Raw genomic sequence first — 288,358 nt, 5'->3', positions numbered from 1 at the left:
AGGATCTCAGAATTGTTGAACCTCTTCAAGACATTGAAACCATGGAGAAGAAATCTGTCACATTCTGGTGCAAAGTTAACCGTCTTAATGTAAAACTTCCCTGGACAAAGAATGGTGAAGAAGTCACTTTTGACCGCCGCATTTTGTACAAAGTGGACAGATACAAGCATTCCCTTATTATTAAAGATTGTGGGTTTATAGACGAAGGGGAATACACTGTCACTGCCGGCCAAGATAAATCTGTTGCGGAGCTTATTATCACAGAAGCACCTGCCGATTTCATCGAACATTTGCAGGACCAAACCGTTACTGAATTTGATGATGCTGTCTTTAGCTGCCAGCTTTCCAAAGAGAAAGCAGCTGTGAAGTGGTACAGAAATGGGCGTGAAATAAAAGAAGGCAAAAAGTAAGTGCTACTTCAGCTGTGTGTTTCTGCTCTCGTTTCTTAACACGACGCATAATCCTGGTTTTTTTTCCCCCGTCTGATCTAAAGGTATCAGTTTGAAAAGGATGGAAATCTACACAGATTAATTATAAAAGATTGCAGACTAGAAGATGAATGTGAATATTCCTGTGGAGTGGATGACAGGAAATCCAGAGCAAGGCTCTTCGTGGAAGGTACGTTTGCAATTTTGATTTATGTGCCTTCCCAAGTCTCAGTACTTTTTTTTTTTAAGTTAAAAGACAGAGTGATAAAATACATGTTTATGGATATTTCTATCAGAAATTCCTGTTGAGATCATCCGCCCACCAGAAGATGCTTATGAAGCTCCTGGTGCTGATGTCATCTTTTCCGCTGAACTGAATAAAGATAAAGTGGAGGTCAAATGGCTGAGAAACAACATGATTATTGTCCAAGGTGACAAACATCAAATGATGAGTGAAGGAAAGGTCCACAGGTTGCAGGTCTGTGAAATAAGGCCCCGTGACCAAGGAGAATATAGATTTATTGCCAAAGATAAAGAAGCTCGAGCTAAGTTAGAACTAGCAGGTAAGTCTTTCAAACTGATTTGTCGTACCCAGAAAGAACATTTGTAGATGTAACAAAAATCTTTCAATTCAACTTCTGAATATTAATTCCAGAATTCTCAATTTTAATGGGAATGAAAATAATGTCCCCCACAAAAACCGTGTAACATCTTTCTTGTGTGTACCGCTATGCAATTCTGTGATGTCTTGATTTCATAACTCATTGCTATTTCATCAATATCTAGCACTTATTTTGTTCTATATGGAGGTTTTATCAGTTATCTTGCGCATTACTGTGTGAAAATCTTACATTATTTTTTGACATTTTATATACAATATATAAACGTAGTTTATATATGCACTGAAATCTCTACATTCAGGTAACCAGATCAATTTACCCATCATAGATAAATTATCTGTGAATTATTAAGGTGATAACAAGGTCCCATTGCTTTGCGGTTCAAGACACACCCAAACACCACAAAATGCAATAAATTATTTTTAAAGTTCAAGGTTCACTTTGCTTTGCTTTATCAAGCTCAGTTGAATGCATCATTTCTGTAACATCTTTTCAAATGCTAATTTCTTTTTATTATTTTTTCTTAGCTGCTCCAAGAATAAAGACAGGTGATCAAGACCTTGTGGTAGATGTTGGCCAGCCATTAACCATGGTAGTTCCATACGATGCTTATCCACGAGCAGAGGCTGAGTGGCTTAAGGAAGATGAAGCCTTACCCACTCAGACTGTTGACACTACAGCTGAGAGTACTTCTTTCAGAATCCCTGCAGCCAAGCCATCACACAAGGGAAGTTACAAAGTTATACTGAAAAATAAACATGGAAAAGCAGAAGGTCGCATTAATGTTCAAGTAATCAGTAAGTTCTTAACTTCCAAAAACAGTCCTTTTAGTTTTTTCCTTATGATAGTAGTTTAACACTGGTACCTGTAATTTTAATACAGGCAGCATTAATTTAATAGTTAAAAGTTAAAGTTCATAATAAAGAGATTTGATTTGATTTGATTTGATTTGATTTGATGGCTAAAACGGAAATTAAAATAAATAAATAGCCGTACAACCCATTGAGCTATATAACTTACGTCAGCCTCAAGATTTGCCGTTCCACTGAATACATCCTTTCCCTCTAAAGATGTACCTGGCCCAGTGAGGAACTTGGAAGTCACAGAAACATTTGATGGTGAAGTCAGCCTTGCGTGGGAAGAACCAGAAAGCGATGGTGGTAGTAAGATTACAGGCTATGTGGTGGAAAGGCGTGACATCAAACGCAAGACCTGGATTTTGGCAACTGACCGTGCTGACAGTTGTGAATACACAGTAACTGGCCTTCAGAAAGGTGGAGTGGAGTACCTCTTCCGTGTGAGCGCGAAAAACAGAGTCGGCACTGGTGAACCTGTGGTAACAGATAAACCTGTTGAAGCAAAGAGCAGATTTGGTAAGAAAATAGCTCCAGATATGTGAGAAGATTAATGCTGTTTAAATACTTTAGAGTAGAAATAACATGTGTTTGTAATATTCTCTCCACTTTGCAGAGGTGCCGGGTCCTCCTCTCAATGTACAGGTCGCTGATGTGAACAGGTCCAGCGCAACTCTTACCTGGGAACCACCAGAATATGATGGAGGATCTCCAATTACAGGCTATGTGATTGAGCTGCGTGACCGAGGATCAATTAAGTGGGAGCCAGCCATGACTACACCAGCCCATGAGTTATCTGCAACATTGACAGATGTTGTGGAGAACAAAGAATACTTTTTCAGGATCAGAGCACAAAACCAGATTGGAGTTGGCAAACCCAGTGCATCCACACATGCAGTGAAGATAACAGATCCCATTGGTTAGTATGCAGACAATAAGAGAACCATTTTCCAGTATCTCTCAATGATAATTTTATTTATTCATAAATACAAGCATAGAAAAGATTTGAAGATAATTAGGGGGAAAATATGAAAAAATGGGTTATGATTTAAGAAATCATTAGCTGTGAGAAAATGAGAAACTAGAAGTGTCACATTCAAAACAGACGGCCAATCTCTTTCAAATAATTCCCACGTTCATGGAGGAAGATGCAACAGACTTGAAGGATATTTCAGTTGAAGGTTCTGGCCAGGTTCTACTGTGCTATTTTAGGAATAGTCTTAGATTTCCACAGACACAATTTCATCTTTTTATTTTTGTATTTTGTGCATTCTTCTTGAAGGGACCAATATTTAAACCTTCCAAATTACTATGTCTTGCAGAAAGACCAAGTCCTCCCATTAACCTTGATCATTCTGAGCAAACTAAGTCATCCGTGAAACTGAAATGGGAGCCTCCACTAAAAGATGGAGGTAGTCCAATTTTGGGCTACATAATAGAACGGCGGGAAGAAGGAACAGATGACTGGATTCGCTGCAATGCAAAGCTGGCACCTAAGCTTTCTTATACCGTAAGTTGTAACTTCTTTCTGGAGCGCATGAAGCATTGGATCATTTTCAGAGATGTCATTTACAATAATTGCTCCTGTCTTGGCAGGTGACTGGATTGACACCTCTAGCTAAGTATTATTATAGAGTCTCTGCAGAAAATGCTGCTGGTATATCAGATCCAGCTGAGGCTATTGGACCACTAACCGCAGATGATCCACATGGTAAGCAAATTTCATTTATCTCTGACATGTCAGCAGTTCAAAGTAAACGTTATATAAGCTTATTACTAAAAATCAATCCTCGAGTTCTTGCGACTAAAGCATCCAGATAGATAGATAGATAGATAGATAGATAGATAGATAGATAGATAGATAGATAGATAGATAGATAGATAGATAGATAACCTTTATTGTCATTTTTTACTATGGGCACAATGGCACACATTAAAAATGAAATTTAGTTGCTTGCTCTCAAAGTGTACACATACGTAACATAACACACATTTACACATCCTATATAGAACATATGTATAGACCTACAACTTTACGTATAAGTAACATATAAATATTAATCGCTGCCCATCTTGAATACATAATGGAAGCAGGAGACTTTAGAGTTCACAAGGTTAATACTGTATGGAGCGAAACTGTGACTGAATCTGGATGTTCTGCTTTGGATACCATGAAGCCTCCTCCCAGAAGGTGACAAGGAAAACAGGTTGTGAAGAGTATGTGTACTGTCCCAGACAATCTTGCAGACCTTGCTCAAGCAACGCTTATGTGGCATGTCCTGGATGGAAGGGAGGGAACTGCCAATAATCTTTTCAGCCATCCTCACCACTCTCTGAACCGTCTTCCTGTCTGAAGCAGTGATGCTTCCAAACCAGACTGTAATGCTGTACAACAGAATTCTCTCGATCGTCCCTCTGTGGAAAGTGGTGAGGACAGGGGAAGGAAAATGTGCTTTTCTCATGTGGTGCAGAAAATGCAGGCTCTGCTGTGCCCGCTTCACCAGTGTCTCGCTTATTGCAAAAAAAATAGCTAAGTGCAGATCATCTGTTGTAAGCAAATCTACTGCAGCCAACCAGAGGTTCAGTTGGGCTATTTTAAGGCTCTTTTGGGTATGCTGGTGATAACTGGTAAAGCAAGGCTTTGGCAGGCCTTGATGCAGGCACACATTTGCATCTACTTCACATCTTCACAATATACTGTAGATCCCGAGGTAGACTTTGCCATGAGCAAAAGATCTTGCAGGTGTCATCACCGGGTGGAATTGGAGAACATGATAAATATTTCCATGTAGTTCTGAGATGTAATTCAGATTTATCCAAAGAGCTACTGTTTCATGCTGCCTGCTAAGCACATAAATAGTACCTCCATACTTCTATAAAATTGTTCTTTAAGCAGAACAGGTCTTACTATCAGGTTTCTTCACTGCAATTGTATCAAATTGGGGGGGAGGGGGAGAAGTCTTACATCAAACACTGGTGTCATCTTATAATAGTACTTCCAATTATGGCAGCTATCTTTTCACAGCTGCTGTAAATGAAAATTAAACCTATCGTAGAAATTGGCACAAATTAATTGGCACAACTTATGTTTGTTTTCAGTTGGACCTACAATGGACTTAAGTGGCTTTAAAGATGGACTTGAAGTTATTGTTCCAGAGCCAGTCAAAATCTATGTTCCCATCACTGGCTACCCAGTTCCCAAGGCCACATGGTCAGTGGGTGGCAAAGTTTTAGAAGATGGTGATCGGGTGAAAATTGAGACCAATATTGCCTTTGCAAAACTGACTATTACGCCAAGCGAACGGCGAGATAAAGGCATTTATACTTTGAAATTAGTCAATCCTGTATCGTCTGTATCAGGAGAAATCGATGTTAATGTCATTGGTGAGCATTCAGTTTTAACGTTAAGTAAATGTTTGTTATAAATTGTCATAAATTAAATGAACAATCTTACAACATTAAATGACTATATATATAAAGCATGTTGAATTAGGGCTAAAGTCGGTTTTTATAAGCCCCTTCACCAAATTATTTCACATCAAACATCATCATATAAATCTCTATTATGATTCTGAAATGCCATTAAACCTTAGCTCTTCCAAAGGATCTTTGGAAGTGGAATGAATTTTAGTTCTTGTGGAGATCCCAAATGTCCTTTTTTCAGGAGGCAACTGGATTTTCTTGTTTTTCTTTGAAGAAGTTTCGCTTATCCAGGAAGCTTCTTCGGCTGTGACTGGATGGTGGGGAATGGAAGGATTTATATTCCTTGCAGATAGCTGGTCATTTGCATTCTTTTAGAGAGTCATTGAGGCCACTTGGAGGTTTATCTGTGTCCTCACAGATAAACAGATGTCCTCATAGACATTCCTGTGGAGATATTAGTTCTCGTGTCACATAGTATATGGTTGCTATGGTGTTGTGTTGTATTAGGTTTTAAATCTGATTATTGTATTTGGCATGTAAGCTACTCAGTCACTAATGATTAAAGTGGTATATAAAGTGGTATCAATTAATCAATATGTGTATCGCTGTGTTACAGGTTTTTAATATAACATGCATTTATTTTCAGCTCGCCCAAGTGCACCAAGAGAACTAACAGTTGGAGAAATAACCAGGAACACAGTACAACTAACATGGGAACCTCCTGAAAATGATGGAGGAAGCCCTTTGACTGGCTATCTTATTGAGAAGCGTGAAGTGAGCCGCAAAATATGGATTAAAGTATGTTTTGAACCAAAAAATTTTTTTTAATAAAAGTCAGTTGTTGTTTTTTTAATTTGGAAATATTCTGGGCTACGATACGAAAAAGTGTGTCTTGTTTCTGCAGGTGATTGACAAGGTTCTTGACCAAGAATTTATCGTCCCAGATCTTGCCCAAGGAAAAGAATACTTATTCAGAGTTTCAGCTTGCAACAAATGTGGACCAGGAGAGCCTGCTTACATTGATGAGCCAGTTAACATGACAACACCTGCTAGTGAGCTTTTTTTATTAGCTGTTCTAAATAATTTTGGATTTCTGCATGTTCTGTATAATTACTCAGGCTAAATGTTCCCATTTGGCAAACCCATTGAAAAAGGAAATGACAGAGGCAGACATGTCTGATGGCACCATAGGCTTTCTAACTTCCTCCTAGCTCAGGGGTAGGCAACCTTGGCTCTTTTATGACTCGTGGACTTCAACTCCCAGAATTCCTGAGGCAGCATGTTTGGCTCAGGAATTCTGGGAGTTGAAGTCCACGAGTCATAAAAGAGCCAAGGTTGCCTACCCCTGTCCTAGCTAATATATCCAGCTGCATATTTGGAAAAGCTGTTTGTTAGACTGCAGGACTTACCAGAATAATAATAATAATAATAATAATAATAATAATAATAATAATAATAATAATAATAATAATAATAATAATAATAATAATAATAATAATAATAATAATTAAGAAGAAGAAGAAGAAGAAGAAGAAGAAGAAGAAGAAGAAGAAGAAGAAGAAGAGGAAGAAGAAGAAGAAGAAGAAGAAGAAGAAGAAGAAGAAGAAGAAGAAGAAGAAGAAGAAGAAGAAGAAGAAGAAGAAGAAGTAGTAGTTGGAAGGGACCTTGGAGGTCATCTAGTCCAACCCCCTGCTCAGGCAGGAAACCCTATACCATTTCAGACAAATAATGACTGTGGAAGACTATTATGGGGAAAGTAGCAGGGGAGGTCACAAAAAATCCAGATACCACGAAGTGGAAGTGAACATTTCTTTCCATTCACACTCGACCCTCAACGATAAGACAACACATTTTTCCTCTTACAGCGGTTCCTGATCCACCAGAGAACGTTAAGTGGCGAGATCCAACATCTAAGTCCATTTTCCTTACATGGGACCCACCTAAATATGATGGTGGCTCACGTATCAAAGGCTACGTAGTTGAAAAGTGCCAGCGTAGCACTGACAAATGGGAGCCTTGTGGTGAACCTGTAACTGAGACCAAGTAAGTAGCAGCAGTAGGTGGAATTCTTTTACAAGTGATTCTTGGGGCACTTAATGATGCTATTAATTAACTGAAATGGTGTTCTGATTAACAGAATGAAGGTGGCACCACTTAAGGAAGGGGAATGGTATGCCTATCGGGTGAAGGCTCTGAATAGGCAAGGAGCCAGTAAACCAAGCCAGCCCACAGATGAAATCCAGGCAGTGGACGCGATGGGTAATTACTTGCCGAATGATATTATAGCAACATATAATATTTGTTCCTGGAAATATTGGGGAGAGGAGGGTGTGCGACTATATGAAATGAGCTGTTAGACGGGTAGCGTGTTTTATTCGTGCTGTTTTCATTCTCTGTACATCAGAGGCTCCAGAGATTTTCTTAGATGTGAAATTACTGGCTGGAATCACTGTCAAAGCTGGAACTAAAATAGAGCTGCCTGCAAGAGTAACTGGAAAGCCTGAACCTCGGGTTACCTGGACGAAAGCAGAAAACATCTTGAGACCTGACAAAAGGATCTCCATTGAAACCAAGCCTGAACATTCTACAGTCATAATATCAGACAGCAATAGGAGCGATAGCGGCACCTATATCATTGAAGCTGTAAATACCAGTGGTCGGGCAACAGCAACTGTTGAAGTTAATGTTCTAGGTATGCTCTTTCTGTGATTAATTCTCGGCGTCTTCCTAATTCCGTAGCGGAAGCAGAAGCTCGAACTGTTGTTATGTCTCCACAGATAAGCCCGGTCCACCGGCGGCGTTCGATGTGTCTGAAATAACCAACGTGTCTTGCCTTTTGACGTGGAATCCCCCTCGAGATGATGGCGGATCCAAAATCACAAACTACGTTCTAGAGCAAAGAGCTGCAGACAGTGAAATATGGCACAAGTTGTCATCCACCATCAAAGAAACAAAATTCAAAGTTGCGAAGCTCACACCCCTTAAAGAATACATCTTCAGAGTCAGTGCAGAGAACATGTATGGAGTTGGAGAACCAGCACTATCCCATCCTATCATTGCTAAATATCCATTCGGTAAGTTTGCTCGTCTGAAAGGCAAGTACACTTATCTCTGTATTTGGGTCATATAGAAACTATTTCAGTGGGGGGCAGCCGCTCCAACCAGTGAATCATTTTGTGAGAACCATGTCACCTCCCCATCCTTTTGGATGTTGCTGGTACTATGGGGCTAATCTTTGCAGAAGGTGTCAATGCATCAGAGCAACAGCCAGGAACAGCAGCCATCTGCACTGAAATTACAAATACGTGACCTCTAATTCTGACTTTATATTTCTTGGTTCAGATACACCAGGTCCTCCAACAGGTGTAAAGCCTACTGAGATCACTAAAGATTCTGTTACATTAACTTGGACTGAACCAGATGAAGATGGCGGCAGTCCTATCACTGGCTACTGGGTTGAACGGTTTGACCCTGATCACGATAAATGGATACGATGCAATAAAATACCAGTTAAAGATACAGCATTCAAGTAAGATCATTATATTCTTACAGAAGAAAAATCATGTTTTCAAATAAAAACAAACACATAGACCTGTTATAGTATTATGTATGAAAGGTGTTATCTGTCGTTGCCCATTATTTGAATACTCATAAGCTGGCGGCAATATATATCAGAAATACTCTCCATAGTCATCTTCTCTGCAATGTAGGAACCACAACTAGTGTGGTAATAGAGTAACAACTGATGTTTGTCTGTCACTGAAGCAGTTCAAGAGTATTTGTGTTGATAATGGAACCTCTTGGACATTTTAGCTTTCTAGTAACTTGAAGCATTTAAATCATTCAGAACTATGTGTTGTATCTGCTCCTTTCTAAAATAATACACATGGGTCCTACAGCTCACAAATGAGTGGAATATGTATATAGTAAGATTTTTTTTAAAAAAATGTGAACATCCTGCTTAAAGTACAGACTAACAACCAATGGAAAGGCATCCACCTACCCATCATTTTTCCTTTTATCTGCCCTTCAAGTTTCACCAATCTTCCAAGTGAAGTAGAGAGAATGCTATTATGTCATTAGACAGGAAAAATTGTATTTCGCAGACACACACACACAAGCACACACAGGCAATTAAGAGCATCTCATTTTATAAATAAATAGCAAGACAATATCACCTAATATTCTTGGCTTTCTTAAAATATTAAGCAATATACAAAATATGCAAAATATTAAGCAAACATATAATATTCATGTGCATTATCTGATTACAAATTTTGTATTGAGCTTCAGTGATGGCAAAACAATCCTGGCATGAGAAAGCTTTACTTAAGTATTCTGCCACAAGTCATCTCTTTGTAATATTTATATGGTAGATATAAATTTATTTCAGTAGACAAAAATAGATGTAGTTCAGGTTTGATCTGTGGAGTCCTTGATGCTCTCTGAGCTTCGTTGTGTTTGTAATGAAACATCTGCAAGCAAACAACCAAGCTTAGAGAGCACCAAGAACTTCTCCTTAATATTTTTTATTTACATCTGTGAAAAGATATACAGCAACATACTACATATGTTTAATAATATTTACTGCTAAATGAACACTGAAATATATATTTTTTTCATTATTACTAGGGTAAAGGGTCTCACATACCATAAGAAGTACAAGTTCCGAGTCTTGGCAGAGAATCTTGCTGGGCCAGGAAAACCAAGCAAACCCACAGAGCCAATCTTAGTGAAGGATCCCATTGGTAAAAATTAACCTAAACTGATAATATAGTTTAAACTCTTGTTGTAAAGTTAGCCTGCCAGATCTAAATGTTCAATTTATGTCCAGATCCTCCATGGCCTCCTGGGAAACCAACAGTGAAGGACGTTGCCAAGACGACATGTTTCCTGCAGTGGACAAAACCAGAACATGATGGAGGTGCCAAAATTGAATCCTACGTGGTGGAGCTGTTAAAGACGGGCACAGATGAATGGGTGAGAGTGGCCGAAGGTGTCCCCATGACAGAACATTTCCTCAAAGGACTTATGGAGAAACAAGAATATTCTTTCCGAGTGAGAGCTGTGAACAAAGCTGGGGAAAGTGAACCCAGTGAACCCAGTGATCCTGTGCTGTGCAAGGAAAGGCTAAGTAAGTAACTCCTCCTGAGAATCCAGCTTGAGGCTGAACAGAGCTTGAAAACCTTAAAAACTTGCTTGCCTTTATCCTGGAAAAGGGACAATGTGTTCATAACTACTTTCAGAAAGTGTCAGAATCCATTTATATCACATTCATAAATGTATGTTTAAAACATTATCCCCCCCCCCTCCTGGATTCTGCCATCTTCCGAGGAAGGAGGAGCGGATGTGGATTCAGCCTGCCTTAGGTTATTTCAAAGACCAAGGGAAACCTTTTGAACTGGGGGAACAAAGGGGAGGGTTAGGGAAGGAGGCATCTGGCCTGTGTCTCCATTTGAATCTGTAAAGGAAGAAGGCAATAACTGTAAAAGATCCAAAGATCCCTTTTTCCCACGAAAGGGATGACACAAAGTAAATGATGGGGGGCTGACCAAATGGGGTTGAGGGAAGGGGGGTTGAACCGGGAACTCCTTATAAAGTCTCAATCCGTAAAACAATACCAGGTCCTGTCTTGTATTTCCACAACCAACATGTCCTAGTAAAAATTCCTTTTGGACTAGAACTGACCCCAAGAGTTTTTGTTTTCCTAAGACGTGGATTGGGGTAGGTCCTGACAGAAAGATTGGGAGCCATTTCTTTATTATCTCTTTTTTAAATCTTTTATTTCTTTTTCTTCCTTGTTCACTATTCTTTCTTCTTTTGTTTCTTTTCTACTATTTATATTGTTTTGTAACTTGCTAAAAATTTCTTCAATAAAGTTACATTTAAAAAAAACACATGAAGAATGATGGCGGCAGACCAGTTCAGCAGTAATGGGGTTTATAAAGGCATCAGTGGAAATGAACAAAGACGTAGAGTTTGCCTTTAACCCCCTGCTTGATAGATTCCTTATTGCTTTTTCCCCCCCAAAGTAAAACCATTTTGTTAATGTCTTCACAGATCCCCCTTCACCACCACGATGGCTCGAAGTCATTAATATCACTAAAAACACTGCAGACCTTAAATGGACCGTGCCAGAAAAAGACGGTGGTTCTCCTATTACAAACTACATTGTTGAAAAGAGGGATGTGCGCCGGAAAGGCTGGCAGACTGTAGATACCACAGTAAAAGACACCAAATATACTGTGACACCTCTGACTGAAGGCTCTCTCTATGTATTCCGTGTGGCTGCTGAAAATGCAGTGGGGCAGAGCGATTATTGTGAAATTGAGGACTCAGTTCTAGCCAAAGACACTTTCAGTAGGTTTTCTGGGTTTATGTTCAAAATTCTGCGCAATATGCTAGCTCCTGTTTCTAAAATTCTGGTTTACTTAATGTGAATTTCATTTATTTTAGCTACCCCTGGAGCACCATATGCCCTTACACCAGTTGAGGTGACAAAGAGACACGTTGACTTAAAATGGGAACCACCTAAGAATGACGGTGGCAGGCCAATTCAACGGTAATGCTATTAATAAACAAATATAGGACGATATTTGTGGAGAGATTACATTTGCTGTGTGTAAAGTGTTACTGTTAAAAAGAAAACCATTTAAAGATACATGACTAGAAAGGAATTAATAAAGTTTATACATTCAGAGCACCCATTTTCCAGAAACCAGTAGGAAATTTAGGTGAAGAATGGAAATATGTTGAGTAATCAATAGAGACAGACACCCTATTGAGAGAAGTGGGATAGATCATTTTTGATATGCATTCTAATGTATGATCAGGTTGGTTGTCTGTATTCAAAGGTAAAATTCAAGTTAGAAGTTATGTAAGTGGAGTAATTTGTAAGTAAGATGACATAAAGGAATTGAATCACAAATAGGATGCTTAGAAAATAAGTTTGGTAAGAATGCTGTTAATTTACTAGATAAAGTGATAGAACTAGTGGCAGAACAATTCTTTTAGGGCTCCAGTGCTACAGTACTCCAAAACATCCAAGGCCTTGTTAGTTATTACTTGCAGTTTTGAAAGGAAACAATGAAGATATAGAGTCATGTATAACTATTCCCTTTCTGACAACTTTTTGGTTCCTTTCCCATATGCCACTTATTTCAAGTGGTGAAAAAAAGTCATATAGGCCAGGGGTCTTCAAACTTGGCCCTTTTATGACTTGTGGACTTCAACTCCCAGAATTCCTCAGCCAGGCATGCTGGATGAGGAATTCTGGGAGTTGAAGTCCACAAGTCATAAAATGGCCAAGTTTGAAGACTTGTGATATAGGCCATTCAAATAATTGGTCTGAATTTGTCCCCCAAAACAAATGGGAATTTAGATTCCTTCATCTCTCAGCTGCTCCTTGGCCAAACCCCTTTGGGGACTCTCTGAAGTCAACATTTCACTTCGCTGATTACATCAAGCCATTTCAAGGTAACCAGTTTTCTGCTCACAAAAGTAAGAGAATTGAGCGGGCAAAGATTTATGAATGCAAATTACACATCAGGAAAGAACACAGCAGGAAACTGAGCTCATCCTTTAAATCAGGGATGTCAAACTACCGGCCCACGAGCCAGATCCATCATGCCGAAACCGGGCCCATTGCCGGCAATGGCAAAAAAAGTCACAATACGTTGCAACACGTCACGTCACATTGCGAGTTTGACACCCCTGCTTTAAATGGTTCTGAGGTTTATTATTTGGATGGAATACTATATGTAGTAGACCAGTGATGCAACAAATAATCAGCGTAGATACATTTCAATTTTGTTTTTAATTTAATGTTTCAAATTGATTTCATTGCATAACTCCATACCATTCCTCTTAATACAGATATGTTATTGAAAAGAAAGAGAAGCTTGGCACACGTTGGGTAAAAGCTGGCAAGACGGCTGGACCTGACTGTCAATTCAGAGTAACGGATGTCATTGAGGGCACAGAGGTGCAGTTCCAAGTTCGTGCTGAAAACGAAGCTGGCTGTGGTCATCCCAGTGAACCAACTGACATCCTGGCTATTGAAGACCCCACAAGTAAATTAGAATAAAAACCATAATGTAGAAAAGATAAAGCTAGGTCAAACAGTTTTATGGCAACTAATACACTTCTCTCCGTTCGGGCAGGTCCTCCTTCACCACCTCTGGATTTGCACGTAACAGATGCAGGCAGAAAACACATTGCCATCGCATGGAAACCACCCGAGAAAAATGGTGGAAGTCCTATCATTGGATACAATATTGAACTCTGTGAAGCAGGAACTGAAAAGTGGATGAGAATAAATTCTCGGCCGGTCAAAGACTTGAAATACAAAGCCGAAGAAGGCATTGTACCCGACAAGGAATATGTCCTCAGAGTCAGAGCTGTCAATGCTATAGGAGCTAGTGAACCTTCAGACATTTCAGAAAACGTTGTAGCCAAAGATCCCGATTGTACGTATATTTCTCTCCAAAGCAGTCATAAAGCATACAGCCACAATAAAATTGCTCTGTAACATAGATTGAGGTTATTCTTCTCTATTTTTTTTTAAATAGGTAATCCAACTGTTGATATAAAAACCACAGATATTATTGTGGTGGAAGGTCAAAAGTTAAGTGTTCCAGTTCCCTTCAGAGCGGTTCCTTCTCCAACCATTTCATGGCATAAAAGTGGGAAGGAGCTTAAAGCGGGCGACAGAACCACCATGAAGAGCGACTACACCTCTGCCTTGCTGGAAATCACAAATGCTGTCCACGCAGATGCCGGTGTTTACACCATTACCTTGGAGAATAAATTGGGTTCAACTACTGGCACAGTGAACGTCAAAGTAATAGGTAAATGGGTTGGGTTTTTTCCTGTTAGCAGACATTTACATTCGGTTCATAGTGCTGAGCCAGTGCAAAGAGCACTGTTTTACACACAAGGAAATTGTCTCTGGTGCATAAGCTCTCAGCGTACATACAAAAACAGAGTCATGGATAGGTCATGGATCATAAATCATAGTTACAATCATTAATCATGAGATAGAAACAATAAGTGATAAATCATAAGATACCAGTAGGAGAAGGTAGTAGGAAAGATGAGAAAGATGAGATGAGAAAAACGGTACTTGCTGTAAGCCAACTTTAATATAATCTAGGTATTCTAGTTATAATGGGGAACAAATAATTGTCTTTTATTCTAAGGAACTGTAATTGGTAGGCATGTCATTTATCACAAGTATGGGTATTCTTCACATTCTTTGAATTTTTGTTGCATATTTTTCAAACTTAATACCCACATGTACCTTCATCTAGGTTTGCCTGGACCATGCAAATATATTAAGGCAAGTGAAGTAACTAAAAGCTCATGCAAAATTACCTGGGAACCACCAGAATTTGATGGCAATACTCCCATATTACACTATGTGTTGGAAAGAAGAGAAGCTGGGAGGAGAACATATATACCGGTGATGTCTGGTGAAAACAAATTGGCATGGAATGTAAAGGATCTTATTCCAAATGCTGAATACTATTTCCGTGTTAAAGCTGTCAATAAAATTGGAGGAGGTGAATACCTCGAATTGAGAAATCCAGTGATTGCTGAGGACCCAAAGCGTAAGTTTATATGTTAATAAACAAGTGCTTAGAGTCAAAATGTAAATTTTTTTCCCATACCTTCTTCTTACTTATTTAATTTTAAATTTTCGATACACAGAACGACCAGATCCACCTCTTGATCTTGAGACTCATAATCCGACATCAAAGTCAGTAACGCTCACGTGGAAACCACCGATGTATGATGGAGGAACGAAAATTATGGGTTATGTTTTGGAAAAACTGGTTAAAGGAGGAGATAAATGGGAGAGATGCAATGACTATTTAGTGCCTCTTTTGACTTACACTGTAAAAGATCTTGAAGAAGGCAAAGAATATCAGTTCCGAGCCCGTGCTGAGAATGCTGCAGGAGTTAGTGAACCATCTAATATTACTCCTTTAATCAAAGCAGTGGATCCTACTGGTACGTTTTACACTTTTTCCCCCTCGTTATTCATTGTTAATACATAAAAATGATATTATGCTATACAGGTAGTCCTCAACTTATGACCACAATTGAGCCCCCCCACAAAAAATTGCTGTTGCTAAGCAAGACATTTCTTAAGTGAGTGTTATCCCATTTTACAATCTTTCTTGCCACAGTTGTCAAATGAATCACTGCAGTTGTTAAATTAGTAACACGATTGTTCAGTGAATCTGGCTTCCCCCTGATGTTGCTTGTCAGAAAGTTACGGAAGGCAACCCCAGGGCATTGCAACTGTCACAAATGTGAGTCAGTTGCCAAGGGTCTGAATTTTGATCACCTGACCCCAGGCTCGCTGCAAATGGTCATAAGTGTGAAAAACGACCATAGATCACTTTTTTCCAGTAACGTTTTAACCTGGAGTGGTCACTAAATAAATTGTGGTAAGTTGAGGACTAACTGTAATTCTCTCACATAAATTAACGTTGGGTTGTCGTTGTTGTTTTATTGTTACAGAGGCTCCAAAGGTCTCCCTTAGTGCTAATTTGCAGGCTGGCCTTGAAGTGAAGCAAGGTGCTGATATTCCATTAGATGCACGGATTTCAGGTTCACCTTACCCAGCAATTGCTTGGTTATGGAACGATGAAGTTATCCAACCCCAAGAAATTAAGAAGAGGGTCGTCAAGGTTTCCAGGAAGAAGAAAGGTGAAGCTGAAGACGAAGAGCCTTTCCAGTTATCCATACCTGAGCGGCTAAGCATTGACAACAGTAAAAAAGGAGAGTCTTCTCTGGTTGTTCGAGACTCACTCAGAGCAGACCATGGCACGTTCACTATACGAGTTGAAAACGACCACGGCGTAGCTAAAGCTTCCTGTGAAGTCAATGTTTTAGGTACGTCCCTGTACATAATTTATTCAATTTCTTATTCAAAAGACGTGTTGCGATACGTGCAAGAGTTAATCGTCATTTTTGTTTTAAAAATAGATGTTCCTGGACCTCCCGTCAATTTTATTTTCGAGGATGTTAGAAAAAATTCCATAACTTGCAAATGGGATCCTCCTCTTGATGACGGTGGTAGTGAAATACTGAATTATGTCTTGGAAAAGAAAGACAGTGCAAAAACTGAAACCGGCTGGGTTACAGTCACTTCCACACTTAGGCACTGCAAATATAATGTGCTTAAATTGATTGAAGGAAAAGAATATGTCTTCCGTGTGAAAGCCGAAAACAGAGTAGGGCCTGGACCACCAGCTCTTTCGAAACCTGTTGTAGCTAAAGATCCTTTTGGTAAGTATTATGCCTTAAAAGAAATGATGCATCATTTCCCTCCTCCCCCCCCCCAAAATGCATATTGCCACATTTTTGTAGCAATATTAATTTTAAAACTTTGATTCAGAGGTGGCCTTCCACTTCTGTTTTATGTATTTCTATGGGAGCCTCATTTTGTGTTTATGCCTGAGATCTACAAAAGGAAGGTCTAGTGCAATTACGATCCCTTCAGAAGAGGGAAGGTTAATTTATGAATAGATTAAATAGAGTGTCCTAAGCCATTCTCTCTTAAATGAAAACCATCCCATATTAGTGGGAAATTGAGAGGCTTATCTGAAAATAAATAGTGTGGAAATCATAGGGTTTTTTCAGGGTAACCACCAGTAAAGTTCTACTGCATTTAGCAACTGACATTCCGAATAGAAGATACTTTGAGGAAGACAGCATAGCTATTTGAAATTTGTAGTAAAATCCTATAGTTTATTACTCAGAAATAAATCCCCTTGATGTATTTCTGTAGGACTGTATTGAACATTTTATAAATGATGTAAATACTCTCTCTGTGAAATAAAATTCTTGCATGAAATTTCAAATGCATGTGTTTTGGCATTAAAAAAATCTGCTTTTCCCCCCCTTGTGTATAGGTCCTCCTGATGCACCCGACAAACCTTTAGTTGAGGAGCCTACCAGCAGTAGTATGTTGGTTAAATGGAATGAACCTAAAGACAATGGCAGCCCCATTCTGGGATACTGGATTGAAAAACGTGAAATCAATGGCACTCATTGGGCTCGGGTGAATAAAGATCGTGTGAATGCTCTGGAAACAAGAGTGGAAGGATTGTTGGAAGGATTAACATACGTTTTCAGAGTCTGTGCTGAAAATGCAGCTGGTCCTGGCAAATTTAGCCCCCCATCAGATCCTAAAATTGCACAAGATCCAATATGTAAGTTCTTTAATAGATACAGTTATCATTGGTCAAGATAAGGGAGCTTTAAATTGCTATCTATTAATATTGATTTATGTATTTTCTTTCCTCAGTACCACCTGGCCCACCTATTCCAAGAATCCTTGATACAAGTTCAACATCTATTGATCTAGCATGGGATGCTCCACTATACAATGGAGGTGGAGACATCACTGGTTACCATGTTTATAAGCAATTTCTGGGTACAAGCGAATGGTCCCGTTGCACTGAGAAACCTGTTAAGGTTCTAAGCTACCTCGTTAAAGGAATTAGAGAAGGTGCTGATTACAAACTTCGTGTGACTGCTCTTAATATTGCTGGGGAAGGGCCTCCTGGAGAAACAGAACCGGTAACTGTTGCAGAACCTAAAGGTATTATCATTTTTTTAATTTGAAATAAATTCTCGTGTGAAATAATTACACAAGTCATTGTGAAGCAATCAATGCTCTTTCTTTCTTTCTTTTCTTTCTTTCTTTCTTTTTTTTTTTTTGACTATAGAACCTCCTACTGTGGAACTAGATGTTTCTGTCAAACAAGGTGTTCAGATACTGGCAGGTCAAACCCTTACACTGCCTGCTACTGTAACTGGACGTCCTCATCCTACAATTGTGTGGACTTTAGAGGATGGGGAAATCGACAAGGACCGAGTGGTGATTGAGAATGTTGGCACTTCATCAGTATTAAGTATTAAAAATGCACTCAGAAAAGACCACGGAAGATACGTGATTACTGCAACTAACGAGAGTGGCTCCAAATTTGCCGCAACCAGAGCAGAAATATTTGGTAAGAAATGCAACATTTAATGAAACTATTTGAGGAGGTATTTGTGCCTTTGTTATTACACTTTGTATCTTCTTTTTTCAGATGTTCCTGGGCCAGTAACTGATCTGCATCCTGTTGTGGTGAACAGAAAAATGTGTCTGCTTAACTGGGATGATCCCAAAGACGATGGAGGAAGTGAGATAATAGGCTTCATTGTAGAGAGGAAAGATGCCAAAATGCATACGTGGAGACTCGCTGTGGATACAGAGAGATCAAAATGTGATATTACTGGTCTTGTAGAAGGGCAAGAATATAAGTTCCGTGTATTCGCCAAGAACAAGTTTGGCTGTGGTCCACCAGTTGAACTTGGGCCACTACTTGCTGTTGATCCCAAAGGTATTATTTTTGTTAATATGACCCATGAGAGTGTTTTGAAATACTTTGACTCTTAATTTCAACTGAAAAATATTTTTATTTATTTATAAGACCAAGATTTTTCTGTTGATAAAAATCACTGGACTATTTTTTTCACAGTTATAGCTGAGGCATTTGCATTTCTTGGAAGAATAGCATAGTCCTATCAAAAGAGCCGTTTCAGCACTGCTAATGCCTTCAATCTAATGTTACTAGCATATTGATTGCTTTTGGACAAGATAGAACATTTTTTTGGTGATTTAATGTAGTCAAGGGAGGAACTATTGCCAACATAAATAAATATAAATCTAAATAAATCCAAATAGCCCATCTATCTTTTGTATGCCTTTCTGTTCATAAGCATATTGCAAACAGGCTTGGGCAGAAACAGAGAAGGACCTCCACGCTGTTCTCTGGGTGACTCACAGTAGATCACCCATGGTTTCCAGTTAAATAATAACCACAACATATTTTGTATAAAAATATTATGAGTTCAATCTAGTTCTGATGGTGAAAGCAGATTTGTCCCTGCCCCTGGTCTTTATTGCATGCTTTTTGCAGTTGTCCCTGTTTGGTGGATCTTGGGGGTTTTCTTGAAATGCAGAATAAATTTAGCAAGCCTGATCTCTGCTTGCTTCTGGTATAGATTATTTATGATTAAGAACCAAACTGAAGAAGTATAGCAGGTCCCAAATTAATTCATCTTAAAAGCCTAGGGAATAAATTTGGAACTCACATAGAATATATGTAAAAATATCCATTGGGATATCAAAACGCTTGACTACCAAGAGAATATTAGAAATATCAATATTTTCAAATTCAGATCATGATCATGAAAATAGACAGAAATATTCATTATATTTCTTGCAGAGAAAGGGAATGCTTTTGCACTCTTTCCAAGTTTTGATGAATGCACAACCAGTTACCTTTAATCATAACTGTAATATGAATATTACAAATATAATCAGAATTGTAATATGAAAGCTATCTGTTGGCTGATTCTGCCAATGCCTCCTTTTACTAAAGTGCTTTTTGGAATGATAACTGAGTGGTGGGGACACAGAAATCTTCAAAAATGCATTAACATGGGCAGAATAATATGTGCATCTAATTCTCTGAAAACAGGGATGTAATACCAAATGAATACATTATTTAAATATTTCATGCCTTAATTTTAAGTCATACTACTGCATAACCATAGATGTGATTAAAAAAACCCTTCTTCCAGTGCAAGTCTGTGAATTAAAGCTAACACTATAACTTTCTTCTCACAATAGGCCCTCCAACTGCCCCAGAGAGGTTCATGTATACAGAGAGAACAAAATCATCAGTTACCCTTGACTGGAAACCTCCTCGTAATGATGGAGGCAGCCCTATCATTGGCTACCTTGTTGACAAGAGAAGGCACGACTCAAATGAATTCGAAAGAGTCAATAAAACACCTTGCCGAGCCACTTCACTTCTTGTGGATAATCTTGCTGAACTGCATATGTATGAATTCCGAGTCAAGGCAGTCAATGAAATTGGAGAAAGTGAACCGTCACTGCCACTCAATGTTGTTATCCAAGACGATGAAGGTGAAGTACTTTAATAATTATGCCTTAACTTTAAGCATGAACTGGGAGCCTGTTATTAATATATTTTATAAAGAACTGCGTTGTTATTGATTGTGCTGATTTCCTTTTAGAACCTCCAACAGTGACGTTGCGTCTGGCCGTTAGGGGAGATACTATCAAAGTCATGGCAGGGCAACCAGTGAACATTCCTGCTGATGTGACGGGTCTTCCCATGCCAAAGATTGAATGGTCCAAAAATGAGGTTCCCATTGAGAAAACCTCAGATGCCCTTAAGATCACCAAAAAGGAAACATCTCGAACAGAGGCCAAAACTGAACTCAGTATGCCTGCAGTAGCTAGAAGTGATAAAGGCACTTACACAGTTACAGCTTCCAATCGTTTGGGCTCTGCATTCCGCAACGTTCACGTTGAAGTATTTGGTAAGTATCTAATGAGCTGCTTCAGTGATTAAAAATGTCTTCCGTTTGTTCTGATATAACACAGTGTTGAAAATGGTTTTTAATCTAGATCGTCCTTCTCCACCGAGAAACCTCACCGTTTCGGACATTAAAGCTGAATCTTGCTGTTTAACCTGGGATGCTCCACTTGATAATGGTGGCAGTGAAATTACTCACTACATTATTGAGAAGCGTGATGCAAGCAAGAAGAAAGTAGATTGGGAGGAAGTATCCAGCACTGTGGTAGACAGACGATTTGGGGTAAATTTGATTTTGAAGAAAAATGCACGGTTTTAAGATGAAAACTACTGTATACAAATATAACCGAAAGAGAAGCATTAAAACAATTGTTTATTGTATTTTGATTAAATTCAAGGCTAAGAGAACTTTTAATGCAATGTCAGCTTGGAATGAGCTACTACATGTTAGAACTGCCATTTATAAATAATGATTATGTAGTACTTGACTTTAACTTTACAAAATACTTGCAAACTATTGATGTAAAGCATATCCAGACAATGTTTCAGAATGATTTTTTTAACCATTCTAAATATTGTTCAACAAAAGTAACTGGAATGACCAATTCGTGTTTAATATGCTATGTTGAAATTCGTAGAAATAACGTTAATTAATGACACATAATATTTTGTGGTGTTTTTTTTCAGGTCTATAAACTGACAACCGATGGTCACTATCAGTTTAGAGTTAGGGCTGTAAACCGGTATGGAATAAGTGATGAATGTCTTTCAGAGAAAGTGGTCATCAAGGATCCTTATGGGCTACCTGGGCCACCTGGAAAACCAAAAGTCATAGATCATACTAGGTCATCGATGCTGGTAACATGGACACCTCCTTTGGATAATGGTGGAGCACCAATTACCGGCTATTGGCTAGAGAAGAAAGAAGAAGGAGGTGTCTATTGGTCTCGCGTTAACAGAGCACCTGTAACAAAACCCTCAGTGAAAGGACTGGACTTCAATGTGTTGCGTTTGATTGAAGGAGTAAAATATCAGTTCAGGGCGATGGCGATTAACATTGCTGGAATTGGTCCTCCCAGTGAACCGTCAGATCTTGTTGAAGCCGCAGATCCAATCTGTGAGTATACAGTATAGGGAAAGCTTTAAGTGTTCCATGACTTCAAAAGGCATCCTCTTCCATTTAGTTTCATCTGCCCTGAATCTGTCTAATAGCAACCCTATGATTTTATCCCATGACATGTGGGTGGTAACATATTGTGAGTTTCCTTTCATTGCCATAAGAACATATCTTCATAATCTATAGCAACTTCCCTTAATTGTTTGTTTTATTAGAAAATATATAGCCTATAATATCTTTAGCATTTGAATTTTTTGTAACTTCAGCCAAGTAGAATCTATATCTATATCTATATCTATATCTATATCTATCTATATCTATCTATCTATATCTATCTATCTATCTATCTATCTATCTATCTATCTATCTATCTATCTATCTATAGATATATATAGATATATAGATATAGATATAGATATAGATATAGATATAGATATAGATATAGATATAGATATAGATATAGATATAGATATAGATATAGATATAGATATAGATATAGATATAGATATATGCAGAGAGTTCCCTAAAACAATGAAGATATAATTCTCATTCAGAATATTTTACATTTGCCCCATAGTTCCTCCTAGTGCACCATCATGCCCAGATGTCAAAGACAGAACCAAGTCAACCATATCTCTCACATGGAAACCTCCACAAAAAGATGGCGGCAGTCCTATTAAAGGTTATATTGTTGAAATGCAAGAAGAAGGTAGTTTGGATTGGAAGAATGCGAACGAGCCAGACAAGCTGTTCCCTACCTGTGAATGTACTGTTCCCAACCTGAAAGAGCTAAGAAAATACAGATTTAGAGTAAAGGCTGTAAATGCTGCAGGGGAATCAGAGCCGAGTCTTGCTACTTCAGAAATACCATGCCAGGAAATTCTAGGTAAGAATATTTTCTGTTACATTGTGAAATAAAGTAAAAGACTATGAAAGATTGAATAATGTGTGAATGGAGATTCCAGAATAGCTGCCCAACTTATTCTTGTTAATGAAGGAGAGGTGAATGGCGTCTAGAATTTCTGCAATTCCTTTTACAATCTATCAGTTAGTCATGTTTTACTGTATTATATTTTTCCAAGCAGCTATAGAACGTTATTAAAACGAGTGACCTCGCTCTTTTATACATGTATATTTTTCATGAGGAAAATACATAAATGATTATAAGTAGATTAATTTCAGTTATGTGATTTGTATCTTGTAGAAGAGCCAGAAATATTTATTGATGTTAAAGCACAAGATTTGCTTTCTTGTCGTACTGGCTCAACAATCAAAATCCCAGCAATTATTAAAGGACGCCCAGTTCCCAAAGTAACTTGGGAATTTGAAGGAGATGCAAAGAAGACAGTGAAGGTCAGTAAGAAAAAAAATAACACTATTTCAAAATTTCAACTACATTTATTTAAATATCTTTAGATTTACTGTTTTCTCTTTTATTTAAAGGATGGACATAATATACCTGAAGATGCTACAGTAAGAAATAATTTATATTTGATTCACTACATTTAATTTTTATTTCAATTTAAATAAAATTACATTTATATATCACTATATTCACTATTATAAGACTTAACCACTTTAACTTTTTAAACAATTTCTAAGTGAGTTCATTTGGATTTTGTCTATGTAGGTGGAATCAACTGATACCAGTTCAGTAATTACTATTCCTGAGTGTAACAGAGGTCATTCTGGAAAATATAGCATTACAGCAAAAAATAAAGCAGGACAAAAAACCGTAAACGTGAGGGTGAATGTTCTTGGTAAGTTTATTGAATCTCGATTTTGCACCATGTCTCCAGTACTATGGTTTAACTAAAGCTAAATAATTCTGTGTTGTTTTCTCGTTGATAGATGTTCCTGGGCCACCAAAAGACCTGAAAGTAAGTGATATAACAAGGTGCAACTGTAAACTTTCATGGAAAATGCCAGACAATGATGGTGGAGACAGAATCAGAAATTACATTATAGAGAAGAGAACTGTTGAAGGGAAAGCCTGGACCAAAGTTAATCCAAACTGTGCTGGAACTTCACTAATTATTCCTGATCTCATAGCTGGACAACAATATTTCTTCCGCGTACGTGCAGAAAACCGCTTTGGTGTTGGCCCACCAGCAGATACAATTCAAAGAACGACAGCACGAGATCCCATCCGTGAGTTAAATCAGAGTGAAAAACTTGCTTTTATTAGGATAATATAATAGTTACCAGTGCTTACTCTGTTCTGTTTGTTTCTTTTTTTTTCCCTTAAAGAACCTCCTGATCCACCCGTCAAGCTTAAGATTGGTGTGATCACCAAGAACTCTGTCAACCTGACTTGGAAACCTCCAAAGAATGATGGTGGTGCTCCTGTGACACATTACAATATTGAGTGCCTTCGTTGGGACCGTACAGGTCAAGGCAAGGAGGCCTGGCGCCAGTGCAATAAACGTGATGTGGAAGAAACAAAGTTTACAGTTGAGGACCTTAATGAAGGTGATGAATATGAATTCAGAGTGAAAGCAGTAAATGAAGCAGGGCCTAGCAGACCATCAGCTACTGTTGGACCTATTGTTGTCAAAGATCAGACATGTAAGTGTCATCATCATCGTTTATTTCAGCCATTGATCAACAAAGTTTATATCAATGCTAAAATTAAAGCCATCCCACTGTGCCAACACGCTAATCTACTTATTGTAAGACTAGCCAAAATTTAAGGTGCTAGCTGCTATTAAATTTAGAAATATAATTAGGATTACAAAATCACCTATGAATGCAGTGCTATATGAATCTATGTAATATGTATGCTGTTCTATAAAAGTATATAGAATGCTAAAAATGACCAGGTATTCATAGTAGGATTGTCTAACACAGAATATAAAACCACAAAATCACTACAATTTACAGATATTTCAAAACTGAGTATTAATAAGGTGACTATAAAATTATGATACAAAAATGTACGTAGAACATAAAAAGAGATAGTGAATCTAAAAGAAAAATACCCCCTCCTCCCAAAATACAATTATGGACATTTTTTTTCAATTATTCTAATAGCTCCAATGACAAAGATGTGAATTATGGTTAATAGGTGTAACAAAATGAATATAATGAAACTAACTATGTCACTGACTGTTACTGACAATTTGTAGGCAAAATTTACAAATAATGTAACTGTATTTTGCTACTTGTTGGGAAGTAACACGCTGAGAAGCAATAAGACGTTTTTCACTTCGATATTCAAGTAAAAATACTTTTACCTCCATACGCTTTATATTGATAGAATAACTTTTACTTGGTTTTGTCTGTAGGTCCTCCATCAATTGAACTCAAAGAGTTTATGGAGGCAGAAGAAGGAACAGATATCAACATTGTAGCTAAAGTGAAGGGTGTGCCTTTCCCTACGTTGACTTGGGCTAAAGCTCCTCCAAAGAAACCAGATGATAAATTACCGGTTATATATGATCAACATGTCAATAAAGTTGTGGGTGAAGACTCCTGCACATTGGTGATACAACAGTCTCGCAGAAAGGATACAGGCTTGTACACCCTAACTGCTGTCAATAATTTTGGAACAGATTCAAAGGAAATGAGACTAAATATTCTAGGTAAATATTAATACGTTTTAGTTTTGACCATCTAATGTATTGTTTATTACATAATGTTACAATTTGCTTCACTATACCAAATATATTTTTCAGGTCGCCCTGGACCACCAGAAGGACCCATTAAATTTGAATCCATTTCAGCTGATCAGATGACATTGTCTTGGCTACCTCCAAAAGATGATGGTGGCTCTAAAATAACAAACTATGTTATTGAAAAAAGGGAAGCAAACAGAAAGACATGGATCAAAGTTACCGATGAACCTAAGGAATGCATTTTCACAGTTCCCAAGCTGGTTGAAGGCCATGAATATATCTTCCGCATTATGGCACAGAATAAATATGGCATTGGGGAGCCTCTTGATAGTGAACCTGAAACAGCAAGGAATCTTTTCAGTAAGTACAAAATTGTTTCAAACAGATTTATCTAGAAATCATAACTGAAGAGGAATCAGATTAATCACTATGATCATTACAAACCAACAGTTATTTCAAATGTATTTATAATGATTAAAGTCTTCAAAAATATTTTTTTTCTTTACAAAACTTGTATAGTTTCTCAGAATGCACCTTAATTTTATATTAGTGCTCAATTTTGAATTGTATAATTTTATTTTATTTATTGTATGTATTCTATTGTATGTAACATTGTATAATTTTTTAATACATGTATTCTATTCTGGATAGCCTCTTTATTTTTATCAGTAAAAACATATTAAAATCTCTGAATTAGAGTCCAAATACTTTATTATGCATCATTAAATACAGGGTTCCAACAAAGAAAATCCTATTTGCTCCAGCATCAGGAACCAATCATGCTGTTCATGGGATCTGCTGAACCATCATCACGTGAAAAGATGGTGGTTGGCAGAGAATGCAATAATTATATTGACCCTTATAGCTTTAAGAGGCTGGATTTAAAAAATGTGCTTCCCCCAATTGCAGATAATTTGCTGATGGTTCAGTAAGTAGGAGAATTTGAGAGATGTGAGTTACAGCTAGATATCCCAGTCCCTCTTAGTTCGCACAGTTCCAAGTAAAAGCTAAAAACTATTATGCAGTAATGAGCACTAGCACTTTATCTTACAAACTGTGTATCTTTTTTTCCTAGCTGTTCCTGGAATTTGTGACAAACCAACCATAAGCAGCGTCACACATGACTCCATGACTGTCAACTGGGAGGAGCCAGAATATGATGGAGGCTCTCCCGTGACAGGTTACTGGCTGGAACGCAAAGAAACCACTGGAAAGAGATGGACAAGAGTTAACCGTGATCCTATTAAGCCTATGACCCTTGGCGTTTCTCACAAAGTAACTGGCCTCATTGAAGGCTCAGATTATCAGTTCCGTGTATATGCTATTAATGCTGCTGGTGTGGGCCCACCAAGCATGCCTTCTGATCCAGTCACTGCAAGGGACCCAATTGGTAAATGGCTTCAGTTGCTTTTTGTTTCCTATGAGAAGAGGGAAAGAGAGGCATTATCAAACAGCAGGCAGTATGATGTTTATTATAAATAAATGTTGTTATGTTTTTCAGCTCCACCTGGCCCTCCAATTCCAAAGGTCACTGACTGGACAAGATCATCAGTTGATCTTGAGTGGGCTCCGCCATTAAAAGACGGTGGCTCTAAAGTTACTGGTTACCTTGTTGAATTCAAAGAGGAAGGGAAGGAACAGTGGGAAAAGGTAGGTAATGAGATGCCATGAACATGTACTTATGACACATTATGGCAGGGCTTGTTAATTGGACATATTCAGGAAGTAATGATAAGCAGTGAGCTCCATCCTCCAAGATGTCTCGGCTTCATCAGTCTGACCTCACAACAGCAGGATCACTGCTTTGGCTCTCTTCAGGAAGCTTTTACAGAAACATGGATAACCTATGGAGCAAGAGGAAGGAAGAAATAAAAGAGGAAAGGTGTAAGGCATTTGTATCTGACAAAGTCTTTGTGCCTGACAAAGAACTGAAAAGAAAGAGAGGAAGACAATGTTGCCTGTGCACAGACATACTGCCTATGTTACATCAACTGCAATACAGGATGTTTCTGTACCAAAATACTAATCAAACCAATTATCTGAGAAAGTGCTAGAAGTTATAAAAATAAATCTACTAGCGGTGACTAGCATCACTTTTAAAAATGTTGTTTTATATACAAATCATCTTAATGTCTAGAGTAAGACTGTATTAAAAATATTAATAATGGCACGTAGCAATAGCAATAGCACTTAGACTTATATGCCACTCCATAGTGCTTTACAGCCCTCTCTAAGCGGTTTATAGGGTCGGCATATTGCCCCCCCCCCCAACAATCTGGGTCCTTGTTTTATCAACCTCGTAAGGATGGAAAGCTGAGTCAACTTTGAACTAGTGAGGATCAAACCCCTAGTGGTCAGCAGAATTATTCTGCAATACTGCATTGTAACCACTGTGCCACCATAGCTCCTTATCATGCTTGCAGTGCTATAACACATATGTACTTAGCTTTCTTTGAGAATTAGGGACCCTTGTGGAGAAACAATGATTGTACACAATTTATCTCAGGTTTTAATTAGAAATGTTACCCACACATCATATGTCTCAGAGATAAAGATGGCTCTTTCATCTTTTATTCAACTTTTATTATTTTTTTTCCTGCTTCGGAACTTTACAGTCAATTGCCAGATAAGAAATGTGCATGCCCATATTAGAGCCACCCATAATTCCTTTCTGTTCTTAGTTTTTCTGCCCTGCAGGAAATGTCTTGGGTGACTCTTATCTTATTTTTCATCTTCAGGCAAAAGACAAAGAAATAAGAGGAACCAAGTTTGTTGTGGCTGGATTAAAAGAAGGAGGCTTCTACAGATTTAGAGTCAGAGCAATCAATGCCGCTGGTATCGGAGAGCCTGGAGAAGTTACGGAAGTTATTGAAATAAAGGACAGAATAGGTATTTCTTATGAAAAAAATATTATCTTTCTTTTTCCTTGAAAGGGTAGAATATTGAAACTTTATATTATTTACCTTACACCAGTAAGGGCAAACCTTTTAGAGACCAAGTGCCCAAACTGCAACCCAAAACCCACTTATGTATCATCGGGTGCTGGGTGGGTGTGGCCCATTGGGTGGGCGTGGCTGCAGTGGTAACGGCAGACTGGGCAGGCTAAAAAGTTCAATCAATCAATTCTAACTTTGCTAGATCTTTTTTGTTCCTGCAAGAAGTTGAAATTGATTGATTGATTGAACCCTTTTTTTTTTTTGCACACGGCGGTGGAGGCCTAAAGCAAAAAGGTTTTATAAAGCCCAGCTGAAGGCCTAGGACTGGGGTGATGGCACACGTGCCCACAGAGAGGGCTGCATTTGCCACCTGTGGCACGCGTGCCATAGGTTCGCCACCACGGCCTTATACAATATCTTAATGAATTGGGAAGTATAGGAGTGAATAAAGGGAATCTATATTGCTGAAAAAGGTAAGTGCCTTGAAAGATTGGGAGGGCCTGTTTTCCTGATAAATTTAATTTTGAATTCATTCTTTTTATACCTAATTACATCATTCTAAAACTATCATTCTAAAACTGTCATTCTGTTTTATTCCCCCCATCTTTTTCTTACCTTCCAGTGTCACCTCAGGTGACTCTTTCCCTATATTTGTTCCCCCCCCCCCCGGCTCAGTCTTCTTTGCACTGCTGCTGGAAGAAAGTTGTATGTTTTAATGGATAGTGTATTTCAGTGTATAAGGGTGGTTTGAGAGAGAATTGTTAATTAATTGCAATTAATCATGATTCAATCATTTGTGTCTTTTGGGCATGTGTTACTTCTTATGACAACATTTGTGCATGGAAATACACCCAGAGAATTGTACCATATGTAATGTAAGGTGTCATATACACATATTTAGACAGAATCTTCAGAATTAGTTTTATTTGTTGAAAAGGAAAGGCATTGTACATTGTATTTGCTTATACTTTTTTTTCTATCTACTCGGTTTTCCTTTTTGAAATGGCATATGGCATAGATAAAATGCATTCTTTGTTTCTACAGTACCTCCTGATCTTCAGCTGGATGCCCATGTAAAAGACAGAATTGTTGTTCATGCTGGTGGGGTCATCCGCATTATAGCTTATGTCTCAGGAAAGCCACCTCCAACTATTACTTGGAGCCAGGATGAAAGACCTCTGCCGGAAGAAGCTAAAATTGAAGAAACTGCCATCAGTTCTTCTATGGTCATAAAGAATTGCAAGAGAAGTCACCAGGGTATCTACACTCTCCTTGCTAAAAATGCAGGTGGAGAAAGAAAGAAGACTATTATTGTTGATGTGCTAGGTAAGCTGCAAAAGTTGAATATCTGGATCTCGCTATTCTTGAGGATCTTAGTTTTTGGAGGCAAATGTTCATCCTGAATACATTTTTTTTTCTTTTTTCCTTAACAGATGTACCTGGCCCTGTTGGAGTTCCATTCCTTACAGAAAACCTAACCAATGACTCTTGCAAACTTACATGGTTTTCTCCAGAAGACGATGGAGGTTCAGCTATTACCAACTATGTTATTGAAAAGCGTGAAGCAGATCACAGAGCTTGGACACCAGTGTCTTACACAGTCACCAGACAAAATGCCACGGTGCAGGGGCTGATTGAGGGCAAAGCATACTTCTTCCGCATTGCACCGGAGAATATGATTGGCATGGGCCCCTTTGTAGAAACAACAAAAGAACTCCTAATAAGAGATCCAATCAGTACGTAGCTTTATCACCTAGCGGCATAGATTACAATAAAAATAGACTTAGGAATGTATGTTTAATCTGCTGTATATGTTTATTTCTAGCTGTGCCGGAGAGGCCTGAGGATCTTGAAGTAAAAGCAGTAACTAAGGACTCTGTTACACTGACTTGGAACCCACCAAAGTATAATGGTGGCTCTGATATAACCATGTATGTTTTGGAAAGCCGACTCATTGGGAAGGATAAATTTACTAGAATTACAAAAGAGAAAATGCTTGATCGGAAATACACTGTGGAAGGATTGAAACAAGGTGACACGTATGAGTATCGCGTGAGTGCTTGCAACATTGTGGGACAAGGCAAACCTTCATTTTGCACAAAACCCATCACGTGCAAAGATGAAATTGGTAAGTTTGCTTTCTGGAAGCCAACCCACTAGCACACGCTGGTTGATTTGTTATATATATATATTTTTTAAAAATGCTGTTTTTTCTTTTCTTTTTCTTAAACAATATATTTAGCTCCTCCCCAACTTGAGCTTGATATCAGAGAAAAGCTGACAGTCCGTGTAGGAGAAGCATTCAGTCTGACTGGCCGATATTCAGGAAAGCCAACACCGAAGATTACTTGGTACAAAGATGACATTACAGTGAAAGAAGACAAACGAACTTTGGTCCAGACTACTCCGGCTACAATTTGCTTGGGTGTATTAAAATCTGTCCGTGAAGATTCAGGCAAATACAGTGTTGTTGTAGAAAACAGTTCAGGATCAAGAAAAGGATTCTGTCAAGTTACTGTTGTTGGTAAGTCTTGTTCTAGGACTCAGTTTACAATATATGCTTGGAAGATCTGAGTGAGGGTTGATTGAGTGTAGTTAAAAAAGCATATGAATTGTTAATGTGTTCTTTGAATTATAATTGAATTATAGCACAGGGAATATAATTTCCTGCTGATTTGAAAAAATGAACTGACCATAAGGTGCCTCTGCTAACTGCTTCTTTTCAAAGCAGTACCTATACTAAAAACAGTCCCATTTTTGTGAGATGGGCAGCTATATAAATATGTTAAATCAATAAATGAACAAATGAATTAATAAACAGTGCCAGTCCTCAAAGGATGTGAGGGCATGACAGAGGAGTACAGAACAAGGAAATCTGATTCTCTAACAATGTTGTCCTGATGTGCCTTTGAATCTTAACTAAATTAGACTTTGAATATTTTGGTTTTTTTTTACTATAACTAACAATGACCTGCAGAAAGTTAAAAATAGTATGTAAGAGGATGCTCTTTCCAAATGGTATAGTGGCCACTTTAAAAACCAAGATGAATTACATTAACAGGATGGGAAAGTTGGTCTAATACTTCTTAGTTTTGTGATAACTTAAGTTAAACACTAATTCATAGACTAAAATTAAAATATGTAAGCATAAGGATCTTGTGAGAAGAACTCTATCTCTGAATTTTTTTTTTCATGGATTGGGAAGATTGAAGGATCTTCAACCGAGTACAGTGAAATAGAACTTCCTTATTTCAACAAAAAGTCATTCCACTGTTTGCAGTGAGGCCATGTGTTCTTTGGAGTAGAAATGTAGTGCACCACTTGGCAGAGTAGGAAGCAAGAAGATTTCCCAAATGAACAGGAGAAAACAGATTTTGAAATAAGTTTTACATCTAAAATATAGAGTTCAGAAAGTGCTAACATTTTAGAAATTAATTTCTTGTTCATGCCTCTTTATAAGTTACTTTTTAGTGCACCATTTCCCAATGGCTGCCCTCTAGACTCTGCAAGCAAGACTTAAGCAATGCAGTGTTTACTTTTTTCCAAATATTCTATCTGATTAATCCACGAGGTTACATATCTCAGCTCTAATCCCCAAGTGATTGAATCTGCCTTTGTTAAAGTAGCAAAAGACAGCTGATGTATACATAACTTTATCCTATTAAGAATAAATCAGGTTTGGTACGCTGGGGAGAGAGAAAAGAATTACAAATTTTATTTGCTAACAGAAAGCAAATTGACCATATATTTAGCCTTATCAACTGTCAGACACCTTAGAAGTTAGCACTGTTTACCTGCCTTAGGGGTTGTCAAATTTGTGCATTTTTATTTGAATTATTTGTGTGTATTTACATTTACATTTGTGTGCTTTTCAACAGACCGTCCTACACCTCCAGTGGGGCCTGTCATTTTTGATGAAGTACATAAAGACCACTTTATTATTTCCTGGAAACCTCCCTTGGATGATGGTGGTAGTCCAGTTACAAATTATATTATTGAGAAGAAAGATGCTCACAGAGATCTCTGGATGCCAGTTACATCAGCAAGTGTCAAAACAACATGCAAGGTTCCTAAATTACTGGAAGGAAAAGATTATGTTGTCCGAATTTATGCTGAAAATCTGTATGGCATAAGTGATCCACTGATATCTGATGAAATGAAGGCCAAGGATCGTTTTAGTACGTCACCTGCTTTCTAATCTATTTTAATTATTTATCTGCCACAGTCTTACGTTATATTTCATATACCTATTGTTCCACAAATGGGTTTAAAAAGTAATGTGTTTTTTTTAGGTGTTCCTGATGCACCAGAGCAGCCAATCGTTAAGAATGTCACCAAAGATTCTGCATTAGTTACCTGGAACAAACCACATGATGGAGGAAAACCAATATCCAATTACATCCTTGAAAAGAAGGAAACAATGTCTAATCGATGGACAAAAGTTACACAAGAACCTATTTATCCAAATACCCAATTTAGGGTACCTGATCTCCTTGAAGGCTGTGAATATGAATTCCGGGTCGCGGCAGAAAATGAAATTGGTATTGGTGACCCAAGCCCCCCGTCAAAACCAATCTTTGCTAAAGATCCAATTGGTATGTTTTAAAACACTTTCTTATCTGTTCTTATTCTAATCAGCATTCTCAATCAAATATTTTCTCTTCTCATGGCTGCTGTTTGCTTTCTTTTTTTCATAGTTAAGCCAGGTCCTCCAATTAATCCAGAAGCAGTGGATAAAACTAAGAATTCGGTGGATTTGTCCTGGCAACCACCACGTCACGATGGAGGAGGGAAGATTATAGGCTACCTTATTGAATACCAAAAGGTTGGAGATGAGGAATGGAAGAAAGCCAATTATACTGCTGATTCTTGCCCTGATACAAAATATAGTGTAACTGGCCTCACCGAAGGTACTAAATATAAATTCAGAATCCTGGCAGTTAATGCAGCAGGTGAATCAGAGCCAGCCTATGTCCGTGATCCAGTGGAAGTCAAGGACAGACTTGGTAAGCAGAACATTAAATTTTATTCATTTTAAAGGCATGACATATATATATGCTTTCTGAACACAAAATCTTCTCTTTTTTTTCTCAGAGCCTCCAGAATTAATCTTGGATGCTAATATGGCACGGGAACAGCATATTAAAGTTGGAACTACACTGAGACTCAGTGCTGTAATTAAAGGAATACCATTCCCAAAAGTGACTTGGAAGAAAGAAGATAAGGAAGTTTCTACGAAAGCAGATATTGAAGTTACAAGAGTTGGTAGCAAACTGGAAATACGTAATGCTGCCCATGAAGATGGAGGGATTTATTCCCTGACTGTGGAAAATCCTCTCGGATCAAAGACCGTTTCAGTAAAAGTTGTTGTGCTAGGTAATTGTGCTAATATGATTTTCAGGTGTTACCGGGAAATAAGATAAGAAGCATGAGCAAGGAGTAAAAGAGGAAAGAATATTTATCCGTTCCATCTCATTTTCATATCCCTTTGCAAATTTGGGGATGGAAAGTTCACAGGGCTATTCACTTATATCTGTTAGCCTAGGTGGCCTTTTTTATTTAAAAGAGTAACAGTAGGTATCATTAAATCAGTAAGACTAATTTCAACGAATCCTTGTTCCTTATTAATATTTTTCCAGATAAGCCTGGGCCTCCTAGGGACTTTCAAGTGAGTGAAGTTAGAAAAGATTCTTGTTACCTAACCTGGAGGGAACCTGAGGACGATGGTGGCTCCGTCATTACCAACTATGTTGTGGAAAGGAAGGATGTTGCTGCTGCTCAGTGGTTACCTATATCTTCCTCTTCTAAGAAACACAGTATGTTGGCTAAATACCTTATGGAAGGCACTCAGTATCTCTTCCGTGTCGCTGCTGAGAATCAGTATGGACGAGGACCTTTTGTTGAAACTCACAAGCCAATTAAGGCTATGGATCCACTTCGTAAGCATATTTCAGCTATTATTATTATTATTATTTTTTGTTCATACAAAATACTGGTCATGCAATAATATTAATCCATAGTATGTAATATGCATCACATTAGCACAGACCTATAGAGTAGCTGGACTCATTGAGTCTAATCCCCTTGCAGGAATCCATATAAAAGCACATGATTATCCATACTCTGCTTTTACACATCCAGTAAAAGAGAGCTTACTACGTTTCTAGATGATTGGCTCCAGTCAAGCATCTCTTACCATCAGGGGTTTTTCCAACATTCAGCCACAATATGGCTTCCCACAATTTAAGAGCCTTGATCTATGTCCTGCACTCTGGTATGATGGAGAACAGGACCGGACCTTCTTCTCAGTCACCCTCCTTCTGCTGTTTGACAATCACATTTCTCCTCAGTCAAACTTCTTAAAGATAAACGTGCCCAGTTTTTTAATTTCTCCTCATAAAGCTTATTTTTATTCCAGATTATTCCTTTTGCTTTTCTTTCCATCTATTCCAGTTTCTCAAGCATGTGATGCCCCGAACTGGACATGGCACTTGAAATAGAGTCTGATCAGTGTAGAATGTAGTAGAACCTTTACTTCCCATGATTTAGAAAGTACACTTTTACCGATGAGCTATCATTTTTCAACAGATGTTAAATGCGTGTTTTATATGTTTAAAAGTAGAAATATAATTTTACTGTCTTCTTGTGTTATAAGATCCACCTGGGCCACCAAAGAACTTGCATCATGTAGATGTTGACAAGACAGAAGTCTCTCTTGCTTGGAATTGGCCTGATCGTGATGGTGGTGCTGAAATAACTGGATTTTTGGTGGAATACCAAGAAGAAGGAACAGAGGACTGGACAAAATTCAAGACAGTCCCTGTGCCGGAATGTGTTGTTACAGGCTTACAACAAGGAAAGATTTACAAATTCCGTGTGAAAGCCCAAAATATTGTGGGTCTTAGTCTTCCAGACACGACTATACCCATTGAGTGCCAAGAAAAGATAGGTAATTTCTAGTTTTATGGATGTCATACATACATCATATTAATAACTATTGCCTATTTTAATTACTAAGATAAACCACATGGTAACATTTATTTATTTATTTTATTTTATTTCAGTGCCACCATTTGTTGAGCTGGATGTGAAATTAATAGAAGGGCTTGTTGTTAAAGCTGGCAGCACAGTAAGATTCCCTGCAATCATGAGAGGAGTACCTATTCCCACTGCAAAATGGGTCACTGACAATACTGAAATCAAATCAGAAGGCAATTACAAAATTGATACTGACAACTACTCAACAGTTCTTACTATTAAAAGTTGTACAAGAAAAGATACTGGAGAATATTTACTCACAGTATCCAATCTAGCTGGAAGCAAAACTGTGGCTGTTCATTTAACTGTCTTGGATGTTCCTGGTCCTCCTACTGGCCCAATTGATATTGTAGAAGTAGCTCCAGATCACATGGTTATTGCTTGGCGGCCTCCTAAAGATGATGGTGGTAGTCCTGTAACTAATTATATTGTTGAAAAGCGAGAGTCAAAGAAAGAAACCTGGGGCATAGTCTGTTCATCACTTAGTCAAACAAGACTTAAAATTCCACGCCTACAGAAGGGTGCTGAATATATCTTCCGAGTTCGTGCAGAGAATAAAATAGGCATTGGTCCACCTCTTGATTCCCAACCAGCAGTTGCTAAGTCTATGTTTGATCCACCATCTCCTCCTGGCAAACCAACAGTTCATGATATTACTGAAAACGCTGCAACAGTAAATTGGACTATGCCAAAGTCTGATGGAGGAACTCCAATAACTGGGTATATTCTTGAACGTCGTGAAATTTCTGGCAAGTGGATACGAGTAAATAAATCACCAGTACTTGACCTGAAGTTCAGAGCTACAGGCCTTTATGAGGGCAACACATACGAATTCCGTGTTTTTGCAGAAAATAGTGTTGGCCTAAGCAAACCATCTCCAGTTTCAGACCCAATAAAAGCAACACGTCCTATCTCACCTCCTGGGCCTCCAATTAATCCAAAACTCAAAGATAAGACCAGAGAAACAGCTGAACTGGTATGGACAAAACCACTCAAAGATGGTGGTAGCCCTATACTGGGATATGTCGTAGAATGCCAGAAAAGTGGAACAACTCAATGGAGTAGAATTAACAAAGATGAACTTATTCGACCATGTGCCTTTACAGTACCTGGGCTAATTGAAGGAAATGAATATAGATTCCGTATCAAAGCTGCAAATATTGTTGGAGAAGGAGAACCTAGAGAATTGCCTGAAACAGTTCTTGCTAAAGACATTCTGACTCCTCCAGAGCTAGAACTGGATGTGACCTGCCGTGATGTCATTACAGTTAGAGTAGGCCAAACAATAAAGATCCTAGGCAGAGTGAAAGGTAGACCAGAACCTGACATAACATGGTCGAAAGAAGGCAAAATACTGACGAAAGATAAGCGGACTGACATAATTCAAGAAGTTCCACGCATAGAGCTACAAATTAAATCAGCTACAAGAGCAGACCATGGCAAGTACATTATTGCAGCTAAAAACATCAGCGGACATGCCCAAGCATCAGCCATTGTTAATGTCCTTGACAGGCCTGGACCTTGTCGGAATCTGAAAGTCAGCTATGTCACTAAGGATTCCTGTATGATTGCTTTTGAGAATCCGGAAGATAATGGTGGCTCCGAAATTACAAATTATATAGTAGAATATCGCCAACCAAGTCAGAAAGGATGGTCAATAGTCTCTTCAGATCTTACTAAGAGGATGGTAAAAGCACATCTCATAGAAAATCATGAGTACTTCTTCCGTGTTTGTGCAGAAAATAAAGTAGGCCCAGGCCCAGTTGTCGAGACCAAGACTCCAATCCTTGCCATTAATCCAATTGATAGGCCAGGTGAGCCTGAAAATCTTCATATTGCAGAAACAGGAAAGACATTTGTGCATCTGAAATGGAGAAGGCCAGACTATGATGGTGGTAGTCCCAATTTATCTTACCACGTTGAGCGAAAACCGAAGGACTCAGATGAATGGGAAAGAGTACACAAAGGCAGCATTAAGGAAACACAGTATATGGTTGACAAATGCATTGAAAATAAAATTTATCAGTTCAGAGTTCAGACTAAGAATGAAGGAGGAGAAAGTGATTGGGTAAAAACAAGTGAAGTTGTTGTTAAAGAAGAAGTGCAAAAGCCAGTACTTGATCTGAAATTGTCTGGAGTACTCACTGTGAAAGCTGGTGAACCAATTAAAATTGAAGCAGGGCTTAAAGGCAAGCCTCAACCAGAAGTATCTTGGTCAAAGGATACCGAAGATTTATCCAAATCTCCAAGGGTCAAAATTGAAACAACTTCACACTCATCTAAGTTGCTTCTTGCAAAATCGAGACGTACTGATGGTGGCAAATATGTTATAACAGCTACTAATCCAGCTGGTAGCTTTGTAGCGTATGCTACTGTAAATGTTTTGGACAAACCAGGACCAGTAAGAAATCTCAAAGTCTCTGATATTTCAACTGATAGATGTAAAGTCAGCTGGGACCCACCCGAAGATGATGGTGGTTGTGAAATACAGAATTACATCATAGAGAAATGTGAAAGCAAGCGTATGGTTTGGACCACATATTCCTCTTCAGTGATAATGGACTCTGTACAAGTATCACATCTCATAGAAGGGAATGAATATATCTTTAGGGTTCGTGCAGAAAACAAAATGGGCACTGGTCCACCAACAGAGACTAAGCCAATTATAGCCAAAACAAAATATGATAGACCTGGACGTCCTGATCCTCCAGAGATCACAAAAGTTAGCAAAGATGAGATGACTGTAGTTTGGAATCCACCAGAATATGATGGTGGAAAATCAATTACAGGATATATATTAGAGAAGAGGGAGAAGAGGTCACTAAGATGGGTTCCTGTTACCAAAACGGCCATTCCAGAAAGACGCAAGAAAGTTACAGATCTCATTCCTGGATATGAATACCAATTCCGTGTGAAGGCAGAAAATGAAATTGGAATTGGTGAACCAAGTTTCCCATCAAGGCCTGCAGTAGCAAAAGACCCAATAGGTAATTATCTTTCATATAACACTGAATTAACATTTTAACACTCTGTCTGAGTCACTGAAAGGCTTATTTTTGTACCTTGATCTATTTTACAGAACCACCTGGTCCTCCCATCAATCTTAAGGTTGTTGATAGCACAAAAACGTCTATTACACTTGGCTGGGGAAAGCCGCTCTACGATGGTGGTGCTCCAATTATTGGATATGTGATAGAAATGAGGCCAAAAACTGAAAAAGCTGGTCCCGATGAAGGATGGAAAAGATGCAATGTTGCAGCACAAGTCATTCACACAGAATTTACTGTGTTGAGTCTGGATGAGAAAGAACTATATGAGTTCCGTGTTTCTGCCCAAAATCAGGTTGGCATTGGCCCTCCAGCTGATTTGAAGGAAGCTGTTTCTCCAAAAGAAATACTTGGTAATTTTGCCAATCAACCATTAAATTATGTGTTACTGATTTTCTACTTTGCTGGGTACTTTTACAAACAACATGTTTTTGGATTTTTATTTTTTTTTACTTTTCAGAGCCCCCGGAGATAGAATTGGATGCTAGCCTGAGGAAATTACTCATAGTCAGAGCTGGATGCCCCATCAGACTCTTTGCTATTGTTAGAGGACGACCAGCACCTAAAGTCACCTGGAGGAGAGTGGGAATTGATAACGTGATCAGAAAGGGCCAGGTTGACTTGGTTGACACAATGTCCTTCTGTGTGATTCCTAATTCAACTCGTGATGACTCGGGCAAATACTCTTTGACTCTTGTTAACCCTGCTGGAGAAAAAGCTGTGTTTGTCAATGTCCGTGTTCTTGGTAAGTATCAGGGATAATCAGGGGTAGAAATCTGCTGCCTTGTTTGGTTTAACAAACTGCTGAAGTTTGGTTTAATGCTGTACCTGTACCCCTTGTTTTCTTCATAGATACTCCTGGACCTGTTGCAGACTTCAAGGTCTCTGATGTCACTAAAATGACATGTCAGCTTTCATGGACACCACCTGAGAATGATGGCGGTAGTCCTGTCACACACTACATTCTGGAAAAGCGTGAGGCTGATAGAAAAAGCTGGGGAACTCTTATTTCAGATATAAAGAAGACTAGTTTCAAAGTTGCTAACCTTGTGCCTGGTACTGAATACTTCTTCAGAGTAACTGCAGTCAATGAATATGGTCCAGGTGTTCCAACAGATACACCTAAGCCAATCATGGCAACAGATCCACTAAGTAAGTATTTATTAATCTAGCTTTCTCCCCAACAAATTGCAATACTGACATACCCACTAAAATAATATGTACTTGTGCACAATATATAAATAGTACATTAAGCGAAAGCATACATTACAAATATTTAGAAGTCTACATTACTATGATTATTAGAATCATCATGATGAATTTCATGCATTAAACCACTTTTTAAAAAATACTGGATTAGTTACATAATGTATATACTATTCAGTGCTCCTACAAAGGTAAGAATTTACAGTAGAAGTCCAGGACTCAACTTAGAAGAATAAACAAAAGAGTTCAAATATTCTACAGAGTTTTAAAATCATTTTCTTGCATCTTATTTGCTCAGTAGAAAATCGAACTGCATTAAATTGTTAAAGAATTTAAAGAACATGGCAATTAACCACAAGAAGTTGCAATGGTTTTAGAAATGATTTAACTGCTGATTTAGAATGTTTATATTTTACTTTTTGCCTGTTTCATTCTTAAGGCGAACCTGATCCTCCAAGGAAACTTGAAGTAACTGAAATTACCAAAAACAGCGCTACATTAGGATGGCTGCCACCACTGCGTGACGGTGGTGCCAAAATTGATGGGTACATCATTTCGTATCAACAAGAAGGGCAAGCGGGTGATCACTGGACACAGTACTCTGTTGTAAAAGATCTTAACATTGTTGTTGCTGGCCTAAAGGAAGGGAAGAAGTATAAATTTAGAGTGGCTGCTAGAAATGCTGTTGGAGTGAGTTTGCCAAGAGAAACAGAAGGCATGTTTGAAGTCAAAGAACAACTCAGTAAGTAATTGTCATCAAATATTTTTATTTGTGCCTTTATTTCATTGAAGTCAATTTAGATGGCACCAATCTCACTAATGCAGACATGTCAAACACAAGGCCCGGGGGCCAGATCTAGCCCGCGAAGTGGTTTCATGCAGCCCACGAAGCCATCCTGGAAACAGTGAGGGAATGGCCCCCACTGCCTTGGCCCTGGCCCAGAGACCCTCCTTCTGCCAGAGACCCTCAGATCTGCCCCACTCCTGCCCAGGCCCCCATAGGCACCCTTGATGCGAACGATGTAGAGCTGGCCACGCCCACCCAGTAGGCCATACGCACTCTAGCCATGCCCACCCAGTAGGCCACACCCACCTAGGCCATACCCACCTGGCCCCCTGAGGGCAACCGCAATGCTGATGCGGCACTCAATGAAATTGAGTTTGACACCCCTGCACTAATGCAATTATGGGGGCTAATAAAAGTCTTAAAATACAGTGGAAAACGCTTACCACAATCAGTTAAAAATATAAAGTGGCTGCCAAAGAAACTCTGCACAAGTAGTGTGGGCTTAATGGCTCTACTGAGACACGTGCCTGGGAAAAGAGCCAAATCTTTAAGGCTTTCCAAAAGGTATGTATTATTGGCACTAATCTGACCTCTGGTGATAATGGTATTCCAGAGGACAGGTGCAGAAAAGGCAAATTTCCTAGGTTCCCGTCAAATGATAGTCTCTGATTAATGAGACTCAGAGCATACCTCTCTTGCCTGACTTAATGAGAGAGATGAAGATAGTGGGAGTACAGCATTCCTTCAGTCAGCCTGGCCCCATCCTATGCAAGGCTTTATACGTAATAATCAGCACCTTGAATTGCACCCAGAAGCAAATTGGGAGCCAATCCAGCTTGCAGAGCAATTGTGTAATAACAGGTTAATGAGGTTTGTGTCTGCCATTGTATTTTGGGTAAACTGAAACATTCAGATGTTTTTCAAGAGCAGCCCTACATAAACCTCATTGCACTAATCTATTCAGGAGGTGACCAAAACATGAATGACAGTGTGCAGTGTTTCTTGAACCATGAAAGGGTACATTTGGTGCCCCCCCCCCACACCTTGACTGCCACCTGATCTTTGAATCCAGAAGAATACCCAAATTGTGCAGTCGTTCTGTCTAGGGTAGTATAACCCCATGCAGAACTAAAGATGGAAAAACATCATATTCAAGAAGTTTTATTTATTTTATTTTATTTTAATTCCATTTATATCCCGCCCTTCTCCGAAGACTCAGGGCGGCTTACAAGCTTAGCAGTAGCCTTCATTCAATGTATATGCCTGCTTATTAGGGCTTTCACACACACCCCAAGCGGCATTATTACAAAGTCAGCTTAATTGCCCCCAACAATCTGGGTCCTCATTTTGAGTTCTAAAACTCAAAGTCACTTCACCTTGCTATGGTAGTTCTGTCACATCTAGACATACACCCTCCACTAACATAAGTCGCTCATAATATCGAGGTCACAAAAGCTAGCAGCAGTCTGAGATTTGGTTTTTAAAAAAATCCCTTTGCTGACATCAGTTGAAGATTTTTCAGAATTATATATGTGAAGAACAAAGTAACTGCATTGTTCACGTCATTCATTTTATTTGCCTCAAATGTAAATTTTTCTTTGTTGAATTTGAATTGCAGTGCCACCTAAAATTCTGATGCCAGATCATATCAGTATAAAAGCTGGACAGAAACTCAGAATTGAGGCACATGTTTATGGGAAACCCCATCCAACTTGTAAATGGATGAAAGCAGACCAAGATGTGCTTACTTCGAGTCGCCTGGCAGTTCATAAAGCAGAAGGCACTTCGGTTCTTATTATTAAAGATGTAACTAGGAAAGATAGTGATTATTACAGCCTAACAGCAGAAAACAGCTCCGGAGTAGCTACTCAGAAAATCAGAGTCATCGTCATGGGTATGCTTGATTTTCTTCTCCCAAGCTTGAGAGTTCTCACACATTTATCTTTTATGTACTCCTCAAAATCTATACTAATTTGCCTCTATATTTTTGCATCTTTCTATAGATATCCCTGGACCACCTCAGCCACCATTTGAAATTTCTGATATAGATGCCGATGCCTGTAGCTTGTCTTGGCATACCCCACTTGAAGATGGTGGTAGTAACATCACTAACTATGTGGTTGAGAAGTGTGATGTCAGTCGCGGTGATTGGATAACTGCAGTAGCTTCTGTCACAAAAACAAATTGCAGACTTGGAAAACTGACCCCTGGTCAGGAATATGTGTTCCGTGTTCGTGCAGAAAACCGATTTGGGATTTCTGAGCCACTTCAATCGGATAAGATGGTTGCAAGGTTTCCATTTGGTATGTCTGGCTGTCTACTTATACTATTGTCCTCAGTAGGATATTTGTTGAATATTGTTTAGTTTAGTTTATTATTATTATTAGTTTAGTTTTATTAAATTTTTATACCGCCCTTCTCCCAAGGGACTCAGGGCGGTGAACAGGGCATATGATAAAAATACAAAACTACAAAAGTTAAAATAGAATTAAATTAATGCCCACGATAAAACAATAAAATATAGCAAAATTTAAAACCCAAATTAACTCCCCATCAGGCCAGGCCAGCTTGTTCAAATAGGTGGGTCTTTAACCCGCGCCGGAAGGAGCGGAGATCCGGTGCCATCCGGAGCTCCACCGGCAGCTGATTCCACAAAGCCGGGGCGCCCACAGAGAAGGCCCTCCCCCTGGGGGCCACCAGCCGGCATTCTCTGACCGGAGGCACCCTGAGGAGGCCCTCTCTGTGGGAACGCAGTGGGCGGAGGGGAGTTGACGCCGGCAGCAGGTGATCCCCGAGGTATTCCGGACCCATGCCATGTAAGGACTTAAAAACCATCACTAAGACCTTGAACCTCACCCGGAAGACAACTGGTAACCAATGCAGCTCACGGAGCAAAGGTGTAACATGGGAGTACCGGGAAACTCCCAAGACAACTCTCGCGGCCGCATTCTGTACCAGTTGGAGCCTCCGAGTGGTCTTCAAGGGAAGCCCCATGTAGAGAGCATTACAGTAGTCAAGGCGAGAGGTCACGAGCGCATGAGTGACCGTACACAGGGCATCCCGGTCCAGATAGGGCCGCAACTGGCGCACCAGGCGAACCTGGGCGAAAGCCCCCCTAGTCACAGCTGCTACATGTTCTTCCAAGGTAAGTCGTGAATCTAGGAGGACTCCCAAGTTGCGAGCCCTATCCACGGGGGGTAACAGCTCACCCCCCATAGAAAGAGATGGAACATTTTGAATGTCCCGGGATGCCGGAATGCACAGCCACTCAGTCTTGTCAGGGTTGAGTTGAAGTCTGTTCCTCCCCATCCAGACCCGAACCGCCTCCAGGCAACGGGACATCACAGCGAGGGCATCACTGGGGTGGTTTGGGGTCGAAAAGAAAAGTTGGGTATCATCAGCATATTGATGATACCCAACTCCAAAACCACGAATGATCTCACCCAGCGGTTTCATGTAGATGTTGAACAGGAGAGGCGAGAGAACCGACCCCTGAGGAACTCCACAAACGAGAGACCTAGGGGCCGATCTCTGCCCCCCTGCCAACACCGACTGCGAGCGTCCCAGGAGATAGGAGGAGAACCACCGAAGAACCGTGCCTCCCACTCCCAATCCCCTGAGACGCCGCAGCAAGATACCATGGTCGATGGTATCGAAAGCCGCTGAGAGGTCTAATAGGACTAGGACAGAGGAACATCCCCTATCCCGAGCCCTCCAGAGATCATTCACCAGCGCGACCAATGCCGTCTCTGTGCTGTACCCGGGCCTGAAACCCGATTGGTACGGATCCAGATAATCCGCTTCATCCAGGACCAGAGGGAGCTGATGCGCCACCACACTCTCAACAACCTTCGCAAGAAAGCGAAGGTTGGAGACTGGACGAAAGTTGTTCAACACAGCTGGGTCCAAGGCAGGCTTCTTGAGGAGGGGTCTCACCACCGCCTCCTTCAAGACGGAGGGGAAATTACCCTCACTCAAGGAAGCAGATATCACCGCCTGGAACCAGCCTCGTGTCCTCTCCCTAGCTGCATAAACCAGCCAGGAAGGGCACGGGTCCAATAAACATGTGGTGGAGCTCAGCCTCCCCATAATCCTGTCCACTTCATCAGGGGTCACAGAATCAAACTCCTCCCAGATAACATTGACAAGACCGCCCGTGTCCTGATCGCCAGACTCTGCCCAGCTGGAGTCCAAACCGGTCCGAATCCGAGCGATTTTATCCGACAGATGCTGACCAAACTCCTCGGCACGACCCTGTAAGGGATCCCCCCTCACCTCCTGATTAAGAAGTGAGCGAGTCACCCTAAACAGGGCGGCCGGGCGATTATCTGCGGACGCGATGAGGGTGGAGAAGTAATTACACCTCGCCACCCTCATCGCAGCGAGATAAGACCTAATATAGGTTCTTAACCGCAACCGGTCGGATTCGGATCGGCTGGACCTCCAGCAGCTCTCTAGGCCCCGTTTCCGACGCTTCATCTCCCGGAGCTCCGCGGAGAACCATGGAGCTCGTTGGGATCTGCACCGGGTCAGGGGCCGCAAGGGTACAACTCGGTCCAGTGCCTCAGTGGCTGCCCTTTCCCAGGCTTCCACTAAGGCATCCGTCGAGTTGTGAGCGACGGAGGCAGGTGGGGATCCCAGCGCCGCCTGGAACCCATCAGGGTCCATTAAGCGCCTGGGACGGTACCATCTAATTGGTTCCGTATCCCCACGGCGGGGGGTGGTAAAACGGAAGACCAGCCGCAGGAGGTGATGATCGGTCCATGACAGGGGCATGATAAATGGAGAGCCCCCACCAAGATCATCCAACCATCGTCCAGATAAAAAAACTAGGTCCAGGGTGTGGCCTCCCTCATGAGTTGGTTCAGAAATTACCTGCGTCAGGTCCATGGCCGTCATGGAAGCCATGAACTCCCGAGCCAACGCAGATGACCCTCCCAGGGATGGTAGATTGAAGTCACCCAAAACTAAAAGTTTGGGGAACTCAATCACCAAACCGGAGAGGACATCGAGTAGCTCAGGCAGGGCTGCCGCTGTGTGACTAGGCGAAACGTACACCAGCAGCAAGCCCAACTGCGCCCCCGAACCAAACCTCAAAAAGAGAGACTCACACCCGACTATCTGAGGAACGGTGGTCTCCCGCGGACATAAGGTCTCCCTGATAACTACCGCCACTCCCCCGCCCCTACCGTGAGCCCGGGGCCGGTGTAACGCTCGGAAACCTGGTGGGCAAAGATCAACCAAAGGGACCCCACCCTCTGGGCCCAACCAGGTTTCGGTAATACAAGCCAGGTCTGCATGCTCACCCTCCACCAAATCCCGCACAAGGGGAGCCTTATTAACCACGGACCTGGCATTCAGGTACACCAGCCGGAGCTCAGGAGGCTGCGCATCCTCGCTCCCGGCACCTCGGGGAAGAAACAGAGGGTCGGAGCACCTCACCGCTTGTAAACAGCGGGGACGGCCCTCCCGGTAACGATACGGCCCTCTGTCCATACGCCTGCTGCCATACCCCAGTGTCGTGGGAATCGGTAATCCCACGACCCGCTCCTGAGCCCCAGATGTAACCACACCCCGCTCCCCCCGAACGCAGTCAGACCCAGGCCTGGCCTGTACCGTGGTTGTATGACCACCCCCCATAGTCAAACAACCATTACCCCCCGCCCCTCTCCCTAACCCCCTAAAAAATTTAACTAAAAAATTAACCAGGGGCCTCCTATTAAATTTGGATCGAGAGCCCCTGACCTTACCCGGCCATCTCTCAGGGTCCCAATAATTGGGCCCTTCATTGAGACTGGGAGTGGCAAAAAAGGCGGGACGCACCCAGGAGAGGGGGGCACCCCTGAGGGCGAGCAAGTCCGTGCTGGAGTATCTGTACATAAGTCCAACAAGTCCAGATAAGGCAGTCCCATAATAGAAAAGTCCAGTAGGAGGTTCTACAGGAAGGGAGTGAAACATTCGGGCCATCGACCAACCTACTGCCACCCGGTTGGATGCTCCCGGGGGCAGACCCCAACCCGTCCTCCCACGACAGGTCGAGAGTCTGAGCCAGGGGGATGGTCCAGAATGTACACCCTGGGGGGGCATAACCCATAGAGCTCCCACCTCTATGGGTGTACTGATGTGAAAGCAAGCCGCTCTCCCACTGCGGCTTGCACCCAGGTCCGTCCCAGTCCAAAGGGGAATAGAGAGGCAGATGAAGAATTAGTAATTGGCAGTCCACCGGAGCTGCTGCGGCCATCGCAGACCAGATGAAAAGTACCGACCACCGCCACATCGCTGCCGATGGAGCGGGCCAGCAAGCCCCGAAAACGCCGTCGTCGCCATCACCGTCGGAGGCCGGAACAAGGCAAGCGAAGCAGCAGCACCGCCGCCGTCGCCGCGGTCGTCCTCTCCACTGCCCAAGGCAGCCCGAGGATGCCATCACCGTCGCCACCTCCGCCGCCGGCAGCGGCGTGAAAAACAATACCAGGGACATCCCTGCCACCAAGCTGACCAGCGGTCGTCCCCTCCGCCGTCGAAACGGCCCGAAGACGCCGCAGCCGCCGAAAGCGGCCCGAGGCAGGTCCAACAGAGAGATCCCCGCCGCCGCCGCCGACATCGCCGCCAACACGGAAGCGCCAAAATGGAGGCGCCGATCAGCTGGAGCTCCGAGGCCACCGCCGATCAGCTGGAACTCCGAAGCCGCCGCCGACATCACCGCCAACACGGAGCGCCAAAATGGAGGCGCCGACCAGCTGGAGCTCCGAGGACACCGCCGACCAGCTGGAACTCCGAAGCCGCCGCTGACATCGCCGCCAACACGGAAGCGCCACAATGGAGGCGCCGATCAGCTGGAGCTCCGAGGCCGCCGCCGATCAGCTGGAGCCTCAAAGACGCCGCCGAAAACCACCGAGAGCCGGCCAGAAGCAACAGCGCTGCCCGAAACAGCAGAAAACGCCGTGATTCAGGGTCAGCCTGTGGGTTCAGCAGTTGGGTCAGACGACTCAGAGGAGGAGGAGGGGGGTGTTGAAAAGCTTGCTGATGATGGCCTTGAGGCTCCGCAGAGCCCTCAGCCAGGCCCCTCCCACCTGGTCACGATGGAGACCCAGCTGTGTGAGCCTGACAGCGTGGATGAAGATGACCCACAGCTGGCCCTGTTCAAGGACGCCCGACGCAGGAGGCAGTCAATCAGGAGTAAACAGAGGAAGGCAATGGGGCACCTTGGAAGGAGGCAGAGAGAAGCCACGCCCTGAACTGTATAAAAGGGGAATGCGTGGGAGGGCTAGTTTGCTGAAGGCAACCGCTTGATTAGTTCCTGTTTCATAGCTCCTGTTTCATGGTTGGTGTCTTGTTTTGCTGTTTTATGTTAATAAATTTGGCAGGCTTAATTCCAGCCTCTTGCCGTTTGTAAAGGGGTTGTCCCTGCCTTTTCTGCAGGGCCGGTAGCAGGCTGGTACAGAACATTGAATACTGTTAGCGTTATTTTAAAAAACTTATTTTTTGTTTTATTGCAGATGTCCCCAGTGAACCTAAAAATGCACGTGTTACCAAAGTAAACAAGGATTGCATTTTTGTAGCATGGGATACGCCAGACAGTGATGGAGGCAGTCCAATAACTGGCTATCTCATTGAGCGTAAAGAAAGGAACAGTTTGCTGTGGGTCAAGGCCAATGACACCCTTGTGCGATCCACAGAATACCCATGTGCAAACCTAATTGAAGGGCTAGAATACACATTTAGAATCTATGCTCTGAACAAAGCAGGTGCAAGCAAGCCTAGCAAACCAACAGATTATGTGACTGCAAGAACACCAATTGGTAAGTTAAACATTTTGCATATATTTCACTATAGCATACTAATATAAATGGTTAGTATTAATGCTGAGTCTTGTTCCAAAGTTTTAAAATATCAAATATATTCAATACTTCAAAGGTTTCAAAAGGAGAGCCAAGCATATGCTTATATTTGTTCTACTCATAGGTTTTATGTTTGCTAGATCATGCCCACAGCTTGTTTAGTCTTAGATTTTATAAGACTTGTTAAAATACGCAGTGTTACATGGAAGCAAAGCTCCATGGAGGCTAAAATATGCAAGTAATGTGGAGGCTAAACTTGATCTCATTTGTTTTTTTAGATCCACCGGGCAAACCTGAAGTTATCGATGTGACAAAGAGTACTGTGTCTCTCGTCTGGGCAAGACCAAAACATGATGGTGGCAGCAAGATAATTGGATACTATGTTGAAGCCTGTAAGCTGCCAAGTGCTAAATGGGTCCGATGCAATTCTACACCCCATCAGATCCCTCAAGAAGAGTACACCGCAACTGATTTGGAGGAAAATGCTCAGTACCAATTCAGAGCAATAGCAAAAACAGCAATAAACATTAGTGCGCCTTCTGAACCTTCAGATCCAATAACCGTTCAGGCAGAAAATGGTAAGGATTTTGTTAGCTAATACTAAAGCTGAGCTTCATGCTTCTCACAAAGTAGTCTTCACCATTCTTTCTTTCTTTTTCTTTTTCTTTTTTTTTCTAACTCTTTCAGTGCCACCCAAGATAGAGCTCGGGGTAGGTATGAAATCCTTACTTGTAGTAAAGGCTGGAACCAATGTTTGCCTGGAAGCAAATGTCTACGGCAAACCTATGCCAACTATTACTTGGAAGAAAGAAGGGGAGGTTCTAAAACCAGTGGAAGGAATTAAGATCACCACCAAGAGAAACCTGTCTACTGTGGAGCTCTTCAGCGTCATTAGAAAGCAGACAGGAGATTATACTATTACTGCTGAGAATGCAAGTGGTTCCAAGTCAGCAACTATAAAGCTTAAAGTGTTAGGTAAGTTAAAGACGAATGAGAAGTATGCTCTCCTGATAACATGGGATGGATCCGGTATTTCACTGTCAAACAATTGTGTTTTCCAGACAAACCTGGTCCTCCAGCTTCAGTGAAGATTACAAATATGTATGCAGATCGAGCCATGCTCTCTTGGGAACCTCCTCTTGAAGATGGAGGGTCAGACATTACAAATTACATTGTTGACAAACGTGAAACGAGTAGACCCAACTGGGCTCAAGTCACTGCCAATGTCCCAATCACTAGTTGCAGCGTTGAGAAGCTGATCGAAGGACATGAGTACCAATTTCGCATTTCTGCTGAGAACAAATACGGAGTAGGTGATCCAATCTTAACTGAAAATGCGGTGGCTAAAAACCCATATGGTAAGCACTTCTTAATAACTCCTTCAGTCCGATTGTTACTGAATTATAGCTTAAACAACTGCTTAAGTGCACTTCAAACATTTATTTTTAGATGTACCTGGGCCTTGCGATCCACCAATAATCAGTAATATAACAAAGGACTTCATGACTGTGAGCTGGAAACCCCCTGCTGATGATGGTGGCTCCCCCATAACTGGATATATTGTTGAGAAACGTGAAACAAAAGCTCTAAACTGGACAAAAGTGAACAGAAAACCAGTCATTGAAAGAACAATAAAGGCCACTGGGCTCCAAGAAGGAACAGAATATGAATATAGAGTAATTGCCTTCAATAAAGCTGGACCAGGCAAACCTAGTGGAGCATCTAAGGCAGCATATGCTCGTGATCCTCAGTGTAAGTTGACATGTGCAGACACATGTGCATGGACGGACAAACACACATTATTTTTTATAGCTATGTCCAAATGTTCCTGCTACATGTAACTTTGCTTTTGTTTTTATTCTCAGATCCTCCTGGGCCCCCAGCATTCCCAAAAGTTGTTGATACTACACGTAGCTCTATCAGTCTGTCTTGGAGCAAACCGGCATATGATGGTGGAAGCCCCATTATTGGCTATCTTGTTGAAGTGAAACGAGTTGACACAGAAAACTGGGTCCGATGCAATTTGCCAAAGAATTTGCCTGATACACATTATGTAGTAACTGGACTTACAGAGAACACAGAATATCAGTTCCGCATTTATGCTGTCAATAAGATTGGTTACAGTGACCCAAGTGATGTACCCGACAAGCACCTTGCCAAGGATATTCTAAGTGAGTACTTTGAAAAGAAACTGAATTGCTGATTTTAATCCAGGGCAAGATGCTCAGCCTGTGAATTCATGTGTACCTGGTATATAAGCCATTGTCTTTCAGTTCCCAGCCACAATGAAACAATCCAAACCTCTCTCTACTTTTCATGCCAACCATAATATCAGTATTTTTCCTTACTAAAAACATCGTTCGCTCTTCTACTTTAAGAAAACATTTTTTTCTCTTTCTGAATGATACTTGGAAGATATACTTCCAAGAACCAGATTGGTCCAGTGGTTAAAACGCTAAGCTAAAAACCAGGAGACGGTGAGTTCTAGTCCCACCTTAGAAACGAAAGCCAGCTAGATGACCTTGGGTCAATCTCTCTCAGCTCAACTCACCTTAAGGATTGCTGTTGTGGGGAAAACAGGAAGAGGAAGAAGTATTAGCTATGTTCGCCACCCTGAGTTATTTATAAAAAATAATGAAGGTGGAATAAAAAATAATAAAAGACTTCTTCAGTATAAAATAGAGTATTCCTCATGGGAAATACCTAGACAGCAACACTACAGCATGTGTACATCCCAATTTGATTGGAAGCCTGGAGTGACAAGAGATATGCTTAATTCAAGATTCTATACAGAAGAAAGTAAGAAATAAAATAGACAATAGTAATAGCACTTAGACTTATATACTGCTTCATAGTACTTTACAGCACTCTCTGAGAGGTTTGCAAATTCAGCATGTTGCCCCCAACAAACTGAGTTTTCATTTCACCAACCTTGGAAGGATGGAAGGCTGAACCAACCTTCAGCCAGTCAGGATCAAACTCTTGCCTATGGGCAGAGTCAGCCTGCAATACTGCATTTTAATAACTCACCATGTGAGAAACCTCTGTCTGCTATTGGTTAAATAACATGCAGTCTGAAATCTTGAAGGGAAGTCTGAAAAACCTTTTAGAAGAATTTTCTCTTTGAACATCCTAATCATCATGTTCCCATTTTTAATTCACCCTATGTCATTCACTTTACATTTTCCAATCTTCATTCAAACACTTGATTTTTTTTTAATCTTCTATTTGAAATGCAGTTCCACCCGAAGGAGAACTTGATGCTGAACTGAGGAAAGTCCTTGTATTACGTGCTGGAGTCACTATGAGGATTTATGTGCCAGTAAGAGGACGGCCGCCTCCAAAGATTTTTTGGACTAAAGTGGATGCCAACATAAGAGACCGGCCAGGAATGGACATCAAATCAACTGATTTTGACACTTTCCTGCGTTGTGAAAATGTTAATAAATACGATGCTGGGAAATATGTCTTGCATTTAGAGAACAGCTGTGGCAAAAAATCATACACCATTGTAGTCAAAGTGCTTGGTGAGTGCTAATCTCTATCTGCCATTCTGTCTAAACACACGCATCTTTTCAAAACCCAATAGTTCCAAAGTCACAAATTCTTCTCACTTTATATGCAAAAATATTGTATATTTTAGTCAATAATTGGAGTTGTCAACTTGTTTTAATGCAGATACTCCTGGTCCCCCTATTAATCTGGTTGTAAAAGAAGCATCTAAAGATTCTGCTTTCATCTCGTGGGAGCCTCCTCTCATAGATGGTGGCAGCCCAGTGAAGAATTACGTGGTTGAAAAACGTGATGCAGAAAGAAAATCATGGTCTACGGTGGCTACAGAATGTCCCAAAACTAGTTTTAGGATTTCTAACTTAGAAGAAGGCAAATCCTATTTCTTCAGAGTTTTTGCTGAAAATGAATATGGCATTGGTGACCCCTGTGAAACTCGTGATGCTGTCAAAGCTTCAGGTAAGATCATTCTTCTGTTACTGAATTATTAAAAGTCTCTTGTCTTTTAAAATTTCTGATTTTATTTAGAGCCTTTTTAAGTATATCCATATATTTCTTGTTTCAATCAGAAACACCTGGACCTGTTGTAGACTTAAAAGCTCCACAGGTCACAAAGTCATCCTGCAATTTAACTTGGAAAAAACCTATAAGTGATGGTGGAAGTCGTATTAATGCATATATTGTTGAGCTCCTGACCGGTGAAAACCAGTGGCAAGAAGTTATGAGATCTATGACTCTTCACTATTCAACAAAAGACTTGAAAGAAGGAAAAGAATACCTTTTCAGAGTGAGAGCACAAAATGAAGCTGGATACGGGACACCAAATGAAATTACAGTGCTGGCAAGGGATGATATTGGTGAGTAGATCTGTACAGCCATTCATTTATTGTACATATGGTTCCTGTGATCTTCGTGTTTAGTGAAGAAAGAATCTTTCTTGCCAGTATGTTTTACAGCAAAAATAACAAAGCTATAGAGAATTCTTCCTTTTCACTTATTTATTGAAGAGCAAAAGGGAGCGGCGTGGTGGCCTAGACATGGAGCTTTCACTTCACAATCAGGAGGATATGAGTTCAATCCTAAGTAGCTGGAGATATTTCTCTGGGCACAAAGAGAAAATATCTGCTCCGAACTACGTATAGGTGTCAGGAAGGGCATCCAGCCAGTAAATGCTCAGCTCCATTCAGTCTCCCCAATTCCACCCCGATGCAAGCGATTGAAGGGTTGTTAAAAGAAAAAAAACTAAGAGCAAAAAGGAAGTTATTCTATTGTCTGAACTGAACTTGTAATTGTTCGCCTTATTTGGTTTACAGTGGCACCTGATCTTGATTTAAGAGACCTCCCAGGCTTGTGCTATTTGGCTAGAGAAGGAAGCTCTTTCCGTCTGAAAATTCCAATCAAAGGGAAGCCAGTACCAACGGTGACATGGAGGAAAGGAGAAGACCTTCCTCTAACAGAGACAGGAAGAGTGGCCTTTGAAGCTACAGCAGTTAACACGTCACTCCTTGTTCGTGACTGCCATAAAGACGATGCTGGAAAATATACGATTACACTGAAGAATGTTGCTGGCAGTAAAGAAGGCACGATTTCCGTAAAAGTGGTTGGCAAACCTGGAATTCCAACAGGCCCTGTGAAATTTGAAGAAGTAACAGCTGATGCGATGACATTAAAATGGGCTCCTCCCAAAGATGATGGCGGGTCAGAAATAACGAACTACATCCTTGAGAAGAGAGACAATGTGAACAATAAATGGGTGACCTGTGCCTCTGCTGTGCAGAAGACCACCTTTAGAGTTACAAGACTTCATGAAGGCTCTGAATATACGTTCAGAATCAGTGCTGAGAATAAATACGGTGTCGGTGAAGGTCTAAAATCTGAACCTGTAATTGCAAGGCATCCATTTGGTAAGTAATTGAGTGGCTCTGAAGTATTTTTAGGCAGGGTGGTGCTTCCTCTGTGTCTTTGTGTGATTGAGTCTAATTTTTCACATTTTCTAGATGTTCCTGATGCTCCTCCGCCACCCAAAATTGTTGAGGTTAGGCATGATTCTGCATCTCTGACATGGACAGACCCTAAAAAGACTGGGGGCTCACCGATAACAGGTATGCCTTTTGAGATACATTTTGCTTATAATTCCCCAAAGTTTACTCCCTGAGACACATTTTAATGAACTCACCTTTTCCTTCTTCGTAGTACAGGCTTTGCTTTTGAGCACACTAGGTGACTGAAAAAAACGTGTAACAATAGTACTTGCTAACATTTAGAATGCAAAATAATTTAAACAGATTCTGTATTATTTAAAATTTATTTATTTATTTAAATGTTAAATAAGTGCATACAACTTGCAAGCAAGAACTTGCCAGGTAATTTACTGTATGTTACTGAGGCAGATATTTTAGTGGAAAATCAAGAAAGTTTATCCAGGATTTTAAAAAGATGCACATGGCTAAAATGCCTAAAGATTAGAAATGTAAAGGATGCTGTGCTGATTTTTATCAGTTCATTGGCACTTATACTATTACAATAATAAGCAATGTTTGCCTGTTTCTCGGTAGGCTACCATCTTGAATTCAAAGAAAGAAACAGTATTATGTGGAAGCGAGCAAACAAGACTCCTCTAAGAATGAAAGACTTCAGAGTGACAGGACTAACTGAAGGCTTAGAATATGAATTCAGAGTAATGGCAATAAATCTAGCTGGGGTTGGGAAACCAAGTCTACCATCTGAACCAATTGTGGCTCTTGATCCAATTGGTAAGTTATTCTTTCTCTCTCTTGCTGTTTATTTATCTCTACATCTCTATCAATAATCAATCTGTCTATCTATCTATCTATCTATCTATCTATCTATCTATCTATCTATCTATCTATCTAATCTTTCTCTAATTAGAAATGGCTACTCCTATATTCTGTTTCTAATATTTTCAGATCCTCCTGGGAAACCTGAAGTTATCAGTGTAACTCGGAACTCAGTAACCTTGGTCTGGACAGAACCAAAATATGATGGTGGACACAAATTAATTGGCTACATAGTGGAGAAACGTGATCTACCTTCCAAAACCTGGATGAAAGCAAATCATGTGAATGTTCCTGAATGTGCATTTACAGTGACTGATCTTTATGAAGGCTCAAAATATGACTTCAGAATTAGAGCAAAAAATACTGCTGGAGCCATTAGCCCACCATCTGAACCTACAGGAGCCATTACATGCAAGGATGAATATGGTATGTTTTTTATATATATATATATACATATATATATATATATATATATATATATATATATATATATATATATATATATATATATACATATACATATATATATACATATATATATATACATATATATATACATATATATATATACATATATACATATATATATATATATACATATATATATATATATATATATATATATATATATATATATATATATATATATATATATATACATATATATATACATATATATACATATATATATATATATATATATATATATATATATATATATATATATATATGCACATCTTATTCAATTAATTTTAAATATGTTCCTGTCCTCATTTCCTGAACTTTTTTATTACAGAGGCACCAACTATTGTCATTGATCCAACTATCAAGGATGGGTTAACTGTTAAAGCAGGAGACACCATTGCAATGTCTGCTATAAGTATTCTTGGCAAACCACTTCCAACTTCAGTCTGGTCAAAAGCAGGAAAAGACTTTAAGCCTTCAGAGACTGTTGACATTGAATCAACACCAACTTCTTCTGCCCTTACTCTCAAGTATGCTGCCAGAAAAGATTCAGGCGAATATACAATCACTGCAACTAATCCTTTTGGTACTAAAGAAGAACATGTGCATGTGAAAGTTTTAGATGTACCAGGTCCCCCTGGACCAATTGAAGTCAGTAATGTCTCTGCTGAAAAAGCTACTCTCACATGGACTCCTCCTACAGAAGATGGTGGATCCCCAATCAAGTCTTATGTGCTTGAAAAGAGAGAAACTAGCCGACTGCTATGGACTCAGGTTGCTGAAGACATCCAGTCTTGTAGACACGTTGTCTCTAAACTTATTCAAGGAAATGAATACCTGTTCCGCGTATCAGCTGTGAACCAGTACGGCAAAGGAGAACCATCTCAATCAGAGCCAGTTAAAATGGTGGACAGATTTGGTAAGCAACATTGGCAAATAAGTTATATATTAAGTATACAGCATCTGTATAAAAATGTTAGTATTCTTCAACATCTTTTTTTCCCCTTTCTCTAGGACCTCCTGGTCCCCCTGGTAAACCGGAAATATCAAATGTTACAAAAAATAGCATGACGGTGAGCTGGAAGAGGCCGATAGATGACGGTGGCAGTGAGATAACAGGTTACCATCTGGAAAGAAGAGAAAAGAAAGGTGTGAGATGGATCAGAGTGTCAAAGAAACCGGTGTCCGATCTTAGATACAAAGTAACTGGACTACTAGAAGGAAATGAATATGAATTCCGTGTCAGCGCAGAAAACAGAGCAGGAATTGGACCACCAAGTGATATATCCCAACCGGTGCTAACTAAAGATGCTGCATGTTAGTACAATTCTTGTACTTTGAAAACTTCTTCCACCCTTACTGCATTAATAGCCTGATTGCCTATAAAGTGTTTCTAATCTAAGCTCCTTTTTTTTCATCATTATAGATCCACCAGGACCTCCGGCAAATCCACGAGTAACTGATACGACAAAAACAAGTGCTAGCCTAGCATGGGGGAAACCCCATTATGATGGTGGACTTGACATTATTGGCTACATTGTAGAGCACCAAAAAGAAGGAGAAGATACATGGGTGAAAGATACCACAGGAACTGCTCTAAGAATCACAGAATTTGTGGTTGCTAATCTCCACCCAGGAGCCAAATACAATTTCAGAATAAGTGCTATCAATGCGGCTGGCGTAGGCGAACCAGCATTAATTCCAAATGTTGAAATCAGAGATCGTGAAGTGTCTCCTGATTTTGAACTGGATGCTGAACTGAGAAAAACTCTTGTTGTCAGAGCCGGATTGAGCATTAGGATATTTGTTCCAATTAGAGGACGCCCAACTCCTGAAATTACATGGACCAAAGATGACATCCCACTTAAAGCACGAGCCAATATTGAAAATACAGATTCATTCACTCTCCTCATTATCACAGAATGCAATAGATATGATGCAGGAAAGTATTTGATGACCCTTGAAAATGCTGCTGGCAAAAAGACTGGCTTTGTAAATGTAAAAGTTTTGGATACACCAGGGCCACCAATAAATCTGAAGCCCCGAGACATATCTAAAGATAGCATTACTCTCCAATGGGATATGCCTCTAATTGATGGAGGTTCACGTATAACAAATTATATAGTAGAAAAACGTGAATCGACACGTAAGTCATATTCAACCATCACAACCAAATGCCCAAAATGTTCCCTTAGGATTCCTGGTTTGGCTGAAGGCTGTGAATATTACTTCAGAGTATTTGCTGAAAATGAATTTGGAATTGGTGAACCTGCTGAAACTGCTGAACCTGTAAGAGCATCAGAAGCACCATCACCTCCAGACAGCCTTAATATTATGGATATCACAAGGAACTCAGTCAGCCTTGCTTGGCCAAAGCCAGAACATGATGGTGGCAGCAAGATTACCGGCTACGTAATTGAAGCACAGAAAAAGGGTTCAACTCAGTGGACACACATTACTACCGTGAAAACATTAGAATGTGTGGTAAAGAATCTAACTGAAAATGAAGAATATACTTTCCAGGTTATGGCAGTTAACAGTGCTGGAAGAAGTGATCCAAGAGAAAGCAGGCCGGTTGTTGTTAAAGAACAAATGATGCTTCCCGAGTTTGATTTGCGTGGTATCTATCAGAAAACCATAATTGCTAGAGCTGGTGACAACATCAAAGTTGAGATTCCTGTCCTTGGTCGCCCCAGACCAACTATTACCTGGAAAAAGGAAGATCAATTGCTCAAGCAGACACAAAGGATCAACTATGAAAATACGGCTACTGCAACCATTTTGAACATTAACGAATGCACAAGAAATGACCGTGGCAGATATCCAGTCTCTGCTAAAAACATTGTTGGTGAAGTTAGTGAAGTTCTAACTGTTCACGTGCACGATGTTCCTGGACCACCCACTGGACCAATTAGATTTGAAGAAGTTTCATCTGATTTTGTCACCTTTTCATGGGAACCTCCACTCAATGATGGAGGAGTTCCAATTAGCAACTATGTTGTAGAAATGCGCAAAACTGACAGTACCTCCTGGGCTGAGTTAGCAACCACTGTCATACGTACCACCTACAAAGCAGCTCACCTGACTACTGGAACAGAGTATCAATTCCGTGTCAAAGCTCAGAACAGATACGGCTCAGGTCCGGCTATCAGTTCAGAGAACATAATTGCTAGCTATCCTTTTAAAGTGCCTGGGCCTCCAGGCACTCCTCAGGTCACTACAGTCACAAAAGACTCTATCAGCATTTGCTGGCATGAGCCCCTTACAGACGGTGGAAGCCCAATTTTGGGCTATCACATCGAAAGAAAAGAACGGAATAGCATTCTTTGGCAGACTGTCAGCAAAGCCTTAGTATCAGGCAACACCTTCAAATCAAGTGGGCTGATGGATGGCATTGCCTATGAATTCAGGGTCATTGCAGAAAATCTGGCAGGCAAAAGCAAACCAAGCAAGCCATCTGAACCAACCCTTGCTCTTGATCCTATTGATCCTCCTGGAAAGCCAATCCCTCTTAACATCACAAGACATGCAGTAGCACTAAAGTGGACAAAACCGGAATATAACGGAGGCTTTAAGATAACTGGCTACACTGTTGAAAAAAGAGATCTTCCAAATGGCCGATGGCTAAAAGCAAACTTTAGCAATATATTAGAAACTGAATTCACTGTGAGTGGGCTTACCGAAGATGCTGCTTATGAATTCCGTGTCATGGCCAGAAATGCTGCTGGCGCCGTTAGCCAGCCTTCTGAGCCATCAGATGCAATAACATGCCGGGATGAAATTGAGGCACCAAGAATAATGGTTGACGCTAAATACAAAGACACTCTAATAGTTAAAGCAGGTGAAATTTTCAAACTTGAAGCAGATGTTGCGGGTCGACCTCCACCAACTCTAACATGGACCAAACAAGACAAGGAACTTGAGGATACAGCAAAATTGGAAATTAAAATAGCAGATTTCTCTACAGTTCTCACCAATAAGGACTCCACAAGACGGGATGGTGGTGCATATACGCTTACAGCATCCAATCCAGGTGGATTTGCAAAGCACATTTTCAATGTCAAAGTTCTAGACAGACCTGGTCCCCCAGAGGGACCTTTGTCAGTGTCTGATGTCACCATAGACAAATGTGTCCTGACATGGCTGCCACCTTTAGATGATGGAGGTGCCAGTATTGACCACTATGTTGTTGAAAAACGTGAAACAAGTAGATTGGCGTGGACTTCTGTAGCCACAGAAGTTCCTGTAACAAAATTGAAAGTCACAAAGCTATTGAAAGGCAATGAATATGTGTTCCGAGTAATGGCTGTTAATAAATATGGAGTTGGCGAAGCTCTAGAATCAGAGCCTGTCCTAGCAGTGAATCCTTACGTAGTACCTGATCCTCCCAAGACACCTGAAGTCACAGCTATTACCAAAGATTCTATGATTGTATGCTGGGGACATCCTGATTCGGATGGAGGAAGTCCTATAACCAATTACATTGTAGAACGTCGTGACAGAGCTGGATTACGCTGGGTGAAATGCAATAAGCGGGTTGTGACAGATTTACGTTACAAAGTTTCTGGACTCACAGAAGGCCATGAGTATGAATACCGAATAAAGGCTGAAAATGCTGCCGGTGTAAGTGAGCCAAGTCCTTGTAGCCAATTCTACAAAGCTTGTGACACTCTTTTCAAACCTGGTCCACCTGGTAATCCCCGTGTCTTAGATACAAGCAAGTCATCAATTACAATTGCTTGGAATAAACCATTATATGATGGTGGCTCAGAAATTACTGGCTACATGGTTGAAACAGCATTACCTGATGAAGATGAGTGGAAAATTGTAACGCCACCAGCTGGACTAAAGGCCACCTCTTTTACTATCACTAATCTAAAAGAAAACCAGGAGTACAAAATCAGAATTTATGCCATGAATTCCGAAGGCATTGGTGAGCCTGCTCATGTTCCTGGGACACCAAAAGCTGAAGAACGAATGCTTCCCCCTGAGATTGAACTTGATGCTGATCTGCGTAAAATTGTGACTCTTCGAGCTTGTTGTACTTTGAGACTTTTCGTTCCGATTAAAGGAAGACCAGCACCTGAAGTAAAATGGTCACGAGAACATGGGGAATCTTTAGACAAAGCCATAATTGAATCCACAAGTTCTTACACTTTACTTACGGTTGCAAACGTGAATAGATTTGACAGTGGCAAATATATATTGACAATAGAAAACAGTTCAGGTAGCAAATCTGCTTTTGTAATTGTGAGAGTCCTCGATACACCTGGTGCCCCTCAGAATCTGAAAATAAAAGAGATCACCATGTCATCTGTCACACTCACCTGGGAACCTCCCCTCATAGACGGCGGCTCTAAAATAAAGAATTATATTGTTGAAAAGCGTGAAGCAACAAGAAAGGCATACTCTACTGTTATGGCCAATTGCCACAAGACCAGCTGGAAAGTGGACATGCTACAAGAAGGTTGCAGCTATTACTTCAGAGTTCTAGCTGAGAATGAATATGGAATAGGTCTTCCTGTCGAAACATCAGAATCAGTTAAAGTGTCTGAGAGGCCTCTGCCTCCAGGAAAAATAACTTTATTAGACGTGACAAGAAGCAGCGTGTCTTTGAGTTGGGAAAAACCTGAGCATGATGGAGGAAGTAGAATTTTGGGCTACATTGTAGAAATGCAAAGCAAAGGCAGTGACAGATGGGCCACTTGTGCCACTGTTAAAGTCACTGAAGCTACTATAAAAGGATTGATCCAAGGGGAAGAATATTCCTTCCGCGTTTCAGCACAAAATGAAAAAGGAATCAGTGATCCTCGGCAACTCAGTGTACCTGTCATTGCAAAAGATCTTGTGATACCTCCAGCGTTCAAACTGTTGTTTACCACATTCAGCGTACTAGCAGGTGAAGACTTAAAGGTTGATGTTCCTTTTATTGGTCGACCCAAACCAACTGTAACATGGCTTAAGGATGATGTGCCACTAAGGCAAACTACTAGAGTAAATGAAGAAAATACAGAAAGCAACACAGTGCTGACTATAAAGGAAGCATGTAGAGAAGATGTTGGAAAATATTTGGTGAAACTTTCAAATTCTGCAGGAGAAGCAACCGAAATTCTCAGTATTATTGTCCTCGATAAACCAGGCCCACCCACTGGACCGGTGAAGATGGATGAAGTAACTGCAGATAGTATTACCGTTTCTTGGGAACCACCTAAATATGATGGCGGCAGTTCCATCAACAATTACATTGTAGAAAAACGTGACACATCTACTACTGCTTGGCAGACTGTTTCAGCAACTGTTGCACGAACAACTCTAAAAGTGAGTAGATTAAAGACTGGAACCGAATATCAATTCAGAATTGCTGCTGAAAACAGATACGGGAAAAGTACATATCTCACATCAGAGCCTGTGGTTGCCCAATATCCATACAAAGTACCTGGCCCACCTGGAACTCCATTTGTACCAGAGGTCTCCAGAGATACTATGGTGGTACACTGGAACGAGCCAGTCAGTGATGGTGGCAGCCGAATTATTGGCTATCATTTGGAGCGCAAAGAAAGAAACAGCATACTATGGGTTAAACTGAACAAAACAGCAATTCCTGGCACTAAATTTAAAACAACTGGACTTGAAGAGGGACTTGAATACGAATTCAGAGTTTATGCAGAAAATATTGTTGGTATTGGAAAGGCAAGCAAATGTTCAGAATGTTACACAGCTCATGATCCTTGTGATCCTCCTGGCCGTCCAGAACCGATAATTGTCACCAGAAATTCTGTTACTCTTCAGTGGAAGAAACCAGTGTACGATGGTGGAAGCAAGATCACAGGCTACATTGTTGAAAAGAAAGAATTACCAGAAGGCCGCTGGATGAAAGCAAGTTTTACTAACGTAATTGAGACTCAATTTACAGTAACTGGCCTGGTTGAGAATCAAAGGTATGAGTTCCGTGTGATTGCACGTAATGCAGCTGGTGTTTTCAGTGAGCCTTCTGAAAGTTCAGGGGCTATCACAGTGAGAGATGAAGTAGAACCACCTCGTATAAGTATGGATCCCAAGTTTAAAGAAACACTTACAGTGCATGCTACTGAATCATTTAAGATTGACGCTGATGTTTATGGCAAACCACTGCCTTCTATTCAGTGGCTGAAAGGTGACAAGGAACTAACAAACACAGCACGTTTGGATATAAAAAGTACTGACTTTGCCACAAGCCTAAGTGTGAAGGAAGCTGTTCGTATTGACAGTGGACATTATATATTGTTGGTGAAGAATGTTGCAGGTGAAAAAACTGCTTCCGTTCACGTCAGAGTTCTTGACAGACCTGGGCCACCTGAAGGTCCTGTTGTCATAACAGGGACAACTGCTGAAAAATGTATGCTATCATGGAAGCCCCCACTGCATGATGGAGGCAGCGACATTTCACATTATGTTGTTGAAAGAAGAGAAACAAGTCGCTTAGTTTGGACTTTAGTTGATGCCAACGTGCAAACTCTTAGTTGCAAAGTTACTAAACTTTTGGAAGGCAATGAATATATCTTCCGTATCATGGCTGTCAATAAATATGGGGTTGGTGAACCTCTTGAATCTGAGCCTGTACTCGCAAAAAATCCTTTTGTGGTACCACTTCCACCAAAGGCTCCAGAGGTTTCAGCTGTTACCAAGGATTCTATGATTGTTGTATGGGATAGACCAGCTTCTGATGGAGGCAGTGAAATTTTGGGTTATGTGCTAGAAAAACGTGATAAAGAAGGCATTCGGTGGACAAGATGTAACAAGCGTCTGATAAGTGAACTTCGATATCGAGTCACAGGACTTCTGGAAAATCATGACTATGAATATAGAGTCTCCGCTGAAAATGCAGCTGGTCTCAGTGAACCCAGTCCACCTTCTATCTACTATAAAGCTTGTGACCCCATATATAAACCAGGTCCACCAAATAATCCCAAAGCAATAGATGTTACAAGATCTTCAGTTTTCCTTTCCTGGAGTAAACCAATCTATGACGGTGGCTCTGAAATTCAAGGATACATCGTTGAAGCCTGTGATGTAAGTGTTGGCGAGTGGGCAATTTGTACACCACCAACTGGAATTAAGAAAACAAATATGGAAGTAGAAAAATTGTTGGAAAAACACGAATACAAATTCCGAATTTGTGCTGTTAATAAAGCAGGTGTAGGAGAGCATGCAGATGTTCCTGGAACCATCCTGGTTGAAGAAAAATTAGAAGCTCCTGATCTTGACCTTGACTTGGAACTGAGGAAAGTGATCAATGTAAGAGCTGGTGGCTCATTAAGATTATTTGTTCCTATCAGAGGCCGCCCAACACCTGAAGTAAAATGGAGTAAAGTAGATGGTGATATCAGAGAAGCAGCTATTATTGACAGTACCAGCAGCTTCACCTCACTTGTTCTTGATAATATGAATAGATTTGACTCTGGGAAATACACTCTTACTTTAGAAAACAGTAGTGGAACAAAATCTGCCTTTGTCAGTGTAAGAGTCTTGGATACTCCAGGTCCTCCTGTTAACCTGAAAATCAAGGAAATTACCAAAGACTCTGTTACAATTTCATGGGAGCCTCCAGTGGTAGATGGTGGAGCTAAAATTAAAAATTATATTATTGAAAAGCGTGAAGCCACAAGAAAATCCTATGCAGCTGTTGTAACAAACTGCCATAAAACATCCTGGAAAATTGATCAGCTCCAGGAGGGTTGTTATTATTACTTCAGAGTTTCTGGAGAGAACGAATTTGGAATTGGCCTGCCTGCTGAAACAAGTGATCCAGTTAAGGTGGCTGAAGTTCCTCAACCTCCGGGAAAAATAACAGTGGATGATGTTACAAGAAACAGTGTTTCATTGAGCTGGGCAAAGCCTGAACATGATGGTGGAAGTAAAATCTTACAGTACATTGTAGAAATGCAAGTTAAGGGCAGTGATAAATGGTCAGAGTGCACACGTGTTAAAGTTCTTGAAGCAGTTATTACTAATCTAACCCAAGGAGAAGAATATCTCTTCAGAGTAATGGCTGTAAATGAAAAGGGTAGGAGTGATCCACGATCACTTGCAGTACCAATAACTGCTAAAGATCTTGTTATTGAACCAGATGTCAGACCAGCATTCCACAGTTACAGTATACAAGTAGGACAAGATTTAAAGATCGAAATACCAATATTTGGTCGACCTAAGCCCACTGTTTCTTGGACCAAAGATGGCATTCCATTAAAACAGACAACTAGAGTAAATGTAATAGATTCACTTAATCTTACTGTTCTAAATATTAAAGAAACAAATAAAGAGGACAATGGAATATATGAAATTTCAGTTGCTAATGTGGTTGGACAAAAATCTGCATCCATTGAAGTTATAACACTCGATAAACCAGATCCTCCTAAAGGCCCAGTTAAATTTGAAGATGTTAGTGCTGAAAGTGTCACATTATCATGGAATCCTCCAGTATACACAGGCGGTTGCCAGGTTACTAATTATATCGTTCATAAGAGAGATACAACCACGACTTCATGGGAAGTAGTTTCAGCTACTGTTGCAAGAACTACTCTGAAGGTGACTAAGCTGAAAACTGGGTCAGAATATCAATTTAGAATATTTGCAGAAAATAGATATGGGCAGAGCTTTGCCCTGGAATCTGAACCAATTGTTGCTCAATATCCCTACAAAGAACCAGGCCCCCCTGGAACACCATTTGTGACAATAGCTACAAAAGACTCTATGATTGTGCAATGGCATGAACCAATTAATGATGGTGGAAGTAGAATTCTAGGTTATCATCTTGAAAGAAAGGAAAGAAACAGCATTCTGTGGACAAAAGTAAACAAGACTATTATTCAAGATACACACTATAAAACAACTAATCTCGAAGAAAACATTGAATATGAATTTAGAGTTTTTGCAGAAAATATTGTTGGTGTAGGCAAAGCAAGCAAAGTTTCAGAATGCTACGTAGCACGTGATGCCTGTGACCCACCAGGTTGTCCAGAAGCTATTGTTGTTACAAGAAGTGCCATCACTCTGCAGTGGACCAAGCCGGAATATGATGGTGGCAGCAAAATAACAGGCTATGTAGTAGAAAAGCGAGACTTACCTGATGGTCGATGGATGAAAGCAAGCTTTACCAATATAACTGAAACTCAGTTTACCGTGACAGGTCTTACTGAAGACCAACGATATGAATTTAGAGTAATTGCAAGGAATGCTGCTGGAGCAGTAAGCAAACCTTCTGACAGCACAGGACCTATAACAGCAAAAGATGAAGTTGAACTTCCAAGAATTTCCATGGATCCAAAATACAAAGATGCAATTGTTGTAACTGCTGGTGATACTTTCAAACTTGAAGCTGATGTACATGGAAAACCAATTCCCACTATTATGTGGCTGAAAGGAGATAAAGTCCTTGAAGATACTGCTCGATATGAAATAAGGAATACAGATTTCAAGGCTCTGATTACTGTGAAAGACGCTATACGTGTTGATGGTGGGCAGTTTATTCTGCAGGCAACCAATGTTGCAGGAACAAAATCAGTACCTGTAACAGTAAAAGTGTTAGATAGGCCAGGGCCTCCAGAGAGTATTCATATTTCTGGAGTTACTTCTGAAAAGTGTTCCTTAGCATGGGCTCCACCAATCCATGATGGTGGCAGTAATATTTCCCACTACATAATTGAGAAGAGAGAAACCAGTCGTCTTGCTTGGACAGTTGTTGCATCAGACGCTGTAGCCACAATGCTAAAGGTAACAAAACTTCTGGAAGGCAATGAGTATATATTCCGCATAATGGCAGTTAATAAATATGGAGCTGGTGAACCTTTGGAATCTGCACCCGTACTTATGAAAAACCCGTTTGTTGTTCCTGGTCCACCAACATACCTTGAAGTCACCAATGTTACAAAGGATTCTATGACAGTCTCCTGGCATCGTCCAGATAGTGATGGTGGCAGTGAAATCATTGGCTACATTGTAGAAAAAAGAGATAGAACTGGTATTAGATGGGTGAAATGTAATAAACGTCGAATTACAGATTTACGATTAAGAGTCACAGGACTAACTGAAGATCATGAATATGAATTTAGAGTATCTGCTGAAAATATAGCTGGAATTGGTGAACCAAGTCAAGTTACTCCATACTGGAAAGCATGTGATCCTATGTTCAAGCCTGGTCCACCCACTAATGCCCATGTTGTTGATACAACCAAGAATTCGATTACAGCTGCATGGGGTAAACCTATTTATGATGGTGGCTGTGAAATCCTAGGATATATTGTAGAAATCTGCAAAGCTGATGAGGAAGAATGGGCAATGGTTACCCCACAGACTGGTCTGAGAATCAATCGTTTTGAGATCAAAAAACTCGTAGAACACCAAGAATACAAGCTAAGGGTGTGTGCTCTCAACAAAATTGGAGTAGGTGAGCCTGCAGCAATTCCTGGTACAATTAAACCAGAAGATAAACTTGAAGCTCCTGAACTAGATATAGATTCAGAATTAAGGAAAGGAATTGTCGTCAGAGCGGGTAGCTCTATCAGGATCAATATACCATTTAAAGGACGCCCGACTCCTGAAATCACATGGTCTCGTGAAGAAGGGGACTTTACAGATAAAGTTCAAATTGAAAAAGGAATAAATTACACACAGCTATCAATTGATTATTGTGATAGAAATGATGCTGGGAAGTATATACTTAAACTGGAGAATAGCAGTGGTTCTAAGTCTGCATTTGTTACAGTTAAAGTACTTGACACACCAGGACCACCACAAAACTTAATAGTCAAAGAAATAAGGAAAGACTGTGCTGTATTGACCTGGGAACCTCCAGCTAATGATGGTGGAGCAAAGATAAAGAACTATGTCATTGATAAACGTGAGTCAACCAGAAAAGCATATGCAAATGTGAGTGCCAAGTGCAACAAAACAAGCTTTAGAGTTGAAAACCTTGCAGAAGGAAGCATTTATTATTTCAGAGTTATGGCTGAGAATGAATTTGGAATTGGTAGTCCAGCTGAAACTGCCGATGCTTCAAAAGCATCAGAGCCTCCTCTACCCCCTGGAAAAGTGACACTAACTGATGTGACGCAGAGAAGTGCATCATTTATGTGGGAGAAGCCTGAACATGATGGAGGTAGCAGAATTTTGGGCTACATTGTTGAAATGCAGTCAAAAGGATCTGATAAATGGGCTGTTGTTACTGAAACCAAAGTCTGCAATGCAGTTGTATCTGGTTTGAGTTCTGGACAGGAATATCAGTTCCGTGTCATGGCATACAATGAAAAAGGCAAAAGTGATCCTAAGCCACTGGCAGTGCCTGTGATTGCCAAAGATCAGACAATTCAGCCCAGTTTCAAATTGATGTTCAATACATATACTGTACAAGCTGGAGAAGATCTTAAAGTAGAAATTCCCTTTATAGCTCGACCAAAGCCTACTATCGCTTGGGAGAAAGATAGCCAGCCTCTAAAACAGACAACCAGATTACATGTTGAAGATACAGCAACTTCAACTACATTGTTTATTAAAGAAAGCAACAAGGACGATTTTGGAAAATATACTGTCACAGCAACCAACACCGCAGGCACAGCAACAGAGCATCTTAGTATAATTGTGCTAGAAAAGCCTGGCCCACCCCAAGGACCGGTCTGCTTGGATGAAGTTAGTTCAAACTTCGTAGTCCTCTCATGGGAACCACCAGCATATACAGGTGGCTGTCAGATATCCAACTACATTGTCGAGAAACGTGACACTACAACCACTGTTTGGCAAATGGTATCAGCCACGGTTGCAAGGACAACTATTAAAGTAACAAAACTTAAAACAGGAACTGAGTACCAGTTTAGAATTAGTGCTGAAAATCGATACGGAAAGAGCACTGCACTAGATTCTAAGCCAGTTCTTGTACAATATCCATACAAAGTACCAGGGCCACCAGGAACCCCCTATGTCACTACAGCCACCAAAGACCACATGATGGTACAATGGCATGAACCAGTTAATGATGGAGGAAGCAAAGTTCTTGGATATCATCTAGAACGTAAAGATAAAAACAGCATCCTTTGGGCAAAGGTGCACAAGGCCCTTATCCAGGACACAAAATATAAAACAGAAGGTCTTGAAGAAGGTCTTGAATATGAATTCAGAGTTTCTGCTGAAAACATTGTTGGAGTAGGCAAGGTTAGCAAATGTTCTGAACTGTACGTTGCTCGGGATGCTTGTGATCCACCAGGCCGTCCGGATGCCATTGTTATCACTAGAAATTATGTGACACTAAAATGGAAAAAACCTGAATATGATGGTGGTAGCAGAATAACTGGCTACACTGTGGAAAAGAGAGAACTGCCTGAAGGCCGTTGGATGAAGGCCAGTTTTACAAATGTAATAGAAACTGAGTTTACAGTAAGCGGTCTTGTAGAAGACCAAAGATATGAATTCAGAGTAATTGCAAGAAATGCAGCTGGTAGCTTAAGTGAACCCTCTGAAAGCACAGGGCCAATTATTGCTAGAGACGCAATAGAAGCACCAAGAGCTTCATTGGATCCTAAATATAAAGATCTCATTGTTGTTCGTGCGGGAGAAACATTTGCTCTTGAGGCTGACATCCACGGAAAACCTATTCCTGATGTTAAGTGGTCAAAAGATGGAAAAGAATTTGAAGAAGCAACTGCGAGAATGGAAATTAAGTCTACAGTCGAAAGAACAACTCTCACAGTCAAAGACTGTGTCAGATTAGATGGAGGCCATTACACACTTACCCTGACTAACGTTGGTGGCACAAAAGCAATACCAATCACTGTAAAAGTGCTTGACAGACCTGGACCCCCAGAAGGCCCTTTGAAAGTTACAGGTGTGACAGCAGAAAAATGTTACCTTGCGTGGGGACCACCTTTACAAGATGGAGGTGCCAGCATTTCACACTACATTATAGAAAAGAGAGAGACAAGCCGGCTTTCATGGACACAAGTGTCATCCGATGTTCAAGCTCTGAATCACAAAGTAACCAAACTTCTTTCAGGCAATGAGTACATTTTCCGTGTAATGGCTGTTAATAAATATGGAATTGGTGAACCTTTGGAATCAGAACCTGTGCTGGCATGCAATCCATATAAGCCTCCAGGTCCTCCTTCCATGCCTGAAGCTTCTGCAATCACGAAAGATTCTATGATTGTAACCTGGTGCCGCCCAATTGACGATGGTGGAGCTGAAATTGAAGGTTACGTACTAGAAAAGCGAGACAAAGATGGCATTAGATGGACCAAGTGCAATAAAAAGAGACTGACAGACTTAAGATTGAGAGTAACTGGACTGACAGATGGTCATTTCTATGAATTTAGAGTTTCTGCTGAAAATGCTGCTGGTATTGGTGAGCCTAGTGAACCCTCAATTTTCTACCGTGCTTGTGAGGCCATATATCCACCAGGCCCTCCAAACAATCCAAAGGTAACAGATACCTCCAGATCATCTGTGTCCCTTGCATGGGGCAAACCTACTTATGATGGTGGTGCTCCTGTTAAAGGATATATTGTAGAATTTAAAGAAGCTGCTGCTGATGAATGGACAACTTGTACACCCCCATCAGGTTTACAAGGGAGACAATTCACAGTAACAAAACTTAAAGAAAATAGCGAGTACAACTTCCGCATTTGTGCTATGAATTCTGAAGGGGTTGGAGAACCAGCAACTATCCCTGGTAGTGTTGTTGCAGCTGAAAAAATGGAACCTCCTGAAATAGAACTTGATGCAGATCTCAGAAAAGTTGTCACAGTGCGTGCTAGTGGCACATTACGTTTGTTTGTCACAATTAAAGGAAGGCCAGAGCCAGAAGTGAAATGGGAAAAAGCAGAAGGCACTCTGAGTGACAGGGCTCAGATTGAGGTAACCAGTTCTTATACAATGTTAGTAATTGACAATGTAAACAGATTTGACAGCGGGAAATATAACCTGACTTTGGAAAACAACAGTGGCAAGAAAACGGCATTTGTTAATGTGAGAGTACTTGATACACCAAGTGCACCTGAAAATCTGACCGTCAGAGAAGTAAAGAAAGATTTAGTGACACTAGCTTGGGAGCCTCCTCTTATTGATGGCGGAGCTAAAATCACAAACTACATAATTGAAAAACGTGAAACAACAAGAAAAGCTTATGCCACTATTACAAATAATTGCAGCAAAAATGTCTTCAGAATCGAACAGCTACAGGAAGGATGCAGCTACTATTTCCGGGTCTTAGCTGCAAATGAATATGGTATTGGTTTGCCAGCAGAAACATCTGAACCAGTTAAGGTTTCTGAACCACCCTGTCCACCTGAAAAAGTAACTCTTGTAGATGTTACTCGTCACAGTGCTACTATTAAATGGGAGAAACCAGAGAGTGATGGTGGCAGTAAAATAACTGGCTATGTAGTAGAAATGCAAACTAAAGGAAGTGAAAAATGGAGCACCTGTACCCAAGTTAAGACATTAGAAGCAACAATATCTGGATTAAGTATGGGAGAAGAATACACTTTCCGTGTCTGCGCTATAAATGAAAAAGGAAAGAGTGATCCAAGACAACTTGGAGTTCCAGTAGTTGCAAAGGACATTGAAATCCAGCCTTCAGTTGAGCTCCTTTTCAATACATTCAGTGTTAAAGCTGGTGAAGACCTTAAGATTGATGTACCCATTAGAGGAAGGCCAGTACCATCTGCCAACTGGAAAAAGGATGGCATGCCTTTAAGGGAGACAACGAGAGTACATGTCCAAACTTCAAAAACATCCACATCACTAGTAATCAAAGAAGCTTCAAGAGAAGATGTAGGAAAGTATGAATTAAATGTTGCAAGCAGTGCTGGCTCTACAACAGCTATCATCAATGTAATTGTTCTTGATAGACCAGGACCTCCAACCTCATTACGTATTGATAATGTCAGTGCTGATAACATATCCATATCTTGGGAGCCCCCTGAATATGACGGTGGCTGTCAAATTAATAATTACATTGTAGAGAAAAGAGAAACTACAACAACAACATGGAGCATCGTATCTGCAGCAGTTGCACGAACTTCAATTAAAATAGTTCGTTTAACCACTGGATCAGAATATCAATTCCGCGTTTCTGCAGAAAATCGCTACGGCAAAAGCACTTACGTTGAAACTGCCCCTGTGGTGGCAGAGTATCCATTTAATCCACCTGGCCCACCTAGTACTCCTCGAGTTGTACATGCAACTAAAGCCTTCATGATTGTAAATTGGCAGGAACCAGTTAATGACGGTGGTAGCAAAGTACTTGGTTATCATCTTGAACGTAAAGAACGAAGCAGCATCCTTTGGACTAAAGTTAATAAAATCCTTCTAAGTGATACTCAGATGAAGGTCACAGGCCTTGATGAAGGCCTGATGTATGAATATCGTGTGTATGCTGAAAATATTGTAGGAATTGGCAAATGTAGCAAATCATGTGAACCAGTGGCAGCAAGGGATCCATGTGACCCACCTGGCCAGCCTGAAGTGACCAATATTACAAGAACATGTGTCTCACTATCATGGACCAAGCCAGAATATGATGGTGGTGCTAAAATTACAGGCTACATTATTGAGCGGAAAGAGCTCCCAGATGGTCGTTGGCTGAAGTGCAGCTTCACCAATATACAGGAAACTTTCTTTGATGTGACTGGGCTTACTGAAGACCAGCGCTATGAATTCCGTGTTATAGCCAAGAATGCTGCTGATCAGTTTAGTGAACCATCAGACTCCACTGGGCCAGTTAATGTAAAGGATGACATAGAAGCTCCAAGAATTATGATGGATGCCAAATTCAGAGATATTGTTATTAAAGCTGGAGAGATTTTAAAAATCAATGCTGACATTGCTGGACGACCCTTGCCAATAGTTTCATGGACAAAGGATGGCAAAGAGATTGAAGAAAAGGCAAGAGTTGAAATAGTCTCAAAAGATCGTTCTACATCAATCACTGTTAAAGACTGCATTCGACGGGACTCGGGGCAGTATGTGTTAACATTACAAAATGTTGCTGGAACAAGATCATTAGCAGTTAACTGCAAAGTCCTTGACAGACCAGGTCCACCAGCAGCCCCAGTAGAAATTAAGGGCCTGACTGCTGAGAAATGTTATTTGTCATGGGGACCACCTCAGGAAAATGGAGGGGCGGAGATCAACTATTATATTGTGGAAAAACGTGAGACCAGTAGGCTTGCGTGGACTCTTTGTGAAGCAGAACTTCCAACAACTTCCTGCAAAGTAACAAAACTACTTAAAGGAAATGAATATATTTTCAGAGTGATGGGTGTAAACAAATACGGTGTTGGTGAACCCTTAGAAAGTGAGGCTGTCAAGGCCCTGGATCCTTTTACTGTTCCATCCCCCCCTAAATCTTTAGAGATTACCAATGTGACAAAGGAATCCATGACTCTTTGTTGGGCGAGACCTGACAGTGATGGAGGAAATGAAATTTCTGGTTACGTGATTGAAAGGCGTGAGAAAACCAGTTTGCGGTGGATACGTGTAAATAAAAAGCCAGTTTATGATCTCAGAATAAAATCTTCAGGCCTTCGGGAAGGATGCGAATATGAATATAGAGTATATGCAGAAAATGCGGCAGGTCTTAGTCTTCCTAGTGATCCTTCACCACTAATAAAAGCAGAAGATCCAGTTTTCCTACCCTCGCCACCATCTCGGCCCAAAGTAATGGACCATACAAGATCTCATATAACAATTGGATGGATAAAACCATTATTTGATGGGGGAGCTCCTATTATTGGATACACTGTTGAATACAAGCTAACTAGTGAAACTGATTGGTCAACTGCTATTCAAAGTTTAAGAGGGACAGAATACACTGTAATGGGTCTTACATCGGGAGCAGAATATGTTTTCAGAGTAAGGTCCGTGAACAAAATTGGCGCTAGTGATCCAAGTGATGCCTCAGAACCTCAAGTAGCAAAGGAAAGAGAAGAAGAACCTGTTTTTGATATTGATAATGAAATGAGAAAGACGCTAGTTGTGAAAGCTGGCGAATCATTTACAATGACTGTGCCTTTCAGAGGAAAACCTATCCCTAACGTACTATGGAGTAAGCCAGATACTGATCTCCGTACACGAGCAAATATTGATTCCTCAGATAACCGCACCTCGCTTACTGTTGAAAAGGCAACACGAGATGATTCTGGAAAGTATACACTGACATTACAAAATATTGTAAACACCGCTACTTTGACATTACTTGTTAAAGTTCTTGATTCGCCAGGACCTCCATCTAATATCATTGTAAAAGATGTAACAAAAGAGTCTGCTGTGTTATCTTGGGAAGCTCCGGAGAATGATGGAGGGGCTCCTGTGAAGAACTACTACATTGAAAAACGAGAAGCAAGCAAGAAAGCTTGGGTCACTGTAACCAACAATTGCCATCGTCTTTCCTACAAAGTTGCCAATCTACAAGAAGGTGGAATTTATTACTTCAGAGTCTCTGGAGAAAATGAATTTGGTGTTGGTGTTCCCATCGAAACCAAGGATGGAGTTAAAATAACAGGTGAGTAATATTTTTTTTAAAAAAAAATATTTTATGTGCTCCATTTATGATTTATTGAAGTAAATTTCAGTGAGACTTACATCCATGCTTTAGTTTTAATGTATTCATAATGCTTATGTTAACCATATAAATTTAATGCAAAGTAGCAATATGAATTGATGCAAAGCCACAATGAAAGGTGTTTCTCTTAAAGATTTGCTAATAAGTAGAGTTCCAATATATGTAAGGAAGTCAAGTACAGGGTTTTGCCATGCAAAATATTTATTTGCAGAGTATCTTACAAATAATAAGTATGCATCCAACATGATTTTGTTCTCAATTTATTCTCCTATTTTTAGAAAAACCAAGCCCACCAGAAAAACTGGGAGTATCGAGCATTACCAAAGACAGTGTATCCCTTGTATGGCTTAAACCCGAGCACGATGGTGGAAGCAAAATTGTTGGCTACCTCGTTGAAGCCCTGGAGAAAGGGCAGCAAAAATGGGTCAAATGTGCTGTAGTCAAGATGACCCATCACATTGTCCACGGTCTCAAGGAGAACATGGATTATTTCTTCAGAGTATTTGCCGAAAACGAAGCTGGTCTGAGTGATCCTAGAGAACTTCTTCTTCCTGTCACAGTGAAAGAAAAAATGGGTGTGTGTTCCATTACTAAGAATAAAGTGGTCTGAATTTTACTGAAAATGGAATCATTTGTATTTTCAGTATTCTTAATGTAACACTATTGCATTTTTCAGAATCACCTGAAATGGATATGAAAGGTTTCCCGAACCATACGGTTTATGTGAGAGCTGGTTCAAATCTAAAGGTTGAGATTCCGATTTCGGGGAAACCCTTGCCAAAGGTGACTTTATCCAGAGATGGCCTTCCTCTCAAGCCAACCATGAGGTTTAATACAGAAACCACTGCAGAGTGTGTAATTATTAACCTTAAGGAAAGTGTGGCTACCGATGCTGGTAAATATGACATCACAGCTGCAAACTCCAGTGGAACAACAAAATCCTTCATCAGAATTGTTGTCCTGGATAGACCAGGTCCCCCCATTGGCCCTGTGGTGGTGAGTGACATCACTGAAGAAGGAGTCACCTTGAAGTGGGAGCCTCCACATTACGATGGTGGAAGCCAAGTCACAAATTACATTGTGCTGAAAAGAGAAACGAGCACTGCTGTGTGGTCTGAGGTGTCTGCAACAGTTGCTAGAAATATGATTAAAGTCATGAAGTTAACCACTGGAGAAGAGTATCAATTCCGTATCAAAGCAGAAAATCGCTTCGGCATTAGTGATCACCTGGATTCAGCATGTGTAGTTATAAAACTGCCTTATAGTAAGTATCTCCATTTTTTTGTTCTGGTTTTCTGAATTTTTCAGACATATACTTTGCTGACTTTGCCTCTCCTGTTTATTCAGCTATACCTGGGCCACCTTCAACACCATGGATCACTAACGTAACTCGGGAAAGCATCACTGTGGGATGGCATGAGCCTGTTTCTAATGGAGGCAGCGCAGTCATTGGTTACCATTTGGAAATGAAGGACAGAAACAGTATTTTATGGAAGAAAGTGAATAAAATGATTATACGCACAACTCACTTCAAAGCCTCTACCATTACTGCTGGACTAATTTATGAATTCAGAGTCTATGCTGAAAATGCAGCAGGCATTGGAAAACCAAGTCATTCATCTGATGCAGTTCTTGCAATTGATGCCTGCGGTATGTATTCATAGTACAGCATCACATTTCTAATTTTGATTTTAGTGCAACATGTTCTTGGTCACTTAGTGTTGGATACTTATACAAATGTTAATTACAAATGCAACTGCTTTCCAAATTGCAGAACCACCAAGAAACGTTCGAGTCACAGATATTTCCAAGACATTTGTCAGCCTTTCTTGGACACAGCCAGCTTTTGACGGTGGTAGCAAAATCACCGGATACATTGTGGAGAAACGTGATTATCCAAATGGAAGATGGGCAAAGGCCAGCTTTACCAACGTCATAGAGACCCAGTTTACTGTATCAGGATTGACTCAAAGCTCTCAATATGAATTCCGTGTCTTTGCTAAGAATGCCGCAGGTTCAATTAGTAATCCATCGGATGTTTTAGGACCCATCACCTGTGTGGATACATATGGTAAGAAATATAAAGATTTATTTAAAGGATTTGAGTGATCGTCGCTGGCAGAAATATGCAGCTAATTCAAGAGTTCTTAATATGACAGTATCGTGTAGCCTTATATTTGATTTTCTTTTGGATATCAGATTGTGCAGAATTTTAGCCAAACTGCATAGTTCTTCTTACTTAACTGCTCTTCTGTGAATCTTTTAGCACAGGGGTGTCAAACTCAATTTCATTGAGGGCCGCATCAGCATTGTGGTTGCCCTCAGGGGGCCGGGTGGGTATGGCCAGGGTGGGCGTGGCCTACTGGGTGGGCGTGGCTAGAGTGCGTATGGCCTACTGGGTGGGCGTGGCCAGCTCTACATCGTTCACATCAAGGGTGCCTATGGGGGCCTGGGCAGGAGTGGGACAGATCTGAGGGTCTCTGGCAGGAGGAGGGTCTCTGGGCCAGAGTCAAGGCAGTGGGGGCCGTTCCCTCACTGTTTCCAAGATGGCTTCGTGGGCCACATGAAACCACTTTGCGGGCCGGATCCGGCCCCCGGGCCTTGTGTTTGACATGTCTGTTTTAGCATGTTAAGTTTCTGAACACCATCTTATTCCATTTATCTTTCTTTAAGGTGCACCTGAAATAGATGTGCCACCAGAATATACAGAAGTGGTCAAATACAAAGCTGGCACTGCAGTTAAGCTCAAACTTGGGATTTCAGGAAAACCCATACCATCAATAGAATGGTTTAGGAATGGCAAAGAGGTACAAACAAGTGCCCAAATATCTATTGAAAATACCACTGAATTTGCCTCTATACTGATCAAAGATGCAACTCGTCTCAATACTGGAAGCTATGAACTGAAATTAAAGAATGCCATGGGTTCAGCATCTGCTACTATTAAAGTGCAAATACTTGGTATGCTTTGAAAAGTATTACACTTCATCATTCTTTTAAATTCCTCTAGCTATGGTTACTCTTGTATATTAATAGATATCATTTCCTCAACAGATAAGCCAGGACCTCCATGTGGACCTGTTCACTTTAAAACAGTCACTGCTGAAAAGATTTCTCTCCTGTGGGAACCACCAGCTGACGATGGAGGTGCCAAAGTGACACATTACGTTGTTGAAAAACGTGAAACAAGCCGTGTGGTATGGTCTATGGTTTCAGAAAAACTAGAAGAATGCAATGTCACTACCACCAAAGTCATAAAAGGAAATGAATACGTTTTCCGTATACGAGCGGTAAACAAGTTTGGTGTTGGCGATCCACTGGAATCTGATAGCGTTGTAGCTAAAAACAGATTTGGTAAGATAGACGTTAATAATGTGTATTCTGGAACATCTTTAAGAATGTATTTGCTAATTGATTATGTTGGTCTAATGTGATTTTTTCCCCCTCTCAATAAAAAATACAGTTACTCCTGGACAACCTGGTATGCCAGAGATCACCATGATAACCAAACAGTCAATGACTGTAAGCTGGACTAGGCCTACTATGGACGGTGGTAGTGAAATAAGTGGATATTATCTTGAAAAGCGTGATAAGAAAAGCCTAGGCTGGTTCCGAGTCGTTAAAGAAACCATTCGGGACACCAGACAGAAAGTCACAGGACTAACTGAAAACAGCGAATATCAGTTCAGAGTCTCTGCTGTGAATGCAGCCGGTCAAGGCCCTTTCTCTGAAGCATCTGACTTTTTCAAAGCTGCAGATCCTATCGGTAAGAACCTAGACATATGAATGGCAGCAAGGTTAAAGGAACCGAAAATAAACCTCCTTGAAATGGCAGGATCAAAAATAAGGACGTGGTTTTATTTGTTCGATTATTGAATTTATGTGCCATCCATTTCATGCTATAAATTGTAAACCCTAGACAATTTATCATTAAAATCAAAGTATCAAAATATTAAAATTAACAAGATTAGATCTGACTGTATTCATGACAGAAGCACCTACAAAGCTAACCAGAGCATGCTTCTGGAGTGAAAGGATTTGCTGGCTGACACCATTGCCCAGGGGATGCCCAATTGCCAAAAATAATGCAATCTTTGGGGAGGCTCCTTTCAGGTCCTCCAATAAGATTAGAAAAATGGAAAACCAGAAGCGAGAATGGTATAGTGGTGGCATCTTCCCTATTAGCCCACAAGTCACCTCCAGAATACCTCGTCACCTCCAGTATACAGTGACCCAACAAGGACCGCAAGCCAATTGGTAGAGCCGGTTTTAATGCCCTTCTGGAAGGCCAAAAAGGTGGGGACAGACCTCACCTCATGTTTTGTTGTTCTGCCTGTTAAATAGCTAACGTTTTGAAGTTTCATGTAACATTTTATTTGATTTACAGAAAAGCCTGGGCCACCCGTTAAGCTAAAGGTTGTGGATACTACAAAGACATCTATTACACTTAGCTGGACTAAACCAGCTTATGATGGAGGAAGTGCAATTACCAGCTATGCTATAGAAAAGAGAGAAGGTGATGAAGAAGAATGGTCCGTAGTGAGTGCAAGAGGAGAAGTGAGAACCACAGAATATGTTATTTCTCAACTTCAGCCAGGACTCAATTACTACTTCCGTGTAGCTGCTATAAATTGTGCTGGACAAGGTGAACCTATTGAAATGACAGAACCTGTACAAGCTAAAGACATTCTTGGTATGAAATTTTAATCTTTTTCCTTCGTTCTTTTCCATTTCTTTTGTATTTTTGACTTTTACTCAGTGTTAACAATTTGATGTTGTTGGTTTTTTTTGCAGAAGAGCCAGAAATCGATTTGGATGTGGCTCTCAAGACCTCCATTGTAGCTAAAGCAGGTCAAGACGTGCAAATAATGATCCCCTTCAAAGGAAGGCCACCTCCAACTGTCACATGGAGAAAGGGTGACAAAAATCTTAGTGTTGACGAAAGATACATCATCCAGAACACAGAATCATCTACTCTTGTTCGTATTCCTCAAGTCACTCGCAATGATACAGGAAAATACACCCTTACAATTGAAAACGGAGTTGGAAAAGCCAAAACCTCCTTTGTGAATGTCAAAGTGCTTGACACTCCATCTGCATGCCAGAGACTGCACCTCAAAAATGTTTCTCGTGGAACTGTGACTTTGGTATGGGAACCACCACTCATAAATGGTGGTTCCGAAGTTACAAATTACGTCATTGAAAAAAGAGATGCTACCAAGAGAGCTTGGTCTTCTGTGACAGCAAAGTGCTCCAATACATCCTTTAAGATAACTGACTTATCAGAGAAGATCCCGTACTTCTTCCGCGTTCTTGCAGAAAATGAAAATGGATTAGGTGAACCGTGTGAAACTTTGGAACCAGTGAAGGCTGCAGAGGTACCTGGACCTGTGAGGGATTTAACCATGAAAGATTCATCCAAGACCTCTGTCACCCTACAGTGGACCAAACCTGAGTTTGATGGTGGTAGTATCATCTCCGAGTATGTTATTGAAAAAAGATTGAAAGATGAAACGGAATGGTCATATGCGGGCATAAGCAAGGCATGTGGATTTGAAGTGGAAAAACTTAAGGAGCTTTCTGTTATGGATTTCAGAGTGTCAGCTAAGAATGAAAAAGGAAGAAGTGACGGTGCTACAATTGGGCCAATTACAGTGAAAGATTATGTAATAACACCTGAAGCAGATCTTTCTGATATACCTGGAGGACAGGTAACAGTGAGAATAGGTTACAATGTCCATCTTGAATTGCCATATAAAGGAAAGCCTATACCCAGTATGAGTTGGCTAAAAGACAACATGCCTCTTAAAGAAAGTGAGCTGGTTCGCTTCAAGAAAACGGAAAGCAAAATAACATTAAGCATTAAGAATGTGAAGAAAGAAAATGGTGGCAAGTACACTTTGATTCTTGACAATGTCGTCCACAGAAAGTCATTCCCGTTTACAGTGATCACACTTGGGCCACCATCTAAACCAAAAGGACCAATCAAGCTAGATGAAATCAAAGCAGACAGTATGGTTCTTTCATGGAATCCTCCTGAAGATGACGGGGGAGGAGAAATTACAGGCTACAGTGTGGAGAAGCGAGAAACCTCGCAAACCAATTGGAAAATGGTCTGCTCTAGTGTAGCAAGGACGACATTCAAAGTTCCAAACCTTGTGAAAGATTTAGAATATCAGTTCAGAATTCGTGCAGAAAATAGATACGGAGTAAGCCCACCACTTAACTCGGTAGAGGTCATAGCTAAGCACCAGTTTAAGCCACCAGGTTCACCAGGAAAGCCCGTTGTTTACAACATAACAGCTGATGGAATGACCATATCTTGGGATGCTCCCCTTTATGACGGAGGTGCAGAAATTACTGGATACCATGTGGAGAAGAAAGAAAGAAATAGCATCCTTTGGCAGAAAGTAAACATCTCATCAATATCTGGTCGGGAATACAGAATTACTGGACTAATGGAAGGCTTGGACTATCAGTTCCGTGTCTATGCAGAAAATTCTGCTGGAGTAAGCCCCGCTAGTGATCCTAGCAAACTCCATCTGGCTGTTTCCCCAGTTGGTAAGTGATTGAACACCCTCCGTGTCAAATGCCTATGTTGATAGCCTGTCGGAATTGTAGCTGATTACTGTGGATGCATTTTATTTTCATTCAGATCCACCTGGCACCCCTGATTATATTGATGTGACAAGAGAGACAATTACTCTCAAATGGACTGCACCAGTGCGTGATGGAGGCAGCAAGATTGCGGGTTATAGTGTTGAGAGGCGGCAAAGACCTGAAGACCGTTGGATCAGATGCAATTTTACTGATGTCAGTGAATGCCAATATACAGTTACAGGACTTAGCCCTGGGGACCGATATGAATTCCGAATCCTTGCAAGAAATGCTGTTGGGACGATCAGCCCTCCTTCTCAGTCTTCAGGCTATATCATGACCCGAGATGATGCTGGTAAGTCTTACTTAGTAGTACTAAGTAGTAGGGGTTACCATAAGTGGTTATACGTATTCCAGGATATGGAATTCCAATCTTTTTCAATGTTTGTGAGCATGTTAGATTTTCTCAGTCAGAATGAATCAGTATAAAAAATTTAGGTTGCTCTGTGCTATGCATTCTTATTACAGGTAGTCCTTAACTTACAACCATTCATTTAGTGACCATTTGAAGTTATAACGGACACTGAAAAAAGTGATTAATGGTGGTTTGCACACTCATGACCACTGCAGCATCCCCATGGTCACATGATCCAAATTTGGATGCTTGGCAACTGGCATGTATTTATGACAGTTCCAGTGTCTCTGGATCTCGGGATCCCCTTTTGCATCCTTTTGATGAGCAAAGTCAATGGGGAAGCCAGATTCACTTAACTAACTTACTAACTTACAAACCGCAGTGATTCACTTAACAACTGTAGCAAGGAATATTGTACAATGGGGCAAAACCCATTTAACAACTGTTTTGCTTAACAGCAGAAAATTTGGGTTCAGTTGCAGTTGCAAGTCAAGGACTACCTGTAATGGGTTTCAAGTTCATAGAAAGGAATTGTTCGATGCAGTTAAAAACTGCTCTTAGTTTGGCAAAGATATACTGTGAAGATACATCATAAAGGTTATTTTATTTCTTTTTTCTTTTTCTAGTTGCACCCAATATTGAATTTGGTGCTGAGCATTTTGAGGGTCTTACAGTCAAAGCAGGTGAAAGCATAAGACTTAAAGCCCTTATCACAGGCCGGCCAGTTCCTCAAGTGACCTGGTTTAAAGATGGAGAAGAGATTGACAAGCGATTGGGCATTGAAATAACCAGCGCTATTGGCTACAGTACCATATTTGTTAGAGACGCTTCTCGAGACCATCGTGGAGTATATCGGGTGGAAGCCAAGAATTCATCAGGCACCAAACAAGCAGACATAACCATAAGAGTCCAAGGTAATTTGGCACCATTTTACTAAACGTATTTGGCTCGAACTGAGTAACCTTTATTTAGCCATTTTCTTTATTCTCTATTAAATGCAGCAACACTTAAACAATTACACGTTTATGTTACAGATACTCCAGGGAAAATAGGGGGCCCGATACGCTTCACCAATATCACCGAAGAGAAGGCAACACTGTGGTGGGAGCCTCCAGCTAACGATGGCTGTGCAGCCATTACTCATTATGTAATAGAAAAACGTGAAACCAGCAGAGTATCCTGGGCGCTAATTGAAGACCACTGTGAAGCCTGCAGCTACACAGCACTTAAATTAATAAAAGGCAATGAATACCAGTTCCGAATCTCTGCAGCTAACAAGTTTGGGGTCGGCAGACCTCTGGAATCTGATCCTTTCGTAGCACAAGCACATTACAGTAAGTTCATTTTCAATAGAAAGCTCCAGTTTGTGTGCTAGTTAGCCTTCTCCAAAGTGCCATCTAATCTGCTATTTTCATCCCACAGCTGTTCCTGATGCACCCGGGACTCCAGAGCCTAGCAATGTAACAGGGAACAGCATCACTCTCACCTGGGCAAGGCCAAAATCAGATGGTGGAAGTGACATTGATCAATATATCTTGGAGAGAAGAGAAAAAAAGAGCATCCTCTGGGTCAAAGTATCCAGCAAGAGACCCATTTCCGAGACAAGATATAGAGTCACCGGGCTAACTCAGGGCAATGAATATGAATTCCAGGTTTTGGCAGAAAACAAGGCTGGTGTGGGGCCACCTAGTGGTGTGTCGAGGTTGATTAAATGCAGAGACCCAGTTCATCCACCAGGTCCTCCTACCGTGGTCAAAGTGATAGATACATCAAAGACAAGCGTCACCTTAGAATGGACCACACCAGTTTTTGATGGCGGCTTGGAAATTATTGGCTACATCATTGAAATGTGCAAAGCCGATTTGGGAGATTGGCATAAAGTCAATGCTGAGACTTTAATCGCTACCAAGTATACTGTGACTGACCTAGAACCAAATGAACATTATAAATTCCGAGTCAGTGCAGTAAATACCGCAGGCAAAGGAGAAAGCTGTGAAGTTGCTGCTTCAGTACAAACAGTGGATAGGCTTTCTTCCCCTGAACTTGATATTGATGCTAGCTTCAAGCAGACTCACATAGTCCGAGCAGGTGCAAATATCCGTCTCTTTATTGCCTTCAAGGGCAGACCTGTTCCTATTGCTACATGGTCCAAAGCAGATTCCGATCTCAACTTACGAGCTAACATTCACACAACAGACTCATTCAGTACATTAACTGTAGAGAACTGCAACAGAACGGATGCTGGAAAATATGTGTTTACTGTAGAAAACAACAGTGGTAGCAAATCTATTGCTTTCACAGTTAAGGTGCTAGACACTCCTGGACCACCAGGTCCTATTACATTTAAGGATGTGACTAGAGGCTCCATCACTTTAATGTGGGATGCTCCCATTTTGGATGGAGGTGCACGTATCCATCATTACGTTGTGGAGAAGCGAGAAGCAACCCGCCGTAGCTGGCAAGTTGTTTATGAAAAATGTACCCGCCAAATAGCTAAAGTCTCTGATCTTGCAGAAGGTGTACCCTATTTTTACCGTGTCTCAGCTGAAAATGAATATGGACTAGGTGAACCGTGTGAATTAACAGAGCCAGTGGTGGCCACTGAAGAACCTGCTCCACCTAAGAGATTAGATATTGTTGATACTACTAGGTCATCCGTGGTACTTGCTTGGCTTAAACCTGATCATGATGGTGGCAGCCGTATCACTGGATATCTACTAGAGATGAAACAGAAAGGAACTGATGTTTGGCGTGAAGCAGGTCAAACCAAGCAGCTCACTTTCACAGTAGAAGGTCTTACTGAGAACAATGAATATGAATTTAGGGTCAGAGCAAAGAACGATGCGGGCTACAGCCAGCCAAGAGAAGCTTTCTCCTCTGTCATTATTAAAGAGCCACAGATTGAACCAACAGCAGATCTTAGTGGAATAACTAAGCAACTTATAACTTGCAAAGCTGGAAGCACGTTCACTATTGATATACCAATTAGTGGGCGCCCTATTCCAAAAGTGACCTGGAAACTTGAGGAAATGAGACTCAAGGAAACGGATAGAATGACTATCAAGACAACCAAAGATAGAACCACACTGATTGTTAAGGACAGCATGAGAGGTGATTCTGGCAAATACTATTTGACTCTTGAGAACACAGCTGGGACGAAGACATTCACTGTCACAGTTATAGTTATTGGAAGACCAGGTCCAGTTACACGCCCCATAGAAATATCATCGGTGACAGCAGAATCCTGTGTCTTGTCCTGGAAGGAACCTGAAGACGATGGCGGGACTGATATTACTAACTACATCGTTGAAAAACGCGAATCCGGTACAACAGCATGGCAGCTCATAAACTCCAGTGTCAAGCGTACACAGATCAAAGTTACTCATCTCACTAAATATATGGAATATACTTTCCGTGTCAGTTCTGAAAACCGATTTGGCGTCAGCAAACCTGTTGAATCAGTACCAGTGGTGGCTGAGCATCCATTTGGTAAGGAATCATTGTTGCAACGAATGTGCATAAGTTTTGCTTGAAAAAGAATCCAGGTGTTTTAACATTTCTCTCTTTTTAATTAGTCCCTCCAAGTCCTCCCACAAGACCCGAGGTCTATTTTGTTTCGGCCAATGCCATGTCTATCCGATGGGAGGAACCATATCATGATGGTGGCAGCAAAGTTGTGGGATACTGGATTGAAAAGAAAGAACGCAACACAATCCTTTGGGTAAAGGAAAACAAAGCTCCATGCTTTGAGTGTGACTACAAAATCACTGGACTTGTAGAAGGTCTGGAATACCAGTTCAGAACATATGCATTAAATGCTGCTGGGGTGAGCAAAGCCAGTGAAGCTTCTAGGCCAATTGTGGCCCAAAACCCAGTTGGTAAGTATAGCACAGAAAAAACATGTTTTCTATTTTTATTTAAGAGAATCATTTTTTACAATTAAAGAAAAAGAACCTACATGTCGACCGTAATGTTCTTTTTCAGATCCACCAGGTAGACCAGAAGTGACAGATGTCACACGGTCTTCAGTTTCATTAAGCTGGACGTCTCCACTTTATGACGGTGGAAGCAAAATTGTTGGCTATATCGTAGAACGCAAACCCTACAATGTGACTGGAGATGGACGCTGGTTGAAATGCAATTACACCATTGTTTCAGAAAACTTCTTTACCGTAACAGCCCTCAGTGAAGGAGAGGAATATGAATTCCGCGTATTAGCAAAGAATTCTGCTGGAGTGATTAGCAAAGGTTCTGAAACCACAGGTCCCGTCACCTGCAAAGATGAATATTGTAAGACTTTTTTTTCAGAGGTATTTCAATTTTGTTGAACATGTCACCTTTAAAAGAAATTTATGTTGAGAGTTTATTCATCTTGTTTTTTTCATAGCACCACCTAAAGCTGAGCTGGATGCCAAATTACGAGGAGACATTGTAACTGTTAGGGCTGGATCTGATCTTGTTCTCGAGGCATCAATTGGTGGAAAGCCTGAACCCAAAGTGTTTTGGTCTAAGGGCGACAAGGAGTTGGATTTATGTGAAAAGATCTCTTTGCAATATACCAGCAGGCATGCTGTCGCAATCATCAAGTTCTGTGACAGAAGCGATACCGGAAAATACACATTAACTGTTAAAAATGCTAGTGGAACAAAACAAGTTTCTGTTTTGGTCAAAGTGCTTGGTAAGTGTTGCACAGTTCACAATTTCTGAGAGAACAAGCTCTTTCTTTTCAAGCCAATGTTACATCATTGCACCAATTCTTTATTATTATCATTATTTTATCTACAGATTCTCCTGGTCCATGTGCTGGCAAGATCACCATTAGCAGAGTGACAGAGGAGAAATGTACCTTGGCTTGGAATGCTCCTCAAGAAGATGGAGGGGCAGAAATTACTCACTACATTGTGGAGAGACGTGAGACTAGCAGGCTGAATTGGGTTTTTGTCGATGCAGAGTGTGCAACCCTCTCGTGCGTAGCAACAAGACTTATCAAGAATAATGAATACATATTCCGTGTAAGAGCTGTCAATAAGTATGGACCTGGAGTCCCACTTGAATCAGAAACAATGGTTGCTAGAAATTCATTTAGTAAGTGCCTCCTTACTTCAGTTAGATTTTTTTCCCCTACTGGATAGATGTGTAAGAGATGTCTAATTTTTTTCCTTTTAAAAAAAAAATCATTTCAGCTATTCCATCACCTCCTGGGATGCCAGAATCAGTGGGTGCTGGCAAAGAGCACATCATTATTCAGTGGCTGAAACCAGAATCTGATGGGGGAAGTGAGATAAGCACCTATCTGGTAGATAAACGAGAAAAGCGAAGCCTACGCTGGACACGAGTAAACAGAGACTACACCATTTATGACACCAGGTTGAAAGTCACTGGTCTCATGGAAGGCAGCGAATATCAGTTCCGTGTTACAGCAGTAAATGCTGCTGGCAACAGTGAGCCCAGTGAAGCATCTCAATATATTTTGTGTAAAGAACCATCATGTAAGTTCCCCAAACTAATGTTGTCATGGTTAATTCCAAATTGAGTGATATAAATGATTTTTTTGAGTCTTGGTTATGAAATAGTCAACAGAGTTTTTTTAAAAAATAATTTGAAATCTCAGATGAATTTATTTATTTATTTATTTATTTATTTATTTATTTATTTATTATGGCATTTATAACATTTATATAGTATCTTGTGACTAGGTTCTCAGGGTTACTTATGCTTTTGCATTTAAGTCGGTGAAATCTTACAAAATCAATTCTCTTTTAGTTGACATAGATAGGCACCTTGCTTGATCAGATTGAGATAACTATCAATAGTCAATGTTCTGTCAGAAATAGTGCTCCGTTTAAATCAGAAAACTGTATTTTTTACAGAAATAAAATAAAACCAAAAGATTTGTCTTTAAGCATTAAATACTACAGGTCCAGCTGGTTTAGTACAATTGAGACAAGTAATTCCTTTTCGGGTCAAGGGTATCAATAGATTACGTTATACTGCACTTATGATCTAATTCACCACTATATATTTCCATCAGAGAACAGTTCCCTGGATCAGGTAAACTACTAACTCTAGTGTTTTGTTTTCTGAAGACTCATATATATCTTTTAGGTTAGGGGTCAAAATGAATTGAACCTATCGGGCCTTTAAATTGTTTGCAAAAGTCTGAGGAAGTCATTCACAAAGTCTTACAGATGCGTTGCAGAATTAGTGTTTTTAGTTTTAAGTTGATTTACCTTTAAAGAGAGAATAAAAAGGAAACAATCCTATGGAGTAATATAAATAGTCTGAATTTCTAAACAGTTTTTCACCTGAGATGTCCATCGACAGAGTAATTGTTCAGAAATAGGAAGGGTCTGAAAATGTATGACGTTATCAAAATTTTTGCGATCAAAATGAAACCTTCCCAAAGCCTTCGAGAAAAATAAAAACAATAACAACTTGTTCTTTTCAAAGATACTCCTGCACCTCCTTCTCCTCCAAGAGTTGTAGATACCACTAAGACAAGCATAAGCTTAGCTTGGACAAAGCCCATGTACGATGGCGGAATTGACATATTGGGCTACATTCTTGAAATGAAAGAAGAAGGCACTGACCAATGGTACAGGGTCCATACTACAGCCACCATAAGGAATCCTGAATTCACTGTGACTGGTCTTAGACAAAGCCAGAAATACCGCTTTAGAGTGGCTGCCACCAACATAAATGGGATAAGTGAATACAGCGAGTCGCCAGCCGAAATAGAACCAGTGGAAAGGCTAGGTAACCTCACATTTATTAAGCTTTCGCAGATTTCTATTTACACCCCTGTGTTTAGAATATTCAGACGAGAGGCTCATCTTTTATTTCTCCTCCCATTGACAGAAATTCCTGACCTTGAGCTTGCTGATGACCTAAAGAAGACCGTTACTGTCAGAGCTGGCGGCTCTTTACGTCTAATGGTCTCAGTGTCTGGCAGACCAGCACCAATAATTACCTGGAGCAAAGCGGGTGTTGACTTAGCAAGTCGGGCTATCATTGACACCACGGACAGCTATACACTCTTGGTTGTGGATAAAGTTAACCGCTACGATGCCGGAAAATATGTCATTGAGGCTGAAAATCAATCAGGAAAGAAATCGGCCACTGTTCTTGTAAAAATCTATGGTAAGTTAACACTTTTTTTTTACAACCGCCTTGTTTATTTCACGACGAATTAAAAGATATTTGAAACTGCACAACAATCAAGTCACAGAGAGCCATGCAAATGGCAAAAAGAGGAAAAGTTAGAAGCATGATCATGCCAGTGGAGGTCTGTGAGTATTGTTTTGTCAAGAAGGAAAAAAACTGTGTTGCACAACGCAATGTAATAAATAATTAATATTTTCTTTCCCTCCCCCCATAGATACTCCTGGCCCTCCAGGATCTGTGAGAGTAAAAGAAGTCACCAAAGAATCTGTAACGATTACTTGGGACGTTCCTGCCATTGATGGTGGAGCACCGGTCAATAACTATATCATTGAGAAACGTGAGGCTGCCATGAGGGCTTACAAAACAGTAACTACTAAATGCAACAAAACCATTTACCGAATTTCTGGACTCCTTGAAGGAGCTCTATACTATTTCCGAGTTCTACCAGAAAATATCTATGGAATAGGCGAGGCCTGTGAGACATCGGATACAGTGCTTATATCTGAAGTCCCAAGTGTGCCACAGAAACTGGAGGTGATTGACATTACTAAATCGACTGTGTCGCTTGCCTGGGAGAAACCACAGCACGACGGTGGCAGCAGATTAACTGGCTATGTCATTGAGGCCAGTAAAGTTGGGACAGACAGGTGGATGAAAGTTGTAACCCTGAAACCTACCGTCTTTGAGCACACAATCATTTCACTAAATGAAGGAGAACAGTACCTGTTTAGGGTCCGAGCACAAAATCAGAAGGGTGTCTCAGAACCAAGAGAAATAGTCACAGCCGTCACCGTGCAAGATCTAAAAGGTAAAAGCCATGGTGAAAAGTGCAACGTTGTGCGTAGCAGTAATTCATAGTTTGACTTGATTAACCATATCGTTTTTAAAAACTCTCTCTTTTTTTTTAGTTCTACCCATAATTGACCTGGCTGGAATTGCTCAAAAGACCATTCATGTACCAGCTGGAAGACCTATAGAATTAGCAATTCCAATTTCTGGACGGCCACCTCCAGCTGTTTCTTGGTTCTTTGCTGGCTCTAAACTAAAAGAATCAGAGCGTGTCAAGATTGAAACAGTTGCCAAACTCACTAAATTAACTATACGCGAAACAACAATACGAGATACTGGGTCGTATACACTTGAACTGAAGAATACGACTGGAACTGTTCTAGATACAGTCAAAGTTATTATTCTTGGTAAGATTTTTGGTCTGTTTAAAATATATCCTTGTCTTCTGTTTTGTTTTGATCATTTTCCCCTTAAGTAAAGCACACTGTTGATTTTTTTTTAAAAAAAATATTTTTGGAATCCTTTATGCTTTATTTTTCTTTTCCACAGATAAACCTGGACCACCCACCGGACCTATTAGAGTAGTTGACATTGATTCAACTTTTGTAACTATTTCCTGGGAACCCCCTGAGATGGATGGTGGTGCAACATTAAGTGGATACGTGGTAGAGCAACGTGATGCCCACCGTCCAGGGTGGTTACCGGTATCTGAATCTGTAACTCGGACAACATTTAAATTTTCTAAACTGACTGAGGGTACCGAATATGTATTCCGTGTGGCTGCGACGAACCGCTTTGGAATTGGATCCTACTTGCAATCTGAGATTATAGAATGCAAGAGCAGAATCAGTAAGTTAATATTTTGCTTTAGCCCTCTGCATTAAAAACTAAAAAAGAGATATAAAGAAATATTTTAAGACCCAACATTATATACATTCTGTTCTTCTTTTGCTTGAATAATCAGCTACATTGAACCGGTCACAAAATACTTGTTACGTATACATATACATATACATATACATATACATATACATATACATATACATACATACATACATACATACATACATACATACATATATATATATATATATATATATATATATATATATATATATATATATATATATATATATAAAATTATGATTAGAGGGATCATACAGTAATATGACTATAAATGGAATCACGTTCTCATTTTTTTCCCCTGCTTTATCCATCTAGGCATCCCAGGTCCTCCTGGTACTCCAGAAGTGTTTGATATCTGCCGTGATGGAATGACACTTACTTGGTATCCGCCAGAAGAGGATGGTGGTTCACAGATCTCTGGCTACATTGTGGAGCGCAAAGAAGTGAGATCAGACAGATGGGTCCGTGTGAACAAAATTGCTGTGACTATGACACGCTACCGGTCAACAGGGTTAATTGAAGGCCTGGAGTATGAACACCGTGTCACAGCTATCAATGCTAGGGGCACTGGCAAACCAAGTAGAGCATCAAAGCCTGCAATTGCTATGGATCCAATTGGTAAATAATGTGCCACACTTGCTAGGAAATATTTAAGGAATAGTAGATTCTACTATGTTGAACTGCCTTTTTGAAAAGCAGTGTTAAATGTGCAGTTCTGTTAACTAGAGTTATGTCTCTTCTCGTTATGTATTTCAGCTCCTCCAGGCAAACCTCAGAATCCAAGAGTTACAGATACTACAAGGACATCGATTTCCCTGGCTTGGAGTCCACCTGAAGATGAAGGTGGATCTAAAGTCACTGGCTACTTAATTGAAATGCAAAAGGTTGACCAGTTTGAATGGACTAAGTGTAACACCACACCTACCAAAATACGTGAATACACTCTAACCCATCTTCCACAAGGGGCAGAATACAGATTCCGTATTGTAGCCTGTAATGCTGGAGGTCCTGGGGAACCCGCAGAGGTACCAGGAACAGCCAAAGTAACAGAAATGCTTGGTAAGAAAATTGAGCTCTTTCTCCTTAATGGAACCCAATGTTTAAAACTTAAGAATGCTATTTAACCATTTTGTATCTAACACAAGATATATATTTTTTCCCTTCCCCCAGAATATCCTGATTATGTACTGGATGAAAAATACCTGGAAGGTGTATTTGTAAGGCAAGGTGGAGTAATTAAGCTCACAGTGCCAATTAAAGGTAAACCTATTCCAATTTGCAAATGGACTAAGGAAGGACTTGATGTCCTCCAGAGGGCTATGATTGCCACTTCTGAAACAGATACTGAATTGATAATCAAAGATGCAGAAAGAGAAGATTCTGGTACTTACGATTTAACACTTGAAAACAAATGTGGCAAGAAGGTAGTCTACATCAAAGTCAGAGTCATTGGCATTCCAAATCCACCAGAAGGACCACTTGAATATGACGACATACAAGGCCGCTCCGTTAGAGTCAGCTGGAAGTCTCCATCTGATGATGGTGGTGCTGATCTATTGGGATATATTGTTGAAAGGCGTGAAGTACCAAAGACTGCCTGGTACACAGTTGATTCCAGAGTAAAAGGTACATCATTGGTGGTGAAAGGACTCAAAGAAAATGTGGAATACCACTTCCGTGTTTATGCTGAAAACCAATTTGGTGTGAGCAGATCTCTGAAATCTGAAGATCCAGTTGTGCCAAAGACACCTCTGAGTAAGTACACATCTCAATTCTGGTGGTTGTGGTTGTTGTGTCATTACTAATATATCTATATATCTATATATCTATATATCTATATATCTATCTATATTTCTATATATCTATATCTATATCTATATCTATCTATCTATCTATCTATCTATCTATCTATCTATCTATCTATCTATCTATATATATATATATATATATATATATATGCGTTTTTTGCAAAAGCTAAGTATATCTTCTGATATGTCCGCAAAGGAAATATGTGAGATAGCAATAGCATTTAGACTTATATATCGTTTCACAGTGCTTTACAGCCCACTCTAAGAGGTTTACATAGTTAGCATATTGCCCCCAAGAATCTGGGTTCTCTTTTTACTGATGTTGGAAGCATGGAAGGATGAGTCAGCCTTGAACTGGTAAGGATCAAACCCCTGGCACTGCAGCCTGCAGTACTGCATTCTAACCACTGCACCACCATGGCTCAGTGGTTAGGTTAGGATGAAAGATAATGACTAGCCTAGTCATTATTATTTAGAAATGACTAGACATTTCTAAAATATCACAACTGAATTGAGATTTAAACTCAGTTTTCCTGGGGGAAGATGTATAGTAACTGTTGTGTTCTTCTTAACAGATCCTCCAGAGGCTCCAAGTTATCCACCGGAAATACTTGATGTCACAAAAAGCTCTGTCAGCTTATCTTGGTCCAGACCTAGAGACGATGGTGGCTCTCGTGTCACTGGCTATTATATTGAACGCAAAGAAACATCTACTGATAAATGGGTCAGGCATAACAAGACCCACATCACAACTACAATGTATACAGTCACAGGACTGGTTCCAGACGCTGAATATCAGTTCCGTATTATCGCCCAAAATGATATTGGTGAAGGTGAACCAAGCCCTGCTTCCGAACCAGTTGTGTGCAAGGATCCGTTTGGTATGTAAATATGACGTCAATATCAGAAGGCATTTAGGTAAACATTTCAGAGAAGATAACCCTTCATTTCTTACAATTTCCCCCCTCCCCCCCGCTCATTTTACAGATAAACCAAGCCAGCCTGGAGAAATTGAGATCATTTCTATATTTAAAGATAGCATCACTCTAGAATGGGAGCGCCCTGAGTGTGATGGTGGTAAGGACATCATTGGATACTGGATTGAATATCGCCAATATGGACAGACCGCGTGGAAAAAATGCAATAAAGAACGCATCAAAGACAGACAGTTCACGGTGGGCGGCTTGCTGGAAGCTACAGAATACGAATTCAGAGTTTTTGCAGAAAACGAAACTGGAATCAGCAGGCCACGTAGAACAGCAATGACAGTGAAGACAAAACTGACATGTAAGATGCGTTCATTTTATTTTATGGTATAACCAACAAAGTCATTAGAAGATACTAAAGTTAACTAGAAGAATGCTATGGATCCATCATGTGGGTTCATTTGATTATATACTTTAGAAACAACTTGACCGTTCTAACATAAAGAGTGAGAAATTTAATACAGGTAGTCCTTGACTTGTGGCCACAATTGAGTCTAAAATTTTAGTTGCTAAGCAGGACAGCTAAGTGAGTTTTGCCCCCATTTTATGACCATTTTGGCCACAATTGTTAAGTGGATGGCTGCAGTTGTATAGTCAGAAACACAGGTGTTAAGTGAATCTGGCTTCCTCTTTGACTTTGCTTGTCAGAAGGTCACCCAAGGTGATCACATGACCCTGTGACACTGCAACCATCATACACAGGAACCAGTTGCCAAGCGTCTGAATTTTGATTGCATGACTATGGGGAGGCCGCAACGGTAGTAAATGCGGAAAAAACGGTCACAAGTCACTTTTTTCAGAGCCACTTCTAACAGTCGCTAAACACTAAAGTTGAGGACTGCCTGTATATTTCTTCTGCCAAGTGGATCACAATGTGATATATACAGTACTAATCACAGTACTAATGAAGCTAAATATTGATTTTAATGTTTAGAAAAATAAAAATTATATGTATCTCTATAAATAAAGGTAAAAGTAAAGGTTCCCCCGCACATGCGTGCTAGTGGTTTCCAACTCTAGGGGCCGGTGCTCATCTCCGTTTCAAAGCCGAAGAGCCAGCGCTTGTCCGAGGACGTCTCCGTGGTCATGTGGCTGGCATGACTAGATGCCAAAGGCACATGGAACGCTGTTACCTTCCCACCGTAGTGGTCCTTATTTTTCTACTTGCATTTTTATGTGCTTTCGAACTGCTAGGTTGGCAGAAGCTGGGATGAGTAACAGGCGCTCACTCTGTTACTCACTCTGTTACTCTGTTACTCTGTTAGCTCTATAAATATTTTGGTTGAAAAGATGGAGCATGCTAAAATTAAAGATATCCCCAAAATAGACAACATTTAGCATTTTTTTTCTTTCTTTTTTTCTTGTATAAATGCAGCTGGAGAAGCCCCTGGAGTAAGACAAGAAATAAAGGATGTCACTACAAACCTAGGGGAGACAGGTCAGCTATCGTGCCAGATTCTTGGGAGACCTCTTCCTGACATTAAATGGTATCGTTTTGGCAAAGAACTAGTACAGAGCCGAAAATACAAGATGTCGTCCGATGGGCGCACCCATACATTGTCTGTGCTGACAGAAGAGCAAGAAGATGAAGGACTTTATACCTGCAAGGCTACCAATGATGTTGGAGAAATTGAAACCAGCGGCAAGCTCTTATTGCATGCTTCTCCACAATTCCATCCTGGTTTCCCCTTGAAAGAGAAATACCGTGCCGGTATAGGTTCTACTCTTCGCCTCCATGTCGTCTACATTGGTCGCCCAGTGCCTGCTATTACTTGGTTCCATGACAAGAAACTTTTAAAGAACACTGAAAACATTACGATTGAGAACACGGAGCATTATACCCACCTGTCCATTAAAAATGTACAGCACAAGACGCATGCCGGAAAGTACAAAGTGCAGCTCAGTAACATTTTTGGAAGTGTTGATACTGTACTCAATGTGGAAATACAAGGTAAGCGCTACCTTTTCTTCCCCTCCCTCAAAAGTTATGTAATCAACCGTGTTTTTCATGTATGGCTTTATGCACCGCCTCCTTTTTCTGCAGATAAGCCAGACAAACCTGCAGGACCAATTGTCGTGGAAGCTTTGCTGAAGAACTCTGTCGTCATCAGCTGGAATCCACCTGAAGATGATGGTGGCGCCTTCGTCACAAATTACGTTGTAGAGAAAAGAGAAGCGAAAGAAGGTGCCGAGTGGCAACTGGTGTCATCAAGTATTTCTGGCAAAACCTGCAGGATCGTTAATCTAATTGAAAATGCAGGGTATTATTTCCGCGTCTCTGCTCAGAACTTATTTGGCATCAGTGAAGCCTTAGAAGTTTCTTCAGTTGTTATTATCAAGACGCCATTTGGTAAGTCCATGTAAAAAATAAACCATAATCCATTGTTGAATTTATAACCGTCTACTAAGCAAATCAACTTCATGTCCTGGAAATGTTTTGTTTTACAGAAAAGCCAGGACAACCAACTCAGCCAATTGTATCTGCTATTACAAAAGATTCCTGTGTTGTATCTTGGAGGCCACCAGCAAGTGATGGAGGCTCAAAGATTAGAAATTACTACCTTGAAAAGCGGGAAAAGAAGCAGAACAAATGGATTGCTGTTACCACAGAAGAAATTCATGAAACTGTCTATTCTGTCACAGGCCTTATTGAAGGTCTGGAATATGAATTCCGTGTAAAATGTGAAAATCTGGGTGGTGAGAGTGAATGGAGTGAAGTTTCACCACCAGTCATTCCCAAATCTGATATAACAATTCAGGCACCACATTTCAAAGAAGAAATCAGAAATCTGAACGTGAAGTTTAGAGGTCACGCCACATTTGTTTGCAAAGTCACCGGTCACCCTAAACCTGTTGTAAAATGGTTCAGGCAAGGCAAGGAGATTATGCCAGATGGTGAAAAGGTGAAGGTACAAGAATTTAAGGGAGGATATCATCAACTGGTGATTACAAATGTAACAGATGACGATGCTACTGTGTACCAAGTGAGAGCAACCAACCAAGGAGGATCAATTTCTGGAACTGCCTCCTTAGATGTTGAAGGTAAATTATGTGTGTGGGGGGTTTAAATTACAATTATTTTTTGTTTATTTGTTAAATGCAAGCTGATGGGCAAAAATCCAAACTTCCTTTTGATTCCTTATATTTAAGATTTTTGTCCAATAATTTCAGTGCTAAGAGAGCTAGGGTAGGGTCAGTGGTGGGATTCAGCCAGTTTGCTCCAGTTTGGCAGAACCGGCAGCAAATTTGTTGTTGCCCAGGCCCAGAATGGGCTTCCAGAAGTGGCATTCACACAGAGAACCAATTGTTCACATATTTGAATCCCACCACTGGGTAGGGTTAGATTAAACATTTGACAAGATACCACTGCATGGACTCTCATCTAAACAGCAGGCCTTATAGAATAATATTCTGTTACATAATTTAAAAAACAATATATGGAACACATTTTTAAAACAATTAATATATGTTGTACCATCATTTTCAGGGAACAAATATCTCACAACTGCTTCTATCATAGAAAAAAAATCAGTTTTGCCTAAATTGGCATTCAGAATTTTAGCATGCCTTTTGTGAAATGGAAAGAATTTATGGCAAAAAGTAAATTTCAAATATTAGCCTTTAAGCTGCAGAAATGTCCCACCCCCTAAGAATCAGTTTTCCTCTATTAAAAACAAAATTAAATTTGTTTACCGTATTCAGTTTTGCTAACTTAATTTTTTTGTGTTGCTTTTTTTAAATAGTTCCTGCTAAAATCCACTTACCTAAAAACCTGGAAGGAATGGGAGCAGTTCACGCCCTCCGTGGTGAAGTTGTTAGCATCAAAATTCCATTCAGTGGCAAGCCTGATCCAGTGATCACTTGGCAGAAAGGACAAGATCTCATTGACACAAATGGACATTACCAAGTCATTGTTACAAGATCCTTCACATCCCTTGTTTTCCCTAATGGGGTGGACAGAAAAGATGCCGGTTTCTACATTGTCTGTGCTAAGAACAGATTTGGCATTGATCAGAAAACAGTTGAATTAGATGTGGCTGACGTCCCTGATGCACCAAGAGGATTGAAAGCAAGTGAGGTTTCAAGGGATTCTGTCAACTTAACCTGGAATGCTCCAGCCAATGATGGTGGAAGTAGAATCACACATTATACTATTGAGAAACGCGCTACAACAGCTGAAAGATGGATCCGTGTTGGTCAAGCTCGTGATACACGATACACTGTAGTAAACCTGTTTGGTAAAACAAGCTATGTCTTCCGCGTTATAGCAGAAAATAAGTTTGGTCAGAGTCAGCCTTCTGAACCAACAGACTCTGTTGTAACCAAAGAAGATAAGACAAAAGTAATTAATTATGATGAAGAAGTTGATGAGGCCAGAGAAGTCACCACAGCAAAGGCAGCTCATTCTTCTACAAAAGAACTCTATGATAGATATATGATTGCTGAAGAACTCAGCCGTGGACAATTTGGAATTGTTCACCGGTGCGTTGAGATTGCTTCCAAAAAGACTTACCTGGCTAAGTTTGTCAAAGTTAAAGGTGCTGATCAAGTACTAGTAAAGAAAGAAATTTCTATCCTAAACATTGCTAGACACAGAAACATTATGTATCTTCATGAATCATTTGAAAGCTTAGAAGAGTTGATCATGATCTCTGAATTCATCTCTGGAGCTGACATCTTTGAAAGATTGAACACTCCTGGTTTTGAACTTAATGAAAGAGAAATTGTAAGCTATGTACGCCAAGTATGTGAAGCCCTGGAATTCTTACACAGTCACAGCATTGGAAACTTTGATATCAGGCCTGACAACATTATTTATTTCACAAGAAGAAGTTCTACAATTAAACTTATTGAATTTGGCCAGGCAAGACAACTGAAACCCGGTGATAATTTCAGGCTTCAGTTCACTTCTCCTGAATATTATGGTCCTGAAGTCCATCAACATGATCTAGTTAGCACAGCCACGGATATGTGGTCACTTGGAATTCTAGTTTATGTACTTCTCAGTGGCCTGAATCCTTTCCTTGCTGAAACAAACCAACAGACAGTAGAAAATATCATCAGTGCTGATTATAATTTTGATGACGAAGCCTTCAAAGATATAAGTATTGAGGCCTTGGACTTTATTGATCGCCTACTAGTAAAAGAAAGAAAATCTCGTATGACTGCTACAGAAGCTCTTAACCATCCGTGGTTGAAGCAGAGAATCGAAAAAACCAGCACTAAAGTAATCAAAACATTAAGACACAGACGTTACTACCAAACACTGGTGAAGAAGGAATGGACTACCGTTATATCAACTGCCCGTATTTCGTGGGGAGGTGCTGTCAGATCTCAGAGGGGAGTTACTGTTGCTAAAGTTAAAGTGGCATCAATTGATATTGGCCCGCTATCTGGTCAAATAATGCATGCTGTTGGGGAAGAAGGTGGACATGTCAAATACGTCTGCAAAATTGAAAACTATGACTCGGCCACACAAGTGAACTGGTATTTTGGAGTAAAACAACTAGAAAACAGTGAAAAATATGAAATCACCTACCATGAAGGCATAGCTACAATGTATGTCAAAGATATTGGTAAAGCAGATAATGGTACATATAGATGCAAAGTTGTAAATGATTATGGGGAAGACAGCTCCTATGCAGAACTATTTGTTAAAGGTGTCAGAGAAGTTTCTGACTATTACAGATGCAGAACTGTCAAGAAAGTGAAGCGCCGAGTAGATACCATGCGACTTTTGGAGAAGCCGCCAGAATTTACCTTGCCTCTATATAACCGAACAGCCTACGTTGGTGAAAATATCCGGTTTGGAGTAACTATAACAGTTCACCCAGAGCCTCGTGTAACCTGGTTCAAATCAGGTCAGAAAATCAAACCAGGAGATGATGATAGGAAGTATACCTTTGAAACAGATAAAGGTCTTTATCAACTTCTAATCCACAATCTTAATGAGGAGGATGATGCTGAATACACTGTGCTGGCACGTAACAAATACGGTGAGGATAGCTGCAAAGCTAAACTAACTGTTGTTCATCATGCTCCTGCCGAAGCTACCACTCTGCGGCCCATGTTCAAAAGGCTGTTGGCAAATGCTGAATGTCAAGAAGGCCAGCATGTCTGCTTTGAGATAAGAGTCTCTGGCATTCCAAAACCAACACTGAAATGGGAAAAAGATGGCCAGCCTCTCTCAGCTAGTCCCAATATTGAAATTGTACATGAAGGATTAGATTATTATGCTTTACATATAAGGGATACCTTGCCTGAAGACAGTGGCTATTACAGAGTTACTGCTACAAACAGTGCTGGTTCTGCAAGCTGCCAGGCTTACTTGAAAGTAGAACGCTTGAGATATGTCAAGCGTGAATATAAGTCTGAAGAAGAGAAGCAGAAAGTTGTACAGAGAAGAATTGACAAGACTGTGAGAATGGCAGAAATTCTTTCCAGAACAGAATCTGTTCCATTGACACAAGTAGCCCAAGAAGCTCTGAGAGAAGCTGCTATTCTGTATAAACCAGCTGTAACCACAAAAACTGTCAAAGGTGAATTTGAACTGAAGAAAGAAGAAATTAAAGAAGAAAAAAGACTCCGAATGCCTTACGAGATCCCAGAGCCCCGCAGGCGCGTGGCCACTGCTCTTGAAGAAGATCAGAACATCAAATTATTTGTGCCTATGTCAGACATGAAGTGGTACAAGAAGCTGAGAGACCAGTATGAAATGCCAGGAAAACTTGACAGAATTGTTCAGAAGCGACCCAAGCGCATTCGTCTCTCCAGATGGGAACAATTCTACGTGATGCCACTGCCACGCATTTCGGACCAATATAAGCCTAGGTGGCGCATACCTAAATTGTCACAAGATGATCTTGAAATAGTGAGACCAGCACGTCGTCGTACACCATCTCCTGATTATGACTTTTATTATAGACCAAGAAGGCGATCCCTTGGTGACTTATCTGAAGAAGAACTGCTTCTGCCTGTCGATGATTACTTGGCCATGAAGAGAACTGAAGAAGAAAGATTGCAACTTGAAGAAGAATTGGAGTTAGGCTTTTCTGCTTCACCTCCGAGCAGAAGCCCTCCACGCTTTGAACTGTCCTCTCTTCATTACTCTGCAACAGAAGCTCAGAGAGCTGCAGAACTATCTAGAGAAAGAGGGTTGAGATATGCAACCTATCATATACCCTCTAAAGAAGACACAACTGCAACTTATGCACAGCTTCGACAACGTCATGACAGGGCAGCTTATAGGTCATCTAAACAAAGGGAAAGAATAATGGCTGAGAAAGAAGATGAAGAACTCCTACGACCAGTTACTACTAGACAGCGGCTCTCTGAATACAAGAGTGAACTGGAATATATGTCACAAGAAGAAAAGAGACGGTTGAGAAGAAGGAGAGAAAAAGAAATAACTGAGATCACATCAAAAGAGGAAGAAGAGGAAATAGAAATGGTGAGGCACGTTCATCGGGAATATTCACCTCCTTCAAGATTACTCAGAAGAAGACGTTCTCTTTCTCCAACTTATATTGAACTGATGCGACCTGTGTCAGAATTAATTCGACCTCATTCACATCCTGTGGAAGAACCTGAGAGAAGATCTCCCACGCCAGAGAGAACTCGTCCACGTTCACCAAGTCCAGTATCCAGTGAGAGATCTCTCTCTAGATTTGAAAGGACAGCAAGATTTGATATATTTTCCAGGTATGAGTCCATGAAAGCTGCTTTGAAAACTCAAAAAACAATGGAAAGGAAACATGAAGTTCTGACTCAAGAACCTTTCACTCTAGATCATGCTCCACGCATCACTCTACGAATGCGCTCACATCGTGTCCCATGTGGCACCAACACCAGATTTATTCTGAATGTTCAGTCCAAGCCAACTGCTGAGGTGAAATGGTATCATAATGGTATTGAAATCCATGAGAGCCATAAGATACATTCCACTAACATTAGTGGTGTATTGACCTTAGAGATCCTTGATTGCCATATTGATGACAGTGGCACATACCGTGTTGTGTGCACAAACTATAGAGGAGAATGTTCGGACTATGCAACATTAGATGTTACAGGAGGAGACTATACTACCTATAGTTCCCAGCGCAGAGATGAGGAAGTTCCTAGAACTGTTATTCCTGATCTGACAAGAACTGACGCATATGCAATCTCTTCATTTAAGAAAATTTCTGAAACAGAAGCAAGCTCTTCAGTAAGAGAAGTCAAGTCAGAACTGACAGCAACAAGGGAGTCATTATCATCATATGAACATCATGCTTCTGCTGAAAAGAAAATCAGTGCGTCAGAGAAAAAGTCAATAGAAGAAAAAGCTGTGCACCGGAAATTTAAAACCACTCTACCTGCTACAATATTAACAAAACCCCGCTCAATCACAGTTTCTGAAGGAGAGACTGCAAGATTTTCTTGTGACACCGATGGTGAACCAACACCAACAGTGACATGGCTACGTGGCGGACAAGTTCTCGTTTCTTCCGGGCGTTATCACGTGACATGCACTGAATATAAGTCTACATTTGAAATTTCATCTGTTCAGATCTCAGATGAAGGCAGCTATACTGTTGTGGTAGAGAATTCTGAAGGAAGGCAGGAAGCTCACTTTAGTTTAACTGTTCAGCAAAAACGGGTTCCAGAAAAAGCAGTTACGTCACCTCCGAGGGTCAAGTCTCCTGAACGTCATGTGAAATCTCCAGACAGAGTAAAATCTCCAAAGCGAGTAAAGTCTCCTGAACCATCTCCTGCCCCCTCCAAAGCAAAATCAACTGCTGCAGAGAAAACTGCCCCAGCTGAAAAAATAGACCTGCCAGTTGCTGTCGCTCCCAAGATAACACAACAACTGAAGGTGGATGTTTCTGGTGATAAAGTAAAGCTATTCTGCGCAGCTGAAAGCAGCGCGTTAAGTGTTCGAGAAGTATCCTGGTATAAAGATGGCAAGAAATTAAAAGAAGATGATCGTTTCAAATTTCATTATGCAGCTGATGGAACTTATGAACTTAACATTCATAACCTTCAGGACTCTGACCAGGGTGAATATACATGTGAGATTATTGGAGAAGAAAGCTCTTCTAAAACTAGCTTCCAGTTTACTGGACAAGCATTCAAAAATACAAGTACTCAGATATCAAGCTTAACCAAAACGCAAAAGCTGGTTCAGAAAGAAGCAGAAGTCCTTGAATTATCTACCCAAAAGAGAGCTACAGTGACTTCTCAAGAAAAGGCAGTAGTCCAAGAGGAAATTGTTAAGAAGTCTCTAATATCTGAAGATATTAAGAAGCCTTACCCAGAAGTTATAGCTACTACCAGCAAAATGTCAGTGTCAGCAGGCCAAAGAACTGTTCTCAAAGCCAATATTTCCAATGCTTCTGATGTAAAATGGCTGCTAAATGGAGTAGAGTTAGCTAACTCTGAAGATTATAGATACGGTGTATCTGGAAGTGACCATACATTGACCATTAGCAAGGCTACTCAGAAAGAGGAAGGAATACTTACCTGTGAAGGAAAGACAGAAGATGGAATCATCAAATGTCACTTTGAAATGACTGTTTCCAAAGATCTTTCAAATGCCCCAACCTTCATCACTCAACCAAGATCTCAAAATGTTAATGAAGGACAAGATGTGCTACTTACCTGTGAAGTCACTGGAGATCCTTCTCCTGAGATCTACTGGTTTAAAGATAATCAACCAGTAAGTAATGATTTGTTAGCCATAAAAAAATTATTTGCATGCTTGGATTAAACATGACCTTAATTAAACCTCTCTTCCTGTTATCAGATTGCTCTCTCATCCAACATCCAAGTGAATCGTTCCAAGAATGTTTATACTCTTGCAATCCAAAATGCTGCATTGAGCGATAGTGGAAAATACACAGTCAAAGCAAAAAATTTTCATGGGCAATGCTCTGCAACAGCATCCTTGACCGTCCTTTGTAAGTTTATTTTGTCTTCCAGTTTTCCCTTAATGGCACTAAGACTTAAATGATATAAGAAAAGCAGCTGATTTTGTGAACTCTTCAATGACGTACCGCTTTATGGACTGAATCTAAAGTGCAATATAAATGAGGATGTTACTATATTTAAATAAGCGTATAATGAATATTTAAGAAAACATTTCATGCCAGCTCAGTGTTGCCATAAAGCTTTCAAGTATCCTAACGTATCTTGGCTACTAACCCCTTGGTTCTGGTGGTAACTGATTAAAAAACTCTCAAGAATATTAAATTCCAAAAGGTGCACAGCCTTCAGGATTTTAAAAAAGTATTGAAGTTTGCAGATAAAATATAAGGTTGCACGTATCCGAGGAATCATTGGGTTACTTTGTGTTTGCTATCTATTTGCACATAGACTTGTATTTAAGGAAAACTGTAGTATTTTTTAACGGTGCTTTCAGTGAATATAAATAAGGAAATCAAAGCACCATTCTAAGTATTGCTTCACAATTCTTTAGTAATTATAATTTTATTTAGTAATTTCAAGTTATATTTCCCTGATCATAGTCACAATAACTTATTTAAGATAGAGAGGGGAAAAGAGTATTCTTGCATTATTGTCCATTATTGGGACCTTACGTCAAAAGCCAGTTTTCCTCAAATTGCAAGCCATTCCTGTTTCTCTTTTCATAAAGTCGTTAGAGAACATGTGTCTTTACCAGCTAATGTGGTGTCATTGGTTGTTGTTTTTTTCCCCCATGTATGTTTGCTATGCTCCACAGCTCTAATTGAAGAATCTCCAAAAGAGGTAGTGTTGAGGAGAAGTGGTGAAGCGAGCATGCAGGACAGTTTCTCTTCACAGTCATTTCAAATGGCCGCTTCTAAACAAGAAGCTTCGTTCAGCAGTAGCAGTATGACTGAAATGAAATTTGCAAGCATGTCAGCCAAAAGCATGTCTTCCATGAAAGAATCCTTTGTAGAGATGAGCTCCAGCAGTGTAACGGGGAAATCTAGTCTGACCCAAATGGAGAGTTCAACTAGTAGCTTGCTCAAATCTGGTACGAGAGGTGAGCAATACAATTATACGTAGAGCTAGAGAAACCCCCGCTACTTCCTTTAGAATACCTCCTGTCCCAAGGAAGTCATAACCTCCACTAAACTTGTTTTTTTTTCCTTGTTTTGCAAAGGGACACCTCCCAAAATCGAAGCACTTCCAAGTGATATCTCCATCGAGGAAGGAAAGGTGCTGACCGTCTCCTGTGCTTTCTCGGGAGACCCTACTCCTGAAATCACTTGGTCCCACAGAGGGCAAAATATTTCTAGTCAGGGGGGCAGATTCCATATTGAAACCTGTGAAGATTTAACCACGTTTATCATCATGGATGTTCAGAAGAACGATGAGGGCCTTTACACGCTGAATTTAGAAAATGACTTTGGCGTTGACTCTGCCACTGTGAACATTAACATTCGATCAATGTAGAAAGTGCAATTATTTTCTTTGCACTTGACCTCTGCCAAGTGACTCATATTGACTCAGATAACTGATTTGTAAATATATAGTTTTTAAAATAGTATTTTTATACACCTTCCTGAACGAGACAAGATCCTAGAAATTACACTATGACTTATAGAGTCATGTATGATGTGACTTTAAAACATAGTTTTTCATTTGACATGTACATACTGTATATAGCCAACAATAACGGTTATGGAGATTTGTACCATTTGTTTTATGACATTTGAAAATGTAACTTTTGGAACCGTTGGTAGGAGAAAGTTTCTGACGGAACGAATACCCTGCTCAACATTGAACTAATATTGGTGCCTCAACACAAAGTTGATGTCTAAGATTGCCTCAACAGGTAGAGAGGCTCCCTGTTGAAGACTCCTTTCCTGACACCTAAGAGATGATGCTGTACACGTTTCACGTGTGCATGAATTTATTTGCAATCAGACACATAAGCCATTGGTGAGGTTTGCATTTACCCTCCTGTAAGCCCCACTCTAATAGCCTATGTTGGGTCTGATAAAAGTCAAACTTTATTTTGCTCATGACTGATTTACCATAGATGGAACAAAATGTCAGCGGCCAGCATTTTGTTCATCACCTCTTTATGCATTGTTTCTGGCACAATGACTGCCTGAACAGCTTTACAAAAAAAGTAACATCTACCTGGCTATCCCGTTGTTGAATGAAGCTGTTTAGGAACTCATGGACAGAAGCAGTGCCAACTCTTGGAGGTTCCTTGGATGCAGTGATTGTGTCATAGTGTTAGTATTTAGGTAGATAATGTCAAGTCCGGGCAACTAAGGTCTGAACCACAGTTTCAAGAAAATGTAAACTGTTGCTATAACATCATATTTGGCCCTGGATATAAATTTAGTTTAGTTTCATAAGTAGTAAACTGTTAGTTAGCTGTTAGCTATTTTACTGAACCTCCTTGAGATAGTTTTCCTTTTAAATAAAGCATGCCACCTGCACATTACCACCTCTGTGTCCTAGTTCTTCCTTTTCCCTCTGTGTTCTACTTCCATTCCTACTTTCAACATCTGTTTGCTGGTGGAGGGGAGGGTAACCCATGATCCAAAAACTGTAAATGATCCTTCAGTTCCTTAACATTGTGAAATTCGGCTACATGATTTTGGATGTTGTCAGACACAGTTTCTCCTATTTAAATATTTAATCTTATACCTACAGAAAATGAACCCTTTAAAGTGGGGTGTCAAACTCAATTTCATTGAGGGCCACATCAGCATTGTGGTTGCCCGGGGGGGGGAGGCGGGTGGGTGTGGCTGGCATGGGTGTGGCCTACTAGGTGGGCATGACCAACTCAATGGCACTCACGTCAGGGGCGCCTGGGCAGGCCTGGGGCGGATCCGAGGGTCTCCAGTGGAGGGGGGCGGGACCAGGATGAGCGCTGCGGTATGGTCCACTGGAGGAGCTTCACTGTCCCTCTCAGGCTGTGCAGGGGACCTCTGGACAGTGGCACAGACTTCCAGGGGCCCTGGGCAAGCACCTAGAGGTCAAGCACCTAGCCCAGACCTTGAGCTCCCATGGTACCAGAACCCCACAGCCCTGCCTAGCCCAACTGCACTTTCCTGAGGGGGCGCCCAGCTGCGCTTACATCCTCCTCGAGGCTGCAGCTGCTGTGCTCACTCTCCTTGGCCAGGTTGCTCATGGTGGGTGCAGGAGGGCAAAGTGCATGGGTCAGAGGGAGGCCCATTCCCTCTCCATGTGAGGAGATCTGGCTTTGTAACCAAAGCATCCTCAGCAATAGGATAGAGAACCACCAGGGGATGGCAAAAGGGCAACAGGGCTGCCGGTGGCCAAATGCTAAGGCTGGACTTCCCTCAGGCCCTCCCTCTCTCTCATTCCAATCTCCCTCTTTGCTTCCTTCCTCCCTCCCCTCCTTCCCTGCCTCCCTCCTTTTCATTCCCATCTCCTTCCTTCCCTTTCTTCCTGTTTCCCTCCCCTCCTTCCTTCCTCCCTCTCTCTGTGCCCAGGAAGGGATGAGGGGAGGGGGAGAGGTTGGCAGCACGTCTCTCAAAGAATAACAGAGTTGGAAGAGACCTTTGAGGTCTTCTAGTCCAACCCCCTGCTCAAGCAGGGGATCTATACGATTCCAGACAATGGAATATCCAATCTCATCTTAAAAGCCTCCAGTGATGGAGCATCCACAACTTCTGAAGGCAAGCCTTTTCACTGGTTAGTTCACAAGTCCTTAGTTCTAGGCTAGTTCTTAGTTCTAGTTTCCATGTATTATTGCCTTCTGATGCTTTGGAAAATAGGTTGACCCCTTCTTCTCTGTGACACCCATCAAATATTGGAAAACTGCTATCATGTCACCATCCCTAGTCCTTTTCACTAAGCTGCTACACATACCCAATTCCCACAAACATTTTTCGTATGCTTTAGCCTCCAGCCCCCTAATCATCTTTGTTTACCATCCATTTAGACCACATGGTCCCCCTGGCTTGGTTTATAGAACAGTGGCCACGAGCAGAGCCTTCTCAGAGACAGCACCCCAATTATAGAACTTTCTCCCAAGGAAAATATGAACAGCGCATCCCTCACCTGTTTAGAGGCAACTCCAAACACACTGTTCAGCCAGGCATGTGTAGAATAACAACACATTTTATGGTCAAACAGCACTAGGTGAATTACTACTAATATTTTTCTTTCTTAAAATACATGCTTTTAATATTGTTTTAAGCAGTGCTGGTGATGCTTTACAATAGCTGTCTTTTAAGTGTCTTCTTGTAAACCACCCTGGATTTCTCTGAAACATTTAATTTCAAATTAGACGTTGATTTAATAAATTAGGCAGAAGAAAGAAATGTTTAAATGCATCTAAATCCCACAGACCTACTGCCTCCTAGGCGCAAACTGCAGAGAAAATAAGGCATTCCTTTTCTAGCCAGCATAGCCACAGGATGATGGGAACTGTGGTCCATGACATCCAAAAGACATTAGTTTGGGTAAGGCTGGATTAAATTATAAAAGAGCAGATGAGGGGAAGTAGAAGCAAGAAACACTTTCCACGTGTCTGACAAAATAATTCGGGGCAGGGGGGGCAGTTGACTCGGCCTTTTAATTTCAACTCATGCCAATTCCTCTTAACTTCCCATTCCATCCAAAGAGTTCTATTATCAGCTGGATTTTAGGGAGGGGAGGCAGCAAGAATAGACTACAAAGTCAATCTGTGAGTTTGCTCTCTCGCCTGCCTGCACACCACCTTCCTGACGCAGTGTGTGTGTGTGTGTGTGTGTGTGTGAGAGAGAGAGAGAGAGAGAGAGAGAGAGAGAGAGACCCTTTTTGTAAGTTTGCTTACTCTGCTTGCAACACTCCCCGTTCTCCACACTTTCACTTCCCTGCTGGTTCAATCTCTCTCTCTCTCTCTCTCTCTCTCTCTCTCTCTCTCTCTCTCTCTCTCTCTCTCTCTCACTCAAACACAAAAACTCTCTCTGCTTTCTCCCCCTTCTCTCTATTATCCTCCAGCTGCACCTGAATGAAGTGGGAGGAGGTTAAAAAAAGAGGGGGGGAGAGAAAGGGGGAAGATTCCCTTTTTTGTAACAGCTTGGCTTCCTCCTCCTCCTCTCCTCTCTCTTTCACACACACATACAGAGAGAGAAAGAGAGAGAGAAAGAAACCCTTCCTGCTTTCTCCTCCTTCTCACCCTTTTTCTCCAGCCCCCACAGAGGCTCACACGTTGCCAGCTATTGGCATTTCCAGTCTGCGGCTCTGCATCTGGCGTGAGTGCTGCATTCCTCTCTCCAGCCCTACCATGTGGCGGAGAGGGTGACCGGGAGCTAGCCAACACTTGGCTTGTGCCACCACACACTCCCATCTCCGCGCCTTTCATCCCACAGGCCGGACATGCCCTGGGGTGCTAGGTTTATAGAACGCCACGGCCTGGGAAAGGAAAGGCCCGGCCCGGCAAAGCAGAGCTGGACGAGGAGAGGCCTGGCAAAGCGGGACGTGGCCAGGCATGATGGGGTTAGGCTGGGAGGGAGGGGCAGGGTGAGGCAAATGACCTGCAGCTGCTGTTGCGTACCACCAGCTCGTGAGTGTTTGCCATTTCATGTGTGCACTGGGGGTGTGTGCTGAGCCGGGTTGGGATGGGCCAGTGCTGGGGTAGCTGGAGCTGGTCCTTTGCTATTTCTGGGACAGCCCTGGGGGCCAAATCAGGGCCCTCCGTGGGTCAGATCTGGCCCGCGGGCCTTGTGTTTGACATGTCTGATTAGTCTACATACTTTATTCCCGGTACACATCCCTAATTCATAAAAGGAAAAAATAAATAAAATATAATGGCATGAAAGCAAGAAGTGCTTAAGAAGAAAGGGAATTTCCTTTATCACGCCATTGTTAAATATTTGAGAATCCTGCCTTGCATTTTTCTACCAGGAAAGGCAGCAGCAGGAGAGTCGGGGATTTTTTACATGTACTGCTTGTTTTTATTCAAAATTGCAAATGTCGCATGTGATTTACAATCAAAATCTGGGGTGATGTTTGAAACATGAAAGTGTTTCACTCACAGGATTACCAAACTCATTCTGCATTTTTTTTCCAAAATAGAGAAAGTCACCTTTGTAACAGAGAAGGCCTGACAGAGTTCATTACCATTCTTACTCATAAAAGTTGAACTTTAAATATATGCTCAGCCTCAAGAGTGAAAAAGTTTAAGACAACACCAGAACCAAAGGAAAAATAATACAATTGCACCTCTTGGAAACAAAAATGAGCACAGGCCTTTGGCTTTACCATCTTTGTTCTTCCATTCACTGATGGAGAGGATTAGCAGTCTCTAATATAGTGCAAACAGGATCCAGTGCAGTTTGGTATTAAGTGCAAAAATAATTATAAACCTGCCCTTGTTTGCATGTGTAGCTGCTGAGCAGTTTTTTGTTCCCAATTTGTTCAAGTATTTCAGCCATTATTATAAAATAAAGTACTGTAGAGCAGGGGTCCCCAACCCCGGGTCCGTGGACTGGTACCGGACCGCGGCATGCCATCAACCGGGCTGCATAAACAAGCAAAGCCCCATCCGTGGGATGCAGGCAGCACACAAAACCACGCCCCCTCTGGTTCGCGGAAAAACCTCTCTCCACGGAACTGGTCCCTGGTGCCCAAAAGGTTGGGGACATCTGCTGTAGAGGCAAGAGGAATGCAGGATGGGGAAAATTGATTCAAAGAGTAAGAATTTAGAAAAGCCATCAAAACTTTTGTCAACTTTGATGCTAAAGGCTTTAGGCTTTGTCAACTATCATCCCACCATAATTATTACCAGTTTGACAATGATGCCATCCTTTAAAGCACAGGCAGTCCATTTTCTTTGGTTGAAAGCCTTTGCTGATTTTTGCCTGGCATGCAATGCAGCATATTGTGGTTATAATCAGGCCAAACTGAGCTTGATTAATTTAAACTGCCCATAGCAGACACAAACATGCATCCTCCCAGGGATTATCTTGGAAAGAACTATACATGACAGGTCTGGTTATCCCAGCATTAAAAAATCCCCCAAAAAAATCCCCCCCAAAAAAAGCTGCCCAGAAAAACACAATGGCAATCCATATTCTGGACTATTCATGGCCTCCTTAGAAGACGGAGAACTTTTCTGTATTTTTGTCGAACACTGCTCCCGTCCATATAAGGCCTCGTCTATTCTATAACTGCCTTAATCATGCCAGAGTCAGCAAGTCCATAGTTTAAGGTTGTTTATTTATAGTGAAGACCAAAATACTATATAAAACATCAAACAATAACATTGTTAGGAAAGAATAATTGCCTTGTTATGAGATGGTGAAACAGAGCTTTAATTCCATTGAAAGTTTTAGTACAACTGTTGGTTTTTTTTGAGTTATTGAAGGATTTATTGGATAATAAAAAGGTGTATTCAGGAGAAACTTCCTGACAGTTAGAACAATTAACCAGTGGAACAACCTGCCTCCAGAAGTGGTGAATGCTCCAACACTGGAAGTTTTTAAGAGGAGACTGGCCAGCCATTTGTCTGAAATGGTACAGGGTTTCCTGCCTGAGCAGGGGGTTGGACTAGATGACCTGCAAGATCTCTTCCAACTTTATTATTATTATTATAAAACTTTTATTCATTAAACATGAACCTTAGTCAACTGAACGTTCAAGTTGACTGGCACTAATGGTTGACGCGGGTTGCTGCCAGCATCCTAGGTATCAACCAGGTATCTCCTTAAAATGTAAGATGTTCCAAGTAGCACAGTTTTTTGTAGCTTTGCTGGAGTTATTGCAGGAAGCTGCAATTTCTTGATGTATTTTGCAAAGTTTTCGGACATAATTCCCAGTGCCCCGATAACAATGGGTATCACTGTTACACGTTTCATTCATAATCGTGCAGTTTCAATGGCCAGGTCACGGTATTTCATAATATTTTCCAGTTCTTTTTCTACTCTGGCATCTCCTAGTACAGAGGTATCAATCAACTGTACACTTTGGTTCTCTATGACTGAGATATCTGACGTGTTGTGTTCCAAATGGCGATCTGTCTGTATTCAGAAGTCGCACAAGATCTTCACCCTCTCATTCTCAACAACTTTTTCCACCCTATGTTCCCACAACTTTTCGGACACAGGCAAGTCATATTTTTTTCACAATGCCCAGTGGATTAGTTTAGCAACTCGGTCGTGTCTAGCTTTGTAATCAATTTGCGCAATTTTGCTGCACTCACATATTAAATGTGAAAGTTTCAACTTTGTTGTTGCAAAGTCAGCAATTTGGATTCAGTAGATTTTTGTATCTTCGCTTTCATGGCATTAGTTTGTACTGCTTGTTCTTGAACAGCCAGTATTAAGCCTTCCGTTTCTTTCTTGATGGTTCCCATCTTAAGCCATGCCCATGTCAAGTTGTTATCAAATTTTCCTTCAATGTTTTTCAAACAGTGTCCATGCAGAGCTTTGGTTTTCCATCTATTTAATCTGTCATCCAGCCATCATCATCATCATCATCATCATCATCATTATTATTGCTGTTGCTGTTGTTGTTAGAATAATAGAATATGAGAGCTAGCAACATATTCTAGATCTACCATTTATAGAAGATAGGAATATCCTTGCAATTGTAATGTCAGCCTTTGGAACAGGCATATATATCTATCTCAACAAATGTATACAATAATTGCTCTCTCCCTTCATAGTCATTCTATAGTTTGGAGAAGGAAGAGCATCACTTAATGCAGTGAAATTGCTATAAAAACCCCAGCAAATTCTTGGCATTACTCAGTTCTTGAATTGTGGAGGGACAATAATAGCAAATCAAATAAAGCAAACCTTTATCAATACTCTCAAATCGCAATGAGATGTTAGAAGACAATAGACTATGGCATGCAGAGTTCTTCTGATGGGTTTATCACCGTTAGTGATTGGCAAATCAGTGAATGACATTACAACATAGATGGCAAACTTGCCACGTCACGTGACATGTCGCAACGTATTGCAACTCTTTTTGCATTGCCGGCAATGGGGTGGGCGCAGCTTCAGTATGATGAAACCAGCCCACAGGCCGGCAGTTTGACACCCCTGCATTACAAGGTCAGTAAGTTATTTTTCTGATGGCATGACTCAATGCACAAATAACCACAATACAAGAGAGACACAGTCCAAAGAACTGTGAGGTTGGAGCAATGCAGAGGCATTTGATTGTGCTGTTTGGTAAAAGGAAGTACTTGGAAAGTGGCACCAACACACCAAAAAATTCTGCTGTCTTTAAAATGTTGCCACAGCAATGTGATACTAACAGGTGTCCTTGTTCAGGGTACCACTCGTGTTTCTGCCAACCTGCAACTTCTTACAGCTACAGCGTCTGCATATTTGCATTGTGAAGAGGTTTTCTTTTGTAGTTGGAGGTGCAAAAGGCTTACCATTTAAAAGAACACAAGAAAAAAAATCCTTTATGATTTTCTACCCTGAATGATTCCCACATTTGTGCTGCTCTTCTGTTGCCCAATTCATCTCTGGGATAACAGCATTTAGGGGGGAAATCCATGGTTTTCTCTGGTTTGAAAAAAAAGGTAGGGGAAGTATGTCTCTGTTAGCATTAGTACCTCAGAATGGAGTAATGATTTTAAAACTAGCTCAAAATCTCCTGAGGCTTACGGGAAACCTTGTGTCCTTCAATCTCATAGTTGAAACTTACTTTGGTGGCGTCATTTCTGACAAATCCCCATCCCAGTTCTGATGTTGTGAGGCTAGTAGCGTGTGGTCCTGTCACTAAATGTCCGCTTTGTCTACAATGTTAACATCCACCTATAACTTCATTGTGCATGAAAACACCCAAAGGCTTACAATGAGGGCATATAGGCTTGCAGATAGGGCATTTTGGTCTCTCAAGCATTATCATTGGGTACCTTGAGCCCAGAACCCTGACGGGCTTAATCATAAAAGCAGTAGTGATTTGTAGGCCAACTCAACAATGACAAGTTCTCCTGGGCTGCTCTTGCCATCAGTCCCCTGCCCCCAGTGTAGCCCTTAGATGCCCTGGCTAGGAATAGGAGTTGTACCTGCTGTTTTGAGTGCAGACTTAGAGAGCTAGCAAATGGGAGTCAAGGTCATACCCACATCGCCCCTCAATCCACCTGGGTGAGGTGTCCATTAGCTATGCTACCTGGAGCACTGTATGAGCTTCAATCGAATGCATCAGAGGAGCTCCAAGTTACATAAAACTGCTTGTATCCTTGCAATCTAATGACAGTTGGTCAAAATTTAGGCAATTATAAAAAGAGGCTGGATTTTAAAAAAGAGACAATGCCTGTGTAAAAACTGCATTTATTGAACACTTACTTTTTTTCTTTTTTGAAAAAAAGCCATTTTTATTTTTTTTTAAAAAGTGCTCCATGGTCAATACATTATTAACTAAATCTATTCCAAAGTGAATAAAAAACAAGAATATACATTTCAAAACACTTAACAACTTTGGACGCAACCCCTCCGACATTGTCTGTGCAAACATTGCTGAACTTCAAGTCCCATCTTTCCTCTTTGCTGTGGCAGAAACAGAGTGGCACCGCCAGAGCGATTTTGGACCAACCGGGCCCATGACGTACCATAGATCAGGGGGTCCCCAACCTCGGCAACTTTTAAGACTTGTGGACTTCAACTCAGCCATGTTGGCTGAGGAATTCCAGGAGCTGAAGTCCACAAGTCTTAATGTTTCCAAGGTCGGGGACCCCTGCCTCCCAGCGCCGACAGAAGCAAGTGAACAGAAGAGAGGATCTTGCTGTATTTTTCCACCCACCATGGCAAAAGCCACCCTTCCTTTGGTATAAAGGATCATTAACATACATGTTCTGCTGCAAACACGAATACACTACAACAGCAGCTGAAGAACAGATTTTATAAAGCAGCATTAAATTTAAAAAAAAACAACTTTGGTGAAAGGACACTCTGAATATTATTTTTGCCTGGAACTAAAAAAGAAAAGTTGGGGGAGGAGGGGGGGGTCAATCCAGGCAAAGGAAGCATTGTTTTAAACACAAGAAGATTAAAATATGCCTTTACTTGAGGTTGTAAGCCCCAACACTGGATGGATTCTGCCCAATTAACTTGAAAAAACAAGCAAGCAAACACTGCCACAAGGCATATTTAGTGAGAAAAATCTCCTCCACAAAAATTAAGCCCGTCTTCTTATCTCTTCATCACAGTAACAATAAATAGTGCAAAAAGGAATACATAGTTTTTAAAATGTTAAAATATCTTTAACCAGTGTATAGCGTAATGCTTCATAATCACATATTTTATATGTGTGCTTAGAAAAAATACTGCACATCCATGACATATTTCTGATTGGCTATATTTTTGGGTGCAAGTCAAAGAAAAAAAGGCAGATGCTTTGAACGATTAGGCTGGGATTTAATTAATCAGGGAAGGTCTAACTGAAACTAAGCATTATAAAATCTCTGCATATCAATTTCACTTGATAGCACTGGTGGAACTCAGTGTTTAATTTTGGCTGAAATATTCCCTCTGATTCACTGACCTTCTACCTTGTTCAATGGAATTTCAGATATACTTTAAGAATCTAGACCAGGGGTAGGCAACCTCGGCTCTTTTATGACTCATGGACTTCAACTCCCAGAATTCCTGAGTCAGCTGACTCAGGAATTCTGGGAGTTGAAGTCCATGAGTCATAAAAGAGCCGAGGTTGCCTACCCCTGATCTAGACTGTATCTTTAAACTAAAAAAGACAGAGGCGGGCAAGTGATTACTTCTGAGATACCTTTTAGGAACCATCTCATTCTTTTAACAAACACCACCACAAATTTCTCCTGAAATAAAAAGTGCCATTACAATATGATGGATTGCCACTGATATTAGTGGGAAAGAGAGCGTACTCAGAAGAATCCATTTCTGGTAAAGCAACTCTTGAGATTAAATTCAGCAGATCAATCTAGGGCACAGGTTTTTCCTATTCTAGATCTGAAACCTGTTCCTCAAGGTTGGTCTGACTTATCACACCCAGTAAAAAGAAGAGCAGTATTTTACAAAGAGGCATCCACCTATCCATTAAAAAATACCCAAACTGAAATTTTCTTTTTAGGAAAATAACTTTTGCAAGTCAACTATATAAAGATAAAATACACTTCCAAGATAGTTTTTACATTATTCTATAAAGTGCAGAGAAAACCTTCACATGGGGAACTACTACTCCCCCACGATAAAGAGCAGGATTACAGCAGCTTTTGCATAGCATTACTCAGAGGAAGTGGGGGTCTTCTCTTTCCTCAGGAGACTGGCTCAGAAAGAGTCTCTTCGGCCACTCTGGGTTTCTGAGGCAGCAACAGCTTCGCTTCTGGAACAGCTGGGGGTGCCAAATCTCCATTGAGGGCTCCTCTAGAATTGAATGTTGCTAGTCCTGCAACATGAAAAGCACGCCTCGGTCACCTTGCCCTTCTTTGCTTACTTCACACAAGGAGACATTATCGAATCTGAATCAGAGGGCTGTGAACTAAGGAAAGATGTTCCAAATGAACATGATGATACCCAGCTATTCATCTCCACCCCGAACCAACCCAGTGATGCCCTCGATGTGATGTCCCGTTGCCTGGAAGCGGTACAGATTTGGATGGGAGAAAACAGGCTTCGACTCAACCCGGCCAAGACTGAGTGGCTGTACATACCGTCATCTCGTTTAGTCCAAGAGTTTCCATCTCTGACTATAGGAGGAGAGATGTTACCTCCCATTGATAGAGCACGCAATCTGGGCGTCCTCCTAGATTCACGACTCAGTTTTGAAGGTCACATTGGAGCCGTGGCTAGGGGGGCATTTGCACAGATTCGTCTTATATACCAATTGCGCCCCTTTTTGGACCGAGATGCCCTACTTACAGTCACCCACGCACTCGTTACCTCCCGTATTGATTACTGTAATGCTCTCTACATGGGGCTGCCCTTGAAGACCACCCGGAGGCTTCAGCTGGTGCAGAATGCAGCTGCACGGGTTGTGATGGGAGCTCCCCGATACTCCCATATTACACCCCTCCTGCGTGAGCTGCATTGGCTACCAGTTGCCCTCCGGGTGAGATTTAAGGTGCTGGTACTTACCTTTAAAGCCCTACATGGCTTAGGTCCGGGATACTTGCAGGACCATCTGCTGCCGGGAACAAATTCCCATCGTCCAGTACGCTAACACAGAGAAGGCCTCCTCAGGGTACCGTCAGCTAGGCAATGTCGGTTGGTGACCCCCAGGGGGAGGGCCTTCTCTGTGGGAGCGCCAGCCCTATGGAATCAGCTCCCCCCTGAGCTTTGGATGGCCCAAAACCTCCAATCCTTTCGCCGCGGCCTCAAAACACTCCTGTTCCACCAGGCTGACCTGGACTGACAGGCATTTTAATTAATTTATATTTAGAATTTAGAATTTATTTTTTAAATTCTCTAATTTTAATTTATTGCACAGATGTTCTCAATTTTATTTTTATCTTGATTTCTGTACTTATTATATGTTTTGTTGTTAGCCGCCCTGAGTCCTTTGGGAGATAGGGCGGGATATAAATCCCATCAATATATAAATAATAAATAAATAAATGAAGCCTTTACTCTACTCTTCCCTGGCAGGGTTTGCTTCATGTGGACAAGATAGCTAGGAAGCTCTCAGGCCCATACTTGTCCACTCAAGCAAGCATTATCTACCTGTAGAGTCTTTGATGCTCTCTCAACTTGGTTGGTGTCTTTTTACCCCCAGACATTTCATTAACCAACTGGATAACATCTTCGTTGCTGAAAGGTGGTGGGGTTTACTCTCTGTTTATATACAGTGCCTTGCCCTGTCAGTGTACCCTACTCCCAAAATGTTACCCAGTTGGGTGATGAAATTCAGTAGGGCTCCACAGTTCAGCCCTGAGCTACAAGTATTTTCTTCTATTGCTTCTACTTAGCCTAGCAACAGCCTTTGGTATGCCAGCCTTCCCACTGCCATCTATTTTATACTGTTACCAAGAAACCATCCCAAGGTCAAAGTCCTACATACTGTATATATAGTAAATCACATTTCAGAGTTAGATCCCTTCTGAAGAAAGCTAGTGCACTGGGACCTGCTCAGGTATGAGACCCCGTTAAAAGCTCAACTAGCACCCAGCCCCGTGTGTTGGGAATCCCGTGTGCAATTCAGAAAACCGACCACAGGAATGGACTAAAAAAGACAGAGAAAAAAGTCAGGACTGCACAAATGGGGAGAAGCAGTGGTTATAGTGGCAGGATCGTGTCACATGAAAGAGTAAGAAAAGGAATTTCGTTTTTTTTCCCCCTGAGTTTTTCCTAGAGAGGCCTTGGGGGGGGGCCTTTCCTCGCTTTTTAAAACTATCTCACCCCCAAATGGGAAACACGCTGCGTTGGATTTTTAGTTATTGCAGTCAGACAGAGATGAGAGGCTACAAAAGAGGCTTGAGTCCTCACACTGTCCGACTCTTCGTCCTGATCTTCCTTCTTCACACCACAAGAAATACCACTGAGTTTAATTTTAACTTAAGATACGTCTACTATGTAAGAAAATTGCCACTGCTTAACATCATTAAAGTTAGGGAAAACATTTCTCTGAATCACCACTTCAGTGTTTTCGTGCGCACTTTTTCACTACTTACAGCATTGTGCCTGTTCTCTATCTTTAACAAAGTACTGAATCCATCTTAGTTGAACAAGCATAGTGCAAGAGAGTTACTATAGCTTAGTTTGAGATTCACTGTTATTCTAGCAAAAACACAGGCTAAGATGTAAGAAAAATGAGTACAAAGTAATGACAACATCCATAAGGTAGTATGTCCTTACTGTCTGTATCTTCAAAGGGAACATCTATGGCAGGTTCTGTATCTGAGACTGTTCTTCTCCACCGGTGGGAAAGCTGATGGGAAGACACATTTGGTTCTTTTCCAAAGCGACTGCTCCTAAAATTAGAGTATTGCACAAGTTATGACATATTGAAGAGAATCCAGTTCTCTTGGATTCATTAATCTTATTTGTAAATCCCTGGTATACGTCACCAAAAAAAAAAATACTGCAAAAGATGCAAAAGTGAAGAATCACTTCATGTTATGGGCTAAACATAAATACTCTAAAGAGTTAAACCAGATGATACACAAAATTCCCAAATATCATTTTGGAATTTGGGTGGCATGGCTATTTATAGTATGGTAAAGTTAAGTTTAATATAGATCTTAAGTTAAGCATGTAAAGTTAAGTTTAATATAACTCTTCATTAAGCATGTCCTACTAAGAGTTTCTAAAAGTTATAAAGCAAGATTGACTCCCCAAATTCCTCTATGGGTGTCACCTGAGAAGCTTTTTTTAGAAGAGAAATGATAGTTACACAAACTTGGTTGACCTATTCAGATTTATTTTTTAAAGGAGGACCTAAATTAAAATCAAGAGAAGAAATGGAAACAGAAAGTTGTACTTGTAAATAGTTTGCTCATGCTCAATTGAAAAGTTTAAAATGAACAGGAAGAATTATAATTTTTACAAACAAGAAAACTAAATTTAAATTAGATTCTTATACCAGTAATGAACATGTTATTTTAAGATTTTTTTGAAAATTAATATAGATGATGAATATGTTAAAGATCACATGATGGGCAAAATAATCTTTTATCAGCAGGAGGCTTTGTGCTGCAAAGAGCTGAAACTTACATTGAATTGTAATTTGAAAGATAATTTTTATAAGATGATATATGGTTGGTACTTGGTACTAACACCACATTAAATTGTTAAAGGTGCATAAGAGAGTGTGTCAAACATATGTTGCAAATGCTCTCAAAATAAGGGTACTTTTTATCATCTTTAGTGGACATGTGAAGAAAGCTAACAATACTGGGATCCAATATGTATTTTAATCCAGAGAATTCTTAAAATAAACGTACAACTGAAATCGGAAAATTTTCTTTTAGGATTGATGGGTAAACAGACTAAAAGAAAGCATGGGACTTGGTTTTTGTACGTGATAAAGGAGCTAGAATGATCTACAAATTCATACAATGGAAGAATGGACGGTGAAACTCATGGAATTGGCTGAAATGGCAAAATGGACTACTTTGATAAAATAAAAGAGCTTGTCCAGCTTTGTTTCTACCTGGAAACTACGTCTGGACTTTTTGCTTGAAAGCGAAAGAAGCGAAACTTTGATTTTAGAAATTGTTAGAACTTATTATAGAAATGCTTTGGGTTACTGTTGTTTATATATTTGTATCTGCACCAAAGAAAGGTAGAAATCATTCTTCCATTTTTCCCTTTTTTCTCTGAAAAATTCTCCTACTTTTGCTCTTTTGCCGAGCTTCTCTTTTTTCATAATTTTCTTTTTTCCTTTTCTTTGCATTTTAACTTTTCTTGAAATTGAATAGTTTTTTTCTTAAAAATCAGAAATCAACAGCTAGCCTTTCTTATAGCATTCAAGACGAGGTGAAGGAAATGAAAAACGGACTTACGACCTAGGCCCAAAGTTATAACCGTTGCAGCAGCAAAACACCCCCCCCACAGTCCCATGATCAAAATTCAGACACTTGGCAACTGCCCACATTTACAACTGCAGGGGCATTTTAATTTCCCCCACCAGCCTAGCTTCCTCCCTCGTCTGTGACCTTTTGGCCACCCTGCACAATGTTTTCATCTGGGAATCTTCACCAACCTCAGCAAGCCTTAATTCACCGAGCTGCCTTCTCAGTTCCTCACTGCGGCCCTCTGTGTTTGGTGCCCAGCTGCTAAAGCAGAAGCACCTTGCTACCTTTGGCTCTTTCTTTTGTTTTTGTTTTTTTTGGACCCATGGCCGCTACGCTACCCAGGATGCTCCAGCTTCTTACAGGGCTCCCCAGCCCACGCTGCAGTGCCCATGAAGCCTAGCAAGCACCAGCAGGCAGCGTGGCTTTATAAAGACAGCGCTCAGGGAATCACACGTAGGAAACATCTGCTAGGGAAGCCGGCTCTGAAAAAGAAACATCCAAGGCAGTGAGACGCTCCAGCTGCAGCCCTTGGGCATAAAAGGCAAAAGGTTGGCGTAGGGAATTGGGAGAGAATTGGCAGCTAAACAAACAAACAAGCTGGCTGGCTGGCTGGCACTTGCTAGGGCCAACTGGCAGTTCTGGGTGTAGGGTGGCCAAAGGGTAGAGATAGGTGGATGGGGTGAGTTGGAGACAGTCCCTTAACTTATTGAGGCCTTTGGGGCTGGGAGGGACCAAGGCCAGAATGGCTTGGATTGCGGCAACTATTTATTCTTGGTTAACAACCGCAAAGAGAGTGCTGGGATTACCGCAGTACACCAGTCAGTCATGTGACATCTCACTTTTGAGTGCCCTGACTTACAAGGTCATAACTGTGAACAGCCACAAAATGAGGACTGCCTGTACAAGACCAAACTGTCATAGTGAATTCAATCTAGTCATGAATTAATTTCCAATTATATCATGTAAGAGAAACTCACCAGAACTACATCTTTTCAAAACTTATGTGAAGCAACAGGCTGTGAATTTCAATTGCCAGACCATGGGCTATTCCCACTGATTTGGGATCGGACAGTATTTCACAATGCGATAAGTGAATCTTAACATTTTGGTTCTAATTTGTTTGGTTCTGAAACAGTAATCATTTAATCACAACTTCATACTTACCTCTCGAGGGTACAAGTTCCAGGATGGCTAACAGAACGTTTCATCTAAAAAATAATATAAGTAGTAAATCAGGTTATTATAAATTTCAAAATACTAACTGTATCTTAGTCCATTTCTGATGAAATATTATTTTAAAAACATGTATTTAAAATGTTTTTTTTTTCAGAATTTACGGAGAAGGAATATGCATTATCTGAAAGTAAATGACATTTACAACATCAGAATTTTTTTAAAAAATGTTTTTATTGTTGTTTTTAGTATTTAGTTTCCCAAGAGCAAGGAGACCTGGAAGCACTATGTTTAAGCAAAGAAGACACCATGGCTGCTTGGAAGGTCAGAACGGATTAGGGCTGGGGACTACTCAGCCACGGAGGTCCTCAATTTCCATTAAACTCCATAGGTCAGGCGTGTCAAACTGCCGGTCAGATGCGTCACGAAGAAACCGTGCCCACCCCATTGCTGGCAATGGGGGGAAAAGTCACAAGACATCGCGCGACGTCACATGACATCGCGAGTTTGACATGCCTGCCATGGGTGATCTTGGTTTTTTGCCCATGGACAAATATTATTGGGCAGTAAAAGTATGTGGCAATATCCTCCACAACGTGCAGGATTGTTATTGTTATTGCTAAGCACATTGGTTTGTGCTTAAATTGTAAGCCGCCCTGAGTCTTCGGAGAAGGGCGGGATATAAATGGGATTAAAATAAAAAAATAAAATAAAATCAGAAATACACATTTCTAAAGGCAAGGCTTCCTATAAGGTTTGAGGCTTTCGTAACTGATGGCAGAAGCCTAGCCTGGTGAGCTGAACAAGGACAACACTGAGGAACCGTACGCTAGCTTATCCCCTGTTGCTCCCTCCCAAAGTTCCACAAAGAATTGAAGAATATCCAACCATTTGCACAGGTGAAGGAGACACAGGAGAAACTAAAGGATCAGGATGAGGCAATGGAAACATCTCTGGCTTAAATTTGGCATTTGCAATTTTCACACATTCTTCAAGTGTCGTGATAAAGGTGTCACAGGTGGCACTGAGCAAGGAAGAAGCCTCGTTCATATTCTGAAAACAAAAGGAAAGAGCAGATATTGGAAACTCTTAGAGCAAAGTGTTTTCCTAGCAAAACTTTTCACCAATTTAACTGTCATGTAACCATAAACCAGCAATTGCAATTGCTGGTTTGTAGGGACTTAACTTACTTCGATGAACACCAAATATTTTTCCAATGGCGAGGTAGGGTGCAGATGTTGACTGTGCCACCTCGGACATTTTTGTTGTGGTAAGCTTTGTTTAAGAGATGATAAAAGTTATTACTTTAAATATTTAAAAAGAGAGAAGAACAGGCAGCTTTCCTGAGGTTGGCAAACTGGAGAAGCTCCAGCCAACATATTCATTATCAATACAGGAGCACACGAACAGTGCAAGGAGCTGGAGCTAATGAGCTAAATCAGGGGTCCCCAACCTATGGGTGGGCCACGGCCTGTTGGCCACCAAGAATAGCTGGCGAGCCCCACCCCAGTTGCGGTAGCACCGCCATGCGGGCACTAGCAGCCCTATTTGCGCATGAGTGAGGGCGCATTTCCCTACTGCTCCCTTTCCTTCTGGAAAGGTTGGGGAACTCTGAGCTAAATGGCCTCTAACGTTTCCATTGCAGCAAGGATGGCATTCCACCCCCCCACCACCTTCTTTTATATAGAAGATTGTAAAAGCAATTACTCAGGATAGTCTTATCACAGCAACTAATCAACTTTACAGGGGAAAAAATCAAAGAATTGTTAATCTCCATCTCCTGAACACAAAGATCTCTCAGTTTGTTAAATACAAATGTAATGGTTTTCATGCTTTGGAAACTGATTTTGACTGTAGCAGACAACTGTGCAAAAAGGGGCTAGAAGAGCTGCTGGTTTTTACACTTACACAAATGACACATAACAATTTATTATTTGTGATTTTTATAAAGCGTGCAGACTGATTCTAAAATTACTATCTTTCAATGATAAGTTCTAAATTGGGTCTGGGGTCTGTACTTTTTACTTCCTTTCACTTTACAATCAACAAAAAGTGAATTTATATTGTGGGGTTGCCGAGATTCTGATGATATTGGATTTCTAACTGATGTCATAGCTTTATTTCAAAACAGACAGAAGCAAATAGCTCAGTGGTGGGGAACCTATGGCACGGGTGCCAGAGGAGGCACTCAGAGCCCTCACTATGGGCACCTGCGCCATGCCCGAGGTGGCAACTGTCCCTCTTCAAACAGCCACCTGCTAATTCGCCAAGATCTCACGTGGCTGAATGCATCCTGGCACAACTGGTTTTCCTCCCCCCCCATCCTGTCCCTCCTGGCCTCACATGCTCTCCTTTTCCCGGGCACGACCCACTGCAACACCTCCTCAGCTGTTGGCCGACCATCCATCTCAGACGCGGCTTTTCTGAACTGTTGGCGATGGGCTGCGGAGCCCCAGAGTGCACCTGTTGAGGGGCCGGCAGGCTGTGGCTACCGACGGACACCGTCGGCCCTCATGCGCTCGCTGGCCTCTGTGTGCGGGGGCCGATGGTGTCAGGCAGCAGCTGCCCCAGCCCTTGCCTTGCCCCATGGCAATGGCACCCCTACCCTGCCTCGCCCCACCCCACAGGATGAGTCTCCTGCCTACCGCCCCACCTGCTCCCCCAACCCTGCCCACCCCGCCAGATGTCCCTCCCCATGAGCAACATTGAGGTGACCACACCCAACTTGGCCACACCCACCCAATCTTCCATGACCACCACCACCACCCAGTGGGCCATGCCCACCTGGCACCCAGCGATAAATAAGTGGGTTTTCGGTTGCAGTTTGGGCACTTGGTCTCTAAAAGGTTCGCCACCACTAAAATAGTTATTATTTCTTTAGATGCTGAGAAAAGTTTTATGGGAGGTGGGAGGAGTTTGTTGATCTGAAGCAAATATATTCCACAAAAGTCTGGACATTCATACCTTAATGGTTAAGTATGGTATGATTAAATAGGTACATTTACTGAGCAACTAGATTGTATTCCAATAGTGAATTTTCTTCTTTTAATCTACAACACAAGATCTCAACAGAAATTACATGAATTACATATACTTTTTAAATATTTAGCTCTTCAACATCCTGATTTTGTCAATAAAAATTCTGAAAATATTGCTGATAATGTGGTAATTGAGATAAAATAGAAAACAGCCATTGCCTTCAAAAGTTGCTTTATATTTCATAGATAAGATTAGGGGTAGGTGCATCTAGTTTATTTTAATAGAAGAGTTAAATTTTTGTCTAGTTAATCTATAAATTGGGTAGATAAGACTACATTACTCAGTAATAATTTTGATATATTAACCCATATGCTTTGCAATTGTTTGCAGATTTTTATTACCTTGGTTTAATGACTTCTAAAACTGTTTCTGACACTGGTTAATATAAATTAGGTCACTAATGAAACAAGATACAAATAGATGGTCAAGAATTCCTTTATTTATCTGGGTGAAATAAATGCAATTTTCAACAAGGTTAACTTGTAAAGAGGCTTTTCCTATTTTTATTCCACCACACTATTTTAAGTGTTTTATAAATTATTATAATTTACGGTATAAGGTATGTTGTATGTGTTCACTGCTTTAGGTTGTTTGTAAAAATAATAAAGGTGGGATACAAATAAAATACATAAATAAATAAAACAATTTTACTTCATAATGTCATCCTACTAGTCTCACTGCATATGTTATATTATAATAGGGCTGCTGAATGAACCAATGTATCTCTGATGAAACAGTCGGGGTATTTTTTTGCAGAACTTAAAACAAAATTTGATTATATCACAACATTTCTTTATAGTTTATGAAGTTATTAGCTGGACTCAGATCTCAAAGGCACTTGTTCCCTGAAATGCTCCATCTGTTCAATAACTTGGAAAAAATATTAGATGTGCGGCTCCTAACTTAACAACTTATCTTTATAATGTGTGGAAGGAAGTAGATGAAAACAATATGCACACATATATAAACACAACACACACACACATTTATTCCTGTTTCCCGACAACCCCACTAGGCGATCCACTTGCTTTACAAAACTACTAAAGAAAACACAGCAAATGAGAATAAAATGGTAATTCTTTCTATTCCAAGGACAGGGAAAAAAAATGGGAGATGGGAAAAAGAGAGAGGGAATAGAATGTGATAAAATCTGGAATCCTAAACAGGAAAATACAGTGACAGTTTTGTTACATGTTTCAAGTGTCTTCATTTTTGTAGCCAAACTTTCTTGTATGGGATATTTTGCTGATACATTAAAACCTTGATTCTCTGGGTTTTATTACTGAAGTTGAAGTTGATTCAATCAATAATTTTAGATGCAATCTAAAAAAAATATTAAGACTTTGGCCACAAACAGTCCATTGTTTCTAAAGCAATTGAACTGCTTAGGTAATTTGTATCAATTTTTGTAATTTGACACGCAAAATATCAATCTAGATCAAATGATCGGTACTGACACAAATTATACTGTGCAAAATGATGTAAGTTGACAAAAATAAACAATTTGGATGTAGTGGACATTCGGATTTAACAGACTAAAAACAGAGACAATGCATATTTCCAAAAAACCAGTTAAATTAAGGTTTTACTACATTTGAAGGGAACAATAAACATTTAAAAATATAATCTAAAAGTATTTTGTATATCTGTGAGATTCAATTATTACTGGTAGTATGGCACTGATGGGCTACTAAGATACTCTCTGATAAAGCTATGGATCTAACGTGATACTGTTACACATCCTTATAATCCAAAAATTTAAATAGGTGAATAAAAGCTCCTTCAAACAATTATATATTACCTCAATGCTAGGTAAGGAATGATTCTCATCATGATGAACATATTCTTGTATCGTATGGACCTGCTGCATCAAGAGGTCACAATAGAGACGCAGTTCAGACATTTTGGTTTTTAGAGATTCGTTGGTTTCACTTATTTCTGGAAGAATATCAGAAAATGGAAACTTCACTGATCATGGTTATAAGTACCGTCCTCAAAAATAAAAATCAATATTCACATTTAATCTCTTTAAAACTGCCTGCAAACTTGTTAAACTTCTGATCTTTTTGCCAATTTCCAATTTTACCTCTATTTTGTAGTTCTTCATAAATCCATTTTTTCCAATGGGTTTACGAAGTGTGTAGAGCACGCTACCTGTTTTGATGCACCCTGCAAAAGCGACTGATGGCAGGGTTGGCTCCTTTGAAAACAGAGATGCTATGTTACACAGGGAACAGTATTAGTGTATATGGGTCAATTTTGCCTTCCTTTATTTATAGTATTCATGTCCAACGGCAGAATCACTCTGAAATCTGCAGTCTTCCTAAGTATCTGGCTTCTCTGAATGGGACGATTCCAAGAACTATTATTCTACGTTTTCTTCACCTGACTGACACACTCTAATCTATCATACAGAACTGGTAGTCCTTGATTTACAACAATTTAGTGACCGTTCAAAGTTACAACAGCACCGAAAAAGTGACTTATGACCATTTTTCACTCTTACAACCATGGTCACATGATCAAAATTCAGGCACTTGGCAACTCACTCATAAGGTCGCAGTGTTCCAGGTCCCCTTTTGCGACCTTCTGACAGGCAGTCATTGGGGAAGCCCGATTCATTTAACAATTGTGTTACTAACTTAACAACAGTGATTCACTGAACAACTGTGACCAGAAAGGTCATTGACTGGGGCAAAACTCACTTAACAAATGTCTTGCTTTGCAACAGAAATTTGGGCTCAATTGTGGCCATAAGTCGAGGACTATCTGTACATTCATTGTTGGTCAGGACAGTAGAATTATGTGCGCCCTGAACTAGGATCAACAAAAGCAGTGGGTTTTACTTTGAAGTAAAAATATCTCAACAAAAACAAAAGGAACAGATCTGAATATACGTAACTGAGAAAAAAAATTAGCAACTTCAATGACACTCAGCTAATTTCCAACACTGACATTCCCAAAATGTTTATGATGGGATGGAGAGGAAGCACCCTCTATACCACTTGTCTCAAATGGTTATAGGGTTTCCTTCCAAGGTCCCTTCCAACTCGGTTATTCGGTTAAGCAAAGCCACATGGCTACAAAAGCTCCCCTACAGGTCAACACATGGGAAGTGAATCATGATGCTTTCTAATCATGAAAGAAATAAAATTACATGTTTGCAATAGTAGCGAATATTACATGTACTTTTGATGGTTTTGAAGAAGCTACTTGGGTTTCAAGAAGGTAACTTTTAACAATTCCATAATATTTTAGAAAACGTATGCACCTTTTTCTTTTTTACTTCTGGAATCTGTCAGGCAAGCTTTGGAGCTCCCAAGGGCTACTAGCCACCTTTGTCGCTCAGCGGCGTTAACAGCTTTCATGTAAAAGTGCTGTTCTCCTGGAATTATTAGCTCCATTCTGGTGCTATCTATAGGATGAACTTAGGAAAGAGGCAAAAACATAAAATAAGCTTATACATTTTGTAAAATCACTTAAGAGTAAGAAAATTGTTAGCTAAATAAAATTTATTTATTCATATATCAAATTTAACTGCCCATCTCCCAAATGTAAAGGCTCTAGAGCAGGGGTGTCAAACTCAATTTCATTGAGGGCCGCGTCAGCATTGCGGTTGCCCTCAAGGGGCCGGGTGGGTATGGCCGGGGTGGGCGTGGCCTACTGGGTGGGCGTGGCTAGAGTGCGTATAGCCTACTGGGTGGGCGTGGCCAGCTCTACATCGTTCACATCAAGCGTGCCTATGGGGGCCTGGGCAGGAGTGGGACAGATCTGAGGGTCTTTGGCAGAAGGAGGGTCTCTGGGCCAGGGCCAAGGCAACGGGGGCCGTTCCCTCACTGTTTCCAGGATGGCTTCACGGGCCACATGAAACCACTCTGCGGGCCGGATCTGGCTCCCAGGCCTTGTGTTTGACATGTCTGCTCTAGAGGCTAGACAGTGTACAATTTAATCAATATAATAAAAGATTCAAAAAATAATAATTTAGGATTTTTTTAAATATAAAATGTATTACTTTACGTAAGGGATTGACAAAGCAGTGCTAACAGGTACAGATGCACTTGCAATAACCCCTCCCCACTTCGCATGGCATTGTAGAAGAATAACAGAACGGTATACTTGTGTAATTAGTGTTGTTCTCTCTGTGCTTCTGTGATATTAACATATATTTCATTCTTCAGATTCAAGAGTTTGTATTCAAAGGTAGACGACGATATTCTCTGTGCTTTATTAAAAATTGCCGCCAAAGGCAGGTACACCCAGTGGAATCAGGAACAGAAGCAGACATGCTTTTAAACTTAAGGAAAAAGTTGTCTCAAGGACATGTTCAGTCTTGGAAACTATGTTTAGTTCCAGAATTGAGCTCATGTCCATTTCTTAGGATCCTTCTTCTCCCCCACAAAAGTTGCTATGGCTCCATATTGTGTGTTCCTACAAGTAAACAGTTTAGAACCAGAAAAGCCTAACTGTACACCCCCATGCCTTAGCTCTAATAACTGCAGAGGCCAAAATAAAAGGCAAATTCCACAGTGCTAAACTTACCTTTGATTTCACAAACGGCCATTTTTATGCTTCCTTTGCTGCCTTTACAAACATCATCCTGCGAATCGTAATAGGACAATATCCCGTTATCCAGAACAAACCAGCGAGGCTTCCAACCTAAGAAAAGTGCAGAAAACAATGTTCACCTGTTTTGCTACAAATGTAATTTTTACATACACTGCAACACCATCCTTCACATAGAACTTACAGCCGAAAGCAAGATTCAGGTTTATTCACATTACGTTTGGGAATAAATGCTGCCGTTTTAATAACATACATAGACTAACCTGCGTTTTGAAAATTGATATTTATTAGATAGAAAGACCTAAATAGCTCTTCTAAAGAACTTTAAATTGCCGATAAATTTCACTTCTGCAATTCACTCTGCTGGCATAGATGGACACATTAAGTTTATGCATCTGAGGTTTTAAAAGATTTATACAGCTGTCATATTATATAAAGTAGCTCTACGTGGCTAAGAACAAATAGACAAATTATAGGTTTCTTTTTCTAAACAACAGATAGACGGATAATAAGATACAAAAAGAATGAAAAATCTTTTAATACCATCAAGCACTATAACAATCCCAACATTAAACCACCAATACAGGCTCTTAGCAGCCTTTGGGAAGCTAACGAGATTTGGCACCCTGCACACTTCAGAGGAGGGGCAAATGCACAAGTTAGGCACATCTACAAATAAGGTTTGCTTTCTAGAACCCACCAGATTTTTTGGGAGGGGGGAACCTACAGCGAACTTCACCTATTACAATCTAGTGAGGTGGATGGAAGTCCTCCAAGAGAGGAAGGTAACGGATAGCCAGAATCTTCAAAGAAGCCCATTCAGCCCAGCAATAGCGGTATAACATGGTTCACCTGTGGGGTGTCCAGAATTACACACCCTGCCAAATTCTGGATTAGATAGAATTTCCAGTTGCAGGTGGCTTTACAGAGCAGCTCTGCGCAGGGTGCGTTGCAATAGTCCAAAATGGGAAGTGACCTGGGCATGACTGACTGTGAGCAGAAACTCCAAACCCTACAATGATGCAGCTGACACACAAGCTGAATCTTTGCAAAAGGCCCCCCCCCCCAGGACGCGACTGCCATCTGCTCTTTGAGCAGGATTCATTAGTGCAGGAAGTCCTCCAAATTGTGCAGCAGCCTTGTCAAAAATGCAATACGGCAACTCTTCAGAGATCCAAGGGTCCCAAACCCCAGAGACCCTGTCTGGCTAGAGTCATGTAGCCAGTTTCTTTTCCTCCAGATCCACATCCTCCAGGCACTCCGTACATTGCAGAAATCCAATGCACAGAGCAGAACAAGAAAGGGACAACAGTATCAACCAAAAGCAGTGCCACAGTTGTCAAGCCAAAGCCCTGATTAAGCCATTTATGGCTCTCACTGCACCAATCAGCAAAGCTGTTTGATTCAGGATGCAAATAAGGCTTTGCTAAACCCAAAAGAGCATGGTAACCTTTGCCCTCAGCTGACCCCATACAAGAAAAAAAATATTGGTTTTTTTTTCAAATCTAACTTTAACGACTTCATGGAGTAAATTATGTAGTTTTCTTAGTAAAATTATGGAAGCAGCATGACCTCTTCCAGAATATATGTGGGCATGTCTTTTAATTCCAGAGTCTAGTTATAGCCTTTTATAGATTACAGGTAGCCCTTGACTTAGGACCACAACTGAGCCCAAAATCTATGATACTAAGTGAGACATTTCTTAAATGAGTTATGCCCCATTTTACAACCTTTCTTGCCACAGTTGTTAAGTGAATCACTGCATTGTTAAGTAACACAGTTAAGTGAATTTGGTTTCCCCATTGACTTTGCTTGTCAGAAGGTTGCAAAAGGGGATCACATGACCCCTGGGACACTGCAACCGTCATAAATGTGAGTCAGTTGTCAAGCATCCAAATGTAAACCCTGTGACCCTGGGGATGCTGCATTGGTCATAAGTGTGAAAAATGGTCAGAAGTCACTTTTCTCAGTACCTATGTAACTTTGAACGGTCAATAAGCAAACTGTTGTAAGTCAAAGACTATCTGAATTGACAAGATGCAGAGTGAAATATTTCTTTCTAATAAGTAAGCAACAAGGAAAGTCTGATGATTCAAATCTGATGTTTTTCCCGCTTAGTTTAAATTATAAGTCTCCCAAAATTGTGGGGAATCAGGTGGCCTATAAATTGTATAAATAAATTCTAAATATCAACCACAATCAATAGACGCCTAACCAAAGGTCCCAAATTCCAAACTATTTCAAGCAAACTACGATGTCGGATAAGCAATATTATATTTACAGTTGCAAGAAAAAGTATGTGAACCCTTTGGGATTACGTGGAGTTTTGCATGAATTGGCCATAAAATGCGCTCTAAACGTCATGTAAGTCACAACAATAGAAAAACACAGTCTGTTTAAAATAATACTACACAAACATTAGCTGTTATCATGTTTTAATTGAACATAAGATGGAAACATTCACAGTGCAGGGTGGAAAAAGTATGTGAACCCCTAGCCTAATGACTTCTCCAAGAGCTAATTGGAGCCAGGAGTGAGCCAACCTTGACTCCAATCAGTGTGATATTGGATGTGTTGCTGACAGCTGTCCTGCCCTTTAAAAACACACACCTGTTTTGGGTTTACTGGTCTCAAGAAGCACTGTGTGATGTGAACCATGCCTGGCAGAAAAGAGCTCTCAGAAGAGCTCTCAGAAGACCTAAGATCAAGAATTGTTGACTTGCATGAAGCTGGAAAGGGTTACAAAAGTATCTCCAAAAGCCTTGATGTTCATGTGTCCATGGTAAGACAGTCTACAAATGGAGAAAGTTTAGCACTGTTGCTACTCTCCCTAGGCGTGGTCGTCCTGTAAAAATGACTGCAAGAGCACAGCGCATAATGCTTAATGAGGTAAAGAAGAATCCTAGAGTGTCAGCTAAAGACCTACAGAAATCTCTGGCACATGCTAACATTTTTGTTGACACATCTACAATAAGGAAAACATTAAACAAGAATGGAGTACATGGGAGGACACCACGGAGGAAGCCATTGCTGTCCAAAAAAATATTGCAGCACATTTGAAGTTTGCAAAAGAGCACCTGGATGTTCCACAGCACTACTGGCAAAATATACTGTGGACAGATGAAACCAAAATTGAGTTGTTTGGAAAAAACACACAACACTATGTGTGGAGAAAAAAAGGCACAGCGCACCAACATCAAAACCTCATCCCCACTGTAAAACATGGCGGAGGGAGCATCATGGCTTAGGGCTGCTTTGCTGCCTCAGGGCCTGGATGGATTGTTGTCATTGATGGGAAAATGAATTCCAGAGTTTATCAGGACATTTTGCAGGAAAATGTACGACCATCTGTCCGCCAACTGAAGCTCCGCAGAGGATGGGTGATGCAACAGGACAATGACCCAAAGCATACAAGTAATTCAACAAAACAGTGGCTTCAACAGAACAGAATACACGTTCTGGAGTGGCCCAGAGTCCTGACCTCAACCCGATTGAAATGCTGTGGCATGACCTTAAGAGAGCAATTCACACCAGACATCCCAAGAATATTGCTACACTGAAACAGTTTTGTGAAGAGGAGTGGTCCAAAATTACTCCAGATCGTTGTGCAGGTCTGATCTGCAACTACAGGAAACGTTTGGTTGAGGTTATTGCTGCCAAAGGAGGGTCAACCAGTTATTAAGTCCAAAGGTTCACATACTTTTTCCACCCTGCACTGTGAATGTTTCCATCTTATGTTCAATTAAAACATGACAACAACTAATGTTTGTGTAGTATTATTTTAAGCAGACTGTGTTTTTCTATTGTTGTGACTTACATGACGTTTAGAGCGCATTCTATGGCCAATTCATGCAAAACTCCACGTAATCCCAAAGGGTTCACATACTTTTTCTTGCAACTGTATAATATAAGCCTTCTGAGGATAATTCAGGTTGAGATGAAGCATACACAAGATGTACCCTTAAAATAAAGGAAGTATCAAGATGACTCATGTTAAAACATGCAAAATTTCCTGAAGTGGTTCCTTCTCATTGATACACCTAATAATAATGAGATCAATTGCAGGACAACTTTAAATACCCTTTTGATTATTTTTCCATCCAGAAAAACGTAATCGCTATTATTTAGGGAGCCAGTAAAACAAGGAGAGAGTGAAATGAAGTAGATTTTCTTCTGAAATAAAAAGTCAGGGTAGAAAGCTTAAAAGGTATCTACTACAAGTAGTCCTCGATTTACGACCACAACTGAGCCCAAACATTCTGTTGCTAAGTGAAACTTTTGTTAAATGAGTTTTATCCCGTTTTACAGCCTTTCTTGCCAGTTGTTAAGTGAATCACTGGGGTTAAGTTAGTAACACGATTTTAACTGAATCTGGCTTCCCCATTGACTTTGCTTGTCAGAAGGTCGCAAAAGGGGAGCTCATGACTCTGGGTGCACTGCAACTGACATAAATGTGAGTCATTTATGTCTGAATTTTGATCACGTCGCCCCAGAGATGCTGCAATGATCGAAAAGTGTGCAAAACGGTCACGAGTCCCTATTTTTCAGTGCCACTGTAACTTCGGTCACTAAAATGAACTGTTGTAAGTCGAGGACTACCTGTACTCAAAAGCCACTAAGCTGCTGAAATGCTGAAGCCTGCTTTAAGGCCAGGGCCAGTGACTTTACACTCTGGACAGCCCAGGAATGGACTTCTCCCATCATTCCTAACCATTGGCTGGGACTGATGAGAGTTGGGAGTCTAGCATCTAAAGAGCTACAGGTGCCATATCAGGCCTGGGCCTTTCATCTCCCTATAGCCCAGGGGTAGGCAACCTCGGCTCTTTTATGACTCGTGGACTTCAACTCCCAGAATTCCTGAGCCAGCGTGGCTCAGCCTGGAAACCTCTCCCTTTCGCCTCAGCGTGGCTGGCTCAGGAATTCTGGGAGTTGAAGTCCACGAGTCATAAAAGAGCCAAGGTTGCCCACCCCTGCCTTATACTCTTGCCAGCCAGCCAGCCAGCCAGCCAGCCAGCCAGCCGCCCTGCCTCTTCCAACAAGACTTTTGAACCGGGCAAGGCCTTGCCTCTTTCCCTCTTCGAGGCGGCGGCTGCTGCTTCTGTCCTTCCCCTTCCCCCACCCCGCTGCTTCGCTCGTTATCGGGAGAAGAGAAGGCCGCGCCTTTATTCCTCCTCGGCGTCTTCAAAGCAGAACCACCAACCGAGGCCAACGGCCAAGGCAGCCCAGCCCCCCACGCGGGACTGACAGGAGCCCGCCTTGCCGTCCGCCTGCCCGCCTGCCTTCCTTCCCGCGCCCGAAGGTCCGAGCGCGGAATAAGCTTACCTGTGAGGTAATTCGTCCACTTGTACAGGACGCCTTCCATCGTTCAGAGCCGCGCCTGGCGCACCATCCTGCTCGCCCGCCTCTCCTCCTTCAAGAGCAGCACCAGCGGCGGCAAGGCCGGCCCTCCTCGAGCCCCGCAGCCTTCCAAGGCGCCGGCGGCGGTGACAGCAGAGCGGCGGCAGCAGCAGTCGGAGAAGGCGGAATCCGCGATGGGCATCGAGGGGCTGAGAGGCTTAGCTCGAAGGGCAGCCCCCGCCGCCGCCGCCGCCGCCTTTGGGTCCGGCTGCAGTGGGAGACGCGGCTGTCCAGGCGTGTTTGGAGTCACTCATTGCCCGTCTCTGAGGAAACAAAGCAATGAACGACGTCTCTTCCCCTCGCTCGCTCCCTCGCTCGCCTGCCTTCGCCTTCCCCTTTCCCTCCCCCTTTCCCGGGCCTGTGCGTGCGGGGCCATCGACCCCGACGTCCCATTTACTTCCTAGATCAGGGGGGTCTTCAAACTTGGCCCTTTTAATGACTTGTGGACTTCAACTCCCAGAATTCCTCAGCTAGCATGCCTGGCTGAGGAATTCTGGGAGCTGAAGTCCACAAATCATAAAAGGGCTAGGTTTGAAGACCCTTGGTCCTAGATGCAGGAAGAAGTCGCTTGGCCGAGGAAAACAGGCCCGCCTGGTTGCCGAACTCCGAAGAGTATCGTTGTCTTCCATTTCCCACTCCTCCTCGCCCCGCCCCCGGCAGGAACAAGGATGGGAGACTCTGTTATACATCGTGGACTCCAGGCTCCCACCTGTATACGTACCAAATGTAAAATCTAACCGCATTTGCTTCTTTGCTATCTAATTCGTCTTTCCCTGGAGCGGGGGGGGGGGGTAGGCAACCTGGGCTCTTTTATGACTCACGGACTTCAACTCCCAGAATTCCTGAGTCAGCATAGCTGACTCAGGAATTCTGGGAGTTGAAGTCCGTGAGTCATAAAAGAGCCCAGGTTGCCTTACCCCTGCCCTGGAGGAACATATCCAGTATCCCTACGGGACAAGTCTTGCTAGTTCCAGTTCTGGCTGGAGAGCATCGCTGGCCCGCAGGGCATCAATTTAGAAAGCATGCCCGCTCACCTAGTATAAAGGAAGCCGTTCCAAGAAAATATTGGGGTGGGGGGAGCCTAAGAGCCAACATTCCCCCAAAGTAGGATAGGTGCTTCCCTTTCGCAGCCTCGGAGGAAAAAAGAAAAAGAAATCGCACCCACGAGGCAGCAAGAGACTTCGACCCTGCTCGTCCTATCCGTGTCTAACAATCACCCTCCCTCGCTTTAAATAAAGGAGAAAACGCAGCAAGAAACGTAAAGCCAACGCTCTTTAAAAAAAAAAAAGTCCAACGACCGCACGCTTTCTCCAGCTGCAGGGGTAGGCAACCTCGGCTCTTTTATGACTCGCGGACTTCAACTCCCAGAATTCCTGAGTCAGCTACGCTGAGGGGAAAGGGAGAGGTTTCCAGGCTGACTCAGGAATTCTGGGAGTTGAAGTCCACGAGTCATAAAAGAGCCGAGGTTGCCTACCCCTGCTCTAGCCAAAGGGGAGAGGGAAAGGCGGGGGGGGGGAGGGAAGCAAAGACACAGGACCAAGGCTACGCCTTTTGCGCATCCCCGCCGGAACAGGGCCAAAGAGCAAAGCGGCCTTGCGTAGAGGGAGGAGCCGTGGCCACGCCCCTCTCGGCTCCCGTGACGTCGAACAATGCCACTGTAGTGCCACGCAGCCCGAGGTCCAAGAGCTTGCAGCTATGGCTCTGCTGCGCGCGGGATTCTGCTTTCTCCTGCAGGCATTTGCCCTCCTCCTTGTTCCGTCCTGTGGGCAGAAGGCGGAGGGTCCCCCTGCAGAAGATGTCCAGATAGAAATCTTGCACGTCCCCGAAGTCTGCCAGCCCAAGAGCAAAAAGGGCGATCTACTCAATGCCCATTACGACGGTTACGTAGGTAGTAATAAGACCAAGTTTTATTGCAGGTAAGTTTGTGGCGGCGGTGCGCTCTCTTTTGAACTCTCACCTCCCGTCAGCTCAGTTTAGAGAAAAGGCCGCTTTAGCTGATCATCTGGCGGTGTCACAGTTTGCTTACTCAACTTTTATAGATGTACTTTTTTTAAAAAAAATCCATTTAAAATATAAATATATATATTTAAATATAAATATATATTTAAATATATAAATGGAATTAAAATAAATAAATAAATTTATATCCCGCCCTTCTCCGAAGACTCAGGGCAGCTTACAAGCTTAGCAGCAGCCTTCATTCTATGTCAGGGGTCTTCAAACTTGGCCCTTTTATGACTTGTGGACTTCAACTCCCAGAATTCCTCAGCCAGCAAAGCTGGCTGAGGAATTCTGGGAGTTGAAGTCCACAAGTCATAAAAGGGCCAAGTTTGAAGACCCCTGTTCTATGTATATGCCTGCTTTTTAGGGCTTTCACACACCACACCCCCAAGCGGCATTATTACAAAGTCAGCTTAATTGCCCCCAACAATCTGGATCCTCATACTTGTACTGGAAGGTAGTTTTTAATAATATATAGTTCAGCTGCTTTCCAAGGGTTTATGCCCCAAGGATGCAGACGTTCTCAGCATACTTTGATGAAACCCTATATTGCCCTGTGTGCATATCCTGTGTCTCACCTAACCATCTCCCCTTAATGTAATTATGTTACCTATGAGAAACATTTGTAAAAAAAAAAGTTACAAGCCCCAGAGAGCATTAAAAACTCGATTGAGTTGTGTACTATGTATGCCAAAAGATTGTATTCAGATACAAATGTCCCTCCTACCAACTCTCTTAATTTAATGTGGTGATTCGGTGCTACATTGCTCAAATCCTGAAGGCAGGGATAGTTTGGTTTTCAACTAGCATCACTGGCAGATGCTTGCCCTTAATTACAAGAAGCATGAACAGGAAATATACTACTAGATAGCTCCGGAACAACTGTATTGTGCTTCTGATGCACTTTCAGCAGGCTGGTGAAGATACTGGTGGAGCCTTACTAAGGTATCTTATTGTCTGGACAACTCTTCATTTGCTTCATGTGACCTCAGTGCAACTGAGGATCTCTGCCATTAAGAGAGATTTAAGCTGGTTTTTAATAATTAAGGCCCTATCTGTAGTTATAGTCAGGCCAAGGTTACATGATGAAGTGTTTATAAATTCTAACAAAATTATGAGTATATAAGAGAAACGCGCCTGTTGCATTCTTTGGGTCCACATAGAAAAAATGCCATTGCTGATATTCTGCTAATATGTTGAACTAATTTCTTAAAGTGTATTGTTTCTTTTCTTTGCAGTCGCACACAAAAGGATGGCCATCCAAAATGGTTTGTCCTTGGTGTCGGCCAAGTCATTAAAGGCTTAGATATTGCAATGATGAATATGTGTCCTGGAGAGAAACGAAAAGTGATTATTCCTCCTTCACTTGCCTATGGAGAACAGGGCTACGGTAAAATATGGCTAAATATGAAAATCTCTTTTTTTATTGCATAATTTGGCATCCAGACTAAAGAGGATTGCTGAGATGCCAAAACATGTCACTTTTATGTACCAGTAACACAACTTTTCCTTTTTTTTTAATCAGCAATTTTTTTCTGTAAATGTTAGTTATCCATCAGCACTGACAGTGGCACTGAGAAATTGCGGCTTACTCTCAGGTTCTTTGCACGGTCATTTAACATTTTTATCTGTACATTATTTAATGTTATTGGCTGCAAGATGCAAAATAAAAAAAGCATGTGCAACAGAATGAGCCAAAGGACCTGACAGCCTAAACTACAGCAAGGAGAAAAAGGAAAGAAGAGAACTGTCCTTAAAGCACTTTTTCTTCTAAGTTAAATTTAATGAAATCAGATGGGAGAGCCCCCTAAGATTCAGACTCTCCTAAAGCCAGTAATAACTTGATTTCCATAGCCATGTTACTGCACTGTGATCCGTCAACAGATATTATAGAAGAACACATGAGCACTGTTGGAGACTAATGATGATTCTTTTTTCAGGCAGCAAATGAAGAATTTTTTTTATTTTCTCCCAACCTACAACCTGCCTGTTCTCTATCAGAGCATACTCCTGCATGCTGGGCAAAGATGACCTAGTTAAGAATGTCAAGAATGCATGTGGCTTTTTGCTCCTTTCCGGGGTATTCCTTTGGTATGTATTGCTCTTGGAATTGCTAGTGACTGGATTCTTTTATTAGGCTTTGCTACTAAATCTTGAAATGGAAGGGAGGGGAAATATAAGTAGTCTGTGTGGCTGCTGCATGTGATTTTAAAAATGACAAGATAATGATGATTGAAACCCACCCAGTTTTATGAAATTATCCTCCCAACCCCCTACCCTCAACTAATATATAGCAGGGTACATATGCATAACTCTCTAAATGTTTGATTCAATTACCTCAGATAGTTGTTGTTTTAGGAAATAATGGTGCTCTTTTTTCATAATTGGCCAACCTGACATATTGTGGGTAACATTCAAGTTTGTACAGTACTCAATGGGCAGCAGTGACAGACCTAGATGGCACTCACAATTTAAGCAAGATTTGACTATTTCTAAATCCACATGAAAATTTTGCCAGTCCACATTGGGTTAGGACGCTGAGCTTGTCAATCAGAAGGTCGGCAGTTTGGTGGGTCGAATCCCGAGTGCCGCATAGCAGAGTGAGCGCCTGTTACTCGTCCCAGCTTCTGCCAACCTAGCAGTTCGAAAGCATGTAAAAATGCAAGTAGAAAAATAGGGACCACTACGGTGGGAAGGGAACAGCGTTCCGTGCGCCTTTGGCATCTAGTCATGCCGGCCACATGACCACGGAGACGTCCTCGGACAAGCGCTGGCTCTTCGGCTTTGAAATGGAGATGAGCACCGGTCCCTAGAGTCGGAAACGACTAGCACACATGTGCAGGGGAACCTTTACCTTTACCTGCCTGTTTATTCACAGTGAATTCTTCATATGATTTTTTTTATTTCAAAATTGTTTGTGATGAAGAAAATACTTTAATTTTTAGTTTTCAGAGCTACATATGGATGTTCCAGAATAAATTCTTGGATCAAGGAATGACAAATCTAATCCCTGTGACCCACCTCTTACTCACTTGTATAAGCAACTACTGCTACATTTCAGGCAAAAGTCTTTCCTAGCCCTAGAAAAGGAGCCAAGTCATTTTGAATGTAGTCACTTTGTATACGTTCCCCTATGAAGAAGAGACTAGCTCCTTCCTCTACTGACTAAATGCACGTGCATGGCTTGTGAATCACTTTTCCAGACTAATTCTGGAAACTCCTTCAATAATAGCACCTTTCTCCAGTGTTCAGTGTTGTTATTTCTGAAAACCTGCTAAATCTTATATATCCCATTTTGACGTCCATTTTCCTTTTCTGAGGTCCTTTTGTCTTTCTTGAAGTGTTAAATGTTTTCTTGCTGAAGACTCCCTTATTCCTAAAAATCCACATACTAATAAGAACAGAAGGATGAAGTTAGTTTCTGATCTGCCAGTGCTATGTGACGCTGACACAGAACTCATGTCATAGGCAACGCAGTGAGAGCACCAACCAAGCACCCGATCCTACCATTTACTATCCTCCATTGGCACAGCAAAAGACTTCAGGATGAAGAGTGCACTGGGCACTGTTCATTTACATTGTGTCTTTGATGGCGGAAGATTTACTCCAACCAAGTGGTTCCACAAAGTACTTCCCTTGATGTAAAATCCATCATTACCACATTGCTGAAGAGCGCTGTTGACATATAGTGAGTGGTCTGTGGTTAAAATGATGAGAAATCAGAATGTGCATTTCCTATAACTTTCCTGTTACGTTCTTAGAACCAGCAAAGATTCCACCCAATGCAACACTGATCTTCGAAATTGAGCTGTATGCAGTAACTAAAGGACCACGGAGTGTTGAAACATTTTCCCAAATAGATCTGGATAGTGACAAAAAGCTTTCAAAGGAAGAGGTATGAATAATAATATTCTAAGTCACTTCATTAAAGCATTTTATTTTTTTTACAGAATTTATGAAGTACTGTGGAATAAACGTATGAACTGCTTTTAATTTTTTTTTTGTTCTTGGAAAGGGATGGCTGGATCATCACTAGTTCAATTAGTTTATTCACTTTTGATGTCTGTTCTAATAGATAGAGTAGAAAATGCTAATTCTCATCAGTCCTCCAGGGTTGCTTGAATTTAGTGTGGCTTTAAAGCTGGGTGGACAAGTTGTTAATATGGATACCTTTTCCCAACTTTATGATGACTAGTGTTGATCAAATTCAGAATTCAACAATTTCCGGAGGGTCGCATGTTGTCCATCCCTGTTTTAAACCCCCTATGTGGGACTCGGGTTCATCTTCAAGACTTTATGACATTAGCCATGACTATACAGGTAGTCTCCAATTTATGACTGGTCGCTTAATGACCATCCAAAATTTGGCAGGAATGGGTACTTTATGATCCATAAATTACTCCTGACTATCATAAAAAGTCCCACCCTCCCTCCCATAATCACGAACAAATTTCAGCTCACCTTTACAACGGTTTGCAGAATCCCATAATCTCCTGACTGCAATTTGCTACATGTTTTGCAGATTTTCAGTCAAATACACCCATTCAGAAAAATGGGTTTGCACTTAAAACTGCAGCATTTTCTTAATGACCATGGATTCACTTAATGATCTCTACAAACTGTTGTAAAATCGGGTCTGGTTATATGGATGTCTCAGCTTATGACCATAATGACTTATTCAGTCCCAATTGCAGTAATAAGTCAAGGACTATCTATATTGTTGCATTTATAGTAGAAAACAAGCAATTCTCTTTCTGTGCCTGTCTTGCTCAACTTTGCCAAAAAACACAACCAGACCATTCATTGAAACCTTCTCTCAGATAATTTACCTGAGACTCTTTTTGCTTTCCTAGTAGAAGATTCTACTTTACTTCCTCTTTTAACAGTGACATTTATTGGATTTATCCCTCATGCAAAACAAGCATTTTGAAAAAAATCATCTTCCTTGATTGTAAGATGCTGGTGGTTTGTACTAACGATGGCTGCCAGCAAAATGGATCCCTCTGGAAGAACAGATTGGACCAGAATCTGTTTGATTCAACCCCCATGCTCTAGCTCTGCTATGTTTCTTAAAAAATATTTTCCAGAAGATTAAAGTGTGAAGTCAGGAAGTAAAAATTTTGCTTTGTGAGTTAGAGTGTATTTTGCGGCTAGAGGGAAACTTCACATATTTTAGAATATTATAATGCTTGTCTTCTTTTTATATAGTATTTTGATTTTCAGTAGTTGATAGTGTATTGGGGTTCATAAGATTTATTTATATGCTGCCCATCTTGCTATTTAAAGCAAGTCTGGGTGGCTTAGAATACAATAAAAATATAAAAATTATAAATATAAGAGCAAGTTGAAATTACAGTATTATTGTTTTTAATTCATTTAGATGGAGCATTATTTGAAGGAAGAATTTGAAAGAGATGGCAAAAAACGGGATTCTTCTTTTAAAGACAGTGTTTTGGTAGATATATTTAAAAGGAATGACCATGATGGTGATGGCTTCATATCTGCCAAAGAATACAATGTCTACCAGCATGATGAACTATAAAAACATACTATTCAAATGTCTACTTGTTGCTTTATGGACTTTGGGGATCTTGCAGTTTTCATGGGCCATGGAGCATCCACAAGGAGTTCTGCAGCCATCACAACTGGATGACTTGGCTATACTCACTCCTCTTCCTAAATAAGTCTTTGTAGATGTATCCAAAGAAATTTAAAGCTCTGGCTTGGATTTGATGAATCAAATACACATTGTGCACAAAGGTATAATGAAGCAGCTCCATTGGTTTCACTGGGATTTATCCTTTAGATTTGTAACCACATTTTAAAGTCTTTTTAGTGTTACATACAAGTTTATGTACATTCACTGTGGTAATTTTTGTATTGAGATTAAAATTTGTTACAGTTACGGTTCTATAAAGTGCAGCAAAAATAAAATCTGAAAATAAGGTACAATTGGTTTGCTTCCTAAACTAAAAAGGACACTCATAAAGTATGCAAGAATTTCTAGGATCCAAACCTTTGGAGCTAACATTCCTCAATGGCAAATATTTCCAAATCTATGCATTTGCTGCGACATTTTTAGATTTAAAAAAATTATTTGAAGATTTTAATTCAAAAGTGTACATATCTTGCACTATGTAGACCAGGGGTCTTCAAACTTGGCCCTTTTATGACTTGTGGACTTCAACTCCCAGAATTCCTCAGCCAGGCATGCTGGCTGAGGAATTCTGGGAGCTGAAGTCCACAAGTCATAAAAGGGCCAAGTTTGAAGACCCCTGATGTAGACCAAAGGAAATCCAAGAAAACAAATTTTGGAAAGCAAAATTCTCTTATTAAATTATTCTAAATTGATAATTTATTTTTATAACTAGAAAACTTACTTTTAAAAACAGATGCAAGTAAGAAACTTTTTGGTTCTGTCTTTTACATGTTTGCAGTCAAAATTCACAGAGCTTGATGGCACAATCAAACCTTGTTCGGATTCAGAATTGGATCCAGAATAAGTTAGTTGCATTTAAATTCCACTGAAATCAAGATGAAAAGATAGCTGTGAGTTAGCTAGTTCCATTGGTTTTACAGGGAACAAAGTACAATTAACTTTGGAGCCAGCCCTTAAACATTTATCAGAAATCTACTTCATTCTTTTATGCCAGAGATCAAAACAAGGGACAGCATGAAGCCGCACAAATTTTTGTCCATTAAAAGAACATTCAAGGCAACCATAAACTGTTTCCCTTTTAGAATTCCCCATACCACATAAAGAACAACGACCTTTAGGAATGTTGTTATTAAGCAAATTCACTCGTGCATGGGCTCCTTCTTGAAAATAGTTTGTTGAAATGTCAGTCATGCTTGCTGTTTTTTCATAATCTGCAAAAAGGTCATCTAAATAATTATCTGAGTGGACAATGATATCCATCACCCTTTTGTCTGTAAGAAAGCAGACATAAAGAAGAAAGATTCTTAAATTCAAGTGGCACATTATATGGGTTACACAGTAAAATAGCTGCAAAATACACTTCAATTTAGAAACTGCATTTATTGTGTAATAATAATAATAATTTAATTTCTATACTGCCCTTCTCCCAAAGGACTCAGGGCGATGTACAGGGCGATAAATACAATAAAAATACAGTATACAAAAGTTAAGATAAAATTAAATATTAAAGCCCAATTACAATAACAATTAATTAAAATTAATGTTAAAATACCCCAAACCCATCAGACCAGGCCGGCTTGTTCAAATAAATAAGTTTTTAGATCACGGTGGAAGGAGCGAAGGTCAGGAGCCATCCGGAGCTCAACCAGTAAACATTTTTATTTATTATTTATTAAATTTTTATACCGCCCTTCTCCCGAAGGACTCAGGGCGGTGTACAGGGCAATAAATATCAGAATATAAATACAAAAGTTAAAAGAAGTTAAAAAGAATTAAATAATCATGCCCGATATAATACAATAATTAAAACTATGTTAAAATTAGATCCAACCCTAAACCCATCAAACCAGGCCAGTTCCAAAGGTCTGGCGCGCCCACAGAGAACACCCTCCCCCTGGGGGTCGCCAGCCGACACTGACCGACGGCACCCTGAGGAGGCCCTCTCTGTGGGAGCGCAATGGACGAAGGGAAGTTGATGCCGGCAGCAGGTGCTCTGCCATAGATAGTATTATTCCACGCTCGCTATTAATAGAATAATTTTAGCTGCTTAATAGGATGCTATTATGACATCTCTCAAACGTAATCAGTGGTTTTTACTTTTTTTCTATCTCATGGACATATGCATGGGAACAAAAATATGTGTCACTTAAACATTAATTTTAGTTACTAAAAATTCTTTGAATATGTGTATCAAGATAGTCTGAAGGAGGGTTCATTCTGTTCTATGAATACTTAAGATAAACTGATTCCTCCACAGTAACAAATTAAACTTGCTACCCGTTTACAGAATGGAAAATGTTAAGAGCAGAGTTATATCATATCGAACCTTCACATTTTCAAAGCAGCTAACAACACTCCGAGCAATATTTTAATTGTGGGTTTTTATACATTTTATCCTTCCTCATTAGGTCAGGGATCAAGTATAAGTAAAATTTCTTCAATGATTATATTCTCTTAATCTAGATCAGAGAACTGACTGCAGGAATTTGGGAATATCTGGATTTTGACTTTGAATACCATAATATAGCTATAACATTTTATTGCTTAACCTTGAAAGGTGACTCCCTAATCTAGAATTTTATATGAAGTAAATTCAATTGTGTTAATTAAAATATATGCAATATGCTTATTTTGAAATCAATCAATTTTAATTGGTCCCATAACAGTCTTCCTGTTATTGTTCTGATTTAAAAAATTACTGCTATTAAAGGCTGATAATAACATCTTTAAATTAATTAAGAAATATAAATAAATATTAAATATCATACTTTGATGAAACAAATTTTTCCTTAATTTGGTTAGTGAAAATGATCTTGATGGTTCTTTTTCGAATCCTCCTTTTGCTTCTGGAGCAACACAAAGTTCTGAGAGAAAAAATATTTGAAATAGTGTTACTAAAATGCAGCAAAAAATTAATGAGAATAACGACATTTCATTCGTTTCATAACCAAGGTAAAAGTATTGAATTATTAGGAAATGATACAATATCTACAGTGTAGGAAGGGTGATTCAGCAATGGACATTTGGACTTGGGAGCAGATTTTTTTGCTAGATCAGTTACCCCAAATGGTTTTCTAATGATTTATGTAAATGAAGTTGATAAATCTACATGATAATGAATAAAGACCTTTGAATACAGCGCAGATATCATTGTGTACCCCATTCTCTCTTTTGGCCCGTTTTGATCTTTTCATTCTAAATCGGTGTTTCTCAACAATGGCTGCTTGAATATGTGTGAACTTCAATTCCCAGAATTCTTCAGCCAGCATACTGGCTGAGAAATCCTATGAGGCAAAGTCCACACATCTTCAAGCTACCAATGTGGAAAATAATGTTCTAAAGCAATGCAACAGTTCTCCGCATGGATGCCAGACAAAGCTGCTGGTGTGAAAAACATGTACTGACGATAAAATAATGGCAATCATTTTTTTTAATTTTAGGTAGCTTCAAATCAAGAGAGAAATGGGGACAGTACAATTGATTACAGCACGCAGATCTCTCCCCCCGCCCCCCCAATATACAGGAAATTGTTTTGCTGCCTGACAGCATGCGTTTGTTTTTTTTCCTTTTAGACTGCTCAGTACTTGAATTTGTCTTAAGTAGCATACAAGGAAAATAAAAACATATCTTTTTAGCCCTCTAATACTCTGCTAAAAACAATAGATGAAGCCAGGAGAAAACCTGACACAAGAGTCAAAAACAATGTAGAGAACTGAATGTATGCAAAAGAAAATTATTTAAAAAATCTTTTAAGCATCAGATTTTACAGGTATCTCAACTTGAACATTCATGCTTGCTAACATGATTTCCTACTGCTACCTGCCAACAGTAACTAAAAAGTGGCTGCAACGTAATCTCCCTTGTTCATTCCACCCAAACATATCTGCTTTTTGGTGTGGCTTGTGAAGGGAGCAGAATATGCAGAAGGAACAACAAATCCATCCCTCATTGCTAATACGTGGCAGTAACTGGAGACGTGTGATGTTTTTCAGACAGACTACAGATTCATAGTGCAACCATCAATCTGATATATTGCATCAGAGCACTACTTAATCCTCCATTAGTTAATAACCGTTAAATAACTATTGAACTAGGCTGCAACAGATAAGCAGCAAACATGGAGTTTTCATATGAATATTACATGGATGTGTTGCTCAACCTGGACTCAAACTATTCAGAACAGTAGCACTTCTTTTAGGTTAATCACCTTAATTTGTACGTTGTTTTATTTTTTATCAGTTTAACTGGCTGTAAGCTGTCTAGAAGGGACACGGTGGCTCAGTGGGTTAGGATGCTGAGCTTGTCGATCACAAGGTCGGCAGTTTGGTGGGTCGAATCCCGAGTGCCGCGTAACAGAGTGAGCGCCTGTTACTCGTCCCAGCTTCTGCCAACCTAGCAGTTCGAAAGCACGTAAAAATGCAAGTAGAAAAATAGGGACCACTACGGTGGGAAGGTAACAGCGTTCCGTGCGCCTTTGGCGTCTAGTCATGCCGGCCACATGACCACGGAGACGTCCTTGGACAAGCGCTGGCTCTTCAGCTTTGAAACAGAGATGAACACCGGCCCCTAGAGTTGGAAACGACTAGCATGCATGTGCGGGAGAACCTTTACCTTTACCTTTTTAAGCTGTCTAGCCCAGGCAAGTCTTATTACTGGACAGTATTACAGTCTCTTATCGTGCTTCTAATAAAATGAAGCTTGCATTGTTACTAGCTCTCCTCTCTTTTGCAATTCATTCTCTATTGCTGTTTCCCAAGCAGCTTTCTTGCTATGCCAAACTCCAGTTCAACTGAAAAAATATACAGAAGAGGAAGAACAAGCAATGATAAGATGAAGAGAAGGCAGAGAAGGATTTACTTTCCCTCACCTATGTAGCCTTTTTATATAAGTCACTTCCTTATTTCATAAAAATGAGAAACGTAGTTGGCTCCTACTAAACTGAAACTATCGATAAATGCTTCTGCATGTCATATTGTAGTTATGGCACTATGCAAAATAAGATTATCAGGTTGTGTCTTATGTTTACATTGTGAAATGAAGCATGAGTGTATTCAGGTTTAGGCTCTGAAAAAGAATAACCTGAATCATACTATCAATCAAGACTGCAGCCCAAATATTACTTACCAAAATCACCATCCAGGTGAATATAAAGCTCAAATATGCTAAATGCAATTGTTGTATGTGCCGGAAAGACAATTGCTTTGTCATATCCTTTGTAATTATGTTCATCAATAATATGAAACTAATTGGAAAAGAAACATGCATACTGCATTAATATTTCTCTAAAAATGATAGTATCTGAATAATATATTGCAATGTAAGTTCTAGAAAGTAAAGGATATTTTCCAGTAAAACTCTTTTTCAAGGGAAATAGAATCATCCTTGTCATCAAATTCAAATGAACCAAAGACAAATGACAAATAATCCAATGAATAAAGCATGATTAAAATGTCTGAAGTACAAATCAGATAAATCTGATCAGATTGAACCTTAGGAATCCCTGGGTTCAATTTCAGTTGCAAATTTGTGTCACATTCATTGGTACAACTCAAAGAAGCACTTGCTTAAGGAACGGTTCAGAAAGAGAAGTGACAAAGACTGTTCTTGTAGGCAAGAGAATCCCATGCATGCATCAAACCTCCTTCTTCAAAACATATAAATGAATTGGAATGATACATTTAACTGGATAAATTTGCATTGATTTCAGTCTGCACATCTTTGACCTATGTGGAAACTTAACAGGCAAGCAAGACATTTTTTGTGTATATAGTGGGGAACTATGGCCCCTTTATGATTTGTGGACTTCAACTCCCAGAATTCCTGAACCATCACAGCTGACTCAGGAATTCTTGGAGTTGAAGTACACAAGTCATAAAAGGGCCATAATTCCCCACCCCTGATATAGACTGACTAGATCAACTATACATTTTTGGGTGAAAATCAGTTTCAGCGTTCCTTATTTCTACTACAAGAACAATTAAATTAGAGTTAATTTGGCTGTTTTTTTCTGTAAATCTTATTTAAATGATTATTAAAATGTATAGAAGATTACTTTGTAATAAATCAGTATGGAATGATGCATATTTAAAGCAGGGATGCCTTTTGGGTATGTCAAAAAAAGTGAAGACGCTAGGCCCAACCATGTGATCAAGGCTCTCCCCATTTTTCACTTGCCTGCTGTGCAATATATTTTAAAAATGGGTGGGCCTTAAATCACATGACTGGGATCACCATCTTGATTATTTTTATTCTCCTTATGGATGCCTATTTAAAGCCAGAGATAAAGTATTCAATACGCACAAGCGATTTTGATATGTGTGCTCACTTACTCTCATTGTGTCACCTCTCATACCAGCATGAACAGAGAGAGAACACTGTCGAGTTGTTCGAATACTCTCCATTACCATACAGAGAACCGTTCTTCTACTTTCTCGTGACTGACGAACAAGGCAGTGTTCAAAATCCACTTTTCTAAAATAACAAAGAAATAGTTCTCAGAGTCCTCCATTATTCCTTTCATGATACAGTATCTGAAGTCTCACATTGGATTTGGGTAATATTCGTAGTACTCAAAACTCATACATAGGGTGTAGGTATAAAGTAAGCAAAAACCAGCAAGGCAATAACAACAAAAAAATACCAACCTATTAGTTAGCTCTCTGAGCAATGTTGGCACCTCAACCTCATGCTTAGTTACAATACCGAAAGAAGCCTTCACTGCAAGGGAATCCGACCCACCAATACTGAGTCCAGAAGAGTTCATGATGTGATTTCCTTGCTTGCCATTAAGGGCTACATCAGATTTGTCTTCATAATTTAGTAATTGATAGGATGAAATACCTAAGGAAAAAGATGGTTTATCGGGGTCTTTAAAAAAATCATATTCATCTATATTAAGAGATGACATAGTGAACATATAAAACCAATCTTGGAATCTTCAGATGAACTCCAGATTATATTATCCTAGAAAGGGTTTTCTTTTTTTTCTTTTTCTGAGGTAGAGAAAATGTCACACACACACACACACAAACATGAACACACACACACACACACACACACACACACACTGAAGGTATCAATATGTTTATCTCATTCCTTTTCAGAGCATATGATTTGCAATGGTGCAAAATATTATGTCATTTCTTATGACACTGAAGGTTTTTCATTGTTATCAGCCCAAATTGCAAGCAACAACATTCCTTCTCTATAGAATCAAAAAAGATTTCATGATGTGGTAAGTTAAAATGTTTGTACATAACACACGGAATAGGTACAGCCATAAAAGATTTTGGATTCCATCCAGACTCAGCTCAGATACACTTCCTGTTTGCTTTAATTGCAGTGGCATCGAGCCGTAATTAATTTTGGGTGGGCCCTATGGATTACTAAACACTCTCTACAAAATTGTGAGTTATGTGTGGTCTGTGGTTTATCTTAGGTTTTCTCTGTATTTTAGGCTTGGGCTAAACTACCTAGAGCAGGGGTAGGCAACCTCGGCTCTTTTATGACTCATGGACTTCAACTCCCAGAATTCCTGAGTCAGCATAGCTGACTCAGGAATTCTGGGAGTTGAAGTCCATGAGTCATAAAAGAGCCGAGGTTGCCTACCCGTGACCTAGAGGAATACCTTGTGAACCCCCTTCCAAATCCAGTGCCTGAAAGGTCACAGGCCAGATGTCTGATCATGCGAATACATACGCTGCTGACACTACTGTTGGAACAGTTATGGGAAGGCCTTGAAGTAGCCATCCTGAGCCTTTGAGAAGATATGACCCTTTAACATTGTGCATCCTTGGACTCTGTGCTTTCTTCACATAGCTGTGCTCTGAATAGCTTTACAAGGACCTTCTGCTTCTATAATAAATGTTATCAGCAGGATGTTGCTGTAGGAGACCGTGAAGTGTACTCTCTTCTAATAGTTTCCTTCTTTACAAACATATGAAAAATGCATTTCTGGCAAACTAAAAGCGTTTCCCTATCATTTACTTTAAGACCAAATTAAAACTTTGAAAAGCTAAGTAGCTAACATAAAAGGAAGAACAGGGTAACAGCACTGTAATACGGCCAAATTAAGTTATGTAAGAAAAGAAATGTCACATTTCATTGGAGTTATAATAAAATGTACGAACTTGTACGAATTAAATACTAATGGTGCAGTATTAAGGATATCTGTTACAAAGTAAATCCTATCAAATTCAGTTAGGCTTATGTCTAAACAAATATACTAAAGTTCACACTGCAATCAGGTATTACATATTTATCCTATTACAGAGAACAGTTCACACAAATAAAATGAGTAAATGTTTTAATAACAAAAAGCTTTCCAATCCTGTAATGAATGCACTAGCAAAAAAACGTTTTAAAATAGATTCTTAATATTTGAATTCTTTTTTTCCCCTTAACAACAGCTTTGCCTCCCCCCCATGCTGTTTTGCTTTCTATTTTGTTATCGTTGTTGTTGAGCAAATTATGTATAGTTTTATAAGCTTTGAAGGGCTTTGCAGGACTTACCTGCAGAAATTTCTTTCTCTCCTTGAAGAATGTCTTTTAGGCTGAATGGGGTTGACATAAATTTTGAACTTTTAGAAAGAAAGCAGTTTTTCTTTTTGGTAACAAGACTGAGAGGTTGATATTTATCAGCTTCACTGAGGCTACGGACAGGAATTAATCGGCCTCCATCACCAACCTGCTTAACAAAACTTTTTGTAGCAGCAGCAAACATATTATACATCCACAACTCTTGTCAGATTCTTGTAATTTCCAAAGCATAGAGCCATATTAAAAAGTTGGTCAATACAGGGGGAAAAACTCTACGTTGCCCTAAAGTTGATTATATCTAACTGAAAGGGAAACATTGACATTGTTCTAATCATCCTTTTCCTCTGTATATTCAAGAACTCCTTTTCATTGTCCAGGTAGAGTCAAAATAATTAATAATAAATTAACAAAGTAAACTGATAGGACACAGTTAGAACGATACCTTGCTGTAATACCATTCTAGCTTCTACATCACTTTCACACAACATAAAAAACTGCTATTTTTAACTGCATTTAATTTTTAAATGATATATGTTACTATACTATGGGATTTCCCCCCTCTAATCTCTGTGTTCTTTTCTGCTATGAATCTAATTCAACCCAAATTTATTTTGGTAGGAATTTTCAGTTAATGTGCATAGTTTTGAGATCCCTAAATATCACAGTTCAACTGAGTTGTCTCATTTCTAGAATTTTTATTGAACTCCAGACATTTTTTGTCTGTATCCCACTCAGGTTTTACCATCCTTTCGTCAATCTTTCTTTCAGATTTAAATATAAGAGACACAAAAAAATGACCAGGTAACAAAATTATATCTTACTTTATTTTTCCGTGTTAAAAAGTAGACTTTTTATATCCACTACTGTGGATGGATGGATGGACAAACAAACTTTAAAATTACTTTTAAAGCTACTAATTTCCTTTTGCTCCATTTCAGGTAGTTAGTTATATTCATATTTTTTGACACAAGACCCAAACCACATTTATGATATTAATGATGAACCATATTGTAATATATTGTAAACCACTATTTAGGCTAAAACGCAGTGTTATACAGGTAGTTCTTGACTTAGAACCATAACTGAGTGCAAAGTTTCTGTTGCTAAGCGAGTCAGTTAAGTGAACTTTGCCCATTTTACAACTTTTCTTGCCATAGTTGTTAAGCGAATCACTGGAGTTATTATGTTAGCAACACAGTTGCTAAGTGAATCTGGCTTCCCCATTGACTTTGCTTGTCAGAAGGTCGCAAAAAGGGGTCGCATGACCCAAAACACCGCAACTGTCATAAATATGACTCAATGGTCAAGTGTCTGAATTTTAATCACGTGACCACAGGGAGGTGCTGCAACAGTTGTTAAGTGTGAAAATCATTCATAAGTCACTTTTTTCAACTTCATTGTAACTGGTCACTAAATTGTTTTAAGTCAAGGACTACCTGTACTAAGTAAGACTAGTTTTCTAATAAGTTACTCTCATCCTCAGCATAACCTATAGCACAGAGGTGTTATAAAGGCTTTCTCCAGTATATCTGGAGTTAAGTATGGCTATGGTCTTCCCAGTTGCAATGTATGGCAGTGAAAGTTGGACCTTAAGAAAGGCTGAGCGCCAAAGAATTGAGGCCTTTGAGCTATGGTGCTGGAGAAGACTCCTGCGAGTCCCTTGGACTGCAAGGCGATCAAACCGGTCAGTCCTAGAGGAGATCAACCCTGACTGCACTTTAGAAGACCAGATCCTGAAGCTAAAACTCAAATACTTTGGCCACCTAATGAGAAGGAAGGACTCACTGGAGAAGAGCCTAATGCTGGGAAAGGTTGAGGGCAAGAGAAGAAGGGGACGACAGAGAATGAGGTGGCTGGATGGAGTCACTGAAGCAGTAGGCGTGAACTTAAATGGACTCCAGAAGATGGTAGAAGACAGGAAGGCCTGGAGGAACGTTGTCCATAGGGTCGCGATGGGTCGGACACGACTTCGCAGCTAACAACAACAAAGTATGGCTTCAAACTTTCAATATTAATGGGTCACAGTGTAAAAAAAAATAATTCATTTTTATTCACAGTGGAGGAAACTGGAGAACACTGGCATTTGAGTGTCATGGCAAATGTTATGTTTTCCTCACGATTTCAAAACGGAAACAAAACCAACATCTCCTTTTTTCACTTGAAGGTAACTGTCAAGCGTTAGCGGAGTAATTTTTCTTTTCGCTGCATCTAGCACGAGCGCTCAGCGTCAGCCATGACAGGCGGAACAAGAAGCGCCCGGCGACACTGCAACGCAACCATTGCTCTTTCGGAAGCACCTTCTTCCAAGCCACGGTTAACGGGCCAAATCCTGCCCCATTTTAGCCTAGAGGGGGCAGGATTTGGCCCATTAACCGGCAGTCGGAAGACGTCAATCAAACCGAGGGCTAAAGAGCCCGAACGGCAACAAAACAAACAAACAAAAAAAGCGCCGAGAGCACGGAACGAGAGAGCCCGCCCGCTTCGGGCTCCTCCTCAACGTGACTCACCGGAACCACGTGCCTTCCATGAAGTGGGTGGGCGGGCAAAGAGGAGGTCGCTCGGGCCAGGGGGAGATGGAGGCGCTGGCTGGGGGTAGCGTGGCTGCGTCTCTTCCTTGCGCGCCCTTGACGCCGGAGGAATTGTCAGGGCAGCGGAACTCGGCGAGAGCAAAGCCGAAACTCGCCAGGTCAGACGGCGCGCGCGGGGCGGGGGGAGGCGCCGCCATAAACAGACCGTGAGAAAATAAAAAAAAAAAAATAAAAATGCCCGGGAATCTGCACCGCGAAGAGGGAAGGGGCTTGCGAGCGCCTTGGAGCTTCTTGGGGTGTGTGTGTGTGTGTTTTGTGTTTTTGTGTGTGTGTGTGTGGTGAGGTGGGGGTGGGGGTCGCCTTTTAAAGGAGGCGCGTGCGGCTGGCACCCTTCCCGGGCCCGGAGCCACAGATGCCGAGCTGCTTGCACTTACATGACACACACACACACACACACCACACCACCCCACCCCAGTATAGGCTTATCTCCCCCCGCAGACTTCCGAGAGGATGGGGACCCTTCCCGGGCTCGGAGCCACAGATGCCGAGCTGCTTGCACTTACATGACACACACACACACACACACACACACACACACCACCCACCCCACCCCAGTATAGGCGTATCTTCCCCGCACACCCCACCCACCCCACCCCAGTATAGGCTTATCTCCCCCGGAGACTTCCGAGAGGATAGGGACCCTTCCCGGGCCCGGAGCCACAGATGCCGAGCTGCTTGCACTTACATCACACACACACACACACACACCACCCACCCCACCCCAGTATAGGCGTATCTCCCCCGCACACACCACCCACCCCACCCCAGTATAGGCTTATCTCCCCCGGAGACTTCCGAGAGGATAGGGACCCTTCCCGGGCTCGGAGCCACAGATGCCGAGCTGCTTGCACTTACATGACACACACACACACCACACACACCACCCCAGTATAGGCGTATCTCCCCGGAGACTTCCGAGAGGATGGGGACCCTTCCCGGGCTCGGAGCCACAGATGCCGAGCTGCTTGCACTTACATGACACACACACACCACACACACACCACCCCAGTATAGGCGTATTTCCTCCGGAGACTTCTGAGAGGATGGGGACCCTTCCCGGGCTCGGAGCCACAGATGCCGAGCTGCTTGCACTTACATCACACACACACACACACACACACACACACACACACCACCCCAGTATAGGCGTATCTCCCTGGAGACTTCCGAGAGGATGGGGACCCTTCGGGCTCGGAGCCACAGATGCCGAGCTGCTTGCACTTACATGACACACACACACACCACCCACCCACCACCCCAGTATAGGCGTATCTCCCCCGCACACACCACCCACCCCAGTATAGCCGTATCTCCTCCGGAGACTTCTGAGAGGATGGGCACCCTTCCCGAGCTCGGAGCCACAGATGCCGAGCTGCTTGCACTTACATGACACACACACACACACACACACCACCCACCCACCACCCCAGTATAGGCGTATCTCCCCCCGCAGACTTCCGAGAGGATGGGGACCCTTCCCGGGCTCGGAGCCACAGATGCCGAGCTGCTTGCACTTACATGACACACACACACACACACACACAACACCCACCCCACTTCAGTATAGGCGTATCTCCCCCGGAGACTTCCTAGAGGATGGGGACCCGATTCGGGACCTTCTGCTGCTGGAAAAAGTACGGAGACTAGAAATGGAAGGGGGGGAAAAATCTGGCGCAATTTGAAGGCAGGAAAAGAGGGCTTCCTTGTCGAAGGTCCCCGGTTTTGGCTCTAAGCAAGGTTGGGTGGCAGGGGGGGAACCCCTACCTCCTCCTCCTCCTTGAAACCTTGCAAGAGCTCTGCTTTAAGTGTTGAGAAGCTCGATGGGTTCTTTCGAGTCGGATTTGTGACTTAATGCAGACGTCCACACGGTTTTCATGGCAACAGGACGGAAATGGCTTGCTCTTGCCCCTTTGGAGGGTAGTATTGGCTTCCAAGTCACGTTTTTAGGCCCTTGAAATTTTCTGATGGGTTCTCATCCGAGGACTAACTGAATCTAATCCTGTCTAGTTTTTTCCAAAATTAATTAAGGTTAGCTCGGTGGTGTTACATAGCTGAAAGGGTAATGAATTCAACTTAAATACTTTTGTTAAAATTTGGTCCTGGGGTTAATAGAATAAAATGGGAAGGGGAGGGGAGGGGGGAGAGAGAAGAGAGAATAGAAAAGAGAAAATAGTAGAAAGTTAGAATATTTGGCCAAGTGTGATTTAGACACACAAGGAATTTGTCTCTGGTGCGAGAAGCTGTTAGTGTATGTGCAAAGCAACAGAGTAGTAAGAATCATAATATCAATAAAAGGGAATAGTAAAGTTAAGGATAATACTACAGCCATACACCGGTAAATATATTTAGACATAAGACAGTGTTGTGATAATTAAGCAGAATGATGGCACGAGGGGGGGGGAAACCAGTCCCTGTGTCTAGTTGTTCGGTATGCAATTTCCTATAGCAGTGTCCCAAGCCAAGGAGTTGAAGCAGTTTATGTCCAGAATGTGAAGGGTCTATAAATAGGTTCTCAGTCCTCCTTCTGACCTGCACAATAGCAATTAGACTTATATACTGCTTCATAGTCCTCTACAGCCCTCTCTCACGGTTTTACAGAGTCAGCATATTGCCCCCAACAATCCTCATTTTACCGATCCTGGAAGGATGGAAAGCTGAGTCAGCCTTGAGCCAGTCAGAATCAAACTCCTGGCAGTTGGCAGAATTAGCCTGCAATACTGCATTCTAACCACCGCACCACCACCACAATATAAAGGTCTTCTATGGAAGGCAGGCTGATTGCAGTTGTTTTTTTCTGCAGCGCTAACTATCTGCTGGAGTCTGTATCCTGTTTGGATGTCAAGACAAGTTGTGGAAGTACAAGTGACAGACTCAATATTTCCTCTATAGAACTGTATCAACAGCTCCTGGGGCAGTCTGGACTTCCTGAGTTGATGCAAGAAGAACATTCTTTGTTGTACCTTTTTTATGATGGTTCTAATGTGAGGTGTCCATTTCAAATCCCGGACGATTATAGAACACAACTTGAAGGAAGCTACTGGCGATACTGTACTGTTTGATACAGTAAAGAGGTGGTAGAATAGAAGGACTCCTCCTGAAATCCACTCTCATCTCTACAGTTTTAAGCACGTTAAGCTCCAGATTGTTCCAGCTGCAGCACAAGGACAGTTCTCTAACCTCCAGTCTATACACAGATTAATTGCTGCCTCAAATGAGACCAGTGACTTTTGTATCATCTGCAAGTTTTGGTTTCAGTTGAGGGTGAATAGGCAGTACACTTTGCATGTGATAGTTTCTTTTTATTCTGTGTGGAATAGCTAATGAGTATCTGCATGCGAGGTACATGCAGCTTCCGTGCACAAGATTCTTCGGTGGCTGAATGCATTTTTCTCCTGAACTACCCATATGTTTTTAAGATGTCAGAGCATCTTTTCATATAGAAGTGCCTCAGCTGAACACATGCGAAGTTGAGACCCATAAAACTGCCATTTTGTTTATGACTAAATAAAAAAAAATGCCTTTAAATATTTTGATTGACAGTTTCTGAAAAAAGCAGTCGTTGTCTTTAGAAATTGAAAGTGTACCATGTCATACTTTATTTACAACCGTTAGGAGCAATTGTGTGTGTGTGTGTGTGTGTGTGTGTGTGTTTAAAAAAGAGAGGTAAAAAACTAAACAGTGGGTGAAGGAAAATGGTGGTGGCTCTGTTTCTTAAAGAGTTTTGTCCTTTCCCTGGCCCTGTGGAATTGCTTTGTGCAACTTACTAGAGACGAAATGCCATTGGATTTGAGATTTACTTTTAAATAACCAAACACAGGATTTAATGCATGATTATGCATAGCCAGTGTGTTTAAATTTTATTTTATTTAAAACAATAGCATTTAAAGCAAACCTGATTTTTTTAAAAAATGTCTAGGAAATGACCTTATTATTTCTGATGGGTCTTGTTGATAAGAGAAGCTCATCTATCATATAGTGATTGGGACATAGCAGTCTGAGCTCAGCTATCTCCCAATGATATTAAGAGAATGGATAAGAAGATGAATTCAGAGTGATCAGAATACTTTGTGTAGAATTTAAGTTCCAGTGCATCAACCCATATAAAGATTTTGACTGCTTTGCACTGCAGACAAGTCCTACGTTCTGTGTATTAAGTAGGCTAAGCCAGGAAGCAGGCACCAGGAGAAATACTAAAATTCTTTTGATTTAGGTTGTAAGCTACAGCCAGGTTCATATATTTTGGGATAATGATAAATGATACAAAACTTCTGGTCTCAATGACTGACCCAGATTGGATTTGGCAACATTATCCCAGGACACGTATATTCATTCACCTTCATTCACAATGATATGTCTTTTGGCCTCTGTATATCACCATATTGAATTAGAAATGAAACACTCAGGATGTGAATGAAGACTTTCAGCTTTAATTCAGGGAATTTGACAAAAGTGTGGCATTAACCATTGAGGAATTACTGTATAGCCAGTTTAATACACCCACCCCTTTTTTTAGTGACTCAGTATATACCAGGCGTCGGCAACCTAAAAAAGAAAAAGAGCCACTGGGAACCGGTTCCATCACAAATTAAAAAAAGAGGGAGCCGCGTGCGTGTGTCCATGCACGCGCATGCGCAAAAAGGTTTTTTGCGCATGCGCGGACACACGCGGCTGCCATTTTTTAAAAAATGAGATGGAACCGGTTCCCGGTTGCCCGCTGGCGACGGCCCGTCTGCAAAGCTGCCGCTTTCGGCAGCTTTGCAGACGGGCCGTGGCAGCTTCCTCAAAGAGCGGCGCCCCTGCCCATTCCGAGAGGTGCGCGTGCACCTCTCCGAACGACCGGAGTTGCGCGCGCACCTCCCCAAACCTTTGGAGAGGTGCGCGCGTACCTCCGCGCGAATGGGCAGCGGTGCCGCTCTTTCAGGAAGCCCGCCGCGGCCCGTCTGTGAAGCTGCCGAAAGCGGCAGCTTAGCAGACGGGCCGCGGCAGCTTCCTCAAAGAGCGGCGCCCCTGCCCATTCCGAGAGGTGCGCGCGCACCTCTCCGAACGACCGGAGGTGCGCGCGTACCTCCGCGCGAATGGGCAGCGGTGCCGCTCTTTCAGGAAGCCCGCCGCGGCCCGTCTGTGAAGCTGCCGAAAGCGGCAGCTTAGCAGACGGGCCGCGGCAGCTTCCACAAAGAGCGGCGCCCCTGCCCATTCCGAGAGGTGCGCGCGCACCTCTCGGAATGGGCAGGGGCGCCGCTCTTTGCGGAAGCTGCCGCGGCCCGTCTGCTAAGCTGCCGCTTTCGGCAGCTTCACAGACGGGCCGCGGCGGGCTTCCTGAAAGAGCGGCACCGCTGCCCATTCGCGCGGAGGTACGCGCGCACCTCTCCAAAGGTTTGGGGAGGTGCGCGCGCACCTCCGCCCATTCGGGGAGGTGCGCGTGCACCTCTCCAAACGGGCGGTGCCACTCTCCATTTGGAGAGGTGCGCGCGCACCACTGCCCGTTGGAAGAGGTGCGCGCGCACCGGGCGGCTGGGAGCCGCAAGAGACGGCTCAAAGAGCCGCATGCGGCTCCGGAGCCGCAGGTTGCCGACCTGTGGTATATACAATTCTGAATGTGTATCTTAAAATCCTGACAGTGTTTTTCTTTCCCATCCTCTTATATTGGAAACCCAAAGTGGGGCAATCTTGATTATTTCTTTTTCCTCCCTGCTCCTGTTTTTCTGAGCTAAATTCTTGTTTTCCTCCATGCTCTTCCCTCTTTAGTTAAGACATTTTTCCTTCAAGCCCAGCAGAAAGGCATGCTTTGAATGTTGGAATGCATTGGTAGACATGAGACTGGTGTTTTTTTTTAAAAAAAACCCATTATGAATCAATTGAAATTTTATTACTATTTGTTGCAGTTTATTTATGCAGAGGGATTTTTTTTGCCAATGATGTTTCTGATTGTTAGCCACTCAAAGCCTTCAGCAATGAAGACTAATGCCAGCTAGGTGACTTTGGGCCATTCACTCTCTCAACTCAACCCAACCCAACCCACCTCACAGGGTTTTTGTTGTAGGGAAAATAGTAGAAAGAAGGTGTGTAGGATGTTTGCTGCCTTGAGTTATTTATAAAAATAATAAAAATGGGATATAAATGAAATAAAATGAATAAAATGAGCGGCATACAGATAATAGAAGTAAAGGTAAAGGTTTCCTCTGTCCAGTTGTGTCTAACTCATCTCCGTTTCTTAGCCAAGTGTTTTCTGAAGACACTTTCGGGGTTGTATGGCCAGCATGATGACATGCCGAGGCGCATGGAATGCTGTTACTTTCTCACCAAAGTGGTACCTATTTATCCACTCGCATTTGCATGCTTTCGAACTGCTAGGTAGGTAGGAGCTTGGGCAAGTAACAGGACCTCACCCTATCGTGCCGTGGTCAGGTCTTGAACATGGGCTGTCAGCTTTCCCGCTGATAAGCTCAGCGTCTTTAACCACCGAGCCACTGCGTCCCCATACAAATACTATATGCAGTAGTCAATCAATAAAAGATTTCATGATAACTAGGCTGGCTCTGGAATTCTGGGAGTTGAAGTCCACGAGTCATAAAAGAGCCAGGGTTGCCTACCCCTAAACTAGAAGGAGCCATCACTATGGAGAAAGTTCGTGGTTGAAGAAAATGAGACATTGGGAGACTAAATGTTTTCTGCAAGGAAGCAAATAGTTTCTTGAGCCTAGATCAGTGGTGGCAAACCTATGGCACGGGTGCCACAGGTGGCATGCAGAGCCCTCTGTGGGCACGCACGCCGTCAGCCCAGTCCTAGGCCTTCAGCTGGGTTTTATAAAACCTTTTCGCCTTAGGCCTCCGCCACCGTGTGCAAAAAAAAAAGGTTCAATCAATTTCAACTTCTCACGGGAAAAAAAAAGATCACGCAAAGTTGGAATTGATTGACTGAACTTTTTAGTCCCACCCAGTCTGCCGTTAACACCACAGCCACGCCCACCCAATGGGCCACGCCCAACCAGCACCCGACAATACATAAGTGGGTTTTGGGTTGCAGTTTGGACACTCGGTCTCTAAAAGGTTCGCCGTCACTGGCCTTAGATGGAGGAGGATGATACAAGAGAAATTGACTTAATTCTTATTACCCTCCCCAAACATTCTTTTTTATAAAAATGTGAATGGCAGATGTCATAGTTCCTCAACAAACTCTCTGGTTTGACCATCCCAATTTTGTAATACCTGATGAACATCAAAATGTTATGGGTAGAAAAGTTATGTATATAAATAAGTGCGTGAGAAAATGAAATGAAGTTAATGTGATGTAGGGATTTTGGACACCAGGGATTGGTTCTGTAGAGAGAGGTTTTTCCATGTACCGGAGGGGGCATGGTTTCATGTGCTGCCTGCATCCCACGGATGGAGCTTTGCTTGTTTGCGCAGCCCAGTTTCTGGCATGCTGTGGCCCAGTGCTGGTCCACGGACCAGGGATTGGGAACTCCTGATGTAGACTCAAAAAATGTAAGATATTTGATAGCATGTGTGAATGTGTATATAATAATGCCTGCCTTTCCTTAAAACATGATGCCTTTTTCTGTGCTCATGCAGTGTAACTATACAGGCCCAGGAAAAGATGGAGTTAGTTGAAGGAAATTCTGAGAGATTAAGGCACTCTCCAAATGGCCTTTTCCTTTCTGAATCTAGATTGCTGCGCAGCCCTAATTAAGACGAATTTATTGCTTAAGGCAACATGAAATTGAATTGTTAATACAATATTGTGTAGATACAGATATGTGCCTTACACATTGCAGCTCTCTGAAGGAGAATGGGTGGTTCAAAAAATGTGATAAACAAATTAAGTTGTCTTTCTACATTACAGCTAATTTGCACTTTCTCTTCTCATACTTCTGGGATCATAGCCAAATGCAGCTGATATTTACTAAGCTAAATGACAAATAAGATGGCATTCCTTTCTATTTTCCCAATGTATACATTTGTATGAATTAAAAGTATAATCACAGAAGCATACTTTACATTTTCCTGGGTTCTAATCTCTAAATGTCATGAATGAAAAATAATGAAGTTATTTTCAAAAGAAAAACTAATTCTTAAATATTTTTCATTTTCTTACGTATTCTTATTCATTTGTTGAACAGCTTGGAGGAAATTATTGCAGCCAAACCGAGCAAAACACCGATGCAGCTGTTGCTTGAATATGGCACAAAAGCTCACCTTAATCCTGAATATGAATTTGAAAAAGCTGAGGGAGAAGTACATATGCCTGTTTTCACGTATAAAGTCACCGTAGGTGACATCATTGCAACAGGTTTGTGAAAATGTAATGTATTAAAATGTATTTCTTTGATTCATTGCATGTAGTGTTTCTTCTGTTTAGCATATTGTCTCCTCATAACTTGTGAGGAGTGAATCCGAAATAACAGATGCTACTGAATCTCAGCTACGGAATTGGCCTTGCTGGCTGGAATTGGTAAAAGTTGTGCTTTAGCAAGTTGTGCTTTAGCAAAATTTAGAGAGCTGTATGTTGTGCACCTATGAAAACAAATAGAATGGTTCACGCTTAGGATATCAAAATGGGGCGTGTGAGAATGCTCCAATGTTTATATACAATGTTTATATTGTTTTATTTTTGCTGAAAAAAATATAAGGTTACTATTCTCTTTGTTCTTAAGGAAGCAGATAATATTTATATGGAAGAAAATGGGGTCAGAAGACAAGTGATTAAATTTAGAGATAGTGTTGGGGATAGGAATTGGACTTAGAGAAAATATGTCAGTATTGAGAAAAGAGTGGATCTCATGGCATAAATATCTTTCCAAGGCCATCTCCCCCCCAAAACTGTTCTAATATGTGTGGAAGGCAGTTATCTAAAAATTTAACTGTGTGATTTAGAACAGTGTTTCTCGACCTTGGCAAATTGAAGATGAGTGGACTTCAACTCCCAGAATTCCCTAGCCAGCCATGGCTTGCCGAGGAATTCTGGGAGTTGAAGTCCACCCATCTTTGAGTTGCCAAAGTTGAGAAACACTGGTTTAAAGGATGAATCCTGCTGTACTTTCTCAAAGGTTCATCTCATCAAAACTATCTTCCAGGCAGAAACTAATGCTGTGCAATAGAGGGGCATTCCTCTCTCCCCTGCATTTATTTCCTTCCATTCGCTCTTCTTACTTCAAACATTTCTCTTTCTTCCTGTTTCTGTTCCCTTTAATTCAATTTCAGATCCCAAAGGGCCGAGGTTTATCCTGGTATCCTCTTGTCCTTCCTAGCTTAATCACTTTTGATGTCACCTTAGAACTAATAAAGCACTATATAGATACGAATTCTGTGCGTTTTTTAAAGAGCCTTATTTATACTGCCAAGTGTGATTGGCCATTTTGTTCCCTTGGAAAAAGTAAATTGGCCAGGTCTCTGTAGGATCAGAGTAGTGAATTTACATTTTAATATTTTGAAAAATGAATTTATTTCAGTGCATGATGATTGCTAACTATAAGCCTTTTTTTTTCTTTCCCAGACAAAATAGTAACAGAAAACTATTGCTTGAAATTCAGATAGTGAGATCTTTATTGTTACTCTACTTTGTACAGAGAAATATTTTTGTTTTTATTGCTTCAGGAGAGGGTCGCAGCAAAAAGATTGCAAAACACAGAGCTGCTGAAGCTGCACTGAATATTTTGAAAAGCAGTCCAAATGTCTGGTAAGTTTGATGTTGAGTATTGGGATGGAATACCATTGGGCAGGCAGTTAGCTAATTCACATGAGTTAAAAGTGAGAATTGCCTCTGGGGTCCATGCTAGCCCTGTCTCACCTTCTCCATCCTGCTCATTGGGTCCCTGATCTTCACATGTTGATAGAGGAAGTTTATTAGGGTGTTCTCACATTTTTATAAATAGTACTAGATATTCCTGAATAGGAGAGGCTGGAAAGTGTCACTTATTTTGAAAAAAAGTATTGGAAGAAACAAAGTATTATATAACAGCATCTCACATATCTCTGTTAGGGGTTAGATGATCCACTTAAATCTTTTCTGGCATTTTAGATCTTGTCACAATTTTTGTCATATTTACAACTCTTAACTCTCAAAAAGTTGACGTCATGAAAATCTGATTAGGCGTGAACAGGTGGGAATTCCATAATTACTGTGAAATTTAGTTTTCATAATTAGTATTGTCTGAGACCTGGAGAAAGCTATTATACTTTATCAAATATGCTTGGGAGAGGATATCCGAGAATGAAACAGAAAGAAAAAAGTTAAAGGTAATATTAAAAGAGAATAGATATCCCCACTGACTTCTGACTCCAACATTGCTTACTTCAGGATCTACTTATCAAATCAATGAAAAAACAGGGGGGGAAATGGGATAACAATTCCTGTGAAAAATCCAGGACACTTGGCATTATAATACATGTATAATAGTACTTTCTAAAGTGTCCATTTTAAGTTTACTATGTTCATTTTAGTATTTCTATGCCAGACCATACAATCCCTGAGCCTGTCAATCAAGCACAGAAACAGACCAATCCGATTGGATCATTGCAAGTGAGTTATAATGACCTTAACGCTATTTTGCTAATTAGATACGTATTATATCTTTATGTTTTAAGAAGTTCAAGGAATCCTAAAATTACAGTTACAAACCAGGTTTACAAAACTTTTTTCCCCCTCCTTTTTATTTTGTGATGGCAGACTAATGGCAGGTAGTCAGGATAGGTTGCGTGAATGAGGGAAGGCTGTTCATACTCCCCCCACCCCACCCCAGGAAAGAATGCAACATAAAGTGAAGTTGGTGATAACAAAAATAAGTGAAGAGAAAAGGAAAATGAAACCACTGATAACAGGTAGTCCTCGGCTTACGATCCCAATTGGGACCAGTAAGATGGTTGTTAAGTGAGTCACACTCAATTCTACCACCTTTTTTGTCATGGTTACAATGCAGCCGCGAGAGTCGTGTTGGGAGTCTCCCGATACTCCCATGTTACACCTTTGCTCCGTGAGCTGCATTGGCTTCCAGTTGTCTTCCGGGTGAGATTCAAGGTGCTGGTAATGACCTTTAAAGCCCTACATGGCATGGGTCCGGAGTACCTTAGGGAGCACCTGCGGCCGGCATCAACTTCCCTCCGCTCAGTGCGCTCCCACAGAGAGGGCCTCCTCAGGGTGCCACCGGTCAGAGAGTGCCATCTGGTGGCCCCCAGGGGGAGGTCCTTCTCTGTGGGTGCGCCGGATTTGTGGAACCGTTTACCGGTTGAGCTCCGGACGGCGCCCAACCTTCGCTCCTTCCGACAGGATCTTAAGACCTACTTGTTTGAACAAGCCGGCCTGGCCTGATGGGTTTTGGGTTTTATTATTGCTTTTAACGTATTTTAACTTATTGTTTTAAGGTATTGGGCACTTTGTTTAATCTTTTCTTAATTTTTGTATCCTTGTATTAGTATTTATTGCCCTGTTCACCGCCCTGAGTCCTTCGGGAGAAGGGCGGTATACAAATAAAATTATTATTATTATTATTATTATTATTATTATTATTATTATTATTATTATTATTATTATTATTATTATTATTATTACTAAGCGAATCACTGTGGTTGCTAAGTGAATCATGCAGTCATTAAGCAAATTCAGTTTCCTCCGTGGACTTTGCTTGTCAGGAACCGGTTGGGAAGCTTCTGAATCGACCCAATCGCATGACCTTGGGATGCTGCAACAGCCCTAAATACATGCTGGTTACCAAGTACCCATATTCCGATCATGTCCATTGGGATGCTGTGATGGTTGTGAAAGTGCAAGGATCAAACTAAGTCATTTTTTTTCCAGTGCCATTGTAACTTTGAATGGTTGGTAAGCAAATGGTTATAGGTTGAGGACTACCATATATTAGACGAAGTTTTTCTACCAAAAACAGAAACAAAAAAGCTTTCTCTTTGAAGGATGATATAAAGACCTTTTCTTCTGTAGAAATATCGGAATAGAGCTGGAAGGGACCTTGGAGGTCTTCTAGTCCAACCCCTTGCTGAAGCAGGAGACCCTATACCATTTTAGATAGGTGGCTGTCCCGTCTGTTCTTTAAAAACCTCCAGTGATGAAGCATCCACAACGTCTGGAGGCAAGCTGTTGCGTTGGTTAATTGTCCTCACTGTTAGGAAGTTTCTCCTTAATTCTAGGTTGCTTCTATCCTTGATTAGTTTCTATCCATTGTTTCTTGTACTGCCTTCTGGTGCTTTGGAAAATAAGTTGATCCCCTCTTCTTTGTGGCAGCCCCTCAAAATACTGGAATACTGCTATCATGTCACCCCATACCCAATTCCTGCAACCGTTCTTCATATGTTTTTGTCTCCAGGCCCTTAATCATCTTTGCACTTTTCCTAAACTCACATCTTTTTTGTACTGTGGTGACCAAAATTGGATGCAGTATTCCAGGTATGATCTTACTAAGGATTTATAAAGCAGTATTATTACTTCACATGATCTTGATTCTATGCCTCTATACAACCAAAGGATTGTATTAGCTTTTTTGGCTGCTGCTACACATTGCTGGCTCATGTTTTAAGTGATTATCCACTAGGACCCAAGGACCCTCTCACAGTTACTATTTTTGAGCCAGGTTTCGCTTAATCTGCACTTTTACCTTTAGTTTTTCCTGCCCAGGTGTAACACCTTGCCTTTCTCCAAAATTGGTTTACATGTAAAATTCCTCCACATTTTTCTTTAATTCACATTGTCAGTGTTGATGGGAAGCTTACAATGAGCTTGTGTGTCTACTCCATCCTACTGTTTCCTTTGTAATTGCAGTATGGGTAAAGACTATTTTATCCCAGATTTTAGATGCATTTGGGAGCCAGGCACAATGTATTTAATTGAAATTTTGATTTAACAGACTGTTCAAGTGAGGGTGTCCGTTAAATACAAATTTTTCTTTTTCCCTTTTCACAGGTTGAATACAGGCACTTGTGAAGATAACCTTCTTAGGTCATGAAACCTCTTAGTAAAAAAAAAATCCTTAGAATTCCTGATCAAGAGGCAAAGCACCAGTGATAGAAAACTGGCTGTATTTGAGTGGACATTTTTTGCCCTTACTTACCCCGTCAAGATCTTGTGGAAGTTTAGGATTTACTTTTAGCGATCTCATCCTCAGGGACTATTGAAGGCCCCTTTTGGCTCCAATTGCTTTGTTACTAAAGACGAGTTGATTGGGTCAAGAGCCAGGGCAGGAAAAATTGCCACCGCTGCTACTGCTGCAGCGTCTAACCACTGGCCTGCCTTGTTGATCTTCCTAGTATCTTCTGCCCTTCCCTCTTTTGGGAAGACCATCACTTGCCCACCAAATCTTTCCAGCCCCCTTTTCTCAATTTAGTCATTGCCTAAATGTGCTGCCCAATCTTCCCGATGCATTGGTCTCCCTCCCTCTTCCATGAATTCACACACAAAGCTTGTGCAAATGCCACCAAGTCATCTTAGCACCTTTCTGCTCTCACCTGGAACTCAAACATGAAGCATGCACAGAAGCATGTCCAAATCCTAGCGAAAATTGTACACACTGCTTCCCCAAATAACAGAAGTCCACTATTTTAACCATTATATTCAAAGTTAGTGAAACAGGTCTATTTCATAGAGGATTTCCTGTAATTAACGTTTTTTTGTTTCCTGTGCTGGATGAGGAAACGTCTGAAGTGCAGGTATTTTTTTTCAAAGCTGGATCATTCTAAACTGTCTTCTCTTGTGTTTTTTTTCCCCTTTAAGGAACTGGCTATGAGGAAGGGTTGGAGATTACCTGAATATTTTCTGGCCCAGGAGACTGGGCCACCTCATAAGAGAGAGTTTGCCATGACTTGCAGAATTGAAACATTTGTAGAAACAGGTACGTAATTCTTTTCCAAAATGATTTGAATTTAGCACAGGATTAAGAATGATGAACAATTGGTTGCTTCTATTGTTTGATACTTTTTCATGTTTATATAATTTTGCTTGATAAATGGCCTTCTCAGATATTTCACTTGGAAGCCTGGTTATAAATACTTTGAAATAAAAGTACTTCTGGACACATGACCGCACATACAATAAGGCAGGGAGATATATATATATATATATATGTATGTATGTATGTATGTATGTATGTATGTATGTATATGTATATGTATATGTATATGTATATGTATATATGTATATATATATATATATATATATATATATATATATATATGTATGTATGTATGTATATATATATGTATGTATGTATGTATGTATGTATGTATGTATGTGTGTATATATATATATATATATATATATATATATATATATATATATATATATATATATATACAGGGAGTGCAGAATTATTAGGCAAGTTGTATTTTTGAGGATTAATTTTATTATTGAACAACAACCATGTTCTCAATGAACCCAAAAAACTCATTAATATCAAAGCTGAATATTTTTGGAAGTAGTTTTTAGTTTGTTTTTAGTTATAGCTATTTTAGGGGGATATCTGTGTGTGCAGGTGACTATTACTGTGCATAATTATTAGGCAACTTAACAAAAAACAAATATATACCCATTTCAATTATTTATTTTTACCAGTGAAACCAATATAATATCTCAACATTCACAAATATACATTTCTGACATTCAAAAACATAACAAAAACAAATCAGTGACCAATATAGCCACCTTTCTTTGCAAGGACACTCAAAAGCCTGCCATCCATGGATTCTGTCAGTGTTTTGATCTGTTCACCATCAACATTGCGTGCAGCAGCAACCACAGCCTCCCAGACACTGTTCAGAGAGGTGTACTGTTTTCCCTCCTTGTAAATCTCACATTTGATGATGGACCACAGGTTCTCAATGGGGTTCAGATCAGGTGAACAAGGAGGCCATGTCATTAGATTTCCTTCTTTTATACCCTTTCTTGCCAGCCACGCTGTGGAGTACTTGGACGCGTGTGATGGAGCATTGTCCTGCATGAAAATCATGTTTTTCTTGAAGGATGCAGACTTCTTCCTGTACCACTGCTTGAAGAAGGTGTCTTCCAGAAACTGGCAGTAGGACTGGGAGTTGAGCTTGACTCCATCCTCAACCCGAAAAGGCCCCACAAGCTCATCTTTGATGATACCAGCCCAAACCAGTACTCCACCTCCACCTTGCTGGCGTCTGAGTCGGACTGGAGCTCTCTGCCCTTTACCAATCCAGCCACGGGCCCATCCATCTGGCCCATCAAGACTCACTCTCATTTCATCAGTCCATAAAACCTTAGAAAAATCAGTCTTGAGATATTTCTTGGCCCAGTCTTGACGTTTCAGCTTGTGTGTCTTGTTCAGTGGTGGTCGTCTTTCAGCCTTTCTTACCTTGGCCATGTCTCTGAGTATTGCACACCTTGTGCTTTTGGGCACTCCAGTGATGTTGCAGCTCTGAAATATGGCCAAACTGGTGGCAAGTGGCATCTTGGCAGCTGCACGCTTGACTTTTCTCAGTTCATGGGCAGTTATTTTGCGCCTTGGTTTCTCCACACGCTTCTTGCGACCCTGTTGACTATTTTGAATGAAACGCTTGATTGTTCGATGATCACGCTTCAGAAGCTTTGCAATTTTAAGAGTGCTGCATCCCTCTGCAAGATATCTCACTATTTTTGACTTTTCTGAGCCTGTCAAGTCCTTCTTTTGACCCATTTTGCCAAAGGAAAGGAAGTTGCCTAATAATTATGCACACCTGATACAGGGTGTTGATGTCATTAGACCACACCCCTTCTCATTACAGAGATGCACATCACCTAATATGCTTAATTGGTAGTAGGCTTTCGAGCCTATACAGCTTGGAGTAAGACAACATGCATAAAGAGGATGATGTGGTCAAAATACTCATTTGCCTAATAATTCTGCACTCCCTGTATATATTTGAGACCTAACCGGGAAGTTTTTATACATAATAATACCTGTACACTGAAAAGACTAATGTCCCTTATCTATATTCTTGTGGAATATCCTAATTCATGATTTTTTAAAGCAAAGATAGATACATTTAAAAAAACAAACAGTATACCCCTGATCTGTTGAATTACTACTACTGTGTTTTTGCTCCCTGATCAATTATGTGTTTTGGAGCTGGAAGAAGAGGGAGGGAGGGAAGGATTGTAGGCATGTATTTCCTATTATATGAAATGCCACTGAGTCGAGAAGCTAGAGGTAATTTTCCTTAATCTCCTCTTACTTAGGGGAAATTTAATTGGTCTAATAAACAAAATCAGGGCAATTTTTTTGAGTTACATTGGCCACATTTCAATAGAACAATAGAACATCAAAACACTGATCTCTTACCCTCTGTGCATTGTAAACTGAATGCATTTTTCCTTTCCCTCTTTAGTATTTCAAAAGGTTGTTTGTCAGAAATATCTGGCCAGTAAAGCCTAACAGTACAGTTGCTGCTTGATAAAAGTAATGTAGAATTATATCCATGTTGATGGAGGGAAGGTTTCATAACATTCCTAGAGAGCTTTTATTTATCTTCTGATATGACTGTTAAGTCAGCAGTGCGTGTCTTTTTCCTGTGCGCTCCTGTACTTAGTGCACAAAGCTTCTTCCTGCAAGGACTAATCAGATAGTCAAAGTACCTATGTCTTATTTCTATATATATCCCACCAGAAATTATCAGGAATATAGCGAAGTTTTGCTCTCAGCAAATATTGGAGCTTATTGACATTTTGGTGAGAGGTTATTCCCAACATTCTGTCATTAATTTGCCTTGCTATTTGTTTTATATCATGCAGCATATTACTGATCTGTTTTTCAATTGGTCTCTGTCTCTAAGTTCAGAGTAGAAATTAGGATTCGGTATGATTTATCTATAAAGGTAAAGGTTCCCCCGCACATGTGTGCTAGTCGTTTCCGACTCTAGGGGCCGGTGCTCATCTCCGTTTCAAAGCCGAAGAGTCAGCGCTTGTCCGAGGACATCTCTGTGGTCATGTGGTCAGCATGACTAGACGCCAAAGGCGCACGGAATGCTGTTACCTTCCCATCGTAGTGGTCCCTATTTTTCTACTTGCATTTTTACGTGCTTTTCATCTGTGCAGAGGCCTTTATCCCTATAACTTTTTTATATGGTTGAATGGATGCCATCAACTAAGTCTATATTTTATCACTTGCATTTGCTGCTCCTTTTATTCCTTTTCCCATAGAGACTTTACCTTCAAATTGCATCCAAGTGGTCAACCTGCTGTGGTAAGGCAGGTTCAAATGAAGCCTCAGCCAAGTTAGCAAAGCCAGCAGCATCTCTCTCTTCCTTATATTCTTCCACACTATTCTGAATTCTCATCCATATAATGATTTGGTGAATCAATACTGACAGTAGCTAGAAGGGATCTGAGAGGACCAGAGTTAGCCGCTGATGCCTATTGCTAAAGTGCAGAACAAAATACATATGAAGAGAATTTCAAATATGTGGCTACAGAAAGGCATGTACATACCCCAAATGCAATCCTAATTGACTCTGGAATGTAATTGTCTAATGTAATCGAAAATAGTTCTTTTATCTACTTCAATAATTTTACCTTTTATTATTTAGGTATGGGGACATCTAAAAAATTAGCAAAGCGAAATGCTGCGGAGAAATTACTTGAAAAATTCCACAGTTTTTATCAGGATAATATCACAATTTGTTTAGTAAGTAATTCATTAAATTTAATAGAAAGTACCTGATTTAACCACTGAACTTTATTAATGTCTTCTTCATTCCTAATAATCATCTTTTGTCTCCATTTCTCATCTTTTTCTAATATGTAAAGGATGACATTTTTATACAAAGTAGTTTGGGAATAACTTCCACTGAGCATCATTTATTTCTGAGCAAGCAAGTAATGAACCCTGCAGTTCCCTCCAAAAGCTAAGGTTATTTGTAAATCATGAGGTACAATCCTTTTCAGATGAAGGCTTCCTCCTGGCCCTTGATTGGCAGGCCGTGGTAGGCAGTGTTAGCACACAAAAAGAGGTATGGGCAGGAAAATGCATCTGATTAAAATTAATCAAACACAAGTAACATAGCAGTTTCCCTGTGCATTTCATAATTTTCTTATGTTTGCTACAATGACAACTTGGTGGCAATGTTTGGAGAGGATTGGAGGGATACAATCAAGTCTTCTGAGTTGTTGAGTTATAGTTATTGGAACCCCATTATAAACACTTGTGGGTCCTACTTTTTCCATTCTCTGACAGCTCCTTTCTTTGCTTGGCTTCACTGCCCAAGAACTGTTTGATATGGGTGAATAGATGCAGTCAACCAAGTCTTTATATCCCTCCACTAATTACATAGGCAGCCAAATAACTACTCTGTATTAGCATCAAAGACTCCCGGCTAATATAACGTCACCATACACTAAATAAGTACATACTAATTACACTCGCAGCTCCTTTTCATCCTCTCAACAGAGATGAGTTTTTAATATATATTCTAACAAACTCCACCTATCCATTTGATATCCATGATGAACTGCATTACTATTTGGTATAAATTACAGTACATATTATTTTGACAGCAACGTAAGCCTTGATAAAATACAGTTCTTCTGCACATGATTGAAGGTTCAAGAATGCTGTCCTTTCCTTTATTTGGCTACCTACTTGAAGCACTGGAGAAAGCAATGTTTTCTCTTCAGGTGCTGGAAAAAAATGGCTGTTATCTTTACAATAGGTTTTCTCCACTACTCCTTAGGCTGGTGGAAATGCTAATTAAAACACAACTTGGTTTTTGCTTTGTTCTGTTCCTTCTTTACTGCTTTTCTGAAAATGTAAGATGTTTTTACTTTCAACATTTTAAGCTTTTTAAGTAATAGAATGTTAGTAATGCCTAATCATTTTTCTAAATATTAGTGCATTGACATTTGATTTTAAATAACCATGATTTACAATATTACAATAAAAGAAAAAGAAATGGGGAAAAAATTCAGCCCCTCCCCCCCAAAAAAAAACCCCCACAAAAACCCAAACCCAACAACCATCCTTGGTGAGAATGGAAAAAAAACCTAGTTTTGGTGGAAATACTATAAACCACTGCTTTTTTGTTTTAAAAGAAAGAACATTCTGCCATGTCATAAATTGCTGAGAACTCTTATTCGCTTCAAAAATTGTAGTGTATTGGACAGCTATTTGAGAAATTTCCAAGTCAAAATTCTGGATTTCTTTATCTCTCATTACACCAGGAGAGGCAGAGTGAAAAACAAGTTTAAAACAAGGATGGAACTGCACATTAAGGTGAAAATAGCTTTAAAAAGACGTAGGCATTTTTCTTAGACTATGTTTTTTATTAGATTTATATCCTTTTTCACTTTAGACGTATCTCGGGATCAGAACTGCTAAACAGCAGAATGTTTGCCCATTAGCAAAACTGTCTCATTCAGGAAATTGACCATGAAAAAAGGCCATTAACTGTCTTAATGGGGATAAGCATGATTACATTTTAATGTGGATCCAGTGTGCACTGGCTCATTTGCAAGGAACTTTTAACTTATCATTTCTATGGAATCCATGTGCAATCTTTCCCAGTCTTAACATCTTCTAAGTGGCCTGCCAGGGTCTGTATTACTGAAAGATAAGTGTCTGCAGCCAGGATAAAAGCTCAGTTGGATGTTATTTACATATATAGCACAATTCCTCTCTGTTCATAAATTATCCCTTTTTAAACGGGTAATAGTATTTGGAAGTTTCTGAAGGCTGCAAGTTGTGCATCTCTGATCTGTCGCCTCAATCTAGGCACAATAAAAGGGTTGGAACACAAATTAAAATTATAATTATTATATTCAATAATAGCTTGGCCTAAATTCTGTTGTCTAAGTATTGATATTGGGTTCAACTATATTTAAAGGTAAATTCCTAAAACATAACCCTCTGGAGTTTTTAGGAAAATCCACCAAAGCTATCAGAACTTTCAATTTATCTTCAAATTGACTAGGTCAGACATGTCAAACACAAGGCCCGGGGGCCAGATCCGGCCTGCAGAGTGGTTTCATGTGGCCCGTGAAGCCATCCTGGAAACAGTGAGGGAACGGCCCCCGCTGCCTTGGCCCTGGCCCAGAGACCCTCCTTCTGCCAGAGACCCTCAGATCTGTCCCACTCCTGCCCAGGCCCCCATAGGCACCCTTGATGTGAACGATGTAGAGCTGGCCATGCCCACCCAGTAGGCCATACACACTCTAGCCACGCCCACCCCGGCCATACCCACCTGGCCCCTTGAGGGCAACCGCAATGCTGATGCGGCCCTCAATGAAATTGAGTTTGACACCCCTGGACTAGGTGATTCCTCTAATGTTGCTGCTGCAGCAGCTAACTTTCTTTGCCCTGAAACAGCCTTTCTCTTTCCGATTTCCCTCAATCTGCCATCGGCTGGAATTGATGATTAACTCATAGTATCATGAGAAAACTGTAAGAACTGTTTGGATTGGTATCTTCTTAGAATTGTGCAGTGTTTTGAATTCAGTTCAGAAGAGGCACTACCAGGAGTATGAATACAGCACCTTCTACCACTCATTAAAGCCATAATCATCGGTCTCTAGGATCACAGGGCTGCAGTGAAAACTCCCTTACTGGCCTTATGATCCTAGAACATAATTTGGCTGCTTTAAAGAGACACAGGCAGGTGCTGCCTTTGCACTTCCATGTTTTCTAATTAAAACGTAAAGCATTGCATCATAAGTTCTCAGCTCAATAATAGAGGATTTTAAAAATATTGACTACATGACTAAATACTAAGTAATATTATAATGTGTAGCAAAATCCAAACCTTTTGTCATTTGTTTCAGGGAAAAGAACAAATGCATAATTTGGGATGCACATGGGATATCTTAAGGAACTCTTCTGGTGAAAAAATTACCATGTTGAAGATAAGCTCTCTCAGTATTCCCAATACAGACTATATTCAGCTGCTTGGAGAACTTGCAGAGGAGCAAGGTTTTAATATAAAATGTTTGAACATAGGTAAGACCTGGTAAATTATACAGCATGCATCCTTTCCCTTCATCTTTTCTCTCTGAACACTGCTAGAGCAGATGCTGTGTAGTCAGAAATTATTTTACAACTTTTAGTCTGAATACTTGTTCAAGTATACCACAAGCAGAGAATCCGTTTCTGTGTTTTTTCTGTTTTTTTAAGGCTCAGGTACTGTTCCGTAGCTAGTTTGAAGAACATTACATTAAGTTAGTGTTAGAATTGAAGAGGGAAGGAGGGTCACCAGGGTTAGCGTTAAGAGTTCAAGAGGATAAGGTCAGCATGAGAAAAATGTATAGATAATGGAGTCTGTCATTGCTAACACGGGATAAAAAGAACGTTTTGGAAACCTCCACCTTCATAAAAAGAATAGTTTCTACCTTAATCTTGGTGATCTGGTCAGAAGATTGGGGAAAGAGAATTTACCTATGTTCTGTTTGATCAAAGATAGTGATTTTCTACTTATCACCGTTTGTGTCTATAATTTTAGAGGAGTTGAGTGTGAATGGACAATTCCAGAGCCTCGTAGAACTTTCAACCAATCCAATCATAGTTTGCCACGGGACAGGAATCTCCTGGAGCAACGCCCACAATGATTCAGCCCACAATGCACTGCAGTATTTAAAAATCATAGTTGGGAGGAAATAACAAAGAATGAACGTGGGTATATTTGTATACATCTGCCTGTCTTAAAATTGAAAAATTTCCAAATTATGGCAGCTGTTTCATGATTTGTATTATAAAGAAGATGTAACTTAAACCTATTAAGATGTTTTTGTTTTATTTATTTTGGAAAGCTAGAATCAGGAAAATCAAAATCTGCAAAGCTGCCAGCAGGGAAGGAGACACACAGCCTACAACTCTATAGCGTTTGATGAATCAGTATCCTCAGTACCAAAGTAATCATTAGTGTGTGAGCAGCTGTTTCCCAAAAGCAGCCTTGAATCCAATGCCTTCTTTCTTAATACTACTTTGTACCAGGGATGGGGAAGTCTGGCTTGAGGCAAGCCTGCTGAAGAGTGCAGTGTGTGTTAAGCTGGAGGGGGGAAGGAGTTTGTTCCTTCAGAATGCCATGCATTGGGAGCAGAAAGTCCAGCTCAAATTCTTCTCCCTTATTTATTTCTTACATGGTTAATATGTTGCCTTGTCAAAATAAGTAGACATTTCACAGAGAAACCAGAAAGCAAAACAAACCCATAACTTCATTGTTTTTCAGAACACCTCATTAAAAGTAGATTAAAATTTAAAACCCAACTCCGAATAAATTAACTAGTTTCTTTAAAATCAAATTGACATCCATAAAACAACCCAGCATGCAGAGAATTCAATCCTTCCCAGCCCAGCAAAACAAAACATCTTCAGGGTTCTCCTGAAGAATAATGTTGCGGTGATCCTCCGGGCTCCATTAGAGGAGGACGAGTCACCGGCAAGGCCTACCTCTTCATCCATTATCATCCCCCAGAGCTCCATAAGAGGCAGATAGAGAGATTATCTGGCCCAAGGTCACTTCAGTTAGATCACCTTTCTATAAGGCCAAACCCCTTGCCTTCTACTGTACACTAGCCAAACTCAAAACATGCAGCATTTTGACTCCAGAAGATACACTTCCACACAATTGGAGGCCGAAATGTTCCCTGTCCCTTGGCTTGTATATGATGAACTCACTGAAGCACCAAAGTAGTCGCAGGCAAGCCTTTGAATGCCATTATGACAGTCTATAGTTAGCAACAGACTTCAGAATAGCAGACAGATAACCTTGGGGGGGGGGCAGGAAATGAAGTGCAGCAAAGAGACCGAAGACTGACAAGTCTTTGGTATAAGGGAGGGGAAGGGAAACGCTGTCAGGCTTCCAAGTTTTTGTTATCCCAAATCCATAGCAGTAGAGTTTTAGTATTTCTTGTGGCTTTCCTGACCTGCCCTGCCTTGAAGGGCAGACAGAAATAGTTAACAGCTTTTCTCTTCTCAGGCAGCAGTTTCTACAAGCAGCTGATATCTTCACCTTTCACTGGAGCTATGGCAGTAGTGTCAAACGAGCCCCTTAATGAACTTGCTAGGTCTCCCACTGTAGTCCTCTCTGCTTCCATAGGCTATTCTGTGTCTGCATGGCAGCAGATTAAGTCGTAATGTGTTATAGCGACAAAGGAGGTAATAATAGTAGTAATAGTGTGCATCCACTGGAATTGGGACACGTTTGTCACATAGATAAGTGTCTTGCCATTTCCAGCATTTGCTCTCTCTCTTCCTCTCAGCCCTTCCCTTCCAATTCACACGTTCTGCCTTCCACTTTCCACACTTTGCTTCTTTTTTGTATCTGTCACTTGGTGTTCCACACAATTGAGTTTTATCAGCCTTCCCAGTTCTCTGCTCTTCCATGCTGTTTGATACACAGACACCTGTCCTTACAATCACATCTCATTCCTCAACTCCTCAGGAACTGCCAGGATGAAAAACACCCCTACCAAAAAGCCTCAAGATCCCTCCACCAAAATGCCAAATGTAAAGCACTAGCTTGCAAAAATTGCCTGGCAGAATGGTAATATTTAACAATCATGTTGACCATCATTCTTCTGTTCACTCATACAATTCATATATACCCCCGTTTTGTCTTAAAAGCAAATACATGGGATAATGTACACAAGCTCAAAACCACACAATGAATTTCTACGACTAAGGGTGGATCTGAATCCAAGTCTCCTAAGTCTAGGTTTAACACCCTAACCACTCTATTATTGTCTTGTATGTCATTTTAGCTTTAATGTATCCTTCACTGAAATAATAAGTGATTTTAAAGGTTTACAGTGTTGTAGAATATCTTGTTTCTATTCATCCTTTGTGATAGGCTTACAGACCAGATGAGGAAACATCATCAGCTGTATTTGGTGGTTGGGCTGGAGATTGGACATGCCTTCTCTTATACAGTTAGAGCAATACACTAGATTACTATCACATTATACTGAGAAAGCAATTATGAATTATAACCTAAAGATAGGTTATACTGGATGCTATGAAAACTTACCAACTTTTTTTAATGATTGCATATTTCAGTAGCCAGGAGCATGGCTTCTGATCTCTGCAGACTTAACTTTCTTGAAGTTACTTATGAAGGCTGGCATTTCTTTAAGATTTCATAACTCATGAACTACAAAACTGCTTGAACTTATGCAGCAGTAGGCTGAATTTTAGTGTTTTCATGAAAATGCTTACAGCTTGGACCTCAAAACTTGTATTTCCAATGTCTGAAGCTTCAAAGAAATGATATAATTGTACATAATAGCCATTATATATTCACTTTTTTCTGTTTAAATTTCTTCTCAATTGTGGCCTTTTAAAACAGTTTGAAGATTAATTCACAGAAATGATAAAATTTGTTATCACTGTTCTTTTTTCATTAGATGTGTCATTCTTTAATAAATTGTTTTAAACAATACAAGTTGTATGTTTTTGTTTGAGAAAAAACTCCATTGCTTATTTCTTAATTATATCCAATTAACAATGCAAGTAGAGCCATAATTTACATTAAATGTGCCTTATTCAGTACTAGATATGAACGCAGCCTGTAAGCAACTGTAATTTTTTATTTGTTGGGATTTTCAAAGTATTAATTAGTAGAATTCAATACAATCAATGGCAAGCATAATACAATAGAATGTCTCATTGAGTTTGTAAGTCACAAATATGTGCCATGTCAATCATATTGAACGTAAATGAATATTTTCTAATGTGAAAGAAATAGGTGCCCATAAGATCAAATTGACATTAGTTTTCTCATACAATAATGCTCACACAATAAGCGTGGGCAATTCAGTTCATTTTTAAGGAAATGAGGATGATTTTTAAGTATCGTTCTTAAATTTCTTACAATTGTAGGAAATCCAACATTTTGCCCATCAAATACTAACAATGAAAATGTACCATTGCTGCCAGTGGTAAGAGAAAGGTTGTGGGCCACTTAGAACTATTTACATAAGCCAATGTTATTTTGATTCCAGCAGTTCAGAAATACTGTATGTTTTAAAATGTGAATATCTATAATCCTCTGCTTGTGACATACAATGTGATCTGAGCTTCATCTAACTCCTAAGAATGGATAAAAATGGTTCTGGCTAAACTACTCCCAAACTCTGTCATGTTTTTTAGGATGTTTGTTTAACCAGAACTGATTTAAGATGATTTGTTCCAATCACACTATAAGACACAGTGCTGCAAGATTATAGATGGTTATAAAGTATTCACAAATGTATTTGCTGTTGTCTAAGATGTCTGAAGCTGAATAGGCAACAATATTTAATTCCCAATCACTGAATACTATGATGTACTGTTCCACAATAAAATGAGAGAAGCTTCAGAAAAAGTACAACTGGTCATGCAGCTTTTTAATATCAACTGTTCCTTCTAAAAACTGGTTTACGTAACTATTTCATGTTTGAAAATTAGCCATATTTTTAATCACCTGCCTGAATTTTTTACAGCAGCGGCTCCCAAACTTTTGAGCATCAGGGACTGATTCCGTGGAGAGAGGTTTTTCCACAGACCGGAGGAGGCGTAGTTTCGCATGCTGCCTCATCCCGTGGATGGGGCTTTGTTTACGTGGCCCAGTTTCTGGCATGCCATGGACCGGTGCCAGTCCACAGACTGGCATCCAGCATCCCAATTAGTTAAATAAACATAGGCTGTAAAATCCCAACCATGTTATTTCCTTTGAAATGAGCCAAGAAGCTTAATTTGCCTTGTGTGAAAATTCTCTAAATAAAATACTGATTATCGCATGCTAGAGCATACATTTATATATTTAAAAAAATTATCCCCAGCTTCCAAGGAACTGGATACTATATGTTCCCAAACACAATTAATATACAGATTTTTCAATTGCAGATTTTTTTATGCTATACTAATATATTCTGTCTTTTGTGCAGTTAATAACAAACTAGCTAATTGTAATGGTATCCCTAGTTTTTTAAATCTACAATGCTGTAAGAATATAAAAAATATTGTTCTCTTGGCTTCCATTCTTACATTACCTTATTTGGCTCCAAGGAGGTACAGCTTTTGTCTGGAAGACATCTAGAACCTAACATATTCAGCATATCTGGGATTAACAAGCAGATTGACATTTAATAGGCTAGTCTATTAGAAACAATGGTCTTTTTATTCAATGGCATTTTTATAAAGGTATACATGAGTTTTCATATTCAAGGCTGAGGATAAAGATCACAGAGTTTTGCAAAATGATCCTGTGCAAGTATCACAATATTCAATCTTCGTATTTAGCTTCAACATGGATAGTGGGATAAAGGCAATATTGAGTTTGGATTGCTGAAAGTAAGATTCAAATCTCTTCTGTCATAGGGTTCACTGCAGAAGTTTGGAATCACTGCAATCTTTACAATATTAGATTGCAGTCAAATTGCAACACTAAAAAACTTTCTGAAACATCAAAGTGATTTAAAAGTGCTGTGTGTATGGAAGTCAGTTTTCTCACAAATGGTACATTTCTCTGCATGACATTTATCAGAAGAAGCACACTTCTGAGTAGTTGATAGTATAATATGGTGAGTCAAAAAAGGAAGTGTTACTGTATTTTGTCTTTGGAGATACTTTTGAAAGTGACTTGTGGCTTGTTGATACTTCAGGACCCTAAGCATTCTTCCTAATACCAATTACTTCTTTAAATTAAGCTACAGAAGGAAACAGAAAAGCCATGATTTTATGGCACTAGGGTGGTGTAATTAAGATCTAATTCCATTGCTTTCAACATTTTCTAATTGACATTTACTGCTGCTGATTCCAACTTGGTTTGCTCTAGATGCGCCAGACCACAATATCCTTTTGCACCAAGTTTTATGCAGCCTGGATGGCTCTAGCTAGAGACCATTTGAGGGAGACTAATAATCAACTGGATTAGGCTTTTTATCTTTAAGGAAAAAAGGCAATTGATAAATTGTAGCATACTCTTTTGTAATACTGCTTCTTATTTGAATACATATAATGTCAAAAATATGGAGCTCAATATTGTCTTTTAAAAATCCTGATAAATAAGTCACAAAAAACTTTACAATATATATTATTTTATAGGGGAGCAATTCTTTTGTTGATTTGGATGAAAACTGGACAATCCTGGGCATGGACACAAGTCACGTTCTGTTGAAATAAACAGGAAAACACTTATTCATAATACATTGCATTAAAAATTATTACATATTACAGACTTAAGTACCCAGTTGCAAAATTGGCACCATTCCATTCTGAGAAACACAGAGATGGCTGAGAGAAATTTTACTGAAATCTAATAGGGGTGACTTGGTAGACAGAATGTGGTTATTGTTCACTATATGTACCATTAGCCCAGAACATAAGTTCCTTTGGACAACCACAATCATTTATGAACAGTGAAATTAACTTGGGAAGCCTGCAAAACATCATTTGATTTGATCAAGGACTTCACCTAAGCGTCCCTCCTAATACTGACTTTTTTTTCCTACTGAACTCCCATTTTGAAACTGCTCATTTCTAAAGAGAGAAAAGCAGAGAAGTAACAATAGTTAATAATGATAGTTCTGTGATAATTATTCAAGTATGTTTTGAGTTGATGTGCCCAAGTCTACATTCAGTTAATGCTGAGACTGCATGCTAAGAATCAGCAATGCAGAGCAGAGACAGGGATGGGACAGATTCCTGTTACGCAACTGGGAACCTCGGTCTGCTTCTAGACTCTAAAAAACCTCCTTATCTGTTCCCAATCTACAGAAGATTTCCCCAAATTTGCCATTATAATATGGATACTTTCAGAGGAATTACTGATTGGGATGGCCAGGAGGATAAATTGAGGGGAGAGAAGGCCTACAAAAAGCAAAGCATACAAGCTAAGTCAGAATGGGCACTTGATTGGGACATAGCTTGATGCAGAAACTTCCATGATGAATAAGAAATATTTTAAATATGAAAGCATATCATATAAACTAGGTGTTCTTGAGATTTCCCTGAAGCTTGTTTGAAAGAGAAGGCCAGTTTAGAGAAGAGTTCAATTTTTCAATCTGGAAATTTAATAAAGAAAAATTTCCATCATGAGTTCAGTCCTCTACAGAAATTCACATTCAGATTAACTTAATTATATAATTTACATTCACATTCATCTCCTTAATTCTATAAGTTTCATTTTTAAATGTATGTTTTATCTGATTTAAATGAACTCTGGCTAGCTGCTAGCAGGTTTTTTCTTTTTCTTTTTGGAAATATTTCTTCTTACAGTTCTTTTTCTGAAAAATGTAAGATTCATGCTTAGAGGCCAAATTTACTTATTACCGCTAGCTATTGTATTTTATAGGTTTAATGAAATAATCAAATGTAATGTCTCCCATCTCATGAACATTTTCCACACCAGCATGAATCGCCCTAGAATATATAGGCCATTGATGAGAAAACGGCTCCAATGTTTCTGCAAACAGGATGAAGCAATGTGGAAAGGGAAAACATTTTTCATGGCATGAAATATACAAAGTACTTACCTAAACTTATCTGTTATAAGGTGTGTGGTGAACGAATGAACAAGTGTGGTGAGTTTCCTCACACTCTTAGTTAGCATGAATTTATGGTAGGACTATTCTGTCAATTATGACTAAATATGATATACCTGCTTCAGATTTAATTTAGAACCTTACAAAAGCAGATTTTAAAATACCATGTTTCCCCGAAAATAAGACCTGGTCTTTTTTGTTTTTTGCCTCCAAAAGAGGCACCAGGTCTTATTTGGGGTGTGTGTGTCTTTTTCACTCACCTCTAGCACTGACAGACCCAGCCAGCCAGCCCACTTCTTCTGTGGCCGAAGGAGCAGCTTTATTCTGCAGCTGAGAATGGAGCTCTGGCATGCATTTTGCAGTCAGAGGCCTTTCCAGAAGGCCACTGCAGCCAAGAACCGAGCTATGAATTTAATCCATAGCTTGGTTCTCGGCTATAGAGGCCTTGCAGAACGGAGCTATGGATTTAATCCATAGCTTAGTTCTCGGCTATAGAGGCCTTGCAGAACCAAGCTATGGATTGAATCCATAGCTCAGTTCTCGGCTGCAGTGGCCTTCTGGAAAGGCCTCTGACTGCAAAATGCAAGCCCTGGGGACGTTGCAGAAGAAGCGGACCAGCAAGGAGAGGTCTGGTTGCAAAGTAAGTGGGTGCAGGGCATGTGGGGCAGCTCCACACCTCCACCCCCACGCTAGCTTGATGTTTAGGTGTGTGCCCATCCCCCAAAAATCAAGCTAGGGCTTATTTTCGGGGTAGGTCTTACTTTCAGGGAAACACGGTAAGTGCTACAGTGAAATGATTTCAAGAGTATCCAGATTTTTAAGAAACTAGTTCATCCAAACTAGAGATCTGGATGGATTTCTTTTCCCCTAGAGTAGTTTAGATTCTTATATCTCACAATGTCCTGCTTTGAAAACTAAGAGAACCACTAAAGCAATCTTGAGTGTATTTCAGTCACTACATATACTTTCTAGATGGTGGCATGCACGCAACAGTTTGCAAGATAGTGTCTGGATTAGAGTTCTGTCTTGCGTAGAATAATATGAATATGCTTGGAGGAAACCTGGGTTTTGTTGCATTTGTGATACCTTTGGGCAGGGCTTTTTTTGTCATAGAACGCTCAGAACGCAGTTCCGGCACCTTTTTTGGATGGAACCTTGTAGGGTAGGCAAGGCAGGGTGTATGACATGTGTGAGTTCCGGCACCTTTTTCTTTTACAAAAAAAGCACTGCCTTTGGGTCAAAATGGACCCAAACTGCCTATTTCCCCCCCCATCATTAGCAGGGAATGTTTCACTACTAAACTAAACTGGTAAGCAAATTTACATTTTAACTATATGACTAAAAGGTGTGGTGTGAAAGCTTTGCTTGACCAAAACCATCATGAGGCAGTAGAGATCAATATCTATGGGCCCAACTGGTGTTCATTATGGCATATGAAAGTTTGTATTTTGAAATGTAAGAGGAGAGCGCAAATGGTAAAGAGCATTAATTAACAAATGAAATGGGGAAAAAAGTTGTATGTCTCTGAAAGGTGAAGGATAAGGTATTTGATCCTACAGAGTGGAATTGATGAAAACATGTATGGAAGTGAAAGTGAGGTTTAGTTATCAAGGAAAGAGCTAAAATATTAATTAGAAATCAATGTTATCTAGATTGTTAAAAATGCATATGAATATAGGAATTCGTAAGCTGTTGAGAATTGCATAGGGATGAGTTTTGAGAAAAATTGTGCAATATTCTGAAAAGTTCAATCTGGGAGAGGGAGAATACTGTTAAATGATATTAGTGAATAGAAAGAAGACGAGAGAGTGCAGAAAAAATGCATTGGCCACATGGAAAAATGAATGAAAAGCATTACTGGTATGTATAAATCTACTATTCTTCACATGTTGTTATTCCCTTGATTATTTAAAAATGAAAAACTGACAATTATTCAAGGTATAAGAGTGATGAAAAGTTCAGAAGTTAGATGTCAAATCATTTCTGGTAGTCTCAAAAATGGATCTTAAGGAAAAAATAGACATGGAAGAAAAAGAAATGAAAAAAGTAGAATAACTTCAGGTAGACAAAATATGCCCTGTATGGATAAAATTGAAAACAAATCTCCCAATAAACTAAAAAGAGAGTAGACTTGACAAAAGAGAATATGTAAGCCAACTTAAAACAGTGGGGAAAATTATTTTACAGAACGTCACAGAGGTTTGTGGACATATACTAAAGGAAAGTACTAAAAATGAACGCTGAAATCAAAAGTCTGTGAATGAGCAATACTCGGGCAAGAGAATCACGATGAGGAAAATATATAACGTACATCTAGAGAAAAAGTTGCAAAGAATGCAGTCACAGACAACAGGCAGCTACTTAAATAAATGCAGGAAAGAAAATGCAGAGCAATTTGGATGGAAACAAATAATTGTTAAATAACTATAGACATATCTGTAGAATGAATTAGTACTGCTAGGAAGTGATCTCTAGAGAACAAATGAAGACCGAACTGTAAAACAAACGTATGAAGGAAAAGTAAATGGATTCAGATGAAGTCGATAATGAAGGGACATCACGGCCGAATCAGCTAATGAAACCCTCAATAACTTATAAGTGAGATTTAGAAACAAAGGCGATGTGCTTGGTACCCCACTTGGCTGGCTGAGGAATTCTGGGAGTTGAAGTCCACAAGTCTTAAAGTTGCCAAGGTTGGAGATCCCTGGTCCAATAGATTCAAACTTGTTACATGAATACAAGTAAGCATTTGAAATTTAGCCACTTAGTTTAATGGCTGGATTCATAGAACAGGCTCAGCTGGTTTGCTAAATGAACTGATTATCCAGGTGTGTACAATATGTAGACCCAGTTTGGTCTAGTGGTTAAGGCACCAAGCTAGAAAGCATGAGACTGTAAGTCCTGCCTTAACCATGAAAGCAGGCTGAGTGACCTTGGGCAAATTACTTTCTCAGGCCAATCCACCTCACAGGGTTGTTTGTGGGGGGAAAAGGAGGAAGGTGTGAGGGATATTTTCACTGCCTTGAGTTATTTGTAAAAAATAATAAAGACGGGATACAAATCAATAAAAAAGAAATAAATATTATAAACTAACCAAATGGCCTGCCTTCAAATAACATACTAGTTATCTTAAAACTAATCAACTTTAGCATGTTATTTGGAAGGAGCATGTCATGTGAAAATTAGCTTGATTTATAATTGACTTTGTTAAGCATCTGGTCTTGACATTTTACTAAATATTTGTTAATATTTATAACTTTTTAATTAATTCTGGCTTTGAAGAGACAGTAACAAAATGCTGCGAGGTTGCTGAAGACTGAATGTAAAAAATGGAATGGTAAGGCATTCTTTCTTCCTAATTTTACCAAGATTGACTAAACTGTAACTTGTAAGGATTACTACATTTAAAAAAAAATCCCCAATGTGATAGTGTCATGCTGACATCTCCTGTTGTATAAGGATCATGTAAGAGTCCATGCATATTTTATCCTGTGTATTCTAATTCTTTTTCCATTTAAATGACATGTGCATATCATGAAACAAAACATTCTCCTTCTGTACTTCAGAGGCTCTTACTAGAATATCGTGCATATTTTAAGCCTTGATCAAACACAAGAGATCCCAAGTTACAACTGAAATTCAAAGCAAAATCGCAGCCAGATATTAAATGTCCAGATAATATGGTGCATCCCAGCTGGAAGTAACTTCAGGAAGTTAAGGCCCTACTTTTAAACAGGCTGTCCCTTAGACAGGTGTGCTTGTTGATCAGAAATGGACATGGGGAGAAATAGGATGAGTAATACATAATCAAATACAGTTAAATTTGCTTTCGGGAAATCATAGCCACCTCTGTGCCTTTACAAAAAAAGCAATAAAATGCAATCAGTAAAATACAGTTATGTGCCATGAATATACAGAAATGTTATTTTTTGAAATATATACAAGAAAATCTTTTCTACTGCCAGTGTCCGAGGTATTAATAAATTAAATCACTGGACATAAATGAAAGACAAGTTTCTATTTAAAAGCATTAAGATTTTCACCTTATAGATTGATTTTAGCAAAGCATGATAACCAACTAGACTTAATTTTGTGGGAGACATTATCCAGGCTCTTTCCACATATACATCAAAATGTGCTACATAATAGCCATTTAGATCATTTCTTCATCCAAAAATATAATTGCTTTATGAAAAAGCAATAAAATATAATTTTGCTTAAAAATGATATTAGCAAGATTCGACTGAGAAAGTAGTGCTTGTATCACATTACTTCTCCCAACAATTCCCAAAAAGGTGAGAACAAAAATATATAATGTACATAAGAAAGCATGAATACATAGATTATCAGGATGATCATACCCCTGCAGGATGCTTTTCTAATTTAAAAGATGTGCTTAGCATTCATGCACAGTTTTAGAGAATTTTAATTCTATAAAGGGTTATGAAAATGAGACAGAATGAAGTATGAGGTCATGAAAAGAGATGGTATATTTGTCACAGCAGTAGGCATTGGGAATATGAACTCAGATTAACTTCCCAAGGTCATTACAAAATTAGCCCGTTTCCTTTCAACCTGTCTATATAGAAACACAACCTGCAAAGATAAAACATTTCCAGATCATCCTTTTGCTTTACAATTACAGTTCATTTTCCATCAATAATACACTTTATCCATTATTTAAAATATGAACAAAAATCCTGTTTTAAAAATCTGCCCTTGAGAAATGACAAATAATACATATTTTAAAATAACAACGTACAACTTGACAATTGTTTTTAAGGCATGAAAAATGGCATATGAATGGGAAGAGCATCTAGAAAAGCACTATGTTGTTTTTGATATAGCCAGTACAAGCACCACACATCAAAAAACCAACCTGACTCTAGAAATGAACAAGTGTTCTAATGTGAGTCAAGATTCAATAACTACATGTGTAGACATTCTAGAACTTAGTTATAACAAGGTTTGTTTTATTGTTGAACTCTTCATGTCTATTTAAAGCACCAGATACTCTACAAAGCATCTTTGGCCAAATCATGTTTCTTTTATGCTGCACTTCAAGTATCTCAATAGATAAAGGGTGTGGGCATTTTCCTCCCCTCTTTTCAATTTATTGATGACAGAAAAGTTTGGAGTCTGGGCTAATGCACTTCTGGAAATCTATTATAAATTGAATGTAAAAGCAAAGGAAGGTTTCCTGCAGACCCACAAATCACCATCAGCCATAAGAAACATGTTGTGCATAGTGGTTTGTTTCTTTTTTTTTTCTTTTTTAAAAGACTTATGCTGCTTATATCTACATTCTCAATTTACCAGAGTTTGAGTGTTTCTACTTTACTAAAGCCAGGATCCTTTCGGAGTTCCCAATAGGTGTCATTAGAAACCCATGTTTCTCTCTGATTGGCTTCAATAACTTTTCTGCAAAATTAAAGAAGTTATTGGTTAAAATAAATTCAGAAATATTCTTGAAGAGAATAAAAACATACTTCAATCTAATTTACTTTTTGAGGAAACCTTCTGAAAAATGAAATTGCAATAAAATAATCCATTTTATTTAAACATAAATCAACAATCAACAAATAAAAGAAGAAAAACACAATTAGGATAAAAAAAGAAAAAAAACTGTTCTAAAATATCTAAGAACGATTGGCAGAGATATTACTGTACAAGCTGTAGAATGGTACTTAGCTATGGTCAAAGATGTCAAATCACATTGATCTAATAATAATAATAATAATAATAAGATAAAACAAGTCAGAATGAATAGGATATTTAGTAAAGAATGGAAATAATAATTCTTGGTCAGTGTCTGGGTAGAAGGGACAATACAGAGTATCATGTTCCAGCATTTCAATTATTTCTCCACGATGTGGATACATCTCTGTTCAAAAGGGATCCTTCAGCATGTCCCTTCAGTAACCACTATTGTGTGGGCACTGAATCTACCTCAAGGATAAAGCCCTTCTCAATTTTGGAATTGTTATGCAACTAAGTTATTTGGCTGACTGAAGAAGATATGTGGAGTGGCTCAAGACGTTGTTTCTAGATAGAACTGATAAATCAGCCTACAACTCTAAATCAATGGCCCACTGCTTGAGATCAGCTAATGCACAATCATTTTAAGTAGGCCAGCTTTACTGTGAAACACACATTTGGCACACAATGGGCTGCTTAAAAAAGAATCAAAAACTTGGTTGAACTCTTTCAAGACAAAGGAATGCCCTTTAAGGTCCCAACTAAACTCCCAAAAGTTGCTGGGCTTAGATCTTAGCTGAAGATATTTTAATCACTGCAGATATATACTGAGATTCTTTGGAGAAATAGAAAAAAGTATAAAGCCAAAGAGGAGTTTTGTGCATTTAGGGTAACATAATCAATGTGAAATTTCTGGTTGCCTGTAGTATGGAAAATAATCCCCAGATACTTAAGACCTACTCTGTTAAATAATTATTTAGCTGCCAGATATGTGCCTTAGCAAAAAAAATATGACCTTCATTTTGGAGTACTTAATTTCTAGCTGTTTTTCTTAACAGTTGCCCACCAAGTTTATCAAGTGCCAGTTTCAGGCCAATCTGTGTCTGAGATCTTGTATTCTTGCAGATGTTTCATTACCCAAACTAGGTAACGTTATCAGTGGTCCTCAGACAAACTGTGCCTAACGAAACAGTGCAGCAACATCTGCATATAAAAGAACAGAAATGTGTCTATTTCCCAATATTGGCAGATCAAGAGATGGGCTATTCAATGTGTCTATAAGAGAGGGTATGAGTGGTTTTCTCTGAAGCCTGTCTACTCATCCGCCAAGATATTCTCAATTACAATCCAATCCAGCAGCTGCTTGTACAAGTGCTAGCATATAATTTACTAATTGGCTAATGGGCCAATAATCTCTACTTCTCTTTTTTGTACAGTGAAGTCGCCAAAGGTAGGCCCCAATCATCAGAGACCTTACCACATTTATCAATATAGGTGAATAGGAAAGCCAAAATTGGTACCCACCAATCTGAATTGTTTTGAATGTCCTCCACTGAAATGATCTCATATTCTGGAGCTTTGTTCATTTCAGCTGTTTAATCAGTTTTATAATCTCAGAGCCTATCACAGGGGAGGAGGGGAGGGAAATCTTACACTTAACTAGTTCAGGTTCTTCAGCCAATTTCTCTACTCCTCCATCTGGTGTTAACAGGAAACGGGACTCTTCTAACCAACCCTGATTTGATAGCAACTGCCATAAAGCCAAGAAACAACTGATTTCCTGCTTTAAAGAATATTAAAAATGATCCTCTTTCTTATTCAATCCAGGATGAGTTGCTGCTCTGCTTTGATGCTCTTCAAGAGGAAATATAAACAGTTATTATAAGCAAAGAAGAAATAGGTTTTGAGAGAGTCTTGGAATCAACTAATTTCTGCTACTCGTTATAAGACTTCAGCTCTATCTGGAAATACATAACTCTTTAATCTGCTTCCTCTAATTTACAAATTTTATCTTTTATACCTGCTTCAGTCTGGGACACCACTTCATACTGTTGTATACACAGAAGGAATTACTCCATCCGAAGAGGGATTAGACTATAAATAAAATAATTATTTGGCAGAGAAGGAGAAAAGAGATTGAATTTTACTCTTAGGTATTTGGCAGATTTTTGTTTTTCTAAGTTCACAACGTTACATAAAAGAGAGGAACTGCACATACACTTATTTGCTTGGACAATTCTCTTTATCTAGCTAGGGGAAAATTTATGAAAGATAGTACATGCATAAAACACCAATGTGAGGATCAAACAATGATAGATCTCTGAATTTCAAGAATAATACAATGACTAACACAATAAAACTGATTTCTCACTATTTAAGTCAAGTTTCACAAAAATCATCATCTTTGATTCAAATTTATCTGAGGAATAAGACCCTAAGCTACAACCAATTTTCTCCCTATGTTTTGACACATTTTTGAAAATAATTCAGTTTACAATAAGAAACATGCAGATTTTACAAGACAATTTCTAATGCCAAAAACATTAGTATTTTTATTAATATTTTTACACCATTATATATACCAACTCCATTCTGTCTGTACAAGAATCATAGAGAGAGAGAGATTACTTACTTAAAAAATTTTGGTACATGTTCCATATTGTTTTCCTCTAAATAACGTCTCCGGCATCTCTGGAGTTCTTCAATTCTTTGTTTTTCTGCTGCTGCTGCTTCTAAATTTCCATCTTCCAAGTACCTATAGTTAAGAATTAGATCTTTCAGTAGATATATACCAACCTTTTAAAAAATGTAACAACAAAATCCAGAAATCCTAAAATTCAGGAAGCACCTAAATCACATGTTGTATTAGATAAAATTGATAGCGCTGTCATTCAAGTAAATAAATTTTGATTGAATCAGCATAAATATATATGATTAAACTCTATGGTTTGGGAGAAACAGTCTCCCTCCCTTTTTTTCTACAATATGCAGTTGCATATTAGTGCAGATAATATATTACAAAAAGTATTTATGAGGTGGGGAACAAAATAGGAAGGGAAACCTCTTTTAAGGTGATCCCTGTCAGCTGCACTGTTTATAAGTTCATATATTAAAATACATTAAACACTTCTCAAATTGTCTGGCGCAAGTTTTCCCTAAGCAGCAGTGATCCACATTTCACATGAATTTTTTAACATTAATGTTCTTTATAGTTAAAAGCAGCCGTAACCATTTTTTAAAAAAGGGAGAAAAAAGAGTGCACATCTTGCCTTTGATCTGGCCTGAATCGAGCATCTGTTTTTGGAAGAAGGTCTTTCAGTACAGGATCTAACTCATTCAGCTCAATGGCAAACCTTGTGAAACCATAGTAATGCTCATAATTTGTTGGCATGGAACCTGTTATTAAAATAAAGATAGTAATTAACCCCTATGAATAAACACTAGGTCTACAGGATGAAGAAAATACTTGTCCTTGCTCTTCATTAAACACCGTATATACACAGCACTGCAAACTCTCAAAACTCTCTAAACCAGACATGTCAAACTCGCGACGTCACATGACGTCGCGCAACGTATTGGGACGGTTTTGCCATTGCCGGCAATGGGGTGGGCGTGGCTTCCGGATGACGCATCCGGCCCGCGGGCTGGCAGTTTGATACCCCTGCTCTAAACAATGGTTTTGTGTGAAGACATTATTCTACTGGCTATAGCGATGATATGGATGATGGTGCACTGCTCGTGTTTTTGTCAAAATATGCTCTGCCTGGCTAGGACCCCCATGTGGTTTCTCAAACCTTGTCCCATAAAATCCCTCTTACCCAGAAAGGCATGAAATGGTCTGACACAATCACTTCATGCTTCTTTGTGCAAGGAGAAAGAAATTACTTCAGGAAGAAAGATCATCCTGAAAGATTCCAGAGAAGATGGATACTTAGGCCTTCAATGGTCTTATAGACACTACTGAAAGTTGGCCTTCCACATTACTGAGGCACAGCACGGGCATTCATATTATGCTTTATGCACAAGAAGCAATATATGGAAAAACAAGAAGCAATGGATGGGAACTAATCAAGGAGAGAACCAACCTAGAACTAAGGAGGAATATCCTGACAGTGAGAACAATTAATCAGTGGAATGGCTTGACTCCAGAAGTTGTGGGTGCTGCAACACTGTAAGGAGACTGAACAACCATTATCTGAAATGGTATAGGGTCTCCTCCTTGGTTGGGGGCTGGACTAGAGGATCTCCAGGGTTCCTTCCAACTCTGTTATTCTGTTTTTTTTATTTAACTTATATTTTTATATTGCTGAATCAGGTTGAGTCATGGGCGTGTACAAGTAGATAAAACCAGAATGCAACATTACGAAGCAAGGACAGTTTAAAGGCATGAAAATCGTCAGTTCTGGCAGTTTTCTGAAAAGATCCCAACGCCATCTTGTGAAAAACACTGTTTTGAGTCCCCATTCTCTCACTTGAGTTTAGGGGAGATGACAGTGTATCAATTTAATAAATCAGTATGTGGGGAACCCTTAACATCCTGGCTTGGCATGAATGAACTAATTTTACAGAAAGGAAGCAGTTCTGAATAGACCTTTTATGTGGTCTTCTGTTGCCTCCAACAAGCTGCTGCCTGAAACTGACCAGACCTTAATCAATTTCACACAAAAGGTTTGTGTTGTCATAAATGTCCACATTGGTCATAAAATGAATTTTTAATTATCATTAATTATAGTCACATTTGCAAATGGTTGTTATCCAAGGCAGTTGCTAAAAGAGGACTATCTGCATTGTGGTCCACCTTGAAACATTAAGATTTAAAAGGATAAAGAAAATTCAAAACCTCAATTAGTTCTCATGTCATTGTTAAATCAGAAAACCGGCATTTGAATTATAGGAGAACTAGGACCTGCCTCACAGTTACTAATTTTGAAAAGATTTAGTTCATAAGACACAACTTGTATCCTTGATCAAAGAATCCTATTTTTTTCCCTCCATCAATAGTACCCCATAAAATCCACTATATTATTTTTACTTTCTCTTCCAATGTTATTTTTTTAACATTCGGTTTCACAAAATTCATCATTCAAATATGGGGAAAAACTGACTGTAATCTAATCCTAACCAGTAAGTCTAATTGATTAAATAAGTGACCGCTTCTTTTTTCAGAGGAACTGCTTTTTTGGGGGGTTCAACTTGGAAGAATATAAACAATGTGTACAATACTGAAAAATGCACATTCATTTTAATGGCAACAGTGGCATTAAACATTTACCGTCATGCTCAAAATATTGTATCTCTCTTCATCCAACATATACTATTTAACAACTTGTAGCATTTTGCATTATTCCTGCTGGATCTTAGTATGTAATATGGAACACACAGCTTTCTAAATAAGCCGAGTTTGATTCAGATTTCATCATGGAAAAGATAGCAATTACTTACACTTACAGTTTCTAAGCTACAATTAATGTTCCAAACTATCAAATCTGGTATACTGAGATGAAATCCCTGCATCCATAGTACAAATTCTACTCCTTTATTTATTACTAGTTATGTTTAGAATTATATAAATGCCATGTATTACCAGGCCTCCATATACATTTTGCTGAAGGTGCAATTCCACAATATAATCCTTCGTGCCATTTTCCAAAAAGGCGATGTACCACTTTTCCTTCTTGGTCCATGACAACACCTTGAACTTCATTTACATTAGAATTCCAGTAATTCACCTAAAAATGTTAACCAAATAGTTTGGTTTTATTAAATGTAAAACAAATCATCAAGAGCAGACATGTCAAACACAAGGCCCGGGGGCCAGATCCGGCCCGAGAAGTAGTTTCATGTGGCCCGTGAAGCCATCCTGGAAACAGTGAGGGAACGGCCCCCACTGCCTTGGCCCTGGCTCAGAGACCCTCCTTCTGCCAGAGACTCTCAGATCTGTCCCACTCCTGCCCAGGCCCCCCCTTGATGCGAACGATGTAGAGCTGGCCATGCCCACCCAGTAGGCCATACGCACTCTAGCCACGCCCACCCAGTAGGCCACGCCCACCCTGGCCATACCCACCCGGCCCCTTGGGGGCAAGCGCAATGCTGATGCGGCCCTCAATGAAATTGAGTTTGACACCCCTGATCAAGAGTATGTCTGCCATCAATCAACAGCAAAGAGTGCAACCCTCAATTCCTTACTAACAGTGCTCAATAATTGCTCTGATTCATCACATGCAATCCCATGAGGGGAAAAAAGTAATCTTGTTTATGACCCAACACACTATATATGTGAGTGCTCTGAGTTATGGCAGACCTCTAATTTAAAAGGGGATTGTAATATGAAGGTCTGCTTCCACAGACTGCTCCAATTTTGTAGAAGATCATAAAAAGGTGATTGCTGGGATAATGGAAAAGACTGTAAAAGTAAGATTATTTTATATCCTACTCAAAAGTACTTCAGTCTTCCTGACAAGTGGAAGCATTTTGAAGGGCAGATTTCTCCCTTCTAAAAGTATGTCTGGAGCTCAAAAAAAGAAAACAGCATTCTTGATTGGGAATTCAGTCACAACTGGCTTTTCTAATTTTTCCTTTTTTTAAATGTAACTGTCAAGGCCCATGAACTCCAGCAAGGTTGGGATCTAATCAAAGAAGTCTTGATTGATTAATTGCACCACTGACAGTAAATTAACAGGTCACATCTATATCAGTCTGCAAGGGAATAAAACATGACGAAAATGCCAGATATTTCACGATAGTATATATGCATCTCACAGCATCTTAAAATGAAGACAGGAAATCTTTACTCATTTAAATATTGCTTATACTGGCTTCCATAGATCCATGGGGTAAGTCAGAAGTTCTCACCCATCCTAGAAAAATCATTCTGAGTGACAAGAGAGAAAAAGGGGAAGATTCTTTTAAAATCGGTTGTGCCCTGTTTTTATAACTATTTTGCTTAAAGACAGGTATTTATTTATGGGGAAGGATTGAAGATGAAAAATTAATGGAAAAATATTTCCAGTTAGACCTTTCACTGTCATGTTGAATTGGTTCATATACCTAGGAGCACCTAGGTTCACAGTATTATTTCCCAGAGCCATTGTTGCTGTTGTTACTAATGCAGAGGACTTAAATAAAATGATGCGGAACAATGATTTTACATCCTCAAAGTTCTATTGTATGTCACTGTTAACCATAGAGCTACGCAAGGTATTTACAGATTTGCATCACTGAACATGAATAAAGGCACCAATTGTATTAATTATGGCATCCAATAAGAATATATAGGGATGTTGCCACTAAATTTACACAATCTGTGGCAGCTACTTGAAAGGACTATTAACTGTTCTCCCCACTGAAACAAAAGCCTATAGAAGCTGGTGTGCATACTCAGTGCATTTCCAGACATTTCTGTGAATAGGCCATTGACAGAATGTGTGGCCCCTTCGCCATTCATAATGATAATCAGAGTAAAACTACGGTACCTTGATAAATGTGAGCTTACAAATACAGACACTGCTTTTTGTATTTCTGATTGTTATTTCTCCATAATGCTCTATCCATCTCCTTCCACTCAGGATGTTATGTATACAAGTAGTGACTTTGTTCCAAACATAGCAATCACCGTATCTAGAAAGAAAAGGAAAAGTAATACGTTTCAGAATTACCTTTTCTAAAACCATTCCAAGCTCATGTGGAAATAAATCTCACTACATTTCCAATATTAAGAACAACTCACAAAGAAGGAAAAGGTCTACCTCTTCAATCATTTAAACATTTATATTCTACTTTTTATGTCCACAACAATTTTTTACAATCACCATAAAAAACATAATAAAGCAACATTAGTCAAACATGAGTCTATATCCATCAGCAATTACATCACACTGATTCCTAAAGCTACCCAAAAAATCTGGGGGAATAACAAGACTTAAACACTGTAAACAACAGGCCTGACAAATGTCTGGAAAGTCATCTCACAGTTTGGGATGGTAATAATAAGAATACACCTGCTATGGAAGATTTAAAAAGCTTGTCCATCAAGTGTTTTGGGGTCTCTCTATACTGAAGCTATGGAACATGGTGGCTCAGTGGGTTAGGACGCTGAGCTTGTCGATCAGAAGGTCGGCAGTTTGGTGGGTCGAATCCCGAGTGCCACGTAACAGAGTGAGCGCCTGTTACTCGTCCCAGCTTCTGCCAACCTAGCAGTTCGAAAGCACGTAAAAATGCAAGTGGAAAAATAGGGACCATTACGGTGGGAAGGTAACAGTGTTCCGTGCGCCTTTGGCGTCTAGTCATGCCGGCCACATGACCACGGAGACGTCCTCGGACAAGCGCTGGCTCTTCGGCTTTGAAACGGAGATGAGCACTGGCCCCTAGAGTCAGAAACGACTAGCATGCGTGTGCGGGGGAACCTTTACCTTTATACTGAAGCTGAATACTTCCACCGTCTTTTTCCCCATAAAAGCTCTGTGCAACATTACAGCATTTTTAAATGATAATTTGGATTGTCAGATATTTTCCTGAAATCATGCTTTACAGGGTACTTCTGATAATGGAGGCACTAACATCCACATAATAGAATATTAAAAAAACTTTTTTATACTCTTCCAGAGAAGACAATGATTACATTCACAAAACAGAATTAATTACAAAAAAAAGATTAACATGAATGCATCCACTTGCAACTTGCAGGTCTGCCAATTCCCTCATGCCAATTATTGTCTTTGATCGTTCTGTTGCTTGTACTGTATGCAGTTCTAAAGATACTTCATAGAAGTTAATATAAGCCACTGAGAGAGATTAGATTGAGACAAAGACAGCCAGTGTTGTAAGTGATTAAAGTTCTGGACTGTAATTAGAGAGATCCAGATTATATCCCCATGTAAGCTGCAGAACTCACTGATTTGAAGCCACTTTCTCGCAACACAGCCTATCACCCAGGGTTGTTGTGGGAAAAAAGGCAGGGTCCCTATTTAGTTCCTGAACAAAACGCAAGATATAAATCTAATAGAGAAATTTAAAAATAAATTAAAATGTCAGTTGTGTAAAGCAGGATTTTTCAACCTTATCACAGACTGTACCACTTTTAGGACATGACAATATTCGAGTACCACCAGTGCTTAGCAACGTGTCAAAAACCTAATGACTAAAAAAAAAGGGGGGGGGGATTTTTTGGGATTTTACTGATTAGATTCACTTGTTGTTATAGAAATGGTTAGTTTACATTATTATGGAAAAGTAAAAAGTTGAGGTTCAATATTAATGCTTCCCTCTATTGGAACATAGGAAGTCGGATGTCAAAGCCTTTTCTTTTTCCCTTCTCCCCTCACTTTTTCCCCTTTTCTTCCTGCCCACTGTGTCCTACTATTTGCTTTTCTATTTTTGTATTTTATTCTATAATCTAATAAAATGTTTCAAACCATTTTAAAAAAGGAAAAAAGTACCAGTTTTAATTTCTTTGGTGGCGGTTCCTTTCCCTTTGCACTGACAAATGTATGATGAATTTATCCTTATTTATTAATATGTACCACTACCTTGGTGGTCAGATGGGCAGTCAACCCTACTTCCTCTCTCGCTCTCCTCTCTCTTTTTCCTCCTTGCCTGCTGGGCTCTCCTTCCACAGCTTCTTCTCTGTCCCCTTCTCTTTCCCCGTTGTCTTTTTTTTCTCTCTCCCGCCAAAACCACCTCCCTTTATATCCTCTCTCCCCCTCTTTTTCTCTTCGGTGCACCTCCAGTTCATTCCTCTTCTCAAGGCTGCACTTTTTCCCCCATTGTCTTTTTTCCCCCCTCTCCCGCCAAAACCACCTCCCTTTATATTTTCTCTCCCCCTCTTTTTCTCTTCGGTGCACCTCCAGCTCATTCCTCTCCTCAAGGCTGCACTTTTTCCCCCATTGTCTTTTTCCCCCCCTCTCCCGCCAAAACCACCTCCCTTTATATCCTCTCTCCCCCTTTTTCTCTTCGGTGCACCTCCAGCTCATTCCTCTCCTCAAGGCTGCACTTTTTCCCCCATTGTCTTTTTCCCTCCCTCTCCTGCCAAAACCACCTCCCTTTATATCCTCTCTCCCCCTCTTTTTCTCTTCGGTGCACCTCCAGCTCATTCCTCTCCTCAAGGCTGCACTTTTTCCCCCATTGTCTTTTTCCCCCTCTCCCGCCAAAACCACCTCCCTTTATATCCTCTCTCCCCCTCTTTTTCTCTTCGGTGCACCTCCAGCTCATTCCTCTCCTCAAGGCTGCACTTTTCCCCCCATTGTCTTTTTTTTCCCCTCTCCCGCCAAAACCACCTCCCTTTATATCCTCTCTCCCCCTCTTTTTCTCTTCAGTGCACCTCCAGTTCATTCCTCTTCTCAAGGCTGCACTTTTTCCCCCATTGTCTTTTTTCCCCCCTCTCCCGCCAAAACCACCTCCCTTTATATTTTCTCTCCCCCTCTTTTTCTCTTCGGTGCACCTCCAGCTCATTCCTCTCCTCAAGGCTGCACTTTTCCCCCCATTGTCTTTTTTTCCCCCTCTCCCGCCAAAACCACCTCCCTTTATATCCTCTCTCCCCCTCTTTTTCTCTTCGGTGCACCTCCAGTTCATTCCTCTTCTCAAGGCTGCACTTTTTCCCCCATTGTCTTTTTTCCCCCTCTCCCGCCAAAACCACCTCCCTTTATATTTTCTCTTCCCCTCTTTTTCTCTTCGGTGCACCTCCAGCTCATTCCTCTCGTCAAGGCTGCACTTTTTCCCCCATTGTCTTTTTCCCCCCCTCTCCTGCCAAAACCACCTCCCTTTATATCCTCTCTCCCCCTCTTTTTCTCTTCGGTGCACCTCCAGCTCATTCCTCTCCTCAAGGCTGCACTTTTTCCCCCATTGTCTTTTTCCCTCCCTCTCCTGCCAAAACCACCTCCCTTTATATCCTCTCTCCCCCTCTTTTTCTCTTTGGTGCACCTCCAGCTCATTCCTCTCCTCAAGGCTGCACTTTTTCCCCCATTGTCTTTTTTCCCCCCTCTCCCGCCAAAACCACCTCCCTTTATATTTTCTCTCCCCCTCTTTTTCTCTTCGGTGCACCTCCAGCTCATTCCTCTCCTCAAGGCTGCACTTTTTCCCCCATTGTCTTTTTCCCCCCCTCTCCCGCCAAAACCACCTCCCTTTATATCCTCTCTCCCCCTTTTTCTCTTCGGTGCACCTCCAGCTCATTCCTCTCCTCAAGGCTGCACTTTTTCCCCCATTGTCTTTTTCCCTCCCTCTCCTGCCAAAACCACCTCCCTTTATATCCTCTCTCCCCCTCTTTTTCTCTTCGGTGCACCTCCAGCTCATTCCTCTCCTCAAGGCTGCACTTTTTCCCCCATTGTCTTTTTCCCCCTCTCCCGCCAAAACCACCTCCCTTTATATCCTCTCTCCCCCTCTTTTTCTCTTCGGTGCACCTCCAGCTCATTCCTCTCCTCAAGGCTGCACTTTTCCCCCCATTGTCTTTTTTTTCCCCTCTCCCGCCAAAACCACCTCCCTTTATATCCTCTCTCCCCCTCTTTTTCTCTTCGGTGCACCTCCAGTTCATTCCTCTTCTCAAGGCTGCACTTTTTCCCCCATTGTCTTTTTTCCCCCCTCTCCCGCCAAAACCACCTCCCTTTATATCCTCTCTCCCCCTCTTTTTCTCTTCGGTGCACCTCCAGCTCATTCCTCTCCTCAAGGCTGCACTTTTTCCCCCATTGTCTTTTTCCCCCTCTCCCGCCAAAACCACCTCCCTTTATATCCTCTCTCCCCCTCTTTTTCTCTTCGGTGCACCTCCAGCTCATTCCTCTCCTCAAGGCTGCACTTTTTCCCCCATTGTCTTTTTTCCCCCCTCTCCCGCCAAAACCACCTCCCTTTATATCCTCTCTCCCCCTCTTTTTCTCTTCGGTGCACCTCCAGCTCATTCCTCTCCTCAAGGCTGCACTTTTTCCCCCACTGTCTTTTTTCCCCCTCTCCCGCCAAAACCACCTCCTTTTATATCCTCTCTTCTCTCCCGCTCTTTCTTTTTTCTTCGGTGCACCTCCAGCTGATTCTTCTCCTCAAGGCTGCACTTTTCCATCTCTCTTTTTTCCATCCCCTTCTCTTTCCCTCCATTGTCTTTTTCCCCTCTCCCTTTCCCACCAAAGCCTCCTTTTATATCCTCTCTTCTCTCTCCCCCTCCTCCTTTTCTCTTCAGTGCACCTCCAGCTGCGCACTGCTTCTGGAAGTGCCAATCAGCTGGAACCCGGCACTGATCCTGGGGCTTCTGCCAAGCCCCTACAGCCCTGCATCTCCAGTTGTCTCTCCCTCAGGCTTGTGCAGTGCTGCTGCTGCTTCAGCTCATTTCCCTCTCCTGCTGCACTTGTTTAGGATGGTCACATACCACCTGCCAGTTGCCAAAGTATATCAGTGGTACGCGTACCACCAGTTGAAAAGCCCTGGTCTAAAGCTACAGAGTGGGCTTCATACTGATGAGAAATCTGAGTCATTTTTTAAAGTTTATTGCTCTGTTTGCATATTGCATTAGTTCTATGTGAAGCAAGCTGAGTTATAATATGTTGGCATCAGCTGATCCACTGCAACACGCTTCAGGATAAGCATACTAAAGAATAGTAAGACTAAAAAATGCACCAGGTTTCCTCCACTTTCCCAACACTCTTCAGTTTGTACAGGGACATATTTCATTTTCAATTACTAAAATATACCTACCATTTTAAAGAAAATAACAAAGGAAAATCTGAATGTTTTCACTGTTCTCAAGCTATGCCGGACAACCTTTTGCAAGGATCAAAACACCATCCATTCAACAAACGACCATCAACAGCAATACATTTTCACACTAGCTCAACCAAAATTCATTTCAGTATTAATTGTTATTGCTAGGACACAGGAATCTGGTTCTTCAGAAATCCCAGCTTTTTTACCGCTGCCTAAAAACAGATCCTATTCCATTTTGCACATTTTCGGATTTGTTATACAATAACTTGCTATTTAAAAGTAACAGTTTAACAGTAAAAAAAGGCATAGAAACTAAAAGCACTTACTTAGGAAGTGTCACATTCAGAGTTCCAATTGGCAATATTTCCATCGATTTCCCCCAGAATTTGTTTTTCCATCTAATATCTGAATAGAAGAAATATTTATAAAGATGCAAAATGCTATACACATTTATTCATCTCATATATCATATAAGCTAATATACCGTAGTTTCCGGCGTATAAGACGACTTTTTAACCCATGAAAATCTTCTCAAAAGTCAAGGGTCGTCTTATACGCCGGGTGCTGAAGCTTTAGGGACAGGGCTGGCTGGAAAACTTGGAGCGGATCTTCCATTTAGTCTGCGCAGGGAAAGCAGGACCAATTGGAGTAGAAGCTGCAGTCTGTGATTTTCTACAGGCTGGGGTCTGGGCGTCTTTCCTTCTAAAGTTGAAGAGCAGCTGTAGGCAGGTGGGGAATGCAAGAGCAACTTGAAAGGCAGGTGGGGAATGCCGTAGCCAGAGCAGCTGCTTAGCTCTAAGGACACATTTGACTCAGGAACTGGGCAGGCTGGCTGGAAAACCTGGAGTGGATCTCCCATTTGGTCTTTTTTTTTTAATCCCATTTATATCCCGCCCTTCTCCGAAGACTCAGGGCGGCTTACAATTTAAAGCACAAATCAATGTGCTTAGCAATAGCCTTCATTCTATGTATATGCCTGCTTATTAGAGCTTTCACCCTCCCCCCACAAGCAGCATTATTACAAAGTCAGCTTATTGCTCCCAACAATCTGAGTCCTCATGTTACCTACCTCGGAAGGATGGAAGGCTGACTCAACCTTGAGCCTGGTGGGATGAGAACCTGCACTAATTGCAGGCAGCTGGTGTTACTTAAGGTTCTGCGCAGGGAAAGCTTTAGAGTGAATTAGGAAAAGTGAAAAAGTGAATTAGGAAAATAGGAAACGGTTGCTGGAATTGGGTATGTGTAGTTTAACGAAGAGAAGGGTGAGGGGTGACATGATAGCAGTGATCCAATATCTCAGGGGCTGCCACAAAGAAGAGGGAGCCAAGCTATTCTCCAAAGCACCTGAAAGCAGGACAAGAAGCAATGGATGGAAACTAGTCAAGGAGAGAAGCAACCTAGAACTAAGGAGAAACTTCCTGACAGTTAGAACAATTAACCAGTGGAACAACCTGCCTCTAGAAGTGGTGAATGCTCCAACACTGGAAGTTTTTAAGAAGAGACTGGAGAGCCATTTGTCTGAAATTGTATAAGGTTTCCTGCCTTAGCAGGGGGTTGGACTAGATGACCTCAAAGGTCCCTTCCAACTTCTTCTTCTTCTTCTTCTTCTTCTTCTTCTTCTTCTTCTTCTTCTTCTTCTTCTTCTTCTTATTCTTATTATTCTTATTATTATTATTATTATTATTGTTATTATTATTATTATTATTATTATTATTATTATTATATTATATTATTATTATTATTATTATTATTATTAAGTTTAATCCACTTGCACTGTTTTATGTTTGCATGTTTGATGACAAACAGCCTTATGTTTATAAGTGACAGTTTTCCTACTAAGTACCTGCATGTCATAAGCATTTGAATTAAAATTACCATATTAAAATCAAATCTGATGTTTTTTAATTTTTATTTGGTGTGCGTTGGAAGAGGGGTAGTCTTATACAGCGAGTATAGCCCAAACCCTATAATTTAACAGGAAATGTAGGGGGTCGTCTTATACGCCCAGTTGTCTTATACGCCGGAAAATACGGTATCTTGTTCTAATCAGAGCAACAGGCTAATCCAGAGGCAGAAAACTGTTGGTTTCTAATTTCTCAATGTAAATATATAATGATAAATAAACAACAATTGGCCTTTGCCATTATTGTAACTGTTCAGCTAAATTTCAACAAACGAATTGTATAAAATCTAATTTTCTTTTTTTTAACTGAAATTTGATGTATCCACTTGTAACTAAAATATATACCTTGCCAAAACACAAAATTCTTTGATTCACAGTGACAGGCAGAAATGGGTGGGTGATGGCTAACCTGGAAAAAAATACATACAAGTAATTATGCATACAAAATCTACACAAGATTTTTATATTCATCACACTTTGGGGGGGGGGGGGGAATCTATGCAACCATGCAAAGAACATGAATGCAAAGCTGAACTCTGCAATGTTGAATTTTAGCTAATGCTGCAAAAACAAATGTTTTAAAACAAATCTGAGGATCTTCTCAACACTTCGTAAATCAAGATGAAATGTTTTAAATAACTCTCCTTCCTCTCAGAAGTTAAAAGTCATACAACAATATATAATTAGCTTTATAATAGCAGTTCATACCTGCTCTGAGAAAAATCGAAATCCCTTGTCTTCCCTGATACACTCATAAGTCTCACCAAGCAGAGGGTTAAAAGGCTTGCTTCCTGCCCTGTAATAAGTGGAAGCATATCCTGAAGTTGCAAAGGCAGCAATAAGGACCTAATTAGAACAACAAAACAATATTTAAGAAAACAATTCTGAAAGAGACTGGCTTAACACATGTAGCAATTGTATAATCAAACATGTTCCTTTTCTAGGGTGGACCTTTGTCCTGTTTACAGTAAAAATGGGTTATTTTTTTTTTAATATTATTTAATTCTCATTTGCTTCCGGAGTGTAGCAAAGATCTAAATCAAAACAGAAAGAAATGCCAGACTAATGCTCTATTATTAGACACAAATGCTTTTCAATGCAGGAAAGAAAAATGTAAGAATGTTATATCTTGAAGACTTAAGGGGAAGACAGGATGGACACTGAATCTATGTTGTATGTCTGCTTATGTATAATGTTAAATATAATGTAATAATGCACTTACAAAGATACAAGGTTCTGTGGAAAAACAAGAGGAAAGTCAAGATAGGAATCTGCATCTGAAGAACATACAGTGGCCATATTTATTTGTTGTGGGGAATCACAGATTATGAGGTGCAGAACATGAGGCAAACCAGAAGGAAGGGAGAGAGCTGGATGTTTTAGCTTCAGGCTTTATGGAAGCAATGCTTTTTATTCTTTCCAAACAGGATCACAATATAAGCTATTTTATTGCTTTGAGAACAAACCAATTTCCCATTTTCAAGTTCTCTTCTCAGTTGCCTGGGAACCAGAAGCTCCAAATAAATGTTCCAAAGTGAACACTTACTAGATTGTTTACATCTGAGGGTCTGATCTAACTGAACAGATGATAGAAAGAGCTACAGATCATTTCAGGGAGAAAAAGGTAGTTGTTGACTGTAGTAAATTTTTCATTCATACATATTGTGCATATGGGAGGAATATCCTGCAGTAACTCTTCCGTTCTTGTATTTTTAGATCAGAAACATACACTTTCCTAAGTGAATTTCTCCCACATTAGTATTTAACCACTTCTATATATATAAAAAAGTTGCTAACAAAAAATCTACTACTTTTTAAAAAGGCAGTATTGCAATAAGAAAAAAAAAACAATGGATGTATCCTGTGTAATTAAAACATTTCTTTACACCTTTGAAAATATATCAGTTAAACGTCTTTATAGAGATTCAGCTCACAATAATTTGGGTGTGTTTCCCAGACACAGAAGATGGAGCATCGCTCATGTATATAAATAAATATAATGGAAACTGTTCATAAGGACTTTTTTTTCCTATGCAAACCACAATTGAATTTTTATTTATATATATTTATATAGCTGTCATTCTCACAGAATGCAATGCAGTGAAAGGTACTTGGGCAAGACTTTGCAACATAAACATTGCCAACACCCTCTTCCTGTCAGAACCTATTTTATGATTCTCACACAGAAGAGAGATGGGCAGGCTATTTTGGAATTTTTAAGTATATTACAAAGTTCATTTTTATAGTCAAACAACTGGGTCTTTTTCTAAAAACTAGAGGCCCTCGTTGTGCCAACATCACTCCTTTTTTAGAGAATGCAAAATATCAGAGGTCTAAGAGAGAAGGAACACATTATGGAACACCACGATATGTTCCATAATCAGGCCCATTACCATACGTTCATAGGGATCATCACTTTCAGCAGCTTTGTCCAAAAGTTCACTATATTCCAGTTCCTCGCAAAGGTGTTGCAAAGTATTCAAAGGCTCATTGAGCTCTACAGGCATTGATACTTTGGAAAGGTCCTTCCCAATATTATTTCTCAAAATGTTCCACAGATTTATATTACTAGTATCAGGGGAGGGTGTTGGAAGACATGTCCTTCGTCCATTTCTGAAAGCACCTCCTGTTAGCTCCCCATTCATTACTAAAAGAGAAACAGAACAGAATATCGTGAAACCTATACAATGTGCTCACATATACATATAGTAGGTGCTTGTGCTTGTGTTTGTGCAGGGTGTATGTATGTACATAGCATGATATTACATAAAACTATAGATCTCACAGTCACTGATTCATTTAGTGACTTTTCAAAGTTACAATAGTGCTAAAAAAAAACAGCTTTAACATCCAGTCTTCACATTTATGACTTTTGTAGAATCCCTCTTTTAATTTTGTCTTAATTATTTAGCCAATACTAAGATGTCCTCAAAGAGAAAGAGGAAAAATAAGCCCAGTTCAGCTGAAGGAGCAAAGGAGAAAACTGAAGTAAAATTATAAGCATGCCTGCAATCTCACGATTTTTACTTCGTAACTGCTTGGCTTAACAACCAAGTCATAGATCCCAACTGTGGTAGGAATACCTGTACTAGGTTTGAATTTTAATTATCTTACATTAGTACAACAAAGTTTGTAGACTACAGTAAGGAATTTCCTTATTTGGGGCCACAATTTGTTTGCTTATTTAAAATCAACTAACCAAATGTACCACTAAAGTCATATTGTCTCCTGACGTCATGGATTCAGAAATTCACTGTGCGGTTAGTACCACTTTTTTGAACCTGTTACAACAATTGAGGCCATAGTCCTTCCTTCTTATCTGAGACTATCACTACACCTGACTAAATCCTGAGTGGCAGACAAAAACCTTAAAAAGCGTATTTAAAATCAATCTAAGAATCGTCCCAAATGAAGCTTTTATTGTGCATAGAATTTTACAAGGCATCCAGGTGTCATTATTTTCTTTATAAAACCATACAATGCCTTACCATGGCTTTACCTAGATTTTCCTTTGCTTTGTCATGTGTACATAACAAACTGTTACAGAAACAAAAGATGTAATAAGCTGCTTACCTTGAAATATTCAAACAGCAAAGTAAGTCGCAGGGGTACATATTTGCTTAATCTTTCATTGCTTGCCTTTTTACCACTTTAGTTTTTTTTCTCCATAGCTGCCTCGACAGATGGAATTACAGAATTATGTCTACGCACTCATTCCCACTTTTGCTTTTCTATTCCCATTACTTTATTTTCCAAACAGATTTTTAAAAGAGGGCAATCTCTTTTTTTGAAAGGATATTTTTTTTAATGTTACTGTACTTTTGCATATAATACAATCAACTACTCGCTGACAGAGGCAGAAATATGAGTTTCAGGAAAGAAGAATGAAAAAAGAGGAAGGAAGATGGTTTATTCCCCCCCCCAGCCCATTTTCTGTAAAACAATTGGAAAAATAAAAATCTTCTGATAATAGCTTTAAAAAAAATCTAATTATATCTTTTCAAATAATAAATGCAATAAGGGAAATTGCCCACATATTGCTATTGTTTATTTTCCCAAATATTTTTTTGTAATTAGATTTTTCCCCCAAGTAGCTGAGTACTAATTTCTTATACACAGAGTACAGCTTTCAAATGTAAATACAAAATACATTTCAGCCACTAAGGGGCACTATCATTTTCATCAAAAAGGAAGAAGAATTTGGTATCTGATTTGCTTGTAAGCTTGTCTTATTGCTGAATTTTTACCTAGCGGTCAGGCCTGCTCTTGACTAGGTCTCAAAGGATAAAATTCTGTTTTATTATCATGTTAATCATTTCTTCAGTCTTCAACTTTATTTTTTTCAGTATGACAAAATTAAGGGACCTTGGATTTCCAGGGAAGAATTGCTGAACTGAAGACGGTTGCACCAGAATGAAGAGCTGGTGAGTAGACCAGCTTTTCATAATTCCTCTCCAGACAAGGAGAGGACTTGAGATTGCCCATGTGTGCTCCAGACAGTTGCTCCTCATGAGAAGATCTCAAGACAGTGGTTTCCAACCAGTGGCGTAGCGTGGGTTGTCAGCACCCGGGGCAAGGCAAGTAATTTGCACACACACCCTCCACAGTGGGCGGCGACCCGGCGGCTCGGATCGGATTCGCACAGCCAGCACTGCAGTGAGAAAGAGTGAGTGAGCCAGACAGCTGCGAGTGCGAGCGCGCCCCCCCAGATGTTGCGCCCGGTGCGGCCGGCCTCCCCTGCTCCCCCCACGCTACGCCACTGTTTCCAACAGATTTAGCAATCTGGGAGAGAGGGATTCTTATTCAAATCATGGTTGGTATCTTTGAAAGGACACTGAGTTTGCATACTTTTCTAATCACTTTAGGAAACTGTTATTGTTAACTGCCTTTCACCTATTAGGAACATTTGGAGTGATGTTTTACGGCACCAGGTAAATTTTCTTCAATCCTTAGCGAAATAAAGTTTTAAATACAATATTAATGACTTTAAAAAATTCTTTCTGAAATAAACAGTAAAAGGGTAATTAAAACTTTGAAGTTTTAATAATTTTTATTAAGGTTTAAAAACAGAAAGATAAAAAATTAATACAAACTAAGAAAAATGAAACAGAATAAAAAATGCAAAAGAATTATATCCTTATATACACATATATATATCTTGTACATATAAATATTGAAAAGCATTGATATATTAAAGAATATATATATATTAAAGGAAAAATACTTTTGCTAATAGAGCTGAAACAATGAGATTTTATGGATTTATTTATAGATAACAGATGGGATATGGGAAGAAGAGATGGTATGTTGTGTTTTAAAAGATAAGTGATTAAAATTGTTTATACTTGTAAAGAAGGGGGAAGTCACTTCTTTATATATTACTTTATCTTTACTGCATTTATTTATTTTTCTTTAATTTTTCTTCTTTTTCTTTTTCTTTTTTGCACCTTCAATTTTTTCTTTTTAGTCTTTCCTTTTCTTATTTCGCATTTGTTTTTATTGTGGTAAATTGTAATCTTCAATAAAATTGCTATAAATATGCAACAAAATTAAGAGATCCTGGGTTGCTGGAATTCTACACTTTATAGTTTCATTTGTAACAAAACTTAAAAATATTTGTATGTACGTTCAATTAGCAAAGGAAAAGGCTCCCGGCAGATTTTACTCCACTATTCATTGTTGACTATAGGGGGTGGCGCTCATCTCCGTTTCAAGGCTGTGAGCCACCGCTGTCTGAAGACGTTTCCTCAGACGTGTGGCCAGCATGACATTGTGATGTTTTCTCCCTGCTGAAATGATATCTATCTACTCACATTTATTTGCATGCTTTTGAACTGCTAGGTGAGCAGAAGCTAGGCAAAGACAGGCGCTCAACCCCATCACATGACGCTTGGGTCTTGAACACAGGCTGTCAATCTTCCACCTAAGAAGCCCAGCGTCTTAACTGCTGAGCCATCGTGCCACCCACTCAATTAGCAAATGTAATTATTTAAATCAATTATATATTTAAATTTAATCAATATTCCAAGCGTTATTGCACGAGAGAATGAAAATATAGAATTTGTCAATTGGAAAATAGAAATAAAGTAAGAGAGAGCGCAAAGATGGGAATTATGCACATAAAAACAATACAAATGGCAAAGAGGAGAGGATAAAGGCAGAAAAATGGATGAACAGAAAACATACACTAAAAAGAGCTCACAGAATTAAAATGGAAAGAAAAGTAATTTGTTGCGACTAATAAAGTAAATTAAGAGCAATTTGTAAGTAGCTCTCAGAGTGGAGACTCCTTCTTTGCCTCTGTATAAATTATATAAAATTTATTTTCTAAAAGTCAAGAAACCGCATACTTTGCCGAGAAATATTGTCTCCAACACTAGTGTTGTCCTCAGATATATTGTCGCTCACATCACTTATGTAAGATTCATCATCAGAAGCCTAATGAAGAGAACAAATAATAACACTGATTATTACCCATTATTATACTGAAGAAATAAGATGTTATTGTCATAAATTCAAATTCCTTATTTTCATCTTTATTTTTTTAGGTCCTCTGTTTGTCTGCAAGTATTCTGCCCATTCAGTAAAACACTGATAAGTGCACCTACCTGTGTTAAATCCCCCTCTTGGCAGAACAACAATGCAACAACTGCTAAAAGCAAAAGCAACAGAGAGATTTTGAAAATTCTTGCATTTTGCTGCCATTTTGTAGTCGTCCTCAGTATTACAGGTCAGATATGATAGCTCTTATTTTATTTAGGATTTCAGAGTGTTCAAATAACACGTACAGTATATTAACTTAAAAACATTTGCAATAAAATTAACTGATACGATGGTCCTCATACATGAAACACCGGCTGAGACATACATGTTTATGAAGAACATCAACCAAGCAGTTAATAGATGTGAATGATAGGCAGGCTATGCCATGCCCATTTTCCTAATTAAAGTGAAGCATCCAGTACTTCAATCTCACATGACATAAACATAAATTTATTATAAATATAAATTACACTGCAGAGTAAAGATTGTTCTTCCTAACCTCATTTTCTGATGAGCTGGCAGACAGAAGCACTTCTTGAGCATCAAAAAATTCAGAGACAGATTCAGACATGGAGAGCCTGCTCTCATTAGAAACTTGTTGGGAAAGTGGGAGACTAACATGGATCTGTTCACCTGTCTATAAAAGAAAAAAAAACATATATGAATTCTGCATACGGCATAGTTAGCCTAAGAGCTTATACAAGCTATGACAAAACAACAATCATACCAAGCCGTGATGAATAGATGCCCTGCTTCTTTTCTACATTTATTTCCCGCGTACTTGTTGTGATTCAGGGTCAGCCTGTGGGTTCGGCAGTTGGGTCGGACGACTCAGAGGAGGAGGAGGGGGGTGTTGAAGAGCTTGCTGATGATGGCTTTGAGGCTCCTCAGAGCCCTCAGCCAGGCCCCTCCCACCTGGTGGAGACCCAGCTGTGTGAGCCTGACAGTGTGGATGAAGATGACCCACAGCTGGGCCTGTTCAAGGACGCCCGACGCAGGAGGCAGTCAATCAGGAGTAAACAGAGGAAGGCAATGGGGCACCTCAGAAGGAGGCAGAGAGAGGCCACGCCCTGAGCTGTATTTAAGGGGAATGTATGGGAGGGCTGGTTTGCTGAAGGCAACCGCTTGGATAGTTCCTGTTTCATAGCTGCTGTTTCATGGTTGGTGTCTGTTTTATGTTAATAAATTTGGAAGGCTTTATTCCAGCCTCTTGCCATTTGTAAAGGGGTTGTCCCTGCCTTTTCTGCAGGGTCGGTAGCAGGCTGGTACAGAACAGTACTGACAGAGAAAATAAAGCAGAGATGGCCCTGTAAATATGCCCTGTATCTAGCCAATTGAGAGTTTAGTTGAAAAAGGAGTCATATTTTCAGGATGCACTCAGAACTTTCTGACACCTGGAGAAAGAGATGCATTATTTTTCTCAGGATTAATACAATTCTTAGTATGTTTGCACTGCACTTCCACATGTATCGATGAGAATTGCCGCAAAATACTGGCTAGCTAAAATTCAATTCATACTCAGCCAGCCATTCCCTCAAAGAGGGAATTCTATTCTTCCCCACTGTCATTCAACGTTCTGTAATCACTGACTATGTTCAGTTCTGAATAAGTTACATTTCCAGGATTGAGTATGCTAATAACTTTTAATTCTTCAGGTCTCTTCAGTTTTGATTATAGTCTTCTTACCACCCTGCTATTAAGTGTTCTATTAGGAAAACCAGTGCTTGTATTCCGTTTATTGTACTTCAAGTACTCCCCCCCTTTTTTTAGGATAAGTCATATCTAAGCCAAGAGATATGCTCTGTCATTCAGGCTTGCAGCATGGATCTCTTGTATTTCATTACTTCCCAATGCAAATTATATTCCATTAAAATAACACTTCTCGATATACAACAAAGCTCAACACACATCACTAAGAAGCTACTGCAAAAGGATGGGAAGACCTGAGAATACAGAAAAAGCAATTACTGCAAATCAAGAAAATGAATAGGGTAAGCTATATATGCTGTCAGATGCAGGAAATTCTGTTTCAAAAGGGGCATAGCAACTTTAAAAAGTACCTACATGCGTTTGCCTCAATTCATACTATGGAAGAATTCTAACGTCCATGCAATAGACGTAGCTTCAAATGAAAATGCAAGAAAAATATACTTTTGTCTGAATTGAAGGGTTAACCAACAAAGTGCAGGCTAACATAATTAAAACATGGCATAAAATGCAAGTAAGAGAGGAAGAGAGACGCCATGATGTTCAAGGGAAGGAGTCTGAAAGAAAAATATATAATGAAATAGAAACGTTGGTGAAACCAGTAAGCATTAGCTTGTCATGTATCTCTTAAAACTAAGTGAAGTTTTACATTTTCTAACCTGGAAGGTCTCCTGCTCAAAAGGAGAACAGAAAAGAAAGAAGATTATCAACAGGTATTGTTGCAATGCTAATTGGTTTATCTTCCATCTTTTAAAATCCAAAGCATAAGATTGATAATGCCAAATGATCAGAAAGCAGAAAGGAAGCAGACAATTCTTACCATGAATGGAGTAGTGGGGTTACTCTGAGGACCTACACTGATAATGACTAATGCTTTTAAAACACATTTTAAACTCATTTTTAAAGATCTAGAGTCAGACTAGCCAAATAAGGTAACTGACTGTATGGACTGACCAGGGTGGGCAAAAAATGGCAGAGAAGAGCTTTAAACCCATTTCTATAAATTGAGTAAGAGGCTATAAAATGGCAGATGTGGTTCAAGAAATAAAATAATATGCACCAAGGCCAAAAAATTTTAAGTTCACAACACATTGATGGCCACTGAATAGGCAAGGATGAACCAGAAAAGATCATGGGATTGTAATAGGAACCAGAAAAAAATACATCAGTTTAGATTTTTAGTGTTGAAAAAAAGGTAGCAGGTATGAATAAATTATGCATGATATAAATAGACAGAAAATGTATAGTATTTCTCTCACAGCACAGAAATTCAGAAGCATATTTAGGAAAAAGAAATGAAAGTCTGTCTTCACACAGTATTTAAAATAGCTATCCTAAAATCAATTGCTGATCAACTAATTAGATGTCATCGAGTTGATGTTAACTCTTGACAACCACATGCATAAAAATTCTCTGGGATAAGCCTATAGCTTAGGAATAATTAAAAATGGTATTCAAGAAATTCATGGGGAATAAAGTTACCAGTGGCTATTAAGCCAGACAGCTGTAGGACAATCTTAGGATCATCTCTGAAGATCAGCTACCGAAAAAATGCTAAATATTCACAAGGTCCCCACAGTAACTTGGGAACAAGCTGTTATACTATATAAGTATTTAATATAAACTGGCATGGCTCTTATATATTTACATTTCAGCTGTATGTTCAAATACTGTCTGAATGAGGTTGCCAAATATTCTACTCAGCAATTTAAAATATGGCTTTCCAAAGGAAATTTCCCACTAATTATAGCTTATTACTTTCATGAATGCAATTAGAAAATTATTATTTAAAATGAGTTTGTCCCACTGCTTGCCAACTTTGCCAACCATAATCATTTAGCCATTAATGGTTATTAGCAGAATTTAACTATGTTAAGTCCATTAGAGCAATGCCAAAGTCTTACCTCATCAGGACTAGGGATAATATTTACACTGACAACCTGATCACAAAGAATAGACTCTGAATGTATTCTGTTCAAACGACTTCTTAGTTCAGCATTCTGGTTGAGAGCCTTAAAATAATAAAATTGAATATTTAATTTCAATTGCACAAGATTAGTAAAAAATAGAGCCAAGCTATCTTCATATCCTATATCCTGGCCAAAGCATAGTGTTATTATGTAATGTATTGGGAAGGATTCATTTCCAAAATTAACATCTTTTGCTGATTATTTTTATTTATTTTTTATTTTATTTATTTTAATTCCATTTATATCCCGCCCTTCTCCAAAGACTCATGGCAGCTTACAAGCTTAGCAGTAGCCTTCATTCTATGTATATGCCTGCTTATTAGGGCTTTCACACACACCCCAAGCGGCATTATTATGCATTATTGTAACTACAGTAACAGGATATTTTCCCCCAAGATTTTATTACTGGTTTTATGGCTATGATGTTGAGAATATCCTGCTGGAAATCCATAGTCCCTCACACTTTAGATAAGTCTGAGATCAGGATAAAATATGGAAGATCCATGTGCACCTTTTAAATAAAGCACACCTTGGAAGGACCAGTGGTAAAAGTGGTGCTCAGATCTTTCCCGGTGGAATATTTTCTTATTCAGAATAATTTCCACACTGCTTTTATACAAGAAAATTAATCAGATTTCTATATTTGTTTCCTCTATGAAGAGTAAGCCATTATTAGAAAAACAGTATATGGAGAATAGGCTATGGAGCCTATCTACCTCTTACTCTTCTAAGTAAATGTGTAACCTTTCTAGGGAGGCATATCAATTTAGAAATAGGGTCTGAAACCATTTTTATATCTCATTATATTTGGCTATAAAGACTGAAATCCAATACAAACATCTTACCCAGAGTTAGACTTACACAGAATTGGCCTGCATACTTATAACACAGATAATGACTTGTTTCATTAGTTTATGAACAAAAAACTTATTTGAAATCCCTTCCATTACATTCTGTCATCTGATGGGATATTGGAAGCACGCCTTCTCTATAGCTGCTCCAGCCCTTTGGAATAGCCTCCCAACTGAGATTTGAGAAAACCCAAATATTTTACCCTGCCTCTTCCTCCAAACATTGGACTAGGGTGGGGAGTTTAGCCTAGAGATTGAAAGCTGTTTAGTTTGACCCTGATGGAAAGGCTTGTTCTGTTTTTATTAGTTGTTATGAGTCACCTAAATTCTCAATGTGGGAGAAGCAGCCCATATGAGTTCAATAAATAAATAAGCATGCATGCATAACTTCCAATGGAAATTGATCTGAATATATTTTCTTGCTTCAGTAAGAAAACATGCACTTAATAGAAATAATACTTATATTAATGACTGCTGCTTGTAACTCTAGTATATTAATACTTATTACTGATATCATCAGTCATATTCTCTCCCTCCCCCTCCCTCTCTCCTTTTCTCTCTCTCTCTCCTTTCAAATCAGTCTTGACTCCTGGTGATTGCCTGAACAAGGGGCCTGGCAGTATTCTGGGCAAAATTTAGGAATGGTTTGCCATTGCTTTCTTTCTAGGGTTAGGAGTAAGGGACTGATAAAGCTCACCCAATTGGCTCTGTGCCTAAGGCAGAACTATAATTCAGTCTCCTCAATTTCTAGCTTGGTGCCTTAATCACTACACCAGATTGGTTCCCATATTAATATTATCCCATACTACTGAATATATTTGTAACAGTGCAAATACTCTCCAAATAATCATTAGCTTTTATACAATGGGGTAGAAAAAAAGCAACAAACTCATCTCCTGAAATGCCTTGTTACCACAAATTAGAAAACATACACTTTAATATTAACTGTTTAAGGTTAAGTAAGCTAGACAAGCTTGATTTATGAAACTGAATTCTATTCAATAGCAAAAGAGGATTCACCAAAACATATCGCAATGTGGGGAAAGCACGAGTGGGACCGTGGAAATTTGGGCAAACATTTTGGTTATCAAAGAAAGAGAGGAAAAAAATAGTAAAGAAAAATATGATTTCACTTGTTAACCCTGATTCTTTTCTAGTTTTAGAGATGTTTTATGTTCTTCTACAGAAACTCGTAAGAAATGAAAACTAAATGATCACAGAACTGTAAGATGCCAGACTGGAAGTAAAAGTGTATGCCATGTTACTATTTTATCTTTAAAAAAATAATAAAATCATTACACGACAATAAAAATGCTAATTGGGTCACTTAGATGATATTGTGACCAGAGGCAAAAGAATATCATCCTACTAGATATGGATTATTCCACGAAATGTTTTTTTTTCTTCCTCACTTCTTCTTTGCCTATTTTGCTCCCTGTAGAAATTGTTACACTACGAAAGGAAGATATTCTAAGATACTGGGTTTCAAGATATTCTATAAGTGCTAATCAATAAACACTGCAAATAATTTCCTCCTCCTTGGGAAGGAAAATGACTAATAAAATAGAAGAGGTTGTAACCAAAACCTGTATTATCTAATCACCTCATGAAGAAAAAAAAAGAATAAAGCAAGACAATTCCACAACAAAAAACATATTTAGAAAAATTCTAGAAATTAAAGCATGACTTCAAGTAGAAAGCAGTAACAGTAAAACAAACATGAAAGAAAAACTATAGATGTTAACCAACCTAATATCAACATTAATTGTTGGGATTTTGTATATCTTATTTTGTATATCTTATTTCCATGCAATCAATATTGTATTGTATTTACTACATTACATTATTGCAAATGCAAATTTAAACAGACTAATCATCTGAATGGAAAGGTGGACAGATAGGAAGTCTACACCTAAGCATTTGTGAATTCCTTTTCTTCAATGGTACCTTATCGCTGAAAAACCCTTCTCAAAAATGCTTGACAGATATCTTCGATATAGTTCCAAGACGACGGTCTCTTATTCTCCCATTTTTGTGAATACTTACAATACTTACAACTTTTATTGCTACTATTATTACTGTGGTTTAATGCTGATTAATTGTCCATGGTCTAGCAGTTTGTGAGTTTTTATTTTGGTTGCTGTTTTTTTAATATGGGGCTTTTTAAAACTACATTTTACTTCATTCATAGTAAGTGGAATGAAATAGCAATACATAGAATTGCGTGGTGTATTATGATTTAAGTTACAAAAGGAAACAAGGTCATGTTATGCAATCAAACAAAAATTTGCTGTTCTCCATAAAGATATCTATTTCAGTTGATATCTACTGTAAATAAACAGATAACAGATTAATCAAGGTAGGGGTAGGCAACATTAAGGCCAACAAGCTACTATTTTTCAGTCTCAAGAGCCTCTCTTATCATGTAACTAAAATATGTCAATTTCCCACTGAAAATTGGTAGCATAGTTCTTCAGATGAAATTGTTGTAAACCTCAGGATACAATTTGGGGTGGTGGTAAAAGTTTCTTTTTTGTTCTCCATTAAAAAAACCTTGGAAAATCTTGGGCATGATGTGTCATATTAATATACTTAGCACCACTCCCTCACAGCAAAATAGATCTAAGGGATACATAGGAAACAGCGTCTACCACATTAATACTTCTACATAGCTCCCTTTATAACTAAGATACATGTGAATACGAAAAAAGGTTAAAGATATGCTTGAAGTGGAATTCTAGGTAGCAGAAAAACAAAATTAAAAATCAGTATAAAGTATAATGTTAATATCAGTATTAAATTGATTTATCTTATACAGTAGATTGAAAACACTAGTAAGGAAATCACAAACATTCATTTTTATTATGTTGCATGGAAGCATAAGATATAATGGAAATTATTGCTGGTACTACTTTGTATTTCACTTATCTATTAAAAAGTTGCCACGTGGCTTCCGGTTTGCACGTGCAGCGCTGGCGAACGTGCAGAGAGAAGCTCTCCCCCTGCCGTCCGGTCTTTCTCCCTCTGAGGAAGGACCCTGCAAAGGGTTAAAAGTCGCCCTGGAGGGGCGACCACCATGAGGAGACTTTCTCTGTAATCGCGGAAGGGCGGCAGCCCTCCGTTTGATCCAGAGTTACTTCTCTGGCCTGATCACTAAGCCGTTCCCTGCCGAAAGCCAAAATCACTACCAAGCACAACGAAGCAATCTGGAGGATTTGGGAAAGACCTTACCCTTCTTACTTCCCTAATTACTTTCCTGTGGGACTTTTTTGAAAATCTTTTCCCCCCTTCTTGAAAGATGGGCAACTGCTTGAGGATTTACAACTTTTAAAGCCTCAAAAGAAATCAAATGACTAAGCTAAATAACTAAGCAACTTTATTTGTACCTCTGAAATTTTTGGGCCACTAAAAAGTTTTTATTGCCTATTTTCATGGAGACCTGTTACCCTATTTACTACTAAAAATGAATTAATTGGATAAAAGACTTACATTATATTAGTCTGCAAAACGATTGTACATGCTATTAAGGACATCTTGTGGCGAAACCTGGTATAGCAAGTAAACCTTTTTTTTTTACTCTCAGATTTGGCTCTAACAGATTTGTCTTTGACATTATCTTTAATGATAAAAGTACAAGTATATTCTGAGATCCTTGATGCCCACACATTGATTTCAACTATAAAACCTACAATCCAACAAGCAACAGAAGCTGAAGAAAGCAATACTAAGATGGAGGATGCCAAAGGCCTTCAAATACTGTACACCAAGACTTCAACCAAACAAAACAATAATTACAACACCAGACATGACCTCTTACCTAAACCAGATGGATTTGAAAGAAGAAGATGACCAGATTGAATTAATGACATCTGCACTATGCCAAACATGGAGATTGGATTTACTGGAACGAAAATGTAATGTCTACAAAGGGGTCACTCTCCATGAAAATTTGATAACTGGTCTCCCTGCATTCAAATAACATGCGTAGGAAGAAAGGGAGACACATTTGAGAAGCTAAGGGCAATGATATGGAAGCCTGCCTGGCACAAGAAGAAAGCTAGAATTAGATTTAAGAAAAAGAAAAATAAATAAATGAACTTTTCTTCTTTTTTTGTTGTACGTGTTGGGACTTGCAATAATAAAGCTTAAATTTTTCTCTCAACAGTCCAAGGAGAACTGTTAAAAGATATAAACTGAGTCTATATTTAGGAACTAGATTTTTAAGGGAATGAAAATTAGCTACAAACAATAAAACATACTTTGTTAACTATAGATGAATTGTAAAGATGACAAAGAATATGTATGTATTTCAGACATGATAATCACTATATAATGAAATAGATTAGCTATCAGAACATAATTTTGAATTATATTATAGAATTTGCAATGATATAGTAAAAGATATTATTTTAAAAAGATGAACTACTAAGATGATAAGAGAGAATATATTTGCTGTAATGATAAGAGTTAAAAAATTTTCTAAGGGGAATCTTTAAAAGGTACGTATTGATTTTACACTTAACTTTTAGACCTTTAAAGGAAAGGAAAGTTAGCTATTAGAATTGAATTATATTACAGAATTTGGAAGGAGACAACAAAAGATATTTTTTCAATAATTGGTGAACTATTAAAATGTTAAGTAGAATAAATTTGTATAAGATAAGAATGGATTGAAATGAACAATATATGTACTTTAGACAGGATAACTATTATATAATGAAATGGGGGAAATGGGGGCTACCCGAAAATTAAGTTTTCTTTTATATATTATAGGCTAGTTTGGAGTATCTTATTCCAATTAGGTAAAACTTAAAAACAGGACATGGATATGTATATGTGAAAATATATTGAAAATTGTTCTAACTGATTGTGTTACAATTAGAAATGTATTAATTTGATTAATTTGACTATGCTATCATAACTAAGGGAATTGGAGAGGGAATTCTTGTTGATGTAACTTGACCTATCTACAAATGACTTTGTTATTTACTACTGTTTACTTTTAACTACCCAACCACCGTATTGCTTCATAAATACCTGGATGTAAAACTAAAAAATCAATAAAACTTCTATTAAAAAAATTTTTTTTTGCCACGTGTCATGTGTAGTTAGAAGCATACACACACACACACGTACACACGCACACACCATATGTTATAGCTATTTCAAGTCAACGTTCATTTTCATATCACCTTACCTGAGAAAGTGATTGTCGGAGACGTATCATCTGTGTGTTACGTCCTGCGAAATCATGATCTGTTACCATCTGTTTCAGCTTTTCCTTTTCTATTGCTATACTGTTAAACGCAGACTTCAAAAGAGAATGTACTAAAGAAGAAACAAGAATGTCTTTGAAAAACACCCTTATTGTTTTTTTGTATGCAATTATTAAATGTAACCTAAACAGGTTATAGAAATGAGCAGCATGTAGATTACGGTAGGAAAAGAAAAGCACTGACGGAAAACGCTATGCACAGGTAGACCTTGACTTACAACAGTTTATTTAATGACCGTTCAAAGTTACAACGGAAATGAAAAAAAGTGACTTATGACAATTTTTCACATTTATGGCTATTTCAGCATCCCCACGGTCACATGATCAAAATCCGGATACTTGTCAACCGGTTCCTATTTATGATGGTCGCAGTGTCCCAGGCTCACGTGATCTACTTTTATGACCTTCTGAGAAGCAAAGTCAATGGGGAAGCCAGATTCACAACTGCAATGAAACACTTAATAACTGTTGCAAGAGAAGTCATAATAAAATGGGGCAAAAGTTACTTAACAAATGTTTCACTTAGCAACACAAAAGTTGGACTCAATTGTGGTCGTAACTGAAGGACTACCTGGATACAAAATACCTCTTTAGAATACTTTTACAACTGTCTCCCCAAAAACTGAAAAGGATTGACAGCATCTCGGATATACACAGTGTGAGATAGTGATTTATATTCTGCTCTTGAAAATGTTTCAGCAAACTACGCTCTCTCTTGCAGCTCCTAATGATAGATTATATTTGCTTCTGACTTTTACTACAATGACAGCCTCAATAGAACAAAGGCTTTTTTAACATTTAGATTAATACAGCTGATAACACTGCCACAGGCTTGAGATGTTTCAAGAAAATTAGCTACTGATCTGATGGAAACAACCACCCAAGCGATAACACAACTTTCATGCAGCTGTAGCTTTGTACAAGGGTATCCAATTTGCAAGTTAACTATAAAGATTCCTGGAAACCAATCCAGGAAGAAAAAAATCTCTTCTGATTTCACCTGTTTACATTTTCACAGATGAAATGGCCAAACTAGCAGCAGTGCCCAGTGGGGTATGCTAACACTTACCTTTCTGAGCCATGAGGCAAAATTCTTCCTGGAGTTTTATGTAGTCTGTGGAGTTTTCCAAAGGATCCGATACATGAGTTGGTGGGGTCTGAAATTCGATGTCCGCATAAAGGTTAGGATTAGATGAATGTAAGCGAACGGGAGACATTGTCGTACTGAAAGGAACCTAAATTGAAAATCAACAGATACATCACACTGACTACCATGAAAGACCAGAAAAACCTTATTATTCCTAAATAATTTCTTACATTATTTTAGGCTTTATTATTGTAAATATTTAGAAGTGTTCCTGGTAGAGGATCCTTTCTGGTTTCTATCGGTAACAGAACTCTGCTCTTCTATTAATTGAACTGGAATTTATTTTTTAAAGCATCAGGTTAGAATTATTTTCCTTTTTATATATCTTATGAAGTTCAAACCATATAAACACCTCCTTCCATGTCTAAAAGATGCACAGTTTTTGGCTTGAATATTAATGTATTGGGCGAATGAGCCTATCTTAGTGATTGCTATTTTTATCACTCATTTTTATTCTTTGTTAAATAATGTTTCTAAATAGATTCTACTCTTGTATTTGTGTGCACACATACTCTTTTTATATCCATACACATGCACTATTACTATGAAAATGTTCCCTTAACAGTTGCTACCATTTTAGCAAGTGACTGGTGATTGAAAACTATATCAAGTTGTGTTTTTTTAAGTAGCATTATGGTGCTAGTCATGTTTGGAAATCCATTTTTAGATGTGTACACATTGTAGGACTGTATATTTAAGCAGTATTTTAGTATTATCTTAATTTTTAAACAGAAAACATGCTTTAGATTACTTAAACAATGTTTAAAAAACAGTGAAGTGATAAAAACAGCACCCTTTTGCAAACATTACACTGAACATGTACTAAAAATTGTGAGATTCACATAAAATGGGAGTGCTCCACATTTCAGAACCACATCTCATAAAAATATGGACAAACAGCATTTATGCAAGTGATTATATTGTGTGAACTTCCTACAAAATGTGAGTAAGCAAATCACGGAATTCCATCAAAAATCCTCACCTGGAAGCAGTCCAGCACTTTTGTTTATTTTGCAGCGAGTGCCAAGTTAGGCTCCTTTCTCTCAAATCAATGCTGATGCTTTTTGAACATTAATTGAAAAATACTTATGCTATGCAAGGAATAGATACAGTTTTCAAAACACACACAGAGCTAAGACTTATAATGTGCAAAAGCAAGAGTCTTCTAAAGACAACAAAGTGCAACAAATCATACTATATATTGGAGGAAAGGAATAAAATAATGGATTTTAATCAATACCTGCTGAAATTATTCCTGAAAAAGCAGATAAGTGAATGGTGATACATGGTTTCAGCACACACTTAAACAGATCAGTAAATTTAAAAAAGGATTTTTCCCAAAGAAGAGTTAAGATTAATATTGAAGAAATACATCTTCAAATCACATATTGTTCTGGTGTCTAAACTGATATAATTTGAAAATATTTACATTAGCTTTCCCCCAAATTCCTGCTATCAAGATGCTTTTAAATTCAATCCCCCATAACTTTGTACATGATGGTTTTCAACAATATCTGGAGGGCATGATTAAAAACTACCCTATATAATACTTAGAATTAAGATTCTTTGAATATCTTCAAGGGCCCAGGATAGTATGCCATCTCCACTTTTTATTATTTTTCTAAAATATGTTTCTGTACATATATTAAATGTACATTGAATATGTATAATACATATGTGCAACTTTGAGATATATCTGTAAAACCTATCCTAAACAGATTGACAGTCTCATAAAAACAAACCCACATAAATGCCTACAATAATATACATGCTAGTCTATGGTATCAACATGCACAACGTAAGTTATGTTAGATATGTATTCAATTATATTTTAAAATTTACTCCAATTCAAACTGCTCATGTAATCTAAGGACCAATACTTGGAAAAATATTACAAAATAGGGCAATGCACACTTTAAATATGATACCAATGTGGTTTTGATCTCACACAAGTGCAGCCTCTCTCTGCTATCATTTAAGGTACCCCATTTAAGTATTTTCTCTATAAGCCTGAAAAAGGTGCTGTTGTTTAAGAACGGCAAGAACTTTAATGTGTGGATTCCTTAATTCCCTCACAAGACATCCTAAATGTTTCTTCCTAAAATCTTTCAAAGCCTGCCCTGCCAATCACAAACAAAAAATTTACAGTCTTCTGAAATAATCTGAACAACAGCAACATAAAAAAATTACACATTATATTTTAATAGGATTATTTCCTTTTCCATACTATTTGAAACTGGCCTAAAATAAAATTGTAACCAAAACCTGGACTGAAATTCTTATGTAGCTAAATTATAATCTGTTGTTTCTTTCCTCTAGGTATTTAGCTATTCTAACTGAAATGTTAAATTCCATTTAAGCAATTATCTGGAATGTAAATCCCATTTAAATCCACTAAATTCCACTATATTTAAGGCCTGAACCGTAAACCTTTCCAGGGGAAAAATAAGCTAGGATCTTCTCTTTAAAATAGAAGCAGGAAAGTGTTTTAAATTCACAACATAACCATGAGGAGCAAAAAAATAAACCTCATAAAGATTGAAGCTAGGGCAACCATACCTTGCCTTCTAGAGCATGGGTGTCAAACTCGCCATGTCACGTGATGTGTCGCGACATATTGTGATCGTTTTTGCATTGCCGGCAATGGGGTGGGCGCGGCTTCAGTATGATGAAACTGGCCTGTGGGCTGGCAGTTTGACACCCCTGTTCTAGAGGCTCTGAAAACACTTCTCCAACATGGGGAAACTATCTCTTGCAATGGCTTCCTTTGAGGATGATAAGAGAGAAGGACAGAAGAAGTTCACACAAAGTTTACTCATTCTCTGGAAAGCTCTGGGGGAATATTTGTGCTCCACAGGCCAAGTATTTATTTAGTGTATGCTCTTTCGAAAAGATAGGATCTAAAGACATCCAGAAATTCCCCCATCAAAGAAACAACTGATAACATTTTTAAGATCTTGGACATTTGAAATGAAGGAAATAACTACATTACCCAAGAATCAGAGAACAAGAAAAATGTCACTTATGAAAGCCCCAGTTTGCCAACAGAGCATATTTATACTTCCAACGGCACTTTGAATCCTTGTTTTTGGAGGGCCACTGAGACTGAATAAATGTAAATCTAAAAAGATATAACTAGGCCAGGGAGAAATCTATATCTACCTTATTTTTAGTTTTAAATATTTATTTTTAGCACACATACAATAGATCATAATAAAGTAAATCATGCATTTGAATACAAATATGAACTAATTATTTAAAACCAGTTGAATATGACTATTTCAAAACTGACCTCTTTCTAACAAACTAGGCAAGAGGAAAGGAAGAGAATAAATTTTATATTCGGGAAAGGGCGGTATATAAATGTAATAAAATAAAATAAATAAATAAATAAAATATATAATGGTGGAATAAAGTTTTTATAGGGTATTTATCCTTTCATGAAGGCCCATTTCAAATGTTTGTTAAAAGAATCAGTATGGCTTAATCAACTGAACTGAGAAATTATGTTACTCAGATTTCACTGAGTTCACTCCAAAATAAGCATTAGAATTTGAATAGCCCTTTACTAATATTCATACATCCTGGTATGTGTCCGTGTGTGTGTGTGCGTGTGTAAATACAACATATGTATGCATTTGGTTGTTTTATTATCAATTGATTTTAGTACATTTGCATTTTTGGAGGAGGAGTTATTTATAAAAAAATAATAAGGGCAAGATTAAAAAACAAAGAAACAAATACATTTTGAATATATACTTCTTCAGGGGGAAAGTGGATTATGTATTTTATTATAAATAAATGTGAGTAATTATGCTAAGATCATAATAATTCTGATATTAAAACCCTTTCTCAGTAAGCACCCACATTTTAAATATATATTTGTGTTTGAGTTTGTATGTGTGTAGTTTTCTAGTTATACATACTATATTAATTTAATTATTTTTATTAAACTAATAAAAAGGAGGAAACAGAACAATTTTTAAAAGGAAAAAGAATAGATTTATAAGCTACATAAACTTAAATTAAGATTTCAAGGTAGGTATTAGATAAATGCTCCATCCCTCAAGTCTTAAACTTCCATCCTCACTGAACAATTCAAGCAGAAACAAATATATTAAAGCTTCAAGTTAAGAGAAACCCAAATTCTGAACGTGTTACAGGTCTGCATTATAGCCTCATTATTTATAAATGTTTCCACGTTGATTTAAGTTCTGTCTGATTCGCTTTTCAAGTATGAAACCTCTGTACTTCCCACAACTTTGCCACTCTTCTAGGGAGGGAAATACATGTGGTGACTTGGAATTTTTTAAGCCATTCCTTCTGTTTAGGTCACAGAATTCACGAACAGAAAAGGAGCATATAGTCTGGGGTCACAAAGCCTAGGGAGCCCGCCAAAGTCTTGGGAGCAGCCTCACCAATTGTTGCTCCTAATTACAACTTTTGCACCTGTCAGGGAAAAATACTGAACACATGAGGATGGAGTATATTCATTATACTTTAGTTTACATTTAATTTAAATCAACATTTTTTTTTCTTTCCTTCACTCCAGCCCTTGGTCAGTTTGACCCTTGTGTTGGAGGCTGATTCCCAAAATGCCATTCAAAGGATAAGTGGGCCCCCAACTAAAAAAAAAAAAGAATCTGACGCATCCATCCCATAGAGAACCATGCATAAAAAGAGTTAATTTCTATTATGGGAGAGCGAAGGAGCTGGGCTACTTTTCATCAATATAATAGCCATGGTACTAGCAATAATTCCTGGCAATGTAACATATGTAATGCTTTACATACTGCTCGTAACGAGGGACACCTTGAGTATAAAACATAAAAGAATTTAGCTCAGAAAATAGAAATACAACCACTTACGTGAGAAATGACTATATAAACAATGCAATTTACGGTCCAGTCACACTGAAGGTTTTTTGCTAGAACCATAATTTCTCTCTCCAAAATCAACAGGATCTAGAGTCCATGAAGTTTGGCTAGATTTTGTTTGTAAGGTGCTTAAAAACACTTCTATAAATTCCTGTAAATCAGAGCTTTAGGAGCCCATGTATGTCTCCATGTAAATATAAATGTTTGCATTCCGCCACCATCCCCCTAGCTCTAGTTTTCCAACCTTGCCCTCTAAACTTCCCCAGTGTGACCAGCCTCTGAAGAGCTCCAAGCTCTCCATATGGTAAGTGCATGTTCAAGATATACAGTTCCTCATCTTTAAAAGTGGAGATGCCTTGACTGAGGAGTCCACTCACTGTTGTAGCCACTGCTGCTGCTAGTCTCTGCCGGCGCCGTGCAGTACCGAATTGGCCCTTCAGTGCAGTCCCTTCCTGACAGGGAACATGAAAAGAAGAGGGAAGCAAAAAGAAGGAAGAAGAATGATGGAAGGCAAGAAGGAGACAGATGATCAAAGAAAGGAAGGGTTGATATTTTTTTTAATGGAATATTCTTCCTAAAAAAGCCAAATTCCATAACTCTCTGAACCTATACAGGGACTGTCTATCTTATCCTATATCTACTGTATATATATATGAAGAAGGGAAAGTTATTCATTTTCTTCCTTCAGGTAAGATCATGATAATTAAACTAAATGAAATTGTATTGCTTGTTGTTTGGCCAATTCAGGAAATAGATAAACAAATGATCAAATCTTAGCTATAATTCAATATTGTCAATCTATGAGGAATCATCCAAATTTATCATAGGTCGTAGTGGTAAAGAATATTTTGGTAGAAAAGAGCATGCTTTGTTTTGTCACTGAATCATATGCAACAGAAATTCAGAATAACCAGGGCTTTTTTTCTCATAGAACGCCCAGAATGGAGTTCCGGCACCTTTTTTGGATGGAACCTTGTAGAGTAGGCAAGGCGGGTTGTATGACGTGTGTGAGTTCCGGCACCTTTTTTTTTTTTAAAAAAAAAGCACTGAGAATAACTGTTATACAGCTTTCTCAGTACCATCTGACTGTGGTCCACTATGATTTATGTCTAAACATTTACCATGGAAATAATAAAAAATAGGTATGTGATGAAAAGATAACAAAAAACTAAGAATGTGACATTCGGATGATTTACTTTGTATTTCTAGTACTATCACCTGGAATGCTGCTCTATGCTTTACAGATTAGCAGGGTAGCTACAAGAAAGGGGTCAAAAAAGCAAAGAAAGCAGCCACTACCAGGCAACGGAGGCGCTGCCCTTTTTACATGGATAATAAGGATTTTTGAGTCCATGATTGTGGCAGACATCAAGACTATTTGACCTCTCTGCAGATTTCCTACATTTTAGACAAAGTAAGCTCATGTTTTAAGTTTTTCAAAAACTCATATTTTCTATAGATTTTTTACATTATTAACTTGTCCATTTCCTTTCAAAGCTATTCTGCATCCCCCATCCCCAAATAACAACAAACATTAAATAACTACCTGTATGTGTCATCTACCCAAGGAGTGATGCCCACCTTTCAATATGCCATCTAAAGTCTACTGTAAAATTACCATTCCACAGCATGCAGCAAACAGTAGTTTTGCGGGATTATAAACAACTCTTTTTAAAGCCACACCATAACTTCTGTATACCCAACTGATAATAAGTAAGAATACATAAAATATTCCTAGTTGGGCAGGAAGGCTTCCCCCCTCTGTCTTTGAAGCTTGTTCAAGTTAACTACATTTATTTCAATCCAGAAAAAGGGAGTAAGACTTAAGATTGCACGAATCTTTGCTTCATTCCTCCTGCACAGTTCTTTCATTTTATTCCTGGACTATATGTAATATGAAGCAGACTTCTATTTCTACAATGGATGTTTCCCTTCAGCATCTCTTGCCTCTGCAGATCTGTCCCTGTAGGTTCTCAACACTAAACCATTGTTTAACTAAAGGGGAGAAGAGGTAAGAATCAGAAGTAACAGATGGAGGACGTGGGAAAACTCTGGATACAGCTAAAACTGATATTGAACACAGTCATTACTATATTTTACCTAAGGAGCTCAGAAAAGGGCAAGAGAAAAGAGTGAAAAGATTCACTTCCATTCTATACCAGATATGATTTAAACAGATGCTTAGTTATATCTAGGAATCTTTCTATTGTGAGCCACCCAAGAGACCTAGTCTATTACAATAGGAGAAATTTGGAATCCTGTTTTTTTAGAAGTCACATATCCAAAAATAACTGCATGTAGCTTCTAATATATTTTTCCTATTTCAAATGGTTTTCATACTTTAGCAGCAACAATTTAAGTTGTTGCATTAAAATAAATAGATATATAGTAAATAGATTAAAGGTAAAGGTTTCTCCCGTATACTTGTTCTGATTCTAGGGAGTTGTGCTCATCTCAATTTCTTAGCTGAGGGAGCCAGTGTTTTCCAAAGCATTTCCGTGGTCATGTGGCCAGCGTGACTTTACACAGAGATGTGTGGAATATGGTTATCTTCCCACCGAAGTGGTACCTATTAATCTACTCACATTTGCATGCTTTTGAACTGCTAGGCCAGCAGGAACTGGGGCAAGGACAGGAGCTCACCCCATTCTGTGGCACTCGGGTCTCAAACCCTGGCTATCAGCTTTTCCAGCTGACCAGCTCAGAGTCCTTCACCACTAAGCCAATACATCCCTAGTCAATAAATTATTAGTATTAAGTCAGAACAGTCTTGCAAGATTAACATATTACAAATTTATTTAGCGCATGGCGTATCATGCATGGACTAGCAATATATTAACATTTCATCTAGATTAGCAAAACCCAATAAAATATAAATGTTAAAAAGATCTATGTTCAAATACCAATGTCTAGGCAATGTAACCATTGAAACACAGCTTCATTTATGTTAAAAAAATTAGATACTAGATCGGTATATGCCCTCAGCTTACAGCCAATTACGATGTGATCTACAGTTTGATGTGGGACCCCACAGTCACACTGAGGGGAGGATACTTTCCCCCATTTATACAGAGCATCCGTCTACATTAGAAATAGAGAACTGAAATTAAAATTTGGATCCAGGCTTTTAGATCAATCTTCATTAATCCCATATATCACTAAAATATCAATTTACATAAAAATACAAAGCTATGTTTTAGAATGTTGCAATATTTCTTTCTTTTTTGTTCTTTAAGTTTGGTGATTTGATAGAAAAACAATCCTTCAGACTGTTGACTGTTATTCTAAAATCTTTCCACATAATTTCAAAAACATTACATTAATCCCGAAATGTACAAATTCTGTAGGCTTCTGAATTATACCTTCTATGTGGGGAAATTATGATAAATAGGTCACAAAGCAATCTAAACAGAATTTTTGAAAGTATGGAATAAATTTAGAAAAATCTCCTTGGAAATTTCTGCTATTAAAAAAACAGCTCCAACATTGCGGTCCTGCACTTAGGCTATAGAATAGGTTATACACAGCTATAGAATAGGCAACACCTGGCCTAACAATAGTAACTGTGAGAAAAATCTTGGTGTCCTAGCAAACCATTATGTAAATATGTCAAAAAAGCTGTCAAAAAAGTCAATGAAGTCCCAGACTGTATCAACAGAGTAGCAACATCAAGATTATGGTAAGTAAAATACCCTAAATTTGGTATTCCTTACACAAGACATTAACTAAGATATAACAAAACCACTGTTGTATAAACATTTCATGCAAAGCATGCCACAAGCACAAAGATTGTTTGAAGACAGTGGTACATCATCTATATGTAATAAAACCTCATTTTACAATCTGCCTCCAGAGGTGGTGAATGCTCCAACACTGGAGTTTTTTAAGAAGAGACTGGACAGCCATTTGCCTGAAATGGTATAAGGTTTCCTGCCTGAGCAGGGGGTTGGACTAGATGACCTCCAAGGTCCCTTCCAACGTCATTATTATTATTATTATTATTATTATTATTATTATTATTATTATTATTATTATTTATAGCCAGTGGTGGGATTCAGCCGGTTCACACCAATTCGGCAGAACCAGAAGCTAAATTTTGCTGAGTTCGGAGAACTGGCTGAATGCACACTGCTTCTGTAAGTTCAATCCAGGCCTCCCCAGCCTAGAACAGCCCACCGGAAGTGCATGGATGCCACTTCTGGAAGTCCGTTCTAGGCTTTGGAGACCCAGGGCCTGCATCCAATAAGAGAACCAGTTGTTCGGGTATTTGAATCCCACCACTGCTTATAGCAGAAACATAATTCAAGTAGAAAATGAAATATTTTGTATGCAATCTTATCTGATTAACTGTACACCAATTAGTATTGCCTTGCAAATAGTCAGTTAAAAGTTAGCTTTTTCCCATTGATCTTGGGGAAAGACATAGCAGGTTGTCTCCATGCTAGAGACTAAAACTAATTTCAGCTTGAAAGCACATATTTTAAACAGAATCTTTTATTGCAAAGCTCCAATGTGTGGTGTGGCTCAGGGTAACAACACATTCTCTCCTACTTGTAACTTCAGAAAGAATACAGTGGAAGTCATTATATTCCTTTTTTTCTAATTTGTCTTGTACACTTGTAAGCAATTGTCATTAGATCTATATTATTTCCCTAAGTAGAAACTACTTATTTCCAAGTTTGCAATAGTCTCTTTGTGAATCATTCAAAAAAAACACATGTGAAGATATCCCACTACACTCATAAAAGAAATGTTTATAAAGTTGTTAAGAGTGATTTCTTCCATAAATAATACATTCATTTCCAAAATGTTTTATACTGTCTTTTCCAACTTTAGAGAATACATGCAGGTCAGGGTAAAAAATTTCATTGTTCCCTAAGTTTCATTGTTTTTCTGCAAAATTTCATTGCTAGTCTAGGTAACATTACTGGTGCAGGATACTCCATTTTCCTATGCATAAATTATGTTATCTAGATTGGTATGAAATGTCTACAGTAAAATAACAAGCTCAGAGAATATCTAGAACCCAACATCATCTTTTGGCAAGGCTCTGTAACAGTGCAATCCTATTATTTCCTATAAGACACACATTAATTGTGAAAGGATATATTCCATTCTAAATAATTTTTGCCAATAAAAGAATATAAGGATGTGTGCCTGATGAGTAGGATATGATATAATTTTCAATAAAGATGGACTGACAAAATGACACTATGATTGAAATTCAACTTCCCAGTGATTGTTTCAATTCCAGGAAATATTATTATTACACCTTTTCACTATGTATGTTCTTAGGCAGCCAGTTCTATATAAACAGCTGACTGATTACATGCCACCAAGTCATTGCCAATTTAAAGAGAGCAACTATATACATAGATTTTCTTCATGATTATCTGTCTCAAACTTGGTCTTCCAATAGTACACTTATCATCACTGCTAGTGAGTCCATCTAACTGAGTCCTCTTCTCCTTCCTTCCATCTTTCTCAGCATTACAGATGTCCGGAAATCTAGGTCTCTGCATGTGTCCAAAGTAGGATCATTTGAGTCTGTTCATTTGTGTCCCAAGTGAGAAGCGTGGATTGAATTGTTCAATGAACCACTGACATGTTTTCTTCACTGTCCACAGTATTCCCAGAGTCTTCTCCAACATCTTCTCTAACACCATGGCTTGCACTTTTGATCTCTGTAGATTATAGATGCATTGTCGTATTTCAGTATCTTTTCCAAGGCCTTCATGGCTGCTCTAGCAAGTGCAAGTCTGCAGCGTAATTCTTTATTGCTTGTTCCTTTGTGGTTGATGATTGATCCTAAAAGATAGATGCTATCTACAATGTTGATATCTTCACTATGAATTCTAAGGCTGGTTGTCCTAAGACTGATTGTTGTACCAGTCGTCATTTAGTTTAATCCCATTTTTTTCATTGTGCTTGTTTCAGTTTTAGAACTAGTCTTGCAGACTTTTGCATTTTTGTTATTAGGGTAGTATCAACAACAAAGCAGGGGTTGCTGATGTTTTTCCCTCCAATTTTAAAATCATGACATACTTTGATCCAGCCTCCCTTATTATATATTCAGGATATAGACTGAATAAATAAGGGGAAAGTGCATAGCCTTGACTTATTGCTTTGCCAATCTTGAGAGTCTGTTTCATCATGTTCTTTCTGCTGATCTGTATATAACTTTTTCATGAACACATAAAGTAATAATCTTCTTTGGTTTCTCCAGTTGTCTATTCCCATTGTTTTTGGAAAGTCAGTCAATGATTCTCATGAAGATCTTCCCAATGACTGATAAAATCCTACGTCCCAGTAGCTTTTGCATTTGCAACTATTGCTGTTTCATTTCCATGCAGTGGAGACCTCCTCTGACTGCCAAATAATGGGTAATAGTGAATGTAGTCATTGAATTAGATCATCTCTACCAGCTTTCAATACCTTGGCTCTAATTCCATTCATTCCAGCTGCTTTACCATTTTGCAGTAGAATTAATGCTGTTTTTATTTCATTAAACTCTGCATCCAAGACCAGATTATGTGGCACTTCAGTGAAGTTTATTTTTTTACCTACATTAAGGTATCTAGAAAAACAAAAATTTGGGTATCTATACCTCTGATACGATATCACTTTTGAGTAGATAAACCTTGCCTTACTGTGTGTAACTGCTCTGTAAGTATAGCAATTAGATGTGATTTCCCAAAATGTATTCACACACAAAATAGTCACATATATTCATCATGTAACTCATGATAGTGCCTTGATAATGAGGAATCAATCTATTTAGGTCTCTCTCTCTCTCTCTCTTTGTCTCTTTCTTTTTTCTTTATTTAATAAGCCTTGGTGCTCATAGGAGAAATGATATGGTTACCAGATCAAGGCTGTAAAATCCAAAGAACCACTAGATGGAAATAAAATTCTATAGTGATCTGCTACCTTCCAGCGGTCCTCTGGATTTCTGCAACAAGGTCTAGCAGTTCTAAGGACAAATAATTACAAAAATAATTTGAGCAGCAGACCTTCATCTTACATTTTTAAAAAGCTATCAATAATTAAATAGCCAGTACTTCAAATCCAAGTTAATTTTATGTTTTTATTATTTTTAACAAATACTTAACCAAATCACAGTTAAAATATAGTGAACTCAGTACCTGAAGCTGTATTTTAGCATCTTTGCTCACACTTTTTGTTCTCCATCTTCTGGTGACACGCTTGTCTTTCTTATCTACACTGTTAGCCTATGTTATAAAATAATTAAAGTAGTAAAGCATTGGGTTAAAGCTGACAAAGCTGACATGGACAATACTGCAAAAGTTAGTAATAAACACCCAGCATTAGTTGACTGCCGAAGTGCTAATCTATACAGTATGATACAGATAAAGCAAACAGGACATTAAAGACAGTTTCACAAACAAGAATTGCAGTACAATTCTTCAAGCATTTATGCTAAAGAATTTTGTCTAATATTTGCTAACTAGGATAATTCCATTTTTCTTTTCAAAACAGTTCTTAACACGAAGAACAAAAGGGCAACTGAAAATTAAATTTAGAACAAAGTATGTGATTTAGGCTTAAAAATTATTTCAGTTTACACTCACTAGAGAACTCGACTATAATAATGAATAATTCTTGTGTCATACTAGAAGTTCATATACTGACAATGACATGACAGAGAACATTCATACAGAATATCTGAAATGCAAAATAAATGGTATAAGCAAGCATTATTTCAATAATTTTTAAAATCTATTTTGTTTACCTGCATATCTGTGAAGCTAGGTGCTGACTGAGTTCTCTGAAGTATTTCTAAGTTCTGAAGAATTTTACTGAGTTTTACAAGATTTGATTGACAATGTGCAAGATCTGACAAAAAATAACACATTTAGAACAACAAAAATTTATTTTGATTTAAGATTTTATTTGCTAAAGTAATACAAGGAGACTTACTGAAATGACATCTGAGCCCATGCCCCATTACCCACTAACATTCCATAAAGGAAACAAGATGATCACACAGTAACAATCCATAAATTTCAGGCCACATCATGCAAACCGATTCTGGGCTCCCTTCATCTATTCCAGGGGCAGGCAACCTTGGCTCTTTTATGACTCGTGGACCTCAACTCCCAGAATTCCTGAGCCAGCTGGCTCAGGAATTCTGGGAGTTGAAGTCCACGAGTCAAAAAAGAGCCAAGGTTGCCTACCCCTGATCTATTCCATACAATTGTTAAATTTCTTCCTGCATGTCCCCAAACCTTCTTGGAATAACTTTAGATTGGTGGACATCATGATAGTAAATCATTCCATGTGCAGAACAGAACAATTTATGTGCTAGTGGGGTGACCCATGGGGAAAAAACCCTTTGCTTGGAAACACTCATAGTTTGGGGAAGGTTTTTATTCTTTGGTTCTTCAACCTTCTTAAAACTATATTTCAAGGCAAATAATGGGAACATCCTAAAATTCATTTTGGGTTATCTTTAATCCCTACAATTATCCCTGAGTGAAATGATAACTATTTTGAAAATTAAAAAAGATACATTGAAATAGAAAGTATAAAATGTTATTATTATTACCTATAATATAGAGAAACTAGAGAATTTTCAGCTCTGCATTACACAGATGTATACTACACAGGAAATGTTTAAGTGGAAATTGAGTACTTTTAACTATAAAATATACTAAGACTTTTGATTAGTGCTGAAAATCTAAATGTTGATGGTTCTTGGAAAAATTACATACAATTAAAAAGAGGAGGCTTCATTTTAAGTACAGCCAGGGCAGAATTCCCTTTTTTTTTTGCTATATAACATAATAAGTACATTTTCATTGTAGCTTCAAGCTATGTTGTGCTGTATCAGTGGCAGTGACTGATGATTAAAGGAAGGAAGTGCTCACCTTCTCCACACTTGTCCATCTCCTCTGATTCTTGCAACCAAGCAACTACTTTACTTTGGCCAGTAGTACATGTTGCAGGTAGACTACTACTGCAGGGGATAGATGGTTGCCAGGGGAAATTATTCTGTGAAACCTAAAGAAAGACATGCCCACAAATATGCACATACACATGAGAATTCTGGGAGAAAAACTGCCTGTGATAAAAAAAACAAAGTGGCAATTGTTATCCTCTTCTTTAAAAACTGAGGCATGTATGTATCTGATACTCTAGTCTCAATTAAATAACAAATATTTTAGTAAATGTGGTACAGGTAGTCCTCACCTTATGACCACAATTCAGCCCAAAATTTATGTTGCTAAGTGAGGAATTTATTAAGTGAGTTTTGCCCCATTTGATGACTTTTCTTGCCACATTTATTAAGTGAGTCATTGCAGTTGTTAGTTAACAAGGTTGTTAAGCGAATCTGGTTTCCCCACTGACTCTGCATGTCAGAAGGTTCCAAAAGGTGATCACATGACCCCAGGACACTGCGACCGTCATAAATGTGAGTCAGTTATCAAGCATCCGAATGTAAATCGCGTGACCATGAGTAACCATCACTAAGTGAACTGTGGTTAAGTCGAGGATTATCTGTACAGTGTAGATTCCTCCGTTGAGTGTGTTCTTCTTTTCGGTGTTAGCGTTTACTCACATATAACGGCATCCATTGTCATTTGCATCCATACTGAGCAGCTAGCAATGTTGTATATTATAAAACAACTCTATATGAACTGAAGGATGGTATTCTTCCCAACTGAATAAAAGGTTGTACCTTAGTTTCCAGCACTGTGGCATTAGCAGCTGGTGAAGATTCAGTGGTGGAAGTTGAAGGGAATATGTGGAAACTGGCATCCCGTGGCGATCGCACAATCTCGTTCTGGCGATATAATCTATGATGGCGCAACTTTGACACCCAAGCATCAAATGAATCCTGGGACTTTACCTAATTAAAAGTTCGATGTGAGTGAGGAATCCAGTAATAGTATTTGATTTCCTTTTTACCGCATAACTCGGTAGAAATACTCCTTACTTTTAAATGGTAGATATGCTCCTCGGTGTCAAGATCTATTCTACGTGCTTTCTTTTTAATTGACATAACCGATAATCCCACATCTATGCTCCCATGAACCTTTCCTTTCTGAGTCTGAAAAAAAAGAAGAGAAAAGTAAAGGTATGCACAGTAGGAAATCAAAGGCAAAACTGGTAACTTATTGCTTTTTAGAATGAGCAGACAGATGTGTAGCTTTCTGGGATATAATGCAAAGGTACATAAAATAGCAAAAATAGGAAAAAGTTGGTAAGACATCACCTGCTGCTTATCCAGGACAGGATTGTTATGTAAGAAGTGCACTGCTTTTTTTCACACATACATATGAACATTTCATAGGCTGAGTAAATAAAAGATGTGGAATAATTCTGTATAAAACTATTTTAAGAACAAAACTAAGCAAATGGCAGATGTTTAAATATCAGAATGAAAAACAAGCCTGAGGCTATGATTCAGATAATCTACATATACGTACAGGCAAAAATTATAGATTTATTTATTTATTTATTTATTTATTTATTTGATTTGTATACCGCCCTTATCCCGAAGGACTCAGGGCGGTGAACAGGGACATAAATACCAAAATACCCAAAATACAGAAATTAAAACAAATTAAACCCTAGTGCCCAAATGCAGAAAATAAATTACATTAAAACAATAATTAAAACAAAACCCATCAGACCAGGCCGGCTTGTTCAAACAAATAGGTTTTTAGGTCGCGTCGGAAGGAGCGAAGGTCGGGAGCCATCCGGAGCTCAACCGGTAAACGGTTCCACAGGTCAGGCGCACCCACAGAGAACGCCCTCCCCCTAGGGGCCACCAGACGGCATTCTCCGAACGGAGGCACCCTGAGGAGGCCCTCTCTGTGGGAGCACACTGGGCGGAGGGAAGTTGATGCCGGCCGCAGGTGTTCCCTAAGGTACTCCAGACCCATGCCATGTAGGGCTTTGTAGGTCATAACCAGTACCTTGAATCTCACCCGGAAGGCAACCGGAAGCCAATGCAGCTCACGGAGCAGAGGTGTAATATGGGAGTATCGGGAGACCCCCAACACAACTCGCGCGGCTGCATTCTGCACCAGTTGGAGCCTCCGAGTGGTCCTCAAGGGCAGCCCCATGTAGAGAGCATTGCAGTAGTCTAACCGAGAGGTCATGAGCACATGAGTGACTGTACGCAAGGCATCAAGGTCTAGATAGGGCCGTAACTGGCGCACCAGGCACAACTGGGCGAAGGCCCCCCTAGTCACAGTTAATATATGATCTTCTAAAGAAAGCTGTGAATCTAGGAGAACTCCCAAGTTGCGAGCCCTATCTACGGGGGGTAATAACTTACCCCCCATAGTGAGAGATGGAATAATCTGAGTTTCCTGAGATGCTGGCACGAACAGCCACTCCGTCTTGTCAGGGTTGAGCCGAAGCCTGTTCCTCCCCATCCAGACCCGGACCGCCTCCAGGCAATGGGACATCACGTCGAGGGCATCACTGGGGTGGTTTGGGGTTGAAATGAAAAGCTGGGTATCATCAGCATACTGATACCCAACTCCAAAGCCACGAATGATCTCACCCAGAGGCTTCATATAGATGTTAAACAGGAGAGGCGAGAGGACCGACCCCTGAGGAACTCCACAAACGAGAGGCCTCGAGGTCGATCTCCGTCCCCCTGCCAACACTGACTGCGAACATCCCAGGAGGTAGAAGGAGAACCATTGAAGAACCGTGCCTCCCACTCCCAATCCCCTGAGACGCTGCAGCAGGATACCATGGTCAATGGTATCAAAAGCCGCTGAGAGGTCTAATAGTACTAGGACAGAGGAACAACCCTTGTCCCGAGCACTCCAGAGATCATTCACCAGGGCGACCAATGCCGTCTCCGTGCTGTGCCCGGGCCTGAAACCCGATTGGTACGGGTCCAGATAGTCAGTTTCCTCCAGGACCGAAGGGAGCTGATGCGCCACCACACTCTCAACAACCTTAGCAAGAAAGCGAAGGTTGGAGACCGGACGAAAGTTGTCTAATACAGCTGGGTCCAAGGTAGGTTTCTTGAGGAGGGGTCTCTCCACCGCTTCCTTCAAGACAGAGGGGAAACAACCTTCACTCAAGGAAGCAGATATCACCGCCTGGAGCCAGCCTCGTGTTCCCTCCCGAGCTGAATAAACCAGCCAGGAAGGGCACGGATCCAATAAACAAGTGGTGGAGCTCAGCTTCCTCATAATCCTGTCCACTTCCTTTGGAGTCACAGGGTCGAACTCCTCCCAGATAACATCGACAAGACCACCCATGTCCTGATCGTCAGACTCTGCCCAGTCGGAGTCCAAACCGAATAGATCTAATTTAAGTGACATTTCTATGACAGCTACTTTCATTGCTAAAGAAATAAATTCAGATTAACACTGGCTCACCTATGTAGTAATGAAAGCTATGATGATAAAAAATGGCTAATTTAACTCTGGTAAGATGCATCATTCATATGCAAATAGTAAACATCAATGTATGCTGATAAATAACAACAGAGAGTTTCTACCCTCATGAAAACTTATACCTGTATAAATTTCAAAATAGGCACAAAGGCACTAACTAAATAAATAAGCATATCAACTCCTATTTGTCATCCATTATACATATATTTCAGAAATAACTGAAAACAATGTTACCCAAATAGTTAAGTCTGCCTCTGAACAAAATATCAACATGTTCTGAACCAATTTCCCCTCCCTACAATTATACAAAAAAGAAAGATTAATTATAACTAAGATTGCTTTTGTGTTTTAAGACCATTTTGTAGAGAAACTCTTATTTTATAAAATAAATAACAGAATGTACTTAATTTTAACATATATACATATATAATCTAAAACAATTACGGAATTCTAAAGATGCAACAAAAACTAAATTAAATTCATCTTTAAATCTACAATGCTATAGGTCATTTTTGTTTTATATTGTTTATTAACAGGGATCTTTTAAGTTGCTATATTATGTAGTTTCAGGAATATTTATTATTCTAATGTTTTTCTAAACTTGGCTAGATTTTTCCAATGTTTATGTAATTATTGACTTGTATTATTATAGTAAAAATAAATGTTTTATTATGGTCTACAATCACCTTACAATTAAAGTAAAACAAAGTTACAATTTAAAATCTCTATCTATTTATTATTACAGTAAACCCTTGATTTACCAATCTTCATTAAAAATTGGTTCATGAAAGTAATGGAGAAAATTCGTTTACTGTTTTATGCATCCCCTTTGCGATTTAATGGTTATTCAGATCTAATAATCATCCCTTCCTCTCTATTATTCTGTAAAATTGAGGGTTTGCTGCATTTTGTAGTTCACTGAGCAGAAAATGGCATATACAGAGTTTCCAAGGCCCTTGACCTATAAGGACTCAGGTGCTGCATAATAAGTACACTGATGTTATCTATCGAATAATATTGCAAAAGGCAGAACACTGATCTGACCAAAGTAAAGTTTCAAAATAATAGTATTAAGGCAAGAAGCTGATGTGCTTTTGGTTTTAAATCTTAATAATTTAAGAGCCAGAGGGTGGAGTTTGCTGGGTCATTATAAACAGGAGTTTATCCTGTCAATCTTAGTTGGAGTGTGCTTTGTTCCCTGATATATGGAGAAACCACAGAAATAAGATTTCATCTCAAGGTGATGAAATAACTGCTGGAAAACAATCAAGCTCAGAGACACTAATAACCCAGCAGGTTTAAAATTATCTAATTGCCACAAATAAAATCTGGCATGTTATAACACTGATAAATCCAGAATGTTTGAGGGAAAAAAGGAGGAGGATGGGGAAAAATTGAACTGCATGGGAGGATTTGTACCTTTTCTCTACAGTACAGGAATATCTGCATCGTTACTGGAACTAAGCATCCAAATAATATGTAACATTCATTGTTCTTTTAAAGGCCCCCAGAGTTACTTACATCAATTGGTGACTTTGAATATTTCAACATTCCATTGTCCAGAACAAAAAAGCGCTGCAGAAAAAAAAATGTAGATCACAATGCAGTGGAGAATATATAAAATTATTAATGAAGACATAAACACATTGCATGCAGCAATAAACATCATTACAATAAATGAAGGACCAAGCTAGGGATAGATAGATTTTCCTAGCTATGTGGTTGGACTCCACACCAACCTGATGGAACATAATCAGTCAATCAATCAATCAATCCTAAAGCTAAATCATTAAAGCTGCCTTGTGAACTGAGCTATGGTATATGGCAATACAACCCATCACTGTCAGAATCCATTTATATCACATTTCATAAATGTATAGGTAGAACAATGTGCTTATTCTGGGGATTCTGCCATCTCTCCGAAGGGGGGGGGGAGAGGATAGACTTTAGGCGATCTTCAAACAACAGGGAACATTTGAACTGGGGGAGGGAGGGGGAGAGACAGATCTGGATTGCATCTTCATTTACAACTAAAAAGAAAAACAATAACCATAAAACCAAGGAGAGTTCCCTTTCCCATGGAAGGACCTGACACCTAAGCAAATGATGAGAGCCTGACCAAATGGATGAGGGGAGGGGCTGAAATGGGAATGCTTTATATAGGATTGAAATGTAACTTTGTTAGATTCCGTCTTGTATTGCCACAATCGATTCCATCCTAGTAAACATTTTCCTTTTGGACTAAACTTGCATCCAAGAGTTCTTATTTCCTAAGATGTGGATTGAGGTGGATCCTGACAAATAGCTCACAGGATCATACTGGAACCAAGTATTTTCGGAATAGGTTAAAAACAGAATCTAGGTAGTCCTACTGAATAAGGAGCACTGACGTCCCCAGAGCAGAGCAAACAAGGATCTACAAGCCCTTCAAACTAGTCTAGGCAAGAAGCACAAACCAATACTAACGCTACCTTTACTGTAAGGTTACAAAAATAAAATCTTGCAAGCCTGACAAATATTTTTTTTTCCTTTCTAGAAAACTAGGGCGGGTGCCTTCGGAGATGCCTTCCTACACTCCTTTTCCTCCTATGGACTGAGATACTTTGGCATGACAATTATCCAGCCTGCAGCTCTTTCTCCTGCTTCCCAAGGTCATCCCAACAGACCATGACAGAATCAGACCGACACAAGCAGCACTGCAGCATTTGATGCAAACCCTGCCCCTGTCTATGTGCACTGTGATGTAACAAGGATGTCTCAAAAAAAGAAGATGCAATAGTGCTTTCATCTTTCTGACAAAAAACAGCAAGATTCTGCAGCTTACACTGATAAGGGGCCTGTCTGAATTTCTAAAAGTGAGTCTGCTTTATTTGACAGAATTGAATCAAGTCATTCATGGGGCAAATCTCAATAACCCTACTGAATTACTGCAACTGAAAGCTTGCCTAGAATTAGGTTTCTGAAGGCTAGGATGCTAAGCAGGTTTATTTGGCAGAACCCTTTAAATGAAGAGAACCTGATTTCCTGCAAGTCTTTGCATTCGGGATAAGAATGAAAAGACACAAAGTCAAACTGATATACTTTTTATAAGAACCGTTCCTGTCAAATGCTTCTCCAATCTCAGAAAAAATTCTTAACTTTCTTAAAACATCAAAAATGTACCCAGCTTCATACATCATACTCAGGGATTCCTGTATCATCCCTTCGTTCAGTAACTGGCTGTGATGGAGTCTGAACAATTCCTTTCACAATAATCAAACCAACATTTGATATGACAGACAGACATTATTGAGTTTTAAGAAGAATAGTAAGAACTAATACAAATTAAAATAAAGAAAGAAAAAAAGAGATTTAAAAAAATAAAAAATAACAAAAAAGGTAAGAGGAAGGAAAAAGAAAAAAGGAAAGTAGGAAAAGAGGGTATTAAGAAAGATATAAAGAAGTGACTGTCAATCGTCTTCTCAGCAGGTATAAATACAATTATAATTTACCCTCTCTCTCTAAGATTACTTCATTACTCTCTTCTTTCTATAGTCTATCCTTTCTAATCATCAAAGCTACAAATCACAAGTCCACAAAGGGTTTCCCGTCACCGCTAAATGTACGTTTTTTTCCCTTTAATCAAATAACTCTGTTTAGCCATTGCATTTGGTATTTTTTATTCCTTACAAGTAATATACTTTACTGTGACTCGCCTACGCCTTCATACAGAGAATACAATTTATGTTGCAGTCTATTTCATCTCCCGTTTTTTCTGTCTGTGTGTATGTCTTATAATTGAATAATACGTATCTATGTTGAGGCAGTTAAACTTCTTTAAAGGGTATATGATCACATGCTAACTGCTTGTTTCTAGCCCTGCAGGAAGATTTAATCATGTTCACCTGAATGCTGATAGAATTCAACATATTACATGAGCGCAAAACAAAGGCAAAACAAAGGAAGAAGTGAAAGCCTCCTTCAGAGTCTGCCATTCAGTTCAAGGTCAGGAACTAAAGAGCTAGGCCTGGTTCAACAACTGCTGGTCAGTTTCTGAAGAGAGTTCAATTTGCTACAGATCATGATGAATTTTGTGCGATAATTGAAAATAACGGCATCTAATATGTTTTATACATATTTTACCTTGTGCCAGCCTTTTAAAGGCCATTTCCTTTTCTTCAGCATGAATCCTTCATGTTTGTCTGGCTTCTGGACATTAGTCTGGCCAATTTTCAAGCCTTCTATAATTTCCCAACTGTCTGGCTCCTGAGTAAAGGGGGAAGAAGGGAGGGAACAGAACCAAACAGATCAAAATTTCACTTTTGTGGCGCCTGTTATTCAAGTTATTTTGGCAACCCAGTGTACATTTACATAAAATCTATTCCACTGAATTCAATAAGTCTGCCTTTAGTTAGCAAATAAAAAAGAAACTGGATATTAAGTAAACCGCACTGAGAATTTGAATGTTCCTGAAGTCTATGCTATGGAAATTACTGAGGGAATTGTAAGGTTAAACTATGTAAGTGGGAACTCCCAGGAGGTAACAGTTTTGGGGGGTATCCTATATACCATTCATAATTAATCATGGCTAAAATCTCTTTAGTTCTATTTGGGTTCTTTTCCAAAAAATGTTTGGAAGAAATCTGGCTTGTATATACAGTATCTGAAGTTGTAGCAAGCAAAGATGTCATCCATTTGCAAATGATGCACCTAGCATAATAACTAGGCACATCAAGGCACAATAATTCTAGAAGCAATATTTCAAATTGTAACCATGTTCTTTTATTGGAAACAAATGACGAGGGCTGATTTGCAGCATTCTGCATAGCAATAACAATCAAAATCATGCTACTCATCATGCTTGGTCCCTTAAGTTTTTATAATAGAACAGAGAATTGTAAACAGCACTTCTATGCATTACTGATGTAATATAGGGATACATTAAAGGACTGTGTTATGTTGAACCGAATCTTCAGTAAAAAAAATTTCATGATGTACCTTGCAGTATTTATATAAAAAAATTATTCTCAAAATCCCATACAGGTCGTCCTCAACTCACTTGCAGAATTGAACCCTAAATTTCTGTTGCTAAGTGAGGCATTTGTTAAGTGGAGCCTTGGTGGAGCAGTGGGCTAATGCCTCCTTAAGTAACACCAGCTGCCTGCAATTAATGCAGGTTCGAGTCCCACCAGGCTCAAGGTTGACTCATCCTTCCATCCTTCCGAGGTAGGTAAAATGAGGACCCAGATTGTTGGGGGCAATAAGATGACTTTGTAATAATGCCACTTGGGGGGGGGGCGAAAGCCCTAATAAGCAGGCATATACATAGAATGAAGGCTATTGCTAAGCACATTGATTTGTGCTTCTTAGATTGTAAGCCCCCCTGAGTCTTCGGAGAAGGGCGGAATATAAATGGGATTAAAAAAAAAGTGAGTTTGGCCCCATTTCCTTGTCACATTTGTTAAGTGAATTACTGCAGTTGTTAAATTAGTAACACGGTTGTGAAGTGAATCTGGCTTCTCCACTGACTTTGATCACATGAACCAGGGACACTGCACTCGTCATAAATATGAGTCAGTTGCCAAGCATCTGAATTTCGATCACACGACCATGGGGATGCTGCAAGGTCGTAAGTGTGAAAAACAATCGTAAGTTACTTTTTTCAAAACAATCAAAGCAATTAATTTAACTCCTCGAGGATCTGAGCTAGAAAGGAGGAAGCTACAAAGGGTACCAATCGGGATGGGTTCTCACTTAATAATTGGTGGGATTATGTCAATGACAGCAACAGGGCCTGCCGAGACTGCCGTCACTATGGAATGTGGTCACTGTGGATGTCATGTTTTATGAGCGGACTGTTTATCAGGTCCCAATTACAATTGCAATTCAAGGGCTACCCATATGCTTCTTGCAGTTTGCTTAGTTTCATATGATTCGTCCTTGTTCCTTTGCCAGGAAAAAAATGCACTGATAGTATTCATTTGCTTTTTTCATGTGCCAGAATTTGTGACAACAGATGTACTGTGTTTTCATTATATGCAGCACTTACATACATTTTTTTTCCAATTACTAGAACCATTTTTAATTTTAAAAACCTCTGTTTTTTAATCCAATCTTTCTTTCTTATAATGCAGATGAGAAGCACGTACTCCAAGAAGCTGTGGGATATTTTATCTTTAAAATTTTCTCCAAAATTTCACACTTTCAGCCTAGGGCTGAGCAACCTCTACAGTTATGAAACCCAGCAGTGATGATTCAAGGTGGGGAAGATGGGGAGGATGAAAAGGATACAAGTAGTCTTCGAATTATGGTCGCAATTGGGCCCAATTGGTTTTTTTTTAAGCAAGGCAGTTGAGTTTTGCCCCATTTTACGACATTTTTTGCAATCGTTGCAAAGTGAATCACTATAGTTGTTATATTAGTAGCACTGTTGTTAAGTGAATCTGGCTTCTCTATTGACTTTGCTTGTCAGGTTACAAAAGGTGATCACACGATCCCAGGACACGGCAACCGTCATAAATATGACCCAGTTGCCAAGAGTCCAAATTTTGATTACATGACGATAAGAGATGCTGCAACGATCGTTAAGTGTGAAAAATGGTCATAAGTCACTTTTTTCAGCGCTATTGTTAACTTCGAACAGTCACTAAATGAACTGTTGAAAGTCGAGGACTACCTGTATTAGATTCCTTAGAGTGAATTGGTATAATTAAAATTGACCAGAGAAGGCACATGCAAGATCCACTTCAAATAAAAGTCCTTTAATTAGTGGAATTTTTTTCAAAAAATAGTTGATAAATATAAGCGTGTCTGGCTGAGGAATTCTGGGAGTTAAGTCCACAAGTCATAAAAGGGCCAAGTTTGAAGACCCCTGCTTTAATGCAACCACTTCAGTGCTTCGAGGAGTGGCACTACAGTATTGCTACAAACCAATGATTTGCATAGCCTTATAGAACACATCCAATGATTAAATATGTTCTGCAACCACATACTTTTGCAGGGACCAAGACTTTACTTACTTTAGATACAATGACTGGCTCATTTTCTAGCAATTGTTTCCCAATAATCAAGTCTGTGCTTCCAGCAGAAGCATTTCGCTCTAACACATGACCACTCTAAAGCACAAAGAAAAGAATGGAGTAAATTTTTGTCACCGAAAATAGTTCTCATACATAACTAAGATGCCTTTGAGGGAATGGAAATACACTGTGTTCGCACAAAAGAGATATCGCATCATTACCAACCTTAATAATTTCAAAATATTTTAATATTAAAGCACAGAAATATCTTATGAGATATTGTTACCCAAGCTGCTTCAAATGGAAAGGCAACATATATATTTATTCTAATAAGGAAAATAGACAAAGTATTTTCAAATTTTAGTACTGAATGTTATTTCAGTCAGCATCTTAACATTCGACAGGCTTTTTCTGCCAACTTAAGGTATTACTGTATAATTAAACTTTTTTCCCTAAAATTTCCAAAATTAGGTTGAGTTATTATAAAATGGCTTCCATCCACAGCTGTCTTGTCTAAAGTTCAACCGGAGATTGTGTACACACTCTTCTCATATAAAGTGAACATATGTGAGACAAGAATGGATTCATGTGTAGGAATATTATAATCGGGTTGCAGAAATTCAGACCACCAATGACAGGGCAGCCAAGATGTAAAGAAAAATCTGATTCTTTCCCATGTCTAGTAGTTATCTGGATTTTTGCTCCCAGATGTAGTAACCTTAATTATGATGGTAGATGCTACCCATAGCAGAGCAGGTCCATTAGACTTCACAGATGGATACTTTAAGAAAATCGATGAAATATCTGAGCGCATTCACTTATAAGCTATAACAATGTGAAAATTAATTAGATCAAAATAAGTCAAACTCACTCTATATATATACGCTTGGAAGATAAACATGAGTTTGATCCTGCCTTGAGCTGAACTGAATTAAATCTGTCAAGCACAATACTATAAAGCAGAATAAATGTATTCTTGATATATGTGTTTGAAAGTACAAAGAGTTGAATATCTGTCTTGCAATGTTCTTTTGAAAGTGCTTTCTTTTAAGGTGACCTACCTGTTCCTTACCAAAACGTAATTTACAAAAAACTGAGATTTTAAAAGAGCAGAATATTGTGATTTACATTTTATTCTAACCACCCTCAGCCATTTAGTAAGGGTAATAGGGAGACAATATCAACAGCAAAATAGATGCATCATGAAAACAACTTAATAGCAAGTGTGACTAATGTTTTGTGGGAGACAGAAATTTTTCTAATGACAGAATTTAAAATGATCAAATTAAGGTTCAAGAAATTAAAAGACTAATTAACAAATGATAAATGATTACTGGAGTACAATACTATCAATTCTGCATCTTTCTTAAACTGGAAATAATTACTAGAGAGTAATTTTGGCATAACCTGGGGGTAATAGAACAATTTGCAACTGCTTGTTTGTGAATCATGAATCTCATTTGCGACTGCTACTGCTGAGTCCTTATGTAAAAACAGAAAGGGTTTTATTTTGATGTGGGTAATGTCACAATTCAAGTCGAGGAATTAGTCATGCCTTAGATCACATTTTTATAATTATTTTAAACAGCAATATTCCACATAAAATATAGTTATCTTTCAGCTAAATCATATGTTTAGGTTTGGAATTAATAATTAATGCCCAATTCCAAATTACTTCTGTAAGTTGGCTCAAGTCACAAAGATATATTCTACAAAGAATGATATAACCATTTATGATCTCTTCCTTGTAGACAAGCTAGCAGCTCTCAAGGCAGCGCTGACAGGAAAATGTCCTCAGAACACCAATGGGTCCCTTGTGGACGTAGAGGCATTCTTGGGAAGTAAAATGGCAGGCTTTATAGGACCAATATTTCACTTTGATGCACTGTTAGCCATTACCATCAGTATTCCAAAAAAAAGAAAAAGCAAATGATTGACCCCTACTGGTACTGTTTGATCATAAGGAATCAGGGAATGGCAGCACAGCATCTGAAGGAGGGTTGAAAATAACTCAATACTGTCAGAGATGGAATGAAACAATATATATATATAAACTAACAATAGAACTGAACATGTTCCAACAGGGTAGGAAGAAGAATCAGAGAGACTGAAGCTTCAGGGATAAGGTCTCAAGATAGCAGTCGAAAAGATTAGGCAGACTGTATAATAATCCAACATGAGTGAATACACTAGAATAATGTAGGATAAAGTGGTAGCAGAAAACAAAGAACTGGAAAACTCACAAAGTATTTTGCCATTATTAATTGCAGCTATCTTTACAGAAGCCTAATTTTTATCCATTGACTCACTTTTTTCTTTAACAGGTGAAGTAAATAAAGAACCTCCCAACTAATTTGCAGGATTTCTACATCCATAATTAAAAGAATATTCTTTCACTTACCTGCCTAGTATCCCACTGGGAATATGATGAAGAGGAGTCAGCTTTATGTGATGGTGTGGAGGTTCTGTGAACAGGAGATACACCTTTCTCTTCAGAACTCATCACTGCAGCTAAATTCTAAGGGTCTCCTTTCACAGATTAACACCACATTCCATTCAGTTTTCTACGGAAAGAGGAAGCTAAGCGCTTTTCAGCATTTCTCCCAGAGTATATTCTTTACATGGGCAGGTCAAATTAATGTAAAAGGCATCCAAACCAAATCTTGAAGGAGAAAGGAAAAGAGAGAGTGATTGGTATACTATGTATTTGTGAGTTTGCATGAGTTACAGTGTTAAACAAACGCAGGTCTCTTGGGTTCCAGCTATCAAACCTATGAAAAACATTTAATGTCAGTAAAATAAATGGCTGGTTCTATCCTTCATAATAATTACTACTTTTTTCAACAGCAGAATTTCTCCTGAGATGATATTGATTACTCTGATGATTTCCCAAACGACACATCACAGTACTTTGCAAATGAATTGTTAAAATCTGTTTTCTATACTCTATCTCATTTCAGCTTTATTTTTTTGAAACACAAGTATTGTAAATGTAAGCCGAATCATTACAGTAATCATAGCATATTTATTTTCCCCACAAACACACCATTGATATCAGTATGAACATTCAGTGTTACCAACAAATAGCCATTTGCAGCATGTTCTCAATACGTTTGGAAAAAACAGATACAACTGCCAGTGAGGTGTGTATAAATACATACATACATATATATATATATATATATATATATATGTGTGTGTGTGTGTGTGTGTGTGTGTGTGTGTGTGTGTGTGTGTGTATAGGGACGCAGTGGCTCAGTGGGTTAGGACGCTGAGCTTGTTGATCAGAAGGTCAGCAGTTTGGTGGGTAGAATCCTGAGTGCCGCGTAACAGAGTGAGTGCCTGTTACTCGTCCCAGCTTCTGCCAACCTAGCAGTTCGAAAGCACGTAAAAATGCAAGTAGAAAAATAGGGACCACTACGGTGGGAAGGTAACAGCACTCTGTGCGCCTTTGGCGTCTAGTCATGCCGGCCACGGCCACGTATGTATGTACGTACTGTATATGCATATACATATGCATAAGTATATATCGCTATTATTATTTTTTGTTGCAAGCGTATCTAAGATGCTTTCCTCCTTCTATTTTCCCCCTAACAACAACCCTGTGAGATGGATTGGGCTGAGAGAGTATTACTGGTCTAAAGTCACCCAACTGGCTTTCATGGCTAAGGCAGGACTTGAACTCATGATCTCCCGCTTTCTAACCTGGTGCCTTAACCACTAGACCACGTGTGTCAAACTCGTGATGTCACGTGACATGTTGCAACGTAACTTTTTTCCCATTGATGGCAATGGAGTGGGCACAGTTTGGGCCAGCAGTTTGACAACCCTGCACTAGCCAAACTGACTCCCAGTAACAAAATATATATGCTGTGGACCATTTTCATCTTTACATGGTGTACTGTTCGATATCTAGCAGGAAATTACTAAGCATATAGTACTCCTTTTTTCTAACCTTAGCTTCGTTGTTTAAAACAAACACATGTATAAATGCCTTTGACGCACCCTTTTAAAAAAAAGCAGTTAAATAGTATCTGCACTAATTTCAGAAAGATCAAAGCATTCTGCAGTTTCAATTGATTCAACCATGATTCGCTTTTTTTCACCTATAATCTCATACATTGAAAGTAACGTAGTTGGCTATTTCACAAATTGATATTAAAGAGAAATGAACCAATATATTATTTAGCTGATGTGGGTTTTAAGTCACCTCACCTCCCAAAAGAGACAGTTAATATTCTGGAAGTATTTTACCAAAAAAAAACATAAACAAATGGAAAAAAAATTATTCTAAATATGAAGAATGTATAGTAAAATAAATACAGGCATCACATATTGCTGTTAAGTGCTGCAAACAAGATGCAAAAGAAAGACATATTTATGTTCTTAGTTCATATACCACAAGCTAACTGTCTCTAAGTCATACATTGATCTCTCAATTATACTGTATATAGTTTAAAATTACCAGCTCAATATTAGCATACCTTTTAAGAGGAACGGTAAAAAGGTTTTGTTCACCTTTCTATCAATAATTATACTCCTTTATTTCAGAGTTATACTAATTTAAAGCTCTAGGCATCAAATTTCAAAAACAAAAATTCCTAAGTATCTGGAATCATATTTCTTCTATAGCTCATCTTACCACTAAGCTTTGGCCCCCTCCCCATTTCTTTATTCACAATTATAACTTTGGAAGAACCTGTTTTCAGGCTAATAAGACTGCCAAGGATAGACATAAATCACTAAAGTATGTCAAATAAATAAACGACCAAGTAAGCTTATTTTAAACCAATTTTAGAGCTACACTCTTCAAAACAGATAGAAATTAGTAAGTTAACAGTAATACGATGCAAAAAAATAAATAATAAAAAACAAGATATAAACATTACATGAAACAAATGTCCAATTTCTTCATGAAACTTTGCTGCCAACTTAGGGAATCAAAGTTTGCCTTGAAGAGTTCCATTTAAACGTCACTGAGGAAACCATAATTTAAATCGATTTTTGGAAAGATTTGAACCATGATTGGACTGCCATTTGCAAAAGACGAAACAATAAGGGGTAAAAGACGACAGAATTTAACATTACATCTGAATGTAATCATGGAGCACTGAAATCTCCATTGTTGAGTTTAATAGTACATGAAAATGATCCTAATTACTGGAAGCAGTTCTTCCTTATTATTATAATCATGACTGAATCAACATTAAAATTACTGATGAATATCTAATGTGGCAGATAAAACATACAGCTTTAGCCTATAAATTTTATTATCCTTTAAAGCTAGTGTCCTTCAGTGGATTTTATTTGTATAAACAGAATCATTTTTTTAAAAAAAATGATGGCTGAGTCAAGTATTAGTCATCAGAGGTTATGGCTTCAGTTGTAATAAACAGCACAGCACACCCCAAAGAGCTACAAGAACAATTCTATTTGTACTTTTCAAGGCCACTTTCAGATGTGTTTTTATTACTAAGTTAACTCTTTCACATATTCCAATAGTAATTCCCAATCTACCAACAGACATTTTTGTTATAACCTATATGCCAAGGGTGAGCATCATTTGCCTACATACTGAAAACAGACAAAATATGCCTAATATGCAGGCTAGGGCTGGACTTCAGCTTCAAAGAAAAAGAAAAGAAAAAGCAACCCCGAGCTATGGAATGTCAAAAAGCTCCTTCAGACCACACTCCTGGGCTGAGCATCCCAAAAGTCTATCAGTTTATTAAATTCATTGAGTTGAGAAGACTTGTTGTGATTCAGGGTCAGCCTGTGGGTTCGGCAGTTGGGTCGGACGATTCAGAGGAGGAGGAGGGGGGTGTTGGAGAGCTTGCTGATGATGGACTTGAGGCTCCGCAGAGCCCTCAGCCAGGTCCCTCCCACCTGGTTACGACGCAGACCCAGCTGTGTGAGCCTGACAGCGTAGATGAAGATGACCCACAGCTGGCCCTGTTCAAGGACGCCCGACGCAGGAGGCAGTCAATCAGGAGTAAACAGAGGAAGGCAATGGGGAACCTCAGAAGGAGGCAGAGAGAAGCCACGCCCTGAACTGTTTAAAAGAGAAATGCGTGGGAGGGCTGGTTTGCTGAAGGCAACCGTTTGAATAGCTCCTGTTTCATGGTTCGTGTCTTGTTTTGCTCTGTTTGCTTTTGTGTCCATAAATTTGGCAGGCTTAGTTCCAGCCTCTTGCCTTCTTGTAAAGGGGTTGTCCCTGCCTTATCTGCAGGGCCAGTAGTAGGATGGTACAGAACAAGACTATTGTAGTAGAGGAAGAACCGAGTAATAAATTTTCCTTAACAGCCACCAATGAGAGTGAAGGTTACACCCCCACACATAATCTTTATGTTTAATACCAGATTAATCTTCAGTAAATAATATCCTACTGAATCTGTATTCATAACTATATAATGAATTAGAATAGTGCTTTTCAATCTTTTCACCCATTGTACCACTTTTAGGATACGGCAACATCTGAGCACCACCAGTTGCCTAGCAAGGTGTCAAAAACTTGATGACCAAAAAAAAAAAAAAAAAAAGAGGAAAAGTGATGAAGTACAGGTAGTCCTCGACTTACAACAGTTCGCTTAGTGACTGTTCAAAGTTACAATGGCACTGAAAAAAGTGCCCCCCAAGCCACAACCGAGCAAGACACCTGCCTGCCCGCCCGGAGGCACTCTTCCTCCTGTCCAAGGTTCTCATTGTTGTGAGCATTTCTGTTGAGGATTGGCAGTGGGGGTGGGATGGGAGTGTGTTTGGTTTTTATTCCCCCACCATCTGCTGGGTGGTTGCAGCAGGTTTTGGTCACTTCACATGACCCTGGGACACTGTGACCGTCATAAATATGAATCAAGCACTGATCCTGGCGCTTCGACTGAGCCCTGACAGCCCTGTAGCTCCAACCATCTCTCGCTCAGGCTTGTGCGGTGCTGCCACCAGTTCAGCTCATTCCCCTCCCCCACTACCACTTTTCTAGGATGGTTGCGTACCACCTGCCAGGTGCCAATGTACCACAGTTGGTACCCATACCACTGGTTAAAAAGCCCTGAATTAGAATCACCATGCATAGCTTTTCAATGAAAGGTTGTATAAATTACTAGTATTATTGATAGTGCTATTTGTTTGTATGTGACTACCCAACAATCAGATAAAAGGTTCCAATCCTAAATTGCTGCTTGTTTATTTCAATGGACACATAAGTAAAAGGTACATCATTAAATGTAACCTTCAGAATATCTATTTATTTTAGCATCAACCATAGATCAAACAGGTCTTTAAATAAATCAGTCAATCCTCAGTTGTCTGTATGGTGTGGTATGCCTTGTCTGACATTAGCTTCCTAGAAGTCTGTGGCATCCATCATAATTTAAGTTTCCAAACAGAGATGATGCTTTAATTATAGACCACAATTCTTTTCAGTGCAAAACATTCCTTTCCTAATGTAAGCTTTTTAACAGCATGCCAACAGTTTCTCGCTCTCTTCTAGATTTCTGCCAGAGAAAACTCTAGTCTGTATACACAACTATTTTTGAAGGAAAAACCTTTGACTGCTTTAACACTATTTGAAAGTGTTAAGAAAATACCATATTAAGTATCATAGGAATGGCATAGATGAAACAGTTGTCATTACAGTATTATAAAAATCTAAAAAGACAATTTCTATGATACTTACAACAGCTAGTCCTTTTTGTAGCTTAATGGGAGCAGAGAGAGACCATATAACATTATAATCTGTTCAGAATAAGTGGCCTGAATCAGTAAGAAATTCACATCTTTATTATGTATATCAAGGTTAAGGACATGAACAAGACTTAAAAATCAAAGTGCAAGAAAAAAAAGAGCAACTGAAGTGTTCAGTTTTTATCTCTGCAGCTGCTGTCTTACACAGAGAAAAACAGAATAATTGGATAACAAAAACACTACAGTTTAGAATATTTTTAATAAAGTAAAATAAAAATAATTCATATCATGTTTCCTCTGATGCCTGTATTGCTCTATATATCCTGGATCTCCAATTCTAGATCCCTGGGAACTGGATTATTGATTTCTTGGCTTTGAACAAACTGGAAAAAACATGCTCCACTCCTCCCAAGGGAGAGAAGGCATAATAATAATAACAACAACAAAGCTGAAACTGTTTCACATTTAATATGTGAGTGCAACAAAATTGCCCAAACTGATTACAAAGCTAGACATGACCGAGTTGCTAAACTAATCCACTGGGCATTGTGTAAAAAATACGACTTGCCTGTGTCTGAACATTTGTGGGAACATAGGGTGGAAAAAGTTGTCGAGAATGAGAGGGTGAAGATCTTGTGGGACTTCCAAATACAGACAGATCGCAAATTGGAACACAACACGTCAGATATCACACTTGTAGAGAACAGAAGCGTACAGCTGATTGATATCGCTGTACCAGGAGATGCCAGAGTCGAAGAAAAAGAACTGGGGAAAATTACAAAATACCGCAACCTGGCCGTCGAAACTGCGCGATTATGGATGAAACGTGTAACAGTGATACCCATTGTCATCGGGGCACTGGGAACTATGTCCAAAAACTTTACAAAACACATCAAGAAATTGCAACTTCCTGCAATAACTCCAGCAAAGCTACAAAAAACTGCGCTACTCGGAACATCTTACATTTTAAGGAGATACCTGGTTGATACCTAGGATGCTGGCAGCAGCCCGTGTCAACCATTAGTGCCAGTCAATTTGAGTGTTCAGTTGACTGAGTTTCATGTTTTATGAATAAAAGTTTTATAATAATAATGATGATGATGGAACGGTCTCTTCACTCTTGATCTATTGATCAGAGTTTGAATTTATCAGGCTTTTGATACTCTCTGCTCAGTATAATAATGTTCTTTATCTTATACTTCTTTACTTTTTAAAATGTAAGATGCCTAGAATTATTTAGAGTTGGTTGGCCCCTAAATTCAATGAAATACAGGTAGTCCTTATTTAGCAACTGCCTTCTTTAGCAACCATCCCGTTACAACACTGATGAAAAAATAATTTTATGACCGTTCCTTGCATTTACACCTGTTACAGGTCTGTAAAGCAAAGGAATGCTGAAGTAATAACATAAACACAATTGTGATTTCACTTCACACTTAGCTTAATAGCTGAGTATTATTATTAAATGAGGACTACTTGTAAATAATGAAACAGATAATTTTGTCCTACCTTTTCTACGTGATCTAGATCAGACATGTCAAACACAAGGCCCGGGGGCCAGATCCGGCCCGTGAAGTGGTTTCATGCGGCCCGCGAAGCCATCCTGGAAACAGTGAGGAAACAGCCCCCTCTGCCTTGGCCCTGGCCCAGAGACCCTCCTCCTGCCAGAGACCCTCAGATCTGTCCCACTCCTGCCCAGGCCCCCATAGGCACCCTTGATGCGAACGAGGTAGAGCTGGCCACGCCCACCCAGTAGGCCATATGCACTTTAGCCATGCCCACCCAGTAGGCCACGCCCACCCAGACCACGCCCACCCGGCCCCCTGAGGGCAACCGCAATGCTGATGCGGCCCTCAGTGAAATTGAGTTTGACACCCCTGATCTAGATCATGGGTGTAGAACTCGCCGTGTCTCGTGGCATGACGTATCGTGACTTTTTTCGCATTGCCAGAGCTGGGGTGGGCCCAGCCTCCACATGATGCAACCAGCCCGCAGGCAGGCAGTTTGATGCCCCTAATCTAGATGACGTGATTATTTTTTTCCTGACAGAAACCTGCTTTTAACCCTTTGAATCCTTGCTTTGTGGTCTGCAACCTAATCTTGCAGGTATGACTTCATTTAGCATGTGGCTGAACTTTTGGCAGCTTCTTTTTTTCTGTGAATCTTTTGACTTTTAGAGTACACATTTAACTGCTGCAAGCTTCCTTTTATAGCGACTATAATGGTGAACTGGACTGCTTAGTTCACATTATCAATAATAATCCATAATGAGTATTTATTCCAATCTCAGAAAAATAACTCAGAATTTAGCATCAGGAGTTAAATGGCCCACTTCATTCAGTGGTGTACAATAAAATCCACACAGGATTTTAAAAAATAAGTCCAAATTGTGGCTAAGGAATGGATACTAGAATTATGAGAAAACGCTATGGCTACAACTTTGTTGGCTGTATCTTATCATTTAAGAGTGTATTTTATGATTTATGATTTATGATTTATCTGTTGCTTGTATGTATACTGAGAGCGTATGCACTGGAGACAAATTCCTTGAAGTGTCACACTTTGCCAATAAAGAATACTCCTATTCTTATTCTATTCTATTGGCTACAACTAAATGTGGAAATCATTCTAGCATTTTGGTGATCCTTTACCAGCTGGATGAAACATGAAGAAGACACTGATTTATACAGGCAATGTAAATGTTAAAACATGTTTCCTGTCTTTACTTAACCTTTTTAAACCTTCTTTTACATTTATTTTGCATTTTGAGTCACTGCTAGCTGCCCCAAATATCATATATGCATAACTAAGACAGAATATATAATGTAAAATAAATAAATTCCAGTAAGTGCCCCAGTGGCCAAATACTGTACTAGCTGTACCATGTAAGCAGAATCTCTAAACGTGAATTCAAACAGTACTAAAATACAAATCACCAGAAACATTACTGTGACAATAAGGCTTTCAAATTAACAAACTATAATTCTATGGATCAAATAGTATCAGTATAAAACTCTGAATCAGGAACTCATTCATGAATGCTTCTCCAAGGAAACTAACTTCATTTTCAAAAGTGAAACACGTAATTCTTGTCAGTGAGGCAAGAATGACTCAGAATAAGGAAAAAATTGTGTAAGGTATTGGTTTGTTTCCAGTCTTTTTACGCTATCTGCCAGGAGGCAGTGACTCACGAATGCACTTGGTTTGCATACAGAATGACAAAGCATCCAAAATATGGCTAAAAGATCCTGGCTCAGAAAGCCATTTGCTGTAATAGAAATAGCAAGAGAAAAAAAATTTCTCTGCATATTTTACTCTGAAGTCTTAACAATACTCACAATGCAACATCCGCAATCATATTTTGGAACAGAGATATGAATCCAAATCACTTAATTGAAAAGATTAAATGGACCATAGCAAGACTAAGAGGGAATAAAGAAAGCAAATTATTATTATTGTCGCACAATCAACTAGATGTTCAGATTGGATTTGGCATTTTTGTCCACTCTATTGAGTCCTTCACAAGGACCTGGGATAGGCAGATGTCGAAATCTGTTGGTGTTACAGGTATTGTCGCAGGATATAAGCTGTTCCAAGTAAAGCTGCCTTTTGAAACTGATTGATTTGTCAATATCGATGGTGTTCAAGTGATGCTCCAGTTGTTTTGGGATTGCATCCAAGGCAACTTATTCCTATTGGTACTATCTTTGCTTTTTTTGCCACAGTCATTCTATCTCTATTTGTAGGTCTTTGCAATTTATTTTATTTTATTTAAAGTTTTTTTCCCAACTGTCCCCCATACATATCAACAAATATACTGTAATATTTTATCAAGTATTGACATACATTCTTTTTACATTCCTATCTACAGTATCAGATACTCTTAATAACATAAATACATACACATAAATTTTGGTGTTGCTCGTCCATTTCCCCTTTTACTGTATCCACACTCCTTCTCTCTCTTCCCTCTTCTCTACCTTCTCCCTTTCTTCTCTTTCTTCCCTCTTCTTCCTCTCCTCTCCTCTTTCCTTTAGCGCTCCCCTCCCATTTCCCCCTTCTCCTCCTCTTCTCCTCCAACTTCCTACTTCCTTCCCCCCTCCTCTACTCTCTTCCCTCCCTCCTCTCCTTTCTTCCCTCTCATTCATCTGCAGATACAATTCAGGGGTAATGTCTGAGCAACTCCTCTCCCTAGATTTTCAATATCTATATTAGGTATAATAACATTAATTTTCCATTACGTTAATACTTCTATAAATCTGACCTTCTCGGTATATACTATAAATATTTATACTAGCTCCGGTTATCCAATACTGTGTCGCTTGGGTCTCCCTTCTTATCTCCTCCTTTTCTTTGCCTTTTATTATCTTCCCCAGTTCCTTTTCCTCTATTCTGCCATCTCCAGGAATTGCCATGTCCATTATTCAGACCTGTTCGTTTTTTTCATTGACAATTGTTAAGTCTGGGGTGTTATGTGGCAGGGGCTAGTCTGTTTGAATACTAAAGTCCCAGAGCACTTCAGCTTTTTCGTTTGCTATTATTCTATTATAGACCCACGAGTTCTTGCTTGCAGGCAAACAGTTATTTATTTATTTATTTATTTATTTATTTATTTATTTAATTGGATTTATATACCGCCCCTCTCCCGAAGGACTCGGGGCAGTGTACAGGGCAACAGCACATAATATACAAAAATTAAAATAAATTAAACCAAATAGCCCAAGCAATAAAACACGTTCTAAAATTTAAAATTTGGAATTTAAAATCTAAAACCCCAATCCCTCAGTCCAGGCCGGCAAGTTCAAATAACCAAGTCTTCAGGTCGCAGCGAAAAGAGCGAAGGTCGGGAGCCATCCGGAGCTCAACAGGAAGCTGGTTCCAGAGGGCAGGCGCGCCCACAGAGAATGCTCTCCCCCTGTGGGCCACCAGTCGACATTCCCTGACCGACGGCACCCTGAGGAGGCCCTCTCTATGGGAGCGCACAGAACGATGGGAAGTTAACGCCGGCAAAAGGTACTCCCGTAAATTTCTTACAGATCTTTCAATGCACCATTGTTGCTAGTTTGTCCTGCCGTCGTTTGTAGTCAGTCTGTGCAATCTTCAGCAGCAGCGAAGCAGATGGCCCACTGTTTCTTCAGCTTCCTGGTAGAGATGACATTTGCTATATGTTGCTGTCTTCTCAATTCTGGCTTTGTATGCATTTGTTTTTAAGGCTTGGTCTTGTGCAGCCAAAATTAGCCCCTCTGTCTCTTTCTTCAACTATCCTGCTCTTAGCTCCTGCCAGGTTTTGTCATTATCTACTTTCTCTGCTATTTTTTTCAATGTACTGGCTATGTAATGCTTTGGCTTTCCATGCCTCCTTTTTATTCTTCATTTGGTGCTTCTCATAGGCCAGTTTGGTCTCTCCAGTATTCAGTAGGCCTTCCTGGTATACCAGCTTCAGTGCATCTTATTCACTATCCTTCAGATATTCCTCCAATGCCCTTTCTTCTTCTTCAACCATCTGATGTACTTGCGACATTCCATGCCCACCCATTTTACTTGGTAAGTAGTCTTGTCAAGGTCACGGTGTGGATGAAGGGCATGATTCACTGTCATTATTTTTCTGGCCTTCCTATCCGGAACCTTTAGTTCTGCTTTAATCCAGTCCACTATTCCAGCTGTGTATTTAATGACTGTAACTGCCTTGATTATATTTCCTCCACTGAGTTAGGACTTTTAAGATCTTCACTCTCTTGATGTATTCATTTCTAATCCTTTTCTTGAGTTCAGTCCTTTTCTTGATGTTGTCAGCTTGAAGGTATGTTTATAATGTTCATCTTCATTCCATAGGACATCTTGATTCTCTCAGTTTTCACTATTTTTCGCCTATTGATGGTGAGGGTGGCACATTTGTCCAACCCAAATTCCATTGCAATACCTGGCGAACAGTGTTGAACAGCAATTCTATTTCAGATGATGTTTTTCCATACAGCTTCAGGTCATCCATGTAAAGAAAGTGTGATAGCCTGGCAGATTTTTTTTTATGTTAGATAGCCATGGCCTGAGTTATTCAGTATTGTTGAGAGAGGAATCTGTGCAATGACAAACAGTAGTGGCAATAGTGAGTCTCCTTGGAAGATTCCTCTTGATATTATCCTGTCCCATTCTATCACCATTGACCAGCAACTGTGACTTCCATTGTGCCATTGATCTTTGCACAAAACTTCTGATGTTTTTACTGACTCTTGTTATTTCTAGGCATCTGATTTATCCAATCATCTAGCAGGAAATCAAATGCCTTCTTGTAATCAATCCATGCTACATTAAGTTGGTCTTCTTTCTCCTGCAGTTTTTCCAAAATCATCTTGTCAATTAGGAGCTGATCTGATTGCTCAGCTGTTGGGACAGTTTTCTTTTTGCTCATGGGGAACGAGCACGTTTTCAACTAGATGCTGTTGGACTGGATCAGCTACAACATAACAAGTAATTAGGCTTCTCAGAGGCACAGCAAGAATTCTTTACTCTCTAGATCAGTGTTTCTCAACTTTGGCAACTTTTAAATATGTGGACTTCAAGTCCCGGAATTCCCCAGCCTGACTCACTGGCTGAGGAATTCTGAGAGTTAAGTCCACACATCTTAACGTTGCTAAGGTTGAAAAATAATGCTTATTCAGAATATTCACTGACCTGAAACAAGACAGGTCTAGAAAAAAATAAAGCAATATATGTATGGGATCTACCTACTGGAAAAATCAATGCTGTGGGTCTAAGCTCCAGGATTTAAAAGCTAGATCTCTTTGTTCTACTTTTCTAAGTTAAGGGACTTTGCTGGCCCAAGATACATTATCTATGTAGACATAGCAGTTTTCCCTTGTGGTGGAAATAGTAGTTCCTGCATCACTAGCTTAATTCATTATAGCAAGCATTATACAATCATGCAAACAACACATATTCCTCTTAAGTATCGCCAACGAATTGTAACTGAATACTAAAAGTAGACAGGAAACATGAATGATTTGCACAAGTAAACTTGAGCATTAACTTCAGTGAGACTGTCAACTTTATAGATTACTGCAGTTTTAAGTATTTCATAAAGACATTTACAGACAGAATATTTATGCTTAGCCTTTAAAACAGGAACATCTTTCTATATTTTAGCTTATCAAATCAGCTAAAGCCTATAAGGATGTGAGATAAAGCACACTTATCTGGATTTTTTTATCTGTTTGCTTCACTGCTTAAAATGAATCTTGCATTCTGTTCCCACAGTGATAAATGCACCACTAAAAGCTAGCATGCCTTACACTGAAGAAATGCTGGACTATCCAGCATTGAGTCAGAAGCACTGAGGCACTTCTGGGTTGAAAGGGTTAGCTGTTGTTTATTCTGCTAGGCAAAATAATATTCATCACCATTTCAGGAAGAAGATTTTGCAATTCAAAGTTCTTCTGCAGGACAAAAATGAAATTTGCACACTGTGTTAAAAACTGCTACATCAATGGATTTAGAATGCTGGGATATTTTGCACAATATCTAAACAAATCTAAAATTAAAGGCCTGTTTTACATAGCTAGAAATCTGCAAGGTCACCTTGGGAAATTTCAGCTATCAGGAAAACTGCAGGTCAAACATTTTCCTAATGCTCCCCAGATTCAATTGTTCACCAAATGTCTTCAGATTTGGCCGACTGCCTCCCATATCAGAATCACAAGTAAGAGAATATGTATGAGAGAAATTCCTCCTTTTTTGCTCATATATTCCTTAAGTTAGTTTAAACCTGGAATGAAAATACTAAACAAGTATACAAAGTTTCTGTCTTTGAAGACATTTTAATACTAGGAATGCCTTCAGTGTGGCCTTTTAGAATTGTGAACTACACAGACCAGTTTGCATGTTTTAAGATCCCTTTTTCCCCTAAATATTAAAAATTGAATTGTATAATATTACATGAATGAATGAGGCTTCTTTTTCTGTTTATTGTGTACTTATGTTAAAATACAGCACCTTGAAGAATAATGTAATTGGAATAGTTTAATTCAATTTTCCCCCTGCCTTTTAAAATGTTGTGATGTAGTCTTGTCCCCTTTTGCTGCGCTGGCATGCCACTGAAATGTTGCTGTGAAAGCTGAATGCTATGCTATGCTATGCTATGCTATGCTATGCTATGCTATGCTATGCTATGCTATGCTATGCTATGCTATACTATACTATAGCAAAGAGATAATTTTCAATTCAGAGCCCTCTTTATATTTATTCTGAAGGAACTTAAATCAACCAACATAGTCAAATGTGTGTAGCTTTTTCACCTCTATAATTGTAAAGATGTAATTTTAATTCATGTTGCTGGCTATTTAACAAAAATTGCACTGCCCTGTACATTACTGTATCTTAGAAATGGTTCAGAAGAAGAAGAAACTCTTGATTGTTTTTTTACAAGAAAAAGTCTTTCTTGCACTCAAGACAAACAGAATGCTTTTGTAAGGGCTTTCAGAGTCACTATGTTCTGTGTAACAGATTTCTTCCTATATATTACAAGGATGATTGCAGTCTTATGAATTACCAAGAATCGGAAACTCATTCTGGGAAATCATTTGGCCACACAATTGATTTAACATAAAGGGATAGCAGGCATATATATAGTTTTAAGCAAATGTAAGAAAAAAGTACTCTTTATTTACCATAGGATATTCCAAATATATGTAATCCTGGATGTGAGGCTGCTTCAGTTCAAACAATGCCAGATTTTTCTTTTGCCACCTTAACTAAGAGACAAATCAGTACTTAGCACATCTTCATAGAAATGTAAATATGATGTCTTAAATTGGGCATTATATACAGGAACCATTTAGCCTAGGTTATTAAAGCAAGCTCACACTTTTGATAGGTTCAAATTCAGTGCATTACATTTATACATTTTTTAAAAAAAATCACAAGTGTCACTCACTACCTGTTGGAAGAATAGGAGAAAGAGGAAGAATTAAAAATACACACACAATGGAGTGTCAGGAAAACAAGATGACAATATGAGACAAAAATGAGCGTATGTATAAGATTGGGATGCTGTTGGGCCAATTTATCGAGCTTCTTAAACCACAGCATAAGATTATTTTGCATAGTATCTGAAAAACACTCCATCATAACAAGCATGCATTTTAATCAAGCGACAAAAATGTATGGTATCAACTTGTTTGTTACATTTGCCAGCCCTCTAAAGAACTTTTAACAATTGCATGGAAAGCAGTGTAAAAAAGTCTGACATAACTGATGATAAAATGTGTGAGTTCTGAAGATGGTCGCTATTTTAGTTGCAATGTTCCACAAGTGTTTTGGCTGCACCTTTGATACTTCATTAAGAATACTATGTTGCTCCAGCAACCATTCCTATTTATTCTGGGATCCTGGGCAAACAAGATTTCCACCCTAAGCTTGATGAAGGTCATTCTGGCAATTGTGATGCTTAAGCACAGGTTATTATTATAGCATGCAGAGCAACCACTCTTAAGATTTCCATCCTAGCACAAAATCCTTATTTGCTACAAATAGAATAATTCTGTGGGGAACGGTTTCTAACATAGTTGTGATTTCTGAACTGATTGCTGTTAACTGCATAGAAGATCTTGCCAAATTCAACACCTTTTAGCTAGATGTATATTTACATCTTCATTAACACTCTACTGTTAATCACTTATTTAAAATACTAGTGTTTTTTTTACAAATCAGAAAGGGAATGTAAATATTAGAATAGCCAGATGGAACTTTGCACCAATGAATCCAAATACCCTTTAACAGAGGAAAACCTAACATTACCCTTTATTCTAAAAATAATAATTCTGCACTTCAAGGACTCTGTAAAGCTATTAAGGTATTTTTTTTGTTTCTAATTGGATTTTTTTTAAAAAAATCTTCAAATGTGCTGAGTTTAGATTACTTGCAGTTGGAACTGGGTTTCAGACTAATATACAAGACTAATATACATTTTGCTCCCCAAAATTCATTTTTGTTGCAGAAGTGAGGAAACAAGTTTAGTGAAAACATGACGATAGCCTCCTTGACAATCAAATAAAACCATGCAGATCCACTTAACCCTGGCAACTTTTAGTATTTTTTTTCTTTGTATGTCAAATTATATATTGTCCATCTCATTCACACAGTGATTTTTAGTGAACATCCCCCTTTTAAGCTTATCATCCTTTTTATGCTTAAATGGAAGAATCCTCTTATCTAAACCCTTAAGAGCAACCCCAGAGCATGCGTGCAGGCATATGTTGTATTTCGATATTCTCTAAGGCAGCATTTCTCAACTTTCGTAACTTTAAGATGTGTGGACTTCAAATCCCAGAATTCTTCAGTGAGCATGGCTGGTGTCAAGTTTCCGACATATGGGCTTTTCAAGTGACTCTGAGGCATTGTTTACCTTAAAAGTCCTTTATTAGCCTAATACACCGGCAAATGCTTGCTCAAAAGAAGCTGGAATCTGAAATCTCCACCCCTTGCACAATATATTAAAACACAATTCTCCACCTTTCTAATTTTGTCATTAATCATATTCTCCAATTAATTTAAAGAATCAGTTTCCCTTCCGTTAGAAGACCCGCCAAACCCTTATCTCCTTAGTGAGAGAAATAGCCTTGAAAGTGCATTCCTACTCATTCCCCCTCCTAACCTGAAACTAAAGCAATACACTAGTCTTAAAGCAATACACAAGTTTAACATATGAAACGGCTACTTCTTCATCTCTTGTCAAGCAATAACATTAGATGTTAGCAGGGTTGACAGCTGGCTGAGAATTTTGGGAGTTGAAGTCCACACATCTTAAAATTGTCAAAGTTGAAAAAGACTGCCTTAGAGAATATTGAAATACAAAATATGAACATACACATGCTCTGGGATTGCTCTTAAGAGTCTAGATAAGAGGCTTCTTCTATTTAAGCATAAAAAGAAACAGCTGTGGCAGGGACAAGAGAGAAGTGGCTATACTAACTAAAGTGACTATTTCTGCAACCTAGACTGGACACAACAAAGGTTGAAAAGAAATTTGTATCAAGCCCTATGAACTTCTCTGTTCTGACAGAATCAAACAGGGCAATCAACTTCCAAGGGATTTTACAGCATCCAAGTGGTAGTAGCAAAGGTACCATCCTACCATGCAGGATCAAAGAAATTATGTCTGATCTATTATTCACAGAATTGTTTTTTGCCTCCAGGAGCAGTTGTAAATTAACTACTTAAGGTTCCGTAAAGCCCATAAAGAAAAGGAAAGCCTGTCAATATGTTTAACTTACTCAGACTGCCAAACACATAAAGATGGGGTAGGGGATTTACATTTTGAACACCCTTCATCTGGGCGTATGAACGTTCACCAAAGGTGACCATTATACTGCTGACAATTTGGTCACATGCTAAGGGAGGTCAAGCTGTGAGTTAAGAGAACCTTACTCTTTTTAACACAGAGAAATATAAAGATTATTTTTCAGTTTAATCATAAAAAGGACAAAACAGGAAGCAATACTGCCAAGTTTAATGACCCTATTCTTACATCTGGGAGATATGGGTGACCTACCCAGGAATTTATCTCCTTTTATCCGCATTTCCCTTTGAAATAAACAATGACACTTTAAGACATTAAGATGTTCAGGGCTCCACTCAGAACGAACATATCCCCAAGTGCACAAAATTAGATGTTCATGATTTGAAGTGAGTGAATAATACAAATGTTGGGTGAAGAAGGCACCCTCTACAGGTCCACTAACTCTGGAGTCTAAAATGGCAGTATTGGATGCCAGCTATCCAAGTACACCTGGGCTCTGTATGTTCTGTTCAGCCAAGCTAGGCTGAAACCTAAAAGAACTATTCCAAAACTCAGAAAAGATATTTTACTGGGCTGGTAAATCTAATGCTAGAATGCAATGTGAAAAAAGACGATACGTAAGCAAGAGTAGCATAAGAACTTATGCAAACAATGGTAGAAAGGGCTTGACCAACATTAGGGGGTAGGTCACAACATTAGGGGATAGGATACCCCTGCAGCCTCTGAAGCTTCCCTTGGCATCAACCAAGTGACCATTTGGCAGGAACCATTTCAAGGAGGGAGGGAGGATATCAAAAAAATCAAGAGGCAAGTCTGCATGATCAACTCCCCTGCCACTATTTTTACATGTGATGAGGAGAGTAAATAGGAAAGGCATTTGTGTGCTGGACTTGAGTTACAGAAAAAGCATTATTTTTTTTTTTGCTGTTAAGGCTTGCCCTTCAATTTGTTTCAGCCTCTGGGAGATAAAGAGGACAGTTTTGATTTCACCAAAGTTCACAAGGTAGAAATATTCAATCTTGTTTCATCTTCTGAGAAATTGGTCCATATGTACATACAATATAGTTATTAAGCCTTGGGGTTAAGCTTTAAATATTCAAAACTGAAAAACAATGTGTCAGTGTAAATTAGTATTTTGCATATTTTAGTGACATGATCCTGTGACCGAGGAATCAGAAACTCTGATTTACTCCTTTCCCCAAAAGTAGTTTATTTTTAGTTTAATATTCCTTTCTTAAGAGAAGCAAATCAGGTATCCTACTTTTACACTTCCCAAAAATAATGAGAAATATTTCTAAACTCTTTACTTGCCCCTACAAGCTGAAGCAGCTAAGTATAAATAATTATAAGCATGCAGCACCATCATCATCAACTAGAATTTGGAATTCATTCACAATATTTGAAATATAGAGAACAAAAAAAAATCTTCTTTGCACACGGAAAAGTGTACCTCTGTACCTGAATTTGGTGTAATTTTTTTTCCTCCCTGGTATATTCCGCTGTTCAAAATCTGTTTATGTTGGATACTTCACATTCCCATCGGCCCTGTCATCTGAATTGATATTACTGTATACAGTACTGTGAAAGTACCATGAAACTCATTTAACAGACTAATCAGATTGAGGGGGCTCATTATTCACCAGTATCATTTCAAAGTACCACATCATGACAAGTTATATAATTTGTATAATGAAATCATTATGTAAATTATATCAATGATATCATTACACAAATGATGTAAATCACTGCAGAAATATCTGTCACATGAAATGTTTATTGTAACAAGGTCTATTAAACCAAGGTTTCGCTGTGCCAAACGGAAGAGACCTGCTGCCTACAGCTATGAATGGTACGGACAAAAATAAGTAGTTTAGGAAGTATGTCCTCCAACGTAGGTTTTTTCTTATTATTATTATTGAATTTCCCATTGAGAAATACTTGGTCAAGTGCCTTAGGAAACACTTGACAATTCCTGATAAAGCTGAAAATATGACACTACTGTGTGACCACAAACACATGTTAAGCTGCCATAGTGCCACAGAATCAAAAGTAAATTATTCTTTGTTAGATCAGGTTTCTATCAACATTTAAGATACCAGCAGTTAAATGTGCTATGTTATCAGGGAACAAAAAAATCCATATAAGCCTTTTAGTGTAAACGTAACCTCTTCCCTCTGCCACAGGGGAACATCCTTTTTTGACCTAAGACTGCTGTTTCTTAAAAAATGTAAGAAAGATAAATACTATTCAAAACTAATACAAGAATCCTCACTTTGTTCCAGGATCATTTACTGGTAGAACATTTACAACCATTCTTCCACTACTCAAATAATTTATTTATGTTCAGCTTTGATATCTTATCTAAACTGTTATATACTGTTAAACTGATATTTAAACTGTTAAAGCAGAAAAATATGCTCTTCTAGACCTGATATTTAAAAAACATGAATTTTCCTTTACCAGGTGCAAGTAGTAGAATACACACACCTAATCATTTAAGATGCAATAGCTTAAATACACTTATTTTCAAGTGAATATATTTTGCAACTTGTAGAATCTAATGGAAACTCAAGCAAGAGAGGTCAGATATTCTCACTGAGTAGAACTATATACAGTATAATAGTTCAATATTTGAAAGGAAAATACATTGTGGGATATTATGAAATTATGAAGTCTGCACATGATACTAGATTGAATTCAGCATAGCGAAAAACAAAGTGGTCTGTGAAGAACTCTAAACATTATTCCTCAACATTGGGAGAATGTACCATGCTTGCTTACAAATAAAATCCTTAGCCCCAATCCCTGACAAAAGATTCTAATCCACATGTATTTTTACTTAAAAAGCAGAATACAGCATTTTCATGCCTCATGATGATTTGTAAATCAAAATAATTCTCACATTAAAAACAGGATAAATTACCTCAACAAAAGTAGCTCACTTTCAATCATGAGATTTACCACCTTCAGCATTAATCTCAATCTTTCACCAGAGGACTGTAGCCCTAAAATTAAAACATAGTACACTTTTCCTTATTAGCATAAATTAGATGGACTATTTCGGTGGCAAAATTAGTTGGACTGTTTTCTTCTGGCCGCGTAGATTGCAGTAGGAATAGGAAGTCTGGAACATGAGACATTAATCTGGGATACTGCTGATATTTCATAGGGCAGAGAAAGTATATCAGGGAAGGAAAAAAGGGCAACAGATTCTGTTTTCTACAGTCTGAAAAAACTGAAATTACATTTACAGAATAGTTAAAAGTTCCTATTTGCAAAGCTTTCAGCAAGGAAACATAAAGTACCCAAATACCTCAGATTAATGAGTAATAATTTAGTTTATAAATTATAAATAATTTATTTTATAAATGAGTAATATTTTATTTATATCTCACATTTATTATTTTTATAAACAACTCAAGGTGGTGAACATACCTAATATTTCTTCCTCCTCCTATTTTCTCCACAACTACAACCCTATGAGGTGATTGGCCCAAAGTCACCCAACTGGCGTTCATCTCAAGAACTCCCAATTTCTAGCCTGATGCCTTACCCACTAGGGGTCGGCAACCTTAGAGCCACATGGACCCGTTTCCCAGAGGGGAAAAAAACACTGAGAGCCACAAAACTCATGTGCGTGTGCGCGCACAAGGGGAAGAGCTTGATTGAAGAGTTCACCCATTAGGTTTGTCAGCTTCTCAGAGAACAGCGTGAGGCCACTCTCTTTTTTACACACACACACACACACACACACACAGAGAGAGAGAGAGAGAGAGAGAGAGAGAGAGAGAGAGAGAGAGAGAAGGGAAGCGTAAGTGCCCCTCTCTGTCTCTCTCTCTCTCTGCAAATGGCGGAGGACGACTGGGAACCGCATGAGAAGGCTGAAAGAGCCGCATGCGGCTCCAGAGCTGCTGTTTGCCGACTCGTGCACTAGACTAAACTGGCTCTATATAGTTACTATAGTATATACTTGCATTTAGCATGAATGTAGAAGTTACTGGACCTTTGAAACCACTGCCTCTCTCTACTTTTCTGCATTTTAGTTGGAGATAAAATGTTTCCTGAGGGATTGCCTGACATTACATGACAGCATTATCTATCTAGCAAATGTCTGTCAAAAATTTATCACATGCATGAGGCAGTGAAAAAAAGTTCATGAAAAAAGTTCAAGATGGTAACAATTAATAGTACAGAAGTGAAAACTCAACAGCAAATCTCTCTACTTTGTCCTGCTGACTATGTGCAACTATTATGTCATTTTTACTCCCAAACATTTTGGGGACAAAGGGGTATACTAGCTTCATAAAGCCATATGTAATCCAATATGCAAGCGGAGAAAAGATATCTACTCAGGAATTAGTGAAACAAGGACTTAATTACCATTAATCAGACACTTGTTAAAAAATGAATTATATCTAATAATGAAATTTGGAGGGAAATAATCCTCAATTCTTAAATAAAATCATTTTAGATTTCAAAATGAATCATACATCAATACATAGCTTACATTTGATCAATTATACTATTCTATTAAATGAAATAGTAATAAATGCATATTTTCCCACTTTTAGACCCTCAAACTCTATGTCTTCAATAAAGGTAGGGTTTCTAATATAGATCAGAAAAGCCACCTCTTTATATGGAAGCGGGAAAGAGAGAATCCTCCAAAACTCTGCTTTATTATCTAGCACAGGCCAAAAATATGCTGCCAATGGGACTCCCAAAAGCCCACCATAGCACAAGTTATTCCATCTGTCATCTGCAGGAAAAGCTGCAACACTTCACCCCAGCTGGAATGCCTCTACAGCAGGGGTGTCAAACTCAATTTCATTGAGGGCCGCATCAGCATTGCGGTTGCCCTCAAGGGGCCTGGTGGGTGTGGCATGGGTGGGCGTGGCCTATTGGGTGGGTGTGGCTAGAGTGGGTATGGCCTACTGGGTGGGCGTGGCCAGCTCTACATCGTTGGCATCAAGGGTGCTTATGGGGGCCTGGGCAGGAGTGGGACAGATCTGAGGGTCTCTGGCAGAAGGAGGGTCTCTGGGCCAGGGCCAAGGCAGTGGGGGCCGTTCCCTCACTGTTTCCAGAATGGCTTCGCGGGCCGCATGAAACCACTTCGTGGGCCGGATCCGGCCCCCGGGCCTTGTGTTTGACACGTCTGCTCTACAGCCACAGCTCTAATTCAGGCCATCCTGCTCCTTCTACAATAGGTTCTAAGATACCCAGAGAAGATATTCATGTTGTGGGTACGTGGACAGATCTCCCTCAGAATCTCCTGCCAAAAATGAAATCCCGATATCACAACTGATTAGACTGGTTGGCTGACCTTGCGACTAATTTATGTGCACGCCACAAATTGTGTTTATTGTGTTATAGACCAACAGATTAACTGCCAATGTCTCCTATCTCCAGTTTAAAGCTGTGGAAATAATATATGAGGACCTCCCATCATACCGTAAGTATGATTCCCACAGCAGGGATTCTGTGATAAGCAATGCTGGTTTGTTATATAAGCTTGTATACAGAAACTGGCTGAGAATGCTTACAGAATTGTACTCCATCACTTACCATTCTATAACATCTTTACTCATAGGAAATTATCTGTGCATATGCATTCTTATTGTAATTACTCTTTTCTGCAAAGGTTCTTTACCCTTCTTGAAGAAAAGAAGCATCCTTCACAATTTTCTTAGCCAATGAGAAAGACGTTCGGGGTTAATCTTGAGGAAGGTAGTTCATTATCTACCCCAAATTAACTATAATAATTATTGCAGAACCTACTGTGTGGAGACATCTTTCTGCTAGAGTTTGGGATCAGCTTCAGTTCTGGCACTTTGAAGAAACTCAAAACACTTGTGGGGGTCTGGCTTGTTTCCTATATTAATGCTTACGTAGCTGTCAATACGTAAATAGGTTACCATAACTGGACAACCCATCCACCCCAAAAATTCTCCATCCATTTCTTCTTCCATACAACATACAAGTGTTGTCCATTGGTCATGAATGACGGAACAACAGACTGCAGTAATTACAGAAACATAGAAAAAGCGTGCTTTTGATCTGTATTTGTATAAAATTTAGGAATTTATAAGCTTCACTTCTGAAATATACTTTCCATTATCTGCTAAGTAGCACGTGGGAAGTTCTACAGAGTCAAAGCCTCACTGCTCATCCTGCATACCTGCAATGCCACAGATCATAATTCTGCCATAGGAACATAAGGCACTTGCTACCTCAGTCTACTTGACATTGACTAGAACTGGCATTTCAGGGTTTTAAGCAGCCAATTTTCTAGTTCAACCCAGAGATGCCAGGGATGAATTTGAGATCATGGGTATGCAAAGCAATGAATTACACAATTACACGGGTTCACAACCAGGCACAAGAAGCAGCGGCACATGAGATAGGAATTGCAAACCTGTAGGCCTGATGATGTTCTAATCAGCAGAAGCAAGATGAAGAGGGACCAGGGAAAAGCTATTTTCTATAGCATTATCCTTTAACAGAACTCCCTTCCAAAATTGCTTTTTCCTTTACCTGACCTTAATTATTTTGTACCTAATTATCATGTAACCTTATTGTTCAGCCAAGTTTCAATTACATTCTCCTCCCTGATAGTAAACAATTCTGATGTCGTTTTCATAAAAATCAGTATATAAATTGCATTAATTAAAGTAGGAGGACGCTTCCGTAAATATTCTCTAAGTAAACTAGTTTGTGATAAAAAAAATTATTTGAACAAAATGCAGTTAGCTCAGAGTTCTGAATAGAAAATAATAATTTTGATTTTTTTCCCCAGCACAGAACCACAATGTGCATTTAAATTTCTTACTTGCATCAATTTATCCTGAAATAAAATTATCTGGCAACTTCATTTAAATCTGCTCCCTCCCTGTCCCAATTCAGATTCTGACAGTCACTTAGTGAAACAACATTGAAATTCGTGTCTTTTGGAAATATGAGCAAATATTCAGCCTATGTACATATGTTTCAAATCAAGCCAAAGAGAAACATGTTATTAAGAACTACTTTATCTTTTAGCTAGTGGCATCCTGTTGCTAACCACTTAGAGAATAACAATCTTTATCATTGTGATTACATGCTCGATTTTCACTAAAGTTCTGCTACTGTAGTTTTCAATAGTCAATGAATTTTGCAGTTTTTAACTTACTGCCAATATTTTAAAAACTATTCGGCGAGTAAGTTATAAAGTATATTCAATTATTTTCAGACTCCATTCAAGAATCACTGTAAATATAATCTTCCAAGATGGCTCAGGCATTTGATCTTACAGATGACCGGTTGCTAAATGAAAGCTACACTGCAGGTTGTGGTACGACCTTGGAAATGTGTTTTACTATGAAAAATACAACATAAGATATTCTTGTTATGTTACCATATGGCCATAACCATACAGCGTATTAGCGCTAGCAAAACAATTTAAAGCCATGTGAAATATTACTGTTCTGCACAACTTTGAGCACATTAACAAATAAATAAAATGAATTTCTCTGATTAATTTAACTTTAAGAGAGACTTAAGACGATACTTTAATATGTCTGCCATTATCAAAACTTGGGATTCTCCAACCGCACAGGAACAATTCATTTGCCACATATTTCAAAATGATACTGTGGGTAAAGGGGGAAAACCTCCTGATTTTTTTTTTTTTTTGGCCCCTGATAACATCAAAAGATCTTTCCGAGCCCTTTCCTTCCATTCAGCACCACTGAGTTATATAACACGCCCTGATGTCAGTTCCAAGTTTTTAAGCTTCGTTTATAGGTTTATCATAGCACAGCCCTTGAAGCATGCAGCTTTCTTCTCCTCCCCCCCCTCCCCCCCCCCCCGGCGCCAAGGAAAAATACCCTTCCCGGGCCCAGCTTCTCTGATGACATCGTTAATGCAGAGCAGAGCAGCTCCCGCTATGCAGGGGACGGAGCACTGACTGCAAAACCAGAGAAGGAGAAGAAAAAAAAAAGTCTTTGCCCTCCTATTCCCAGGGCTTTTTTTTTTTTCCTCACAGAACGCTCATAAAGGAGTTCCGGCACCTTTTTGGGATGGACCCTTGTAGGGTAGGCAAGGCGGGTTTGTTTTTATTTGTTTATTTATTTATTTATTTATTTATTTATTTATTTATTTATTTTCATTTATTTTCATTTATTTTAATTTGATTTGATTTAATTTAATTTGTATACCGCCCTTCTCCCTAAGGCAGGGGTCGGCAACCTTGGCTCTTTTATGACTCGCGGACTTCAACTCCCAGAATTCCCGAGCCAGCTATGCTGGCTCGGGAATTCTGGGAGTTGAAGTCCGCGAGTCATAAAAGAGCCAAGGTTGCCGACCCCTGCCCTAAGGACTCAGGGCGGTTATATGACATGTGTGAGTTCCGGCACCAAAGCACTGCCTATGACTATCCATTTGCAGCATGAGAGAATTAAGGAAAACCTATGATCCGGTTGTTTTGTTCGTTTAAAAAAAAAAAAAGTAGGCTGTGTCTTAAAACTGCAGCGTTATTTCTACGGGCACCCAGGAGCAACCCGCACTTTCCCCGGGGGCTCCGAGACCCGCGCGCCTGCACAAACACAAACACAAACACAAACACACACACACACACACACACACAGAGAGAGAGAGAGTGTCAACAGCGTGCGCCCAAGAATGCAGAGCTACTTCTCTTCCTCGGTCGGGCTGAGATGGGTGTGGACGGGGGCCTGAGCTGCTAAGCTAGTAGCTGCTGCTGCTGCTCCTCTCCCTCCCCTGCCAACAGGGAACCCTGGCCCGCCGCAGTCGTCTGGCTCGCCGGCCTTGTGCGCAGTTCCGTCCTCCGTCCGCACACAAGCCCATTGTCCAAGTCTTGCAAACGGGCCTCTCCGACCCGGCTCGCCGCTGCCGCCGCTGCTCTGCGGCGTTTACGACGCTCCCGTTATCCGCATCAGTCGTTCTCCCTCCAGTAGCAGCGGCAGCCGCTCCGACAGGAGGACTGGATGCGGAGCGAGCCGCGGCATCTCTCCCCCCCCCCACGGGTCGTTTTCTACCCTAACCCCACCCGCACCTCCTACCCCGGGGGTCGCTCCCTCCCCCTCCGCCACCACCACCACCACCATCATCATCATCATCATCCCGGTCCTTCCCCGCGCAAAAAAAAAAGCCCTTGGGAAGAGAGCGGCGGCAGGGGAGAACGCACCTGAGTTAAGTCAGCTCCGGGCGCGCTGCAGGAGGAAAATGCGGACACGCGTGGGGGGGGGAGGGCGGCGGTGGAGGGAGGAAACGGCGTGGAAAGCGGCGGCCGTGGCGTCGCCCGCTTGGTTTTCGCGAAGGAAATCGAAGTCCCGCGAAGAGCACGCGAAGGCGGCGGCGGCGGCTCCTCCAGGCAGCTCCTGGGCCTCCCTCCTCCCTCCCGTGGCTGTGCGGTCTCGCCTTCCCTCAACGCCTGGCCGGCGCTCCCGCCCACCCGTCTTGCTCGGAGAAGGCCGGCCGGGCTGTGCCAAAGACCTGGAAGCGCAGAGCCTGCCGGAGTCGGATTCAATGCTAAGTCATCCTCCCCCCTCCCCGAGCAGAGCCTGAGCGAGGCCCCTTTCCCTCCTCCTCCTCCTCCTCCTCCTCCTCCTCCTCCTCCTTTCAAGAGGGTCTTGGCAAAGGGATGGCAAAGCGCGTGGGCGTGCTCAGCAATGCCCGAAAAGGACTCGGAGCTCGCTAGCTCTCTTTCAAAGGATATCGGAGTGAGCGGCTTTTTACAAAGCAGTATAGTAGGCCATCCTGAGGAGAAATGACCCTTGTTTTCGTTTCTCTTAAACCAGGGGTAGGCAACCTCGGCTCTTTTATGACTCGTGGACTTCAACTCCCAGAATTCCTGAGTCAGCTACGCTGACTCAGGAATTCTGGGAGTTGAAGTCCACGAGTCATAAAAGAGCCGAGGTTGCCTACCCCCTGGTTTAAACCAACCGTAGAAATTAATCCTGCTGGCTTTAGAATACAGTGTTTGCCTGCCCTTACGACGCATGTGAGAGTTACTCCTACCTACTGTCAGTTGGGTAATAGAAGAGTATAGAGCCTGTTCCATATATTGCAGAGCAGCAGAAAGACCGATGAGTTTGTACGTACCCGTGGTCTGAGTTAAAACTAAACGAGTAACGCTGTTACTCGTTTTATATATTTGCACGCTGCCCTTCAAAATATTTTCCCTGAGGAGGAGGAGGAGGTAAAAGAATTATACCAGCAGTGTAACAGTTTGGGTTCCAAGGGGGGGGATGTGAAATATAATATGCGATATGAGGGTTTTCCAAAGAGAGAGAGAGACACACACACACACACACACAACGAGGTCATAGGAAGGCTATTGAAAACTTTAAACTTTCTTGGCAGGCAGGGCTGAAGAAACCAACCAGCCATTTTGAGCTCTTATAGACCTGAACCTAGATCTCTTTCATGCCAGGTGTAACATGTAGGTTTTGCACTGTAAAAGTTATTCAATCCAGTTACTAAAGTGGATTGAGCACTATATTGAATGATGGCAACTGCAACAAATAAGTAAATACTCAGACTGGCCATAGGTTACCGCCCTTTTCTATTGTACCAGGGTCGTTAGATATTCCGTTCTGCAAGGTGATATTGGTAGAAATAAATCTTGTCTGGACAAGAGGTGATTGACTTCTGACATCAGATGCACACTTAATCACGTGTATTTTAATATTAGGGTGATGGAGGGAGCAAGGAAGCAAGACTCAAGTAACAAGACTTGGAAGCAACCCAGGGCACTCTTGAAATAGTTTTGATTTCTCATGTCCTCAATAGCATACTATGGTACATAAAAAATACAATACCTTTCACGATCTCATAACCACCAAATGGATTATTGTTTGAGTCAGAGTTTTTTCCAAGGGTTCCACAAGAATTATTTATTAGATTTATATCCCTCCTTAGTTTTGTCCAGTGAATTTGATAGATTTCCATCGTAGACTTAGGTAACAAAAAGTTAATTTGACTGCAGTCATTGTCCATCACTGCCTCTTGATCAGGAGTTCTGGTTTTTTTTTCCCTGTTTAACAGGTTCCATAGTCTGAAACAGTTTGAAAACCCATGGTTTAGCGCATATAGGATGAGAATTGTAGGCATTGAATCCAGCAAATTTGGAAAGCAGTTGCTTTCCTAGCTTTATGGAAGAGTAATAAATTGTAGAAGTAATCCACTCTATTCTGTAAGAACATCTTGCAATCCAGTGCAAATAATATTCTGACCTACATTGTGTAGAATTAGAGGGCAGAAGAAGAGAGCAGAAATGATGAATAATGCTGTATCTTTTGTAAAAGGCCAGATGACTCAAGCAACTTATCCATCCATAAGAGAAAGTCATTTAATAAAAGGATACCTTGCCAGGAAATAGTCCAATTGCTATATCAAACATGTTCTTAATTGTTGAGGAATGACCTTCAGCTCCTACTTGACAGTTACAACAACAGTAATCTTCACTATAAAATTCTTACAGTGCAAACACTCTGATCAGAAATGTCACCAACTTTTTCAGCGATCCTGGAAGAATACCACTCTCTGTGATGTGCTTTGTTTCCATTATCGAGATAGGAGGAAAATATATCAATATAAAGCAGTCTACTTTTCCTATGCCTTCAGAATGAGGCTGGTCAGTGCTGCTGCTCTAGTGAAATATAAAATATTGTAGGACAGGGGTGTCAAACTCAATTTCATTGAGGGCCGCATCAGCATTGCGGTTGCCCTCAAGGGGCCGGGTGGGTATGGCCAGGGTGGGCGTGGCCTACTGGGTGGGCGTGGCTAGAGTGCGTATGGCCTACTGGGTGGGCGTGGCCAGCTCTACATCGTTGGCATCAAGGATGCCTATGGGGGCCTGGGCAGGAGTGGGACAGATCTGAGGGTCTCTGGCAGAAGGAGGGTCTCTAGGCCAGGGCCCAGGCAGTGGGGGCCGTTCCCTCACTGTTTCCAGGATGGCTTCGCGGGCCATGTGAAGCCACTTTGCGGGCAGGATCTGGCCCCCGGGCCTTGTGTTTGACATGTCTGCTGTAGGACAATGATTGGTGGGTTCCTTGTCAGCCTTTAGTCTTCCAATCTATCTTGCCACTGGTCATTCCCATGAATGCAAAAATGTTCCTCCAACATTTCTTGTGTTGCAGAATTATTCCAAATAATAGAAAAAATCAATTTCTTTATCCACATCAATGACAGTTGTGTTTTTGGATCCAGAAAAAGCAGTTATCAAAAAGCTGAAGAAAACTTATCTAGAAAATTTGTTGAACAGCTGCTCCAAGACTGTTGAAAAAGCTGGTGGCATTTCTGATCAGACTGTTTCCACTAACAGTTACAGATTGTTTTCTGTACAGAATGGTTACAAATTAAATGTAACTACTGTACATGGTAAAAATCAAAGGTAATTTTATTCAGTGGCATTTGTCAAGGAAGATCTTTCTCAATGGTCAGTTGCAGCTCATATATTGTATTCAGAAGAAAGCACTAGGAGAAGAAGCAATGGATAGAAACTAGTTAAGGAGAGACCCAACCTAGAACTAAGGAGAAATTTCCTGAAAGAACACTTAATCAATTGAATGACTTGCCTCCAGAAGTTTTATTTTTATTTTATTTTATTTTAATTCCATTTATATCCCGCCCTTCTCCGAAGACTCAGGGCAGCTTACAAGCTTAGCAGTAGCCTTCATTCTATGTACCGTATATACTTGAGTATAAGCCGAATTTTTCAGCCCACTTTTTGGGCTGAAAAATTCCACTTCGGCTTATACTCCAGTCAACAAAAAACTTACGGCCGAGGCTTTGGAGCTTCCGGGATCGCGCTCACCTCTCCCAAGCCACCGCCGTCCGGAGACTTGCCGAAGTTTGGGGAGGTTTGGGGAGGTGCGCGCGCAGCGACGTTTGGGGAGGTTTGGGCGCCTCCCCAAACGTCGCCGGGTCTCCGTTCCTCTGTGCCCTGCCTGCCTGCTTCTTTCCGCTGTGGAAAGAAGCAGGCAGGCAGGGCACAGAGGAACGGAGACCCGGCGACGTTTGGGGATATTTGGAGAGGCGCCCAAACCTCCCCAAACGTCGCCGGGTCTCCGTTCCTCCGCCCCCTGCCTGCCTGCTTCTTGCTGCTGTGGAAAGAAGCAGGCAGGCAGGGCACAGAGGAACGGAGACCCGGCGACGTTTGGGGATATTTGGAGAGGCGCCCAAAACTCCCCAAACGTCGCCGGGTCTCCGTTCCTCCGCCCCCTGCCTGCCTGCTTCTTTCCGCTGTGGAAAGAAGCAGGCAGGCAGGGCACAGAGGAACGGAGACCCGGCGACGTTTGGGGATATTTGGAGAGGCGCCCAAACCTCCCCAAACGTCGCCGGGTCTCCGTTCCTCCGCCCCCTGCCTGCCTGCTTCTTGCTGCTGTGGAAAGAAGCAGGCAGGCAGGGCACAGAGGAACGGAGACCCGGCGACGTTTGGGGATATTTGGAGAGGCGCCCAAACCTCCCCAAACGTCGCCGGGTCTCCGTTCCTCCGCCCCCTGCCTGCCTGCTTCTTGCTGCTGTGGAAAGAAGCAGGCAGGCAGGGCACAGAGGAACGGAGACCCGGCGACGTTTGGGGATATTTGGAGAGGCGCCCAAACCTCCCCAAACGTCGCCGGGTCTCCGTTCCTCCGCCCCCTGCCTGCCTGCTTCTTTCCGCTGTGGAAAGAAGCAGGCAGGCAGGGCACAGAGGAACGGAGACCCGGCGACGTTTGGGGATATTTGGAGAGGCGCCCAAACCTCCCCAAACGTCGCCGGGTCTCCGTTCCTCCGCCCCCTGCCTGCCTGCTTCTTTCCGCTGTGGAACGAAGCAGCCTGAACGAAGCAGGCTGCTTCTTTCCACTGCGGAACGAAGCAGCCTGCCTGCTTCTTTCCGCTGCGGAACGAAGCAGCCGGCGGCGGAGGCTTGCAGAACGGCGGATCGGCTTATACTCAAGTCACCAACTTTTTCCAGTTTTTGGGGGTGAAATTGGGGGTCTCGGCTTATACTCGAGTCGGCTTATACTCAAGTATATACGGTATATGCCTGCTTATTAGGGCTTTCACACACCCCAAGCGGCATTATTACAAAGTCAGCTTAATTGCCCCCAACAATCTGGAAGTTTTTAAGAACAGATTGAACAACGATTTGTCTTTGGGAATGATATACGGTTTCCTATTTGAGCAGGGGGTTGGACTAGAAGAACTTCAGGGTCCCTTCCCACTCTAGTTATTTTGCCATTCGCTAATTTTGCGGTATAATATACTCATTGGGGAAAATAGCCACCCCCTTCTAGACCAGCATTCAGTCTTATATGATATTATTTATTTATTTATTTATTTATTTATTTATTTATTTATGGGATTTGTATGCCGCCCTATCTCCCAAAGGACTCAGGGTGGCTAACAACAATAAAAACACAAAATACAAACATTAAAAGGTATTAAATCAAATTATCCCATAAATAGTCCGATTAAAAACACAATAAAACAAAATTAAGAAAAACCTCCTTTCCATCAATTATCCTCTCTCCACCACCATTGTTGTTGTTGTTAGTTGCGAAGTCGTGTCCGACCCATCGCGACCCTATGGACAACGTTCCTCCAGGCCTTCCTGTCCTCTACCATCTTCTGGAGTCCATTTAAGCTCACGCCTACTGCTTCAGTGACTCCATCCAGCCACCTCATTCTCTGTCGTCCCCTTCTTCTACTGCCCTCAATCTTTCCCAGCATTAGGCTCTTCTCCAGTGAGTCCTTCCTTCTCATTAGGTGGCCAAAGTATTTGAGTTTTAGCTTCAGGATCTGGCCTTCTAAAGAGCAGTCAGGGTTGATCTCCTCTAGGACTGACCGGTTTGATCGCCTTGCAGTCCAAGGGACTCGCAGGAGTCTTCTCCAGCACCATAGTTCAAAGGCTTCAATTCTTTGGCGCTCAGCCTTTCTTATGGTCCAGCTTTCACTGCCATACATTGCAACTGGGAAGACCATAGCCTTGACTATACGCACTTTTGTTGACAGGGTGATGTCTCTGCTTTTTAGTGTGCTGTCTAGATTTGCCATGGCTTTCCTCCCAAGGAGCAAGCGTCTTTTAATTTCTTGGCTACAGTCCCCATCTGCAGTGATCTTGGAGCCCAGGAAAATAAAATCTGTCACTACCTCCATTTCTTCCCCATCTATTTGCCAGGAATTGAGAGGGCCAGATGCCATGATCTTGGTTTTCTTAATGTTTAGTTTCAACCCAACATTTGCACTCTCCTTCTTCACTCGCAACAAGAGGCTCTTTAGTTCCTCTTCACTTTCTGCCATTAGAGTGGTATCATCTGCATATCTTAGGTTGTTGATGTTTCTTCCGGCAATCTTAATTCCAACTTTTGATTCATCTAGCCCTGCCTTTCTCATGATGTGCTCTGCATATAAGTTAAATAGGCAAGGCGACAGTATACAGCCTTGCCGGACTCCTTTCCCAATTTTGAACCAATCAGTGGTTCCGTGTCCAGTTCTCACTGTTGCTTCTTGGCCTGCATATAGGTTTCTCAAGAGACAAATAAGATGGTCTGGTATGCCCATCTCTTTAAGGACTTGCCACAGTTTGTTATGATCCACACAGTCAAAGGCTTTAGCATAGTCAATGAAGCAGAAGTAGATGTTTTTCTGGAACTCTCTAGCTTTCTCCATGATCCAGCGTATGTTAGCAATTTGATCTCTAGTTCCTCTGCCTCTTCGAAATCCTGCCTGTACTTCTGGTAGTTCTCGATCCACATACTGCTGGAGTCTAGCTTGTAGAATTTTAAGCATAACTTTACTAGCATGAGAAATGAGTGCAATGGTGCGATAGTTTGAACATTCTTTGGCACTGCCTTTCTTTGGAATTGGAATGTAAACTGATCTTTTCCAATCCTGTGGCCACTGTTGAGTTTTCCAAATTTGCTGGCAAATTGAGTGTAGCACTTTTACTGCATCGTCTTTTAAGATTTTGAATAGCTCAGCTGGAATACTGTCACCTCCACTAGCTTTGTTGTTGCTCAGCTTTTCTAAGGCCCACTTCACTTCACATTCTAGGATGTCTGGCTCGAGGTCAGTGTCCAACTCATTGTGATTATCAGGGACATTAAGCTCATTCTTGTATAGTTCTTCTGTGTAATTTTGCCACCTCTTCTTAATCTCTTCTGCCTCTGTAAGGTCCCTGCCATTTTGGTCCTTTATCGTGCCCATTTTTGCATGAAACGTTCCCTTCATCTCTCCAATTTTCTTGAAAAGATCTCTGGTCCTCCCTATTCTATTGTTTTCTTCTATTTCTTTGCATTGTTCATTTAAGAAGGCATTCTTATCTCTTCTAGCTATTCTTTGGAATTCTGCATTTAATTGGGCATATCTTTCTTTTTCTCCCTTGCCTTTGGCTTCGCTCCTTTCCTCAGCTATTTGCAAAGCTTCCTCAGACAGCCATTTTGCTTTCTTGCATTTCTTTTTCTTTGGGATGGTTTTGGTTGCTACCTGTTGTACAATGTTGCGAACCTCTGTCCATAGTTCTTCAGGCACTCTGTCTATCAGATCTAATTCCTTAAATCTATTTGTCACCTCTACTGTATATTGAACAGGGATATGATTTAATTCATACCTGACTGGCCTAGTGCTTTTCCCTACTTTCTTTAATTTAAGCCTAAACTTTCCAACAAGAAGCTCATGGTCTGAGCCACAGTCAGCTCCTGGTCTTGTTTTTACTGACTGTATAGAGCTTCTCCATCTTTGGCTGCAGAGCATATAGTCAATCTGATTTCTGTGTTGACCGTCTGGTGATGTCCATGTGTAAAGCCGTCTCTTGGGTTGTTGGAAAAGAGTGTTTGCTATGACCATCGTATTCTCTTGACAAAATTCTATCAGCCTGTGCCCTGCTTCATTTTGTACTCCAAGGCCAAACTTGCCTGTTATTCCAGTTATCTTTTGGCTTCGTACTTTAGCATTCCAATCTCCCATGATGATAAGGACATCATTTTTGGGTGTTAGTTCTATAAGGTGCTGTAGGGCTTCATAGAACTGGTCAATTTCATCCTCTTCAGCACCGGTGGTTGGGGCATAGACTTGGACTACTGTGATATTGAATGGTTTGCCTTGGATTCGAACTGAGATCATTCTGTCATTTTGAGGGTTGTATCCCAGTATTGCTTTTGCTACTTTTTTATTGACTATGAAGGCTACTCCATTTCTTCTGAGGGATTCTTGCCCACAGTAGTATACCTGATGGTCATCTGAATTAAATTCACCCATTCCTGTCCATTTTAGTTCACTGATACCTAAGATGTCGATGTTCAGTCTTGTCATCTCTTGTTTGACCACGTCCAGGTTTCCTTGATTCATGGATCTTACATTCCAGGTTCCTATGGAGAAAAAATCTTTACAGCATCGGACTTTCCTTTCACCATCAGACACATCCACAGCTGAGTGTCCTTTCAGCTTTGGCCCAGTCACTTCATTCTTTCTGGCGCTACTAGTACTAGCCCTCTGCTCTTCCCCAGTAGCATATTGGACGCCTTCCGACCTGAGGGGCTCATCTTCCAGCGTCATATCGTTTTGCCTTTTGGTACTGTCCATAGGGTTTTCATGGCAAAGATACTGGAGTGGGTTACCATTTCCTTCTCCAGTGGATCACGTTTTGTCAGAACTCTCTGCTATGACCTTTCCGTCTTGGGTGGCCCTGCACGGCATAGCTCATAGCTTCATTGAATTACGCAAGCCCCTTCGCCACGACAAGGCAGTAATCCATGAAGGGGCCACCACCATTACCACCAGATAAAAAGTTTGGTATGTCTCCTAATCACAGCTGAAAGAACCTTGGAAGAAGAGAGTCCACTGACCAGGGATGATTCCACAACAGGCTTGCTAGACCAGACGGAGCCTAGCTCATTGCTCCTCTTCTGTGGGCCATAAACTGTACATAGGGGAATCTTCTGTTGCAATAGCAGGGATAATACTACTTTCACACCAGAAATGCTTTTACTTTCCAAGGGCTCATTTACCTTGCAAGTTCTTGCACTGCTGACTTAGTATCTTGCCACGCAAAACTAGAAGAATAGAATAGAAAGAACAGAAAGCAAATACAGAGGAGGAAGAGGAGGAGGAAGTAATCTTACTATTAATACATGAGTCATGGCACTCAGCATATACTTAATTCAGTTGAGATGGGAAGAAATGATGTGGCACCAATTGAAGCATATACTCTAAACAATGCACTGAAGCCTTCAACCATATATACGTGGTTGTCAGTGGGTACTGATCTGACTCATTCCACATTTGTGATGATATCCTATGAATATGCAGTATTTTCATGGATTTGTGCCTTATCATCCTCCCACCTAGACGGGTGAAGATTGTGTGGATGGAGTCATTTTCCAGATAATAGGTAGTTAAAAGCAAATCCTGTTTTATCCCGACACAATACCTAGTCTATTTTTCCTTAGAACTGTTACATTTAAGTTCTCCTCTAATTACTCCCTTTCTCATTATACACCAGAATTATACTAGCGATAGTATTTAGACAACAAAAATCATTGGCTAAATTTAGAACACAACTATTAGAGGATGCCTAAATTCTGTGAGGGACGCGGTGGCTCAGTGGGTTAGGACGCTAAGCTTGTCGATCAGAAGGTCGGCAGTTTGGCGGGTCAAATCCCGAGTGCCTTGTAGCAGAGTGAGCGCCTGTTACTCGTCCCAGCTTCTGCCAACCTAGCAGTTCAAAAGCACGTAAAAATGCAAGTAGAAAAATAGGGACCACTCCGGTGGGAAGGTAACAGCGTTCCGTGTGCCTTTGGCGTCTAGTCATGCCGGCCACATGACCACGGAGACGTCCTCGGACAAGCGCTGGCTCTTCGGCTTTAAAAAGATGAGCACCGGCCCCTAGAATTGGAAACGATTAGCACGCATGTGCGGGGGAACCTTTACCTTTACCTTACTAAATTCTGTGAACTGTCTGTGAAAGCATAGGAGATTGTATGGCAAAGTGAAAAGGGAACCCAAACAGCATCTCTTGAATGCCATTTATATGATAACCCTGCTTTTTGTAGGATGAAGTTGAGAATCAAAGAAGTTAAATGTAGCAAGGGTTGTTAACGTAGTAGAGAATGAACAGATGCAAATCAAATACAAGTATAAGATTATGTAGTCTCTCCATTCTAAAAAGTGAGCATGGCAAAGGTTAATATATTGCTTTCTTGATACTTGCTGCAAATCAGTCACCCCCAGTCTTGTCCAGAAACTTTCCCAAATGACTCATTTTTTACATAATTGGAAAAGATCACAATAATTTAAATAGTATACCATTATTATTATTATTATTATTATTATTATTATTATTATTATTATTATTATTATTATTATTCAAGAGAAACTTTAATCTCCATTAGGTTCATTAGATGATACACTTGTAGAGGATACAGCAAGGAACTGAGAGCTCATGTGCAATTTGGCAGTGGAACAGATGAGAAGAGTTAAGGGGAAGATCCTGTATCGCAATTCATAACTTATTCAAGGTACACTTTCAAGCAAGAATGAAAGGAAGCGGAACAGAAAATAATACTGTACGAAGCAGCATCCTGCAAAGCAAACTCAAAAGGCATCTAATGCTGCCTCTGAAATCTTTTAAAATCCTTAAAATATAAACTCATTTTTCAAAACAATAAAATATTTGCAACTAAATAAGAGAGGCAGTCAATAGTACGTGTCTACACAATATAAACGTATTTTTTGTGTTGGGCTTAAATTGTGTTTGGTAAAGCTGCTAATAACGATTGGTTGAATTAATCTATACTCAAGGAAACTGAAAACGATTAGGTAGGTTTGTTTGAATGTGTGAGCAGAACAGAAGAGCAAAGACTTTGGAAGATATCCAGGCCTAAGAAAGGAGAGGCCAATACTCTGATATAAGCTGCTTCAAGGAATATTTTTTTTTATTGAAAGTTTTATAATAGTTACAATATAAACCCAGCCCAGCCCACCCCACCCTCCACCCTCCCCCTCCCTCACTTCCCAGAGTTGAATACAGGGTTACAAATAAAATAAATATAATCTAACTAACATTAACCAACTATGTAAGTAACCAAGTTCTTAATGCACTTTAACTCCCTTTAAACTAAAAATACAGACCAAGTTGGAATATACATACCAATAACATAAACAAATAACTTCCTTATTATTAAACTAATCAAAAATTTCACTATAATAAACTACTAATAAAAATAACAATATAAAATCTATTCGTAAGCCAAATGAAACTTTTTAGTCCCATATTTATTCTGAATATAATCTATCCATCTTCTCCAAACTGAAATGTATCTTTCTTGTGAATGATCCTTCAAGTAAGCAGAGATCTTAGCCATTTCTGCTAAATTTGACACTTTAAGCGTCCATTCTTCAATAGTTGGCAAACTATCCTTCTTCCAATATTGCCCTATCAATAACCTGCTTCAAGGAATATTTGTTCAGAGAAATAGGACCCACCAACAAAAGAATCGGAGGGGGGAAAAATAACTAGACAAGCAAGCAGGCAGACTTAAAATTACAGTGCCATGAAAGGGTGAAATTAATATATTTCTAATTGGGAATGCAGTAGACATTTTTAGCAGACATACATGAACAGTGTTTAAAACATTGTTTAACAGTTTTAAAATTGCCCCATACACCTTTGCTCTCCTATTCTCATTGGATAAAATGTTAGAGGGGGGTGTATTTAATTTACCAATATTAAAAGCATTACTGTTGACTAAAAGATATTCTCCAGATATCCAAGGATGATCTTCTGCACACAGGAATCTGAGGTACTTTGCAGTGTCCTTAGATAAAAGTAGGAGTGGATCCAGTAAGTATTATATGGAGTCTCTAATACTGGTATCTGTTCCTGAAAATGTTACTAAAATTTGAAATGTGTTACCTATCCAAACTTATTGCTTTAATTTCACACTTGAAAAAGCCACGCACATTTTTTAAAAAGAAAGGGAAACTCATGTCCCTTCATTTTACTACAGTATATCCATTTATAATATACACTACAAATAACTGGTTTTTGTGTTCAGAGGATCATAACTTACTTCAAAAGTGGGCAATTATTTTGAATAGGTAACACATCTTTGGAGGATGTTTCTTATTATTAGCATAAAGTGGCAAATTACTTTTTAAACTTTTGCTAGTGACAAAAACTAATCTGTGAAAACAGATTGCTTCAGAAAACCAAGTGTAGAAAATCCACTCTTAAAATGAATATAGTTTTGAAGTTCTGTTTTAATTCTGGGAAGTTTGCATAGATTTCCTGAAATATTTTTCAGAGAAGAGTTTTGGATTTATTGAAAAAGAATTCCCTTATTCTTCTTTTTCTTCTCTGGCAAAAATTTGGAAGTCCAAGTAAAATATATGCATTTTTCAACTCCTCTGACTATACCTAGGAAGAAGACACAAAAGTCATTGCAAGTGCTAAAGGATAAGATTTCTAAGGGGACATAATTTTTTCCTAACATTGAATTACAGTTTAAAATTCCCTTGTATATGCTTCAAATGACTGGATTCAATCTATTACAATGCCAATATATAAAAGAAGAAACAAGGTAAACCTGATTAACATTTGCTCATTTAACTTTCTTAGTATAATTAGCAACTTTCTAGACATCTCCATGGGAGTTTAATGAAATAGATGCAGCAGCACAATGTCCTGTTGGAAGAGCAAGTAGGGTTAGGGATGATCAATGTTCAACCAATGTGTTTATCTGCCTCATTTAGTGGAAAAGTACTACAACAGCCCTTGGGGCATCTGTCATGATATCTTGACTGATTTACATAAATTGCAATGTGATCTACATGAGGTTACCCTTGAAAAGTATCCAAAAATTCCAGCTGTTACAAAATGCAGCCACATGGGCAATTTTGAGCATCCAAAGAATGGTGCATGTAATACTTCTGCTGTATGAGCTGCATTAGGTGCTGGTTTGCTTCCAGGTCCAATTCAAGGTGTTGGTTATGGCCCATAAAGCCCTACTAGGGCCAGGTTACCTATGGAACCATCTTCACCCCATCACATCAGCCTGTCTCACCCAGTAAGGCAGGGAAGGTATGTTGTATATCAGCCAAAGAATTCCAACTGAAAGGGTCCAGGAAGAGAGGTATGAAAAATAAAAGTAGTCATCTTTTCTAAAAGTGCTGCCAGTTGCTGCAAGAAAATCAATGGCTTCTGAATATGCTAAATTGAACTGAATGTCATCTTTCAAGCCATCGAGAACACAGTTGCTGTTACTGCTCAGGCCCATGGACCACCAATGCTACTTTGAATCATGCCCATACGAAGTAACACCCACCAAAATAAACAAGCTGCTATACAGTCGCCAGATATTTAATTATTATGACACAAGACTTGTAGAAGGGACTCAGTCAAATTTTTAAGAAGCTTATTGTAAGTCCCCTGGTGATTCCCCACCTATTTGCTTGGAATCAATGTTCTTAAAAGTCCTATATTTGGCTTAAATTCATCTTTACAGTGATTCTTCTGGATGGCTTTCTTACTTTCTTATGGGTTAACTTCTTACACGCCTGGAAAAAGTATTCATTGCACTTAAAGGTATATGTTCTCACCAACAAACATTTGATCTTACTTGGCTCTCAGAATGCCACTGTAGATTTCAAGCAACAGATATTTGATAACAGGTTTCAGAAAAATCTGAGTATAAGGCTTACCCAAAATTGTATGAGCTAGTACAAAAGATCTTTTCCCCAATTAGTCAATATTTGTTCAGAAACTGCCAGCTAGGCTGGAAGGGGCAGGGTCAAGCATAGGCTTAGTTTAGAGTTCTTGCACAGCCACAAGAGGCATAAGCTTCACCTCTCCTAAGATCCATGAAACTTATCTGGTTGTTCCCATGGGAAAACAAGCTATTTGGGCAGATTCTTGTAAGTTTGGTCAAAAACAATAAACTTGCTTACTTTAATTATTTACAAATGGTTTTGGTTACTTGCACTTGCCAATATTTGATGTTCATCTCAAAGGAGTCTTCACTTACCAGATGCAGTGCATCTTCCTCCATATTAGTATTATTTGTTACATGCCAGAGCAAGAGCATTTCCCAGTTGGGAAAGTGCAAATAGTCTTATGTGTAGTTCTTTGCTGCCATTTCAACAATTTGATGTTGAGATCTAATAATGCCTATTTGGAAGCTCACACAAATATTAATACACCATCATTTGTGGATTACAGTCCATTTAAATACAATATTTGAATGTCCACTTACAAGAAGGAAAATATGGCCAAGATTTTACTAGGAATTGGATTTTATTAAGAAGTGTAGTGGCTGAACATACCCTCTGCCTAGCATTCAATATTCTCACCAGTGAGAATGAAGTCTTCTACAGTGGCAGGGCTGAGAGAAGGGTGAAAGGCAGGAGGTCATAAATCTCTTCTTATAGAAGATCTCTGGATCTATACTAGCCTTGCCTTCCTGTCTGAGTGTAGCTAATTAATGCTGCTATTCCCTATCTTTTATGTAGCATCCTCCCTCTTATGAAATAAATAAGGCTCAGAACTTAATAGCCTGTGTGTGTGTGTGTGGGGGGAATTGATAAAAATGAAATGAATTTTATAGTGCCATCTTCTGGTTCTATAAAATCAGATGTGATTAGGAAAATCGACACAAACATGCACAAGCTCTTTTGAGTGTCAGGTTTTGTATGTACAGTATCTATTGCCTAAAACTTGTCATTGCAATAAACATGTATTTGAGCTGGCCATCCCCTGAGATGAATGCATCCTGTGAAAGCATTAATGGAACTACTTAAAGTGATTCATTCAAAGAAACAGATTCTCATTTAAAGGAAACATTCTCATTTAAAGGAAACATTGTGTTAATGGACAGCATTTTCCCCCCAAAAGTGTCAATATTGGCATTATCTCATACTTTGCCAGGTAGGAAGATTTAGCAAGTTTACTTGTTTCCTAATTTATTTAACTGCTTCAAAAAAGAATATATGTCACTCAAAATTGAATTGTGGAGTCTGTGGTACCTCTGAGCTTGGTTGATTATTTGCTGACATTTCATTACCCAACTAAGAAAAAAAATAGTGCTAATGAGTGTATGTAGGGTTTATATACAGTCGTTTGCCCTGCCAATATTGGTGGGCATGTGGTTTTCTTCTCAACAGTTTCTTGATTAAGTATTGTTTTTTGCTTGGTTTTTGTCTGGTGTTAATCCCTTCTTATCTCTGCTTATCTGGGTGCTGCCTGCTAGAGAGGATGCCCTGGCACAGGTCAAGAACATACATAAATATGCAAAGAGATGGTTTTTTTTTCTCCCTTTATTAAATGAAGCTTACAAACAAACACATTAGACTAGATACGGGATTCATACTTTTCATTGTATGTGGGGGAATGCTAAAGATTCTACACACTGCGTTATGATCTGTTCTATGAGCCTGAAGAGTAATGATCCCATGGGTTTTCCTCTTATTTGTTGATGTATTTGTTCATCAAACTAGAACGTAGGTGGTGAGGCAGAGGATGACGAGGTCCATGATTCTGGATATTTTGATCTTAGTGTTTCACTAGATCGAGTATGTTGTGCAAATACTGCCATCTTGAAGCCTTTTGCTAGTTCTAAATTTATGGACACGAAGAGTGCTATAACACTGAATGAAATCATAATTTCATCTTCTTCTACTTTTAGGTCTCAGATTTTCTAGAGACATTGTTGTGGGGAGTTGATAGAATATTTGTTCCTATGAGCCATCCAAGCTTTTTTATAAGTTCTTTGACTGTTGCACATTATGACCTGGATGACTGAGAATCTCCATAGACATTTAGCTATATGCACTTTGGGATGAACACCCTTTGAACGGTGCGGGAGTATGAACGGATTTCCAGAAAACGTTGCAGACTACAGGAAAAGGGCAGAAAACATCCTGCAGCCAGAAGGCTCCACACACATGTGCACTACTAAGGTGACCCCGAGGAGACAGAAAACCTCCAAATGATACCAAGCAATCTCTAAAATAATGCAAATGACCAGCTATCTACAAGGAATATAAATCTTTCCATTCCCCACCATCCGGCCAGAGCTGAAGAAACTTCTTGGATGAGAAGCGAAACGTCTTCAAAGAAAAACAAGGAAGTCCAATTGCCTCCTGAAAAGTAACTTTGGGACAACCATGACCTGGATCAGGGCTTTTCAACCAGTGGTATGGGTAGCATTTGTGGTACATTGGCATCTAGTAGGTGGTACGCGACCATCCTAGAAAAGTGGTAGCGGGAGAGGGGTATGAGCTGAACCGGTGGCAGCACTGCACAAGCCTGAGAGAGAGATGGCTGGAGCTGCAGGGCTGTCAGGGCTCAGCGAAAGCACCAGGATCAGCGCTTCTTCAGAGCTGTCAGGGCTCAGTGGAAGACCCAGGATCAGCGCCAGGCTCCAGCTGGAGCTCGGCGCTGATCCCGGCGCTTCTGCTGAGCCCAAAAGCGCCAATCAGCTGGAATGTTGTAGCATCTCCAGAGTCTTGTGATTTACATTCAGATGCTTGGCAACTAATTCATATTTATGATGGTCACAGTGTCCCAGGGTCATGTGAAGTGACCAAAACCTGCTGCAACCACCCAGTAGACTGGGGGAATAAAAACCAGACACCCCACCCCCGCTGCCAATCCTCAACAGAAATGCTCACAACAATGAAAACCTCGGACAGGAGGAAGAGCGCCGCCAGCCATAGCTCAGCTGTGGCTTGGGGGGCATTTTTTCCAGTGCCATTGTAACTTCAAACAGTCACTAGGCGAACTGTTGTAAGTCGAGGACTACCTGTAGTTCATCACTTTTTTCCTTTTGGGGGGGGTGTCATCAAGTTTTTGACACCTTGCTAGGGGACTGGTGGTACTCGGATGTTGCCATATCCTAAAAATAGTACAATGGGTGAAAAGGTTGAAAAGCCCTGACCTGGATGACTGAGAAACTCAATAGACGTGCAGAGCTAAGGTTTTTCTGTACCTCCCTGCTGCCATCTAGTGATCGCCTCAACTTTTGCAGTTACCGGTCTTAAATATAAGCCTTTCATCGTTCTTCACGCTAGACCCCAACACAGTTTGGATGTAGGTACTTCAAATATTATGAGTCAAACAATGTAACCATCTCATGCTCAGTTACATCAGTGCCGCGAGGTCCGTCACTTTACAGGCGCCGCATCCTTCCGTTTCTGTTTACCGTAAATCGCCTGCCTAGCCCCGCGGGCGAAGTGCGGATTTACAACGATGAGTGAGACGATAAACGATCTTCAGCGTTACAGGACTCACGGAAAGGAGAGAAGATTCCTGGATCTTTTTTTTTATCTCGGAATCATTCTCCAATGCGTGAAAGGCAATTGTGGGATAGAAGGGAGTTTTCAAAAAGCTCAGAGGGATTGCGGTTCATCCACCGGTTTCACCAGGTCTGGCTAGCAACCGCCGTCATCAGCATCGCCATCTTACCAGGATCTGACAGATTCACTAGCATCACTTCTTCCCAGGGCTTTTTCATTGCTTACACACAACCAGGGCTTTTTTTCCTCATAGAACGCTCAGAACGGAGTTCCGGCACCTTTTTTGGATAGAACCTTGTAGGGTAGGCAAGGCGGGTTGTATGACATGTGTGAGTTCCGGCACCTTTTTCTTTTACAAAAAAAGCACTGCTTCTTCCGCTTTGCTTTTCCTGGCTCCGAAGGTCCGAACAAACGCAAGGCGGGGGTATTTTACCTGGTCTGGAAAAATCCGCACGGCGAGTTTCCGTGTCTTTCTGCAACCAGTTAGCGGTCAGGCGAATTTTTGCAGCCCAGTTATTGGCAAGCCCTGCACGGGTGGGAAAAATAACCAGGCTTCATCGCCTGATTCTCGGTTCTTGTCAGCGATTGAAGCAGTCAATCGGAAAACGGGTTTATAGTTTCCTGGCATTTCTAATTTGGGGGGGTGGGGGCGGGCGCGGTTCACTGTTGCAGGTGTTGTGGGAAAAGGTCGATGTACGATCGTTGGCAAGGGAAACTCTTTTGTGCTTGGACGTAAACGTATTCTCCAGGTTTAATCACTTTTACGACAGGACGACGTCCCTTTATTTACTGTTGTGGTTTTGTTTGCCGGCCGCTATCCAACTCCAGTGGACTCTGCGGTCCGATATACGGTTGGTAGGTTTAAAAAAAGAAATAGGAAAAGCAGCTGAGGAAAGATCGGACAGCAGCGACGTTCCACTGACTCGGGGGTCTTCAAACATGGCCCTTCGATGACTTGTGGACTTCAACTCCCAGAATTCCTCAGCCAGGCAAGCTGGCTGAGGAATTCTGGGAGTTGAAGTCCACAAGTCATCGAAGGGCCAAGTTTGAAGGCCCCCTGCACTGACTGCTTGAAAGCGCAAAAGTTCTTTTTTTATTTTTCTTCCTTTCGCAGAGATGCCGAGGGACGGCGACGGTTCTTGCAGCCGATAGGTCGTTCG

At 39.8% G+C, this 288,358-nt stretch overlaps 6 protein-coding genes across 11 annotated transcripts in view; 3 read left to right on the top strand and 3 right to left on the bottom strand.

Annotated features, from left to right (window-relative positions):
* The window catches only part of TTN (titin), a 314,290-nt gene extending 209,470 nt beyond the window's left edge, over window positions 1–104,820 (top strand). Inside the window, exons 216-329 of the mRNA XM_083368347.1 lie at window positions 1–406; window positions 494–618; window positions 725–991; window positions 1,576–1,845; window positions 2,119–2,421; window positions 2,519–2,821; window positions 3,225–3,412; window positions 3,499–3,613; window positions 5,002–5,286; window positions 5,972–6,123; window positions 6,230–6,377; window positions 7,191–7,368; window positions 7,463–7,584; window positions 7,730–8,017; window positions 8,103–8,399; window positions 8,668–8,854; window positions 9,958–10,073; window positions 10,160–10,459; window positions 11,386–11,685; window positions 11,782–11,887; window positions 13,201–13,397; window positions 13,488–13,793; window positions 13,896–14,174; window positions 14,637–14,936; window positions 15,037–15,339; window positions 15,856–16,230; window positions 16,324–16,626; window positions 17,253–17,552; window positions 17,648–17,944; window positions 18,072–18,356; window positions 18,438–18,731; window positions 20,027–20,326; window positions 20,437–20,745; window positions 20,834–21,024; window positions 21,429–21,858; window positions 22,436–22,744; window positions 23,063–23,211; window positions 23,302–23,331; window positions 23,489–23,618; window positions 23,710–24,009; window positions 24,109–24,426; window positions 25,146–25,442; window positions 25,536–25,835; window positions 26,551–26,865; window positions 26,977–27,125; window positions 28,214–28,364; window positions 29,456–29,737; window positions 29,845–30,147; window positions 30,237–30,539; window positions 30,654–30,935; window positions 32,290–32,589; window positions 32,704–33,006; window positions 33,109–33,417; window positions 33,506–33,787; window positions 34,051–34,350; window positions 35,067–35,360; window positions 35,476–38,436; window positions 38,529–38,849; window positions 38,957–39,241; window positions 39,349–39,648; window positions 40,142–40,444; window positions 42,108–42,383; window positions 42,493–42,792; window positions 47,986–48,288; window positions 48,606–48,905; window positions 49,015–49,302; window positions 49,389–49,685; window positions 49,777–50,079; window positions 50,193–50,498; window positions 51,567–51,854; window positions 52,006–52,296; window positions 52,407–52,694; window positions 53,151–53,741; window positions 53,835–53,939; window positions 54,393–54,590; window positions 54,765–55,061; window positions 55,432–56,019; window positions 56,115–56,417; window positions 56,527–73,626; window positions 73,965–74,261; window positions 74,363–74,950; window positions 75,034–75,336; window positions 75,461–75,757; window positions 76,360–76,647; window positions 76,741–77,040; window positions 77,150–77,452; window positions 78,074–78,379; window positions 78,481–80,247; window positions 80,342–80,638; window positions 81,325–81,612; window positions 81,733–82,032; window positions 82,121–84,187; window positions 84,274–84,576; window positions 84,683–84,988; window positions 85,086–85,376; window positions 85,484–85,783; window positions 85,882–86,187; window positions 87,149–87,454; window positions 87,557–87,838; window positions 88,077–88,670; window positions 88,771–89,058; window positions 89,201–89,500; window positions 89,873–90,175; window positions 90,314–90,616; window positions 90,728–91,312; window positions 91,941–92,246; window positions 92,353–92,652; window positions 93,727–94,302; window positions 94,396–94,701; window positions 94,800–95,393; window positions 96,095–102,048; window positions 102,136–102,289; window positions 103,072–103,356; window positions 103,477–104,820. The exon at window positions 1–406 is cut by the window's left edge and continues 3 nt beyond it. Coding sequence (XP_083224473.1) covers window positions 1–406; window positions 494–618; window positions 725–991; window positions 1,576–1,845; window positions 2,119–2,421; window positions 2,519–2,821; window positions 3,225–3,412; window positions 3,499–3,613; window positions 5,002–5,286; window positions 5,972–6,123; window positions 6,230–6,377; window positions 7,191–7,368; window positions 7,463–7,584; window positions 7,730–8,017; window positions 8,103–8,399; window positions 8,668–8,854; window positions 9,958–10,073; window positions 10,160–10,459; window positions 11,386–11,685; window positions 11,782–11,887; window positions 13,201–13,397; window positions 13,488–13,793; window positions 13,896–14,174; window positions 14,637–14,936; window positions 15,037–15,339; window positions 15,856–16,230; window positions 16,324–16,626; window positions 17,253–17,552; window positions 17,648–17,944; window positions 18,072–18,356; window positions 18,438–18,731; window positions 20,027–20,326; window positions 20,437–20,745; window positions 20,834–21,024; window positions 21,429–21,858; window positions 22,436–22,744; window positions 23,063–23,211; window positions 23,302–23,331; window positions 23,489–23,618; window positions 23,710–24,009; window positions 24,109–24,426; window positions 25,146–25,442; window positions 25,536–25,835; window positions 26,551–26,865; window positions 26,977–27,125; window positions 28,214–28,364; window positions 29,456–29,737; window positions 29,845–30,147; window positions 30,237–30,539; window positions 30,654–30,935; window positions 32,290–32,589; window positions 32,704–33,006; window positions 33,109–33,417; window positions 33,506–33,787; window positions 34,051–34,350; window positions 35,067–35,360; window positions 35,476–38,436; window positions 38,529–38,849; window positions 38,957–39,241; window positions 39,349–39,648; window positions 40,142–40,444; window positions 42,108–42,383; window positions 42,493–42,792; window positions 47,986–48,288; window positions 48,606–48,905; window positions 49,015–49,302; window positions 49,389–49,685; window positions 49,777–50,079; window positions 50,193–50,498; window positions 51,567–51,854; window positions 52,006–52,296; window positions 52,407–52,694; window positions 53,151–53,741; window positions 53,835–53,939; window positions 54,393–54,590; window positions 54,765–55,061; window positions 55,432–56,019; window positions 56,115–56,417; window positions 56,527–73,626; window positions 73,965–74,261; window positions 74,363–74,950; window positions 75,034–75,336; window positions 75,461–75,757; window positions 76,360–76,647; window positions 76,741–77,040; window positions 77,150–77,452; window positions 78,074–78,379; window positions 78,481–80,247; window positions 80,342–80,638; window positions 81,325–81,612; window positions 81,733–82,032; window positions 82,121–84,187; window positions 84,274–84,576; window positions 84,683–84,988; window positions 85,086–85,376; window positions 85,484–85,783; window positions 85,882–86,187; window positions 87,149–87,454; window positions 87,557–87,838; window positions 88,077–88,670; window positions 88,771–89,058; window positions 89,201–89,500; window positions 89,873–90,175; window positions 90,314–90,616; window positions 90,728–91,312; window positions 91,941–92,246; window positions 92,353–92,652; window positions 93,727–94,302; window positions 94,396–94,701; window positions 94,800–95,393; window positions 96,095–102,048; window positions 102,136–102,289; window positions 103,072–103,356; window positions 103,477–103,769 — 61,559 coding nt within the window. The 3' untranslated portion in view covers window positions 103,770–104,820. The remainder of the gene's footprint in view (window positions 407–493; window positions 619–724; window positions 992–1,575; window positions 1,846–2,118; window positions 2,422–2,518; window positions 2,822–3,224; window positions 3,413–3,498; window positions 3,614–5,001; window positions 5,287–5,971; window positions 6,124–6,229; window positions 6,378–7,190; window positions 7,369–7,462; window positions 7,585–7,729; window positions 8,018–8,102; window positions 8,400–8,667; window positions 8,855–9,957; window positions 10,074–10,159; window positions 10,460–11,385; window positions 11,686–11,781; window positions 11,888–13,200; window positions 13,398–13,487; window positions 13,794–13,895; window positions 14,175–14,636; window positions 14,937–15,036; window positions 15,340–15,855; window positions 16,231–16,323; window positions 16,627–17,252; window positions 17,553–17,647; window positions 17,945–18,071; window positions 18,357–18,437; window positions 18,732–20,026; window positions 20,327–20,436; window positions 20,746–20,833; window positions 21,025–21,428; window positions 21,859–22,435; window positions 22,745–23,062; window positions 23,212–23,301; window positions 23,332–23,488; window positions 23,619–23,709; window positions 24,010–24,108; window positions 24,427–25,145; window positions 25,443–25,535; window positions 25,836–26,550; window positions 26,866–26,976; window positions 27,126–28,213; window positions 28,365–29,455; window positions 29,738–29,844; window positions 30,148–30,236; window positions 30,540–30,653; window positions 30,936–32,289; window positions 32,590–32,703; window positions 33,007–33,108; window positions 33,418–33,505; window positions 33,788–34,050; window positions 34,351–35,066; window positions 35,361–35,475; window positions 38,437–38,528; window positions 38,850–38,956; window positions 39,242–39,348; window positions 39,649–40,141; window positions 40,445–42,107; window positions 42,384–42,492; window positions 42,793–47,985; window positions 48,289–48,605; window positions 48,906–49,014; window positions 49,303–49,388; window positions 49,686–49,776; window positions 50,080–50,192; window positions 50,499–51,566; window positions 51,855–52,005; window positions 52,297–52,406; window positions 52,695–53,150; window positions 53,742–53,834; window positions 53,940–54,392; window positions 54,591–54,764; window positions 55,062–55,431; window positions 56,020–56,114; window positions 56,418–56,526; window positions 73,627–73,964; window positions 74,262–74,362; window positions 74,951–75,033; window positions 75,337–75,460; window positions 75,758–76,359; window positions 76,648–76,740; window positions 77,041–77,149; window positions 77,453–78,073; window positions 78,380–78,480; window positions 80,248–80,341; window positions 80,639–81,324; window positions 81,613–81,732; window positions 82,033–82,120; window positions 84,188–84,273; window positions 84,577–84,682; window positions 84,989–85,085; window positions 85,377–85,483; window positions 85,784–85,881; window positions 86,188–87,148; window positions 87,455–87,556; window positions 87,839–88,076; window positions 88,671–88,770; window positions 89,059–89,200; window positions 89,501–89,872; window positions 90,176–90,313; window positions 90,617–90,727; window positions 91,313–91,940; window positions 92,247–92,352; window positions 92,653–93,726; window positions 94,303–94,395; window positions 94,702–94,799; window positions 95,394–96,094; window positions 102,049–102,135; window positions 102,290–103,071; window positions 103,357–103,476) is intronic.
* Window positions 104,821–113,954: 9,134 nt separating this feature from the next.
* Window positions 113,955–133,313, bottom strand: PLEKHA3 (pleckstrin homology domain containing A3). The gene is made up of 8 exons (XM_083349334.1): window positions 132,832–133,313; window positions 127,486–127,602; window positions 126,218–126,373; window positions 124,748–124,884; window positions 120,796–120,960; window positions 119,899–119,942; window positions 117,074–117,189; window positions 113,955–114,668 (listed from the first exon to the last, which is right to left on the bottom strand). The coding sequence occupies exons 1-8, from the start codon at window positions 132,869–132,871 to the stop codon at window positions 114,538–114,540; spliced, it is 906 nt and encodes a 301-aa protein (XP_083205460.1). The 5' UTR covers window positions 132,872–133,313; the 3' UTR covers window positions 113,955–114,537.
* Window positions 133,314–134,576: 1,263 nt separating this feature from the next.
* Window positions 134,577–141,389, top strand: FKBP7 (FKBP prolyl isomerase 7). Its single transcript, XM_083349335.1, has 5 exons — window positions 134,577–134,822; window positions 136,146–136,297; window positions 138,669–138,802; window positions 140,288–141,055; window positions 141,199–141,389. The coding sequence occupies exons 1-4, from the start codon at window positions 134,602–134,604 to the stop codon at window positions 140,447–140,449; spliced, it is 669 nt and encodes a 222-aa protein (XP_083205461.1). The 5' UTR covers window positions 134,577–134,601; the 3' UTR covers window positions 140,450–141,055; window positions 141,199–141,389.
* Window positions 141,390–141,454: 65 nt separating this feature from the next.
* On the bottom strand, window positions 141,455–149,297 carry PJVK (pejvakin; the record flags this gene model as incomplete). 2 transcript variants are annotated; one of them, XM_083349328.1, is made up of 6 exons in its annotated part: window positions 141,455–141,837; window positions 143,335–143,430; window positions 145,691–145,808; window positions 146,896–147,037; window positions 147,211–147,406; window positions 149,078–149,297. In XM_083349328.1, the coding sequence occupies 6 exons, from the start codon at window positions 149,295–149,297 to the stop codon at window positions 141,539–141,541; spliced, it is 1,071 nt and encodes a 356-aa protein (XP_083205454.1). In that variant the 3' UTR covers window positions 141,455–141,538. The 2 variants fall into 2 exon arrangements, with proteins under 2 accessions (XP_083205454.1, XP_083205455.1); XM_083349329.1 differs by lacking the exon at window positions 143,335–143,430 and having other exon boundaries at window positions 149,078–149,288.
* Window positions 149,298–150,895: 1,598 nt separating this feature from the next.
* On the top strand, window positions 150,896–178,440 carry PRKRA (protein activator of interferon induced protein kinase EIF2AK2). Of its 5 annotated transcripts, XR_014490816.1 has the most exons (10): window positions 151,663–151,790; window positions 159,812–159,981; window positions 161,286–161,367; window positions 162,132–162,210; window positions 165,406–165,523; window positions 169,218–169,315; window positions 172,444–172,618; window positions 173,118–173,287; window positions 173,429–173,526; window positions 175,467–177,088. XR_014490816.1 is itself a non-coding variant. In XM_083349332.1 (9 exons), the coding sequence occupies exons 1-8, from the start codon at window positions 151,678–151,680 to the stop codon at window positions 173,273–173,275; spliced, it is 993 nt and encodes a 330-aa protein (XP_083205458.1). In that variant the 5' UTR covers window positions 151,663–151,677; the 3' UTR covers window positions 173,276–173,287; window positions 177,097–178,440. The 5 variants fall into 5 exon arrangements, 4 of the variants coding, with proteins under 4 accessions (XP_083205459.1, XP_083205458.1, XP_083205457.1 ...); XM_083349332.1 differs by lacking the exons at window positions 173,429–173,526; window positions 175,467–177,088 and adding an exon at window positions 177,097–178,440; XM_083349331.1 differs by having other exon boundaries at window positions 173,429–177,088.
* A 235-nt stretch (window positions 178,441–178,675) lies between these two features.
* OSBPL6 (oxysterol binding protein like 6) lies at window positions 178,676–268,806 on the bottom strand. The gene is made up of 26 exons (XM_083349327.1): window positions 268,790–268,806; window positions 244,356–244,616; window positions 241,955–242,050; window positions 239,079–239,201; window positions 236,478–236,531; window positions 232,523–232,636; window positions 232,265–232,435; window positions 231,453–231,585; window positions 230,315–230,418; window positions 229,707–229,793; window positions 222,939–223,013; window positions 217,607–217,772; window positions 216,460–216,590; window positions 210,346–210,453; window positions 207,234–207,371; window positions 206,542–206,629; window positions 202,585–202,838; window positions 200,900–201,037; window positions 200,537–200,600; window positions 198,615–198,693; window positions 193,089–193,233; window positions 191,201–191,345; window positions 188,886–189,012; window positions 188,249–188,371; window positions 185,455–185,559; window positions 178,676–178,765 (listed from the first exon to the last, which is right to left on the bottom strand). Coding segments are annotated over exons 2-26 (2,871 nt in total). The 5' UTR covers window positions 244,458–244,616; window positions 268,790–268,806; the 3' UTR covers window positions 178,676–178,764.
* Between the last annotated feature and the right edge of the window lie 19,552 nt (window positions 268,807–288,358).

The sequence above is a fragment of the Vipera ursinii genome, assembly GCF_947247035.1.
Source record: "Vipera ursinii genome assembly, chromosome: 1".
Taxonomy (NCBI): Eukaryota; Metazoa; Chordata; class Lepidosauria; order Squamata; family Viperidae; genus Vipera; species Vipera ursinii.
This window is presented reverse-complemented; position numbering and strand designations above follow the sequence as displayed.

What these genes read in the sequence shown, in the direction of transcription:
- PLEKHA3 (XM_083349334.1), bottom strand. Translation starts at nt 132,871, where the DNA reads ATGGAAGGCGTCCTGTACAAGTGGACGAATTACCTCACAG. An exon ending in GGCCGTTTGTGAAATCAAAG is followed by an intron (nt 126,374 to 127,485) that starts GTAAGTTTAGCA and finishes CTCTTTCCTAAG; the next exon opens with TTCATCCTATAGATAGCACC. An exon ending in TCCCTTTGAAGATACAGACA is followed by an intron (nt 114,669 to 117,073) that starts GTAAGGACATAC and finishes TTCATGTTGCAG; the next exon opens with GACTAGCAACATTCAATTCT.
- FKBP7 (XM_083349335.1), top strand. Translation starts at nt 134,602, where the DNA reads ATGGCTCTGCTGCGCGCGGGATTCTGCTTTCTCCTGCAGGCATTTGCC. An exon ending in CTATGGAGAACAGGGCTACG is followed by an intron (nt 136,298 to 138,668) that starts GTAAAATATGGC and finishes TTACGTTCTTAG; the next exon opens with AACCAGCAAAGATTCCACCC. An exon ending in AAAAGCTTTCAAAGGAAGAG is followed by an intron (nt 138,803 to 140,287) that starts GTATGAATAATA and finishes TAATTCATTTAG; the next exon opens with ATGGAGCATTATTTGAAGGA.
- PRKRA (XM_083349332.1), top strand. Translation starts at nt 151,678, where the DNA reads ATGGAGGCGCTGGCTGGGGGTAGCGTGGCTGCGTCTCTTCCTTGCGCG. An exon ending in AAAAGCAGTCCAAATGTCTG is followed by an intron (nt 161,368 to 162,131) that starts GTAAGTTTGATG and finishes TGTTCATTTTAG; the next exon opens with TATTTCTATGCCAGACCATA. An exon ending in TATAAAATGTTTGAACATAG is followed by an intron (nt 172,619 to 173,117) that starts GTAAGACCTGGT and finishes CTATAATTTTAG; the next exon opens with AGGAGTTGAGTGTGAATGGA.
- OSBPL6 (XM_083349327.1), bottom strand. Translation starts at nt 244,457, where the DNA reads ATGAGTTCTGAAGAGAAAGGTGTATCTCCTGTTCACAGAACCTCCACA. An exon ending in ATGCTAAAATACAGCTTCAG is followed by an intron (nt 223,014 to 229,706) that starts GTACTGAGTTCA and finishes GTTCCCTGTCAG; the next exon opens with GAAGGGACTGCACTGAAGGG. An exon ending in CGATTCAGGCCAGATCAAAG is followed by an intron (nt 188,372 to 188,885) that starts GCAAGATGTGCA and finishes TCTTAACTATAG; the next exon opens with GTACTTGGAAGATGGAAATT.